This window comes from Moschus berezovskii, chromosome 7 (assembly GCF_049115385.1).
Source record: "Moschus berezovskii isolate FMDL1 chromosome 7, NW_MosBer_1.0, whole genome shotgun sequence".
In the NCBI taxonomy this organism is placed as follows: domain Eukaryota; kingdom Metazoa; phylum Chordata; class Mammalia; order Artiodactyla; family Moschidae; genus Moschus; species Moschus berezovskii.
Window position 1 is genome coordinate 53,265,796 of NC_142466.1, and position 288,358 is coordinate 53,554,153.

The window sequence follows — 288,358 nt, forward strand, 5'->3', positions numbered from 1 at the left end:
CCTGGCTTGCTGCAGTCCATGGGATTTCAAAGAGTCAGACATGACTGACTGAACTGATAATTGTTTACAGTGTTGTGTTAATTTCTATTTTACAGCAAAGTAATAGAGGTATACATATATATATATATATGCACTTTCTTTTTTCATATTTTTCTACTATGGCTTGTCATAGGATATTAAATATAGTTCTTTGTGCTATACAGTAGGACCTTGTTGTTTATCCATTATATACTTAATAGCACCTGCCATTCCCAAACTTCCAATCTTTCTCTCCTTCATTTCTCTTCAGTCTTGGCAACCACATCTATTCTCTCTGTCTGTGAGTCTGTATCTATTTGGTAGATACGTTCATTTATGTTGTATTTTAGATTCCACATATAAGTGCTATCACATGGTATTTATCTTTCTCTTTCTAACTTCCTTGGCTTACTATGATAATCTTTAGGTCCATCAGTGTTGCTGCAAATAGCAGTATTTCCTTCTTTTTTAGGGCTGGGTAATATTCCATTGTATATATATACCAAATGTTCTTTATCCAAAATGAGGGCTTTAGAGAGCAATGCAAGCCTGCCCCTGACTCTTGTAGCAGCATTATGCAGTGTAGTTTAATTGAAAATAATGCTAAATTACTGAATGTGCATAATTTTAGGTCGCTCAACTCATGGGAAAGGTTTATTCATCTTTTAAGGGCCTGCTGAAGTACCTCTATCCTGTGAAATTCTGCAACACTTCTGGGGTCCTGGCATAATCCACAGCAAATCAGGGAGGGTTATGTATGTCCTCTACGTTGCTATGTCTCAGTGATAACATTGTACTTCCATGTCTGCTCCTCAGTTGGGCTGTGAGATCACTGAGGGGAAGATGTCTTATCCGTCATTGAACACCAATGCATTGTATGGTGCCTTCTAAAGTAAATGCTGAGATAGGAGGACTGGGTATTATGTGCTCATCAGAGTTCTAAGTGCTTTACAGGGTTTTCCTCATTTAGTCCTCACAGTTCTATGAGGTCATTACTATTATTATTCTCATTTTACAAATGAAGAAACCATGGCCTCCAGAGTGATTTGCCTGTTTAATTGAAGTAAATGGTAAGAGAGAGAATTTAAGCCCATTCTCTCAACTAGTACACTAGCATGAAGACCAAGTCTTAGTGTTTTGAGTAGAAAAACTGGTCTTTAGCTTCTGGAGGCACCGAACATGTCATTTGATTGTGTCACAGAAAGAGTAAGATACAATGTTTATTGAGATGCTTGAATCTGAATTCACTCTCATTATCCCAGGAATGAGACTCTTCTCCGGCTTATGGACCCTAAACCATTACTTTCAGAAGCCATGGGGCATTCTTACTAGCAAACAATTTATAGATCCTAATTTCTTAAATTAAAATTTAGTAATACAACCAAATAGGTTTGCGGATGGTACCGTGTTAACTGATTGGAAGCCACTAGATTAAAAAAATAGAGGCAATAATCTCGGCTTCTAATTTCTCCTAAATGTTTATTCTCTCTCAACGCAAAGTACTATTTACAACTTTGCATTATTCTAATTTCAGCGCTTTCTTAGCTTGCCTGACATCTTCTATTGTTGTCTGGGGAAAAGAATGAAACAGTTGCACTAATCTAATCTTGGTATTTACTCTAAGGTTTTAATAAATAAATCCCTGTTCTCAAAGGGAACAATGCCCTTTTGATATGCTTCGCATATTTCTTTTTCAAGGGCATCCCAAATGAGTTGACTACAAATATTTCTGCTAATGAGACTGCCTTGAAATATCACTGCTGTGATTATAGGCATAAATAGTGAATTTCATTAGGTTGCTTGAGTCCCACTTTTGATGGCATAGTAAATCTCAGAACAACCGTGGGCGGTAGATAGATGAAGAGCTTTTTGGATATAATTAACTTATTTGAGTGCAACTACTAGCTATCTTACCATAGCAATTCTAACTTAGTCTTAGGCTGCTTTAAATACATAAAACAATTTGGCACTGTTATAGAAATTCTACATGAGCCTGAAGGATTAATAAATTTTAAAAAGACTCTAGTTTGAGAGAAGCATAAAGATATTGATTAAATTATCTTTTTATTTCACTAATATTCACAGTCAGTCAGTCAGTTCAGTCGCTCAGTCGTGTCCGACTCTTTGCGACCCCATGAATCACAGCACACCAGGCCTCCCTGTCCATCACCAACTCCCAGAGTTCACTCAAACTCATGTCCATTGAGTCGGTGATGCCATCCAGCCATCTCATTCTCTGTTGTCCCCTTCTTCTCCTGCCCCCAATCCCTCCCAGCATCAGAGTCTTTTCCAGTGAGTCAACTCGTTGCATGAGGTGGCCAAAGGATTGGAGTTTCAGTTTTAGCATCAGTCCTTCCAATGAACACCCAGGATTGATCTCCTTTTGAATGGACTGGTTGGAGCTCCTTGCAGTCCAAGGGACTCTCGAGTCTTCTCTAACACCACAGTTCAAAAGCATCAATTCTTCAGCACTCAGCTTTCTTCACAGTCCTACTCTCACATCCATACATGACCACTGGAAAAACCATAGCCTTGACTATACAGACCTTTGTTGGCAAAGTAATGTCTCTGCTTTTTAATATGCTATCTAGGTTGGTCATAACTTTCCTTCCAAGGAGTAAGCATCTTTTAATTTCATGGCTACAATCAGCATCCGCAACAGGAGACAGGGACCAAGACCATCCCCATGGAAAAGAAACGCAAAAAAGCAAAATGGCTGTCTGAGGAGGCCTTACAAATAGCTGTGAAAAGAAGAGAAGCAAAAAGCAAAGGAGAAAAGGAAAGATATAAGCATCTGAATGCAGAGTTCCAAAGAATAGCAAGGAGAGATAAGAAAGCCTTCCTCAGTGATCAATGCAATGATTTTGGAGCCCCAAAAAATAAAGTCTGACACTGTTTCCACTGTTTCTCCATCTATTTCCCATGAAGTGATGGGACCAGATGCCATGATCTTTGTTTTCTGAATGTTGAGCTTCAAGCCAACTTTTTTACTCTCCTCTTTCACCAAAAGGCTTTTTAGTTCCTCTTCACTTTCTGCCATAAGAGTGGTGTCATCTGCATATCTGAGGTTATTGATATTTCTCCTGGCAATGTTGATTCCAGCTTGTGCTTCTTCCAGCCCAGCGTTCCTCATGATGTACTCTGCATATAAGTTAAATAAGCAGGGTGACAATATACAACCTTGACGTACTCCTTTTCCTATTTGGAACCAGTCTGTTGTTCCATGTCCAGTTCTAACTGTTGCTTCCTAACTGCATATAGGTTTCTCAAGAGGCAGGTCAGGTGTAGCTAAGTTATAATCTAGGCACTAATACCTGCTACCTCAAGTGATATTACATAGTATACTTGAAATAAATTTAATTTCATAAAATCTTTCATGCTTTGTCCTAAATGACATCTGCTTTGTCAGTTCTTAGGTGATTATTCCTCTTGTTGTATATCCTGATGAACACAAATTTTATTTGGGAAAGTGTGTTGGCATTCAGGGAGGATACAGAGATTTTTCTAAGCCAGGGATGTACACGGCCTTGGAGATAAATCTAGAGTTACAACAATAATGCATAAGAGTGCCTGTTTCCCCATCTCTTCAACAATGCTATTTAGATAACAGGCCAATTATCTTGTAGAATGTTCCATATTCTGAATTTGTCTGATTGCTTTCTCATGGAGGTGTTTAATTTGTTTCTCTATCTCTTGTACTTCCCGTAAACTTGAAGTTAGATCTAAAAGCCTGAGCAGTTTCAGGTTTAACATTCTTGGAGCAAATAGTTCATAGGTGATGCTGTATATTTCATGTTGCATTGCATCCTGGGCACATCATGCCACATTACCCTCTATTCATAATGCTCAGTTCAGATGGTATCCTCCATTGTAAAGGTACACTTTTCACTTCACAATTAGAAGGTAATTGATAGAATGCTTTATTTAATGTTATGAATATTAATCATGTTTGCATATGTTATTGGCTAAGGAATTAACTTCCATTGTTGAGGAAGCAAAGATTTTTGTTTGTTTGTCTGGAGCAGGGATGAGGGATTCCAGCTCTTCTCAATTCACACCAGGCAGACTCCTATTTATCAGTAAGTCCTTGAGGATAATCAGGCCAAGGAAACCGTAGACAATTTCATGATTAAAACCATTTTAAGGGTTAAGTATAGGAAAAAGATTAAGCCAGGAAATTGGGGGGATAATTTTAGTTTTACTTACTTTTTAAATAGGAAATATGTTCATGTGAGTCAATGTTCAAAATGTATAAAGAGTTAACAGTGAAGGGCCTGTCTTCCAGTTATCTTTTACTGCCTAGCAAACCATGAAGCAAATCACTTCATGGCAAATAGATGCGGAAAAAAATGGAAACAGTGACAGACTTTATTTTCTTGGACTCCAAAATCACTGCAGACGGTAACTACAGCCTTGAAATTAAAAGACACTTGCTCCTTGGAGGAAAAGTTATGACAAACCTAGACAGTGTATTAAAAAGCAGAGATATTACTTTGGCAACAAAGGTCCATACAGTCAAAGCTATGGTTTTTCCAGTAGTCATTACGGATGTTAGAGCTGGATCATAAAGAAGGCTGAACATCAAAGAATTATGCTTTTGAACTGTGGTGCTAGAGGACTCTTAAGAGTTTCTTGGACAGCAAGGAAATCAAACTGGTCAACCCTAAATATTCATTGGAAGGACTGATGCTAAAGATGAAGCTCCAATACTTTGGCCACATGATGTGAAGAGCAAAAGACCCTGATGCTGGGGAAGATTGAGGGCAGGAGAAGAGGACAACAGAGGATGAGATGGTTGGATGGCATCATCAACTGAAATGGACATGAGTTTGAACAAACTCCAGGAGACAGTGAAGGACAGGGAAGCCTGATGTGCTACAGTCCATGGGGTCACAAAGAGTTGGACATGACTGAACAACAACAAAACCCACTCCAAAATAGTGGCTTAAAAGAGTATGTCTTGAATGTATAAATTACTTTGGGTAGTATACTCATTTTCACAATATTTATTCTTCCAATCCACGAACACGGTATATTTCTCCATCTATTAGTGTTCTCTTTGATTACTTTCACCAGTGTTTTATAGTTTTCTATGTACAGGTCTTTTGTTTCTTTAGGTAGATATATTCCTAAGTATTTTATTCTTTTCATTGCAACAATGAATGGAATAGTTTCCTTAATTTCTTTTTCTATTTTCTCATTATTAGTGTATAGGAATGCAAGGGATTTCTGTGTGTTGATTTTATATCCTGCAACTTTACTGTATTCATTGATTAGCTCTAGTAGTTTTCTGGTAGAGTCTTTAGGGTTTTCTGTGTAGAGGATCATGTCATCGGCGAACAGTGAAAGTTTTACTTCTTCTTTTCCAATTTGGATTCCTTTTATGTCTTTTTCTGCTCTGATTGCTGTGGCCAAAACTTCCAGAACTATGTTGAATAGTAGCGGTGAGAGTGGGCACCCTTGTCTTGTTCCTGACTTTAGGGGAAATGCTTTCAGTTTTTCACCATTGAGGATAATGTTTGCTGTGGGTTTGTCATATATAGCTTTTATTATGTTGAGGTATGTTTCTTCTATTCCCACCTTCTGGAGAATTTTTATCATAAATAGATGTTGAATTTTGTCAAATGCTTTCTCTGCATCTATTGAGATAATCACATGATTTTTATTTTTCAGTTTGTTAATGTGGTGTATTACATTGATTGATTTGCAGATATTGAAGAATCCTTGCATTCCTGGGATAAAGCCCAGTTGGTCATGATGTATGATCTTCTTAATGTGTTGCTAGAATTTTGTTAAGGATTTTTGCATCTATGTTCATCAGTGATATTGGCCTGTAGTTTTCTTTTTTTGTGGGATCTTTACCAGATTTTGGGATTAGGGTGATGGTGGCCTCATAGAATGAGTTTGGAAGTTTAATTTATACATTCAATGCAATCCCAATCAAACTACCAACGATATTTTTCACAGAACTAGAACAAATAATCGCACAATTTGTATGGAAATACAAAAAACCTCGAATAGCCAAAGCAATCTTGAGGAAGAAAAATGGAACTGGGGGAATCAATCTGCCGGACTTCAGGCTCTACTACAAAGCCACAGTCATCAAGACAGTATGGTACTGGCATAAAAACAGAAATATAGATCAATGGAACAAAATAGAAATCCCAGAGATCAATCCACACACCTATGGACACCTTATCTTTGACAAAGGAGGCAAGAATATAAAATGGAGAAAAGACAGTCTCTTTAACAAGTGGTGCTGGGAAAACTGGTCAGCCACTTGTAAAAGAATGAAACTAGAACACTTCCTAACACCACACACAAAAATAAACTCAAAATGGATTAGAGAGCTAAATGTAAGACCAGAAACTATAAAACTCCTAAAGGAGAACATAGGCAAAACACTCTCCGACATAAATCACAGCAGGATCCTCCATGACCCACCTCCCAGAATATTGGAAATAAAAGCAAAAATAAATAAATGGGATCTAATTAAAATTAAAAGCTTCTGCACAACAAAGGAAACTATAAGCAAGATGAAAAGACAGACTTCAGAATGGGAGAAAATAGTATCAAATGAAACAACTGACAAAGAATTAATCTCCAAAATATACAAGCAACTCCTGCAGCTCAATTCCAGAAAAATAAACAACCCAATCAAAAAATGGGCCAAAGAACTAAACAGACATTTCTCCAAAGAAGACATACAGGTGGCTAACAAACACAAGAAAAAGTGCTCAACATCCCTCATAATCAGAGAAATGCAAATCAAAACCACAATGAGATACCATTTCACACCAGTCAGAAAGGCTGCTATCCAAAAGTCTACATGCAATAAATGCTGGAGAGGGTGTGGAGAAAAGGGAACCCTCTTACACTGTTGGTGGGAATGCAAACTAGTACAGCCACTGTGGAGAACAGTGTGGAGATTCCTCAAAAAACTGGAAATAGAACTGCCATATGATCCAGCAATCGCACTCCTGGGCATACACACTGAGGAAACCAGAATTGAAAGGGACACATATACTCCAATGTTCACTGAAGCACTGTTTATAATAGCCAGGACATGGAAGCAACCTAGATGTCCATCAGCAGACGAATGGATAAGAAAGCTTTGGTACATATATAAAATGGAGTATTACTCAGCCATTAAAAAGAATACATTTGAATCGGTTCTAATAAGGTGGATGAAACTGGAGCTTATTATACAGAGTGAAGTAAGCCAGAAAGAAAAACACCAATACAGTATACTAATGCATATATATGGAATTTAGAAAGATGGTAATGATAACCCTGTATACGAGACAGCAAAAGAGACACAGATGTATAGAACAGTCTTTGGGACTCTGTGGGAGAGGGTGAGGGTGGGATGATTTGGGAGAATGGCATTGAAACATGTATATTATCATATGTGAAACGAATCAACAGTGCAGGTTCGACGCATGATACAGGATGCTCAGGGCTGGTGCACTGGGATGACCCAGAGGGAGGATAAGGGGAGGAGGGAGGTGGAAGGGGGTTTCAAGAAGGGGAATTCATGTACACTGGGGGCAGATTCATGTCAATGTATGGCAAAACCAACCAATATAATATTGTAAAATAATTAGCCTCCAATAAAAAAAAAACCAGTATGTCATTAGTTGGCAAGGAAGCTAGGGTTCAATGGGTCAGTTCTCCTTTAGGGTCTTGCCTACTGTTACTGTCAGAAAGTGGCTAGAGCCGTGGTCATCTCAAAGGTTTTTTCACTTATGTGTCTGATTCGGGATTCAGGAAGACTCAAGAATTTGGGGCTTCTGGGATATTTCTCTCTATATATACCTCTCTCCTGGAGTGACTCTCCCAAGGGGATCCTGCAGATGTTGCAGACTTTTCAAGTATTGCCTTGGATATCAGGCAGCAGCATCACTTCTACTGCGTTTTACTCATCATGGCAGTCCCAAAGGCCCACCTGGTTCCAAGAAAAGGGTCATGGACTCGACCTCCTGATGAGAGGAGGGTCAAAGAATTTGATGCTTCAAAACCATCACGCACCCTCTCATGCTCTTTTCTTCTCCAGTCACACAGTTTACTTTTACCAGTGCAACCAATGTCACCAGTTTCTTGTGAAGCAAGATTATCTTGTATGCTGACAAGATAAGCATACATATTCTTTACACTTAGCATAATGTATGCAGTGTTCTGTACCTTGTTTTATTCTTAACAATATTTCATGAAGATTATTCAAATAAGTCCTTAAAAAGTATCTTAATTTTTAAAATATCCTTACAGTATTGCATTACATAGATGTACCATAATGATTTAACCATCCCCTTGTTAATGCATATTCAGGTCATTTCTAACCTTTTATTATTACAAACAATATTAATTACTTTGGATATACATATGTCATCTTGGATATATATAACTCTATTTGCATTATACATTCCTAGATATAGAATTACAGGGTTTAAATTATATGAATATTATAAATAGTGATAAATATTGCCACATTGCCCTTTATATGGAATGCAAATATTTTTACTTTCACCATGAGAGAGTCCACTACCTCACATTCTTACAAAACAGAATTTTCTCAAACGTTTTGGGTTTAGCTAAGTAAAAAAATTAGTTTTCATTCAGTGTGGTTTTAATGTGCATTCTTTTTATGAGTGAATTTGAGCACTTATTTTTCATGTTTAAGAACTACTTGTATTTTTCCTAACTCCTGAAAAAAGTTAACACAAAACAAATGTTTGAGATGAGTGAAAATTGAGATAACACACAGTTCAGGTAAACCTAAAGACCTTTCAATCATTCAAAAGGTGCTATTTTCCTGCCCTCTATAAATGAGTAAGCTACGAAGATTTAGTCCCTTTGTGATTCTTGGAGTCTCTCAAACCCAGCCTGAAATTTCCAGGTGGACAGTAATGGCTTTGAGACATTAGAACTAGATGATAACCACTCTTTATCCCATCCTCATCAGCCTGCAGTTTCCACAGCCCTCTTTGCATTGTGCTTCCCTGGTAGCTCAGCTGGTTAAGAATCTGCCTACAGTGCAGGAGACCCTGGTTTAATTCCTGGGTTGGGAAGATCTGCTGGAGAAGGGATAGACTACCCACTCCAGTATTCTTGGGCTTCCCTGATGATTCATCTGGTAAAGAATCCACCTGCAATGCAGGAGACTTGAATTGGGAAGATCCCCTTCCCCCTTGAGAAGGGAATGACTACCCACTCCGGTATTCTGACCTGGAGAATTGGGGTCACAAAGAGTTGGACATGACTGAGCGATCTTCACTTTCACTCTATCAGGAAAATTATTAATTTAAGAGAGACTTCCTCTCTATCCCTTAGGCTTACTATAAAGCTTTTATTACTTCTGTGAACCTTTTTCTAACATCTTTATTTGAGATAAGCAATCTGCCTTTGGATTTTGTGTACTTTCCCTTAGCTTCCTTTTTACACTCCACTTTTACTGTCTCTTCCTCTCCCTCCTCAGCTAATATTTTGGTTTTTTGGATTCATGAGATACATAGAAGTTTAGTCTGGTACAGTAACATAATGTAATAAGTAACAGAATTTTCGCAAAATTCTGGAGACATGAAAGAGGACAAATTCATGTGGTTGACTAGTATTGGAGCCAGAAAACCTTTCACTCACTCACCTGGCCATGTGCTGGTTGGTCAACTTTTTCAGGAAATCCACTTATTCATAGGAAAGTGAGGATAATACTTAACTTACAAAACCAGCTTGTTGTGGAGATGAAGAGAAAGAATATTTTCAGCTAACATTTACTGAATGCCTCTCATCTCCAGATGTCTTTGTATTCTTGATCTCATTAGTCCTCAGAGAAGTCCAGTAACTTTCCAACTTACTGATTGTATTATTTTCTTAGAGCTGCCATAACAAATTACCATAAAAAGGATGGCTTACAACAACAAAAACATTTATTTATACAGTTCTGGAGACCAGAAGTCCAAAATTGAGGTGTCAGCAGTGTTGATTCCTTCTAGAGGTTCTAGGGAGAATTCATGCTGGCCTCTCTCCTATCTTCTGGTGGCTGCCCACAGTTCTTGGGATCCCTTGGCTAATAGATGCATCACTCCAACTCTGCCTCCATCTTTATGTGGGCTTCCCCTCTGTGTATGCCTGTCTTCTTTCCTATCTCTTATAAGAACACTTGTCATTGAATTTAGGGCCCACCCTGAATCTGGGGTGATCACACCTCAAAATTTTTAACTTCATTACATCTACAAAGACCCTACAGTATTTCCAAATAAGGATCACATTCACAAGTACCAAAGGTTAGGAACTGGACATATCTTTTCAAGGCCAAATTCAACCCACTGTAGTGACTAAGCTAAGAACTGAATCCAGGTTCTTTCTGATTCCAAGATCAATGTAGTATGGACTCTGCTATGCTGTCTCCTTTGAAACTTCTCTGCCTGTGCTTCTAATTTATGCCAGAAAATAACCCTGGCACCTGAAAGATATCATGAATTCTACTAATTTGGTTATAAGGGTATCCCCTGCCTAAATACTTTTTGAATAGTGAGTTGTGAATTTGGGAGTTGTTAAGTCATCCAAGCTTATAGCAAAAATAAGAAGTAAGCATTTAACAACTGTTTATTTTGTGTCAAGCCTGTGCTGAATGCTTCACAAGCATCACCTCATTTCATCTTAGCACAGTGACTGTTACTATCTCTGATTTACAGAAGAAAATGAGGTTCAGAGAGGTTAAAGAGCTTAAGCAGCTCTTATGTCACAGAGCTGCTAAGTGGTGGAGCTGGGCTGCAAACCCAGGCATCTGACAGCAAACATCGTGGTACTGAAACTAGAGTACAGTAACATTACAGTGGTGCTCCTGGCATGGAGTTCCATATTCCCCTACCACCAGTCTGGATGGGAGGCAGTTGGACTTAACGAAAGAAGACTTGTTAATCATAAGAATCAACCATGTATTTCTAGGGCAAACAGATTGGCAAAAAGATGGCTCTTTCTTTCCCCTTATTTCATTTTTGTAGTGACACTGTTGAAAGATATTTGGAACTGAAGAGTGAAAAGCACTTGGAACTTCAGCTCAGTTTTTAGGGAAAAAAAATATCAGGGTATTTCCTTTCCGTCATTACTGTTCCAATCCCTTTGGTCTGGAGTTTCCCTATGCATTCATTACTCAGAACAGTTGTTTTGAATTTGTCAGCACATTATAATATAATTTTGCTCAAGAAATACAGCATTTTCCCCTCACCACAAAGGCTGAATTTGTTTTGCTTTGCCATTAAAGTAAAACAAATTTCCCTTCACCAAGGTAATATAATAAAAAGCCACCTAACTGTAAGAAAGGATGTTGTAAGTCAGATGTAGTCAGCGCCATAATTCTTTCTGATTAATATTTTTGAATTATCTTTAGCTGACACAAGAAAGATGAATTGCTAATATGATCCCAAAGTCTAAACAAAAGTTCATTGCCTCAGAGTATATTCATTTATTTTTAATGCTCATATCTATTTCTAAAGAATGGCTTGTAAAAATATCTTAACTACTTAAAACATTAACTACACTGTCTGCCATTCCATCATCTTAAGTTAAATGCTGACCTTAACCAGAACTGCTCATTTTCTTTTCTTCCCTGTAATGTAATTCATTAATGATGGCATATTTATAGTTTTTATTAAAAAGGTCACCTTCTTTTGTATATTGTCCTTTTTAATTAACTTAGTATCCTTAAAGAATTTAAGCCTAAAATTCCTTTTGATAGCTTTATTATTGTCCTTTTAAAGTAAAAATGCCACTTCTGTTTAAAGCATCAAGGTAGCCTGCTTCAGGCTTCTGCAATGCAGGAGACCCTAGGTCAGGAAGTTCCCCTGGAGAAGAGGTAAGCTACCCACTCCAGTATTCTTGGGCTTCTCTGGTGACTCAGACAGTAAAGAATCCACCCGCAATGCGGAGGACCTGGGTTCGATCCCTGGGTTGGGAAGATCCCCTGGAGGCGGGCATGGCAACCGACTCCAATATTCTTCCCTGGAGAATTCCCATGGATGGAGGAGCCTGGTGGGCTATAGTCCATGGGGTCTCAAAGAGTCAGACATGACTGAGCAACTAAGCACAGCACAGCAGCTTGCTTCAGCTCCAAAGCAGTCTTTGTAAATCATACATTTGAGAGGTTCTTGAAAACACATGCTTAGATTTAGGATCACACCATAATTGCACTAGGATGAACAAAATTAGGGAAAAAAACAAAAGCAAAAAAAGAGTGCTGGTAAGAATGGAAAAGGTTGGCACTTTTGACCCTTTGCTCAACTACTTGTCCTGAGTGATACTACAACCACAAGTCACCAAGAAAAAGGCAAAGGGACAGAGGGTGGAATTGCACTGCAGCTGTCAACAAACGTGTGTGGACTTCTGATTGTCACAACAAAGAAAACTAACAATTATATATAAAGCTTCTATTTTCTTATTTGGAGCATTTATGTATCCAAAATGAACACTTGATGATTCTCATTCAATATACTGTTTTTAGATTTCCTATAAATTTGAAGGGAGCAAAATGTCTCCCCTGGGTTTCTGCATGCCATGGATTTACTTGACAACAGTGAATTCAGGAAATTTCCTAACACCTCTCTGAGGAAGCTGTATTTTTCATTGTAGAGTCAGGGAGGCTGAAGAGCAGAGAGTTTAAGTGCTTTGCTCAAGGTCAATTGGCGATCAGGGAATATTTGGCTCCAAACTTCCTAGTCTAATTATTATTCAGTTATTCTCTCTCTCTCTGATTTATGCATATATTAATAATTGGTTTTCTTTAAAGCTGGAGAAAATGAGTCTGAAGACCTTTTACAAAAGAAAACCAGCTTTTCATATTTTTCTTATCAATAAGCTCATTCTCCTATTCTTGATTTCATGCCTTTTAAACCTTGTTTCATTGCTCAAGAACTGTCCCTGGTGACTACTATTCTATTTTTGTGTCTATGAATCTGAGTGTTCTAGGTACATCATATAAGTGGAATCATGTAATATTTGTCCCTTTGTGTCTGGCTTATTTCACTTAGTATAATGTTTTTAAGGTTCATCCATGTTGTAACATGAGCCAGAAATTCATTTCTTTTTGAGGCTGAATAATTCCATTATATATACATATATATGTATATATATACATATATATGTGTATATACAATATATACACACACACACATATAATATATATTGTGAAAGACAATATGGTTTTCCACAGCAACTGCACCATTTTATATTCCCAGCAGCAATACACAATGGTTCTAATTTCTCCACATCCTCAACAACATTCATAACTTTGTTTTTTTTATAATAGCCATCCTAGTGGGTATGAAGTGGTTAATCAGCTTGATTTTAAACAATATTAGCTATAGTGGACATGTGTCACATTTGCAGTGACCCATCTTCTGAATGTGCTGTGCTGCTGTGCTCAGTCATGGCTGACTCTTTGTGACCGCATTGGCTGTAGACTGCCAGGATCCTCTGTCCATGGGATTTTAGAGACAAGAATACTGGACTGGATGGCCATTTTCTCCTCCAGGGGATCTTCTCAACCTAGTGATCAAGTCCATGTCTCTTGTGTCTTCTGCATTGGCAGGCGAATTCTTTACCACTGAGCCACCTGGGAAGACCCATTTTCTGAATAGCTTTTCTAAATATGGAGAGTTTCTACAAATTCTACCTCTCCAATATAGAACTCAGAGTTCAAATACCCAAGTTCTTTTGCAGCTAAATGGACCTTGCATGATTCTCTAAGTAGATGTACATATGCAAGATTTTAATTTCTAAATGACTAATAAAAACATAAACTCAGTTTAGTGTTTCCATTTTGTTGGCCTGGGTGGTGGCAATGGAGCCTGGCTTTGGGGGGGCATTCACAGTGGCAATAGGTCTAACGCTGTCGAGTTTTTAAAATCTAGGATGACAGTGAAATTTCCTCATCAAACTACTTCTGTGGCATGATTTGAGGCATTGTTCCTGGAAGCCCAGCCTCAACCATTTTCCTGAAACCAAAAAATTCCACTACAATCCAGTTTAAAACTTCAGTTTCATAGCCAATTGAATACTCATCTTCACCCTGCCCCTTGCTACCAGCTATGCTTCCACCTGCTGGCCTTGGAGTGAGGAAAAGGCATTGTCTATACATTCACACTTCCTTCTGTCTTTTTCCTAAAAATAAATTAAATTTCTAATTTAATTTCTTGCAGTACCCACCTGCCAATGTAGGAGAAGTAAGAGATGCAGCTTCAACCCCTGGGTCAGGAAGATATCCTGGATGAGGGCATGGCAACCTACTCCAGTATTCTTGCCTGGAGAAATCCCATGGACAGAGGAGCCTCGAGGGCTGTAGTCCACAGGGTCACAAAGAGTTGGACATGAATGAAGCAAATTAGCATACACACATTCACAGTTCCTTCCATCTTTTTCCTCTAATTTCTTGCAGTAGAGGAGCAGGGATGATGGATGAAGAAAAAAAAAAAAAGAAGGTTCACCACAAGAATGTTTGCCTTGTGGTTCTCTCTCAGATAGCATTCCCTCTCTGTTGCCTGGGTGTAAATATTGGTTCTCTGTTGGTGAACTTTTCTATATATGCAAGTGATCAGAAAGTACTATGGAATGTGCACAAGATGTCATTAAAGAATAGCCAAGGGAGAATAACTAAAACCAAGTTGAAGGTAGTAAATGGGGAAAAAATATCAAACCAGTCTATGTATTTATGCTTCTCTGAATTCAGGTTGTCTAACATGCTAGTTACTGAAGGTGCCTCCATTAGAGGGCCCTGTGCATATATGTGGGTCTCGCTTCCAACTCTTCACATCACCTGAACCCATCTCCTGACCTGAGAGATCCATTCAGACTTGACTTTATCACCCCACCCTTGGCCCCAGCATAATCCGTGATAGAACACCTCATAGACTCCAGCTACTGAGGTCCTTGCTTGATGGGTCACTGTCTTGGTTGTGGTGCTAACAAGGCAGCTCAAGCCTGGCTACTTGTCAACTCACAGGCAACTGACACAGCTTTGGTCCCACCAAATAGTGAGAAACAGACTGCTACACACTTGCATCCTCTGCCAAGACATCTTTTTCCATTTATTTATATAGGTACACGGCACAGATCAGCAAGCACATTGTATGAACAGAACCCAAACTAAGGAATAAAATGTCAGTAAGACACACCTTAGCCCCCTGAGAGTTTCTACTTGAAGTCCTTTTTATAACTTAGGGATTTGAACAAAAGCAGCTTCGCTTTTCTCTCCCAGGGGGCGGGGAGGAAGAAGCCACAGTGCCCCCATCCTTCAGCAGCACCCCACTCTCAGTTTTCTCCTTTCTCTCCCTAATCCTCTGATAGAATCTGGATGTGGAAGGATATGTAGGGCAGAAGTTGATAGTTCCAGAGTCCACTCGGCCACTTCTTAATAACCCTGGAAGAACTGCCCCTTGGTCTTGTTTCTCTTTCAAATCTGGGGCATTTCACACTCATTTATCTCTGAGCACTTGGTCATGTCCCACCAATATGCTATTACACCCATTCCCTGGATATTTGTTCTTGTAATCTCTGGACAATAGTTCACGTTCCATTTAGCAATCTATTATATCCATTCCGTGGCTCAACTGGTAAAGAATCCACCTACAGTGCAGGAGACCTGGGTTCAATCCTTGGGTTAGGAATCCCCTGGAGAAGAGAAAGGCTACCCACTCTAGTTTCCTGGCCTGTAGAATTCCATGGACTGGATAGTCCATGGGGTCACAAAGAGTCCGACACAACTGAGAGATTTTCCCTTTCACTTTTCACTTTTACCTGAATATTTTTCCTCAAATTATTTCTTTTATTTTTCTCATTCATTTTCTCTGTTTTCTCTTTCCAAAACTCTCAGTGTTGAGATATTGGCCTTCCTAGACAGCTTTATACAATGTTTTATAAAATAATGTAATGGTTTATATTTTCTGTATAAAATTATACATATACAAATATAGATTTATATAATATCATGTTATATTTTGTATATTTCTCATATTTTGTTTTATTTGGTTTATGCTCAACTTTTGGAAGGTTGACTTACCTGAACTGTCAAACTTTCTATTGAGTGTTTCAGTTCTACTATGATGTTACTAATTTCTTTTAAGTTAACCTTTATTGGAGTAGAGTTGCTTTACAGAGTTAGTTTGTATAGTTAGAGTATAGTTGGAGTATAGTTGCATAGTAGGAGTATAGTTGCTTTACAGTGTTAGTTTCTACTGTACAGCAAAGTGAATCAGCTGTGCATATACACACACGCCCTCTTTTTTGGATTTCCTTCCCATTTAGGTCACCTCAGGTCAGGTCAGTTCAGTTCAGTCACTCAGTCATGTCTGACTCTTTACAACCCCATGAATTGCAGCACACCAGGCCTCAGATATGCAGATGACACTACCCTTATGGCAGAAAGTGAAGAGGAACTCAAAAGCCTCTTGATGAAAGTGAAAGAGGAGAGTGAAAAGGTTGGCTTGAAGCTCAACATTCAGAAAACAAAGATCATGGCATCTGGTCCCATCACTTCATGGGAAATAGATGGAAAAACAGTGGAAACAGTGTCAGACTTTGTTTTTTTGGGCTCCAAAATCACTGCAGATGCTGATTGCAGCCAGGAAATTAAAAGACGCTTGCTCCTTGGAAGGAAAGTTATGAACAACCTTGATAGTATATTAAAAAGCAGAGACATTACTTTGCCAACCAAGGTCCGTCTAGTCAAGGCTATGGTTTTTCCCGTGGTCATGTATGGATGTGAGAGTTGGACTGTGAAGAAGGCTGATCGCCGAAGAATCGATGCTTTTGAACTGTGGTGTTGGAGAAGACTCTTGAGAATCCCTTATACTGCAAGGAGATCCAACCAGTCCATTCTAAAGGAGATCAATCCTGGATGTTCATTGGAGGGACTGATGCTAAAGCTGAAACTGCAATACTTTGGCCACCTCATGCGACGAGTTGACTCACTGGAAAAGACTCTGATGCTGGGAAAGGTTGGGGGCAGGAGGAGAAGGGGACGACCGAGAATGAGATGGCTGGATGGCATCACCGACTCTGTGGACATGAGTTTGAGTGTACTCCGGGAGTTGGTGATGGACAGGGAGGCCAGGCGTGCTGTGATTCATGGGGTCGCGGAGAGTCGGACACGACTGAGCGACTGAACTGAACTGAACTGAACTGAGGCCTCCCTCATCACCAACTCCCAGAGTTTACCCAAACTCATGTCCATCAAGTCGCTACTGCCATCCAGCCGTCTCATTCTCTGTTGTCCCCTTCTCCTCCTGCCGCCAATCCCTCCCAGCATCAGGGTCTTTTCCAATGAGTCAACTCTTCCCATGAGGTGGCCAAAGTATTGGAGCTTCAGCTTCAGCATCAGTCCTTCCAATGAACACCCAGGGCTGATTTCCTTTAGGATGGACTGGTTGGATTTCCTTGCAGTCCAAGGGACTCTCAAGAGTCTTCTCCAGCACCACAGTTTAAACGCATCAATTCTTCGGCGCTCAGCTTTCTTCACAGTCCAACTCTCACATCCATACGAGCGATGAATTATCATGTTATTAATTTCTAAGGGCTCTTTTATGTTCTCTGTTCCTTTTTAAATAATATTCTGACTTCGTTTCTGGGATTCAGTATCATTGCTTATCTCTTTGAAGATATTAGTAATAGTTTTATTTTGAAGTTTTCTCTTTCCTTCACAGTGTAATTTTCCTCCAAGTTGCTTTCCTCTGTTTGTGGTTTGTTTGTTCAGTCTTTATCTTATGTATTAGGGGCATTCTTCAGTTGTCTGGCAATACTTAGGTATCTGCTCATGTTTAACTTCGGGTGAGTAAAAAAGCTGATTGGAAGATCTGAGTGGATTTCATTGGAGGGTAATATGTCTGGACTATTTGTTGGGGGAAACCTCAATATCATTATCTTAAGTTTTCTCTCTTGGGCTGATCAGATACCCCAGAGATAATTCTTCTAGTCTTCTAATTCTTCCACCTGAAGAGAAAAGGTTTGGTGACAAGCATTCTGGAATCTAGGTGGGTGAGCAGGGCTTGGAGGTGGAATCCCAGTCAGCTCACAGTGTCTGCATGCTCATTTACTCGCCCGGTTTTCAGTATGGAATGCCTGCTCTTAGCCCAGTCTGAATCTTCCAAGTCCCGTATACTTCTGCTTTTCCCTGTATAGAGAGTAAACATCCATACATTGCTAGGGGGTGTGATGGTTAATTTCACATGTAACTTGACTGGACTAAGAGAAATTCAGGTAACTGGTAAAACATTATGTTTAGATATGTCTGTAAGGGTGCCCCTGAAAGAGATTAGCATTTGAATTGAACTGAGTGAAAAAGGTCACCCTCACCAATGCTAGGTGCGCATCATCCAGTTCACTGAGGGACTGAATAGAGAAAAACGTGGACAAAGGGTGAATTTACTCTTTGCTTGAGCTGGGACACCCATCTTCTCCTGCTTTTGGACATCAGTATTCTGGTTCTTAGGCCCATGGACTTGCATCAGGTGGCTCCATTGGCTTCCCTGGTTCTCAGGCTTTCAGGTTTGGACTGGAACTCCACCACTGGCTCTCTGGGACCTTCAGCTTACAGACAGCAGGTCATGGGACCTCTTAGCCTTCATAATTGCATAAGCCATTTCCTTATAATAAATCTCTATGTATACTTTTGGTTCTGTTTCTCTGGAGACCTGACTAATACAGGTGGTGAGGACAGGTCATCCATAGCATGGAGTATGGAGGGGATCTAGGAAGCCAGTGCTTCCCAGATGGCTTTATAGTCCTCCTTATTTTAAACCACCCTCCTCATGCCCATTTCTAACCTTATGTGGTGTCACCATCTCCTGAACTCTTGATGGTACTGCAGAATTAACCAGGCCAGCTTCAAATCTGACTTTCATTGATCTACTTAGTCAGTTTTATTTATCCATCTTCTTTCTAGCTTCCAAAAGTGTGTTGTTGTCTCTTCTCCATTTTCCATGTTTTTAGTCTTTGAAAGTGAAAGTGAAGTCGCTCAGTCGCGTCCGACTCTTTGCAACCCCATGGACTGTAGCCTACCAGGCTCCTCAGTCTCACATCCATACATAACCACTGGAAAAACCATAGCCTTGACTAGATGGACCTTTCTTGGCAAAGTAATGTCTCTTCTTTTTAACATGCTGTCTAGGTTGGTCATAACTTTCCTTCCAAGGAGTAAGCGTCCTTTAATCTCATGGCTGCAATCACCATCTGCGCTGCAATCACCATCTGCAGTGATTTTGGAGCCCAGAAAAATAAAGTCAGCCACTGTTTCCACATCTATCTGCCATGAAGTGATGGAACCAGATGCCATGATCTTAGTTTTCTGAATGTTGAGCTTCAAGCCAACTTTTTCACTCTCCTCTTCCACTTACATATAGAGGCTCTTTAGTTCTTCTTCACTTTCTGCCATAAGGGTGTATACATACATGCATATATATATCACCACATCTTCTTTATCCATTCTTCTGTTGATGAGCATTTGGATTGCTTCCATATCTTGGCTATAATAAGTAGCACTGCTATGAACGGTAGGGTATACGTATCTTTTAAAATCAGCGTTTTCATTTTTCCAGACATGTACCCTGGAGTGGAATTGTTGGATCATAAAAGACTTTGATGCTGGGAGGGATTGGGGGCAGGAGGAGAAGGGGATGACAGAGAATGAGATGGCTGGATGGCATCACTGACTCGATGGATATGAATTTGAGTGAACTCTGGGAGTTGGTGCTGGACAGGGAGGCCTGGCTTACTGTGATTCATGGGGTCACAAAAAGTCGTACACGACTGAGCAACTGAACTGAACTGAACTGATGGTAGTTCTATTCTTAGTTTTTTGAGGAGACTCAATACTGTTTTCCATAAGTTCAGTTTAGTTCAGTCGCTCAGTCGTGTCCGACTCTCCGCGACCCCATGAATCACAGCACGCCAGGCCTCCCTGTCCATCACCAACTCCCGGAGTTCACTCAAACTCATGTCCACAGTGTCAGTGATGCCATCCAGCCATCTCTTTCTCTGTCGTCCCCTTCTCCTCCCTCCCCCAACCTTTCCCAGCATCAGAGTCTTTTCCAGTGAGTCAACTCGTCGCATGAGGTGGCCAAAGTATTGCAGTTTCAGCTTTAGCATCAGTCCTTCCAATGAACATCCAGGATTGATCTCCTTTAGAATGGACTGGTTGGATCTCCTTGCAATATAAGGGACTCTCAAGAGTCTTCTCCAACACCACAGTTCAAAAGCATTGAGGGACTGCACAAATCTACATTCCTGTCAATAGTATACAAGGATTCCCTTTTCTCTACGTCTTTCCCAAAAGTTTGATATTTTTATACTTTTTGATGATAGCCATTCTGACAGGTGTGATATATCATTCTTGTTTTGATTTGTATTTCTCTAATAATTAGCAGAGTTAAGCATCTTTTCATGTGCCTGTTAGCCACCTGTATATCTTCTTTGGAAAAATGGCTCTTCAAGTCTTTTGTCCATCTTGAAGGTTTTGTTTTGCTGGTTATTTTTTATGCTTAAAACAAAATAAATTTATTCTTTCATAGTTCTAGAGGCCAGAAGTCCAAAACTAATAACACAGGACCAAAACTCCCTTCTCAGGGACTAGGAAAGTGTCCTTTCTTTGCCTCTGCTAATTTCTGGTAGCTGAGGGCAATCCTTGGCTTGTAGCTACATCACTCTTATCTATCTCCCTAGTCATATCTTGTTCTCCCTTTTGCCCATTTTTTGACTGGGTTGGTTGGTTTTTGATATTGAGTTGTATGAGCTGTTTATATTTTTTGGATATTAACTGCTTGTCAATCATATTATTTGTCAATCACAATATTTCCTTTCATTCTGTAGGTTGTCTTTTCATTTTGTCAATGGTTTCCCTTGCTGTGCAAAAGTTTTTAAGTTTAATTGGGTCCTGTTTGTTTATTTTTCATCTTATTTCTTTTGCCTTAGGGAAATTATATATTTATAAAACATAATTATTATTATAATTTATGTCAAAGAGTGTTCTGCCTATGTTTCTTATCTAGGATTTTTATGATTTCAGGTCGTACATTTAGGTCTTTAATCCATTTTTAGTTTATTTGTATATATGGTGTGAGGAAAAGTTTTAATCTCATCCTTACATGTAGCTGTCCAGTTTTCCTAGAATCATCTGTTGAAGAGATTGTCTTTTCTCCATTATATATTCTTGCTTCTTAGACTAAAACTGTTTTCTATATTACTGTTTTTAATGTTCTAGTTGTTGGTAATTATAATGGATTCAACCAATAGATTAGATTTTTCTTCTATTTGATAGCATTTCAAAGCTACAGTTTAGCAACAGTCCAGTTTACATTTCTAGTTTCTGTACCCCCCATACTTGACTTCCAAAGGCAGGACACTATAGGAAAGGCTATCTTGATGGATAGACTACATCTTCAGTTTCAGCCACAAGCCTAGACCTGTGAAAAACTTAAGTTTGTAGACAACTAATAGTAAATATTTATATAGTGCTGACAGAGTACCAGGTACTTTTTAAAGTATCCTAACAATATAAACTCACCTAGTGCTCATGATCGGGCTTCCCTGATAGCTCAGTCGGTAAAAAATATGCCTGCAAAGCAGAAGACCCCAGTTCGATTCCTGGGTCAGGAAGATCCTCTAGAGAAGGGATAGGCTACCCACTCCAGTATTCTTGGGTTCTCCTGTGGCTCAGCTGGTAAAGAATCCACCTGCAATGTTGGGAGACCTGGGTTCAATCCCTGGGTTGGAAAGATCCCCTGGAGAAGGGAAGGGCTATCCACTCCAGTATCCGGCCTGGAGAATTCAGGGTCGCAAAGAGTCAGACACAACTGAGCAACTTTCACTTTCAGTGCTCATGATCACCGTGTGAGATAGGTACTGTTATTGTTTTCATTTCACAGAAAACTGAGGCACAGAGAGGCCAAATGATGCACTGTAGATGGATCAGTGAGTAACGAACCTGCCTACAATTCAGGAGACCCAGGAGACATGGGTTTAATCCCTGGGTTAGGAAGATTCCCCTGGAGGAGAAAAACAGCAACCCACTCCAGTATTCTTGCCTGAAAAATCCCATGGACAGAGGAGCCTGGTGGGCTACAGTCCAAAGAGTTGGACATGCCTGAGCAACCAAGCACAAAAGGTTAACAGTAAGGGACACAAGACAAGTTGAACTTTAGTGGTCTGGCTCCAGGGTCCATAGTCTCATTGATAGAATTATATTCCCTGTTCTGATACAACACTCTCTTGTTCTTTTAAACAGCTTCCCCCCCACCCCCCCGTTAACACTAGTGGTATTTAATTTTGTTGATGATGAAAAGATTAAGTCAGTGCATTCTTAACCCTGGCTCAATAGAATCACCTTGGAGAGCATGAAGGAAATAGTGCTTTGGTCCCATTCCAGAAATCATGATTTCATTGGTCAGGTGGAGCCTAATCTCTGCATTAAAAGAATCAACTCCCCAGATTGTTCTGTTGTACATCTGAAATTGTGATGCACTGGATTAGCTCACTGAGTGAGCTTGTGATGTCTGGTGGTAGAATTTCTTCATTCTAACCAATTACTTGGGCCTCTAAATCCTCAGTGTTTCAGTCCTTTGCATTTTGATAATCCAGATTAGTAGTAATAGTGTGACTTGGCTTTTCATGGTTAATGTATCTTTGCACAGAATGCACTCATGCATGCATGCACACGGTTCATATGCCCCTTCAGAGCTAGTATTCACTGCCTGTTACCTTCCCATTTGGTGCTGTTCTATGTCTCAGTGGCCAGGACTTACTAGTTGTGAATGTCATCTTCTCCTTGTTCAGTTTAGGTCAAATCACCTAACGTGTAGATCTCCAATATAGCACATTAATAAGGTTAGAGTCTAAGCTGGGACTTCACTGTTTTTTGTTGGAAATATTTTTGGCTGCAGAATGCTTTATTCTTCCTCATTTTTGTCATACCATAGCACTCAGACAAAATTTGTAGAGGAAGAAAGCACATAACCTGGTTTTAGCCCAACTTGTCCACAGGCCTCCTCAGTCTCTGGAGTCACCATTAACTATAAGAAGTTAAATTCCAGTGTCCTTCACCTCCCTCTTAGCCCCAACAGTTGATATAGAGTTTCAACTCCCAGGACTGGGGGGATTCCCAGGGGAGCACATACATGTGCACAAACCAGCCTGTACCCATTCTCACTGCACTGAACCCCAAAATGCCAAAGGGCTGGGATCAGCAGCAAAGTGAGTTGTGACACTGCTCACCTGCTCTTTTTGTAAATACAGCCACAGGAGTCTAGAGCTCTTTGGGGCCCAGTGTTTGGTAGAGAAGAGATCTTCCTGGCTTTCCCAATAGCCTCGCCTTCCTCCTGGACCCAGACAAGAGTCCACAGGATGGGGGCTGGGACAACTCAGGAAGCAGGAAGCAGGCTGTTGCATCATCTTAATTTCCCTCCAACACCAAGGCCCACTTCCAGGAGCCGAGCCCTCTCCCTGGCGCCTCCCTCTCATGAAAGTAGGCCTCTGGGTGTCTCCCCACCCCCCAGCTCACCAGCTGTTCTGCTCTGACACCAACAGGCCTGCTCTGACTCCCCATTCAGACTGTGTGGAAGTGCACATCTGTGTAGCTCTTTCATTTCTATAAACGTCCCCCAGAATGACCTACAGTTTAGATTTAGTTCTTTTTTTCCTAACCGCAGGATGAAGCTTAGGCAGGCCTCCAGGCTATGTGGACCAGTGAGCTCTGCTGTTCCTTAGCCTTTCCTTCAGCAAGCATTTATTGAGCACCTGCAATCCACAGTGCACAGACATGGCACAGGAGTAGACATAAAGATGAAGCAAGCTTGTTCTCCACTCTCGAAATCTCAGCTTCCATTGCAGAACAGAGAGACAGACAAAGTCACTGCAATACAGCGCAATACATGCCACAGCTTGAGGGGGGACAGGGAAGCCCAGGCATGGAGAAGGGACATTGAAACTGGGTCTGAAATGAAGAGGAGCACATGAGTTTCCTAGGGCTGCATACAAAATACCACAAACTGGGTGGCGTAACCGATAGAAATTTCACTTCTGGAAGCTAGAAATCCCAGATCAAAGTGTTTGCAGGGTTGGTTCCCTCAGAGGGCTATGTGGGAGAGTCAGTTCCAGGCCTGTTGGTTGCTGGCTATCATGCCCTTACTTTGGCTTGTAGAAGAATTGCCCTGATCTCTGCCGTCATCTTCATTCACGTGGCATTCTCCTTGTGTGTGTGTCCAAATTTCTCCCTTTTTATAAGGACATCAGTCGTATAAGATTAGGGCCCACTATACTCCAATGTGGCCTCATCCTAACTAACTACATCCTCAGTGGCCCTATTCCCAAATAAGGTCACATTCTGAGGTACTGGGGGCTAGGACTTGAACAGATGAACATGGGAGTGGGGCCATGATTCAACCCATAACAAGGAGTTTACCAAGAAGAGAAGAGGAGGCAGGCTTTCTGATTCTCAACAAAAAGGAGTGTGTGTGAACATATGAGAAGGCAAAAAGGACACAGTCTGGGAAAGACAAGCGGGGGTTGGGTGTTGAGGTGAGATGGGCAGGGGTGGAGAGGTAGGTTCACCTCTGATCACAAGGGGTTTTTCTAGCAGGACTCTGCGTATAGAGACACTTCACTCGGGCAGGGAGAAACTTGCCTCCCTGGCCTCAGCCCAGCTTAGGGTTGAGGAAGAAGGCAGGGATCTGAGAACAGGACATTTCAAAGTGTCTGCTCACACCTCCCCAGGGTTGGAAGATTAGAGAGATCAAGAGAGCTTTGCTGGTAGCTAGATATGAACTCACATCCAGCCCCCTACCCTTAGGCAAGTCACTTAAACCCTTTGGGTATAGTTTCTTCCTCCATAAAGTCAGCATGAAACCACCTGGCACATCACAAACACTCAACAAAAAGTGTTAATATCATCGCTGTCACAAGTCAGCCCAAGGAACTTTGACTAAAAAAAAAAAAATTGAAAGGTTGCATTCAAATCACAGTGAAGGATGTCTGACTCCAAGCTAAGATTCAGAGTAAGTTGGTGAATTAAAGATTAATGATGGAGAGAAAGTATTTATTTCAGTATCTATTTCCTTTTAAACACTCACTCTGAAAGAAATATCTGCTTTACAGTTCAGTTCATTTGAGTGTGGCAATTTAAGTGGGATATATATTTTGTAATAAAAGGAGATTTGTAATAACTGGTTAACTTTGGGCCTTGATCCCTCACAGGGGATGATTCAGACCCATAGTAGGCACATGACTGCTTGTCGTGGTGAGAAGCAGCTGGTGCTGGGCAGGAAGCAACGATACCGCCAACCAGCCTTGGGGCAGAGCCCCCAGACACCTCCTGCTGGAATGCAATGAAGGTCACTGGCAGGACAAGCCACAGAGCCTGGAATTGTTTTATCAGCTCATTTTCAACCTGGTGGTGTGCAATGAGTGGGGGCATGTCTGTGTGTGTGTGCAGAGAGAGAGACAATGTGAAAGTAAGGTAGCAAAATGCTGAGTGCCAAGTGGGCATGAGAGGCAGAGGCGAACCTATTCAGAGGCCCCCAGAGACAGAGATGCAGACAGGGTAGCAAAGAGCAGGAGGATGCCTGAGGCTCTGTGTGAGGTGAGGCTTGTGCCCACAGAGTCCACAGATCAGGTCTCTTTGCCATCCTGTAGTCTAAGCAGCCCTTGTAGGAGAGAGGCCTTTGTAAAGAAGATGTTAGGGGCAGTGCAGTGTGTGACATCAAATTTCAGCTTCACACTGCCTGGATGTGTGACCTTGAGCACGATGATAAATGACCGTTCTGGTCCCATTTCTTTGTCTGTAAGTGGAGATAACAGTGGTCTTCACCTCATAGGAATGTTGTGTGGATTATATGAGATAATGCACTAAAGAGTGCCTGGAAAGTGCTTGCTTGATGTATAATACTCTTTTCGTTTCCTACAGCTGCTGGAACACACTACAACACACTGGGTGGTTTAAAACAACAGGGGAGGCCAGAAGTCTGAAATCCAGGTGTTTGCAGGGCTGCACTTCTCTGGGGCTCTAGGAGAGAATGTTCTTTGCTTCTTCCAGCTTCAAGGCATTTTTTGCTGCATCACTCCAGTCTCAGTGTCCATGTTTACATGTGTCTGTTACTGCTCGATCTCTTATAAAGATGTGTGTATGTGCTCAGTAGGCTGTCAGGCTCTGTCCATGGGATTTTCCAGGCAAGAATACTGCAGTGGGTTGCCATTTCCTCTTCCACAGGATCTTCCTAAACCAGGGATAAAACCCATGTCTCGGGGCGGTCCTAAGATGGCAGAGGAATAGGACGGTGATCTCCCCCACAAATTCATCAAAAGAACATTTGAACGCTGAGCAAATTCCAGAGAACAACTTCTGAATGCTGGCAGAGGACATCAGGCACCCAGAAAAGCAGCCCATTGTCTTCAAAGGGAGGTAGAAAAAAATATAAAAGTTAAAAAGAGAGACAAAAGAGGTAAAGACAGAGATCCCTCCTGGGAAGGGAGTCTTAAAAAAGAGAGAAGTTTCCAAACACCAGGAAACACTCTCATTGGTGAGTCTGTGGCGAGCATTGGAAACTCAGAGGGCAACATAACCGGGAGGAAAAATAAATAAATAATTAAACCCCACAGATTACGTGCCAACAGTAACTCCCAGCAGAGAAGCAGTGCAGAAACCTGCATCCACCACTAGCAAGCAGGGGCTGGGCAGGGAGGCGCGGGCTGCATTGCTTAGGGTAAGGCCTGAATGCCCTGAGGGCAATCTGAGGGAACTAACTTGAGATAGCATACCAGACTGTGGGATAGCCATCCCTTGAAAAGCCCTAACCTAAGACACCACCATGCTCAAAATTCTCCAAGCCAGGCTTCAGCAATATGTGAACCGTAAACTCCCAGATGTTCAAGCAGGTTTTAGAAAAGGCAGAGGCACCAGAGATCAAATTGCCAACATCCGCTGGATCATGGAGAAAGCAAGAGAGTTCCAGAAAAACATCTATTTCTGCTTCATTGACTATGCCAAAGCCTTTGACTGTGTGGATCACAATAAACTGTGGAACATTCTGAAAGAGATGGGAATACCAGACCACTTGACCTGTCTCTTGAGAAACCTGTATGCAGGTCAGGAAGCAACAGTCAGAGCTGGACATGGAACAACAGACTGGTTCCAAATAGGAAAAGGAGTACGTCAAGGCTGTATATTGTCACCTTGCTTATTTAACTTATATGCAGAGTACATCATGAGGAACGCTGGGCTGGAAGAAGCACAAGCTGGAATCAAGATTGCTGGGAGAAATATCAATAACCTCAGATATGCAGATGACACTACCCTTATGGCAGAAAGTGAAGAGGAACTCAAAAGCCTCTTGATGAAAGTGAAAGAGTAGAGTTGAAAAGGTTGGCTTGAAGCTCAACATTCAGAAAACTAAGATCATGGCATCTGTTCCCATCACTTCATGGGAAATAGATGGAAAAACAGTGGAAACAGTGTCAGACTTTATTTTTTGGGCTCCAAAATCACTGCAGATGCTGACTGCAGCCATGAAATTAAAAGACGCTTACTCCTTGGAAGGAAAGTTATGACCAACCTAGATAGCATATTAAAAAGCAGAGACATTACTTTGCCAACCAAGGTCCGTCTAGTCAAGGCTATGGTTTTTCCCGTGGTCATGTATGGATGTGAGAGTTGGACTGTGAAGAAAGCTGATCGCCGAAGAATTGATGCTTTTGAACTGTGATGCTGGAGAAGACTCTTGAGAGTCCCTTGTACTGCAAGGAGATCCAACCAGTCCATTCTAAAGGAGATCAATCCTGGGTGTTCATTGGAAGGACTGATGCTAAAGCAGAAACTGCAATACTTTGGCCACCTCATGCGACGAGTTGACTCACTGGAAAAGACTCTGATGCTGGTAAAGGTTGGGGGCGGGAGGAGACGGGGACGACCGAGAATGAGATGGCTGGATGGCATCACTGACTCTGTTGACATGAGTTTGAGTGAACTCCGGGAGTTGGTGGTGGACAGGGACGCCTGGCGTGCTGTGATTCATGGGGTTGCGGAGAGTCGGACACGACTGAGCAACTGAACTGAAGACACCACCAGACCTGCTCACAGAACAAAGACAGAGCAGAGCTAGCCAGCTGCGAATGGGCCATCCCCCTCCAGAGACAGGCAGGCGAGGGCAGCCAGAGCCGGAAGGGAGAGATCACGGCCCCAGAGAGGCATCCTATACCAAACTGCAAGCAGACTTCATTGCTAACCAAGACTTCTTGGGATTCTGGCCGGTCGACATCCGCCAGGAGGGTCGCAGCCAGAGATAAGCTCCCCAGAAGAGACACATAGCACACCTGAGAAGTTGCGCTGGTTGTAAACCCAGAAAACCTAGTGGCAGGGACGGGGGAGGAGATAAGTTGTAGCCACCGCGCTCACCAAGCACCTGGTCACCTGAGCTGCTCGGACCTGGGAAGGGCACAAAACGCAGGCCCAACTGAGTCCGTGCCTTTGTGCAGTACCCGAGTACCTGAACCTGAGCGGCTTAGACCTGGGAAGTGCATACAACTGAGGGCCGGCCTCAGACAGTTCCTGGCAGAGCAACCTAGAGCCTAAGCAGCATAGACAGGGAAAGCACACACGCCGTGAGTAGGGGCAAACCCAGTGTGGCTGAGACACTGTGAGCACACGCCAGTGTTATTTGTTTACGGTATTCCTCCCTCCCCACAGCATGATTGAAGTGAGCCTAAAAAAGTGTCTACCACCCCCCTTGTGTCAGGGTGGAAATTAGACACTGAAGAGACCAGCAAACAGAAGAAGCTAAAACAAACAGAGGGAACCGGCTTGGAAGTGACAGATGGAGAAGTCTTGAGGCTACTGTAAGAATAAGTCTGACAACCAGAGGCAGGAGGCTTAAGTCCAAATCCTGAGAACACCAGAGAACTACTGACTCCAGGGAACATTAATCGATAGGAGCTCATCAAACGCCTCCATACCTACACTGAAACCAAGCACCATCCAAGGGCCAACAAATTCCAGAGCAAGACATACCACACACATTCTCCAGCAACACAGCCCTGAGCTTCAATATACAGGCTGCCCAAAGTCACACCAAACCTATTGACATCTCATAACTCATTACTGGACACTTCATTGCACTCCAGAGAGAAGAAATCCAGCTCCACCTACCGGAACACCAACACAAGCTTCCCTAACCAGGAAGCCTTGAAAAGCCACCCATCCAACCCCACCCACAGCGAGGAAACTCCACAATAAAGAGAATGCCACAAACTGCCAGAATACAGAAAAGCCACCCCAAACACAGCAATATAAACAAGATGAAAAGGCAGAGAAATATCCAGCAGGTAAAGGAACAGGATAAATACCCACCAAACCAACAAAAGAGGAAGAGATAGGGAATCTACCCGATAAAGAATTCCAAATAATGATACCGAAAATGATCCCAAATCTTGAAAAAAAAAATGGAGTTACAGATAAATAGCTTGGAGACAAGGATTTAGAAGAAGCAAGAAAGGTTTAACAAGGACCTAGAAGTAAAAAAGTCAATATACAATAAATAATGCAACAAATGAGATAAAAAACACTCTGGAGGGAACCAACAGTAGAATAATGGAGACAGAAGATAGGATAAGTGAGGTAGAAGATAGAATGGTAGAAATAAACAAAACAGAGAGGAAAAGAGAAAAATGAATTAAAAGAAATGAAGACAACCTCAGAGACCTCTGGGACAATGTTAAATGCCCCAACATTCGAATCATAGGAGTCCCAGAAGAAGAAGACAAAAAGAAAGACCGTGAGAAAATACTTGTGGAGATAATAGTTGAAAACTTCCCTAAAATGGGGAAGGAAATAATCACCCAAGTCCAAGAAACCCAGAGAGTCCCTAACAGGATAAACCCAAGTCGAAACACCCCAAGACACATATTAATCAAATTAACAAAGATCAAACACAAAAAACAAATATTAAAAAGAGCAAGGGAAAAACCGCAAATAACACACAAGGTGATTCCCACAAGGATAACAGCTGATCTTTCAACAGAAACTCTTCAGGCCAGGAAGGAATGGCAGGACATACTTAAAGTGATGAAAGAAAATAACCTACAGCCCAGATTACTGTACCCAGCAAGAATCTCATTCAAATACGAAGGAGAAATCAAAAGCTTTACAGACAAGCAAAAGCTGACAGAATTAGCACCACCAAACCAGCTCTCCAACAAATGCTAAAGGATCTTCTCTAGACAGGAAACACAGAAAGGGTGTATAAATTCGAACCCAAAATAATAAAATAAATGGCAATGGGATCATACTTATCAATAATTACCTTAAATGTAAATGGGTTGAATGCCCCAACCAAAAGACAAGGACTGGCTGAATGGATACAAAAACAAGACCCCTGTATATGTTGTCTACAAGAGACCCACCTCGAAACAAGGTACACATACAGACTGAAAGAAAAGGGCTGGAAAAAGATATTCCATGCAAATAGAAACCAAAAGAAAGCAGAAAATAGACTTTAAAACAAAGGCTGTTAAAAGAGACAAAGGATACTACATAATGATCAAAGGATCAATCCAAGAAGAAGATATGACAATTATAAATATATATGCATCCAACATAGGAGCTTTGGCTCCATCCCTTCATTCTTTCTGGAGTTATTTCTCCACTGATCTCCAGTAGCATATTGGGCACCTACCGGCCCTGGGAGTTCCTCTTTCTGTATCCTATCATTTTGCCTTTTTATACTGTTCATGGGGTTCTCAAGGCAAGAATAGTGAAGTGGTTTGGCATTCCCTTCTCCAGTGGACCACATTCTGTCAGACCTCTCCACCATGACTTGCCCATCTTGGGTGGCCCCACATGGCATGGGTTAGTTTCATTGAGTTAGACAAGGCTGTGGTCCATGTGATCAGATTGGCTAGTTTTCTGTGATTATGGTTTCAGTGTGTCTGCCCTTTGATGCTCTCTTGCAACACCGACTGTCTTACTTGGGTTTCTTTTACCTTGGAAATGGGGTATCTCTTCATGGATGCTCCAGCAAAGTGCAACCATTGGACGAAGGGTATCTCCTCACGGCCACCCCTCCTGACCTTGAACGTGGAGTAGCTCCTCTCGGCCCTCCTGCACCCATGCAGCCACCACTCCTTGGATGTGGGATTGCTCCTTGAACGTGGGGGTGAGAGAAGCAAGGTCCGATGCTGTAAAGAGCAATATTGCATAGGAACCTGGAATGTCAGGTCCATGGATCAAAGCAAATTGGAAGGGGTCAAACGGGAGATGGCAAGAGTGAACGTTGACATCCTAAGAATGAGCGAACTAAAATGGACTGGAAAGGGTGAATTTAACTCAGAAGACCATTATATCTACTATTGTGGGCAGGAATCCCTTAGAAGAAATGGAGTAGCCATCATGGTCAACAAAAGAGTCTGAAATGCAGTACTTAGATGCAATCTCAATCACGACAGAATGCTCTCTGTTCGTTTCCAAGGCAAACCATTCAATATCACAGTAATCCAAGCCTATGCCCCAATAAGTAACTCTAAAGAACCTGAAAGTGAACGGTTCTATGAAGACCTACAAGACCTTTTAGAACACCCAAAAAGGATGTCATTATAGGGGACTGGAATGCAAAAGTAGGAAGTCAAGAAATACCTGGAGTAACAGGCAAATTTGGACTTGGAGTACAGAATGAAGCAAGGCAAAGGCTAATAGAGTTTTGCCAAGAGAATGCACTAGTCATAGCAAACACCCTCTTCCAATAAAACAAGAGAAGACTCTACACATGGACATCACCAGATGGTCAACACCGAAATCAGACTGATTGTATTCTTTGCAGCCAAAGATGGAGAAGCTCTATACAGTCAGCAAAAACAAGACCAGGAGCTGACTGTGGCTCAGATCATGAACTTCTTATTGCGAAATTCAGACTTATTGAAGAAAGTAGAGAAAATCACTAGACCATTCAGATATGACCTAAATCAAATCACTTATGATTATACAGTGGAAGTGAGAAATAGATTTAAGGGACTAGATCTTATAGACAGAGTGCCTGATGGAGGTTTATGACATTGTAGAAGAGATAGGGATCAAGACCATCCCCATGGAAAAGAAATGCAAAAAAGCAAAATGACTGTCTGAGGAGGCCTTACAAATAGCTGTGAAACCAATGCAAAGAAATAGAGGAAAACAACAGAATAAGAAAGACTAGAGATCTCTTCAAGAAAATTAGAGATACCAAGGGAACAGTTCATGCAAAGATGGGCTCGACAAAGGACAGAAATGGTATGGACTTAACAGAAGCAGAAGATATGAAGAAGAGGTGGCAAGAATACACAGGAGAACTGTACAAAAAAGACCTTCATGACCAAGATAATCACGATGGTGTGCTCACTCACCTAGAGCCAGACTTCTTGCAATATGAAGTCAAGTGGGCCTTAGAAAGCATCATTATGAACAAAGCTAGTGGAGGTGATGGATTTCCAGTTGAGCTATTTCAAATCCTGAAAGATGATGCTGTGAAAGTGCTGCACTCAATATGCCAGCAAACTTGGAAAACTCAGCAGTGGCCAGAGGACTGGAAAAGGTCAGTTTTCATTCCAGTACCAAAGAAAGGCAATGCCAAAGAATGCTCAAACTACTGCACAACTGCACTCATCTCACACGCTAGTAAAGTCATGCTCAAAATTCTCCAAGCCAGGCTTCAACAGTATGTGAACCGTGAACTTACAGATATTCAAGCTGGTTTCAGAAAAGGCAGAGGAACCAGAGATCAAATTGCCAACATCCGTTGGATCATGGAAAAAGCAGGAGAGTTCCTGAAAAACATCTATTTCTGCTTTATTGACTATGCCAAAGCCTTTGACTGTGTGGATCACAATAAACTGTGGAACATTCTGAAAGAGATGGGCATACCAGACCACCTGACCTGCCTCTTGAGAAACCTGTATGCAGGTCAGGAAGCAACAGTTAGAACTGGACATGGAACAACTCCAAATGGGAAAAGGAGTAGGTCGAGGCTATATATTGTCACCCTGCTTATTTAGTGTATGCAGAGTACATCATGAGAAACGCTGGGCTGGAAAAAGCACAAGCTGGAATCAAGATTGCCAGGAGAAATATCAATAACCTCAGATATGCAGATGACACCCTTAGGGCAGAAAGTGAAGAAGAACTAAAAAGCCTCTTGATGAAAGTGAAAGAGGAGAGTGGGAAAAGTTGGCTGAAAGCTCAACATTCAGAAAACTAAGATCATGGCATCCGGTCCCATCACTTCATGGCAGATAGATGGGGAAACAATGGAAACAGTGTCAGATTTTATGTTTTTGGGCTCCAAAATCACTGCAGATGCTGATTGCAACCATGAAATTAAAAGACGCTTACTCCTTGGAAAGAAAGTTATGACCAACCTCAGTTCAGTTCAGTTCAGTCACTCAGTCGTGTCCGACTCTCCTAGACAGCATATTAAAAAGCAGAGACATCACTTTGCTGATAAAGGTCCATCCAGTCAAGGCTATGGTTTTTCCAGTCGTCATGTATGGATGTGAGGGTTGGACTCTGAAGAAAGCTGAGCACCGAAGAATTGATGTTTTTGAATTGTGGTGTTGGAGAAGACTCTTGAGGGTCCCTTGGACTGCAAGAACGTCCAACCAGTCCACCCTAAAGGAGATCAATCCTGTGTTTTCATTGGAAGGACTGATGCTGAAGCGGAAACTCCAATTCTTTGGCCACCTCATGGGAAGAGTTGACTCATTGGAAAAGACCCTGATGCTGGGAGGGATTGGGGGCAGGAGGAGAAGGGGATGACAGAGGATGAGATGGCTGGATGGCATCACCAACTCAGTGGACATGAGTTTGAGTGAACTCTGGGAGTTGGTGATGGACAGGGAGGCCTGGCGTGCTGCAATTCATAGGGTCACAAAGAGTTGGACATGACCGAGCAACTGAACTGAACTGAACATAGGAGCACCACAATATGTAAGAGAAAAGCTAACAAGGATGAACGGGGAAATTAACAATAACACAATAATAGTGGGAGACTTTAATACCCCACTCACACCTATGGATAGATCAACTAAACAGGAAATTTACAAGGAAACACAAACTTTAAATGATACAATAGACCGGTTAGACCTAATTGATAGCTATAGGACATTTCACCCCAAAATAATGAATTTCACCTTTTTCTCAAGTGCACATGGAACCTTCTCCAGGATAGATCACATCATGGGCCATAAATGTAGCCTTGGTAAATTAAAAAAAAAATTGAAATCATTCCAGGCATCTTTTCTGACCACAATTCAGTAAGATTAGATCTCAATTACAGGAGAAAAACTATTAAAAATTCCAGCATAAGAAGGCTGAACAACACACTGCTGAGCAACCAACAAATCACAGAAGAAATAAAAAAAGAAATCAAAATATGCATAGAAATGATAGAAAATGAAAACACAACAACCCGAAACCTTTGGGACACTGTAAAAGCATTGCTAAGAGGATGATTCATAGCAATACAGGCATACCTCAAGAAATAAGAAAAAAGTCAAATAAATAAGCTAACTCTACACTGAAAGCAACTAGAAAAGAGGAAATGAAGAACCCCATGGTTAGTAGAAGGAAAGAAATCTTAAAAATTAGGGCAGAAATAAATGCAAAAGAAACAAAAGAGACCATAGCAAATATCAACAAAGCCAAAAGCTGGTTCTTTGAGAAGACAGATAAAATTGAAAAACCATTAGCCAGACTCATCAAGAAACAAAGGGAGAAAAATCAAATCAATAAAATTAGAAATGAAAATGGAGAGATCACAACAGACAACACAGAAATACAAAGGATCATAAGAGACTTCTATCAGCAACTATATGCCAATAAAATGGACAACTTGGAAGAAATGGACAAATTCTTAGAAAACTATAACTTTTCAAAACTGAACCAGGAAGAAATAGAAAATCTTAACAGACCCATCAAAGCACAGAAATTGAAACTGCAATCAGAAATCTTCCAGCAAACAAAAGCCCAGGACCAGACGGCTCACAGCTGAAATCTACCAAAAATTTAGAAAAGAGCTAACGCCTATCCTACTCAAACTCTTCCAGAAAATTCCAGAGGCAGGTAAACTTCCAAACTCATTCTATGAAGCCACCATCACCCTAATACCAAAACCAGACAAAGATGCCACACAATAAAAGAAAACTACAGGCCAATACTACTGATGAACATAGATGCAAAAATCCTTAACAAAATTCTAGCAAACAGAATCCAACAACACATTAAAAAGATCATACATCATGACCAAGTGGGCTTTATCCCAGGGATGCAAGGATTATTCAATATCTGGAAATCAATCAATGTAATACACCACATTAACAAATTAAGAAATAAAAACCATATGATTATCTCAATAGATGCCGAGAAAGCATTTGACAAAATTCAACATCCATTTATGATAAAAACCCTTCAGAAGGTGGGAATAGAAGGAACAGTCCTCAACATAATAAAAGCTATATATGACAAATCCACAGCAAACATTATCTTCAGTGGTGAAAAATTGAAAGCATTTCCCCTAAAGTCAGGAACAAGACAAGGGTGCCCACTCTCACTACTACTATTCAACATAGTTTTGGAAGTTTTGGCCACAGCAATCAGAGCAGAAAAATAAATAAAAGGAATCCAAACTGAAAAAGAAAAAGTAAAACTCTCACTGTTTGCAGATGACATGATCCTCTACATAGAAAACCCTAAAGACTCCACCAGAAAATTACTAGAGCTAATCAATGAATATAGTAAAGTTGCAGGATATAAATCAACACACAGAAATCCCTTGCATTCCTATATACTAATAATGAGAAAATAGAGAAACTAAGGAAACAATTCCATTCACCATTGCAACAAAAAGAATAAAATACTTAGGAATATATCTACCTAAAGAAACAAGAGACCTATATATAGAAAACTATAAAACACTGGTGAAAGAAATCAAAGAGGACACTAATAGATGGAGAAATATACTGTGTTCATGGACTGGAAGAATCAATATAGTGAAAATGAGTATACTACCCAAAGCAATCTATACATTCAGTGCAATCCCTATCAAGCTAACAATGGTATTTTTCACAAGGCTAGAACAAATAATTTCACAATAAAAAAAATAAATAAAATTTAAAAAATAAAAAATAAAATAAATAAATAAATTAAAAAAAATTAAAAAAATCTCGAAAAGCCAAAGGAATCTTGAGAAAGAAGAATGGAACTGGAGGAATCAACCTGCCTGACTTCAAGCTCTACTACAAAGCCACAGTAATCAAGACTGTATGCTACTGGCACAAAGACAGAAATATAGATCAATGGAACAAAATAGAAAGCCCACGGATAAATCCACACACGAGGCCTGGCGTGCTGTGATTCATGGGGTCGTGGAGAGTCGGACACGACTGAGCAACTGAACTGAACTGATGGACACCTTATCTTTGACAAAGGAGGCAAGAATACACAATGGAGCTAAGACAATGTCTTTAACAAGTGGTGCTAGGAAAACTGGTCAACCACTTATAAAAGAATGAAATTAGAACACTTTCTAACATCATACACAAAAATAAACTCAAAGTGGATTAAAGATCTAAATGTAAGACCAGAAACTATAAAACTCCTAGAGGAGAACATAGGCAAAACACTCTCCGACATAAATCACACCATGACCCACCTCCCAGAATATTGGAAATAAAAGCAAAAATAAACAAATGGGACCTAATTAAAATTAAAAACTTCTGCACAACAAAGGAAACTATAAGCAAGGTGAAAAGACAGCCTTTAGAATGGGAGAAAATAATAGCAAATGAAGCAACTGACAAAGAATTAACCTCAAAAATATACAAGCAACTCCTGCAGCTCAATTCCAGAAAAATAAACGACCCAAACAAAAAATGGGTCAAAGAACTAAACAGACATTTCTCCAAAGAAGACATACAGATGGCTAACAAACACATGAAAAGATGCTCAACATCACTCATCATCAGAGAAATGCAAATCAAAACCACAATGAGGTACCATTTCATGCCAGTCAGAATGGCTGCCATCCAAAAGTCTACATGCAATAAATGCTGGAGAGGGTGTGGAGAAAAGGGAACCCTCTTACACTGTTGGTGGGAATGCAAACTAGTGCAGCCACTGTGGAGAACAGTGTGGAGATTCCTTAAAACACTGGAAATAGAACTGCCATACTATCCAGCAATCTCACTGCTGGGCATACACACTGAGGAAACCAGAATTGAAAGAGACACATGTACTCCAATGTTCATTGCAGCACTGTTTATAATAGCCAGGACATGGAAGCAACCTAGATGTCCATCAGCAGACGAATGGATAAGAAAGCTGTGGTACATATACACAATGGAGTATTACTCAGCCATTAAAAAGAATACATTTGAATTAGTTCTAATGAGGTGGATGAAACTAGAGCCTATTATACAGAGTGAAGTAAGCCAGAAAGAAAAATACCAATGCAGTATATTAACGCATATATATGGAATTTAGAAAGATGGTAATGATAACCCTGTATGCAAGACAGCAAAAGAGACACAGATGTATAGAACAGTCTTTTGGACTCTGTGGGAGAGGGCAAGGGTGGGATGATTTGGGAGAATGGCATTGAAACATGTAAAATATCATATGTGAAATGAATCGCCAGTCCAGGTTCGATGCATGATACAGGATGCTCAGAGCTGGTGCACTGGGATGACCCAGAGGGATGATATGGGGAGGGAAGTGGGAATGGGGTTCAGGATGGGTAATACATGTACACCCGTAGTGGATTCATGTCAATGTATGACAAAACCAATACAATATTGTAAAGTAAAAAAAAAAAAAGAAAAAAATTTATGGGTATATATATATTAAAAAGAAACCTGTGTTTCCTGTGTGTTCTTGCATTGGCAGGCATATTCTTTACCACTGAGCCACCTGGGAAGCCCCATCTTGTATGGACACTTGCCATTAATTTAGGCCCACCCCATTATCCAAGATTATCACATCTCAAGATCCCTAACTTAATTACATTCATATGGCCCTCTTTCCAGATAAGGTCACATCCACAGCTTCTAGGATATAAACATGTCTTTTTAGGGGGCTACCGTTCAATCCCCACCCTACCTAATGTTTATTGAGTGCTTTCTAAAATCAGAGCTTTCTGTGCAGTGTTTGATTATTCAATTAAGCTATATCTTGGAGAGAAAGGCCCAGGAAGTTCTTTCCTTGGGGCCTTATGCTGTTTTCCCAAGTAATATGGCAGTGAATGACCCTATGGCTTCGTGATTAGTGATGGAAGAAAGTGGGTTGACACACGTAATTTCTAGATTTTTCCAGATTCCCTCCTTGGCCCTCTCCATGTGCAATATGCTTTCCCTTCTCTGCAAAATGTCTTCCAGAAAGGACTTGTCCCAGCTGCTGGGAGTGTTGTCATCAAACAGCCTTCACCTGTTAGCACCTTCAGGTGGGCCTCTATGAGGAGGGCTGCTTCATTGGAGTTCACTGTCCCAATGTGGGCCACATCAAGTGACAGATGGAGGCTGTGGTACAAAGAGCCGGGCCCTTTTAACCTAATGTAGGGTAAGTCAAATGGGCCATTTAAACCCCAGAATTTCTTGTGGGATCAGAATGGCTTCAAGGGACTTACATTTCATTGTCATTCTTTTTTTTTTTTAGTGCTTTACAATTTTATTTTGTAACTATACCCAAGAACTTACAGGTTATATATATAAAGTCAATGGTTAGTATGGTGTTTTCCCAATTAAGGACATCTTCATGGTAGTACAGAGAGAGACATATTAGGTATCACAGGCATATTTACATGGAAAGGAAGTACACACATGTGTGACATGATTGTTACTTCGCAACTGCTGCAGTTACCATAGTAGAACTGGATGTTCAGATCCCCAGTTCCAAAATGAGCATCACCATGAGTTTGAAAGGATCCACAAGAAAGGGATTAAATCATTTGTCTACATAGGCACCTAACAGAGAATGGTAAATTCCCATGTTCCATTCTCAAAGTATTAACTGCATGATCAGTGTTTACCGCCATCAGGACAGGTCTGGAGAGAAGTACACCAAATGCCATCCTTTAAGACAGAAACAACACAAATCAATGTAAGGGTCTGAAAGTAGTCACACTGGAAGACTGCCATCTCCAGAGATGGTATGTAAACACATTATTGAGAGAAAACAGAAATAGTCAAGTTGAGATTTCCCTGGTGGTCCAGCAGCTAAGACTGTGCTCCCAATGCAGGAGGCTGGGGGTTTGATCCCTGGTCAGGGAACTAGATTCCACATGCTGCAGCTAAGAGCTTGCATGTGGCAAAAGAAAGATCCTGCATGCTGCAACTAAGACCCTAAGACCCGACACAGCCAAATAAATAAAATAAATACGAGAAAAAAAAAAAAAAAAGGTTGTCCAAGAGGTCAGGCATTATCTTTTAAAAGAATGTAACGAAACAAAAGCTCTAACTGAATAAATTGTATTCTAACTGATTTAAATAATCACGTGTTCATAAAAGCAAGGCCTCTATGAAGTTCAGAAGTAGGGGAGTGCAGAGAAATGTTAAGCAGAATGAGTCAGCTCTGTGCCTGGAAAAGACCCAGGTGGGCAGCTGAGACAGCAGAGTGTGGTGGAAAGAACATGGGCTTTACCAGGGCTATTTGTTGTAATACACTTAAAGAACTAGAATGGGTTGTTGTTAGGCATTCCTAGAATTGAATCCCAGCTGTTATTTGATAATCTTGAGCAAGGTTCAGTCTCCTTTCTTAAAAAGGATGTTATCCTGCCCACCAGTGGGTTGGAATCACCCCTGGGATGGACCCCCTGGGATCTGCAGCAGACTGCCCTGAGACCCTGACCAGTCTACCAGTGGGTTGGCACTGGCTGACCTCCTTTGGCTGTGCAGTCAACTACACTGGGACCCAATGGTGCCCACCAGTGGGCCTGAAGCCACTGCACTAGGCAGGGCCTGGCAGGAACAGGGCCAGGACTAGCCTTGCCCAACAAAGTGCCCACTGTAGTCAGCCATGCCATTTAAAAAATAAAAAAAAAAAGGGCCCATGCAGCCAACATAAGGTGAATGCCTAGAGCATATAGCTCTGATGACCAGAGGTAGTGTACTGCTGAGGCCCATAATGTGTCTCCTACATAAGGCACTTTTCTAAGATTGGGAAACATGCAATGAGAGAATTAAGTCAATGAAAAGACAGAAGAATATGTTCCAAATGAGGAACAAGACCAAAATCTCAGAAAAACTAAGTGGAGATAAGCAATTTACCCAACCGAGTTTAAGGTAATGATCATAAAGATGCAAAACGAATTCAAGAGAAAAATGGATGGGGTCTTCCCTGGTGGTCCAGTGGCTAAGATGCCGTATTCCTGTGCTCCCAATGCAGGGGGCCTGGGTTCAATCCCTGGTCAGAGAACTGGATCCCACATGCTGTAACTAAAGATTTCACATGCCTCAATGAATATCAAAGACACCACATACTGAAACTAAGACCTCGCACAGCCAAATAAATAAATATTAAAAAAAAAAAGAAAAATGAATGAACATGGTGAAAAGTTTAACAGAGAGCTAGAAAATATAAAGAACCAAACAGAGCTGAAGACTACAGTAAAAGTATTTCTTTTGCTTATTTCATTGTCACTTCTCCCTGGGCCAAATCCTTCTTCCTCTTTCCACAGACGTGGAGCCCAAAGGCACCCCCTAGTGAACATTCTCCGCAGTAAACTCCAAGTCAGATCCTTGCTGCTTGAAGTTCCCAGGCTGTGCCCATGTCAAAGGATCATTTGTTCTTGGGATCATGCAGTTATATGTGAAATAGAAACTTTAACTAATTTTGCACTTGTGTGTAATGATTCAGTTTTTGTAGGTGGCAATAAATGATGTCACCTTTAAGTATTATATAATATTTTTAAATTTTTGGAGATCTCTTTAGGGCTTTGCAGTTTTTCATTTTGTTAACACTGAGGACATGCAGATGAATATAAGGCAATCCTAAAGCTTTGAAAGATTCCATATGTACTTGGGGGAAAGGAACACTAGTTTGGTAGTTGCTAAAAATTTATTTAGTTGAAAATAGTGGTTTGGAGTTTCAGCTGGATTCATATCCATCTTTAAATGTTTAAGTAACTTGATGAAACCGATATTTATCACCATCTGTGAGCAAGAAATAAAAAAAAGAAGGACAAAGGACACAGGTTACTGTACAGATTGAGAAGATGATAAGATAGACTTTTGGAAAAAATCTATCTGGGTTTGAGTCTTGTCTCTACCGCTTGCTGTCACTGAACTCTGCACCTCAGTTTCCTCATCTATTAATGGTGATAATAATGATGCATACACCCATGGAGTTTTTGAGAAAATTAGATAAGATTATCTATCTAAAATGTTTATGCTAGTAAGCATGATAACTGTAATTTATTATTATTAGGTGCTTCCTGACATAAAGCATATAAATATACACATCAAACAAATTTTATATCATTTATGTCATTGCCTACAGAAAACTCAAAACAAAAAAAATTGTCTAAACATATTTTAAAAGGGTTTTTCTTATTAGAGAGAAGGCTTTTAAGTTTTCTTTTCCTGGTGACTTCTGTGTCAAGACCTTGAGGCTGTGCAGGTGTGAGTCATGTGGCTCTTCCAGGAAGATCATTTCAAACAGAGGGAATCAGTTCAGTTGCTCAGTTGTGTCCGACTCTTTGCGACCCCATGAATCACAGCACGCCAGGCCTCGCTGTCCATCACCAACTCCCGGAGTTCACCCAAACTCATGTCCAACGAGTTGGTGATGCCATCCAGCCATCTCATCCTCTGTCATCCCCTTCTCCTCCTGCCCCCAATCCCTCCCAGCATCAGGGTCTTTTCCAATGAGTCAATTCTTCGCATGAGGTAGCCAAAGAATTGGAGTTTCACCTTCAACATCAGTCTTTCCAGTGAAGACCCAGGAATGATCTCCTTTAGGATGGACTGGTTGGGTCTCCTTGCAGTCCAAGGGACTCTCAAGAGTCTTCTCCAACACCACAGTTCAAAAGCAACAATTCTTCGGTGCTCAGCTTTCTTCACAGTCCAACTCTCACATCCATACATGACCACTGGAAAACCATAGCCTTGACTAGACGGACCTTTGTTGGCAATGTAATGAATCTGTTTTTTAATATGCTATCTAGGTTGGTCATAACTTTCCTTCCAAGGAGTAAGCGTCTTTTAATCTCATGGCTGCAATCACCATCTGCAGTGCAAAATTCTGAGAGGACAGCTAGACTGTGTTTAAGGACCAGCCAGGAGATTCATGTGGCTGGAGGGGACTAAGCATGGCAGATGAAGTTAGAGATATAAAGGGGTAGGGACAGGTTCTGTAGACCTGGTAGGCCCTTGTGAAGATTTTGGGGTTTGCTAAGTAATTGATGGACTTGTTAGGAGTCTGGGGTCAAGGAGTGACATGGCCCAGTTTCTGTATTAAAGGGATGCCCTGACAACTGTGTTAAAAATGGAATGGAGATGCACAAGGTGGGAGAAGCAAGAAGACCACCTTTCAGAAGCTACTGTAGCATCCCTGGCAAATAGCAATGGCAGCTTCAGTCCCCATGGGAATGGAGAATGGTCAGTACCTACTACGTTTTGAATCCTGAACTGTCAGAATTTGGTAATGTCCTGAGAAAAAGAGAAGAGTCAAAGATAACTCTTAAATATTTTTTTCTGAGCAACTGAAGGAGAAAGTTTCCTTTAACTGAGATGAGGAAGATGCAGGGGAGTTAGTGGGCCATCTGGACTAGAAATGTCTGCTGGGGAGATACCGGGCTCTATGTGGTGTTTCAAACTATGAGACCGGATGAAACCACTGAGGAAGTGAGGAGAGAGGGCAACAGGAGTTGAAATAACAGAACTTGGAGGCAACCTAATATCCAAGGGGTCAGAGAGAGAAAGAAAGAAGTAGCACGAAGACTGAAGAACAAGGAGAGTCTGGAAACCAAGTGAAAGCATGTGAGCAGGGCTCTGGTGGTCAAACAAGAGTTTGTTAGGCCAGTGGTCTTCAAAGTGTGGTCCCAGACTAGCAGTGTCAACACATAGAAACTTGTGAGGAATCTGCAGAATTTTGCACCCTAAGCTTAATCTATTAAGAAACTCTGATGCTGGGTTTCTGATATACCTTAAGATCTAAGAACCATTGCCCTAGCCATACAGTTGCCTGCCCACCATTATAAACAGCATTAAGAAGACCCTCACCCCACCATCACCACTTTCTTTGCTGGAAGAAAATATTTTTAAAGATCCACTTAGTGCTTAAGGGAAATGTGTACCCAGTCGGTATTACGGAGGGAGTAACCCTCTCCCTCGGAGAAGGCAACGGCATCCCACTCCAGTACTCTTGCCTGGAAAATCCCACGGATGGAGGAGCCTGGTAGGCTGCAATCCATGGGGTCACTAAGAGTTGGACACGACTGAGCGACTTCACTTTCACTTTTCACTTTCATGCATTGGAGAAGGAAATGTCAACCCACTCCAGTGTTCTTGCCTGGAGAATCCCAGGGACGGGGGAGCCTGGTGGGCTTCCGTCTATGGGGTCGCACAGAGTCGGACACGACTGAAGCGACTTAGCAGCAGCAGCAACCCCCTCCCTAACATCACTACTCCCAATTTAGAAACTTTCTACTAATTTATCATGGCTCTTTGGAGAGGAGGAATGCCCCCATTTTAGGGACCGAGGCAATGCTGAGCACCAGGCATGCCAGACATTCCACGGCTAAATAAAAGTGTGTGCATGGGGGGTGGGTATTCCAAGGTTAGCATTAATGGGCCATAAATGCTGAACTCCTAGATAGATATAAACCTTATTCCACTCAACACAACACTTTCCAAATTTTCCTCTAGGTTTTCCTAAGAGAATTCCACCCTTTTCCATCCTGAGGAAAAAAGGTTAAAATTAGGGCCAGCCCTACAGGACTGGCATTCCAGATAGAGAGAGGCTGTACCCAGAAATAAGCTGGTTCCCACTGCGGGTGGGAGGGGCGGGGCGCCTCCAGCCCCAACTCATCCCGAGGGGCTCACTGGGACGCCTGCCCTCTCCAGTGGCTGACAGGGGTCTGGTCCCAAGCGTTAAGAATCCGAACCCTGTCACTGCCTCCCGACCTCTCCTGTCCCACCCACTCCTGGCTGGCTCTTCAAAAGTGTGCAGTTGTCTCCTCCCCGCCCAGCCCCATCCTCGCGCAGGACCAGCTGTGCGGCCGGCTGCACTTGAGACGCGAGCTGCCTCGCGGCTGCAGCTCAGCGAGCGCCGCTCCCAGTTCAGGCACCTTCAGCTCTCCATTCGGCTCCCTAGCCGCGTTGCAAAGTTGGGCAGCTTCAAGCGCGCTTTGCCTCTGATTTCTCCCTCCCCCGGTTCGAGGTGCCCCTGCTTCCCACGCTTCTTCCACCCGGAGCAGCCTGTCCCGGCGGGCTGGCGGTTCGCTCCTCTGTCCAGTCCTCCTCCCAGATCATGCTGTTCAGGAGCGTCCTCCTGGCAGTGCAAGGTAAGGCCTGGACCCGGGGGCTATCCCCGCGGGGCACTCTCGTAACCCTCTCCCAATCCTGCAGCCCTGGTAGGCCAGCTTGCGGTCCTGGGCTGGGCCATCTAAGGGTGCTTACCGATAGCGTCTCAGCAGCCGTTAGCGTCCCTCCCCAGCTCAGCGGCTGCGCACAGGTCCTGCAGTGGAAGCTCCCGGGACGGGGGCGGCAGTAGCGCATCCCTCTCCCGCCCCATCTCGGACGCCTTCCTCCACTTTCACCAGGTAGTTCCCCGGGGTGCCCTGAGTTGCTGCCAATGCTCCCGAGACCCAGCCCGAATTGAAACCCGCTTTGTACCCACAGCCCTGCAGCTTGCCGGTGCCCTGGACCTGCCCGCGGGGTCCTGCGCCTTCGAGGAGAACACTTGCGGCTTTGACTCGGTGTTCGAGTTCCTGCCGTGGATTTTAAATGAGGAAGGTAAGGGGCTCGGTGCACGGGTGCTCAACCTGAACTTTTTTGACTGGGTGGCTCTTTTGCATGAAAGTGAAAGTGCTCAGTCGTGTCCGCCTCTTTGTGACCCCATGAACTATATAGTCCATGGGATTCTCTAGACCAGAATACTAGAGTGGGTAGCCTTTCCCTTCTCCAGGGGATTTTCCCAACCCAGGGATCAAACCCAGGTCTCCCGCGTTGCAGGCGGATTCTTTACCAGGGGAGCCACAAGGGGAGCCACAAGGGAAGCCCTTTAACATAGATAATGTTATTATCTTGGAGTTACATACTCTCGGGAGAAAAAGTGTGTCATGGATCATCTTTCCAGTTCTCAGCTGTGCTGCATGAATGGCCAATGAAGAGGTGGGGGTTGTTTGGGGCGTCCTTTGTTTACCTGGCCCTTGGTGAGAAGCGCTGAGATTTCGCCCCTCCCCCTACTCCCTAATGAAAGGGAGAAAGGGGACACAGCTGATGCTTGTCTCCCACCAGCTAGCAGACACCTTTGTGAGCTGGGCAAGTTGGGTGAGATAAGTTTTCCTTTCATCCTGCAGAAACGGTGGTGCTGTTCCTCTGTGATGGGACCTCGATGTGAACCTCACATTTGTGTTGTGCTTGACAGCGTTTTGTTGCATGACATCATCCTCATATTATTGTTGATTTATAATTGAGCACTTGGCAAAAGAGGAAACCAAGTCTATGGCTGTGTGTCTGAGGTCACTCAGCTGGCTTGCATTGATCTTTGCCTCACCGCTCATACTGTTTGGGTTCTAGTGACAAAGTTTAAATGTAGGATCCTAAATGTGATACAGTTTTATCCTTTATTTATTTAGTAAATATCTATCTATATATATATATATATTTCTACTTCTTTCCTTTCTTTTGCTTGTGCCACTCCATTCAGAAGCCTGACCTCCCAGGTCACCGGGGTTGGAAAATAGCCTCCTTTAAAAAACACCGCAGCATAAAAGAGATCAGTTAATCTCCTTCCCCTCTCGGTTGTCTTCAGGCCCCCAGATTATCTAACCTCCCTGGAGAAGGTGGGGGCCCAGAACCCCTGCTCAGGATGTATAAACTGTCATCACAGCTTTTCTGCCTCAGGCTTCTCCTTGGGGCTTTGCATATATTAGCTTCTCTGATGTTGGCAGGGAGGTGATGTTAACCCCAGTTTCCAGAGGAGGGAATCTCAGTCTTAGAATATTCAGACGACTGGCCCACATACCAAGGTAATCAGTCAGTGGCCAACTCTGAACTGACTAGATCAGGGGAAAAACAGGAGGAAACTACTCAGTAGTAAACGTTGCTGCTGCTGCTGCTGCTAAGTCACTTCAGTCGTGTCCGACTCTGTGTGACCCCATAGATGGCAGCCCACCAGGCTCCGCGTCCCTGGGATTCTCCAGGCAAGAACACTGGAGTGGGTTGCCATTTCCTTCTCCAATGTGTGAAAGTGAAAAGTGAAAGTGAAGTCACTCAGTCGCACCCGACTCTTCACGACCCCATGGACTGCAGCCTACCAGGCTCCTCCGTCCATGGGATTTTCTAGGCAAGAGTACTGGAGTGGCTTGCCATTGCCTTCTCCGGTAGTAAACGTTACTTATTGCCAACACTTGCTAAGTCTTCAGTACCAAGTACTTAAGGATAACTGGGAAAAAATCAATTCCTGATTTATTATCTGAGGAATTCCTACCTTGCTGATTGCCTTAGGGAAATCTCTTTCATCTTATCACCCTACTCCTTTCCCTGTTCTGATTGTGTGTGAAGCATATTGAGCAATGGCCTGGGCCACCCAACAGGCTTTGGAGAGCATTATTCTCTAGTACAGTGCTTTAGCTGCATTAGAATTATCTGGGGTGGAGGTGGGGGTGGTATTAAAACACAGATTGCTGGGCCCCACCTCTGAGTTTCAGAGTCTGTGGGTCTGGAAGGGTGCCAAGAATTTACATACCTAGTAAGTACTCAGGTGATGTTGCTGGTCAGGAGATCACACTTTGAGATCCACTGACCTTACATACCCGCCCCCCCCCACCTCTACTGGTGGCTCTGAGCAGGGCTAGGACCAGGGTGAAAGAGTCACTTGCATGACCCTGAGAGTGAAAACCTCCTTCAGTCTTGTGCCCTAGACACTCCTTTTGCTTCACCCTAGTCTGGCGCTGAGAAAAGGAAATCAGCATCACCCCTTAATCCAGGAGCCTCAGTCCTGTGCCCCCATTGCCAGGCCTCTGTCAGGATGGTGGCTCCCTGGCAGCCTGCTCCTGGGTCAGTGGGCAGGCCACATCCCGCCACACTCGACTGCTGTCCAGACCCACAGGAAGTGCTCTCTGCCGAGTTGGCACCTCTGCATCAGTGGCAGTTAAACAGTGCCCCTCTAGGAAAACAGGAAGATGCTTATAGGGAAAGGTGATTGCGGTTACAGCATATAATGAAGGCACTGTTGCTTTCCTCTTTGCTTTCTTTCTAATGTCTAACAGTCACTGCTTTCTGGCTCAAGGCTGGGACTCCTGGCTTGGCTGGGGGCAGGTAATTCAGTCGTCTCTGAGCATTCCTATGGGAGCAGGCCCATTAGGCGCCTGTCCTTACAGATCGTGTTTTTCAGTGGCCAGAACATGGACGAAACAGTCCACTCCAGAGGTGCAGTGAGGTAGGTGTGTGCCAGCTGCCATGATTGCCTCCTGAGAAGCCATCACTAAGAGTTTCTATTGTAAACCCATTGCTAGGTTGGTAAATTAAAGATAATGAAATTGTCCCAAGCTGAAATTTGGCAAGCTGTTCGCCAGCCTTTCTGCAAATTTACTTCATCTGGCTGTAAAAACCCTTTGAAACTAGTTCCATCCACCTCTGTGTGTTGCATGGTAGAATAGAAAGCTGTAAGTTTCAGTGACTTTTGTCCAGAAGAATTTGGAGTGCGAATAGCACTTTCTTTGATGTCCTTGGTCAGTAGGTTAATTTATGGTGGAGCAATCAATGCTAAAGCCCAGTGAATAGGGTTAAGTGGAGAAACAAATCTGCCAATTAGAATTTCATTCCCTGATAGCTCAGTTGGTAAAGAATCTCCCCACAATACAGGAGACCTAGGTTCAATCCCTGGGTCGGGAAGATCCCCTGGAGAAGGGAATGGCAACCCACTCCAGTATTCTTGCCTGGGGAATCCCATGGACAGAGAAGCCTGGTGAGCTAAAGTCCATGGGATTGCAAAGAGTCAGACACAACTGAGCGACTAACACCTTTGCCTTTTTAGGACAGGAGATTCACATCAGGAGTTGTCTCAAAATACCTCCCAGCTGCCCAAAATCGTATGTGAGGTCCACCCCTTTGATTTATTTAGTGTATTAGGTCTCTAAGCCTTTCCAGTTATAATTCCAGTGTCCCTAGCTCATGGCCATTTTGAAATATGCTTGATCTCCACTCACAGAATGGATGAGTTTTGACAAGGCAAAGTGTTGACTTGATTGTGCTCCACCATGGAAGACACCCCTGGGGAACAGAGGATGGCATCAGAGTAGCTGAGCATGTACTGGAACCTAGTCTCATCTGCTTTCCAATTTTGGCAATGTGGCCTTGTTTTCTTGATTTACCTCCATGTTTTTGGTAGAACATTTTCATTTTCTCTTACTTGTCAAGGCAAGTAAGATTGTATCAGAATCAAACTTTGAAATTGCTTCTAAGTTTTAGATTTGAATTAAATCCTGGAAAGAAGAGATCTATTTTATCCTATAAAAATTTTCATTCACTCATTCATTCATTATCTCAAAAAATCTTTATTTATTCACAGTTCAGAGAATATTGGAACCCCTTTAACAGTCGTCCTCAGCAGAAATCAAGATTGTCAGTTTCACTTGCCCAGTGCCAGCTGTGGGGGCTGAAGCCCTTCGGCTGAGGATTCTTGGAGACTATAAAGTTGGCCTCACATCAGAATAGTCATGATTCAGATTAGTCATTGGATGGATTTTGGCTTTGTTCTGATTTTTGGACACCTTGGTTTAGTATCTTTAAGCTGGCTCTGTGAGGAAGTCAGTGGAGGACCTACAGGAGGAAGAGAGTAAAATCCAAATCCAGGTACTACTCCTTTATTAGAAGTTTGGGGCACTAAAGCTCCCCAGAGAGTAAGGCCGATGTGGACATTTGTCAGATTCAGTTCAGTTCAGTCGCTCAGTCGTGTCCGACTCTCCGCGACCCCATGAATCACAGCACGCCAGGCCTCCCTGTCCATCACCAACTCCCAGAGTTCACTCAAACTCATGTCCACAGAGTCGGTGATGCCATCCAGCCATCTCATTCTCGGTCGTCCCCTTCTCCTCCCGCCCCCAATCCTTTCTCAGCATCAGAGTCTTTTCCAGTGAGTCAGCTCGTCGCATGAGGTGGCCAAAGTATTGCAGTTTCAGCTTTAGCATCAGTCCTTCCAATGAACACCCAGGATCGATCTCCCTTAGAATGGACTGGTTGGATCTCCTTGCAGTCCAAGGGACTCTCAAGAGTCTTCTCCAACACCACAGTTCAAAAGCATCAATTCTTCAGCGATCAGCTTTCTTCACAGTCCAACTCTCACATCCATACATGACAACAGGAAAAACCATAGCCTTGACTAGACGGACCTTGGTTGGCAAAGTAATGTCTCTGCTTTTTAATATACTATCAAGGTTGGTCATAACTTTCCTTCCAAGGTGTAAGCGTCTTTTAATTTCATGGCTGCAATCAGCATCTGTCAGGTTATGAGGAGGTAAAAAAGGAAATTTAAAACACTTGTTGTAGAGGAGGTGGTTTTTTCCTACAACAGTAGAGGTCAAGGTTTGAGGAAACGCCTAATACAGGAAGAATTTGGATGGTATTTGTACCTCGGAGCAAGTGATAGTATCTGTGGCAGGCCGGCCAGCTAGAAGTTTGCATAACCAAGGGGGTGAGAGTAGGGTGGTGGGGTGGTGGTAGAGTGTGCTGAAATCTCAGTGTAAGTACATGTCTGTTTCTCTTCCCATCACCCTCCTTTCTTCACCAAACCCCTTACTTCTCTCTCCAAGGACACTTACAGTCACTTGGTCAGCTGAGTTTCAGTTCTTTACTCAGTCATGTGCTGGTTATTATTAATAGTGATAAATCCTGCCTGATATTTCTTGAGGCCCAGCTAAAGCCAAAGACTTCCCTGAAGGAGAAGGATCAGTCCTCCCTTTCTGTAGGTTATAGCTCTTTTCCTGATGCTGGGGGAATGGTTCAGTATCCCATTCTGACATCATCCTGAGTTCATCCAGGCAATTCCCACCTGCTTGAAGTTGCATCACCTCTGCTGGTTGGTCTCTTGACACCCTCTCTGCTGAAGCACAGCCCCCATGTTGTGAAAAGGCTGGGAGCAGCACAGTCTGGGGTGTTCCCTGTATGCCTCTTGGAGAAACAGTCAACCCCAGGCCACATTCTTCCTGCAGTGCCACAAGAGATTCCTGGGCCCACCCAGGATACTACTGATGTCCAGTTGAACCTGGCTCTTGTGAGCTGTGCCTAAGCATGGCCTTAGTTCTGCCCTGGCTCTGCCCAGCATCCTAGATCCTAGGCTGGGCTATAGAGCTCACCCAGTACAACCTTCTCATTTTATGGAGGAAGCACACTGGGGCACGGAAAGGCTCAGCATTAATCAGGCTCCATATTGATGCTGCTGGTGCCTTCTAGGAGGCCCCTGAGCTCTCAACCCCTCAGTTTTGGGTCATGTCCCTAACCCTTGGCCTCCATATCAATCTGAGTTCCCAGGTTGTCTTACATGGCTCCTCCACTTGGGACTTAACCTACCTGGACTGGTAATCTCTGCCTGCTCCTCCCTGCCATGACTCACTTCTCTGAACATAGGCTCTGTCTAGCCAGCCTTCTTCCTATCAAGGCCAACACCCAGTCGGGATCTTCTCTACTCAGATTAGAATTGCTGAACAGGAAGTTGCTACCCAGTTCCTGGCCTGATCCCTAACAAGGTGTCCTGGATTTGGGATGTTTGCCTTCTCATGATCACAGAAGTCAGCTATGGTCACAATATATTGGGAAGAAAAAGTAATCTCTTGTCATAGGACTTTCTTTTATTGTCATCTTCAAATCTCTTAGCATGCAAGCAACTCCCTTGTTTTATGACTTGCATTTTGGGATATGGTATTCAATAAAAAAATCCTGGTTCTTAAAATAACAGAACCTTTTTGGTAGGTCATCTCCGTAACAGTCCTAATTCTGTCTTATTAAATAGCATTTGATTTTTAAGAAGTTGATTCAAATGTATTTATGTTAATAGAAGTCGTGGGTATCTCGATGCATAAGATGAGCAGACAGTTGAATGTGTCTTGGGCATTTTGACATGGCATCACTGACTCGATGGACATAAGTTTGAGCAAGTTCCAGGAGTTGGTGATGGACAGGGAAGCCTGGCATGCTGCAGTCCATGGGGTCACAGAGTCGGATGCAACTGAGTGACTAAACTGAACTGAACTGAGCATTTTGGTTGGTCAACACTGATTTTCACCTCTGCCAGTTATCCCACCACTTTCCCTCAATTTCTCTTGTGTGTGTCTTAATCAACTCTGTCATATAAGTGTATTCATGCATTCAGATCTAGGCTCTTGGAGTGCTTGATTATATGTTTAATTTTATGTAGGTATGTATATGAAATACCTAGAGAAAGAATGTGGTACTGAACACAGAATGTATTGCTGGTAATAAATGTGGAAGTTATTTAAGAACAAAGAACTTTCACAGTATATCAGAAATTTCCATCATAGGCATTGTGTATGTGTGTTCAGTCGCTTAGTCTTGTCCAACTCTTTGCAACCCCGTGGACTGTAGCCTGCTAGTTTCCTTTGTCCAAGGAATTTTCCAGGCAAGAACACTGGAGTGGGTTGCTATTTCCTACTCCAGGGGATCTTCTGGACCCAGGGATTAAGCCTGCGTCTCTTGTGTCTCCTGCATTGGCAGGTGGATTCTTTATCACCGAGCCACCTGAGAAGCCCATCGTATCCATTAGGCCATACCTAATTAAGTAAAGCATAATGTCATACCTAATATCAACGAAGCACTCCTGACAAAAATAGAAATTTATAGAGAAATTCTTACACCTATGCCAGTGGTTCTCAGCTCTGACTGGACATTAAAATTACCTAAATTTTTCTTTAAAAAGAGTCATATGCAGGCCCTACCACAAGAGATTCTGATCTACTTGACCAAATACAGGGCCAGACTTGGCACTGTTAACAAACAGACATTAATAAATGAACAGACTCCCTAGGTGATTCCGATATGTGGCCAGGGTTGAGGACAGTGACCAGAAGAATGGCCAACGCCTCATTCCTCTCCCCAGCCAGATGTAGAAAGAAGGATCGTGCTGTTACTAAGGATCCTTTAATGATTACCGATTGCCAATAGAATAAAGTACAAACTGCCTAGCTTGGCACTCAGGGTCCTTTGTAATTTACCCTCAATTATATTTTTGCTCCTCCCTCCCGTTAATCCCCAACATGCTTTTCAATGAGCTCTTCACTTTCTCGCCTCCTTGCTCTATTTGTGCTGTTCTCTGCATCCCTGTTATCCTGCTTTTTCGTTCCCTGGCTCCATCCTGGCCTATTTAAATCTATCTGTGCTTTCATGTGTGGCTCTTTTTTGAAACAGTCCTTGAGTTTCCCAAGTAAATAAACTTCTCCCTTTCCTCTTTGTTTCCCCTTCCCATGGCTCTCTTCACTTTCCACCTTGTAAATCTTCTTCTTAGTGTCTCCTTATTGGAGTCTCCACCTCTTCACCTCATCTGAGTTATGCTTTGAGAACAGGGATCACATACTTCCCTCAGCACCTGACAGTGTGTGGTATCAGCAAACATTCTGAATTGAATCAATCTCTAAAGCCCTTATTGAGATCAATTTAAAAAAAGAAAAAAAGCTCTTGACATTTTCCCCTGTAAAGAAAGAGGTTGTGTTTAATAATCCTTCCTACCATAAGACTTCAAAGGCTTTGGAGTCTTCTGTTGCAATTTCCAAATATAACAGTGAAGCAGTATTTCAGTTTGCCTCACCAATACATGATCTGTTTCATCCCTGACATACCAATGGACAAATAGCCGTTGGATTATTTACCCATCAGGACTGCCTGAGGCCTTTGATCCTCTGCCATCACAAACAATCACAGTGCAACCTTGAGAGTGACACTGATTGGTCTAAAAAGTATTTTTGGCAAAAGATGATCAAACTTTGAACTAGCTATTGAGAGCTCTTTCTAAGGAACTCAAGTGCAAGACGTTAATAGTACCCACCCTAATGGGTAAAAGCAGACAGGGATATTTATCTGCTCCTTGAAAAAAAGGAATCTTCCATACTGATGTGACTTATGGAGAAATTCAGTGACACCTGCAAGGATATTTGCTTCTTCTACCTTGTGAGAAAGCACATTTATCTGTGCTTTTAGGGAGGGTTCTGAGTTTATGAATAAAATAAAACAAGTGGTATCATGCCATAATCTTATAGTATAATGAATGAATCATATGTTTTACAGAAAATACTTCTAAAGAATATTCATTCTGTCAACACACATTTGCATACCCACTATCCATCAGGAACTATGTTGGTTGTTGGAGTGCAGATAGTATATGGAATACATTCACAGTCATGGTCCCTGCCATTTGCGGTCACCTTAGACCAACAGGAGCAAACACAAATCTGTAATTATGGTTGAGAGCAAAAAGGAATTGTATACTAGCCTAGGATCTTCATTGCAAACAGCATAAGTAGACTGTTTAAGCACAAAAGAAGTTTATTGGAAGGGTATCTTAGAGAAGGGTATCTTAGAGAAGGGAAGCGCTTAGAATCAGCAGGAAGTCTAGAAATCTGAGTTACATTTGGGCAAGAGTAAAGAGATATAATGTGTTGGCGAAATCCTACTGAAGGAACCATTTGTGTGACTTTGCCATGATTGTTTACTACTGCACCTCCGGACCTGCCTGTTCATTATACTGTAGACAAGAAGCAGTGTGATGCAGCCTCCTCTCCAATTCAATAACTGAGAAAAGGGTTGATTTGAGGAAGACAAGATGATATTGGGAAGGCCAGATGGGAACAAGGCAGTAGTCCAGCTAAGAGATGATGAGGGCTTGAAATAGGACAAAGGGAGTAGGGGTAAAAGGAAAAGTAAATAAAGCATCAGATGGGAACAAGGCAGTAGTCCAGCTAAGAGATGATGAGGGCTTGAAATAGGACAAAGGGAGTAGGGGTAAAAGGGAAAGTAAATAAAGCATCAGAATAGGGACTAATTTGGCAGGAGTTGCTTATTGATTGGGTGGGAGTAATGAATCAGATGGATAGTGACTCTCAGATTTCTAGTTTGGGCAGGCATGTGTTTGAGGGTGTCAACAGTTGAAGAATTTCAAAAGAAAAATTGTATTAGAGTAGAAGAAGGTGTGTTCAATTCTGAGTTACCTGGGAAACATCCAGGTGGAGGTGTTGAGCAGGACTTTGATGCAAGAAGCTGAAAGTCAGGTACAGTCTAGGTAGGACTATTCCCACTATGGCTGTGGGAATCTTCAGTGTAAAGATAGTGGTTGAAACCTTGAGTATAGACAAGATCCCCCGAAGAGAAAGTAGAAAGTGAAGACAGCAGGAAGCTGAAGGTGGAGTCTTAAATTCATGTTTAAGGATCAGGCATAGGAAGGAGATGCTGGAAGAAAGGAAACAGTAGGATCTCTAGATATAGAGGAGAATTAAGAAAGTGCAGGGCCACAGAAGCTGAAAGCCTGCAGTGTCAAAGGAGGAGGTATTCAACAGGGCCCAGGGAAGCAGAGAGGTGGGCACTCTACGACTTGTCTGTTGAAAACGACAGCTAGGTGCTCGCGTGAGTGCAGTGTCAGTAAAGTGCTCAGGACAGACCCTACATGCCCTGGTGGAAGAATGAAGGGAGAACGTTGACAGTGGAGTTCTCAGCAAAGAAGTTCAATGTTCCCTCTTTCTCAGAAAGAGGCTTAACCATACCTCCGAAGAAACTTGTGATGAAAGAGTTTTTGTTTTTCTTTTCCTTGTTTCTTAGGAAGACTTGTGCTTGTTTGTAGAGTGAGAGGAAAGGACTAGTCAAGAAGGAAGGCTCAGGAGAGAGCAGGACTTCCTCACTAGCCCTACACTAGACCCAGTTTCCACTTTGACAATTTGGAAACCTCGAGAACATTTCTTTTTCTAAAAAGAATATTTATTTATTTATTTTTGGCTGCATCAGGTCTTCCTTGCAGCATTCAGGATCTTTCATTGTGGTGCGTGGGTTTCTCTAGTTCTGTCACACAGTCTTAACTGCCCCACAGTATGTGGGATCTTAGTTCCCTGACCAGAGATCAAAGCAAGGTGGATTCTTAACCACTGGACCACCAGGGAAATCCCAAGAACATACAGATTTCTTCAACTGGCGTAACCCAAGAACCCTCCAGTGAGTGGCTTGATAACATTTGTAGCAGCTTCAAAATGTGTGAAATTTTATTCCTATTGTAAATGTAGAGGATGTAGGAGATTGGGCTGAATCTGTGGTAGTTAGGATGCATCCTGGAACTTACTTGTTAAAAAGCAAACCCAAACCTTTAGAAGCTACAGAATGTTTGGGTATTAGGAAACTTTAACAGCATCAGTTCAGTTCAGTTCAGTTCAGTCACTCAGTCATGACCAACTCTTTGCGACCCCGTGAATCACAGCACGCCAGGCCTCCCTGTCCATCACCAACTCCCGGAGTTCACTCAAACTCATGTCCATCGAGTCAGTGATGCCATCCAGCCATCTCATTCTCTGTCGTCCCCTTCTCCTCCTGCCCGCAATCCTTCCCAGCATCAGAGTCTTTTCCAGTGAGTCAACTCGTCGCATGAGGTGGCCAAAGTATTGGAGTTTCAGCTTTAGCATCAGTCCTTCCAATGAGCACCCAGGATTGATCTCCTTTAGAATGGACTGGTTGGATCTCCTTGCATAGCATATTGTATTTCTGTGTTAGGAATGGTTCCTGATGAGAAGTGTGAAGCGATACCTAGTGAAACGGTTACACGCTAGCTTCCTATGCCGCCATGGTTTGTGACCCATAGGTGGCGTTACATGGTGCCTGTCTAGTACATTTATTGTCATTGTCTGTAACCATCATAACAACCAACCATCCCAGAGGTGGTTATTATCAACATTTTACAAATGTGGAAGTAGGAGACACAGAGAGATGAAGGTAACATGCCCAGCGCAATACAGAGTCAGGATGTGGACCCAAGCACATCCAAATCATCAGACTTGAGCCTCACTGGACCCTGGACACCTTCCCATCAGAATAGGATGATACCTTCATATTTCCAGAGGTCACCACCATGGAAGACAGACCTGAAAGATTCATGCTTCCCTAGAGACAGTGGGAATCCTCTGCAAAATGTTCATGGTATCCCAGCATTCCCACTTCTGCCCTGGGTTTCAGGCCCCAGCTACAGCCAGAGTGCCAGCTATATGGTAATGAGCCTTTGGAATCAAGCCAAGATAGGGAAATATACTTTTACTTATTTTTTCCATAATAGATTAAAGTTTAATTTTGGAACCATTTGAAGGATTCTCTTCTCAGTCCTCAGCATAATCTTGGCAGAGAACTTCAGGGAAAATTTACAAGTTGACCTAAAATACTTTGGCAGTCTTAAGGAATACTCAACTTCAACTTCATCCATTCCTACTGTGAACAAATTAAAAGACTACACAGATAAATGTGTTTTTGCAAGCCAGTTGCCCCACTACATGAGCACTTTGGTACTTATTCCATTACTCTTAACAGAATGGCAATATTGCTATCCAGCAACATTATACAATATCGTGATATATAACTTAGCTCTACGCTCAGAAAAATTTCCATTCCTTATTTGAAAAACTTTTGCCTCACTGCCAAAGAGAGCTGAAGTGTTATTTGGGGCCATGCTTGTAATGAAGATGACTTTAATATGCTTTAACTTCACCAAGAAGCTGCATTCTTGGCTTACCAATGTTTCATGACTAAAACCATATTGCCTGATACCATAACTTAATGTTTTCTTTTTTAAGCTTCTGCAGATTTCTTCTAATTTTGACTTTCTGAAAAAAATGGGTAATAGACTGGAGTGTGTTTAAATTGTTTTGTGACTTCTGCATTAGCCCGTTTTAAAATATAAGCTTTATGGAAAGCCTTTGGTTTTCCACTGTAAATCCTGGAAATTGGGAATAAGCATATGAAACTCTTTTTCCTTTTCCACAAATTCTGTTGCGGAAAATGTGAGTTATGCATTGGTACCTTTTTTTTTTTTTTTAAAGAAAACAATGAAGAGTAGAACCTTTTGAACTCACATTTAAAAAGCTCTAATATATCATAGGTTACATGTTATCTTTGAAGATTTTCATCTTCACTGTCAACATGAAATAGTTAATAACCTACCTACATGTGGTTCTTTACTGAATCAGTTCAGTTCAGTCGCTCAGTCATGTCCGACTCTTTGCGACCCCATGAACAGCAGCACGCCAGGCTTCCCTGTCCATCACCAACTCCTGGAGTTCACCCAAACCCATGTCTATTGAGTCGGTGATGCCATCCAGCCATCTCATTCTCTGTTGTCCCCGTCTCCGCCCACCCCCAATCCCTCCTAGCATCAGACTCTTTTCCAGTGAGTCAACTTGTCGCATGAGGTGGCCAAAGTATTGGAGTTTCAGCTTTAGCATCAGTCCTTCCAATGAACACCCAGGATTGATCTCCTTTAGAATGGACTGGTTGGATGCCCAAGTTCATGTCCATTTAATTGGTGATGCCATCCAACCATCTCATTCTCTGTCACCCCCTTGTCCTCTTGCCTTCAATTGTTCCCAACATCAGGGTCTTTTCCAGTGAGTCAGCTGTTCACATCGGGTGGCCAAAGTATTGGAGCTTCAGCTTCAGCATCAGTCCTTCCAGTGAATATTCAGGGTTGATTGCCTTTGAAAGTGAAAGTGAAAGTCGCCCTTTAGGATTGACCATTTTGCTTTCCTTGCAGTCCAAGGGACTCTCAAGAGTCTTCTCCAGAACCACAGTTCAAAAGCATCAATTCTTTGGCACTCTGGCTTCTTTCTGGTCCTACTGTCACATTCGTATATGACCAATGGAAAGACCATAACCTTTGGTAGCAAAGTGATGACTTTGCTTTTTAATACACCGTCTAGGATTGACTGCCTATGCCCAATTCCCCCTCCCTCCCAAACGCCACCAGACTGCAAATCTGGTCTCCTTTTCTATGAGTTTGTTTTTTGAAGTATAATTGACCTACAACACTATGTGATTTCCTGTTGCACAACATAGTGATTTGATAATTTTTATATTACAAAATGATCACCACAGTAAGTCTAGTTACCATCTGCCACTCTACATACATATTACAGTTTTATTTACTGTATTCTGAACACTGTACTTCCCAGGTGGTGTTGGTGGTAAAGAACCTGTCTACCAATTCAGGAGGTGTAACAGACACAGGTTTTTATCCCTGGGTCGGGAAGATCCCCTGGAGAAGGGATAGGCAACACACTCCAGTATTCTTGCCTGGAGAATCCTTTCCCATGGACAGAGGAGCCTGGGGGGCTACAGTCCTTAGGGTTGCAAAGAGTCAGACGTGACTGAAGTGACTTAGCCTGCACTCTACACTGTGCATTTCATCCCCATGACTTATTTGTTTTGTCACTGGAAGTTTGTACCTCTTAATCTCCCTCACCTATTTCACTCATTCTCCCACCTCTCTCCCCTGTGACAACCACCTGTTAGTTCTGTGAATCTAGAAATCTGTTTCTGTTTTGTTAGGTTTATTCATTTTTTTTTTATATCCCACATATAGGTGAAATCATGTGGTATTTTTCTGTTTTATTTCACTTAGCATAATATCCTCCAGGTCCATCCATGTTGTGACATATAGCATTTTTTATTCTTTTTTATGACTGAGTAGTATTCTGTTCTGTATACACCACATCTCCTTTATCTATTCATCTATTGACGGGCACTTAAGTTGCTTTCATATCTTGGCTACTAGGCATGCGTGTTTCATTTTTAATCTTGCACTTGTGAAATAGGACTTATTTGCTTTCCATACACATAAACTCTAAAAAGTGTTCTGTAAAATGAGACTCTGAAAGCTATAGAGCATAAATCCCAGGTTTTTAAACCACCCCCATTATAAAAAAACATATCAATAATCATCAATGATGTCATGTTCAATTTTGATCCAAATGGACCTTTTGTCTGTCAAGTATGTCATTAAGCAAATTTTGGGAGAGGATGAAGGCAACCTGTTTGCTTCATAATAACTGAAAACAAACAACTTAGTTGTCAAGAAAGTTTCTTGGTCTCTCAGAATATCTCCCATGCCTCTTGCCTTTCCACAAACTCAGCTACTCACAATAAAAATCGCTGGGAGATGAAAAGGGTGTGAAATGGTTTATATTTTTAATTAATTCCATTCATTTGTCATTTTGGCGAGCAGGAAGTCATTCACAAGTTTATGACAATATTCTGTCATAAAATAAGTTTGGACACATTAATGGGTGATCTCTTGCTGAGCATGATATTAGCCTAGTAGTCTAAGATTTCTTAGAAAATTAATGGGTCTTGGAAAAATAGATAACATTCACAATTATTCTATCCAAATTTGCAGTGAATCATGGCACGCACAGTAGACACTGAATTTGACACTCAAGTGATTTAAGAACTTTTCCTTAGAAACATTGGACAAAGGAAAGATCCTGGAGAGTAAACAGCAGAGACTCAGAGTTCCAATCTCTTTTAGCCTTGATCACCAGTCACCAGCTAAATGACTTGCCATCAAGGTTTCCCTAGCCAGGCACTGAGGATGATGACTGGTGTATTTTATTTAAATATTTTGAGAATGGACTCATCAATGATCTTTTTTTTTTTTTAATGTTTACCCGTAGATCTCTTTTCAAAAGGAGTTTCTAAAACTCAAAGACCATTTGCAAGCATTTACTGAGCACTGGGTGAATATGTTGGCATTGAGCCAGAAGACCCAGCAGATGAATAATGACAACTATTTTATCCAACACTTATTGGGCAGTTCTTATATACCAAGCACTTTACTAGATGCCTTGCATGTATAATCTCACTGAATTCTTACAGTGACCCAATGAGGAGATACTCACTACAGGTGAAGAAAATGGGATTTAGAGTTTTTTGGGGTTTTTTAACATTCCCAAAGTCACAGAGCAGGTAACTGATGGAGCCTGGATTTTAACCTACATTTCTCTCCAAAGACTGGGAAAAGAATCATTCTGCCAGTTTATTTCCACACTCTCCCTTAACATGGAGCCTCAAAGGATCTTTGGGATAGAAATAATAATGATAGTTATAAATAATTAACTCTTAAATACTCTTCTATATTCTATTCTATGTTTGATGTTATTAACTATTTTAATTGTCCCAACAGCTTAATGAGTTGAGTCTTATTTTCATTCTCATTTTAGGGTTAAGGGAAGTGAGGCATCCACAGGTAACATACAGGGATCCCAGGTGGCAGCAGTATATTTGGTAACAGGTCTTCTGGCTCCAGTCTGTGTTCTGTGAAGGAAACAGCAATTATAATATTCTTTTTTTCCCACTGCACTTTGAGGTGAGAAACTTTTCTCCTTAAGTTCTGATGTGAATGACTAAGAGAACCATGTAAGGACATTCTTTCAGATTCTTTCATACACAAGGGCCCTATCACCAAATAAATTCTAATCTGAAGAAATTTTAAATCAGTCCTTTTCTTTAGAAATGGCATGGGACCCTGGGACAACATAAGAATTCCTGCCTGGTTCCAAGTTCTAAATGAGATTGCATTGGGAACTCCTGTGAGTCTCATACTCCAAGCACCCCCATGACTGCCCTGCATCCTCTGGACAAATTCCAGTAGAACTTATGTTCCTTGATAATCTTATGGTCTTCTTTATGGTCTTCTTCTGAAAATATGTCAAGTATCCTCATGCAAAAAAAAAAAAAAGAAAAGTGTAATATTTATCTTCTTGGGTTATGGAACAAGGAACTCAAATCAGTAGGGATATAAGCAGGAGATACCATATAAGCAGAAAGACTATGAAAATCCCTTATCCTTGGAACAAAGGCAACAAATGACCCCCTGATAAAACTTACTTTGTAACTTAGCTAAAGAAATACATGCATCTCAGTCTTGAGGTTTTCTGTTTTTCTTTTCAGTCATGACTACATATTTATTTGTTTACTTTTTAATGTCTAATTACGTTTTAAAATTTTTATTGAAGTACAGTTGATTTACAATGTTGTGTTAATTTCTTCTGTACAGCAAAGTACTCAATTATACATATATATGTAGAGAGAAATAGATAGATTCTTTTTCATATTCTTTTCCTCTGTGGTTTGTCACAGGATGTTGTATATAGTTCCCTGTGCTATCCAGTAGGATATTGGTGTTTATCCATCCTATATATGACAGTTTGCCTCTGCTACTCCAAAACTCCCATTCCTCCCCTTCTCTCCCCCACCTGCTGCCATACCTTGGCAACCACAAGTCTATTCTCTATATCTGTGAGTCTGTTACTGTTTCATAGATATGTTGATTTGTGTCATTTTCTAGCTTCCACATACAAGTGATATTCGGTTTTGAGTTTTGACTGAAAATATAAACTTATGAGTAGTCAGCAGTGAAAGCATAGCCCTAGACAGTTGATCAATGAGTTTATATCTGTCTGTAAAATGCAAGGGCCTGATGGACATTATACTAAGAGGCTCAGTATTCAATTCTTAGATGATCGGTCAGTTATTTATGTGGTGCTATAATATATAGTGGGGATTCCCTGGTGGCTCAGATGGTAAAGCATCTGCCTGCAATGCAGGAGACCCGAGTTCGATCCCTGGGTTGGGAAGATCCCCTAGAGAAGGAAATGGCAACCTACTCCAGTATTCTTGCCTAGAAAATTCCATGGATTGAGGAGCCTGGTGGACTACAGTCCATGGGGTCACAAAGAGTTGGACATGATTGAGCGACTTCACTTCACTTCATAATATATAGTATGGAAAATTACTTGCCAATGAGATCCTCAGGCATGAAATAATAATAATGACCATTTAGTCTCTATGCTGAAGATACTATGCCATGTTATCTCCAAATCCTATTATAACTTTATATGATCCGTGTGGCCATCTCCATTTTAAAGACACAGCCACTGAGAACCAGCAAGGTGACTCAGCCTGCCCCAGACCACACAACCATAGCAGGATAGGGTCCAGGTCTGTCTGTGCCAAAGCCAGTGTTCCATTGTCTTGCCATTGGGTGTCTGGCACTGGATTTGATGCTGCAGGGGCTTCCAAAGAAGGGCAACACCTAACTTCTGCCTTATAGAAAAAGTAGGATTCCAGCCTCTCCGATGTTGACTGTTTTGACAACCTCTTCTCCCAAACCAGCCTCTTTACCTCTTGGCCTTTGCCATCACCCATCATGAACGTCTCTCCCAAACTCCCCTAGGACCAGGGATTGATTTGTGCTCCCTAGTACCTGACCTCATCATGGTTAGACATTTAGGGAGGGCTTATTAGGCTCTACAGTGAAAGTGAAAGTCACTCAGTTGTGTCCGACTCTTTGTGACCCCAAGGACTATACAATCCATGGAATACTCTAGGCCAGAATACTGGAGTGGGTAGCCTTTCTCGTCTCCAGTGGATCTTCCCAACCCAGGGATCAAACCCAGGTCTCCTGCACTGCAGGCAGATTCTTTACAAGCTGAGCCACAAGGAAAGCCCAAGAATACTGGAGTGGGTAGCCTATCCCTTCTCTAACAGCTCTTCCTGACCCAGGAATCAAACCAGGGACTCCTGCATTGCAGATGGATTCTTTACCAACTGAGTTATCAGGAAGCACTTCTGCTCATCTTTCTCCTTCCTTTCCTGTAAGCTCAGCTTTCGTGATCCCTCCTGGTTTTGCTCCCTCCTGCTGGTTCTCAGTCATTTATGTGGCTCTTGCAAACCTAAAAATTCAGTCTTCTAGGGAGCCTGGTGTCATTATCACAAAATCAACATCATGCCCCACTTCCCAAAGCCAGTTTTGGTAAAATTCAAGTGAAGAGAAAGCTTTTGCCCACTAGTTCTTTTGGTCCTCAATCCTTAAAAACAGATTTCTTCATCCTTTCTCCAAGGACAGTGTGATGACTCATAGTTTTGTTAGCTGAAAGAAATGCTTACAAGCCTCAATGGTTCTGTCCCCATGAAGCCTGCCCTCCCATACCTAATACCAATTCACAAGATCCTTTACTGGTACCAGGGCACTGATTAATAAAATAGGTGGGAATGTGCTGTAGTGCCATTTCCTATCCTGGAACCCTCTTCCGTCAGACCATGATATAGCTGTCTCCTTCTCATCATCCTAGCCTCAGCTGAAATGTTACCCTCTTCCCAGAGCACCCCAGTTCCCGTTTGGCCTCCCTCATGGTCACTACCACATTGCCCAATTTTAATTCACTTTGTAGCACTTTAGCTCTGGTATTTTTCTTATTTATCTAATCAAATATTTATTGTCTGCCAACCCTGTTAAACTGTAAGCTTTGCAATAGCAAGGAAACTGTCTCACTTGTGTCACTGTGGATTCTCCCATGCCCAACACAGTGTCTACGACCAGACAGAAACTCAGTAAATATTTGATAAGTGGATGAACCAATCTTAGTCACTGTGGAACTGCTGCCTTGGAAATGTACGAAGGCCAACACATTATCAGGATTTGTTGAATGAAAAGAAATCCCAGATGAGCCTGGGTATCACAGAGACATTCCATGTGACTACTTCTAGGATATGTCTAGGCAGAGACATCACATAGAACAGGTGAATTTTTCAGTTACATTTTGGTGCTGCTCTTACAGAGCTGCCAACTTTCTCTTTGTCTGCCCGTCAGAGTGAGTGTTCTACCAGGAGAACAAAGATTTGTCACCCAGATACAGGATAATATTTTCTTCTTTTAACAAATGTAGTAAGCAATTTGTGGAACAAAAAAGGATATCAGTTCAGCTCAGTTCAGTTGCTTAGTCATGTCCGACTCTTTGCGACCCCATGAACCACAGAACGCCAGGCCTCTCTGTCCATCACCAACTCCCAGAGTTCACTCAAACTCATGTCCATCGAGTCGGTGATGCCATCCAGCCATCTCATTCTCTGTCGTCCCCATCTCCTCCTGCCCCCAATCCCTCCCAGTATCAGAGTCTTTTCCAGTGAGTCAACTCATCGCATGAGGTGGCCAAAGTATTGGAGTTTCAGCCTCAGCATAAGCCCTTCCAATGAACACCCAGGATCGATCTCCTTCAGAATAGACTGGTTGGATCTCCTTGCAGTCCAAGGGACTCTTAAGAGTCTTCTCCAGCACCACAGTTCAAAAGCATCAATTCTTTGGCGCTCAGCCGAAGTACATTCAAAAATTAAATTCTGAAACATTGCCCAAACAGGAATAAGAAGCTGTGTGTGTGTGTGCATGTGCCCATGTGTGAACAATAAATCCTTAGTTAGTCTGTGGTGTGAGAATGACTTTTCAGAAAACTGGCTGGTTTCTCCTAGTACCTACCGGTTGTGTGTGAATTATTCAAGCAACTGTTGTAACTTTTTTCTCTTCCCCTATGATCGGCCAAGCTGATATCTGAAATCTATCATGGTAATCAGACTCCAGATCACATGGAAAAGATTTTCCCTTATCACAGATTTTTCTTTTAAGATCCCAAACACAAACCTCAGTGTGGAGCCCCTAAAGCAGTTTGAAAAGAAATTAATAAATAGTGGACATGAAGTCTGCCCCTAGCTCTCATATATTCTTGTAAAAATGCACACAGCGTGTTGCATCTCTCCACCTTCTCTCTCTGGAGGTATGTGATAACCAGGATCACAACCAAAGTTTTAGATTTGTCTTCCCCAGGTCCATTTGGAATCACGACTTTGGATCCTTGTCATTTATTGTGTGAGCTTCACTCATTTCATCTTACAATCATCCTCTGAGGTAGGTGGCATTCCCTCTAGTTCACAGTTGAGGAAATGGAAGTCTCTAGTGGCTAAGTGGTCTGCCTGATGTCACATAGCTAGAAGTGGCAGGACTGGGCAAGAGGCTTATCATGGTATCTACCCTGTCATAGCACTCCCATAGCCCTGGCAGTATTTTCAAACGTCTCTTCAAGTGCTTGAAAAGAAAGTGAAAATGTTAGTCGCTCAGACATGTCCAACTCTTTGCAACAGCATGGGCTGTAGCCCTGTGGGCTCCTCTGTCCATGGGGTTTTCCAGGCAGGACTACTGAAGTGGGTTACTATTCCCTGCTCCTAGGGATTTTCCCCACCCAGGGATTGAACCCAGGTCTCCTGCATTGCAGGCAAAGCACCTATCACTCTCGTTTCATTGGCTTTATTTAAGAATTTATCTTTTCTCTCCTATTATGCTTCCCTGGTTTCTCAGACCATAAAGAATCTGCCTGCAGTGCAGGAGACCCAGGTTTCATTCTTGTGTCAGGAAGCTCCCCTGGAGAAGGGAATGGCTACTCACTCCAGTATTCTTGCCTGGAGAATTCCAGGGACTAAGGAACCTGGCTGGCTACAGCCCATGGAGTGCAAAGAGTTGGACACAACTGAACAACTGACACTTTCACTAGAAATTAGCGTCCATGTCTCTTCTTTCTCTTAATCCCCTATATACCTTACCAAATGCTCTGCACATAATAAATCAGGGCCAGGGCTGGGGTGAAGTTAATGAGGCACTCACTTTGAGTGTAAAAGTTAAGGAAACACTCTAAAAACACAGTCATCAAAACATATTATTTATTTTTATTTTTTTAAAGCTGTTTTTATCTTTTGGCCCTCTACACATTGCTCCAATTTTCCATCCCCACTTCTGGCAATCACCAATCTGTTCTTTATGTCTGTGAGCTTGTTTTTTTCCCCTTACATTTCACATATAACAGCAGTCATATGGTATGGTGCTTGTCTTTCTCCGTCTGACTTACTTAACATGATACCCTCAAGGTCTATTTGTATTGTTACAAACAACAAGATTGTATTCTTTTTATGGCTGAATACTGTTCCATTGTATATGAATCAGTTCAGTTCAGTTCAGTCGCTCAGTCGTGTCTGACTCTCCGCGACCCCATGGATCACAGCACGCCAGGCCTCCCTGTCCATCACCAACTCCCGGAGTTCACCCAAACTCATGTCCACAGAGTCGGTGATGCCATCCAGCCATCTCATTCTCTGTCGTCCCCTTCTCCTCCCACCCCCAACCTTTCCCAGCATCAGAGTCTTTTCCAGTGAGTCAACATATGCGTATATATGTACCACATCATGCTAATCCATTAACCCATTGATGGACATCTAAATCTTGGCTTTTGTAAAGAGTGCTGCAATGAAAGTGGGACTGCATATATCTTTTCAACTTACTATTTTCATTTTTCTTTATGTAAATACACAGAAGTGGAACTGCTGGATCATATGGATTATATCCTATTTTTAATTTTTAGGAGTCTCCATACTGTTTTCTACAGTAGCTATACCAATTTACATTCTCACCAGTAGTATACAAGGGTTCCTTTTTCTCCACATCCTTGTCAATACTTGTTATCTGTGGTCTTTTTGATTATAGCTATTCTGATAGGTGTGAGGTGATAGTGCATTATGGTTTTGATTTTCATTTTCCTTATAACTAATGATGTTGAGCATCTTTTCCTGTACCAGTTGTCCATCTGTATGTCTTCTTTGGAAAAAAAATGTCTGTTTTAAAAATGTAAAATTAATACAAAAATTCCATGATGAACAAAATATTAAAATTTAAATAGAGCCTATTATACAGAGTGAAGTAAGTCAGAAAGAGAAATATAAATATCGTATACTGACACATACACATGGAATCTAGAAATATGGCACTGATGAATTTATTTTCAGGGCAGCAATGGAGAAACAGGCATAGAGAACAGACTTATGGACCTGGTGGGGGGAGGAGAGGAGGGAGAAGGCGAGATGTATGGAGAGAGTAACATAGAAATTTACAGTACCATATATAAAATAGAGAGCCAGTGGGAATTTGCTGTGTGATTCAGGGAACTCAAACAGGGGCTCTGTGACAGGCTGAAGGGTGGAATGGGGAGGGAGATGGGAGGGAGGTCAGGGAGGGCGGGGACATGGGTGTACCTATGGCCGATTCTTGTTGATGTGTGAACAGAAAACCACAGAATTCTGTTCATTTTTATGCCAACAAAAGATTTTGAAATTAAAAAAAAAAACAAATAAAGATAGGCCCTGATCCTGAACTTGGCCTCCCTTGCTCTGTAAGAGCACTTAAAATCTATTGAATGAATGGATTGTAGAATTGGTGTTTGGCTTACATGAGCTAAGTGTGCCATTAATGATCTAGTGAAGTATTACTGTTCAGAATTCATTGGTGAATCAAGTGGACTAAAGCTCTGTGTCTTTCTTTCTATCCGTCTGTCCATGAAGATATTGATTCAGCTGTACTGGTCACGCTCACCCCAGCCTGGCAAAACCACCATAGTCCTGCTTTCCTACTAGCCTGAGCAGCAGTCTACCCAACAGGGGGAGTTTTCTTAACAACTCTAAATTAAAAACTGTCCTTGGTTGTCTAAGATACTAAAGTTCCTGAAATTTCTCTTTCATTTTGTTATCTTCCCACTTTCCCTATTCTTCTTGTTTAAAGAAATTGGAATGGTTATTTTGAAAGACACACTGTAAGATGAATGTGTGTGTGTGTGTGTGTCTATATTATATATATATGTGAGATATATAGATTTTGTGTGTGTGTGTATCGATCTCTCTTTCACTGTTCCCATTGGGCTCCATCAGGGCTCAGTGAATAATAAGAAGCTCAGTAAATACTTGTGAATTTATCAATTGAATTGTAGGACATGAACTGTAGGAAAAGAATAGTTTAATTTTGAGTATATTAGATTCATCTGAAGTCACCATTTTATAGCCAACAAAAAGCTTTATTCCAAAGAGACCAACGGGTCTAATTTGCTTTCACTTCAGTTAAGTCCATTCTTTCATGCTGTTTTAATTGTTTGTGTTAGGAACATTGAAGACTTAGCCAAACAGGGAATCTGTAAATGGAATGCAGTTGCACTGTCATTCACAGAGGCAATTAATAAGACAGAAATCTAGGGTCTAAGTGCCCGCTGGGCAGCTTCTCATCTCAGTAAATGGGCTCCATTACAGAATGAATCACCGCTTTCAGGGGAACTTTAGTCTCTCCAAAGGTTTGTCTTTCAAAGTCATAGAATTAAAATGTTGAAAACAAGCTTCAAGTCCCAAATGGTCAGATCGATGAGAAATGGGGAAAGAGGTGCCCCTGCTGCTGTGCCAGTGAGGGACTGGGAGAGGCAGCTCTGTCCCTCGAGTGGGACTGTCTGATCTGGAGCTTGGCTTGTTGCTCTGCGCTCTAGACTGTTGAAAAGACGGAATAATTGCCATCAGAATAAATCTTTCTATGCTTAGGGATAATCTACTTAGACAGGCTCAATTTAGAAAGACTTTGCAGTTTTCAGAAGAGCAGATCATTCATTCAACAAATGCCTACTGAGGACCTACATATGCCAGGTGCTGGGGATTCAGTAGTGAACAGAATAATAGTCCCAGGGCGTGTGCATCTTGGTGGGGAGTTTGAGATAAATGATGCAACAAACAACAAGGTGATATGGCAGATGGTGTAAGCTTCATGGAGAGAAGTGAGACAGGGTAAGGGTAGCTGTTTTGGCTCAAGTGGGCAGGAAAAGAATCTCTGGAGAGGACCCGTGTGACCTAAGGCTGGAATGGTTTGTTTGGGAAAGGCAAGGAGGTCAGTATAGCAGCAGCCTGCTGAAAGAGGAGGGTAGGGAGAGGAGATGAGGCCACACAGAAGGCTGAGGGCCAGATCATGTCAGCCTAGTGCAGGCCGTGGGGACTTAAGACTGTATTCTGAGAGAGATGGGAAGCCTCTGGAGGATTTTAGAAGTAATGACCTGGTATGATGTTTGCTGTATAAAAATCACTCTGACTTTTAAGTAGAGATGAGCTAGTGCTTTGACCCTGGGTACCCAGAAGCCAGGTATAATCTTGCCCTTATAATCTGGAGCTTATGATTTGATGGAGAATTTTGGCAATGGGCACATAAACAAAGAAATAAAGTCAGTTTAGGTACCTTCTAAATAAAATGAAAGAGGGTGATGGGAAATCAGGAGGAATGGGACTGTCTGCTGTAGTCAATCCCTAGAGACATGATGTTGAACTGAGAACAGAGTAAGGAGGAAAAGCAATCATGCACCAGTGAGGGAGGGTGCAGAGTATACCAGGTGCATGGTTGGCAGTGCAAATGCCCTTAGGTGGGGTGAACTAAAGAGAGAGGTCAAGAGATAGGCAGAGCCAGACCTTGAAGAGACATTCAGGTGACAGTGAGGAGTTAGGATTTTATTCTAATTGAAATGGACAGCCACTGCAGGTATTAAAGTATGAATTCTATTTCAAAAGGGCCTCTCTTCTACTTTGTGGAGAATAAATGTGCCCTGAGAATGGAAATTAGGACACCAGCCTTTGCAGTAATATATGCAAGAGATAATGGTGATTTCAATACTAGTAGAGCTTGTGGAGTTGAAGAGTGGATTGGGGATATATTTTGGAGTAAGTCAATAGGATTCATTAATGCAATGGATGTGGGACGTATGTGGAATCAAGAATAACTTCTAGGTAATTGATTTGAACAACTGAGTAGCGGTGTGCCATTTATAGAAACGGAGAAGAATGAGAGAGGGACAGATGAGAGAGGACCATAATGAGGGGAGGGGAAATCAAGAGTTCTGATTTGACATGTTACATTTGAGAGAGACCCTTGATGGAGCTTTTAGTGCAGATGTCCAACAGACAATTTGATATAGGTGTCTGGAGTTCAGAATAGAGGTCTGAGGGTGAGACAAAAAAATGGGAATTATCAGCATGCAATTAGTATTTATTGCCCAAATGGGCAATAAATGGACTAGATGGTCATCTAGGGAAATAATATAAAGAGGAGCAAGAGGGTAGAAGACTAAGCCCTAAGGATGTTCCAAAATTTAGAGTGGAGATGTGGAAAAGGTGCCAACCAGAAGGGCTAAGAAGAGGGACAGGTAAGCAGAAGGCAAGCCAAGATAGGGGGATATGGCAGACTCTAAAGGAAAAGAGTTTCCAGGTGTGCATATCCAACTGTGTTGAATGCAGTGGAGAAATGAGATGAAGATAAACAAAAAATATTGGATTTGGAGAACACTGAACATTTTTGGTGATCTTGGCAAGAACAGCTTGAGTAGAATAGAGAAAGCAGTTTTGAGTAGTTTCCCTTTGGCTGGAGGTAGGTTTCATGACCCCTCTATGAAGTCACTTGTAAATTTTTATCTCTTGGAGTACAGAGAAATATACCAGTTTCCTTCTGCTGTTGAAGAGACTGAAAATGATTACATTCTCTGGTATAGAATTAACCAGTTTTTGGTATCTTCTGTTTCATTAAAAAAAAAAAAAAACAGTCTTATTTCTTCACTTGTACTTGTCTTTTTATTTGACTATTAGTTTTGAAATTATGGGGCTCATGAAGGGGCCCAGAGGTAAGGATGTTGGTAACCCCTTTAGTTTATAGATGAGGAAACAAGAAGCTTGGAAAAGTAGAATGATAGAGGCAGGGTAGAATCCGGGAACCTTTCTTTCACTACATGTAGCCTTTATGATTCATAGAACTCTACCCCTCATTCCCAAATGCACCCAATTGAATGATATTAGAACGTGGTCCCAGGTAGCTTGAGACAGGCATTCTACCATCCAGATTGCTTCTGATCAAATGGAATTAGCTTCATTGATTTGGTCATGTTTTAGGATATTACGAAGACTCCATTGATGAAAGTCTGAAAAACACTCATGTCCCGTGTCTATGGCATGCACACTACCAAGATACTCTTTCCTGCTTGCTCAGACACAGCCTCATGCAGGTTTCCAGGCAGATACCAATAAACATCTCACATGACTCTGGAGTGAAGCCTGTTTGTCTTACACGTTTTGGATGGAAATTGCCAATGCTCCTAGCCTCAGCGAGCTTACAATGTACAATGGTGGAAACCATACACTGAGCAAAAGAATAATGGATTCAGAGATCTTTGATCTGACAAGACACTCAGGTGGTCCTCAGGACCAGTCATTGACTGGCATGGTCTTTATATGAGTTTATTACTTAAAGATAGGATTTTTCACTTTGGTAATACAAGTGGAAACCTCAAGTGGGAGATGTAGCTCTTTCAGTTACCTTATGAAAATCACTTTATGTGTGAGGAAATACCTCTTAGCCTCCCTCTGTGGTTCTAATAGACCTGCCTGGCTAAATGGCTCACCAGTATGGTATCACTATGGCGACAATTCCTTGCCAGAAGCTGGATCAGAGAACCAGAACTCAACCTACCACCAGGGTCTGGGTATGCTTAGCTATGTAGTCTATATTAGGCATTTATCCCAGGTCTTATTTTCATCATCTACAAAAGGAGGAGAATTTCCATAAAGAGTGCTGTGAGGCTCACATGAACTGATTTGAGTGGATGCATATTATAAACTGTAAAGCATTATACAATTGTGAGCTGTTATAAGACTTACAAAGAGAATCCAGAACCAAATTAAGCTTGACAATTTGACATCTCAAAAGTATGAGAGACTATAAAAGTCAGGAAAATATTTACTGTAGTTAACTTGTGAATTAGGCGAAGGCACACATGCCTACTTCTTAAAAGGCACAGTAAAGACTCTGCATCTAGGAAAGCCTGTATTCTGTGGCACTACCTGGAACTGGGGATCAAGGGAAATAGCATTTATTGTGTATCTCTTCTGTGGGTGGGGCAGGGGAGGGCTTTGGGCTAGGTAGGATTTAGCCAGTATGGAGACAGGGATCCTTCCTGTGAAAGATTTCAAACCAATAGGGAGTAGGAGGAAAACATCCAAATTCCAGGACAGAATGTGATAAGTGTAGCAGAAGAGATATGAAGGTTCACAAAGTCCAAAGAGTGGAGCAGTTTTGTTAGGTAAGAGAGGGCAGCAGAGGAGTTTTCTTAAAGAAGTAGGATTTCTGATGTGCGGTGAGGGATGGATAGAATGCTGAAAGTTGGGTAAGGCAAGCCAGGTGCAGGGCAAATATACAAAGGTATGTTGCAAAGTTTATGCCAGTGTAAGAGTGGTCCAGATGGTGACTGCAGCCATGAAATTAAAAGGCACTTACTCCTTGGAAGGAAAGTTATGACCAACCTAGACAGCATATCAAAAAGCAGAGATAGTACTTTGGCAACAAAGATCCATCTAGTCAACTGTGGTGTTGGAGAAGATTCTTGAGAGTCCCTTGGACTGCAAGGAGATCCAACCAGTCCATCCGAAAGGATATAAGTCCTGAGTGTTCTTTGGAAGGACTGAAGTTGAAGCTGAAACTCCAAAACTTTGGCTACCTGATACGAAGAACGGACTCATTTGAAAAGACCCTTATGTTGGGAAAGATTGAAGGCAGGAGGAGAAGGGGACGACAGAGAATGAGATGTCTGGATGGCATCACTGACTCGATGGACATGAGTTCGAGTAAACTCCAGGAGTTGGCGATGGACAGGGAGGCCTGGTGTGCTGCAGTCCATGGGGTCGCAAAGAGTCGGACACGACTGAGCAACTGAACTGAACTGAAGAGTGGTCCAACATGAATGGAGCAAAGGTCAAAATGGAAGAATTATGACGGCAAACATTTACTGAGTGCTTACTGCCTGTCAGGCTGTCCTAAAGGCATTAGGCATGCTTCTTCAGGAATCATCACAGTGACCCCATGGGACAGACGTTGATGCCATTGAGGGGATGAGCAAACGGGGCACAGGCAGGTTGAGTAAATAGTTACCCTGCTAGTAAGTGACTGAAGCAAGACTTGAGCTCCAGATAGTGTCATTCAGGAGTCTAAACTATACCACTGTGCTATGTCGCATTCTCAGATTCTAAGAGGTGAAATGCTGAAATGAGAGTGAAATGAGGCTGAGTATCTCCTCTGGGGTTATACTAACATGCAAGTATTAGGAGCAGATACAAGTGTGCTCTTGTTTCAAAGACCAGTGTTCCCCCAAACTGGCACACAGTTTACTAGTGAGATGATACTTCAGACACTGCCCATTAGTTTTAAGAAGTTATATATTTATCTTAATATGTATTTTGCATGTCAAAATCTTGATCATGGAAATTTTTACTTAGAATGATGCTATATTTTTTAAGATGGGTCAAAGAAAAACTTTACTAAAGAAGTTTATTAAAGAAAAAGTAAATAATAGTACAGCTGATATACAGATATGTCAAAAACCATGAAAGTAGCATTTGAATGCTTAAAGTTTGAGGATGCACTGGATAGGCAATGCAAGCAATTAAAGTTGCTAGAAAAGGGAGAAGCATGGTCAAACATACTCTATGGGAAGTTAATTTTGTCCCAACATTTAGGATTGATTAAAGGGTCCAACAGTGAAAGAGGGGGAGTCCTGTTTTAGTCGACTCTATCAGTCAGTATTCAGCCAAGAAGACAGAAGTCCTTCTAAGTCTTTACAGCAAGGAGATTTAGTGGAGAGAATGCCTAGGTTACATAGGTGATACAGGAACTGAGGAGCCAGAGTGCGTATACCTCAGCAGCTCAAGAAGCAGCCTCCACCCCTAGCACAATGTTTCTTACTCCTGTGGTGGGGAACTTTTTGAAAATGATCAGGAATATTTACATTTGCACACTGACCCACACTATAGCACCTGGAAAGGAACTGCTTTGCTTTCCAGAACTTCTTGTTCCTGAAGAGTTACAGGAAAAGTTGGAGAAGAATTTTAGCCAGAAACATTTGTCCTTTTTGTCACTCCCACCTTATTTCCTAGGACATTATTTTCGTATCAGCATGATCTTGGCTGAAAAAGAATTTATTCCTCTTAACATTTTCCTCAATTAAGAATAATCATCTTGTACCTTTTTGAAGCCATGTCTGAGACTGCTCTGCTGTCCCTCACAGGGGAGTGGTTTCAAAAGGGATAAGCTGAGAAATGGTGTCAGGTGAGTTGGAGGGCTGCTGGTGGGTGATCGTTTCATTGTATGTTGTTAGAAATAGTCATGCTAATTGGGAGATCCACCAATACTGTATCCTTCCTTGTCCAGTGACCACTTGATTTCTTGAGGTTCTTGAGAAACATATATGTGCACAGTGGTCACTGACATGACTGCTCCTTGGGAGGAAAGGAAACAAAATCTACGCTTATCCTATGGATGACTGGGCCCAGATCTTTTTAATACAAGCATAGGGAAGAAAGAGAAGAAAGACTAAGCTGTTATGGGCGTATGGACTTTAGAAAGCTCCACCACTAAAAAACTGTAGCTCAGTCATTATCTGACTTTTGATATATAATATCAATTTGAGGAGCTTCCCTTTTTTTTTTTTTTTTTTTGAGAGTGGACTTTCTTTCTCTTTACTTTCATTAATCCTTTGGAATAAGGAAAGTAAGAGGTAAGGAGGTTGTACCTTCAACTCTACCCTTCCCATACACACACACGTTGCTGCTGCTGCTGCTGCTGCTGCTGCTAAGTCACTTCAGTCGTGTCCGACTCTGTGTGACCCCATAGACAGAAGCCCACCAGGCTCCCGCGTCCCTGGGATTCTCCAGGCAAGAACACTGGAGTGGGTTGCCATTTCCTTCTCCAATGTGTGCAAGTGAAAAGTGAAAGTGAAGTCGCTTAGTCGTGTCCGACCCCTAGCGACCCCATGGACTGCAGCCCACCAGGCTCCTCCACGTTGCTAGTGTGGTATAAATAGCTGAAAGTGTTGAGCGATATCCAGGACTTGAGTCACTGAAAGTGTGGGACTGAGAACACCATAGATGCCCAGTAACTTCCTGCTGACCACCTGTTTGATTGATTAGAGAGACAAGAAGATCTTCCAATGATATATGTCACATATGATGTGGTCTTTTGGCTCAGACCTTGAGTAGTAAATTATATTCAAACTCCAGGCCATTTCTAGACTTTTTATAGACATTTATTTGCCATAGATCCTTGGCTAATACAATCATTGTCTTACCCCTTTTCTCTTTTGCCCATTTTAGCAGAATATATTCTTCTACCATTTCCAGACTCAATTGTCTTCTCCTGCCTTTTTATGGTAAATATTCTGACATTTGATATGTAATGTCAGTAAAATATTTTTTCAGTAAACAATGTTGCAAGGTGTTAAAAAAAATCATGACCAGTAAAATATTTGAATCAGTTCAGTTCAGTTCAGTCGCTCAGTCGTGTCCGACTCTCCGCGACCCCATGAATCACAGCACGCCAGGCCTCCCTGTCCATCACCAACTCCTGGAGCTCACTCAAACTCATGTCCACAGAGTCAGTGATGCCATCCAGCCATCTCATTCTCTGTCGTCCCCTTCTCCTCCCACCCCTAACCTTTCCCAGCATCAGAGTCTTTTCCAGTGAGTCAACTTGTCGAATGAGGTGGCCAAAGTATTGCAGTTTCAGCTTTAGCATCAGTCCTTCCAATGAACACCCAGGATTGATCTCCTTTAGAATGGACTGGTTGGATCTCCTTGCAGTATAAGGGACTCTCAAGGGTCTTCTCCAACACCACAGTTCAAAAGCATCAATTCTTCGGCGATCAGCTTTCTTCACAGTCCAACTCTCACATCCATACATGACCACAGGAAAAACCTTTGCCTTGACTAGACGGACCTTGGTTGGCAAAGTAATGTCTCTGCTTTTTAATATACTATCAAGGTTGGTCATAACTTTCCTTCCAAGGAGCAAGCGTCTTTTAATTTCCTGGCTGCAATCAGCATCTGCAGTGATTTTGGAGCCCCCAAAAATTAAGTCTGACACTGTTTCCACTGTTTTTCCATCTATTTCCCATGAAGTGATGGGACCAGATGCCATGATCTTTGTTTTCTGAATGTTGAGCTTCAAGCCAGTTGTCAATTCTATTAATCTCTTAACACTAGATATCCCAAATCTAGAATGCTACAAAACTGCAGGAAAGAAAAAAGAACCTACTAGAATTCTTTTATAAATAGTGATTTTCAGCAGAAGGAAAGCACTGGTTTACCAGAGTGAGTGACCTTTACTGACACTAGTTTTGGCAGTTAACTTGGATTATGTTGGGTTAATAGTATGTATTTTACATACACTTTGACCCATTCTTCCTCATAATGGAGACCAACTGTGAGATGAAGGAAAACTGGAAAGCATTATCAGATTTACCCAAGATGTCATTGGTTCTTTTCATGAACCAGAAAATCCATTGATGGGATCCATGCTACATCCCAGGGGCTTCAGAATTAAGAGATTGCTCTATTTTTCTTTCCGTTCAAGTAGAAATAATTCTAACAGGAGTCATAATTCTAGGGCTTTGGTGAAAATGTTCTTTCTTTTTATGACCCTCAAATTTTATAAGATCAAAATGCCTGCTTGTTTAATTTCTCTGAATTTTCATATGCCCTCCCTTCCTCCTAGGATTACTGTGAAATAAATGGAGACAATGGAGATAGAAAATGTTCTGTAGACACTTGAGGTCTTGCTATTTTTATTTTTTTATTTGCCAAGGAAAGAATAACCTTTGGGTAATTTTTTGCTCCAGCATTATTTGAAATCATTTCCATCTGGGGAGCTACACATAGGGGAAAAAAATTAAGAGTCGGAAATTATAGAAGGAAAGCAAAGTGATGATATTAAAGAAACTAATAAGTTAGGGAGTAGAAGGGCTTAGAGAAGATTGGTTATAAATCGATGAATAAAGAGGCCAAAAGAAGGGACCAAAATAAAATTGACAATTTTTCTTTTAATTTTCCAAAAATTCCCAGCGATACATTTCAAAGAGAACTTATGCAATATGAAGGAGGTCATATTATACGCTTGAATTTAAAATATAATGTGGAATATTTAAAAGAGCCCTCATTTCAACTATTTTAGGAACTGCTTGGGATTAAAACCTTATAGAGTATATTACAAATTGGCTGCCCATTAAGTAGATGCCATCAATATTATGACTGATGATAATAGCTTAAGAATCACTTATTATTAGGAAGCCTTTAGTGCTGTGGTAATTTGGAGAGGGTAGAAGATATTGACATTCATCGAGTTTGTCTTGTTTTTAATTCTCTTGAGAAGAACAAGGTATCAAGATTTCCTGCCCAGCAACATCGTCTCCATATACAACCAATCTCAAAGAAATCTGGCTTACAGTTTTACTGGTCCACCATTGTGTGACTCATCTGCCTGGATCCCAAGTTCCCAAGGAAAAATGTCTGCTTCTAGCTGAGGCCCCCTTTCCTCAGGATAAGCTCTCAATAAACAACCCTGAATTCTAGTCCCTTCCAATGTAGACTATAAATTGTCTTCATTTTAGAATTATATATGTGCTAGAATAATAGTGGTAGTTTCATACTTATCAAACATTTTCTACATACCAGCTATAACTGATTTAATCCTCACAACAAATCCATGAGCTAGATATTGGTACTGTTAGTATTCCCTCTTACAGATGAGGAAATTGAGGCACAGTGAAAAAGTTAAATAACCTGATTATACTAAACTCGATTAGAATCTAGGCAACTGAGTTCTTGACCTATAGACTATTGTCTCTAAATATATGCATTCCCAAACTTTGAAATATTGGAAGATTAAAAGATAGTATTTTTTCCTATCTCTGCCATATAGTGGACAACTCTGAGATAAAAATGCACACTATGGGAGGGAGGTAGGAGGGGGTTCAGGATGGGGGAAACAAAGAATTAAAAAAATGTACACTAAATATTGAAGTCAAGAGGGGCACATTTTAAGGGGAAAGATGTAACATTTTTATTACTTCTATTTAAGATGCAACAGAGATTTATGTAAGGGAATGAAAAATCGGCTAAAAAAGGGTAAAGCTCTCATTTCCAAGCTTAAGTATGTGCAAATATGTGGTTTAGAAGGGAGAAGGCTGTACTTTTGACAAGCCAAGTTTGTTTTAATTTGTAGTACTTGTACATCTTGTACCTGAGCAGCACTGAATATTTGTAATAAAGTGTCCTATTTGGTTTAAAACCAAAATAAAACCAAGAGTTGGTGTCAGGGCTGATTTATTCCAAAGGGAAGACTTCCATCCGGGCAACAGAAAATTCTTGTGGGAGGTGACAACAGACTTGTCCAGATGCCGTGCTGGCCATTCCAAGTGTCACTATGGTCCCTGTAGCTCAGATGCAGCCACTGAACTTACAGAAGAGATTCTTAAACCCTGGCCTTTGGCCAAGGACATTGAAAAGACTTATAGGAAAGAGTGACTACTTTGCAATGATTTATAGACAGAGTGCAGCAGCTTTTGAATAATGAATTATACACAGGGACCTGGCAATGTTCAGATCATGATCAAGTGGAAGTCCTTTATATTTCTGGTGTAAATCATTAATCTTCTTCCAAAACAGTGCTGGGAACAAAGGGGTTAGAATCTCTCCTCTGGCCTGGCCACAATCCCCTTCTTTCATCATTCCAATCCTGTTGATGTCTTATCCGTGTTACTCACTTCCGTATCTTACATGGCTCTGGTTAATGCCTTGGTATTACTTCAACATGTAAACAGCTAAAAAGAACTCTGTCTGCAGCTTCTCAAAGCTCAGTCCTTAAACTCTTAGGGTCATGGGCCTCCTTGAGAATCTGATGAAAGTCATGGATTCTCTCCCAGCAAAATATCCAGGCATATAATGATGTCTACAATGTCATGAACTTCTGAAACCATTCCCGTAACCAGGGTAGGAATCTGGGCCCTGATAACTTTAAATGAAAGGTTTTATTTTGGGATCCAGGCTCCTCCTAGCTCACACTTTGCCATCCCCAGCTGTAGCCCTTATCCTCATGGTCTCAGATAGTAGTAAATGTTCCAGCCATTGTAAATGCATCCCAGGCAAGAAGGTAGATGAGAAAGATAATTTTAAGGGCATCTCCCAGAAGTTGCCTAAACACATATGCTTTTGTGCAGGACTGGCTCCATAAGCATGCAACCAGTACAGTTACATGAGGCCTATTGGCCTGGGTTTAGTGCTCTATAGCCATCATCTTGATTTTCTTAATAAATTCATGTTTGAATTTGTGTTTTGGAAGTGAAGTTCACTTACAAATGGAACAATGGAGAATGTCCACTTTCTGCCTCTTCTTATTTCCCCAGGACTATTTCTCCACAGCTAGCCCCTCTCCCCCAGTGCCCTGGGCCATCTCAGCTTCCCCATCACCTAGCAGCTGTTGTGTCCCTCTGTGCACAGTTGCAGTTGCCCATGCACCCATGAAGGACTGTGTCAGGTAAAATGTCCCAAGGCAACTTGGGGCAGGGCGTGGCTACTGCGCTCCCTACCCTGCGGTGCCAGTGTCAGAGCGCACAAAACAGGACTCACTGGGGACTTAGTAATTCACTCACCTTCACCATAAAAACAAAGACCATCCCAGTACATAGAGGTCATAACATACTTGGAAATCCCACATCTGCAATGGGTGGGGCAGTGGGACTGTAGAAAGAGCAGATGTCTAGCCTGACTTTCCAGCCCCCAGTGCTGAACAGGAAGGGAAACCCAGCAGCCCCTGGGCTGTCCTCCTGGTACCTGTGATGTTTCCCCTTCCCCACCAGTATATCTGTGTGCCCAAAGGAGAAACATTAACCAGCAAATAAAAATCATTATGACAGGTCAAGAGAAATTTTGGAAGAAAGGTAAAAGCTTTATTTTTATACCTTTGCATGCATGCTAAGTTGCTTTAGTTGTTTCCAGCTCTTTGTGACTCTATGGACTATAGCCCACCTGGCTCCTTTGTCCATGGGATTCTCCAGACAAGAATACTAGAGTGGGTTGCCATGCCCTCCTCCAGGGGACCTTCCAGATCCAGGGATCAATCCTGCATCTCTTATTGCTCCCACTTTGGTAGGTGGATTCTTTATCACTAGTGCCACATGGGAAGCCCCAGTAGCACCCTTTTCCTGCTTTTTCAACAAGTGGTTCTGTAGTTTAATTTTGTACCAAACCCTGCAAATTATGTAGTCAGCCTGCTCTGTCTCAGTGGCCAGCCACAAAGGACTGCAAGACTGACCGATAAATACAGTCTTTTTCTAGGTGACTGGGACTTTTTCTGGGACTAGGTGCCCAGTCCCAGATCAGGAGTTCCATTACCATGGAAGATGGGGATAATGGATATTGAGGTGGATAACTAGCAGTTTCCACCTTGTAAGTTAACACTTTAAAAATAATTACCAGGATTCGAGGATTATTGAAAATCTTAACTCATTTAATCTTGAAGGCAGTAGTACTATTAGCTCCAGTTTACAGATAAAGCAGCAGCACTCAGAGATGAAATCGCTTGCCCCAGAACACAGTCTCACAAGTGATGGATCCAAGATTCAAACCTGGGTAATCTGGATTTTGAGTTGAGGATCTCAGCACTGCCTTTGCAGTTCAGCAAAAACCATCCTCTGTGGCTCAGCAGGGATGCTCTAGTTTACTAAGACAGTGAACAGCCTTATAAAAAGTTAGATCATGGGATCACTTGTACCAGAATTGCTGCAATGTTTGTTTAAAATGCAGCTTCCTGAGCTCTAATCCAGGCTACTAACCAGAATATCTGAGGATGGGTCACAAGAAATTTCATTTTAAGCAAATTCCTCCAGGTGATTCTTAGCAACTTTAAGAAATGTTGCTCAAAGATTTTAGGTTGCTGTAAACTGGAAAAGACTCTGATGCTGGGAAGGGTTGGGGGCGGGAGGAGAAGGGGACGACCGAGAATGAGATGGCTGGATGGCATCACCGACTCTATGGACATGAGTTTGAGTGAACTTTGGGAGTTGGTGGTGGACAGGGAGGCCTGGCGTGCTGTGATTCATGGGGTCGCGGAGAGTCGGACATGACTGAGCGACTGAACTGAACTGAACTGAAACTTCCTGAGAGAAGTGTTGTGTGGGAATTAGAAAGTGTATGTGGGCATGTATGCCTGCTCAGTCATATGGCTGTGTCCAATTCTCTGTGACTCTATAGATGGTAGCCTGCCAGCCTCCTCTGTCCATGGGATTTCCCTGGGAAGAATACTGGAGTGGGTTGCCATTTCCTTCTCCAGGGGATCTTCCTGACCCAGGGATCAAACCCCGGTCTCCTGAGTCTCCTGCATTGTAGGCAGATTCTTTACCACTGAGTCACCAGGGAAGCTGAGAAATGGATACTCATAGTAATACATTGTGGCAGGAAAGCAAAATATTACAACCTAATGAAAGGGAATTTGCCAATATACATGGATGGAGGAGCCTGGTAGGCTGCAGTCCATGGGGTCACTAAGGGTCGGACACGACTGAGCGACTTCACTTTCACTTTTCACTTTCACACATTGGAGAAGGAAATGGCAACCCACTCCAGTGTTCTTGCCTGGAGAATCCCAGGGACGGGGGAGCCTGGTGGGCTTCCGTCTCTGGGGTCGCACAGAGTCGGACATGACTGAAGTGACTTAGCAGCAGCAGCAGCATGGAGACTACGAGTCGGACAAGACTGAGCGACTGAACTGCACTGAACTGATGGAGACTACAGATGCATTGGCCTTGAGTTACAGCAGTCCCACTTCCTGACTTTTATCCTACAAATAGACCTACACATGTATGAAGTGGCAGAGGTACAAGATTGTTCATGGCGGCATTGTTCGTCGCAGCGAAATAATGGAAGCAGCCTGAGCATCCAGTGGAGAGGTGGCCACGTCCATCCACACTGTGGCACAGAGTGAGGACGAGCGCTGAGTTCTGATGTGGGAAGGTTCCAGGACATCCTGGGAGGTGAGGAAAGCACGGTGCCAACAGTGTGCATAGTACAGACAGGTCAGAGAATCGCCTCTCACCAGGAATAGTGCTCCCACCAACAGTTCTCTCTTTACAAACTCTGATCTCAGGGCTGCCATGGCAGGTGGGGGCGGCACCATCAGCCGTGGCCCCTCTTAGTAAACCTTAGGTTGTTAAAGGTGCCCTGAGAACTGTCTTTAGAAGTAGCGGGGGTACTTAGGGCCTCTCTGCCTCATCAGTTCCATGGCAAAAGAAAACCATTCTGTCACATCTCCTGGAAACAGTAAACCTAGCTCTCGAGTGTTGAATGCTTCCTAGACTGTGTTAACTTTTTCATCATTTCCCACTGGAAAGGCTGCTGCCTCAGACCTTTGCGGGGGAAAACATTTTGTATTTGCTTTTTCAGTGCATTTGGATGATCGGTTTTCTTCTAACTCTGTGGGATGCCTGTCTCCTCTTGCATCTGGATCTCTCTCTCCTGTTAGGTTGTTTTCCTGTGTACCTAAGAGAAGGCTTACACTCTTGACTGGAAATACAAGGGAGTTTCAATAACAGATTGTTCTCTAAAAATAGCCCCTTCAGTTTTTCCTATTAAACTAGGTGTCAAAGCTCAGAGTTAGAGCAGTTTATTAGAGGAAAAGCAGCACAGAGTGTTCCCTGGAGATTGTCATATATGGCCGTGAAACCCCAGGAAGGCAGAACTTGGAAGTCTTCATGAGTTGAGCAGAGAGAAACCCAAATGCCAGGTCAATTTTTTTTTCTTTACTTAAAATATAAGGATTAAAAAATACTCTAGCATCAGGAATAGTAGATGATCTGTTAGCACAATAAAATTTTTGTTTCTTCCTGTGTTTGGGGCCTGGATTAATTTTTTCTGGGTACTGTCATGGCCAGTAGTGGTTCTAGAATGTGAAGTGGGAGAGTTTGAAGCTGCAGTTTCATGACCCTTTATGTAATATTGAAGAAGTATAAACTGACTGTGTCAAAGAGTGAAGGGGTAGCTGAAGGACAGCAGAGGGAAAACTCTCCTTCACCACCCCCTCAGGCCTCACCTTGGCACTCTAATTGGCAGATGATTCTTGTCACAAAGGCCCAAAGTTATATCCAAGGTTAATTTGGACCAGTCATGTCCAGTAGAACTTTCTGTGATGATGAGAATGTTGTGAACATGTTCTGTCCAGTAGCCAACAGTCATTGAGCAGTTGATCTGTAAATAGTGTAACTAAGGAACCAAATTTTTAATTGTATTTCATTTCAACTACTTTGGGCTGCCCTTGTGGCTCAGTTGGTAAAGAATCCACCTTCAATGAGGGAGAACTGGGTTTGATCCCTGGGTTGGGAAAATCCCTGGAGAAGGGAAAGGCTACCCACTCCAGTATTCTGGCCTGGAGAATTCCATGGACGACAGCCCATGGGGCCACCAAGAGTCAGACACAATTCAGCGACTTTCAGTTTCACTTTCAACTACTTTAAATAGTCTCATTTAAATGGCTAGTGGCTACCATTTGGATAGCATACCTCCCAGAGCCTGGAACAGGAGTCAGGAATTATGATTTCTGAACTCTGTCTTTTAGTTCAGTTCAGTTCAGTTGTTCAGTCATGTCTGACTCTGCAACCCCATGTACTGCAGCATGCCAGGCCTCCCTGTCCATCACTATCTCCCAGAGTTCACTCAAACTCATGTCCATTGAGTCGATGATGCCATCCAACCATCTCATCCTCTGTTGTTCCCTTCTCCTCCCACCTTCAATCTTTCCCATCATCAGGGTCTTTTCAAATGAGTCAGTTCTTCGCATCAGGTGGCCAAAGTTTTGGAGTTTCAGCTTCAGCATCAGTCCTTCCAATGAATATTCAGGACTGATTTCGTTTAGGATGGACTAGTTGGATTTCCTTGCAGTCCAAGGGAATCTCAAGAGTCTTCTCCAACACTGCGGTTCAAAAGCATCAATTCTTCGGCACTCAACTTTCTTTATAGTCCAACTCTCACATCCCTACATGACTACTGGAAAAACTATAGCCTTGACTAGATGGACCTCTGTTGGCAAAGTAATGTCTCTGCTTTTTAATATGCTGTCTAGGTTGGTCGGTGTCTTTTAATTTCATGGCCTCAGTCACCATCTACAGTGACTTTGGAGCCCAAGGAAATAAAATCAGCCACTGCTTCCATGGTTTCCCCATCTATTTGCCATGAAGTAATGCGACCAGATGCCATGATCTTAGTTTTCTGGATGTTCAGCTTTAAGCCAATTTTTTCACTCTCCTGTTTCACTTTCATCAAGATTCTCTTTAGTTCTTATTCACTTTCTGCCATAAAGATGGTGTCATCTGCATATGAGGCTGTTGATATTTCTCCCGGCAATCTTGACTCTAGCTTATGCTTCATCCAGCTCAGCATTTCTCATGATGTATTCTGCATATAAGTTAAATAAGCAGGGTGACAATATACAGCCTTGACGTACTCCTTTTCCTATTGGGAACCACTCTGTATGCCAAATTAAAATGATGGTATTGTCATATTAGTGCCTTGTGCATTCATTGTTCATCTTCTAGAATAGATATAATTGACCCTCGCCTCCCCACTTGGATATTCAGAGAAGAGTGGGCCTTCCCAACTTCCTTATTGGGTTCTGTGAACCAGAGATGTCAATGCCAAGCTGTTCTTTGATTTTGTTGGTCCTTATGCAAGAACTGAACAAGAGATTCAGTCCTAGAGAGGCAGACTGATATGAAAGCATGCTCAAAGAGCAGAAGGTATGAAATCACAACAGTGCACCTGATAATCACAAGTGAGAACTCTTCTTTTGTGTGTATATATTCCTTCAAAGCAGAATCAGTTCATTAATTTCAGGGACTTACCTTGCCTTACATGAAACTGAACTCCACCCATTTCTTGCTTATAAATTTTACTAGGAAATAGAAAAGAACTAATTGCCATAGTGCAAATTTTTGGGGGTTGTAACAACTAGGGACCAATTTATTGTTATAAAACCATCTTGTATGTAAAGTAGATATCCAAGGTGGCTTTGTAAAAGCAAACATCATTCAATCTTGTGTATCCTGCTAACCCTAAGTCAGTCAGATCACTCTTTCCTACTTCCTGTTTCTCCCTTCAGAGTATTCATGTTTTATCTTAGTCTAATCAGTGGTATTTTCCAAATCACCTGGTACCTAATATTTTGTTGTATGCTGCTTGGTTAAAAAACAATGCCTAGTTGAGCCTCCCATCATGTAATCCATGCTGCTGCTGCTGCTGCTAAGTTGCTTCAGCCGTGTCCGACTCTGTGCGACCCCATAGATGGCAGTCTACCAGGCTCCTCCCTCCCTGGGATTCTCTAGGCAAGAACACTGGAGTGGGTTGCCATTTCCCTCTCCAATGCATGCAAGTGAAAAGTGAAAGTGAATTCGCTCAGTCATGTCCGACTCCTCGCGACCCAGTGAACTGCAGCCTGCCAGGCCCCTCCGTCCATGGGAGTTTCCAGGCAAGAGTACTGGAGTGGGGGTGCCATTGCCCTCTCCACATGTAATCCATGAGGTCCTACCAATGAAAGTCTTCATCTTCAACCCCATACACTCACATCTCTAGGCCTAGACTCCAGAATTTTTAAGAGATGAGTCTAATCATCTTTTCCCCTAAGAAATCTGTTTCCTTAGGAAGTGGGGAGGTTGGATGGCCCAAAGCAAACCGTCTGCTTCAGGTCGTCAGTCCCACTGATCTTCATTCCTTAGATTGTCCTTCTGGGAATCCCAAGACCTTCATGGTTAGCCCAGAGGGAACCATCCTCCAGAACTAGTCTTCTCTCCAACCTTCACATAGCCTGTGTGCTTTATGGTCAGGGCTCAGCATTGGGCCACCATCTCTTGTTTTCTGATGCATGCCCATTGGTAATAAACCATGCTTTACTTGTTCCCCTCAGAGGAAGTCTTGAAATACTCTAGACCAGTAACAACTACAGTTGTTAGAACTCCTGAAAGAGTGAATCCTCTTCGCATAGACTGCTATGTACGTCTCATGGATCTAAGATGATTTTGTGACACTGAGACATAGAAACTCTCCAAATGGCTTATTCAAGGAACAAATTCATAACGAGTTACAAGCTGCTGTAACAATGACATTAAATATTCTCCTCTCCTACTGAGTGAGCCACCCAGCAGAGTACCATGAATATAAACAGCCCTGGAGCTTCAGACCTTATTGTTTTGTTGATGAGCACACATGGTCCTTGCGCCTACGGTGTGGGTGGTCTGCTGGGGGTTATGAACCAAAGCCAAAGGTTTTGTTCTTCGGTCAACCTCCACATGTTATTTGTGAGGACTTGACTAATTGATCCTAAACTGCACATTTAATGGCCACTTTTGGATTTTTGATAGGAAAATGGCTACTTGTTTATTCTCAGATGTCATAATATACCCGCCCTTTATAAATCAGAGCCCCAGCATGGACATGTGAATGGTCTCTGGGGTGAGATTAGAGGCCCTCCCTGTGATCTACAGCCCACGGCACGACCTTGAGAAAGTCTTGGCCAGGTGTGCCTTCTGTCTTCCCCAACACAAGCAAAACACACCTGCTCTTTATCTGGCTGAGTGGGAAAGTGTGCAGCTGCAGTAGATTAGAACCAATGAATGTTTGTCTGCAAGCAGAATTTCTTGGTGGTTAGATGTTGTGCAATTACAAGTGTTATTGCTAAATATTACCCTGATTTATTCTGTGCATGTTATAACATTTAAAATTGATCATGCATTTTCTAGAAAAAAAGATATTTTCCCAGTCTCCTGTTTTTGCTTTAAATGATCAGAACAATTCAAGTAGTACAAAATTGTATAAACGACTGAATCATCTTGAGGTAGCTAATGTTATCAATGTAATGCACTGCAGGTAACTTTTCATAATCTATGTGTGTAGAAATATAAATTCTTATTTTTATAGTTTATGAAAGCACTGATATGTCTTTAATATACTATGGCTATATGCATATACAAATATATATATATATGTATGTGTGTGTATATATGTACATATATTTTTTACAGACTTATATTTCCAAGTCAATACAGCAATACCTCTTTCTTTTTAGTAGTTGCCTAATAGTCTATAATATGGTCCATAATTAGTTTAATTATTTCCCCAGAGCTGGCCACTGTAGTTTTTCCTCTATTGTTAAGTGATAAGAACAAAAGCAAAGGTTGTTATCTCGGCTTTGTGACTTTCTATCATGTGCTTCATTTTGAGTTTTAGTTTGTTTTAAGCTCCTCTTAATTAGATTTTCCATCACATGGCAGGTGATTTTTAGAAACATATGTTTTTTCATCTTAGTAACCCTTTATTTGGAGAAGGAAATGGCAACCCACTCCAGTGTTCTTGCCTGGAGAATCCCAGGGACGGGGGTGCCTGGCGGGCTTCCGTCTGTGGGGTCACACAGAGTCGGACACGACTGAAGTGACTTAGCAGCAGCAACCCTTTATTAAGAAAAGAGGAAGAGAAAAGTGCCTTTCTGTACAATGGCAGAGCTTACAGGGTAGTTGGTTGGTTGCGTGAGCATTTGGAAGTATTGTTTGTTTACATGGTCGTTTCCTAGGTTTCCGTGTGTCATTGCCAATCTGTGTGACTTGGCGGCCAATAGTTCTTCCTAAACCACGTCTTGTGGCCAAATGCAGACTGGACGTCAAGGAATGGAAAATATTGCAAAGTTTCTAAATGGTCAGGAAGGTTTTAATTGCAAGAAAAGCCTAGTTTTTGTTTTGTGAAACATAGCCTGGAAATACGTAATTTAAAAAGAAATCCCTTTAAGTATTTACATTGCATGCAAAGACTGAGAATGGTTTTAACATCGAGCTTTTGTACTAGGCTGTTAGCTTACCAAGGTAGGCCTCTTTATGTATTTTTGTGTAATGTGAGATATAAACAATAAGACAGTAGGGAAAGTCCAGCCCTGACATAAGATTCTGTTTGGGAGTAAGAGAGACCAGGAAAATGAGGTAATGCGGTTTGCTCTAGTGATAGATGCTAAATCAGATCTTGAGGATGTTTATCTTGGGCCTGAGAGCAATGGAAAGCTGCAAGAACCTTTCTGGGGGGATGGGGAGGGAATGGCCGAATCAGTGAGTGGAGAAGCTGACTGGGGCTTTTTATGTGTCATTATGATTGATGACCTGGGACTGTTCTCTCTTGCCCATTGCATGGAATGAGTTTGTTATACCTTATTTATATATCTTGTTCTATCAGGTTTCTATACACCAAAGAATATTGCTAACAATAGAAACAAAACTCTAATTTTTCATATTGTGAATTGGTCTGTAGTCTGATTTTTGTATATGTATATACATACCACTCATTTCCACAAATGCATCAAGAAAAATAGAATTTTTATTTATATTATTTTTATATAATTTTATATATAAAATTTTTATTTTATATTCTATTTTAAAATATAATTTTTAAATTGGGGAACAATTTAAAAACCCTTCAAGAATGGTGAAACTGACTTCCTAGTCCTCAATTCACCTGAGTTTCTTGGTGGCCTCCAAAACTTTAACCAGTCTCTCAAAGGCTGTAGAAACTTGTGAATAGATTCAGAAAATTGGAGGTCCTATAATTCAGTGGTCCCTAGCCTTTTTGGTGCCAGGGACTGGTTTTGTGGAAGACAATTTTTCCATGGATGGGGGGGGGTGGGGTGGAGGGTGGTTTCAGGATGATTCAATCACATATTTATTGTGCACTTTATTTCTATTATTATTATATCAACTGCATCTCAGATCATCAGGCATTAGATCCCAGAGGTTGGGGATCCCTGCTATTAATATAACTCATTGTATGAGCTAGCCTTAGACTCAATTCACTAAAAAACTTCAAAGATCATCTTTTTTTCTTTTTGGAGGTTCTTGTAGGCCAACACTTCCTCCCAGGAATATATAAAACCAACTAAAACTGATTTACCTAATACTTGCCTCTGTCCTGCTATGCCTGTTCTGGATGTTCTTACTTGTGATGACCTAGTTTCTAGGCAAAATAAAAGGTATCCTGCCTGGACACCTGGACATACCAGGCTGTCCCAGATCTAGTGAGGCCCATGAGATAGGTATGACTTAAGCCTAACATGCAGGGGAAAATGCAAAGAGAAGGATAAATAGTACTTTCCATCTTGTTCCTTGATACAGACCACGAAGAGTTAATATATGAAGAACATGAAGGAATGATAGAAACTTCAAATGAGTATTGCAAAACTCAAATAAAAGAGTGTGGGCAGAAGTTCTCTGTAAACTTCAGAAAACTGTGAAAAAAGAAGGAAAGCTCTATGAATTACACTTATTACTTGTTCTAGAATGCAAAATTCATTAGGTAAAATATTCTAAAAAAAAGCTGTCTTCAAAAGCCTAGCTTCAGTCTACTGTAATTTCCCCCATGAAAGTCTGTTATCCACATATGAGAAAACTTAGTGAAAAGTATGTTCCCTCATCTAATGTCACTGGTTGTTTATGCCTTTGCCTCAATTGTTTCTGATTTTTAGTGTTTTCTTATAGTCTCTGCAAAAAATTTTGGGGTATACTTTTTTCTCTATATGTATATCTTGTCTTTTAATCCAAAAATTCTAAGTGGCTGGGGCTTCTCTTTGAAAGGCAACTCAAGTGTTCCTACAGCCGTATATCTAAAGAGCCTACTATAAGTATAAACTTAGTCCAGATTTGGGTCTGTCTCTGGTGTCATTCCTGTTTAGGAAATAGTGCCAATCATGAAAGTTACTTTTCTTTGAAGAGAGAGAATTCCCTTCTTTCAGACATGCAGACCTAACAAGCAATTTCCTCTACCTGATTTACTTTTGGCATTTAATACAACACTACCTGCAAATCGGAACTTTCTGATAAATGCCAGCCTTTTTGCACCAGAGAAATGTTGAAAATGTTAAGTATATATATTTAAAACTACCACTGTAATATTCTAGGAGACACTATCATCGTGAAATTTCAAAGCATGGTTTCTGATGAAAGGTTGGGAGCGGGAGGAGAAGGGGACGACAGAGAATGAGATGGCTGGATGGCATCACCGACTCTGTGGACATGAGTTTGCGTGAACTCCGGGAGTTGGTGATGGACAGGGAGGTCTGGTGTGCTGTGATTCATGGGGTCGCGGAGAGTCGGACACGACTGAGCGACTGAACTGAACTGAACTGAACATCTTCCTCCAAGAACTGAATTGAATTAACAAAAAGGAAACATAAGGCATTTTATGAGTAAAATCAAAGTCCAGAATAGCCAGTGTGACCAAGTTTTGAAAACTATGAAAGTGAGCAGTGCCTGGGTTGTCTTTTCCCAAGAATCAGAACAATTTCAGATATGAACAGGTGGTTTGTTTGTTATTGCCCTCCCCTATTTATGTTGGACCATTGGTTCAACCATAAATTCTCTAGTCCAATTCATTTAAAAGTGTATATCTAAGGGGTTCTCTAATTTTAGTCTTACAATGTTATATTTGTTTTGGACTGAGTTTTTGGAAAATAGTGCACCTTTCAGTTTTATTTTCAGTTGTTTGTTCTATAATCAAATCAATGAAGGGATCCATAGTTCAGTGACAATGTTCTACATGGATATAATTTGTCTTCTAAGACAAAGCAAGTCATGTCTGATGGATCACTTATGACGGTCTCTTTTGTTAAAAAGTAGTAACAATCACCAGGCCAGAGGGAGTTGTAACCAAAAACAAAGATGATCTGTCTCAGTGAGAGAAGCCAGTGAGCTCCAGGTCAGACCTTGCGTCCTATTCCCATGGCTTCATTCCTCTTTCCCTCCTTACCCATGATTTCTTCTTTCTCACAACCCTCATCACAACCCAAAGCCCAGCCTCCCAGGGACCTGAGGAAGCAACAGAGACAACTGCCTTGTATTCCCTCAAGTTTATTTTTATTAATGCGGATTCCGTTAGTTATTGTTGGTAAGGAGATTCTTTAGCTAGACACGGTTGAGATGTAAAAGTCATACAGCTAAACATCTTGATTCTATTTTAATAAACATGAGCATATTTTGGCTTAAATGATAATTAGCTGAGAAACTTAAGAGTTGAGAAGAGGTGGTTGAACTCAATGCCATCTTAAGTCTTTCCTAATGTCAATATTTTGTGATCTCAAAGAAACCATATAAAGAAACCCAGCTAGATATTACTGACATTTCCTTTAGTATGTCAAATCCTCCTGAGCTCAAAATACCAACTGGAACCTACTTCTCTTTTTTTTGCACACTCTCAACTTATGTAATGTGGGCTGGTTTTTGTGAGGGACTTATAGTTCCTAAATTTCTTATCCAGGTCTATTCCTTATTTTGCCTCTTCCTTATTTTATATCTTGGCTATAGTCTTTGAAGAGTTGCAATTCAGACAGCTCTCAATCAAATTGACTGGACTTCAGGCCATCAGAAAGGAGTAAATAATGCTCTGAGCATCTAGTTTTTTTATAGCTACATCTCCAGGATCTTAGAACACGTCTTGTACAGAGTATCTCAATATTGTTAAACTCAGAGCTAGCCTCACACCATAATGCCTTGGGCTCCACATAGTCACAATCACACATTGGATGGGTATCACCAGTCAGTATCTTCTCTGTTACCACCCTATCCCATGCCCAACCATCACTCTACTTAAAACTTGTTTTTTTTCCTTCCTTCTACCTGATTCTTTTCCTAGGTTAATCTATAAAAATCTCCTAGTCACTTAATTTATTATCTAAATGTCATGTTTTCATTTAATGAATAAGCCATTGGATTGAATTTGGTTTCCCAATTATTGTTATGATTCACTGGCTGGCTGCATAAAGTGAATACATCCAGAGAACTTTGAGAGAACTGATATTGCTTGTCTTTGAACCCAAGAGACTTTGGGCTCTGCTAGTGAAGAGTCAACTGAAGCAAATTTTTCTATGCTATTAATAGTACTTGGTCAGAGGGGAATATAGTCTGGGAACAGTTGCCTGCATGAAAGTCACACCCAGGAATCATTATTATTATAAACTATAAATGAAGTTGGAGTAATGGGAAAAATTAAACTTGTTTTAATAAAAGAATTTATAACATCTAATAGTTACTATATCCTACTTCCTCTCATCTACAGTATAAGTGCCTAGGAGAATCAATATGCAAAGGTTACACATTAACACATTAAAACTGCACCACAAAGCCCCTTGTTGTTCACACCAGTGTTAGTACTGGGATGAACTCCTGTTCCCAAATCAAGAGGGACAGACTCTTGGAAAACAAATTATCTGAACTTTGAGAGGACAGTACTTTCCATCACTACTTCATCTGCTCCCCACCCCTCCAGCCTGCCTGGCGCATAACCAAAGAGCCTATTACCAGAAGGCACAGACATCATCCCTAGAGCGTTAAGCCAAACCTTTCAGTGGAGTGTTGCAATTGGCTCCCTAAACCTCCAGGGACCAAGTTCATTCCATCTGTGAAGGTACCAGTTGAGAACTCTGGGGCAGAGAGCATGAAAGCCTTCATTTCTTAGGGTCTTAGCTTTGTCAGTGCACCTCTTGCCCGGGGAGCTATCCAAGGTGCTATCTGAAACTCCTTGTCTTCTGGTAGATCTGAATATTTTGTCTCAGTGTTGACATATATTTCTGCCTCTCTTGAGCCTCACCCTTCTGCATTTGTCTAATTCTGAAACCATTTGTCTTTCCCAATTTGTATCTTTCCTGACCACTACTTGCTTCCAAATCCTGAGATATGTTATGATGCATTCATCGCCTGCCCTCAACTAACCCTTTGCCCGCATTTTATCTTGACTCTGCCTAGTCTGACTTAACACTTGTCCTCTCTCACCCTGTTCTCCATCTGGGCTTTCAGTATCTACAGAACATATAAGAAAAGTAATTTAAATCATAAGTTAGTCGATAAGAGAAATTAAACCCTGTTGTATATGTTTTTATTTTTGTATTAATATAAATTGCCTAAGTTATATACAGTTGAAAAGAAGTTCCCTAATGAGAAAAATTCTAAGTGTACAGACTAGATGGACACACTGAAAAATAATTTTCATTCTTAAATATCTTCCAGCATGTTTGCTAAAGTAAATTCAATATTCAGTTATTGTGGACAAGATCAATACTATTCTCAGTCAGTCAGTTCAGTCTCTCAGTTGTGTCTGACTCTTTGAGACCCCTGGACTGCAGCACACCAGGCTTTCCTGTCCATCACTAACTCCTGGAGCTTGCTCAAACTCATATCCATTGAGTCGGTGATGACATTCAATCATCTCATCCTCTGTCATCCCCTTCTCCTCCTGTTTTCAGTCTTTCCCAACATCAGGGTCTTTTCAAATGAGTCCGTTCTTCACATCGGTATTGGAAGTATTGGAGCTTCAGTTTCAGCCTCAGTCCGTCCAGTGAACATTCAGGACTGCTTTCCTTTAGGATGGACTGGTTGGATCTCCTTGCAGTCCAAGGCACTCTCAGCCTCCTCCAACACCACAGTTCAAAAGCATCAATTCTTCAGTGCTCTGCTTTCTTTATGGTCCAACTCTCACATCCATACACGAATACTGGAAAAACCATAGCTTTGACTAGATGGACCTTTGTGAGCAAAGTAGTGTCTCTGCTTTTTAATATGCTGTCTAGGTTTGTCATAGCTTTCCTTCCAAGGAGCAATAAATACTATTCCAGGAACATGTATTTGTTATAAAGACTCTAGTCACATTTTCAGTTTTTATGTGAAATAAAGAAAATTATTTTGACTATAGTAATAGACAACCCATTCTGGCAATTGGTGCTAAACGTATTTTTAAAATGCATTTTAAAAATACTTGGAACACTCAAAATTTATATGCAGTGTCAAATTTGCCTGTAAGTAAATATATTTTAAATATAAGAATAATAATTTATATTCCCATAAAATGATTTTATGTGCTTTCATAAAAATTGTTTCATTTGATTTCCTCTACATGTGTATGTTGTCTCTATAAGGGAAATCAAATATTAACTTAGAGCACTGTGGACACACATCAGGTATTGTGCAATTGATTATGTAACAATTGCTCTGTATTTCTTTCACTTCTTCTACAATGATCACACTGTCTTGAGAAAGAAAAACAAACCTTCAAGCACAACACCCTCTGTTTTCTAGCTATGAAGAGATTGTCTGCCTTGAGTATTACCAGTGGTATTTGTATTGGCTTTTAAGGCAGAACTAATGACTATATGGAACAATGCCCATTCCTTTTCCCAGTCTCTGTGTGAGAAATGACCTAAATCTCTAAGACAGTTCTGAAGATTAGGGACGCAGATCATTGCTACTAATTTTTTTTTAATGTCTGCATTAAGCTAATCAGTCCTCCAGGGACTGAGCTCTTGCTCTTGGCTTCTGACCAACCCTTAACAAGGAGGGACCACATTCCTTCTCCCCCTGAGTTAGTCTTAACTCAATTTAAATTTCAATATAAACAGAACTAATGGTCAACTAACCCATTGTAGTAGTAGAGCCTATTCTTCCAGTAAAAGCTTATTAGAAAAAGTGAAAGTGAAAGTTGTTCAGTGTGTCCAACTCTGTTTGTGTCCAACTCTTTGCAGCCCCGTGGACTGTGTAGTCCCTGGAATTCTCCAGGCCAGAATACTGGAGTGGGTAGCTGTTCCCTTCTCCAAGGGATCTTCCCAACCCAGGGATTGAGCCCAGGTCTCCTGCATTGTAAGGGGATTCTTTACCGGCTGAGCCATTGAAGTGAAGTGAAGTCGCTCAGTCGTGTCCGACTCTTTGCGACCCCGTGGACTGTAGCCCACCAGGCTCCCTCGTCTATGGGATTCTCCAGGCAAGAATACTGGAGTGGGTTGCCATTTCCTTCTCCAGGGGATCTTCCCGACCCAGGGATCGAACCCAGGTCTCCCACATTGGAGGCAGACACTTTAACCTCTGAGCCATTAGGGAAGCCCAAAACCTTATTAAAGAGCCTGGCAAATAATATTGATAAAAGGAGACTGAATTCCACAGAATGAAAGTCTGGGAACTTGGGTCCCCATTACCGTGCCATCACCTGTGGCACTGTAGGGCTTCATGAAGCTCTGAGAACTCCTGATTATTCAGTTCCTTTACTTTACAGATGGATAAACTCAAGCTTGAAGAGATTAACTCACTGTTCAAGGCTACATTGCTAAGCAGGAGTAAAGTTGAGACAAAAAAATTGTCTCCTGCCCATCCTCTACTGCCCACTACTCAACCTCTGCCTGCTTCCTTTCCATTTTCCTTAGTCCTGTGATTGAAAGCAGCACATCATGCACTCACTCTGCCTTTTGTATTAACAGGGCTTTTTTGTCCTCAACTAAAAAGTACTCTAATTTAAACTGGCTTCAATTAAAGGACTTTATTGCCTAATATAAATTAGAAGTTCAGGGATATCTGACTTCAGGTACAACTAGAAGATTTAAAAATTACATCCAGTTCAATCTCCTTCTTTTCATGTCTTTCAGTTCTAGCCTCTCTCGGGCTGGCTTCGTTTCCAGGGGGCCTCCTTCATGGAGTCCAGCAGGTGGAGGCTTCCAGTGTTTTTATAGCAGATCGTTCCTGTGAAAAGAAAGTTTCTCCCAACGTCAACATGCTCACAATTGAGCCTCATTTACCTGAGTTGGTGTATGTGCTCGTTCCTGAACCAACCCCTGTGACCAAAGGGTTGGAACGATCTGATTGGTCAAGCCTGGGTCAAGTGATCACCCCTGCAAGGGGAGGTTGAGGTCAGTCCCAGTCAAATCATTTGGACTGAAAATAAGGAAGGGTCTCTGTTTGAAGGAAGAAACAGGCTGCTCTTCATCAGGACTAGGAGGAAATGGAGGCTGGGAAGGTAAAAACAATATGTTCTACTGAAACACCCTCAACTCTTAATTGGCTTGTGAGACTGAGATAAAGGTGAGAGGGCTCACCAAAGAGCTGCTTGCTCAGTTTCTATTTCTGTAGGAGGACCCCAAATTCTCTGTATTATGGACTCTTTATTTTATTATTATGCAATTGGAGAACATATAGGGATTTCTTGATTTTTTTAAAATGCACAGAATTTAAGCATATCCTTTATTTTTGGAGACAGTTGGTAGAAATGTCCAGATAATCTATTAGAGGCATGATACATTTGTGAGTGTTTGTTTGGGAGAGGATGGAACAAAGTCAGAACACTTCCAGAAAATCTCTTAACAGCCCATAGTATTGACAACCCCAGATTGTTCTGCTCTCCTCCATTCTATCACCACCCACCCAGGTGGAATGCTTTCCTGTACCAAGCAAGGCTATAAATTGAGGAAGGCTCTTGGCTAGGTCGGCTCAGGTGAGCACATTCGGAGAGGGAAAGCCTGCCTTTCAGGTTTCCTAGGTGACAAAATATTAACAGTGGTAGAAGAACAATATTGCTTTATGATATTACAGTGTTAATCCTGTAGCCAGCCAGGAGACTGGCTAATGGAAATGTAGCCCTGGAAATACAGACACTTGGATCTTGTCTCAATGCTGCAGTAGATTGTTGGGTTGACTTTGGTCAAATTTCTTATCCTCTCTGGTAGTTTCCAAGCCTTGAAAGGGAAATGTTGAAAATATAATAACTAATTTTCACATAAATTAGAGTTTTTACCATGCATACCATGATAGTTCATAAGATTATTTTAGATGGCGTGTGGCTGTATTTTAAAATTTTTATAATTGTGTATCTATTTTTCCCAGTTTTATTGAGATATAATTGACAGGCAATTTATGTATGTATACTAGATTAGGCAGCACAGCAACTCTCCAATTGCATGGATAGTATCACTAAGGAACCAGATAAAATCAATATATTTTTTCAAAGATGAGTACAGTTAAAGAAAAAAAAATTTAGTAGCATTGGTACATAGATACGGCAAAACCCCAAACATGGTATGTGAATTGTACAATTTGAAAACTCTGCTATACATAACCTCAACACTAAAAAAAAAAAAATTGATAGAGTAGTATAATAATGACTTGAAAAATATGAAATCTGAGACTACACTTTGAGAACCAACATTATACCTGTTGCTGTGCTAGGTACTTCCCATGCATGAGATTATCCATTTCTACAAACATCCTTCAAAGTATATATTTTTATCCCCATTTTACACCTGAGGAACTGAAGCTTGGAGGAGATTAATTAACTTTCCTAAAGTCAGGAAGTTGTTGGCTGAGTTGTTATTTAAGTAAGAACTGGTTGATTCTAAAACCATGCTCTTTCCACCAGCCACATTTTCTCTTCAGGATTCATGGTTGATCGAAAAGTAAAACTAGGACAGAACCTTGTATCTTTTGACTTCAACTCCTGGCAGACTTTTCTCTAAAATTCACTGCTTCAGATTTGGGAGGGGCTTTCTGAAGCTCTTTACAGCCTGGGCAGGGCTGGACATGTAAGCAGACAGAATATGAAGCTTCCTACTTTGTCTGACTCTGTGATAACTCTCTGTCCTCTATCCTATCAATTCATAATTATAGCTCTCTCTCTCTCTCTCTCTATATATATATATATATATACATATATATATATATGAATTTTTTGCATCTCAAAAAATTGTCTCCCTGCTCTGCAAGTCTGAGATTACCATATAGTTCATACCTAGTAGGAAAAAGCTGAGAGCTGCCAGGAAAACCCAGGGAATTATAAATAGGCAGTTCCTCAGAGTGTACACAGGAGGTGTCAGGAGAGGAGTGGGGATGGTGGAGGGAGAGAGAAGAATGAAATCCCATGGTGAAGGAAGAAGATTGATGAAAAACTTGAGATAATACCAAAGACAAACTGCCACATGGTTCTATAATTTTTTCTCAGTCTACCTCTAGGTCCAAAATAAATCTTAGGAACCATTTGTACAATGACTCGATTGTGCCTTCCTCATAGGTCTGCTCTTATGACGTAAAGAGATAAACGTTTGAGTGATCAGCGCAGGGCTTAACCCATAATTATCCCTTCTGGAAATGGTAGCAATCATAGTTATGGTGTAATACTATGTGCCATTGAAAACCTTTTTCTAACCTTGATATATATTATGCTCCCTCATATATAAGATGTTTGAAAACTCATTAATTTCTTTGTAAACAAAAGTCATAAATTAAGGGACAAATGGTAAACTGGGAAGTATTGCAATGCCTATGACAGGTATCAGGTTAATGGCCTTAATATGTAAAGAATTTCTGTAAATTAATAATGAAAAACTAAAAATGGGCCAAGGAGAATACAGAAAGGAAATATCAATGGTTTTAAAGCATGTAAGAAGATGTTCAACTTCACTCATAGTGAGAAAAGTTCAAATTACAACTAGAATGCCATCCTATTTTTTTCTATAAGAGATAAATATCAAAAAGTTCAGTAATACACACTTGATTAATGAGGACAGGAAAAAGACTCTCACCTATTGTGGCTGGAAGCATCAACTTGTACTTCAAGAAGGAAAACTGGGTATTATGTAAACCAAGTGTATGTGCATTTTCCCTTTTATTTAGCAATTCCCTTTCTAGGACTTTCTCCCAGGGGCTATACCTAGAAATGTGCATTAGTCATAGGTTCAAGGAGATTTATTGCCACATTGCTTTAATAGCTAAAGATTGGAGGGATGTGAATGGACATCACTGCTGCTACTGCTAAGTCACTTCAGTCGTGTCCAACTCTGTGTGACCCCATAGACGGCAGCCCACCAGGCTCCCCCGTTCCTGGGATTCTCCAGGCAAGAACACTGGAGTGGGTTGCCGTTTCCTTCTCCAATGTGTGAAAGTGAAAAGTGAAAGTGAAGTCGCTCAGTCGTGTCCGACCCTTAGCGACCCCACGGACTGCAGCCTACCAGGCTCCTCCATCCATGGGATTTTCTAGGCAAGAGTACTGGAGTGGCTTGCCATTGCACTACTAGGGCACCAATAATTAAATTAATGGCATAGCTATACAATGGAATCCCAGATGGCTCTAGTGGTAAAGAACCCACCCACCAATGGAGGAGACAGAAGAGAAGTGGTTTGATCCCTGAGTCGGGAAGATCCCCTGGAGGAGGACATGGCAACCCACTCTAGTATTCTTGCCTGGAGAATCCCATAAACAGAGAAGCCTGGTGGGCTATACCCCATAGGGTTGGAAAGAGTCAGACTCAACTGAAGTAACTTAGCACACATGCACATAGAGTGGAAAGCTGTGGAACAATTTAAAAATATGAGGCAGCTTTAGATATATATAGATTGATAGATATTAATAATATAATAATCTTCAAAATCTACTAAGTAAAAAAAAAAGAATGTTAGAGGAATATTTTTGTTAACCATTTGTATAAGAACTCAAAAAGCTATGCTTAAATATACATACATGTATTAATATATTAATAAAGTCTCTGGAAGGATGTCCCAGAAACTGAGAGTAAGAAAGAGGATTCCACTGACTATCTTATATCTTTAAGTTTTACACCATTCAGTATCACCTATTCAAATAATAATAAAGCATGGAGTCCACACGGAGAGTGTGGCCCTGGAGTCCTAAGTCGTTGTTCGTGTCCTTTTTGCCTGGTCTGGCTCCCTGCTGCGCTGGAGTCAGGCACACATCTCAGGCCAGCAGGCCCGGAACCTTCAGGAAGGCCTAATACCAGAGGAGTCAGAATGCGAGAGCAAAGAGCCACAGTTGAGCCCTTTTATCTGAGAGGGTCCACAGTGACCCCCCAATCAAATATTCTTTTTTCACAGAAAAAAAAAAAAAATTGGCCTGGAGCCTAGGGTTACTAGTAAATAGAGGAAATCCAATTCAGTCTGAATTTCAAATAAAAAGGTAATTTTTTTTTAGCATAAGTATGTCTCCTGAAGAATTTGGGACACAATAAGTATTTTTAATTGCTTAATCTGGCAGTTGGAGTGGGACCCAGAACCCAGATGCTCATCAGTCTGCATGTATTCTCTGAGCCTGCCTTTTGTGAGCTGTGAAATGAAGGATAATAACTCTCCAGCTTTATCATGGGGTTGTTTTGAGGATTAAATATGCCCCATTGCTTGGTGAATAACAGTGTTCTAAAATTATAAAGAATGAAAACAGCTGCTTTCTATGTCATTGTTATCAAAACCCTAGTCTCCATGGTAGACAACTTATTGAAACTTGGCTTCTTGTTTTCTGCCAGCTTTGCTGTTATTTCTTATAAGCCACAGGCATTTAGTTATACATTTCATTTATCCAAGTGGGAGCCAGAACCTGGCTGTTCATTAGGTGCAAGAAAGATTTCTAAAATATGTTAACAGGGACTTTATTATTGTTTTGGGACTTAAATTTTTTGCCTTTATTTTAAACCACCTTTACCCTAAGTCGAGTGGCATAGTGTATGGCTTAATTCAGTTAGCATATATTTATGGAACACCCAGTATGTGGCAGGTATTAGAAGGAAAGGAGTGAGGAAACAGACCTAGATCCTGCCTTCCTTGAATGCATGGGCTGGCTGAGATTCAGCCATGGTAGGCCCAAAAAAGGAGCTTGATAGGTAAGATGAGTGTTTCTTTAAAGCCCGGCTTGACTTTAGATCACCTGGGGAGGGATTCTGAAAACTCTACCATTAGTAGGGTGACCAACCAGGCCAATTCATCTAGTTTGGAGGGATTCCCAAAGATGTGGATTGATGTCAAATCTGCACTGCAGACCAAGGCCTCCTTCGGTGATTTCAAGATGTACCACAGTTGAGAACGCCTGACTTAGAAGGAGTGTCAAGCATGATGGCCCTCAAACTCAATAGAGTCTATTTGGCAAATGAGGACTTCTCAGCTGATAAGAATGTGGTGACTTACATAGACATGAAGAGAGTGAGTGCATGTACTAGACCCGACACCTAGTATTTGGATAAAACAGACATGAAAGGAGCAAGAGTCCAGCTTGGAGTGGGCAGTTCACTGGTGTACCTGGACTGCCCTATTGGGGAGACTCAAGACTCTCTAAATCTGGTCCTGAGAGTAAGCTTCAGAGCTCCTGGAAAGGAGGTTGATTGGGAGGTTACAGACTTGGTAGGCAAAATTGCCCTGGACCACAAATGACTGCATAAAACTATTGAATCCACCTGGCAGTCACAGCCTCTTTTCTTTGATCTGTTAATAGATAGACATCTGTGTTCAGTTATGATAGAAAAACCAGAAGAAGCCCCAAATCTAGAGCAGTCATTTTACAGATATTATGGGGTTTACTTTTATCTAAACTCCTCTTTCTAGTATTATGCTCACACTGTTGAAAGTTATATCTTCTCTGTAAGGCAACAAAATAAAATGTGTTTACCTCTATAGATATATTTTCAAGTTGAACATTCTTATTCCTACTAGCTTTTATACTGTGTAATAGGCATAAAATGCAGAATTTGAAATGAGAATGTGCAAATAAATGTAATATATATATAGATATATATATATACATGTATATAAACGTTTGTTTAAATTCAGATTTATTTATTTACCTGTACCATGGTGATATTTTCATAGGCACTCCAACTTTATTCTGAGTTGAATGAAGCTAGTGAAGCTGACGGAGAAGGCAATGGCAAGCCACTCCAGTACTCTTGCCTAGAAAATTCCATGGATGGAGGAGCCTGGTAGGCTGCAGTCCGTGGGGTCGCTAAGGGTCGGACACGACTGAGCGACTTCACTTTCACTTTTCACTTTCACACATTGGAGAAGGAAATGGCAACCCACTCCAGTGTCCTTGCCTGGAGAATCCCAGGGACGGGGGACCCTGGTGGGCTTCCGTCTATGGGGTCACACAGAGTCGGACACGACTGAAGTGACGCAGCAGCAGCAGCAACAGCAGCAGCAGCAGCAGCAGTGAAGCTGAAATGTGTATAACTCCTTTGTTTGACAGAAGTGCCTTGCATAATGCGTAAGCAAAAATATTCAGCTGTGCTCTCAGTGATGTTATTAGCAAAACTGGTAAGATAGAGAGTTAAGGTCTGTTGCTTCCCTGGTGGCTCAGACGGTAAAGCGTCTGCCTGCAATGCGGGATACCCAGGTTCGATCCCTGGGTCAGGAAGATCCCCTGGAGAAGGAAATGGCAACCCACTCCAGTATTCATGCCTGGAAAATCCCATGGACCGAGGAGCCTGGTAGGCTACGGTCCATGGGGTCGTAAAGAGTCAGACACTACTGAGCGACTTCTCTCACTTAAGTCAAAATAAGAAAATGTCCTTGCGAATGAATGCATATTCTATGGAAGAACAGTGCTTTGTTTCTCTCCAAGTACACCCAGGGAAACTGAAGAGAGAATTCAGTTACCTGTGCATAACCACCCCCCGATGTCATCACCCTCTGCATTCTTTATCTTAAATAGAGGGGCACTTGCAAGTTTCCAGGAAATATCTTCCCCACCTGGCAGTTCATGTAGTGGAAAATATGTTCTGAGAACTGCTGCTGCTGCTGCTAAGTCGCTTCAGTCATGTCCAACTCTGTGCAACCCCATAGACAGCAGCCCTCTGAGAACTGGTCTTTGGTAGAATAAACACTATCTGGTAATGCAGCCTATTTTTTTCTTTTTGTATTTTCATACTTTGTTAAACACTATGTAAATTGTAGCTCCCTTTCTAAATACCCCATGACCTTTCACTGTGGACTTATCACTTGGTTTTCCGTTGGTAGTTGCTAAGGTAAACTTTTCTTCTAAAACTGTCACTGGGGCCAACAGGGTTCAAAGCTATGCCCTTCCCAGACCCTGTGAAAAACAGTGAAGTGAACATCTGCGGTAGTGGTTTCAAATGTTGGTGTACTGTTTACACTGGAGATTGCCTCCTGGCATTCGTTTTCCTTTTGCTAGGCTTAATGCTCTGTAATCTTTTAAGGCTACTTTTGCAGTGTTAGTCAGGGTATAAGAATAATTTCCCCGTTGTCATGGGGAACCAAAATGGCATTCAAGACATCTGAGCAACGCTGACCTCATCACTTCCTGATGTATCGCTGACCCCTGCACTTACGGAACTCCTTGAAATGTGAAGCTAATAAAACTATAGCTTTCTTTAATCTAGAAATGTACACACTGAAACATTTCCTGGATGTGTCTCATAACCTCTGCATTCCAGAAAGGCAAAGGATTATGCATTTTTACAATCCTTTGTGTACCTTGACATAATGAGAATTTGTGTTTCAGAAAGTGTTAACAGTGAAAGTATATGTGAAAATATTGTGTCTGTGAGTTTCCAGTAAAGTTATAGCTCTCATTAAATGTCACAGCTTCCAGAATAATAATAAACTGAGTCATTTATGAAATTCAAACCTAATGAGAAACCTCCATAATGAAAAGGAGTCTTAAGGTGTCCTTGATGTGTAAACATAACTAAATCTAGGAAGGAGTTTACCTTATTTTCAAATATAGAAAGCAGCTACTGGGAGCCAGGTAGATGTGGTATATGTCCTTAGATGCTTAAAGCCTAGCGAGGAATATCGACAAGTGATCAGAAAATTAAGAATAAAAGTTCAATACTGATACTAAAAGAGACTTAGAAGAGACATTTAAACAAGTTTGGAGGTGGAGGTTAGCAAAGACTACTGGCAAAGGCAGTATTTAACAGGACCACTGTGTACAGCTGTCTAGGTGGTGCATTGCAAAACTATACTTTTATGGCATCTGGTCCCAACACTTCATGGGAAATAGATGGGGAAACAGTGGAAACAGTGTCAGACTTTATTTTTGGGGGCTCCAAAATCACTGCGGATGCTGATTGAAGCCATGAAATTAAAAGACGCTTACTCCTTGGAAGGAAAGTTATGACCAACCTAGATAGTATATTAAAAAGCAGAGACATTACTTTGCCAACAAAGGTCCGTCTAGTCAAGGCTATGGTTTTTCCAGTGGTCATGTATGGATGTGAGAGTTGGACTGTGAAGAAAGCTGATCGCCGAAGAATGGATGCTTTTGAGCTATGGTGCTGGAGAAGACTCTTGAGAGTCCCTTGGACTGCAAGGAGATCCAACCAGTCCATTCTGAAGGAGATCAATCCTGGGTGTTCATTGGAAGGACTGATGCTAAAGCTGAAACTCCAATACTTTGGCCACCTCAGGTGAAGAGTTGACTCACTGGAAAAGACTCTGATGCTGGGAGGGATTGGGGGTAGGAGGAGAAGGGGATGACAGAGAATGAGATGGCTGGATGGCATCACCGACTCGATGGACATGAGTTTGAGTGAACTCTGGGAGTTGGTGATGGACAGGGAGGCCTGGCGTGCTGTGATTCATGGGGTCGCAAAGAGTTGGACAAGACTGAGCGATTGAACTGAACTGAACTGAATGACAAGTAGTAGTGACCTCGGAAAGGAGGCAGGAGGTGGTGGAGTGGACCATGTGAAGGAAGGCATACCAAGTAAAGGAGAAGCATGTGAGGCCTGGAAACAAGAAAGTATGTGATAACTTAACATAGAGGAACTAAAAGAAATTCTGTGTCTGCCATGTAGACTGTGAAAAGAGTGTAGTGGTTAAATATGAGGGTTAGAAAAGCAGGGCCTTTTAAATCAAGGTCAGTGGGGAACCCCTCAAGTGTTTTAGGCCAGAAAGTAATATGATCAGTTTAGCACAGTGGAAGTAACACCCTGGACACAGTGTGGAGATCAGAGTCTAGTGGGGCAAGATTGACTGAAGCATGGAGACCTATTGGGAACCTCTTGCAACAATCTAGATAAAAGATGGGTCTAAAATGAAGCAGTGGAGGGAACTTGGTGGAATGGATGGCTGTGATAGAAATTTAGGAAATTAAGTCATCAAGCTTGAATCCATACAATTTTGGAGAAGGAAGGAAGTGAAGGAATCAATGAAAATATTAAGATTTCTTGATATTGGATAGTCAGATATCAATAGTCATCTGTAGTCAGGTCATTGGATAGTCAGAGCTCCATTCACTTAAATTTGGAACACAGAAGAACAGGGCTTTGAGGGACGAGAGGTGTTTGGGTTTATGACTTGTACAAATGGAGACACCAACAGGAAGTTAGATGCATGGGTCTGGAGGTTAATAAGGGATCCAGTTGGTGAACTAGACTTGGGAATCACTTGTATCATAGGGGTGGTGAATCAGGTAGTTTGGAAGCCTGTAACAAAAAACCAAGATAACAGTGGTGAAAACTGGGATCTGTTTTTCTCTTTCATAATGAGCAGTGCAGACGTAGGAAGTTAAACTGGTTATAAGACTCCACAACATGAGTAGTAATCCAGCTCATTCTGGGTTTCTGCCCTGCCCACTACAATGGCTTCCATCCTCCGGGTCACCTACTAGGGTGACCAACTGTGTTGGTTTGCCTGGGATTGAAGGGGTTCCCAGGACGTGAGACTTTCCATTTTAAAACCAGGAAAGTCCCAGGCTACCTGGGATGAGTTGGTTACCTCTGCACCTCTTGGTTTTGCGATGGCCACTGCAACACCAGCCCTTTGCACCCACACTTCAGACAGGAAGAAGAAGGAAGAGAGGAGGACAAAAGGGACAGGTCGGCTGACTGAGCCCCTCTTTAAGGACTTTTATCAGAAGCCCCACCTGACAACTTTCTCTTGTATCTCTGTCTAAAACTGTCATTGGCCACCTCTCAATTCAAGGGTGAATGGCAACAGCAGTGTTGTGACTGGGCACATTGGCAGCCCCATCATAAAGTATGGTTCTCTAGAGAGGAGAAGGAGAGAATGGATATTGGATGGGAAATTAGCAGTTCCTGCCCCAGTGAGGAAGACTCCTCAGAGCAGAGAAACCAGACCCAGACCCGGGCAAGTACAAACTCTGAAGATCAGACAAAGCTAGATGATCCCACAGAAAAGTCACAAAAGTAGAGGTAGGAGCAGAACTACTACAGCAGGTGTCAAGGAATTCAGAGGGAGAAAGTGCTTTAAGACTGAGATAAGGTCCAGAGGTTAATGCTGCCCCAGTGTGATTTTATTCATAAGGGCCACTTTGAAAAAAGAGCCACAAGCTTCCTGTAGAAATTCCCCTCCCTTCCCAAAAGCCAAACACCCCACATGTGGGAGAAGTTGCTGAGTAAGTTAAAGGACAAAGTGGGATCCTAACTGCTCCCCCAGCAGCCTTCTCCCGTGACCAGCACAGACAGGACTGACTGATGGTGATACAGTTCAGTGGGTCTGTACTGGGCCTCACAGTTTCTTCAGTTTCAATCCAAAGTGACATCAGTGAAAAAGTCTTGCATGGCCACTGTTGCACATCAGGGTTCCTTCCAGCCCCACATGTTGCTGCTGCTGCTGCCAAGTCACTTCAGTCGTGTCCGACTCTGTGTGACCCCATAGACAGCCTCCTACCAGGCTCCCCCGTCCCTGGGATTCTCCAGGCAAGAACACTGGAGTGGGTTACCATTTCCTTCTCCAATGCATGAAAGTGAAAAGTGAAAGTGAAGTCGCTCAGTCGTGTCCGACTATGAGCGACCTCATGGACTGCAGCCCACCAGGCTCCTCCGTCCATGGGATTTTCCAGGCAAGAGTACTGGAGTGGGATGCCATTGCCTTCTCCGCCCCACAGGTTAAGTTGCTACAAAAGTTTGAAGTCAAAAAACATTGCTCTGGCTCCCTTGGTGAGAGGAGCAAATTCTTGTTTATACATGAATACTGGGGAAACTGAAAAGTCAGTTTCCACATCAAGGAATAGGGTTTGCCCTGGTCCCAGCCCTGTGTGCCAGGATGTCACTGAAGCCTGTATGTGGCAATTTTATGCTGCTCTTTAAATGCAGGCTTTCCTTTTTCCTTAAGCAAGGTGATATATGAAATGTTCCCCGACTTGAGAGCCTCTTCACTGCACTATGAAAAGTTTCATTCTGGGAGGGGTTTCTTACTCCTTGGAACCAAAACAGAACTGTAAATGCACTCACTCCTCAATTATTCTCTCCATTGCGTTTCAGAAGCGGGTCCTGCCTATAAAGTTGTGCTACCCATCAACCACCCTCGGGATATTGATTTCTGGGGTGATTTAGATTTAAGCTCATACTTCTTAAATCTCATTCATCTCCTTATCCATGGAAGCTAACCAAAATCCAGGGGGTTCATTCAGTTTTATTGAATGAGAATGAGAAATTTCTTGAAACTGTCATTATTAAGGACCTCTTATGGCAAAAAAGAAGGAAGAAAAGAAATCAGTCCCGTCAAAACATTTACTGAAAGCAGATGTGTCTTGCAAAACTCTGTAGAGAGATTCTTTCTAACCCAGCAGGGAGATTGGAAATCTGGGGGATTTGTTTTATGTTGGACAGCACAGAGCACCCCGGTGTCTGGCATATAGGGGTCCAAATCCAGCCTGGAAATGGATTACCCATGAGAAGCACATGCAGTGCCTTCTGCTCCATGCAAGTTAGTAAATACCTATTAAGACACTGGGTTGAAATTCTGGGCTGTGCCTTGTACTTACAGTTGTCTGATCTGTCAGTATTGCCCTCATTCTGAGTGACTTGAAAACTCTTCATTTCCATGTTGCCCCATTCCCCACTTCCCAGCAGTACTTGCTGGGGTATGGCCTAGGATTCTCTGAGCCCAAGACTGTGGGGTCTCTGTCCACCATCACTAACCAAAGTATGGACGCAAAAACTTACTGTGTGCATTAATTCTAACCATTGATTTGTTAACATCCTTTTGGTAGGGGAAAGGCGCCCTACTGTGGATCAAGTACAAGGCATACCCTAATTTTAGAAATTTTAGAAAACTATGTATTTATAACTCTTTCAGATGTGAGGCAATGTGATAGAAAAGTTAATCTGCTTGTTGTGTTATCGACAGGAACAGTCTGTGTAGAAAAGCCTATCAGTTCAGTTTAGTCACTCAGTCATGTCCGAATCGTTGCGATCCCTTTGGACTGCAGTATACCAGGCCTCACTGTCCATCACCAACTACCAGAGCTTGCTCAAATTCATGTCCATCAAGTCGATGATGCCATCCAACCATCTCATCCTCTGTCATCCCCTTCTCCTCCTGCCTATACAGGCTTCCATATAAAAGCATCCACACCTTCAGGATATCAGAGTAAGGAAAAGGAGGGAAACTTTGCTTTCCTGACATAGGAAGATTGATACAATTGTAAATAGATAAATTAATGGAGCATACAAGAAAGTATTTGGAAACAGTGTGGAGTTGAGGAAATCAAGTAGACTTGGAGCCAAACCTTCATTTACTAGCTGTGACCTTGGACTGCTCAATTAGCCTTTGTGAGTATCTGTTTCCTACCCTGTAAAGTGGTAACTCCCACATGACAGGATCATTCATCAGGATTAAGAGAGAAGAACCTCTCTTATGTTGAGAACCTGATGCCTGCAGCTCAATGAGTATTAGTTCCCTTTGAATCTTTTATTCTTAACAGATGATTTAAGATGAATTCTTGAAAGCTGTCTTCATTTTCATATGATCAAAATTATATTCATATAGTGATTTACTAAATAAACTAAATAATAAAATTGGAAACTTCAGAGGATAAGACTATTTTTATGTAGTCATAGAAATTTGTGATTTTTCTTAGATATTTTCAGAACAAAACATTCTTCTGCCAGAGGTAACCAGTACATTTATAAATTATTATCAATCTGATTGATTAACAAGTATTTAATATAGATTTCTACATTTGGTGAATGCTATGACATTTATTTTCTAATAGCACAATCAGCTGTTTTTGAGAACCCCTATGCCCATTGCATTTTCTATACTTTTTAATTTTTGAAAAGTCTTTGATGTGCAAAGAAGGCAAGACTCCTTCAAAATATAAACTGATGGCTTATACACAATTGAGGATGCAATTACTTGGAAGCCTCCTCTTTCCATGATAGGAATTGGGTTCTTTGCAAAATACTTTACGAGCATTTGCCAGATGCTTTGCATGTATTATTGTCCAGGCTGCTTTGATCAGCTGGTGGAGTATAAAGATGACTGTCAACAGATAGCATAGCTCGGCAATGGGACAGGACAGACTGGGAGGGGCTGGGACGTTAGAAAAATCTGTGCCCAGAGGAGTAGAGCAGACACTAGGGAGAATGAATACAGATGCACATGGATCTTTGAAATAGTGGGCAGAAACCCATGTCAGAAGGGCACGACAAAGGGCAGCAGGCAGAGCTAGCAGCAGTTAATATCAAGGAGGTCCAATATGAGATGATGAGATGGGCTAGCCATCAGGAAAATCATGCTGGTCAAACATTTGGAAAAATATGACCTAATATTTATTAAACACTTATCACATGCCCTTGGGCACTGTGCTAAGAGCTTTACTTATCTTATATAATCTTTTGTAAAACTCTGCAAAGTCAGTATTTTAGCATCCTCATTTTACCAGTGAAGAAAGTGTCTCAGACAGCAAATGCAACTGGCTGAAAGTGACATGATTTGTAAGTAGTGTAATTGGGATTTCAACCAACATCTGGCTGGGGTGATAACCACCAAATTTTAAGCACTCTCCTTCCACAGACAGGGCCCAGTCCAGATGGGCAGGCAGTAAGACATTCAGGAAATCTGGCAAAAAGATCTTTGCCTTAGGTCAGGGACTAGACTTCAGCCCTGCGAAGCAAGCTGCCAAAAAGAAGGCAGTGTCCTTGCCTTAGACATGCAAGATGCTGAGAGCTAAACAAATAGACAAGTAGGCATCATTATCAAACCTGGGTCACCATAGGTTTCAGCCAGAATCATACTAGGGGTAAATATATTGAATTCTATCAGTACTTCAGATGGTGGTTAAGCCTGGGTGAGAGCAAGGGGGTGCTTAGCTGTGAGAAGGGGAACTGCTGAGGATGGGCAGCCAGAAGAACCCCAGTATTCAAGAGGACAAAGGTATAAATTTTAGCACCAAAGAGTCAATTTAGATGAAATGAATGAAGATTGTTCTCACATCAACACTGTGAATGTGCTGCTGGTCTGTTCCCTGAATAAATAGCATCTCTGAACCATAACAGAAAAAAGAAGACAATAGAAATTTCTATCTCTGGAACAACTAAAGGACTTCTCCCCTGATAATAAGAGAAATAATTAACAATTAACATTACACTTTACAAATGCACTTTATATATGCCATTTTCATCAGGTTCTCGCGACTCTGTAGATATGAAGTCATTTCTCACCTGAGTTTTGTATTCTAAAGTCAGCATGAAAAATGAAAATGGAATACCATCAAAATTGCCCTTGAAAATTCCTTAAATTACACATGGAATATAGTGTACATGATTTTCTATATATTATTACCATTTTTATGTACAACATAGCTGATTTTCCTTTTTGTGTTGAAATACATAAGTTCCACTTAGTGGCTATTCATAGAAAAAACTTATTTCATACAAGTAAGTATGTATTGCAGTGATTGGATTGTTTTTTGTTGGTTTGTCTTTTTCTAAGTACATTGAGTGATTTCTCAAATATTGAATGTGTATGTAATAGAACTTCCCTGTTTATTATTCCCATTTTGTAGACAAACTGATGATACGGTTAGCATATGCATGATGAAATTTTAAGCCAAAGTTATGCAAATCCTGGGTGGGGTCCACTGTACCGTATGATCACCCCACCATGATCTTTACATCTGAATGACAGCACATTCATTAGCAAAAAGAACTGCAAGGGTTACCAAGAAGTCCCCCATAGTGATTGCCTGGGATTTAGACCCATCACACTGTGCCTTGGCTGTTAGAAGTCATTAATAATACATTGAACTCAAACCATGCAGATATGTCTAGCTTTGGGGCATAACCTCAAAATCAGTTCTTTAGTCTGCCTTCACTGAAACAGAGAAGCCTTTTCTTTTGTTTTTTAATGCCTGCTTGTGACTAGAAGGCACACTCAGACCCTTGAGGCATATGGAACCTAACCATTTTGGCAAGATAGTTTAATTACTGGTTTTGATTGCCATCCTACTTTTTAAAAATCTATTTGGAAGTTTATGGCCCTCTTCTGACCCCTTATAAAGATTTTATCATTTCCAATAACTGTCTCATAAATTAGGTCAAATTACCTAAGTAGCTGTGTTTGAAAAAATCCTTCCCTCTCTTCCTATCGTCATGTTTTCAACACTGTGGCTACTAAATCTCCCCCAGACCCTTCGCCCCATGCGTCACAACCAACAACCCTGTCCACATGTGATTTCTGCCATCCTTTGCCTTTTTCTTACTTGTTTCTCTTCCTATGGTTAAAAAAGTTGGGAAAGGGAGTGGTGTCTGTAGGAATGGTAGAGTAAGGACTTCAGAAAATCCTCTCCCCACAAAAGCGGTGAAAGCACTGGCAACAATTGTCAAAATCAGCTTTTTAAGAACTGGAAATTAACCAAGACTTGCAATATTTGGGAGCATTTATTCAAGAAAAACAACTGAATATCAGCAAGGACACTGAAACTTGTGTGTATTTTAGCTTACCCTATTCCTATCCTGATCTTTAAATGCACATGGAAATGCAAGGGACCCAGAACACTCAGAACAGTCTTGAAAAAGAAGAATGAAGTCAGAAGGCTCACACTTCTCAGTTTCAAAACTACCACAAAGCTATAGTAAGCAAGACTATGTGGTGGCAGCAGAAGGGTAGACGTAAATCCATGTAATAGAATTGAGAGCTCAGAAATAAACCTCTACGTCTATGCTCCACTGATTTTCAGTAAAAGTGCCAAGACAATTCGATGGGCAAAAATCAACTCAAAATAGATCAAAGACCTAAATGTAAGAGCTAAAACTATAAAACTCTTAGAAGAAAACAGAGTTGTAAATCTTCATGACCTTAAATTAGACAATGACTTCCTAGTTATGACACCAAAAGCACACACAAAGAAAAAATAGAAAACTGCACTTCATCAGAATGAAAAATTGTGTACTTCAAAGAATACCATTAAGAAAGTGAAGTGAAAACCTGTGAATGGGAAAAAATATTTACCATATTTTACCAAACATATATCATATTTACCGTACTTTAAAATATTTACCATTTCACCACATATAAGTGATAGCATATGGTATTTGTCTCTTTCTGACTTACTTCACTGAGTATGATCATTGCTAGTTATGTCCATGTTGCTGCAAATGGCATTATTTCATTCTCTTTATGGCTGAGTAATATTTCCATTGTATATATGTACCATACCTCTTTTATCCATTCATCTGCAGATGGACATCTAGGTTAATTCCATGTCTTGGCTATTGTGAATATTGTTGCTATTAATATAAGGGCACATGTATCTTTTTGAATTATAGTTTTGTCTAGATATATGACCTGGAGTGGGATTGCTAGATCATACTGGTAATTCAGTTTTGGGGTTTTTTTGAGGAATCTTCATGCTGTTTTCCATAGTGGCTGGACCAACTTACATTCCCACCAACAGTGTAGGAGCGTTCCATTTCCTCCACACCACCTCTAGCATTAGTTATTTGTAGACATTTTAATAATGGTGTGAGGTGGTACCTCATTGTAGTTTTGATTTTCATTTCTCTAATAATTAGTGATGTTGAGCACCTGTTCATGTGCTTATTGGCTGTCTGTATGTCTTCTTTGGAGAAACGTCTATTTAGGTCTTCTGCCCATTTTTTGATTGGGTTGTTTGTTTGTTGTTGTTCTTGAGTTGTATAAGTTGTTTGTATATTTTGGAAATTAAGCCCTTGTTCCAGTGCATTGTTTGCAAATACTTTCTCTCATTCTATAGGTTGTCTTTTTGTTTTGTTTACCATTTCCTTTGCTGTGCAAAAGCTTGTAAGTTTGATTAGGCCCCATTTGTTTATTGAAAAGATTTTTATTAAAGTAAGGAGAAAACAACTCACCAAAACCATTATCATTTTGTTCTAGAATGGCAGTTTTATTAGTGGCAGTCCAGGGAAAGACACCACCCTGATATCAATATCTTCCTCATTCGTAATTTTCTAAAACATCTTCATAATGTGCCACATTCCTTCTGGTTCAACTTAGCTCTAATATGACCACAAGATATAAAAGCAGGGATATTCCAGCTTAGATCCCAAATCAGATTGATTGGTAGTAGTTATATGGAACATTATATTTAAAAGGATTCTGAGGCTACATTCAAGGTAGGCAGGAAAAAAAAAATGTAACAATTAATTAAGAAAATCTGACTTGAGATTGACAGTGGTAGGGGAGGTAGTTAGCAGTTGGGCTAGTTACTTGATCTAGGAAAATGCATTATTCTACTGAGTGGCTGCAAAATCACTTGGGTGGATAAATCTTTGGATGGATTGTAATACAGCTAATTTGCATATCCACACAGCATGACCTAAGAGTGATTTTGAGGTCTGTAATTTACATGTAAAATCCTATAACTTATATAGCTAATATTTATGGTCAAGATGCCAAAATCACTCAATAAATAGCATTAGCTCTCTTATAATATCAAGGCATTTAATACATTTTACATACTGTGTGCTTTCAAAGGTTTTTAACATAAGAGTATTAGCATAGGCTTATAATAAAATATAACATGATAAAAGGTTATGTCGAGAAAGATTTTTTATGGCATTCACTGAAAAGTCAAGATATTCACCAGTAGATGTACCCATTCAGCGTCTTATAACACACATTTACATATATCTGAATTTTACCTCCAAGTAACACTGTTTCCTCCCTCCTTTGCATGCTTTCTTTGATAGATTAGCAGTGTCCTGAGAGTGAGTCCTGTTTCTCTGTCCGATATGTAAATCAGTGGTTCTTATGTTGTGATCTCCAGACTAACAGCATCAGCACTCTCTGGAACTTTCCAGAAATGTGATCTGTTAGAAGTGCAGCATCACCCCAGACCTACTTGGATTGGAAACTCAAGGAGTGGGTCCAGCAACCGGGGCTTGAACAAGTCCTCCAAGTGACTTAGCTCAAGTTTGAGAGCCCCTGCTGTGAGTTGTTTCCCTTCTAGAAGGGGAAAGGCAGGAGGGAGAGAAATTGGGCAAGTATCCAGGGAGAAGTGGGCCTTGTTCAGCAGCCAAGTTGGCAGGCGATGTAAACAGTCATAGGACACAGCACGGACTTTCTTTCTTTCCTCTTTTATACCCCATGCTTCAATTCTCTACTTCCTCGGGAAAGGTTTGAAGTGCTCTCAGGATCTCCCTCAATTCCCATCCCTGCCCTACCCCACTACTAGTGTTTTTAGAATCCCTTCCTTTATGGCAGTGGCAGAGTGGGACAAGGAGGATATGTTTATACATTCCTTCATGTCACAATGAAGCAACAGTACATTTCCAAAAGGAGCTGGCATCAAGAACCCCAGCTTAGTTAGTGCTTCAAATCCCAGCAGGCCCCACAGCTAGTAAATATATATGAAGCACTTAGAGCAGCACCTGGTTCATAATGAGAGTTTGCTGTATGTAGGAGGTAGTGGTATTGCTGGTGATTACTGCAAGGACCAGATTTATTCACAGAGAGTGCCTGCGTTGGCATCTAGAAGCAGTTGCTATTTGCACCTAGTGGGTGGTTGCTATGTTGAGAAGACTGCCAGCTGGAGATAGATCTTGATCCTGAAAGCTTTTGCAGGCAAGTGAGGCTCCTTGAAGATAATGCCCTAACTGTGTCCTAATTGTGAGGATGGCCATCCACTGAGCTACCACTAGCCTGTCCACACTCACCACAGGATTCAGGCTGGGATCAGATTTGGGGAAGCAAGTGCAGGAGAAGGGGCTGATGAACATCATGAAAAGCAAAGAGGCCTTTCAGGGCCTTTCCAGTAAGAATTTAGTGTTCAGTTCAGTTCAGTTCAGTCGCTCAGTCGTGTCCGACTCTTTGCAACCCATGTTGGGGAGTCCCAAATGCAAGGGGTGAGGTGGGTGGTCACATATACAAGACTGCATGTTAGATGCTGTCCATGAATGTGGGAACCTCTGAACAAACATGAGGGTGCAGGTTAGAAGGGCAGAGGGTCCTCAAGACCCACCAACAGATCAGATCATCGCTACAGGAAGCCAATGGCCAGAGTTAGATTTGGAAATCTCAAGTGAGAGTTCTTGGTTCCAACCTCCTTTTTTGGGTCATAGAAATGCTATTTTACATCCTAGTGTAGCCAGTGGAGCCCTTGACAATATCAGGAGCATGAGGAGAGAGGGAGCAGGAGGGAGGAGTGAAGAGAGGGAAGGGAGAAGAAGAGGGGTGAAGGGGATGGGAGGAAAGGAAGGAGGAGACGGAAGGGAAGGGAAGAGAGGGCGAGGAAGCGGGCAAGGGGATGCGGGTGGCAATAATCAGCGCTTCTGCTGATTTCCAAGCCTTGATTTACATGTTTTACATGTGCTTTCTCATTTAGCTATCGGAACTAGGAGATTCAATTGAGGAAGAGTCTAAAGGAGGAGAAAAGTGGAAGTTTCAGTCACTCAGTTGTGACCCCATAGACTGTAGCCCGCCAGGCTCCTCTGTCCATGGAATTCTCCAGGCAAGAATACTGGAATGGGTAGCATTCCCTTTTGCAAGGAATCTTCCTGACCCAGAGAAGGAGAGTCCTATACTAATTAAAAATTAGCTTGTGATAAATTTTTTTTCTGCCTGGGCCCCAAGTATGAAGTAACCAAATCAATTTAATCTACTATAATGAGGCACATTACATGCAGATTGAATCATTAGGTACGAGGGGAATGATGGAAAGAGAAGGAACCCACCAAGATATTCTGACTCTAGTAGAGGAATACTGCTCCTCCAGATTTGGAAGCTCCTTAGCCTGGGTTCTCAAACTCATATGCCTATGGGGGCCAGGGAGATGAAAGCAGTGTGCTAGATGGGCCTATTATAAGGTGATGGTAGGTGCTAGTAAGCAACAGATATTTGGCTTCAAGATCAGGAGGTGATAAGGAGAAGTGGGGATTATGGCAAATGGAGCCCACATGCCAGCTCTAAAGAGGCGGCACTACTGAGCTCTGGGCTGCTGCTGTTGTGTGAAAGTAGCCTCCGTGTCACCAGACCTTCTAATTTCTCACCAGAAGCAGAAATCCAGTGTTCAGGCAACATTTAGTGGGCCCACATAATGCATGTGCTGGCTGTGTCTGCCCTCAGGTTTACTGGACTGCAGTTGTGCATTTTCCTGAGTCACAAACAGAAGATTGATTTCTTCCCTGGGTCCCCTTCTCTTCTAGGACATTATATTTATGTGGACACCTCCTTTGCCAAGCAAGGGGAGAAAGCCGTGCTGCTGAGTCCTGATCTGCAGGCTGAAGAATGGAGCTGCCTCCGATTGGTTTACCAGATAACCACATCTTCAGGGTCTCCAGCAGATCCCAGCCAGCTGAACCTCTACATGAGATTTGAAGATGAAAGCTTTGACCGCTTGCTTTGGTCAGCCAAGGAGCCTTCGGACAGCTGGCTTATAGCCAGCTTGGATTTGCGAAATAGTTCAAAAAAATTCAAGGTAGAAAAAATTTAGATGCAAGCTTATTGTTTGACATTATACTATTCTGAGATCCTATGAAAACTTCTGCCATTAATTGCATTCATCTCCTGTGTTAGGATGTGACATTTTTAAGGAGCTGCATCACAGAAAAGCATTAGTAATGGAAATTAATATTGTTTATTCCTTAGAAGAGTTTCTTCCCAGATTTGTTTTCTATTTAAATGGGATTTGTGTAAGAATCTAAATGGGGCTTAAACCAACCTCTTCAATGAAAATTTATTTTCCAATGGGCTTTAGGGAGTATTCTCATTTCTTAGAATTTTGTTTCATTCTCCTAAGTTGTGTATTTATGTTTGTGTTGTCTTCCTAGTGCTTCCTTTGCTATAATTTTTAACGAAACAGTAACTATGATAAAAAATGAAAATACGCTGAAAGAGGAAAGATACTTAAAGGACATGTTCTGATTTCAAAGATGAAAGTTGTTCCATCAAAAGTATTGGGAAAGTAAGGTAGAGAATGTAACAGCAAGTTGGATATAGATTGGAGCAGGAAGGAGGATGAAGCCTGGACTCAGTTGGCCATGAAGTGTGACATTTAGTGAGAACTTGTCATGGGGGACAAAGCGGAGGCTTCCAGAAAACTTTCTCCATTTCTAATCCCCTTTTCAATTCCTTATCCCATATCTCTTCTTCCTCGACAAGCTTTGGAATACAGTACTCTGCTTTCCATATTTGCATATAGTCTTCCCATCAGACAGCAGGGTGGATTGAGGGAAGGCACACTAGAGGTCTGAGTTCCCTATTATAAAGTGTCCCCCCAACAGTATATCACATCTGATATCTACCAGAATAGCTGCAAAATATTAGACTAAAATCACATAAGGAAAGGCAAATATGTTCAGAAGCAAGACCCAAGGTAAACAGTGCTTGAAATAGGCACAAAAATTGTGCCTCTCTCTATTCTTTGGGGCTTCCCTGAGATGATAAAGAATCCATCTGCAATGCAGGAGACCTGGGTTCGATCCCTTGGTTGGGAACATCCCTGGGAGGAGAGCCCGGCAACCCACTCCAGTATGTTTGCCTGGAGAATCCCATGGACAGAGGAGCCGGGTGGGCTATAGTCAATAGGGTTGTACAGAGTTGGATACTACTGAAGCAGAAAAAAAATTTCTATTCTTCATGTAAAATTATCAAATTTTCATCAATATAGAAACTACAAGTTGAGTTGAGTTTTGAGCCTCTTCCATTCATGCCAGTTCGCCCCACCACTGGTCAAATTGCCATACCTGCCTCTCTTCCAAGAGATTTTTTTCCCCCTCTGAGGCCTCTGCCTTCAGTTCCTGGCCATGCTCAGAATGGATTTGCCCAGGGACCTAAGTCTCCTCTCCATCTGCAGCCAACTGGTGTCACCACAGGTGCGGGAGAAGGTGGTAGCTGGGGTTACAATGGAAGACAACTGACTGGAAGACAATTGAGCTCTTCCTGCACACCTTGCTCACCTCAAAGTTCTGAGAATATGTGTATGAGTTTGTGTACACACATGCACACGCACACACTTGCCTTCTTTCAGTAAAGTCCATCATGGGATTAGTATTCAACAGCAACAAACTGAGACAAGCAATCTCATTTTGCCTTGAATTGCTGAACAGTTTCTGACTAGTAGATGAAATACTAAAAATGGACACATAGTGTTTTAAAGTCTAACTCCCTTCTACCCCATGTGTTGTGCAGATTTTAATAGAAGGTGTGCTAGGAAATGGAAATACAACCAGCATTGCACTCTTTGAAATCAAGATGACAACCGGCTACTGTATTGGTAAGTGGGTTTCCTTTTCATTGTATCAGAATTCATGCATCTTTTTCTAAAATCTCCTGTTGCCAGAGGTAACTGAATCAACTGTAAAGGCAGAGTATTTTACAAACTACACTGTGTAGTGCACTTTGAATTTTGCATCATTTGAATGCTGTATGATGTTCCTCTGTCTTTAGCAGAGGAAGGCTCATTAAAAGTTTGCCTGGACTGACTGAGTTGATGAAAGAAAAGTAGGTGAAGCGGCTATAACCTGAGTTGCTGCCTTAAACTCAACATATTCCATATTCCAATAAACATAATTTCCAGTTGGCTGTAAATTCGGCTTTTTGTAACGTTTGCCAGAAAGGCGGCATCCTATTTACCTCCATATTACCTCCCTTCCTCACTCTCCTCCGTTCCTTTCTGCCACACCACCGCTCTGCCTTTACAGTCACAGTTGTCACTTAGATTCCACTTGAGCAGGGTTGTGAGGTACTTCTTATGCGCCAGCTTCTTGGATGGCATCAAGAGCAGACATGCTCTGTGCTTGACGTTGCTCACCTTCCATTGTCTCTACTGAAGCTGTCTCTATAAACGATCAGTTCTGCTGGTGAAGGACGTGCCATGCTGTGCAGGTGAGGGGGGTGGGGAGGAAACCAGACAGGACTGAATCCAGGAGATGCATCTGAGCTGTTGTTTCAAGAAGGGGACGTTTAGGAATTCAGTCAGTGAAGGAGCAGGGCAGAAAGGAAAGCACTCATTCTGGGCAGACCCCAGTGCAGGGACAGTGCAGCGCGTGTCCAGGCAAAGGCCAGGGGCTGGGTAGTGTTTGAAGTAAGAGTCAGGGAGGCTGTTATGAAAGAGTCTGGATCCCAGCTGTGGAGCCTGGGTTCCTGGATTATGTGGTTGGGAGGCACCAGAAGTCATTCAGCGGGGAGGGGCCTGCAGCTGGGCTTTCAGATGCTGACTCTGGCTACCACCAGAGCTGGAAATGAGCTGAAAACAAGGAAAGTATATAAGAGATAGGAAAACCCTTTGGAAGTGCTTGTGACTTCCAAAAAGGGGCGGAAATAGGAGTCTAAAATTGGGGTCAGCAGTGGAATGGGATAAAGGTGGTAGGTTTGAGAGGTTTTTCCAGCACTGACAATAATGGGGGCTGAATGGCTGTGGAAAGGAAGAGACAAGAGTCAAGGGCAACTCTGAACAAAAAAGGAGCCTTTACTAATTCCTTGAGTCTTACTTCTCTGTTTTGACCTGCTAGTGATGATGCTAATGCAAGTGAAAGAAAGCAGACCTCGATTGTTACCACTTCGTGAAGATACAGTGAGCTAAAACTGTATCTTCTTGCTTTGGTCCTCCATGTAGCTCTTTAGGGGCAGCTGCCTGGGGCTTGAACACCCTCAGAGACTAGTCAGACACACCTGGTGGAGCGCCCCCTGCTGGCTCAGTCAGTGCACTGCGCCCCGCAGCCTCTCTTTCATTATCTGCAAAATGGGGATTCAAATCTTTCCCTCAGAGGCAAGGACTGTTGTGGAGACAAGTAAGATCGTGGATATGAAGATGATTGTCACTGTGCTTGGCAGTCAAAAATGTTAATTTCATTTTCTTCAAATCACTGGATGGCTTCTGTTTTTTTAAAAAACACAAAAGGAGCCCTGATAGTTTATCTTGTTGAACTGTATGATCTTACCTCATCTTTCTTTCTGTACACTCCTTTTGCCTCCCGTGTTTCCTCATCTGTAAAAATGAGGTTAATAATAGTACATACCTCGTGGGGTTGTTTTGAGGATTAGATAATTTAATTCATATAAAGTACTCAGATTAGTGCCTGGTGCAGTGAAGAATATTTTGCTTTTTTCTTTTACTCTGCAGCAGCCTTTAGCACTGACTGTTGGGTATAGGTTAGTGGATCCTGTAGTAGAAAAGTTGAAAATGAAAATCTTAAAAGTGTTGAGTGCTTGCTAACGCAAAAGCATCCTGATAACTGTATCAGTCAGGACCCTGGCAAGAAAGTGGAAACAGATTACATTCAACCTTAGTAATTTGAGGAAAACTCACCAAAGTGACTGCAAAGGTATGGGCTGGTGATGGAAGCCTGTCAAAATGCAGTCATCCAAGACTAGCCAGAGTGATGACTCATGAACCATCAGCATTGGAGGTCTGCAGGGGCAAGAGAGGAGGGTTTAGCAGAACATAGAGCTGTATGGCCCCTCGGTAGAGGGGCACAGCCAACTCATGGCATCCTGGCAGAAAGTGAACTGCAGGAATAAACAATCCCAACCATGTTCTCCTCTTAGCTTCCATTGGTTGAATCCATTTTAGAAGCCAGCAGGCAAGGAAGCCCATACAGGTCCATATACATCAACCTCTGGAGGATGGAGCAGGGTGGAAGAAAGGTGGGTGGGTCTGGAGGAGCCAGTAGGAGATGACCAGCACAGTCACAACTTCGTATTTTTAACTGTTGTTAATGGGGGTCAACAGAGGAACTAGCTTGTGAGTTTCTTGCTCCCCCAAAGGAGTCTATTGGCTAGGAACAATTTATCTGTGCGAGCACGTCAATGTTACTGAAACGGGGAGAGAGGGGCTCTGTCTTCTCTTGTTTTCTCTACTCAGTAGCTGCCAAAGGGCCCAGGGCCTAAGATATTCCTGTCTCAACTATTCTAAGATCTTGTTTATAAGAAAAGCAGAGAACTCTAGCATCTAGGAAACACGCGCCTTAGCCCTCAGCTTAGTACTTTGTCTACCATCAAGAGAGAAGGGAATGAAAGAATGGGTTCCCAGAAAGGTGGTGGATAAAATTTCTGGAGCTAAAAGTATAGCTCTAGATAGTGCTTTGACACAGAGTTGGCTGATCTACCAAGCACTAACCATGTGCCTGGCACTGGGCTGGCAGCTGTCCACCCTTACCACAGCCCTGCGTGGTGGGAGTGTCCCCCCCATTTTGCATAGGAAGAAATGGAGACTAGGAGAGGTCACACTGCAAGCCACATGGGCCACAATCCAAAGAAGCAATGATGAATGATAACCTCTGTTCATTACAGGATCTCTCCTCTCGACCAACTTTGTCCAGGGCTCATGGTACAAAGGCCCCAGTGGTCGAAGGGAGTGAGAAACATACCTGAGTAAGAGCAAACTGCAGTGATTCTGGGCAGCTGCAGGCATAACTACATCAAGTCTGTTTTTATTTCTCTTCTGCCAGAATGTGACTTTGAAGAAAACCATCTCTGTGGCTTTGTGAACCACTGGAACCCCAATGTGAACTGGTTTGTTGGAGGAGGAAAAGTTCAGAACTCGCACTCTATTCTCCCGCAGGATCACACCTTCAAGAGTGAACTGGGTGAGCTGGGGACACCTTTTTCCGGGATAACTCTGTTTGCTGTCTCCCCACTATATTGACCTGGCCATGGCTCTGTCAACAGAAAAGGAGGCAGTGAGAGGAAGGTGAGCAGGCACTGAGAGACCTGGCAGGAGAGTAGTGAAGAGTAAGCCTTGAGACAGAGGCAAACTGCAGACACGCGCGCTGTAACCGAGAATGCCGCCCAGTTCAAGGCTTTCCTTGCCCTGTGACCGGGCCTTGCTATTTTCATATTTCCATACTATGCTTTATTTTCTTTTCTGTTTGTCGTTCAGCATTTCTAAAGACAAGGCTGGAATAACCCCAGGTTACTTTTCACTGAAAATAGATTGAATGATGCGAAGGAGTCCGTAAGAACTTGTCTCTTGGCAGGGAGGTGAACCAATGCTGATGATCAGTCCTGAATGTGGTGAGCAACAGGGCCCCCTAGTGGCCAAGTGAGCTGGTTCTCTGCTGGGAAAACTTGGAGAGGAGAGGGTATCAGTGATCAATGGACTTGGGGGAGAAAGACCCTACAGAGAAACCCGGCAAGGGCCTGCTTCCTTGTGGATTATGGCAGCTCTCACCTGGACCTTGGTAGACTTCATGAAAACCCAGGTCTCCTCACGGTTGCAACACATTCTTTTGTCAACTCCAAGTTCTTGTTGACCAGAGAGAAGGTTCTGGTGACTGGCTTTCCATCAGAGACAGAATAGGAATGTTGGTTCTGCTACAAACAGTAACATTTTCCCTTTTAATCCTTTGCCGTGTGGATATTTAGGTGATCTGCTCAGTCACAATAAATCGCTGATGATGACAGTGTGTCCCCTTCAGCTGCCTGAACACATGGCAACTTTACATCATTCCTCATTCACTGTAGTTTCTCTTCGTGTGAATATTTTTAACCATGTCTCCAACTTTTTTTTAAGTGTCCATCTTGTTACTTATCTTGGCCTTGGACAGTCTTCACCCGGTCCTTACTGTTCTCTTTGCTCCTAGGTGTTGCACAGATGATTCGGGTTTCCAAATGTATATATATATTTTGGCCCCAGAGACACACACCCCTGTCTACTTGTGGCTATTGTAGGAGCCACACCTATAATGAGTGTTATGTATAGAGTAAATGATCAGCTGTTATGACAGATTAATTCAGGAATCTGCATGAGTATTTTAAATGACAATAGGATTAGCTCAAAGTAATAAAATGTTACTACCTCTTGAAACCTTTGTTTAAATGAATAAAACAACTAACACTGTCTTGGGATTTCAAAAAGAAATGCCAGATGACATTTCTTAATTTATGGAAGTAGGCTGATTTTGAGATTGTTTTCTGCCATCTTTTCAAATTCTAGTGCAAGGAATAGAGAGAATTTTGAAAGACTAGTGCATTAAAATTGCAATAATCCTTGGTGTCATTACCACAGAGATACAACCTTTGGTGTTAAAGAACTTTTCACAAATCACTAAAAAATTAGTTCTAAAGTCAGATACTCTGGGTAACCCATGTCATAATCTAATGATTATTTGTTCAGTGCATAATTTTTCATTCTTAATGATGTCAAGGACCAGCTCTCTGGGAGAACACATATTCTTGGGAGAGGCAGCAGACCTGTGGACTAGTGTCAGATCATCCCTTTGACTGTGTTGTGTGTGTGTGTGTGTGTTAGTCACTCAGTCATGTCCAACTCTTTGCAACTCCATGGACTGTAGCCTGCCAGGCTCCTCTGTCCATGAAATTCTCCAGGCAAGAATACTGGAGTGGGTTGCCATATCCTCCTCCAGGGGATCTTCCTGACCCAGGGATCAAACCCAGATCTCCTGCATTGCAGGAAGATTCTTTACCATCTAAGACACCAGGGAAGCCTATGTTAATTGCATGTAACCCATTGTTTGAAAAATGCATCACCACTAGTTCTTCCTCTCTCTCATTTGTGACCACAGAACATTCCTACCATGTTTGTATCAATAAGGGATCAAGAGGAGGCCCATCAGAATGCTTGTGCTCCAGACCCAGTTATAAGAGTGCTGTATTACTTTAGGTGGTTTGCAGATATTTGATCCTGTCTAGAATGTCTGTAAGGTGTTTGGTCTGTTCCATAAGGTCCTTGAAATTTGGTCCCTTCCAAAACACCTGTGAGCATTATTTGGTCTGTGTCAAATGGTTTTAGACAGGACCAAATATCAAGGACCTTTGTGCACAGACTAAATGTCTTGGGGACATTTTAGACAGGACCAAATGTCCTTCAGTGCTTTGGGTAGTCCCTTAACTTCTGAGGGTCTCCACCAGCCTGTTTAAAAATGAGGAATTTGAATTCAATGATCCCTAAGATTCCTTTGAGTTCTAATATTTTACTCTTTTTTCTTTACCTAATGCTATCCATCAAAATCTCCAAATTCACCACCCACTGAGATCTATTTCAAAAATGCTTTGGATAAAAACAAAAATAAACAAATGGGACCTAATTAAATTTAAAAGCTTTTGCACTGCAAAGGAAACTATAAACAAATGAAAAGACAATGCACAGAATGGGGAAAATTATTTGCATATGGAGCAACCAATGAAGGATTAATCTCTAAAATATGCAAACAGCTCTTGCAGTTCAATATCATAAAAACAAATAACCCAATCAAAAAATGAGCAGAATATCTTTACCATCTGAGCCACCAGGGAAACCCCAGAATATCTAAATAGACATTTCTCCAACGAAGATATAAAGATGGCCAAGAGGCACATGAAAAGATGCTCAACATTACTACTCAGCTCAGTTCAGTCGCTCAGTCATGTCCCACTCTTTGCGACCCCATGGACTACAGCAAGTCAGGTTTCTCTGTCCATCACCAACTCCCGAGCTTGCTCAAATTCATCTCCATCGAGTTGGTGATGCTATCCAACCATCTCATCCTCTGACATCCCCTTCTTCTCCCCTCTTCTGTCTTTCCCAGGATCAGGGTCTTTTCCATTGAGTTGGTTCTTCAAATCAGGTGGCCAAAGTATTGGAGCTTCAGCTTCAGCATCAGTCCTTTCAGTGAATATGCAGGATTGATTTCCTTTTGGATTGACTGGTTTGATCTCCTTGCAGTCCAAGGGACTCTCAAGAGTCTTCACCAACACCAACATCAGTTCTTCAGTGCTCGCCTTTCTTTATGGTCCGACTCTCACATCCATAAATGACTACTGGATAAACCATAGCTTTGACTATATGGACCTTTGTCAGCAAAGTAATGTCTCTGCTTTTTAATATGTTGACTAGGTTGGTCATAGCTTTTCATCCAAGGAGCAAGCATCTTTTTAATTTCATGGCTGCCGTCACCATCTGCAGTGCTTTTGAAGCCCAAGAAAATAAAGTCTGTCACTGTTTCTATTGTTTCCCCATCTATTTGCCATGAAGTGATGGGACTGGATGCCACAATCTTTGTTTTTTGAATGTTGAATTTTAAGCCAGCTTTTTCAGTCTCCTCTTTCACTTTCATCAAGAGGCTCTTTAGTTCCTCTTTGCTTTCTGCCATAATGGTGGTGTCATCTGCATAGCTGATGTTATTAGTATTTCTCCCCACAATCTTGATTCCAATTTGTGCTTCATCTAGCCCAGCATTCTTCATGATGCATATAAGTTAAATAAGAAGAGTGACAATATACAGCCTTGACGTACTCCTTTCCCGTTTTAGAACCAGTCTGTTGTTCCATATCCAGTTCTAACTGTTGCTTCTTGACCTGCATTCAGGTTTCTCAGGAGGCAAGTCAGGTGGTCTGGTATTCCCATCTCTTTAAGAATTTTCCACAGTTTGTTATGAGCCATACAGTAAAAGGCTTTAGCATAGTCAATGAAGCAGAAGTAGATACTATTGTGGAATTCTTTTGCTTTTTTTATGATCCAGCGGATGTTGGCAGTTTGATTTCTGGTTTCTCTGCCTTTTTTAAATCCAGCTTGAATGTCTAGAAGTTCTCGGTTCACATACTGTTGAAACCTAGCTTGGAGAATTTTGAGCATTACTTTATTAGCATGTGAGATGAATCCAATTATGCAGTAGTTTGAACATTCTTTGGCATTGCCTTTCTTTGGAATTAGAATGAAAACTGAAGTCCTGTGGCTACTGCTGAGTTTTCCAAATTTGCTGGCATATTGAGTGCAGCACTTTCACAGCATCATCTTTTAGGATTTGAAATAGCTCAGCTGGAATTCCAGCATCTCCACTAGCTTTGTTGGTAGTGATGCTTCCTACGGCCCACTTGACTTTGCTCTCCAGGATGTCTGGCTCTAGGTGAGTGATCACACCCATCGTGGTTATCTGGGTCATTCAGATCTTATTTGTACAGTTCTTCTGTGTATTCTTGCCACCTCTTCTTCATATCTTCTGCTTCTATTAGGTCCATATCATTTCTGTCCTTTATTGAGCCCAACTTGCATGAAATGTTCCCTTGGTATCTCTAATTTTCTTGAAGAGATCTCTTGTCTTTCCCACTCTATTGTTTTCCTCTATTTCTTTGCACTGATCACTGGGGAAGGCTCTCTTATCTCTCCTTGCTGTTCTTTGGAACTCTGTATTCAGAAGGATGTATCTTTCCTTTTCTGCTTTGCTGTTCATTTCTCTTCTTTTCTCAGCTGTTTATAAGGCCTCCTCAGACAACCATTTTGCCTTTTTGCATTTCTTTTTCTTGGGGGATGGTTTTGATCACCACCTCCTGTACAGTGTCACAAACCTCCATTCATAGTTCTTCAGGCACTCTATCAGATCTAATCCCTTGAATCTATTTGTCACTTCTACTATATAATCATAAGAAGTTTGATTTAGATCATACCTGAATATAATTGTGGTTTTCCCTGCTTTCTTCAATTTAAGTCTGAATTTGGCAATAAGTTCATGATCTAAGCCACAGTCAGCTCCTGGTCTTGTTTTTGTTGACTGTATAGAGCTTCTCCATCTTTGGCTGCAAAGAATATAATCAATCTGATTTCGGTATTGACCATCTGGTGATGTCCATGTGTAGAGTCATCTCTTGTGTTGTTAGAAGAGGGTGTTTGCTATGACCATTGTGTTCTCTTGACAAAACTCTTCATTTTGTACTCCCAGGCCAAACTTGCTTGTTACTCCAGGTATCTCTTGACTTGCTACTTTTGCATTCCAGTCCCCTATAATGAAAAGGACATCATTTTTTGGTTTTAGTTCTAAAAGTTCTTGTAGGTCTTCATAGAACCATTCAACTTCAGCTTCTTCGGCATTAGTGGTTGGGTCATAGACTTGGATTACTTTGATATTGAGTGGTTTGCCTTGGAAACGAACAGATCATTCTGTCATTTTTGAGACTGTACCCAAGTATTGCATTTCAGATTCTTTTGTTGACTATGAGGGCTACTCCATTTATTCTAAGGGATTCTTGCCCACAGTGGTAAATATAATGGTCATCTGAATTAAGCTCACCCATTCTGGTCCATTTTAGTTTCAGTTCAGTTCAGTTCAGTCGCTCAGTCGTGTCCGACTCTCCGCGACCCCATGAACCACAGCACACCAGGCCTCCCTGTCCATCACCAACTCCCGGAGTACACTCAAACTCATGTCAACAGAGTCGGTGATGCCATCCAGCCATCTCATTCTCCGTCATCCCCTTCTCCTCCCGCCCCCAACCTTTCCCAGCATCAGAGTCTTTTCCAGTGAGTCAACTCGTCGCATGAGGTGGCCAAAGTATTGCAGTTTCAGCTTTAGCATCAGTCCCTCCAATGAACATCCAGGATTGATCTCCTTTAGAATGGACTGGTTGGATCTCCTTGCAGTATAAGGGACTCTCAAGAGTCTTCTCCAACACCACAGTTCAAAAGCATCGATTCTTCGGCGATCAGCTTTCTTCACAGTCCAACTCTCATATCCATACATGACCACGGGAAAAACCATTGCCTTGACTAGACGGACCTTGGTTGGCAAAGTAATGTCTCTGCTTTTTAATATACTATCAAGGTTGGTCATATACTGATTCCTAAAATGTCGATGTTCACTCTTGCCATCTCCTGTTTGACCACTTCCAATTTACCTTGATTTGTGGACCTAACATTTCAGATTCCTATGCAATATTGTTCTTTATAGCATCAGACTTTACTTCCATCACCAGTAACATCCACAACTGGGTGTTGTTTTCACTTTGACTCAGCCTCTTCATTCTTTCTGGATGTATTTCTCTGGTCTTTTCCAATAGCATATTGGGCACCTACTGACCTGCGGAGTTCATCTTTCAGGATCATATCTTTTTGCCTTTTTATACTGTTCATGGGGCTCTCAAGGCAAGAATACTGAAGTGATTTGCCATTGCCTTTTCCGGTGGACCACATTTTGTCAGAACTCTCCACCATGACCCATCCATCTCGGGTGGTGCTATATGGCATGGCTCATAGTTTCATTGAGTTAGACAAGGCTGTGATCCATGAATCAATTTGGTTAGTTTTCTGTGATTGTGGTTTTCATTCTGTCTGCCCTCTGATGAATATGGATAAGAGGCTTCTGGTGGGGGAGGGGAGAGGCTTCTGGAAGCTTCCTGATGGGAAAGACTGACTGTGGGGGAATCTGGGTGGGTGGGGCCATATTCAGTAAATCTTTAATCCAATTTTCTGTGGATGAGTGTGGCTATGTTCCCTCCCTGAAGCCAAACTATGGTAGGGGTAATGGCAGTAATGGTGACCTCTTTCCAAATGACTTATGCCAGTATGCTTGGCTCCCAGGACTGTTGTATTCAGTGCCCCTGACACTGCAGCAGGCCACTGTCAACCCACATCTCCGCCAGAGACTCCTGGACACTCACAGGCAAGTCTGGCTCGGTCTCTTCTGGGGTCACTGCTCCTTTCTCCTAAGTGCTTGTGCACGCAAGGTTTTATTTGTGCCCTCCAAGAAGACTCTTGGAAGGCACAGGTCTGTGCCTGGGGAAGGTTTCCCCAGGCCTGTGGAAGTTCTGTAAGCAAATCCCACTGGCCTTCAAAGTCAAAGTCCCCAGGTTGGGAAATCTGTTGTGGGCCCTAGAACTTTTGCAACAGTACGAGAACTTCTTTGTTATAATTGTTCTCCAGTTTGTGGGTTGTCTGCTCAGTGGCTCTATGGTGGAGTTAATGGCGACCTCCTCCAAGAGGACCCATGCCACATGCCACACCTCCCAGGCTTGCTGCAGCCAGAGCCCCTGCCCCCGTGGCAGGCCACTGCTGACCCGTTCCTGTGCAGGAGACACTCAAACACTCAAAGGCAGGTCTGGCTCAGTCTCTTGTGGGTCCTGGTGCACAAGGTTTTGTTTGAGCCTTCTGAGCATCTCTGGTGGGTATGGGGTTTGATTCTAAACGTGATTTTGCCCCTCCTACCATCTTGTTGGGGCTTCTCCTTTGCCCTTGGGCGTGGCCTATCTTTGGTGGGATCCAACATTCTCCTGTCTGCAAATCAAAACTATAATGAGGTATGACTTTACAACAGTGAGAATGACCATCATAAAAAAATCTGCAAATAATAATACTGCAGAGGGTGTGGAGAAGAGGGAACCAGCCTATATAGTTGGTGGGAATGTAAATTGGTACAGCCACTATGGAGAACAGTATGCAAGTTCCTTAAAAAACTAAAAATAGAACTACCATATGATCCAGCAATCCTACTCCTGGGCATTTATCTGCAGAAAACCATAATTTAAAAAGATATATGTACCCCAATATTCATTGCAGCACTATTAACAATAGCCAGAGCATGGAAACAACCTAAATGTCCTTCAATGGAGGGATGGATAAAGAAGATGTGGTACATATATACAATGAAATATTACTCAGCCATTTAAAACAAGAACAAAATAATGCCATTTGCAGCAACATGGATGGACCTAGAGATTGTCATACCGAGTGAAGTAAATCAGACAAAGACAAATATTATACAATATCACTTATACGTGGAATCTAAAAAAATGGTACAAATGAACCCATTTACGAAACAGTAATAGAGTCACAGATGCAGAAAAGAAACTTATGGTTCAGTTCAGTTCAGTCACTCAGTCGTGTCCGACTCTCCGCGACCCCATGAATCACAGCACGCCAGGCCTTCCTGTCCATCACCAACTCCCGGAGTTCACCCAAACTAATGTCCATCGAGTCAGTGATGCCATCCAGCCATCTCATTCTCTGTCGTCCCCGTCTCCTCCTACCCCCAATCCCCCCTAGCATCAGACTCTTTTCCAGTGAGTCAACTCGTCGCATGAGGTGGCCAAAGTATTGCAGTTTCAGCTTTAGCATCAGTCCTTCCAATGAACACCCAGGATTGATCTCCTCTAGAATGGACTGGTTGGATCTCCTTGCAGTAAAAGGGACTCTCAAGAGTCTTCTCCAACACCACAGTTCAAAAGCATCAATTCTTCGGTGCTCAGCTTTCTTCACAGTCCAACTCTCACATCCATACATGACCACGGGAAAAACCATAGCCTTGACTAGACGGACCTTGGTTGGCAAAGTAACGTCTCTGCTTTTTAATATGCTATCTAGGCTGGTCATAACTTTCCTTCCAAGGAGTAAACGTCTTTTAATTTCATGGCTGCAATCAGCATCTGCAGTGATTTTGGAGCCCCAAAAAAATAAAGTCTGACACTGTTTCCACTGTTACCCCATCTATTTCCCATGAAGTGATGGGACCAGATGCCACGATCTTTGTTTTCTGAATGTTGAGCTTCAAGCCAACCTTTTCACTCTCCTCTTTCACTTTCATCAAGAGGCCTTTGAGTTCCTCTTCACTTTCTGCCATAAGGGTGGTGTCATCTGCATATCTGAGGTTATTGATATTTCTCCCAGCAATCTTGATTCCAGCTTGTGCTTCTTCTAGCCCAGCGTTCCTCATGATGTACTCTGCATATAAGTTAAATAAGCAGGGTGACAATATACAGCCTTGAGGCACTCCTTTTCCTATTTGGAACCAGTCTGTTGTTCCATGTCCAGTTCTAACTGTTGCTTCCTGACCTGCATACAAATAGGGGAGGGATAAATTGGGAGATTGGAATTGACGCATACACGCTGCTATATATAAAAAGATAACTAATAAGAACCTACTGTATAGCACAGGGAACTCTAATCAGTACTCAGTAATGACCCATATAGGAATGGAATCTAAAACAGAGTGGATACACATGTATATGTATATGTGTGAGATTCACTTTGCCATACAGCAAAAACTATACTGTAAGTCAACTATACTCCAATAAAAATTAATTTTAAAAATAAAATGCCTTGCGTCCCTCCTGAATATGTGTAAACACATTGCATTCGGCATTAGAAAAAAGAAAATGGAAGATTAAAGGGAGTAAGGAACGAGAAAAAGAGGACCTGGCTTTTCTAGTATCTTGGCCAATAGGTTTTCTAATGTCTGTATCAAGGCCTGATGACGTGGTCATCCCTGAGCAGCACAGAGACTTGGTAGTAGAGCACATCAGCCCTGCCGTAGGCACTCTCTGCTCTCCTCTCTCTTTCCCTCTCCCCCTCCCATCTCCTCCTCTCCGTTTTTCCTATCTTTTCTCTTCTTCCTTGGCTATTCTAAAGCTCCTCCCAAAGGCAGGCAGCTTTGCCCACAAGCATTGCTTAGTCCCCTGATGTCAGTATGAAGGCCCAACGAAGTATTTGAGCCTGAGCCTGAAGTAGTCATGCTGAGCGCAGAAGAATGGATGCTTTTGAACTGTGGTGCTGGAGAAGACTCTTGAGAGTCCCTTGGACTGCAAGGAGATCCAACCAGTCCATCCTAAAGGAGATCAGTCCTGGGTGTTCATTGGAAGGACTGATGTTGAAGCTGAGACTCCAATACTTTGGCCACCTCATGCAACGAGCTGACTCATTGGAAAAGACCCTGATGCTGGGAAGGATTGAGGGCAGGAGGAGAAGGGGACAACAGAGGATAAGATGGTTGGATGGCATTGCCAACTCAATGGACATGAGTTTGGGTGAACTCTGGGAGTTAGTGATGGACAGGGAGGCCTGGAGTGCTGCGGTTCATGGGGTTGCAAAGAGTCGGACATGACTGAGCGACTGAACTGAACTGAACGGAAGGGAAGAACTCTAGGGAGACTTTTACCTGCTTCCAGCAATCCTGAATTATAATCAGCCTAGTCAGAGCCTTCTTCATTGATCACAACGAGGCTTCTTCACTGATCGCTCATTCATTCATTCAACAAATACATAATAAGTCCTCTTTATAGACCAGGTATTCTTGCATAACCTAGTGATACAAAAAATTCCAACTGTTCCCTAGAATGCCACTATTTGACTATAATAATCTTTATGTGAGAAGAAGGGCTATATATGTCCTCAAGTAAACTGGGGAAATGCTGAGCTAAAGAAAGCGAAACAGACACCTCTATTTGATGGCTTCTCAGTGCCTTTAATATAATTCTGTGTTAACATATATTATGGCCTTTCTCAAAATGTTCAAATACTGAGATACTATGTAAATATGCATAGGGATGTATAATTAGTAGAATTATGAAATAAATTATATGGGACCACAGAAAAATGAAAGACCACCTTGGTTTTGGAATTTGGGGAAGGCTTTCTACAGGAAGTCGTATCAGAACTGGTATTTGGCCTGATGGATAAGGAGAAGATAAGAATAGTGTATGCAGAGGTGTCCAGGCATGAGAATAGTTAGTTTCTTTGATGTTTGGGGAGTGTTTGAAGATGTTGGCATGAGTGATAATGGCAGAGTAGGGCCTAGATCCTAGGTTGTATTTCTGCTTATGATCAGCCAGAAGCCTGGATGCCTACCTTCCATTCACTTCTTCCAACTGTTCTCTGTTATTTCACTTTGGCTTCTCTTTTTGGAGTAATGTATTGCCCAATGAATAACCAAAGAGCCTTCTCATTCCCACCCAACACACACACACACATTCACACTCCTCACACTTAGACTCCTAGGTGAGACTTCTCCCTACATAGGATGGGGCTAAAAGAGATGAGTTCTAAAAATTCTTAAATTTTTTATTTGAAACGCTTTTTCTGTTTGACCAGGATTACTCTCGGGGAAAAAAGCCTCCAATGCTCTAAACAAGAGAAAGGCTGCCTTTCTTATTACATTTGCCTTCTACCAGGTATATTGATTTTCCCTGAGCTCCATCAATTTGGGTGGCAGAGGAAAGATTAAATGGTTCAGCTTTCTGCCCGCAGCAGCAGATTTGGCTCTATATAAACTCATCTCCTGTTCCTTCGTATCCTGGAAGCAGTTTATGCTTTTGCTTTCAGGTAAAAACTAGAGAAACAAACAGCAGGGGTGAGGGAAGCTATGTGCCTGCTCAGAAACTTCAGAGCTGCAGAGATGCTGAAGGAAGTCTTCTCTGGAGGGCTCTGGCCTATGTGTTTTAGAAAAGAGAACAGTGAATGTAATATCTGAAAAATATTGTGTGGATGTCAGTTTTCCTTCACTTGTCTGTGTGTTTTTAACAGCCTCAAACAGTGAGTCAGATTTTTCAAATGAGCACTATGTCTTCAAATTCTTGACTTATGGTGGAAATGACTAATGCAGTAGGAGTGTGATAGAATACTGGAGAGGGCTGGGATATTATCTTGCTTTTTCTTGCTCAATTTGGATTCATCACATGTGGATTTCTTTCCTTTGTTAATATTTTATGAAGTGAAACAAAATCCTTCAGGGGATAAGCTACTGACAGCTCAGATCATTACTGTTTCCTACCTGTCTTAGCAAAAAGAAGATAATTGCTGGAAAGATAACGAGGGAAATCTGTTCCTTTGCTGAAATTTTAAAAATCAGGTCTGCATATGGTGCCGCTACAGAAGGAGCTGAACAAAGTTTCAAAATGTAGAATAAGGTCAGAGTTGTTTTACTCCTTCAAAGACCCTGAGATGGATCTTTCCGTAACTCGCAACATTCTTTCCTCATTTCAGCTTGGATTGAGTTCAGGCATCATCTTCATAGCACTTATTCGTTCTCTCTCTGCACTGATCCATTTGGTTCATCACAAAAGCACTCAGCAGGGGAGCAGCTTTATTAATTTTCTCACCATTACCTTTGTGTAAGCTCTGCTGGATCTCCTTTCTCTATCCTTGGGTGACTTCACCATGGCTTTCCAGGCACCTTCTGATAGTAATAAACCGCCTCATTTTTAAGGATTCAGTTCAGCTGATTCAGAACTCCAGCTTCTCATCCTTCAAGCAGAACACAGAGCAGCTGCAGAGAAGGGGTTGGGCTTACTTCTTCATGCTTCTTACCTTTGCTCTTTTCTTCGTCTTCTCCCACTCATGATGCTGCTTCTGGCTTCTCCAGGGTTGGGGGAGACAAGATGGGGAAGGGAAGGGAATGAAAGGCCATATGTGACCTGTGCTGTTTAATCTGGAGTTGATGACCTTCATGCTGCACGTGGCTGGATGCTGGCTGTGTCTCTCACAGCCAATGACAAAAATGATGCACTCTCTGACTAGCCATCTGTGAATCCCCCTTAGTGCCTGTTATGAGGTGCACCCCACCAGTCCCTTTTTGTTAGGGTTACCGCCCTGCATGCAGTCCTTTTGAGGAGAGTCCTTTAAGGCACTCTAGCCCAGCTACCTTCCACCTAGGCTTTGGGAAAACTCAGATGTCTCCCCCATCAAACTCTGGAAGTCCAGCTCACTGGCAACAAAAATCCTTTCTGTCCCTTCTGCCCCCAGGTCCCTACAGCCTCTAGCTGCATGCTGTCAAGGCTCTGATACAGAGGCCCAGCCTCTGCAACCCACAAACTCCAGTTACCCCTGGAGTTCTCCCAGTAACTCTGCCACCCTCCTCTCAAGACCCAAGACAGTCACAGAACCCAGGAACTTGCAAGCATGGGTGGGATGAGATTAGATGGTAGTTTCCCTCGCCCACCTTCTCTTCAAGTGGTTCTCCGAAACCCCCTCCCTTGGGTAAAGGTAAGAAAGGGGAAGCAAGCCCCTCTTACTCCCTTGGGGGATCAAAAGGAAATACATGGCAGGTCAGCCCCCCAAGTCTCTTCAAAGAAACTCTGCCTCCAGTCTCTCTGATCCCTTCTTGGCCTTCTCATATGTACAGGCCGGTGGAGGCGGGTGAGGACGCAGGGTTAGGATTAGTGGGGAGGTGAAAGGGTCTAATCTGGTAAAGTAGGTTTAGATTCCAGGTCTGCTGCAATGTAGCATATACAACAGGGATAGTTTAGCACCACTCTGTAGAAAATAGAGGGACTTGTGCCCCATTGTTCTTATCACTGAGATCTTAACAGAAACTAGAAATCCCACTTCATATACTGACTCTACTGTAGAGTCAGACTCTATTATAGTAAAACTTAACCAAACCCTTAGAACTAAAGGTTCAGCAGGTTCCAGACCTGCAGACTGGAGAGCGGGCACAGTAACTAGCTGCCTTTGGGTGCTGCCTCTTCACAATGGCAGCAGACCCACTGGCGTGCCTTTCTTTGGGTCTTCCCCCACACCCAGGAGACAGCTCGTCCAGACAACCATGACACAGATGCAGACACTGCAACTGGAACACAAATGTGGCCAACGGGACCGAATCACAGCTGAGTCAGAGGATGCCGTTGGCATTGCAGCCAAGCCAAGGGCAATCTCTGAGGAATGCTGGTTAGCCAGACTGTTTGAAAATAGAAGTTCAGGAGCTGCCTTCAAAGTTCTTTTCCTAATCCAAGGGAAAATGGCTGACTACCAGTGAGCCACTGGTTCCGCATGAAAAGTTGAGCTAATACAGAGAGCTGCTGTAAGAAAGGAGGGAAGCCCTCATCAGAAGAGAGTGTGGATGTGCTCTCACCACAGGCATTTTGCCAGAGGGGCCTGAGCTTTGGCTTGGGTCACAGAGAGTTTTGCTCTTTTCATAGGATCCCCAACGATTTGGTTGAGTATAAGGATCCTTACAACCTAAGATCTATCTGCTGCTGCTGCTGCTGCTAAGTCACTTCAGTTGTGTCCGACTCTGTGCGACCCCATAGATGGCAGCCCACCAGGCTCCGCCGTCCCTGGGATTCTCCAGGCAAGAACACTGGAGTGGGTTGCCATTTCCTTCTCCTATGTGTGAAAGTGAAAAGTGAAAGTGAAGTCTCTCAGTCGTGTCCGACCCTTAGCGACCCATGGACTGCAGCCCACCAGGCTCCTCCATCCATGGGATTTTCTAGGCAAGAGTACTGGAGTGGCTTGCCATTGCCTTCTCCGAAGATCTATCTATACCTAGTTTAAACTACTCAGACTTAAAGGATCTGATTTTTCTTTCTAAAAGGCTTCTTCTAGAGATTCTGGAGGTTCCAGAACCCTGGACCAGTTGAGGAGTTGGCCTCATTGAGCTGGGCAGAAAAGTTCTCTTAAGACACTGGCCATAATTTTCCAAGCACTCCAGGGTACCTTCTTCATTCCCCTTGGAAAGGTACACAAAACAGTGCCTGCACCACCACCTGCTCCCAACCTCAGAGCCAATTGTAGCTGATGACACATATTCAGCCTGGGCTGGTGGTCATTCCTCTGGCCCAGCCTCCTGGGGCTGACACCTGGTGATTTCTGAATCATCCACACTCCTTCAACTGAGATGATAAGCTTCTGATGAGTTACCTTCTGTTTCCCAGTGAGAAAACGTCTTACTCAGATAGTCAGTAAATAGTACCCAACTTTGGCAACAAATGAATGACAGAGAGAAAAGGGTGGGAAGGCAATAGAATGTGGTCTGGTCTAGTGGTTCCATATGAGACTTGGTGTCAGCAGTCCTGGTCAGATTCCCAGAAGCCTCTCTGACTCACTTTGGGCAGGTCACATTGTGTTTGCTGTTGTTTGGGATCAGAAGTGGGACTGTGGCTCATTGGCCTCATGTCTTGTGCATGGGTTGTTAACTAGGCACTAGCTGCAAATTCAGGTATTTAAATTTTGTCCACCCAGGAGGTAAGTAGCCTTTAAGAAGCACTGTCAGATATCTGTCAGCTGTGAGGAAGACACATTCATAATGGGAAGGAGTGTGAGACATTTCTCCTAAACACAGTTATCATGTACTCTGGAAGCAGAACAAATAATTTCCAGTGGATTTGTGAGGTCTCCTAGATTTCCTGAGGTCTCCTGAAGATTTGGAGGTGTGCTTTACCTGGGTAAACTGAATTCCTTCTTCATGTCTGTCTGGCCACCAGCAGTGCTTCAGAGGACACTGAGCTTAGGAGGGTTACTTGTGGCCTTGCCTCCTTGTCAGAAGTTCCTAGATTCTGCTCAGTCTAACATTCTGATTCTTCCTTTAAAATCCTTCTCCAGAGGCAGCCAACTGGGAGCTCATCAGCTGCTGCCAGTCTTGCAGTTATGTTTATTTGGCACTCACAAAGTTTAAAAAATTGTGATGGCAGGTGTTATAGGTTGAATTGTATTTCCTCAAAATCCATATGTTAAAGTCCTAACCCCCAGAACCTCAGAATAGGGGAATGGAAATGGGGTCATTGAAGATTAATTGGTTAAGATGAGGTCAGCCCCGCCCAAGTCCAGTATGAAAAAAAGGGAAATTTGGCCACAGAGAGAGACAAACTTAGAAGGGAAAATACCATGTGACCATGAAGGCAGAGATCTATCAGTCGGTGTCAAAGATTGCCAATGCCATGGAAGATAGGAGAGAGGCATAGAACAGTGTCTCCCTGACATCTGTCAGAGGGAACTAATTGTTCCCATACCTTGACCTTGAACTTCTAGCCTCCCAAATTGTGGAACAACAAATTTCTTTAGTCTCAGCCATCCAGTTTAGGTTACTGTTATGGTAACCCTAACAAAATAATAAGGGTGGTATCATTTTTAAATGAACAGATTTGCCAGAAAAATCTGGATTTTGGGTTTCAGCGGGAGAAGCCTACAGCCTCTGGCTGATGTGAGGGCATCAGCAGGAAGTAGGGGGATGGGTTCTCAGGGAGGAGCACGGGGCCACACACAGGACCAGCGCCCCTCACCCCCAGCTGGTTGTCACAGCCCAAGAATACAGACCTAGCACTATCAGATTTTCTGACTTTTTCAGGGAAGTTTGATATCTGCTTCCCGCTGCTGGTGAAATGTTATTTCCACTGTTGGCGGCTAATCCGTCACTCTCCATTTTCTCCCAGACCCACTCCACTTCAGTCATATACTGATCTGGCTGACTCCTCTGATCACCTGAGTTTGTGATTTCTGTTTATTCACAGTCACATGGTTTGGCAAGATAGTCAGACAATTCTATCTAAGCCAGGGAGATTTTTCAGAGTGGGTTGAACAATTTGCTACCGGGAGAAAGGAGCTTTGATTAATCCACCTTTCCCCTCTGCCATATTGCAGTGAGGATTGTTCTGAGACCATGTTTCTGCTTTGAATCATTCCAGGTGGTGTGTAGCTGCAAAGCAAGTGTCCAGCATGTGAATGCATATATTCTTCCTAATATACTTACTGCTATTTTGCTGATGATAAAAGAAAAGATTATAAGCCACCATGTAATAAAAGCAAAGATATTAAGCTATAATTGTTCTGAGCTTATAAATAGAAAAGCCACTCTATCATAGCTGCATTGCCTCTCACTCCTCTGTCACTGCAGCTCAAATAAATTTAGACTAATAAATAAATAAATAAAATTGCTGATACTAATAGTACCATATGAGAGGAGCATGGTATAAAAACATTAATAACATTCCTTTACTTCATTATAATTATCTTAGTCAATTACAGTGTGCCAGGTACATGCTAACCACTTCACATACACAATCTAATTTAACAATTAGATCAACCCTGTGAGAGAAATATTTGATTCTTATTCTAGAGATCAGGAAATTGAAGTCCAGAGATAGTCAGTAACTTGCTCAAAGTCACAGGGCATAAGATGTAGAGCTGGATTTAAAGCCAGTGTGTTTAATGCCAAATCCAGGTTCTCCCACTTCCCTCTCTCTCTTTCTTTATTTTATCAAAATGCCTGTAACGAAGATCAGTTATTGGGTCTGGAGCCCACCAAGGCCTTGCCAACCATCGAGGGAAGGGGGCATGGTCCCAAGTTCAGCTTCCCAAATCCTAACCCTATCGTCGACAGTGTTGACTGACCTGCATGTTCTATTAAAGAGGTACAAATTGTCATCTAGTTTGAATTGGAAATATTTGTTTCACTCAAAGAACACACAGTGACATTACATGTATATGGCACAGATGTAGAGGAAAGCAGATGGTGGGCTTGGCGTGCTCTTAGAAACCTTATCACTCGCAGAAGGCTTGTTGGAGGGGCCTTCGGGGTCATGTTCTGCTTTTTTCCCTCAACTATGTTCAGCTTATAAACATTCAAACACTTTACAGATGACATACCTACCTCTCTATATGTATGTTTTACTTCGATCAAAGGTAAAGGAAAGAGAAAGAGTGATCCTTATATTAAGCAGAGCACAGTGAACTCCACTATTTATCTCCCAGCTGCAACTTTCATCAACCTATGGCCAAACTTCTTTCATCCACAGCTCATTCTCTTCCTCTCCTCCACTCCTACCGGGTTATTTTGAAATAAATCGCAAATTGTGTAGTTGCATCTCAGAATCGATCTGCCTGTCTTAGGTTGTTTTCTCTGTGTGATTTCAGGCCATTACATGTATGTGGACTCTATCTACGTCAAGCACTTCCAGGAGGTGGCCCAGCTCACCTCCCCGATGACCACGGCCCCCATGTCTGGCTGCCTATCATTTTATTACCAACTCCAGCAGGGAAATGACAACATCTTCTCTGTGTACACGAGGGATGCAACTGGCCTGTACGAGGAGATCTGGAAAGTGGGTGATCCAGGGAATGCTCTCTGGAACCTTGCTGAGGTGGAGTTCAGTGCCCCATACCCCAAGGAGGTAGGTGTGCCTGGTGTGCCCTGGGCTGGCCACTCTACACAGATGCCACCCACACCCAGACGTGGAGCAGGAGACGCTGCAGTCTCATGCTCATTTCTCATTTTCCTCTGTGTCTGTCTTTTCCCTTCCTTGGCCTTCTCCACTTCTCTCCCTTCCTCTGTATTCTCTCTGCCTTCCTCCTCTATCACTTCATTTTCTAGAAGAGTATTTCTTGATAAAGACAAATATGGGAAAGCCAGTCAACCAACTGGATCTCTCGGCCACACTCTCCCTCTGAACTTGCACTGTGGTCGTGTGAGTTCAGATGAGATTAGTGAAACTCCTTCTACGTGAACCTCACTCTCAGACTTCAGCTCCTGACAGCAGCTGTGAAGGTTCCCCTCACCTGAGGGAACACTCTTTCTAAATTTAAAAAGAAATGACTTATTTTTTTTCTTTTCTCCTTTTCAGTATAAATAATGTCATAAAAGTCAGAAATAAACATGATTTTAGCCCTAATTTGAAACAAGCCTTGGAGCCTATAACATTTTTTTAACGTTTTATGGTTTAAAACTGTTCATTTACACGAGTGGTAAATGTCCAGTGCAGAAGAATTAGAAAATTCAGAGAAGCAAAACAAACTAAAATGTCCTACACCAGCCCTGCAAAGAAAAGAACTAACATCTTGGTATTCATCCTTGAAGATCTTTTTGTAAGCACATATATTAATACATATCTATACATGTATTCTTGGCTTCCCAGGTGACACAGTAGTAAAGACTCTGCCTGCCATTGCAGGAGACTCAAGAGACTCGGGTTCAATCCCTGACTCGGGAAGACCCCCTGGAGAAGGAAATAGCAACTCACTCCAGTATTCTTGCCTGGGAAATCCCATGGACAGGGGAGCCTAGAGGACTACAGTTCATGGGGTTTCAAAGAGTCAGAATCAACTGAGCACGCGCACACACACACACACACACACACATTTCTGTACTGACAACAATCCAACAAAGTAGATAAAATTATCCCCATATTCCAGATGAAAGAGGAGGAAATGGAAAGTGTAAGATGTTTGCTGTTTTGTTCTAGATCACACCACTGGTGAGTGCCAGGGTGCTAAGAAAATTTCCTGCACTAAATCTGACTTAAATTTGAAGGAAGAGGGGAGCTTTGTCCAGTGACCCCTGGGACCTCTAACATCCAGGGATACAGCACTGTGGTTGCAGTTCTGGGGTTCTTAGGAGAGTCTTAGTTCCCACAGGTTATGAACATCCCCTGCTTTCACTTTGCACTTTTTGTAGTATCTTCCCTAGTTCTGTTTAGAGTGCAAAAGAAGCTGATGATCCTCTGGATGCTTTTCAGTAGTGCCATCTGCTCGCCTGATGTAGCATTTCAGTGAGTTTGGGGTGGGGTCTCAGTTTCAGAAGCGTTCTGTCCATGGACTGTATGCCTGCCTCTCCCTTTCCCTCTTCCAGTTCCCCCTCCCCCAGACAGCTCCAGAGAGGGGACTTCTGTAGTATGTGTGCGATTTCCTTTTACAAAGTCTATCCAGGCCTTGATTTGCTCTTGCAGCCCAGTGGAAAATTTTCTGTGAGTTTGGGTTACAAGGAGAAAAAGAAATACTCATGCTGCTTGAGAAAGTTTTCCTTCTATTAAAGTCACAAGTCACATGCACAGTGAAGGCGTTCTCCTTGCAAATTCCTTTCATCCAACTGTAAACTCCTGGGGCAACATTTATACAAGTGAGACTTTGCTGAATTTTCTTTGTAATCAATGCTTGAAAAGTCACCGTTTCTGTTTACTGCTTAAGTTTACTTACTGAACTTAAGTACCTATCCTTTTGAGTCACACATGCAAGATTTTGCCCTGGCAGTTGAGACTCATTACATCAGGATTATTGGCTCCTGGCAATTGCCGAGAAAAGAAACTTACCCTGCGGAAATCAGCGAATTTAATGTCCCTGCATTCTCAAATGAATTTTTTAAAGGAAGACAAATATCTGAACAAGAGAGAACACAATGACACAGAGGCTGTGATTTGCAAATTATGATTGAAAATATCCTTATTCAGTAAGGATATTTAGATCAGTCAGTAAGATCAATCTGTTGTTGGTTTTATCACCTTGAAAATGAAATGTCATAGGCCTATGTTGAGCTTGTAAACTGAATTTGCTCCTCCTCACTCACTCAAATCTGTCCCCTTGGTTCTCAGCTCTTCCTCCATTGCCAGAGACAAACTTCCAGAGTTGTCTTAGATTTTGGAGAGGCCAAGTGTCTAAGGACCATTATTGTCAAGCTGAAAGGGATAATCTTATCCAAACTCTTTTCTCAAAAATTAAGAAATTGAAACCTAGAGGAGGAAAGGGACAAACTAGAGTTAATTAGTGGCCAACTAGACACAAACATGAATACCAGTTCAGGAGGGGGTCACCCTGGATAAAAAGGCATGGATTTAGTTCTGAGCTTGTTATGCTCCCGACTCCATAGGATCTATATATATAGTATCTCATTTAATCACATCTACAGTTCTACAAGGAAGATGTTAAAATGCCTATTTTATAACAAGAAACGTGTTGTTCTGAAAGGGTTAGCTATGTCCCCAAGGTCACCTAGTAAATAAAGTGACAGCAACAGGATTTGAACTCTGGTCTGTCTGCCTCTGAGACACCATTCTCCTTAGCAGAGGGTGAAGACTAGAGGCCTATGGGTTAGATCTAACCTATAGTGATTTGTCTAGCTGTTATAGTGGTATTTGTTTGTTTTTATTCTGCACACACATTTATTTTAGTTTTTGAATGAATTGTTAACGTTGAAAAATCTGAAGATTTCAAATAAAAATCTAGAAATCAAGTCCTCTTGACAATTTGGTGAGTCCAGGCATGTTAGGCCTGAATTCGTACCTGCCAGCAACTGACGAGGCTAAGTAGCAGCTGCCCTCGGTAGATGAGCATTGCTCCCCATTTCACACCATTTCCTGCTGCATCAGATGAAACCCATATCACACATTTACATTACATGCCTGGCCCAGGTGGGCACTTGGATTTCCACCCCTGCTCAACAGCATATCTTATGTTATCAATCCAGCAGAGTGGTCTACACACTTCGGTGGTTTTCCCAACACAGGTGAGTGTTGTGCTTACCATACTTGATCCCCATGGAAAGCAGAAAGTCACAAACAGAAGGTTGTCCATTGAACTCAAAGTTAAAGTTGGTGGCAGAGAAGACAGTATAGCTAAAGGGGCCTGAACTTGTTAATAATCCCATGTTCTCTCTATTTGAGCATGCCAGGATATGCCAAACTCCCAGAACATGGGAGTTCTGGGCCTGATTCTGCCTTAGGCATCAGGTAATCATCTCTGATTGCTTCATCTTTGTCCAGATGGCCATAGAATTTTATGCATGAAAAAGAGAACCTGGGAAGGGCTTAGGGCTCTGTGAAGGGCAGGATTGCCTTCTGCAAGCAGCATGTTGCCTCTTTAATTGAAGTTCATAAAACAGATTATTGAGTCTACAGCTCTATCAGCATGTGATATAGGTACTTTGACACACAAGGGAGGGGGAAAAGTCCACCAATAAAATGCAACTTAGGGCTTAGTAGTCACTCTTCCCCGAAGAAACTGTGAGTTAAGGAGGGAGCTGTTCAAATACCTATATACCTGGCTCGACCAACACACCATTTTAAGTCATAGTTACAAGCATTTAAGCCTAAACGAAAATATGTAAACATGTAACATGTCTTTCTCCTCCGCAGGTTATTTTTGAAGTTGCCTTCAATGGTCCCAAAGGAGGATATGTGGCCCTGGATGATATTTCTTTCTCTCCTGTTCACTGCCAAAATCAGACAGGTAAGCATTCTCTTTTTCTTCTCTCTCCCATTTGGGATTTTCCTTTCTCAACAGATGCCTGTGGTCAGGACTTGCTTTAATTCCTTCTAATTTCCTCTTCATTTTTTATCTTATCCTTAAAAAATTATTTAGCCAAATAGTCATTCCTCTGTTATTTTACTCTCACAGAATGAAACTGATTTTCCTGACACCAGAGGTCAGTTTTCCTGAGTTAAGGAGATTTTATCTTCTCTACATACTAAGAAATTAAAATTAAATAATCCCCCCACCCAAACTCCATCTTTCTCTTTAAAGGAAATCTTGGGTCCATAGACATGTGTATAGAGTAGACAGAAAAAACTCTCAAAATCTGCTGAGTAGAATTATGAAAATTCTTTCTAATTTTATGAACCTAATTTTTAAATGTCCTCCTGTTTAAAGATGTTAGTATTTGGTATACATCTGTATGATGGTTTTGACTTCAGAGCATGTATTCAATTTCTCTTTCTAAGTGAATGCTCACATAATTTTATCATGACCAATTTTGTAATTTCTATAAACTTTGTGTTTGTAAAAAGAGGGGGAATTTTTACTTCCTGTGAAAGTAGGTAAGCAAATCAGAAAAAGCCAAGGCAACTTACTTGCAACAGTCACATGTGAGAATGCCTGTTTCTACACACCTGTACCAACCATGGGTCTTGGTAAATTTTACATCTTCGTAAATCTGATCACACTGGATCAACCAAAGAACTGTCAGATGCCTCAAGTTGGGGCCAACCAAACTCTCTTTAGGACTTTTAGTCTTGTCTGGAGTGACCCAGAGATGGAAGAAACCTTAGGGGGAGATAGTTGAGCAGTTCCAAGGAGTCTACCAAGGCATTCTGGAATTGCTAGCCTCCTTCCTGTTCAGCCTTCTTGATTTCTTCTATTACATCCTCACAGCTTTCCATAAAATTTCCTTTTTCCTTCTTAAGCAAAAAGCCTTTTCTTCAGAAAAGATTAAAAAACCATGAAAAGAGTGTTATGGTACCGACTCATAAACGTGACTGGCAGTTGCTGCTGGCAGTTGTCTGGGAGCTCATTTAGGTCTGTCTCCTGAACCACTTACATGTGATCTCTCCAGGAAGGTGGTCTCAGGGTTGTCAGGCTACTTCATTGGTGGCTGACTTCCGGCGAAGACATGTTCCAAGAGAACCAGGAGGAAGCTGTAGCACCTTATATGACCCAGCCTCAAAAGTTGCATACCATCACTTCCTCTGGATTTTAGGGGACAAAACAGTCACAAATTCATATTATGTCCATAGTTACATCAGTCCATCTTAGGATTGTTAGATGTCATCAGATCAAGAAGAGGTGTCACATACAATTGCTGTTGGTGAAGGTATTCTCAGAGTTGAAGAAAGTCCTTTCCTTGAAGTAAAGAAACCCACCATGGGAAGTCTTCAATTGAGGAGGTTGAAAAGCTGAAAGCTTGTCCTAAAGATCCCAGACAAGCCCCCAAGATGATAGCTTATGGTGAACAGCATTGGATTCTTGATCTCCAAAGAAGAAGATTTATCTTCGGGACCAGGGACCAGGCTTGATCACTCAAGAGCTTTTGTGAAGCAGAGCTTTATTAAAGGATAAAAAGGGACAGAGAAAGCTTCTGACACAGACATCAGAAGGGGGACGGAGAGTGCCCCCAGTTTCGAATATATTCTATAAGCAAAAGCTTAGAATATTTTCCACTCAAGCTAAATTGTTACCTCCAAATTACAGAGAAGCTGACTAATTAGCTGAAATCAAATATTAGTTTTTACTAATTCTAATTTAAAAAAACCCAAAACTAGTGAAACAGAACAGATTTGATTTACATATTTATATGCTCTAATTAAAATGATTTAATCCTAACAGTAATCAAAAATTAAGAGTCTCTAAATTTGGCAGAACACAGAAACCAAAGTGGTTTTACTTCTCTAAATATGATTGCTCCCTAATTCCACCAGTTAATGTTTCAGTGATGTTGATAATAGTTTTACAACCTCTTCAACATTATTTTTAGAAAGTTTCTCTTCTCAGTCACTGGACATTTACATTGAACTTTTAAAAATATTTCCAAGTTATGCATATAGAAGTAGAGGTATTTATTTAGCATCTATACTGGATAGCAGCTGGAGTGAAGTGGCAGCTGGAAGGTGATAGAATCTACTGAACCACCATAGAAGTAACATTTAGAAACATTTTCCCATTTAAAAAGATACAGAATATATGTGAACTCTCTTCTACTGACTGATGAAAAGAAAAGAAAGATTCCAGCAAAATAAGGACCATTTGTTAAGAGAGATGGTGACCCCTTAGTCTGTGAAATCCAGCCCAGATAAAGACCCTTCCTCCATAGGGACTACCAGGGATTCACATTTTTGTATAGTTAACCAAGGTTCCCTATTGGTCTTCAGAATTTCCTAGTAACACCAGCTTTGCTTTAATTGGTTTAACTGCATGATCAAAGTATTGTGCTTAAGAACCAGGACTTTGGACTCACATCCCTACTCTGCCATTTACAAGCTGTGTGACCTTCAGCTTGTTACCTGACGTCTCTGAGACTGTTTTCACGTTTACAGGACAAGGATGGAAGAATCTGTTTCATAGAATTGTCAGGAAGATTGATGATTTAATAATGTCTGTGACAGCCTTAGAAGAGTATGACGCACAGAAAATGGTTGGTCATGAAATCTAATATTATTTACTTAATTTTCAAAATACTCCCATTCATTCCCTAGAGAACAGGGAGTCAGATTGAAACTAAAGAGAACCAGCAAAGGGCACTGCCTTGATGAATGTGTAAGTTGGAGCCTGCTTTGTGCCCTTCATTAAGTACCTGTGGACCAGATTCTGAGTCTTAGAAGCTGAGCCCTCTGATTTTCATACTTCCTATTACATTTCACAAATAGTTTATGTCCTTCTGTTTCATAATAGGTACCAACATTTTTTTCTTTATCTTGGTTACCTCCAAACTTATTGTCTCTGCTTTTCCCAGCTGGATCTGACGTTTTCTTCCCTCATCTCCCTAGTAGGTTGAGACTTCAACATATGAAGCAGCTTGTTCCCACCATCTGGTTGCTCTTAGATTAATCCAGTTTCCCAGACCTGAGACATATCTCAGAGTCACAGGTATCAAGCACCAGCTGCTTGTCATCCCCCCAAATATTTCCCCAGGATGCTTACAGAGAACAGTGAGACCTTACCCCATTCCTCCCAGCTTGAGTTACAGCCCTTACATTTCCAGGCCTCTCCCATCTGAAAACTCCCCATCCACCACATTTGGCCCAGAACCTAGACCATAGGAATAAGCTCTCCTTTTAATTTGTAAATCCTTGAATACCTAACAGGTGATTCCACTCACTTCTCACTTCTAGAAATCCTGCCTTAATGCCCAACTGCCAGAGACCTCCAATCTCTGCCATATGCAGACCTAGCTTCCTCTCTGGCCTTGGATTCACCCCACACCCAGGCCAGGCTCTGGGAGGATACTGACACTCACGGATATACCTCTAAAAGGATGTCTGGGTAGGCCTAAGTCCCCAAATTGACAATTCACCAAGAACACACTGCCTAGACCTCTTGTCTGGTTTGGAAACGTGGCTCCAGTTGTTGCCTAGGCTACAGCTGTAGGTATCACAGTCTTCCTTAACTCAGAGGCCTTCAAGCATCTCCATAGCCTGATCAGTGTCCCAGCCCTGCTCCGTCGTGATCCCCCAGTCTGGTGCTAGGTCCCACTCACTGTATTCCCTTGCCAGCTTTGAGCTGTCCCAGCCTGCTTTCAGGCTGGCCTGTGCTAAAATAAGAGCTACTGTGCAAGTCCAACAGTCTAAAGAGCACCACACCCAAAGTCTCTCTAGCACTACAGGGGCTGATAAGCCTCTTAGATCTCAAGGACTGATACTGAGTTCATCTCATGAACTCCATGAAGCAGAGGAAAAGATGAGAAATATTCCCAACCGTTCTTCTCAAATGGCAAGGCCCTCTATCAGATTAGTTTATCTTCAGAGCCTCCTGACTCTAAAAAAGTTCAAACATTGGAAATCAAGTAATTAACTAAATGGTACATTGTGATGCTCAAAGAGAACTTTTTTTTTGATAGGACAGGATGATCAACTGATGCTCAGGAGCTTCCAATTTCCTCTGATTCCTTCCTATACTTCAGATATGTTATTAACACTCCTCAAATTCAATCGCCACTTGACACATACTTCTGAAACAAGCCTGAATGAAGCAAAGGCTTTTCATTCACCTCCTGTATTGGGGGATCCCACTTTAGGTCATACATAAGCCCTCTGGCCCCCATCTTCAGGAATTAGATAGTGTCTCTGCAAGCCACTCCAGTACTCTTGCCTAGAAAATTTCATGGACAGAGGAGCCTGGTGGGCTGCAGTCCATGGGGTCGCTACTAGTCGGACACGACTGAGCGATTTCACTTTCACTTTTCACTTTCACACATTGGAGAAGGAAATGGCAAACCACTCCAGTGTTCTTGCCTGGAGAATCCCAGGGACGGGGGAGCCTGGTCGGCTGCTGTCTATGGGGTTGCACAGAGTCGGACACGACTGAAGCGACTTAGCAGCAGCAGCATGCTAGAATAAGCTGCTACTGCTAAAGATTTAGGTTTTGAGTCATGCTTTTGAGGTTTTCTTTTTATCAGACTGTCTCAGGACCCCCGACAAATCCACTGCTAGGACAAGTGTTTAGCAAAAGAATATAACTGTATCCTCAGAAAAATCTTCTCTGTGTGACTCAGCTTGTCACTATGGAGACAACAGAGCCTTGCTACTTACAAGGTTTACTATCACCTCTCGCCTCCTCCCACACATCTAGGAAATGGGTTATGGATCTCTTTTGGATCCCCAAGTAGATTATCCTTTGGGTATATTCCTGATGAATAATGTCACTGACCTTCCACTCTATCCATGGCTTTTGGGAGTGCTGCCCTATTTTCTTATCTGAATGGCTATCTGTAGGTCTGAATTTCCATCTGCTTTTTCATTACCAGGTGGCAGAGGGTGACTAAGACTGAAGGCCATTATGGGGCTTCCCATGGGCTCAAATCTCTGTGGGGGGGTGTCAAAGGATCCTTGCGTGTATGTTATCATAATCATTTTCAAATGTATATCTTCATGACTTTATCTTCGCAGCTTCAAGATTCAACTTGATGCTGACAGAGTCAGGCAGAGCAGTGGGTTACCACCAGTCTTAGAGCACCGAAAATTTCCTTCCTTTCCTTCTATCTAGCTCTTCAGGGGCCTCTCCTTGTACAGTTGCTAAGGCATATTGTCTCAGATATGATCAGATTCCAGTTATGTAAGAACATTTTTTTCTTATTCTTTTTTTTGTATTGTGGTTAGTCACTTTTCTTTTTAATTTAGCATTTTTAGAACTCTTTACTTTTGTATTATTTTAAACTCTGACACAATTTCCAAGATTATGATAAGGAACTCCCATATACTCTTCACCCAGATCAACAAATGTAGATTTTGCCAAATCTACACTTGCTTTATCAACCATTTAAGAATAAGCAATAGATACTATGTCCTTTTACCATTAAATACTTCATTAGGTATTTTCTAAAACCAGAGACATTCTCCAACATGCTATGGAATAATTATAAAATTCAGGAAATTTAACACTGATACACTATTATCGATTAATCTATAGTCCATATGCTAATTTCACCAATTGCCCCAATAAAGTCTTCTATAGCTGTTTGTTTTCCTAGACCAAGATGGAGTCTTGGATCCCTTGTAGCATTTGGTTGTCATGTGTCTTTCATCCACTTAGCTGGGCCAGCTCCTCAGACCACTGGAATGTTTTCTTGCTTTGAATATTGACAGATTGAGAGAATGGTGAGTCTTTGTCCCTAAAGAGCTCTCTGTTTCATCAGATTCCTATACCTAGAGCTCAAGTGTTTCTCTAGAGGTAATTATACACTTATTCAGAGCAGTGCTATCTCTGGCCCTAAAAGGTGGTGTGTGCTTAGTCACTCAGTCATGTCCAACACTTTTGTGACCCAATGGACTGTAGCCTGTCAGGCTCCTCTGTCAATGAAATTTTCCTGGCAAGAATACTAGATTAGATTGCCATTTCCTCCTTCAGGGGATCTTTCTGGACGAGGGATCAAACCCTTGCCTCCTGCATTTCCTGCATTGCAGGCAAATTCTTTACCACTGAGTCTAGAGATAATTTTCTGCTTATTCAAAACAGTGCTGTCTCTGGCCCTGAAAGGGTAAGCCAGTATATGTCAGTATGCAGAATAAGATTATACTTGGCTACAGTGTGTCCCAGACTGCTGCAGTTTCATCCCCTCTGGACTCAGTGGGCAATATGAACAGTGAGGTTTACATTTACTTGTTGCCAGGACCACATTAGTTTTGAAAGAGCAGGAACCTTTTATGTTCCATTTCCTCCAGGCAATCTGGGATGAGGTGATGTTTATAGACCAGAGTAAATGACACCAGAACTCAGCAAAAGCCAAAATAAAAGCAGAACCAGTGACAGAACTGGTGTTTGAACAGCGTGATTTATACGGAGTAATGATTCTCTTCCAGCAAATCAGCTCCTGCTACTAACGTCAATTATAAATAGACAGTGGCTGTGCTTCTGTCATAGAGATTGATCAACAAAGGAAGATTATTTCTGGAAAATATTATTTCTACATATCTGTCAGAAATTAAGAATTCTATAAAATCCTTACTTTTTCTCTTTCTTTTTAATTTTGTATGAGTGAAATTTGAATTGTGAAGTATATGAATAAACACTCTCAGTCTTTACATCAGGAAAGGGAATTTCTTTTGAAGTCTGGTACTTTGAGTTTTTTGTAGAGAATGTGAACAGAGCTCCTTCTTTCTCCCCCTTTAGGGAATAGTTTTCCTGTCATGCTGAAACGTGGGTTTGATGTTAACCCGTCAGCATGCCATTAGGGTAAAAATATTTTTGTTGTGTGTTGCTTCTCCAAGCCTCCTAGTACAAATGTGTACATATTTGTCAATCAATTGTCATCCTTTGAGATCCTTGGGTTTGGCCTACTTTAACTTTGATTCTCCTTTACTCAGAGCGCCCTTTTAGTGCCCTAGAAGCAAGCTGCAACTTTGAGGAAGACCTCTGCAACTTTTACAAAGACAAAGAAGGTTCAGGCTGGACCCGAGTGAAAATAAAACCAAACATGTTTCGGGCAGGAGACCACACTTCAGGCCTAGGTAAATCAGAGTCTGTTGTGTGGGATGTCATGGTGGGGGTCGGGGTGGGGATTAGTATTCATGCTCCATTTCCCATTTATTCTCACCAAGACAGTAGCTTGAAGGAGGGAGTGGGTGTGGGGACAGCTGTGAAGAAGCAAAGACAACAGGTAATCTTGGGTTTGACCGTTTTTCAAAACTGGAATTCAAGTTGCTGTGCTAGCACATGTATTTACCAGTTAATTAAGTAGTCAAACCTTTGGAAATTGCTCTTTACTTGAGATAGAGAAGTACTTTTAAAAACCTATTAGATTCCAATTACATGAGATATCCAGAACAGGCAAATCCATAGAAATGGAAAGCAGATTAGTGGCTGCCAGGGGCTAGGGAGAGCGGGTGGGGAGTGGCTATTCAATGGGTATAGAATTTCCTTTAGAGGTAATGAAAATATTCTGGAACTGGGTAATAGTGGCTGCACAGTCATTGTGAAAGTACTAAATGCCACTGAATTGTACTCTTTAAAATGGTTAAAATGCTAAATTTTGCGTTATATGTGTTTTATTGCAGTAAATAATACATAATGGGACATAAAAGCTATCACAGCTGTTGGGAAATGTTGGGTGGGCACTTGATGGATGGGCCTACAGGAAGCTCTTAGAAATCAGCGTGAGTTCCCCTAGTGTAAGGATTATCTATCACTACAAAGACAGCCCTTGTGAAGTCCACTCCAGTAGAGACTGAGGGAAAGGGCTTGTTCTCAAAGGGTTACTGTCTAATTAATATTTATATACTGGGTATGGGGGTGACTTACCAAAAAGCTGATGAAGAGGGGCTTCAGTGCCCCTCTCTTTCACCAGGCCTTTGCAATTTTATACTTGTAATTTTGTCTTCTTTGCTTGCTGCTGCTGCTGCTGCTTAGTCACTTCAGTCGTGTCCGACTCTGTGTGACCCCATAGATGGAAGCCCACCAGGCTCCCCCGTCCCTGGGATTCTCCAGGCAAGAACACTGGAGTGGGTTGCCATTTCCTTCTCCAACCTTTTGAAAGTGAAAAGTGAAAGTGAAGTCGCTCAGTTGTGTCCGACCCTTAGCGACCCCATGGACTGCAGCCTACCAGGCTCCTCCATCCATGGGATTTTCTAGGCAAGAGTACTGGAGTGGCTTGCCATTGCCTTCTCCGACTACCAGTTGCCAACTCAGCCCGAACCAGCTGCGCTTGCTGCTGCAAGTGCGGCCACTATGAACTCCCTTTGCTTAGAGGTTGCAAAACTTAAAGAATTACAGAATAAAAACCTATTCTGACCTTGGCCAGCCTAACCCCTGGGGGGATATGATAGTGAACAAATCAGGTATGTATCCCACCGTCACTGGCTGACCATTATTTTAGTGGGCAAGAGAAACACGACAAACATATGCACAGATATACTCATGATTACAAATTGTGGTGTGTGCTGTGGAAGAAATAAAGAGTGAGCTGAGAGAGAAGAAAACCTCCTTTTGGTTGAAGATTCAGAGAAGTGGGTTACAGCTGGAAGAATGGGAGCAACCCAGGCAGAATGAAGAGCATCTCTGAGGTCCTGAAGTTTGGAAAGAGCCAGACACTGCCAGGAATTAGGTTAGTGTGGCTGCACCATTGGGAGGAAAGTAAAGTAAAATGAAGTTAGAAAGGCAGGTAGACCATAGATGTGGCAGGCCAGAGTAAGCAACTGGGGCTTTCCGTTTCGTTGCATTGGAGGCAGACGCTTTAACCTCTGAGCCACCAGGGAAGCTTTACTATAAAGGAAATGAGAAGCTATGGATAGGTTTTAAGTAGAGCCGCGAAGGATTAAATTTAGACTTAAGAAGACAGCTCTGGCTGGTGTATGGCTGCCTGTGTCTGTCTGCTCAGGCTTCCATAGCAAAATACACAGACTAGGTGACTTAAAAGTGAAAGTGAAGTCGCTCAGCCGTGTCCGACTCTTTGCGACCTCATGGACTGTAGCCCACCAGACTCCTCCGTCCATGGGATTCTCCAGGCAAGGATACTTGAGTGGGGCGCCATTTCCTTCTCCAGGGGATCTTCCCAACCCAGGGATCAAACCCAGGTCTCCCGCATTGCAGGCAGATGCTTTAACCTCTGAGCCACCAGGGAGTTCCTTAAAGAACAGTGTATTTTCTCACAGTTATGGAGGCCAGGGGGTCCGCAATCAAGGCGCTGCTGGGGTTGGTTTCTGGTGAGACATCTCTTCCTGACTTGGCCAAGGCACCTTCTCATGGCGTCCTCATGTGGCCTTTCTTCTGTGTGTGCTCAGGGGGAGATGGGGCGGGTAGGGGTGGAGGGAAAGGGTTGGGAGGGGAGGGAGAGAGATGTTGCTTCTTCCTCTTCTTATAAGGACCCCAGTTGCATTGGTGTTAAAGCCTGGACTTTGTAACCTTATTTAACCTTAACTTGTCTCCTTAAATGCCCCATCACCAAATATGGTCACATTGGGGGTTAAAACTTCAGCATATGAATTGGGGTGGGGGGGGAACATAATTCAGTCCATAACAACACTCATGAAATTACCAAAGAAGCTTTTGCCAGATTAAATAAAACTAAACTGTATACCAAAGACTGCTCCCAAAAGAGAATTGATGGAGGAGGCTCAGAAAAAGGAAAGGAAAAAAAAGTAAGGTATTAGGCTTTTTCTTTCTGCACCATCTTTGTAAGACACAGGGGCCTGTTTTAAGTTTACCATGGGGGTGGTCAAGCAGATGGTAGGGTAGGTTCTTGATCCTATTTTTTCATGTTATTTAAAAGAAGTAGGGGAAAATCAGATATTCAGCACCTGAGAGGGTCTATCTGATTAAAAACCTGCTTTTTAGGATTCAGTTTAACATATGACCAAGAGAGTAAGCTCTACCTGGATACATAAACCACCCCTACCCTTCACCCCTCAAGGACTGCCAGACCCTGCAACCTCTCCCACTCCACTGGTCATTGCAGAGATAACAGGAAAATCTGCTCTGGGCCTTGTGTTCTCCGTGGCCTAGTACTACTCAGTCTAGTTGTCAGCTCTTTGTCCAAAAAGTGGAGAACCACAAGATGATTTCATCCTTTTTGTTTCATAAAAGGTTATAGAATTCCCTAGTAGTCTGGTGGTTAGGACTCCATGTTTTGTTTTGTTTTTTACTGCTGAGGGCTAGGGTTCAATCCCTGATCAGGGAACTAAGATCCTTGTAAGCCACATGGCATGGCCAAAAAAAAAAAAAAAATGTGTAAATCCTGATTGATGGCTAAAACCTGAGCATATGCAGTTAGAAATCTATGCTGGTTTATGAAGTTACCTTAAAATTGGAGGTTTATTAGTGAAAGAGTCACACAGATATTTTCTATCACCTAAGCTACAGACATTGTTAAATGCTGTCACTTAAAGCCTATAGAATAGTCTCTTTTGGCAAATTCCACTACTTTAACCAAATTTTCCCACTTGATGATCTGGGCTGAATTATTCAGGTTTTTCATTGCTGATGCACTGAAATCTTTGTCCTATTCACAGGGTATTTCTTGCTGGCCAACACAAAGTTTACATCACAGCCTGGCTACATTGGAAGGCTCTATGGTCCCTCCCTGCCAGCAAACCTGCAGTATTGTTTGCGTTTTTATTATGCCATCTATGGATTTTTAAATATGACTGACACCCTAGCAGTTTATATCTTTGAAGAGAACCATGTGGTTCAAGACAAGATCTGGTCTGTGCTGGAGTCCCCAAGGGGCGTTTGGATGCAAGCTGAAATCATCTTTAAGAAGCCCATGCCTACCAAGGTACAGTAGAATCTTTCTGCAATTTCCAGTCACTGGACTGGGTTAGTGAATTTCTGTTTAATTATTTTCAACTGATGATGCATTGTTTTTCTTCTGTTCAAGCTGAAAGTCCCACCCTCACATCCTGTCCCCAGGCATGTGTGAGTTATATCCTTCATTTCTTTTCAGTTTTCTGTCTCTCAGAATCATGGCCACACAGGGAGTTTGCTTGTTGTTTAATTCTTAGATTCCCTGAGAATAGTCCAAAGAGAGAGAATATGTGAATAAAGTTCTACATTGAGGCTTTAAGGTCAACACCCTAAACCTTTAGCTGAATACAGGATGGAGAAGCTCAGTAAAATAGGAGAGCCAACTCAGACAGAAAGAATTTACATAAGGGAACCATCAGAAGCTTATTGATAGAAGTAAGAAAACAAAGAGATCTTTATTGCAAAGGAAATGCAAAAGAAAATTGTGATCTCTTGAATTTTACAGCTCATAAACTTAAGGAAGCTTAACAGATACGATAAACTCTGTCAATTATTAATACAATCCAGATTACAACTAGAAGGGGAAAACCCATTTTGTTTCACCTGCCAGTTGGTGAGAAGATCTCTCTCATGCACCCTCTGTGCAGTAAAGAAGGTCCCTTCCTTCAGGCAGATGCCTCACACAACGGAAGCTCAATAGATACATCATTGAAGAATGGCTGTTCAGTTGATATGTTTATAACTAGGCTCCCGAAGAAAAGATATACACAGCAGAGCAGTAGAACTTTCTTCATACACATTAATGGTCCAAATTTCTCATAGTTATAACCATTTGGACAGAAACATAGCTTTGTCTATAACTTCCTAGCAAAGAAATTTTGTGCACCTTTCCCATCATGATGTTGCTTGGTTACTCGTAGTCCATTAGAATACACACCAGAGCATGCTCAAATCTTTACCATGATTAATCAAAGATCTTTTAAAATATTTACAAAAAAAATTTTTCCCATTGTTAGGCCAGAAAAAATGATGATTATAATGACATGACAGCCTCCTTGATTTCTAAAAGAGTCAAACCAATTTATGATACCTATAGTAGAATATAAGCACAGAAGCTTTACCACATTCTCATAGGCACTGCTTTTATTGTTTTCATGCTGACTAAATAGGTAGTCCCCATTACCAATTATTTAACTCTCTCAAGTAGTTATGGTAACAGTCACACACCAAACATGTACCTGATCCATACAATCAGGGATGCACGTAATAAAATTTTTACTGTACTCCACACCATCTGTTGCTAATGTTTTAAAAGAGGGAAAGTATAACAAGCATTTCATTCACTTATTTGACTTTCATTTACTTAATCATTTATTCTTTTATTCAACCATAATTTATTAGGTAAAATTTCAGTGTAAGAGATATAAAGATCAATGAGGCTCAGATTCTACTTTTGAGAATGAGATCACAGATGATAGAATGTTAAGATACAAATATGTAAACAACTAACAACAGTACAATCTCACTGCCTCACAGAAAGGTTATACAGAAAAATAGAGGAGTAGTTCTACCACCTGGACACATAAAAATAAAGATGAATAGAGGACCAGCTGAGCTGGTGTTTGGAGGGTAAAGGTTCAGGCCATGCCGGATTCTAACTCCTTTCATGCACTACCCACCTGCCTCCTCTCTTCTCCCTCCCCCCAGCCCCTCATCCTTTACTCTCAAAACATAGGTTGTTAGTAATTTATCTGCTCCTAAGTGTCAGTCCCTGCTCCCATGGAATAGGAGGAAGCCACCCAGCAACTAAGGATGTCCCCAGAGAATTTGCCCTTTTCTTCTTTGACTGACTTCCAACCCTCCCAGCAACCACACACATCCTACCCACCTACTTCAGGAAAATTTGATCTGGACCCATTAGGGGCAAGGAAGTTCTTATAGCCTCAGAAGGAGCTAGTATGAATTCAGTCCCAGAGCTGATGAGGAGACGGTACAGTTCAACACAGGCAAACTCTGGACATGTGTCTGAAAGTGGTGAATAGTTTTTGGAAGGTCCCTGCTAAACAGAACCAGTTTCTCAGAGAGTGAGAGAACCATTTGACATTCATACAGACAGCACTAAATAAGGTAGGAAACAAATACGTAACATCTATAGGTAGAAACAAACATACATATGGTATTTCAGAGAAGAAATAAAAGGAAAAGTCAAAGTTTCCCTTACCACCCCTGTACTCAAAGTCCAATTCTACTTCTTTTTCTAAAGGTTTTCCCCCTGATTTTCTGATGTTTTTCTCTATAATTCCAGATATTCCATATCTGCCTCATTTCTTGATTCATTAACCTTAGCAGTATTTGCTGACTCCCTTCTGTAAAAGATAAGAAATTTAGCTTGTTTATACTATTTCCTTTTGTTTTCTCTATCCTCCTTACAGTTTTTTAGTTGTATTTTTAACTTTCTCTTGGTTCCCTTTGTGACTCTGATACACCTGATCATCTGTTTTTGCTCCCATCAACCTCAGGCCATGTCCTGTGACCCTCCACTATCTGTTGTGAATACATTGTCACCCCTCTATTTCCCCTCACCTCACTTACCCTCTCCACCTCTCAGTTCTCTCAGCAATACATTTGCTTGTACATAGAAATGGCTGAAAACATTTCTATTCCTCCAGTGAAGCCTTTGAGCTTTGCCAATAGCAGGATTTCCCCATATGGGCCCCCTTGGCAATTTGGAAGGGACAGTGCTGCCTCTGTAGGCAGCCATACTTCACATGGTTGGGATTTTGACATCTGCAATGACAGCAACAACCCAGGTTATTTCCACGTGTTTCCATATGGCCTCAGAGGTGCCAGGCCATCCTTGGATGAGAACTGTGGCTTTATAAGTTGATTCTGAAAATTGAAATTAAGAGCTAGCCCCGCCTACAATCCACGTTTGCCTTCTTGGATCTGTGCTCTGCGGAGCAGCCTAGAGGTGATGAGGGAGCCTCCCCTTCATGGACACTCTGGCTTCCTGTTGCTCTTCTGAGAAAAGGCTCGCATGCTTTGACATCAGCCCCTCCCCAGCCTGGCCTCTTACTCCCACCATTCTAATAACATTGCAATCAGTTCCTGGAACACACTGCTCTCTTCCACCTTGGGCCATTGCACACCCAGTTTCCTCTGCCTACACTTTTGTTAATTCAGTCACTGGCTTGAACTTCCCTTCTGCAGAGACTCCTCCTCTGGCTCATTCCTCAGAATCGATTAGTGTTCCCTGGGCCTCCCGGGCCTCTTCTTCATCGTTCTGGAGACGGGATAGCTCAGCAATTAAAAGAAATGACTGAGGAGTCTGTTTTCAAATCTCCATTCTACCACTTAAATGACTTTGCAATCTTAGTTTTTTCCCTTAATTGAGATATGGTTGACATGCGTTTGAGGTGCACAGTGTAATGGTTTGGGGTATGTGTATGTTGTGAAATGATCACCGCAGTGCATCTAGTTAACGTCCATCACCTCACATGGTTAATGAGTACTTTTTCTTGTGATAAGAACTTCTAAGATTCACTCTAATATTTAGCAACTTTCAAATATACAATACAGTTTGCTAAATATACTCACCATGCTGCTCTTTATAAGTTTAAAAGTGAAGAAACTGAAGTTTCAAAGAGTTAACATAGTCCTATTCTCGCTGTTACCTTGCCGCTGTGCCCAGACAAAATGCTTTATATTTGTGCCTCTAAAATACATCTTAGATATGTTTACTTCTGCGTCCCCAACCACCACCCTAGTCTAAGCCACCATCATTTCTTACCTAAATTGTTTCGTATCTTTCTATCTGGTTTTTCTGCTTCCACCTTGCTCTCTACACTTGCGTGCGGCCACCAGAATCATCATCTTGAAATGGAAATAGGATCAGGCCACTCTCCTTCCAGAAACTGCCCTATGGTCTTTAGAATAAAGCCCCATTCCCTCCTGTGGCTCATAAGGCCCTGTACCATCTGGCCCCTGCGTCCTTCATGAACTTCACCTTCCTTTGCTCTGCCCGTGATCACATGGTCACACAGTCCCCATGGTCCCGCTGGCCTTCTCTGGGTCTCCTGAGTCCCAAGGCCTTTCTTTCATTGGGGACATCACACTTGCAGTCCCCTTGCCCACCTATCCTGTGTCAAGATGGTTCTTGTTCTACTGTCCCAGTCAGGTGTCTCCTTTTAGAAAGGAACTGCCTGACCACCTGGTCCGTAACTGCTTTTTCCATCCCCAGATTATTCTACAAGGTATCACCTAGTTTATTTTGTACATAGCATTTACCCTGATCTGAAATTTTCTCATTTGTTTGTCTACTTGTTCATTGTCCATCTCTTTTCCCATAAAAATATGACACTGAAAAGTGAGTAAGTAAAAGAATGAGAGTGGATGTTCTAAGGCTAGTAAGTGACAGAGCTGAGGTTTGATCCATGGTCTATAGACTGTCAGAAGCCTACCCTTTGCCACTGGTATGGCAATCCTGGGTGCTCAGGATTTCTATCCAGTCTTGGGGAAGGCCTGTTCTTCTGCAACTGGAGAAGGTGAGGCTCCCAAATGTACCTTGGGGCATAGGCACCATCTTTTATTTTGTTTAATTCTCACAGCATTCCTGTAAGGGAAGTGAAGTATCTCCCTTTAGTGCCCTTGGCCCTGGGTCACATCCTAATAGAAAAGGATGCCTAAGCTCAGAGTTCGCTGCACATGTGTCACTGTTGTGAGGAAAACCCTTCCCTGCCTCTGCTTCAAGTCCTCACTGCCCCATTCCTGAAGTCAATCAAGTGCCAGTGGTCAGGGACCAACTCACCGAGAGTGAGTGGCTGCCTTTTCATACCTGTTCCCTGGCTGGAAGCCTTGTATATGAATTTTGAATACACCTAGCTTAATTTTCACTGGTAGAGATGTTTGGTACATATGTTTGAGTATCTGTGCTGCATAGTCAAAATAATAACAACAATAATCTCTTACTTTCACATTGCTCCTTAGTGTAACCTGCTTTCATGAACATTATTTTCACCTCTCAATGAGTTGTCTTGTGAGACTAGAACTGAGCTAAGTGAGGGCAGCCTGCACAGAACTGTAAAAAAGTCAGGACTTTTTCCCTCTTTCCTTTTGTTTCTCCCTACATGTTACCTCATCTGTGTCTTCCCAGGTAGCTTCCACTCTGGGTGCTTCTTTACCTTTATTTCAACATTTGCTCTTACCCAGACCATTTTAAGGACAATGGGTTGATTTGATTAACAAGTCCCTGCTAGCTCCCCTACATAATCTAATGTTTGATGGAAACTATAATATATATTAATATTTCTATTTAAGGAGTAGCAGCAATGGTAAGAATTCTCCTGAGATCATTCTAGCCAAATAGCCGTATGGATGGATTATGTATAATGTCACAGCTGCCAACAGGACTAGGAAGTTTCACTGAATGCTTTCCATGTGCCAGGAGCTGTGCTAAATATTCGACATGCGTTACTTCATTTGATGCCACGGCACCTTAGCAAGGAAGGCTGTATAGTCCCAGATGAGGGAAATTAAGGACATTGTTCAACATCACACAGTTACTAAGAGGCAGAGCAGAGAGGTAAATCCAGGTCTTTTTCAATCCAGAAGCCATGCCTTTTGTACTATGCCTTTATGTTCCCTAGCTCTCTTCTGGCTTATGTTAAAAGTATAGGATCAGGTGACGAGAAACCAGCCCTAACTCAAGATTTCCAGGACTTTCCAGGACTTTATTATTGACTTTCAGTTGTTCTATTTTAGAAATCACTTTGGCTCCAAGGAGCCAAAATTCAAGGCTCCAAGGTTAAAATTTTGGCTCCAAAGGTCAAAATTCAAGGTGGTTCAACACAGACAAAGGAGATCTGTGGGGCAGAGGGAAGAATGGCATCATGCCTGAGACTTGGCTGTGGATTCTCTGGATTTTATGTCTTTATATTTGGGGCTAGTTACGTGAGTCTCTCTGAGCCTCGCTTTTCTTCATTTACAAAATGGGTGTATTAGTAGTACCAGAAGGGGACGACGGAGAATGAGATGGCTGGATGGCATCACCGACTCTGTGGTCATGAGTTTGAGTGAACTCCGGGAGTTGGTGATGGACAGGGAGGCCTGGCGTGCTGTGATTCATGGGGTCGCGGAGAGTCGGACACGACTGAGCGACTGAACTGAACTGAACTGAACCTCATAGGCTTATGGTGCATGTAAAGCCCTCAGCTTAGCACCTGGTGCGTAATTGGCATTGATTAAATGTAGCTGGAGAGAGAGAGAGCAAGAGTGAGAAAGGAGAGAGAGAATTCTTTTGTCTCTTGAACAAAGAGACTACAGGATATTTTTTTCTAGGTCCTAATCCTCATAAGGATTCATAGGCATCATCTCTTTAGTACGTGGCTAATTCTGCACCTTAATTTTTCTTTAAATTAAAAATCAGGTCCGAGTTAAATCTTCATTTTGATAGTCCCAGACTGCTATGCTTACATAATTATCAACTAATATATTTGTTAATGTTTTAGAAACATTTTGAAAAAGCATGAATCATGAAATGGTTTTCTTTTTCCTTTTTTAAATGTATTTATTTGGCTGCTTTGGGCCTTTGTGGGATCTTTGTTCTGTCATGCAGGATCTTTTGTCGTGGCACTTGAGCATGGTTACTGTACAGCATGTGGGATCTTAGTCCCAGACCAGGGATCTAACCCAAGTCCCCTGCATTGCAAGGCAGAGTCTTACCCACTAGACCACCAGAGAAGTCCTATGAAATGGGTTTTCTTGATCTGTTTGTCCTCAGCACATTACTAAATATAGAGCAGGTAATCAAGACTTACATTGAGGCTTTCACACACCAGAGATAGTCATGAGGAGAGGGAACAATTCATTCCAGAATGCTTTTCCTGAAAGCCAAATGTCAGGAGAGACTAGAGTAGTTGTCAGAAAGTCTGTAATAATGAAGCACAAATATTAGCCTTTATATTCAAATCCTTGGGCTGACATTATGCTTGGTCACTAAAGAACCTATGTTAGGTCCTGCAATATCTTTTGACTTGAAATGAATTTTCCCTTTAATAAAAATCATTAAGTGGTCTATTAATAAGAGGCACTGGAAGGAACTCAGTATCATGCTCATTAAATATTTCTTTGAAAAAAAAAATGTTAAATGGCCCATAAATGAGAGCATGACCAGACATACTCTTTCATCTGGGTCTGGCTTAATGATTAGCTCAGTTGTCATTAACATCTGCATGATAAACCCTTCTAAATCTACATCTTTATTCTGTTGTAAGATTAAAGAACAAACTTCAAAAGTCATTTATGAATATAGAGAAAAACCTCCATATCGCCAGTTTGAAAAAATATACACTTTTTTAAACCAGGCAAGAACCTTGTGTCAGTGGGCTTCCCTGATAGCTCAGTCGGTAAAGAATCCACCTGCAATGCAAGAGACCCCAGTTCAATTCCTGGGTCAGGAAGACCCACTGGAGAAGGGATAGAGTACCCACTCCAGTACTGTTGGGCTTCCCTTGTGGCTCAGCTGGTAAAAAATCCGCCTGCAATGCAGGAGACCTGGATTCAAACCCTGGGTTAGGATGATGTCCTGGAGAAGGGATAGGCTATCCACTCCAGTATTGTTGGGCTTTCCTTATGGCTCAGCTGGTAAAGAATCTACCTGCAATGCAGGAGATCTGGGTTCGATCCTGGGTTGGGAAGATGCCCTGAAGAAAGAAAAGGCTACCCATTCCAGTATTCTGGCCTGGATAATTCCATGGACTGTATAGTCCATGGAGTTGTAAAGAGTCACTTTGGAGTCTCAAACTGCTTTCATATGTCAGCACTTCTCAGAGTATGTCCCATGGAGTACAAATCCCTTGAGTTGTTCTATTGAAAACAAGTTTTGTGGTCAAATGAGTTGGAGAAATTTTGCATGCTAGATCTCTACTCTTCCACATACACATAGGAAGGTTTGCCCTGCACAGTAAGATGTTATAAACTCTGGTAAGTTCTACATTAAAGAACCCTGTTTAACCTTGTGTAAGGCAGGAGGAGAAGGGGACGACAGAGAATGAGACGGCTGGATGGCATCACCGACTCTGTGGACATGAGTTTAAGTGAACTCCGGGAGTTGGTGATGGACAGGGAGACCTGGCGTGCTGTGATTCATGGGGTCGCGGAGAGTCGGACACGACTGAGCAACTGAACTGAACTGAACTGAAGGTGGCAGTTTTCTCAGAGTACTTGACATAGACCCCTTGTCTTGTGTAGCCCCTTTTAATGAAATACTACTATCCTAGCTTTTGAACTGTGGTGTTGGAGAAGACTATAGAGAGTCCCTTGGACTGCAAGGGAGATCCAACCAGTCCATCCTAAAGGAGATCAGTCCTGAATATTCATTGGAAGGACTGATGCTGAAGCTGAAACTCCAATACTTTGGCCACCTGATGCAAAGAACTGATTCCTTGGGAAAGACCTTGATGCTTGGAAAGATTGAAGTCAGGAGGAGAAGGGAACGACAGAGGATGAGATGGTTGGATGGCATCACCGACTCAATAGATATGAGTTTAAGTAAACTCTGGGAGTTGGAGATGGACAGGGAGGCCTGGCATGCTGCAGTTCATGGGGTTGCAAAGAGTTGGACATGACTGAGTGACTGAACTGAACTGAGCTATACTAGCATCATGCATTGTACTGAAATTATCTCCTTACCTATCTATCTTCGTTAGCTTACATCAGACTGTAGGCTTCTGGAGAACAGAGACCTATATCTTCTTTATTTATTTTTGATTTCTAATGTAACACAATTTCTAGAACAGAGTGGGTACTCAAAGGGTACTGAGCTTTCAAGGAAAATGTGTTGATGGCAAGGAAGAACAATGTAAATCAATCACACGAAGAAGGATTAACTGTTTCTGCCTTTGAATCATATAAACCGTAATCTCTTATAGCCCAGTGCCATGGGTCCTGCAAAGAATTTGAATATGAAAAGTTAAAAGCAGGAATAACCTGCTGGAGTAGGTATAAGGATACACACAGACACATATATGCTGAGTCTGGTTTGAGGCTTTTTATGATGATTTTTATTAAGACCAAAAGCTGTAACTCTTTTCTTTGAAACAACTTACATCACACCATTTCCCTGTTCCCAAAGACTGATATGAAGTTTTTCCCAGCCCTCTCGATTTTCCTGATCCTTTTCCTGTCTCCCATCACAGCCTCCATGTTTCTCGAGCCTCCATTCTGTGCTGTGGTCCATGGAGCACTCAGCTCCATATCATAGTCTTCCTATCCACAGGTCCCCTGGCTTCTTCTTCCTTGGTCCTCTGAACCCCTGGGAACCTCAGCAACTATTTTCATCTTCTTTGCCCTGAGCTTTTCAGCACAACTGGAGAAAATAAGATTAGTTTACACTGTCCCCTCCATGCTACTGGATCCAAGCTGCTGGGAAAATCTTTTACTCAGATCATCTCTCACTGACTTCCTTTCTCATTCCTTACCCCAGATATTCAGATCCATTTCAGTCACAAGTCTCCAACTTGACTTTCTCTGCCTCATTCTTAGGATGTGACCTCATGGGTTCATCTCCCAAAAGAATGAAGGCATTGAGAACAAGCCCCTTCAATTTTGTTTCTCTCCAAATCCTCACCTGTGTCTCTTTTGACTCTGACAGTTGGTTTCTCATTCAAAACCAACCAGTCATTTATTTGATTTCACCATTCTGCCACCCTGATTTCATAAATTGTTCTCTCTCTCATAAATCTTTAATTTTTGTTAGTCCTTTGCATACAGACAGCAAATATTGATCATACAAATGAACAGCAAACCTTCCTTTCACCTTTTTATCCATTTAAGTTGTCACCCTATCCTATTCCTTTAGTCTTCAAACTCTTTGGAAAATGTTTTCAATTACTGCCTAGGATCCAGTGCAGTTTCTCATTCTTCAAATCCTTGCCTTACTTCCCCACTGCTTCCTCAAAGGATTTCGGTTCAGTTGCTCAGTCATGTCCAATTCTTTGTGACCCCATGGACTACAGCATGCCAGGCCTCCCTGTCCATCACCAACTCCTGGAGCCTGCTCAAACTCATGTCCATCAAGTCAGAGATGCCATCCAACCATCTCATCCTCTGTCATCCCCTTCTCCTGCCCCCTTCTATATTTCCCAGAACCAGGGTCTTTTCCAATGAGTCAGTTCTTCGCATCAGTTGACTTAAGTATTGGAGCTTCAGCGTCAGTCCTTCCTATGAATATTCAGGACTGATTTCCTTTAGGATGGACTGGTTGGATCTCCTTGCAGTCCAAGGGACTCTCAAGAACCTCCTCAAACACCATAGTTCAAAAGCATCAATTCTTCAGTGCTCAGCTTTCTTTATGGTCCAACTCTCACATCCGTGCATGACTACTGGAAAAACCATAGCCTTGACTAGATGGACCTTTGTTGGCAAAGTAATGTCTCTGCTTTTTAATATGCTGTCTAGGTTGGTCATAACTTTCCTTATAATGAGCAAACATCTTTTAATTTCATGGCTGCAGTCACCATCTGCAGTGATTTTGGAGCCCAAGAAAATAAATTCTGTCACTGTTTCCCTTGTTTCCCCATCTATTTACCATGAAGTGATGGAACTGGATGTCATGATCTTCGTTTTTTGAGTGTTGAGTTTTAAGCCCACTTTTTCACTCTCTTCTTTCACTTTCATCAATAGGCTCTTTAATTCCTCTTCACTGTCTGCCATAAGAGTGATGTCATCTGCATCTCTGAGATTATTGATATTTCCCCTAGCAATCTTGATTCCAGCTTGTGCTTCATCCAGCCTGGAGTTTCACATGATGTACTCTGCATACAAGTTAAATAAGCAAGGTGACAATATACAGCCTTGATGTACTCCTTTCCCAAGTTGGAACCAGTCTGTTGTTCCATGTCTGTTTCTAGCTATTGCTTCTTGACCTGCATACAGATTTCTCAGGAGGCAGGTAAGGTGGTCTGATATTCCCATCTCTTTAAGAATTTCCCACAGTTTATTGTGATCCACACAGTCAAAGGCTTTAGCATAGTCAATGAAGCAGAAGTAGATGTTTTTCTGGAACTCTCTAGCTTTTTCTATGATCTAATGGATATTGGAAATTTGATTTCTGATTCTTCTGCCTTTTCTAAATCCAGCTTAAACATCTGGAAGTTCTCGGTTCACGTACTGGTGAAGCCTAGCTTGGAGAATTTTGATTTATCAACAGCAAATATTTTCCATTGATCATGTTGCAGGAACCAACCTGAGAAAATCACCTTTCTCTCAAAGTCCATCTCAAGAGTCCCTTCCTCTTTGAATCTTGTATATAAGTCATTAATTTGTGTTTTGTTAGATTTAGATTATACAAATAAAAGATCCCAGTCAGGAATAGGAAGACTTGGCTTCAAGTCGTGCTAAATCAGGAGGCTTCCCAGGGGCTCAGATGGTAAGGAATCTGCCAATGCTGGAGATGTGCAGGAGAGATGGTTTCCATCCCTGGGTTGGGAAGATGCCCTAGGGGAGGAAATGGCAACCCACTACTGTATTCTTGCCTGAAAAATCCCCTGGACAGAGGAGGCTGGCTGACTATGGTCCTTGGGGGTCACAAAAGAGTTGGACATGACTGAGCAACTGAGCACGCATGCACGCACTTGGTAAATCAGAATGTCATGTCACCTCTCTATGAAATGAAAACATGTTTCCTGATGTCTGCTAAGTCTCTTCTACCATCATTAAGATATTTTTAAGAATCTTGGTGTCAAAAAATGTTTTTTAATTTTGTGCAGCACCATCCTTGTGCATAGCTTTGTCTGTTTCTTTCCTCTCACAATAATCTTTTTGTTTTAGCAAAACATCAGTGAAATTTAAGTTTGTGATTTGGATTTCTGCTTTTAAAATCTTCCTTTTCACTTTATCCTTTAATAATGGAAATGCCACTAGATATAAAATATCTAGGGTTCTGAAATTTTTAAAGATGACACTTAGCAGTTCACTCAGATAGAAGAGCAGGTCTAGTAAATTTCTGGAGAGATTTAGGTGCCTATTTAATAACAAGACACCCTGCTTGCTATAAAGGGACTAAGGAACCAGAAAGCCAATGTGTAGACAAGATATATGAGAAAAGGTAAATTTCCTATCATATTTCGTGATGTCTGGGAACACTGGGAAATGGCTGCTCCAGGATATTAATGTTCCAGCATAATTAAAGCAGGGCAGCTGAGTGCAAAGTAGAAATAGCAAGATCATTAATTTCTGACAAGATAATCAACACATTTTAGAACAGATTAAGGTAGTTCCATATACAGAGCCAGGAATATTATACTGTAAGTAGAATAAGTTTTAATGTGAAATTGGATAGAGGAGCTAAGTACAGGAAAGGAGCCTACTGTTGAGTTTTTCCAGGCAAAACTCAGTGTCAATTGTCAGTACAGGAATTATAAATTAAATATGAGAAAGGCAGAGTTGATCTACTCTGGTTTTCCTTCTCTTTCATTTCCTTTCAGATATTCATTGTTGGGCTTCTGTGTTTCATATCATTTTATAAGGGAATGAGTGGAAAGACTGACTAGCAAACTGGTAGTTGCTAACACAGCTTACATGAGGGTGATGTTCATGCCAGTACATTCCTACATAACTTTCCCAAGGAATTAATTTCATGGAATATTGTTGGATTACCACGTTCATCCTTGCAGTAACATGGAAATATCTGAGATATTCTTTCCCCATAGTTTTATAAATAAGCTTAATTTAGGCAAACATTTATTCCAAAGGTTGTTTATGAGCCTACGAACACTACCTCCCTCCACATTTCCAAATTCCTAATCTGGTATTTCATAATGGGTGGATTTTTAGGGAATCTTTTCTCAAGTATTTTCAGTCAGTTTGGTTCAGTTGCTCAGTCTTGTCCAACTCTTTGCGACCTCATGGACTGCAGCTTGCTAGGCCTCCCTGTCCATCGCCAACTACCGGAATTTACTCAAAGTCATGTCCACTGAGTCGGTGATGCCATCCAGTCATCATCCTCTATCGTCCGCTTCTTCTCCTGCCTTTAATCTTTCCCAGCATCAGGGTCTTTTAAAATGAGTCAGCTCTTAGCATCAAGTGGCCAGAGTATTGGAGTTTCAGCTTCAGCATCAGTCCTTCCAATGAATATTCAGGACTGATTTCCTTTAGGATGGACTGGTTGGATCTCCTTGCAGTCCAATGGATCTCCTTGCAGTCCAAGGGACTCTCAAGAGTCTTCTCCAACACCACAGCTCAAAACTCTTCGGCGCTCAGTTTTCTTTATAGTCCAACTCTCACATCCATACACAACTACTGGAAAAACCACAGCTTTGACTAGACAAACCTTTGTTGGCAAAGTAATGTCTCTTCTTTTTAATATGCTATCTAGGTTGGTCATAACTTCTTCCAAGGAGCAAGTGTCTTTTAATTTCATGGCTGCAGTCACCATCTACAGTGATTTTGGAGCCCAAAAACACAAAGTCTGTCACTGTTTCCATTGTTTCCCCATCTATTTGCCATGAAGTGATGGGACCAGATGCCATGATCTTAGTTTTCTGAATGTTGAGTTTTAAGCCAACTTTTCCACTCTCCTCTTTCACTTTCATCAAGAGGCTCTTTAGTTCTTCTTCACTTTCTGCCATAAGGGTGGTGTCATCTGCATATCTGAGGTTATTGATATTTCTCCTGACAATCGTGATTCCAGCTTGTGCTTCATCCAGCCCAGCATTTCTCATGATGTACTCTGTACATCAAGGCTGTACTCCTTTTCCTATTTGGAACCAGTCTGTTGTTCCATATCCAGTTCTAACTGTTGCTTCCTGACCCACATACAGATTTCTCAAGAGGCATGTCAGGTGGTCTGGTACTCCCATCTCTTTAAGAATTTTCCAGAGTTTGTTGTGGTCCACACAGTCAAAGGCTTTGGCATAGTCAATGAAGCAGATGTTTTTCTGGAACTCTTGCTTTTTCGATGATCCAACGGATGTTGGCAATTTGATCTCTGGTTCCTCGCCTTTTCTAAATCCAGCTTGAACTTCTGGAAGTTCATGGTTCACATACTGTTGAAGCCTGGCTTGGAGAATTTTGAGCATTACTTTATTAGCGTGTGAGATGAGTGCAATTGTGCAGTAGTTTGGGCATTCTTTGGCATTGCCTTTCTTAGGGATTGGAATAAAAACTGACATTTTCCAGTCCTGTGGCCACTGCTGAGTTTTCCAAATTTGCTGGCATATTGAGTGCAGCACTTTCACAGCATCATCTTTTAGGATTTGAAATAGCTCAACTGGAATTCCATAACCTCCAGTAGCTTTGTTCATAGTGATGCTTCCTTAAGTCCACTTGGCCTCGCATTCCAGGATATGTGACTCTAGGTTAGTGATACATCATCGTGATTATCTGGGTCATGAAGATCTTTTTGTATAGTTCTTCTGTGTATTCTCTCCACCTCTTCTTAATATCTTCTGCTTCTGTTAGGTCTATACCATTTCTGTCCTTTTTTGAGCCCATCTTTGCATGAAATGTTCCCTTGGTATCTCTAATTTTCTTGAAGAGATCTCTTGTTTTTCCTATTCAGTTGTTTTCTTCTATTACTTTGCACTCATCACTGAGGAAGGCTTTCTTATCTCTCCTTGCTATTCTTTGGAACTCTGCATTCAAATCGGTGTATCTTTCCTTTTCTCCTTTGCCTTTCGCTTCTCTTCTTTTCACAGCTATTTGTAAGGCCTCCTCAGACAACCGTTTTACCTTTTTGCAAGTATTTTGGATGAGACAATATTGATTTTAATGCTCACATTGAGATTCTCTAGAGATCTGATTTTCTGAACTCATAAATCATTTAGGTATTTCCCTTACACTCTGGGTATGTGGTCAATTCACTTACTTGGAAATTGACAATTCACACATTAGTGAAGACTCTCTGCTTTCCTGCATGGAAGAACACCTTATTTCCTTTTGCATAGATATTTCCATCTTTTTCCCTCTCTTGCATGGCTTTCTCTGGGAGCTTTGTGGTCTCTCTTTGCAGTGCATCCCTCCAGTGGAAGCCTCTCTCCAGGCAGTCTACAAGCCTCTTCCTAATGGCCTCTGCCACCACACCCTGAAGGGCCATGAAGTCCTATTTTCTGTTCAGCATCAACTTACATGGGAATGTATGCACTGCTCAAGGATCATCATTACTGTTTGTGGCCTGCCTAGTTCATCTCAGTCTCTAAGCCAAGACATTTAGTTCTCCCTTAATTTCTTTCTCCAAGTGAGGATTGCCTAATAAACATGTCTGAAAGGCAAATGTCAAGGCAGAAAAAAAAGTTTGCAACATATATGACAAATTCCTAATATGTTTAAGATTTAAATTTACTCTAATAAATCAATAAGCAAAAGATGAACTAAGCAATAGGAAAGTGGGCAATGAATATATACAGGCAAATCAGAAGAAAAGGACTATTACTAGAAAATAAATATGCAAGCATGCCCAACTTCATTTATAACCAAAGAAATATGAAAAACAGCAAAACAGCACATTTGTCCATCAAATGGATAAAGATATTTTTAAAATATAATACTTTGAAGAAGTGTATTACTTTGAAGAAGTATTAATAGCTGCATTCATATTCATACTGTTCAATTTATCAATTAAAAAATTGATCTTTCGTTTAGGCCCTAAAATATATGTATATATGAGTTATAGATATTTATTAAATATATATATATATTTAGCTACATAACTCAGGGATTGAACCCATGTCTCCCACATTGCAGGCAGATTCTTTACCATCTGAGCCACCAGGGGATCCCAGATATTTAAGTATATGATATATAAAGTATTGCTATAGAGAGGTGAGAATTCAAGGAAATAAGAATTCTCATAAGTTCTAGTGTGATGGTAAATTGATGTAATATTGTTGAGTCACTAAGACATGTCCCACTCTTTGTGACCCCATGGACTGTAGCCCACCAGGGTCTTCTGTCCATGGGATTTTCCAGGCAAGAATACTGGAATGGATTGCCATTTCCTCCTCCAGGGTATCTTCTGACTCAGGAATCAAACCTGGGGCTCCTGCACTGGTAGGTGGATTCTTTACCCCTGAGCCACCTGGGAAGTTCAATATAATATTACTAGATGACAATTAAATTATATGTACCAAAAAGAAAGACCCCAATTATGTAAATTTTTGGACATAACAATTCTATTTCTAGGAATTTATCATATGGAAATTACCATAGTTATGTACAAAGATTTACCTACCACATTTATCAAGCACTGTTAGTAATATTGAGAAACTGGAAACTGCTATGTAGTATATGGTGGTGGTGGTTTAGTCACTGAGTCATGTCCAGCTGTTGTGCTTGCGACTCCATGGACTGTAGCCCTCCTGGTTCCTCTGTCCATGGGATTTCCCAGGCAAGAGTACTGGAGTGGGTTGCCATTTCCTTCTCCAGAGGATCTTCCCAGTCCAGTCATCAAAGTTAGGTCTCCTGCATTGCAGGTGGATTCTTTACCAACGGAGCTACCAGGGAAGCCCAGCTATCAGTTGTTGTGCAGTCACTGAATCTGTCTGATTCCTTGTGATCCCATGGACTGCAGTACACCAGACTTCCCTGTCCTTCACTTTCTTCTGGAGTTTGCTCAAACTCATGTCCATTGAGTCAGTGATGCTATTCAGCCATCTCATCCTCTGTCACTCCCTTCTCTTCCTGCCTTCAATCTTTCCCAGCATTAGAGTCTTTTCCAATGAGTTGGCTCATCACATCAGGTGGCCAAATTATTGGAGCTTCATTTTCAGCATCAGTCCTTCTAATGAATATTCAGGATTGATTTCCTTTAGAATTGACTGGCTTGATCTCTTTGCTGTCCAAGGGACTTTTTAAAGTCTTCTCCAGCATCACATTTCAAAAACAATTCTTTGGTGCGCAGCCTTCTTTGGGCTTTCCTGTAGCTCAGCTGACAAAGAATCTGCCTGCAATGCAGGAGACCCCAGTTCGATTCCTGGGTCAGGAAAATACACTGGAGAAGGGATAGGCTACCCACTCTGGTATTCCTGGGCTTCTCTGGTGGCTCAGCTGGTAAAGAATCTGCCTGCAATGTGGGAGACCTGGGTTTGATCCCTGGGTTGGGAAGATCCCCTGGAGAAGGGTATGGCAACTCACTCTAGTATTCTTGCCTGGAAAATCCCCACGGACAGAGGACCCTGGGGGGCTGCAGTCCACAAAGAGTCAGACTTGACTGAGCAACTAAGCACAGCACAGCACAGCCTTCTTTGTGGTCCACCTCTCACATCCATACATGACTACTGGAAAAACCATAGCTTTGACTAGATGGACCTTTGTTGCAAATTATGTCTCTGCTTTTTAATATGCTATCTAGGTTTGACAAAGCTTTTCTTCCAAGGAGTAAGCATGTTTTAATTTCATGGCTGAAGTCTCTATCTGCAATGATTTTAGAGTCCAGGAAAAGAAAATCTGCCACTGTTTCAATTTTGTCCCCATCTATTTGCCATGAAGTGATGGGACCAGATGCCATGCTTAGTTTTTTGAATGTTGAGTTTTAAGCCAGATTTTTCACTCTCCTCTTTCACCTTCATCAAGAGGCTCTTTAGTTCCTCTTTGCTTTCTGCCATTAGGGTAGAAATGTCATCTGCATATCTGAGGTTGTTGCTATTTCTCCCAGCAATCCTGACTTCAGCTTGTGATTCATCCAGCCTGGCATTTTGCGTGATGTACTCTGTCTATAAGTTAAATAAACAAAGTGACAATATACAGCCTTGATGTACTCCTTTCCCAATTTGGAGCCAGTCCATTGTTCCTTGTCTGGTCCTAACTACTGCTTCTTGACCTGCATACAGGTTTTTCAGGAGACAGGTAAGGTGTCCTGGTATTCCCATCTCTTTAAGAATTTTCCACAGTTTGCTATGATCCACACAGTCAAAGGCTTTAGTGTAGTCAGTGAAGCAAAAGGAAATACTTTTCTGAACTTCTCTTGCTTTTTCTGCAATCAAATGAATTTTGGCAATTTGATATGTGGTTCTTCTGTCTTTTCTAAATTTAGCTTGTATATCTGGAAGTTCTCTGTTCACATACTGTTGAAGCCTAGATTGAAAGATTTGGGCCATTCCCTTGCTAGCTTGTGAAATCAACATAATTGTAGATGTTGGTTAAATAATTTGTGACATAGCTAAAAGGGGCTTAACATTGTATGAGGTTTTAGCCACAGTTCTGCATCAAGGATCTCCAGTTTGCCCTGGGAATCAATGAAAATTAGACCCACAACTGTCTCTATGGTTCATACACAAGCAGAGTGAAGTCATTATTTGGGTATTAGCTAAAGTCACTGTCTTCTGATCCAGAGAAATTCATACAGGGCAGGGGTGAGCCCTTGAGAGTCAAGACAAAAACATAGATTCCACCTTTTTAGTTGATTACATTCTCTGAGTCTTCTGGGAAGACTGACATTTTATATCTCCATCCAAGTAGTCACAATAGATCTGTATTTTGATCTCCATCCACAGTAAATAAATTGGTCCTTACATTATGTTGGTCAGGGAAATCTTTAACTAGAGGTCTTCCCTAAGGAAGGTTGACTGGAGATAAACCACATTGTGTGTTGAGGAAGGCATTCACACCTATTTCCTTTACTGATAGTGAAAGGTTTATAGGAATATTATATGTAATTTTGTCCTCATTACTTCAGTGTGGAATTAGACCTTAAAACACTAAAAATGATACCATCTCGATTTTGTCTGATGTTCATTTTTTCAGAGGCTTTTCATGTTTATTTTCCATTTAGACCCCCAATACTAGTTGTCAGGATTGTACAGGATCTATGTCCCAGGAAAAGAGGAACGTGAACTTTGGGGTCAGACAGACCTTGCTTCCAAAACAAAGGAAAAGAAGCAAAAATGAGTGCAAATGAAGACAAGATTGAAGGTGTAGATGTGGGGAGTTGAGGGCATTTTTTCCTCATTTTTTTCCATGTGGAGTAAATTTTCCACGTGGAGAAAATATAAGGTCATCAGCTAAGAGAGGGAAGGATATCACTGAGGTAAGGGAGCATCGCCTGTGGAAAGGAGAGATTTCAGCAATCACGAGTCAAGAAATTTAGTCCCAACTGATGTAAGATTTGGGTTCTGGCACCAGGTGATCAAAAACTGTTTATAACATACATTAGGCAAAATAACCAGAAGCTAGTTCTAAATGCTGGTCAGAGACATACTTGTCCACTGCTATTAATTATGCTGTTAATTGGAGAGTTTCAAGCTTTTCATAATCATATTTTAAAATACCTAAAGTGAAAAGGAGAAAATGAGCTGATTCGTATAATGAAATATGCTCTATCAGACATTCAGAGTATGATATTTCATGCTTAGGTCTTCAGCTGGCTATTGTATGACCTTGAACTCATATCATCAGTTCAAATCAGTTCAGTTCAGTCGCTCAGTCGTGTCCGACTCTTTGCGACCCCATGAATCACAGCACGCCAGGCCTCCCTGTCCATCACCAACCCCCAGAGTTCACTCAAACTCATGTCAACAGAGTCAGTGATGCCATCCAGCCATCTCATTCTCTGTCGTCCCCGTCTGTTCCCGCCCTCAACCTTTCCCAGCATCAGAGTCTTTTCCAGTGAGTCAACTCGTCTCATGAGGTGGCCAAAGTATTGCAGTTTCTGCTTTAGCATCAGTCCTTCTAATGAATACCTAGGATTGATCTCCTTTAGAATGGACTGGTTGGATCTCCTTGCAGTACAAGGGACTCTCAAGAATCTTCTTCAACACCACAGTTCAAAAGCATCAATTCTTCGGCGATCAGCTTTCTTCACAGTCCAACTCTCACATCTTACATGACCATGGGAAAAACCATAGCCTTGACTAGACGGACCTTTGTTGGCAAAGTAATGTCTCTGCTTTTTAATATACTATCAAGGTTGGTCATAATTTTCCTTCCAAGGAGTAAGCGTCTTTTAATTTCCTGGCTGCAATCAGCATCTGCAGTGATTTTGGAGCCCCCCAAAATAAAGTCTGACACTGTTTCCACTGTTTTTCCATCTATTTCCCATGAAGTGATGGGACCAGATGCCATGATCTTAGTTTTCTGAATGTTGAGCTTCAAGCCAACCTTTTCACTCTCCTCTTTCACTTTCATCAAGAGGCTCTTTAGTTCCTCTTCACTTTCTGCCATAAGGGTGGTGTCATCTGCATATCTGAGGTTATTGATATTTCTGCCAGCAATCTTGATTCCAGCTTGTGCTTCTTTCAGCCCAGCGTTTCTCATGATGTATTCTGCATATAAGTTAAATAAGCAAGGTGACAATATACAGCCTTGACGTACTCCTTTTCTTATTTGGAACCAGTCTGTTGTTCCATGTCCAGTTCTGACTCTTGCTTCCTGACCTGCATACAGGTTTCTCAAGAGACAGGTCAGGTGGTCTGGTATTCCCATCTCTTTCAGAATGTTCCACAGTTTATTGTGATCCGCACAGTCAAAGGCTTTGGCATAGTCAATGAAGCAGAAATAGAAGTTTTTCTGGAACTCTCTTGCTTTCTCCATGATCCAGCGGATGTTGGCAATTTGATCTCTGGTGCCTCTGCCTTTTCTGAAACCTGCTTGAACATCTGGGAGTTCATAGTTCACATATTGCTGAAGCCTGGCTTGGAGAATTTTGAGCACGACTTTACTAGCGTGTGAGATGAGTGCAATTGTGCAGTAGTTTGAGCATTCTTTGGCATTGCCTTTCTTTGGGATTGGAATGAAGACTGACCTTTTCCAGTCCTGTGGCCACTGCTGACTTTTCCAAATTTGCTGGTATATTGAGTGCAGCACTTTCATAGCATCATCTTTCAAGATTTGAAATAGCTCAACTGGAATTCCATCACCTCCGCTAACTTTGTTCATAGTGATGCTTTCTAAGGCCCACTTGACTTCACATTCCAAGATGTCTGGCTCTAGGTCAGTGATCACGTTATCGTGATTACCTTGGTCATGAAGATCTTTTTGTACAGTTCTTCTGTGTATTCTTGCCACCTCTTCTTAATATCTTCTGCTTCTGTTAGGTCCATACCATTTCTGTCCTTTATCGAGCCCATCTTTGCATGAAATGTAGGAAGTCAAGAAACACCTGGAGTAACAGGCAAATTTGGCCTTGGAGCATGGAATGAAGCAGGGCAAAGGCTAATAGAGTTTTGTCAAGAGGACGCACTGGTCATAGCAAACACCCTCTTCCAACAACACAAGAGAAGACTCTACACATGGACATCACCAGATGGTCAACACCGAAATCAGATTGATTCTATTCTTTGTGGCCAAAGAAGGAGAAGCTGTATACAGTTAGCAAAAACATGACCAGGAGCTGACTGTGGCTCAGATCATGAACTCCTTATTGTCAAATTCAGACTTAAATTCAAGAAAGTAGGGAAAACCACTAGACCATTCAGATATGACCTAAATCAAATCCCTTATGATTATACAGTGGAAGTGAGAAATACATTTAAGGGACTAGATCTGATAGATAGAGTGCCTGATGAACTCTGGACGGAGGTTCGTGACATTGTACAGGAGACAGGGACCAAGACCATCCCCATGGAAAAGAAATGCAAAAGAGCAAAATGGCTGTCTGAGGAGACCTTACAAATAGCTGTGAAAAGAAGAGAAGCGAAAAGCAAAGGAGAAAAGGAAAGATATAAGCATCTGAATGCAGAGTTCCAAAGAATAGCAAGGAGAGATAAGAAAGCCTTGCTCAGCATCAATGCAAAGAAATAGAGGAAAACAACAGAATAGGAAAAACAAGAGATCTCTTCAAGAAAATTAGAGATTCCAAGGGAGCTTATATCATAGGGTCTCTCTTTTCCTCATTCTAAAAAATATCTGATTCTGAGGTCTCTTCTGGGATCTCCTTTCCCTTTTCTGTGACCAAATGATTTGAAAATAATATCGATTTCTAAAATCAGTGAACTGAGTTATGTGGGTGTTTACCACCCAAATAGCCATGAAAATCTTTGGCTGCAGGTCTGCAAATCTACCACAGGGCGCTCTCTACCCTAGGACGGAAGACTTCTATGAGCAGAAGGACTCATGCTGGGTAAAGCTGGAAGCTGCTCAACCTTTGTTGCTTGTGAAAGCCAAGAGCAGAATTAAATCAGATGGGTCTTTTAAAAAAGAAAAAACCAAAACCAGATGGATCTTTTAAGAAAACGGGTTGGTCAGCTAAAGACTTATTTAAAAACACATGGTCATTCTGCCTTTTGTGGGATCTGAAGACCAAATATAGTATCTGCAGGAGGCATGCTATTACAGTTCAGCAACTATTTCCCCAAACATGGCTGGGATTCTAAAAATATTAAAGTCTTACGCTCATTTTTCTAGATAAAGCTCCACTCAGTCTGTCCTTAGGAATCTGTAAAAATTCCATCCTTTTAGCCAAGTGTCTAATATCAGAATTTTTGTTTTGCTTTGTTATTTTTTATTTTTTAAATTCTCTTACAACTTATTGTCAAACTGTTAAATGAACACAGTTGCATTATAAAGTATAGTGTACCCTGCAGTTGTGTCAATACCATCTTAATGAAGGGCTCTGGAACTTCACTGACTGGATTATAGTAATTTAGTGAATAATTATTCTACCAACTCTGTAGTCACCATTTCCACATTTATCTGTGCAAGTGATTCCAAAAGACTTCAGACTTCATCAGAAGAGAGGTTAAATTTAACCCAGAATCAAACACTCTGGTAAATTATTGAGGTCTACTACTTATAACAACCTAAGTTTGTTTTGTGAACTTGAGTATTATATGGTATTGTTGGCGTAGGATTGAAATGTTTTATGTGAAGATAGGAGGCCATTTCTGGAAACTATCATTTACTTTCTAATTATAGGCCCAGTTCGGGCTCTTCAATTGGTAAAGTAGGTGGTAGATTAACCCAGCAATCTGGCCATCCACGTGTCTCCAGAAGGCCGTGAAACTATTGGGTTGGCCAACAAGTTCACTGAGGATTTTCCAATAGAAAATCCCAAACAAACTTTTTGGCCAACCCGGTACTTTAAAAGACAGTGAAAAACCAGTCAATTCAGCTAATATTGAACTATTTAATACTAACCATATTTTTTTTAACTACACAACAAGAGTTTGTGGTTATATATTCCACAGTTCCCTGCAAAGCTTCATTTCTTCCCTCCCTCAGCAAAATCCTATTCATTGTGTTGGGTACCACTTAAACTATGACACTTAATAAAGTTAAAATTAGTAATCCTAATTATTTTTTAAAAATCCAGCTTGATTTGGTTTGAAAAAATATGTTCCTGACTTATCTGTTTCTCTACTTTTTCTTTCCCTCATGCTTTAACCAGGAACTTCTCTGGATTTTTACTGGTTTAGCAGCAGTCTAGCCCCTCTGACTTAGCAGCAGCAGCAGCAGCAGCAGCCCGTCTGACTAAGGCAGCCTTGTAGCTGGATGTCTGTACAGACTCTCCCTCCACCCCACTGTTCCCACTCGTTGGGGAAAAAAAAAAGATAACTTTAAGAGAAGATTATAATTTGTATACTATGAGGAAAGTTTGCTCAGTTACCCTAACCCTTCAGATCTGCTCCCTGTCATTATATTATTTTGAGGGAGTAGATCTTTCTTTTTTGAAAGGGAGACAAGTGAAAACAAAAAAGAGATTCTATTCCACTTTGACAATTCGAATTTTTCTGAAACAGGAAATTGAAACAGTGAAGCCCTGATCGACTCGGTGATGATTATTCAGTTGGAGAGTTAGTTTATCTCCCTTGCTGTTTTGTTCCTTTGCCTTTTGTTTCTAGGCCTTAAGGATATTTCATGCTCATTAGAACTACCACCTGATGGTGTGAGGAAGAGCAAACTAATTCAATCTAGTCCACTTTTAAAATATAAACAACTGACTGGGGAGAATGAACAGGTTGAATCTGAGAATCCAAAGTTCAGTTCAGTTCAGTCGCTCAGTCGTATACGACTCTCCGCGACCCCATGAATCACAGCACGCCAGGCCTCCCTGTCCATCACCAACCCCCGGAGTTCACTCAAACTCATGTCAACAGAGTCGGTGATGCCATCCAGCCATCTCATTCTCTGTCGTCCCCTTCTCCTCCCGCCCCCAATCCCTCCCAGCATCAGAGTCTTTTCCAGTGAGTCAACTCGTCGCATGAGGTGGCCAAAGTATTGAAGTTTCAGCTTTAGCATCAGTCCTTCCAATGAACACCCAGGATTGATCTCCTTTAGAATGCACTCTCAAGAGTCTTCTCCAGCACCACAGTTCAAAAGCATCAATTCTTCAGCGCTCAGCTTTCTTCACAGTCCAACTCTCACATCCATACATGACCACGGGAAAAACCATAGCCTTGACTAGACGGACTTTTGTTGGCAAAGTAATGTCTCTGCTTTTTCATATACTATCAAGGTTGGTCATAACTTTCCTCCCAAGGAGTAAGCGTCTTTTAATTTCCTGGCTGCAATCAGCATCTGCAGTGATTTTGGAGCCCCCCAAAATAAAGTCTGACACTGTTTCCACTGTTTTTCCATCTATTTCCCATGAAGTGATGGGACCAGATGCCATGATCTTAGTTTTCTGAATGTTGAGCTTCAAGCCAACCTTTTCACTCTCCTCTTTCACTTTCATCAAGAGGCTCTTTAGTTCCTCTTCACTTTCTGCCATAAGGGTGGTGTCATCTGCATATCTGAGGTTATTGATATTTCTCCCAGCAATCTTGATTCCAGCTTGTGCTTCTTCCAGCCCAGCATTCCTCATGATGTACTCTGCATATAAGTTAAATAAGCAAGGTGACAATATACAGCCTTGACGTACTCCTTTTCCTATTTGGAACCAGTCTGTTGTTCCATGTACAGTTCTGACTGTTGCTTCCTGACCTGCATACAGGTTTCTCAAGAGGCAGGTCAGGTGGTCTGGTATTCCCATCTCTTTCAGAATGTTCCACAGTTTATTGTGATCCACACAGTCAAAGGCTTTGGCATAGTCAATGAAGCAGAAAAAGGAGGTAACAAATCTGGAAGTGCCTCACATAGGGACTACACATAATAGGAATTTAGCAAGTGGGGTTTAATAATCCACACAGTTTTCTACTACCCTTAAACTACCCAGTGGTTCTCAGCCAGACAAAAACTTTCCCTGGCCCCCTGTTCCCAAAGGGGCATTTGGAAATGTCTGGAGACATTTTTTTATTGTTATGACTTGCGGAGTGATATTGGTATCTAGTGAGTAGAGAGCAGGAATGCTTAACATCCTGCAATGCACAGGACATCCCTCACACAAAAAATTATCTGACCCAAACATCAGTAGTGCTAAGACTGGAACACCTTACTGTAAATGAGCATGTATAATGTCTATTTTTAGTATGATAAAAAGTAAGTTAAATCATGTTTTTTAACCTTACTTGACTAAATTTAAAATGACTTGTTTGCAAATAGGTGTTTATGCTCTCCATTCACTGCCTATTTGCCTTCCAAAATTAGTCTAATACTTTGGCCACCTCATGCGAAGAGTTGACTCACTGGAAAAGACTCTGATGCTGGGAGGGATTGGGGGCGGGAGGAGAAGGGGAATACAGAGAATGAGATGGCTGGATGGCATCACCGACTCGGTGGACATGAGTTTGAGTGAACTCCGGGAGTTGGTGATGGACAGGGAGGCCTGGCGAGCTGTGATTCATAGGGTTGCAAAGAGTCAGACACAACTGAGCGACTGAATTGAACTGAAGTTTTTTCAACAATTAATATTCTCTATCAAAACAAAAGTTTTAATGTATTAGTCCCAAAGGAGTAGAACCTTTAGTACACTAAAACAAACTGATATACACAAATCTAATTTGCCCCTAACTTTTAAGAGATTTGCATAAAATCAAGAAGATCTGTCTAAGGGACAGCAGATTACTTTGTCCCTCTTCTCTTCTTTCAAATAGATACTAGTATACATTTGAGTTGCCTGAGATCTTTTTCCCAGTCTTTAGAGGTATTGTTTGCTTTGAAATACTCCCTAAAATGAAATAAACACTGTTTTATTTTTAAAAGATCTGTAATTAAACAAGAGGTCTGTCCCTTAAGAATTTAGACTATGGGGAATTTTTTTCTTATCTCATTCTTAACAGGACCCAGGACAGAGTTCTTAAGAACAGACCAAAATGTTTGACTTTCTCTTTGTCTATGTCAGCCAGGCCCAGTCATCAGCTTACCCAGTCATCAACTACCCTAAAATGACCTCTCTACCTCAAGTAGCCCTCAAAATGAAAGATGGCAGCACAAGAATAGGAACTGACATTATCATCGCTATTAATAGCAGGGTGGAGATCCAATGTGTCTGAGCAAACAAGTGATCTTGTCAGGTTTCTTTTGTGTGTTGGAATGCTGATAGACAGCTGCCAAACAGATCTGCGCTTCGTGGCCATAGTTTGAATACAGTACGTAGCAGACTGTGAATCTTTCGTCAGACATCAGACAGAACAACAAGTGGTCTGGCCAGTACTCTAAGTGTGGAAAGAGTTCTAAGACAGTAATAACCTAGTGGTCTGCTGTTGTCCAGAAGATCTTTAACGTTTCACTTAACCCACTGTGACAGTTCACAAATTTGTTTGGAATGTCCAAAAGGAAGCTCTATCCAGTGGAACTTTCTGCAATGAGGAAATGTTACAAATCTGCTATGACCAACTCACTTGATCACTGGTTTTATGTGGCTATTGGGTACTTGAAAGGTGGTTAGTACGCCAAGGGGAATAAAATTTTTAATTTTACTTAATTTTAATTTCAAGAGCCATATGTCCTCATAGCTACTATAATAAAAATACCAATCTGAAAAACAGTAGCCCATTATTCCACAACTTAATTATAGATATCTTGATTTCTTCTTTTTTCTCAATTATAACAAAATTAAAGAATGTTTAGAAAGTAAAAGGAAATTCTATTCAAACCCCATAATTTCTCAAACCTAATAAAAGTGTTATATATTTAGTAAATTTTCAAAGTTTTTTCTTATATATTTTTAGATGAGTTAGATGTAATTTATCTCATTTAATTTTAATTTTATTATCACTGGCTTTTATCACTTGACATTATGAGAGGAATATATTCTGTACTACTAAATAATATTTGCAAATCATCAAAGTTAATAATGTCCTGTTTTTTAGATTGCAGCACCATGATTTGTGTATCTCTTCTGTTTTTATAATCTTGGGTTGTTTGTTTGCTTGCTTCCTTGGTTTTATGATCATTATAAAATAATGGTGTAGTAAACATGTGAAAGCATGATAACATTTCTCCTGTTTAGGATATGTTTACATGCCATATGTTTGAGTCTTATTTAGGTAATAATTTACATGGTGAATCATTTCAGTACCACAGAATCTTTTTGAAAAAGTGCTTTTCCACTCTTCATGTCAAAAATAGACTTTAAAGCTGCCAAAGGAAAAGAAAGCCAAGATTTTTCTCTGCAGCACAATTAATTCAGTAAATTACAAGGCAGATTACTATTCCTTCCCACAGAATAAGAAAAATTGCTGATAAAAATGGAGTTGCACTCAGGGCTGATGACATAGACCTCAACTTTGCAAATGGAGAATAAGTCCTATGTATGAATCCTGAAAGTTAAATATTTTACATAGTCAGATCATCTCTGCTGCTGCTGCTGCTAAGTTGTGTCATAAAGACAAGAAAATTAACAAAAGTTAAATGAAAAAAACCAAAACAACCCTTTTAGTTTGTTCCTTGTAAATATTAATACATATGGTTATATATTAGGGCTTCCCTGGTGGCTCAGATGGTAAAAAGTCTGCCTGCAATGCAGGAGACCCAGCTTTGAACCCTAGGTCAGGGAGATCTCCTGGAGAAAGAAATGACAACCAACTCCAGTATTCTTGCCTGGAGTATTTCATGGACAGAGGAGTGTGGCAGGCTACCGTTCATGGCGTTGCAAAGAGTCATAGTTATGTATTATTATATTTCTAAACTGTCTTTTTCTTTTATAGTAATATGAATCCAGTTCAGTAAACTTTCACACATCTTATAATTAGTTATTCTGAAGATATTGGCCTAAGACATTTTATATTTTGCATGGTGATAAACTGTCATGTGATTTTTTCAGCTTCTTTTTAAATAAATTCTATATTCTGGTGGCTCTGATCATCAAAGACCAAAGGGATTCTACTAATAACACAGGTAAATCGAAGACATTGCATCCTGAACCTAAAAAAGGTTTCAGTTCAGTTCAATTCAGTTCAGTCGCTCAGTCGTGTCTGACTCTTTGCGACCCCATGAATCACAGCACGCCAGGCCTCCCTGTCCATCACCAACTCCCAGAGTTCACTCAAACTCATGTCCATCAAGTCGGAGAACCTAAAAAAATTTTTTAGGATTTTTAGGTTTAAGAACCTAAAAAAATCAAATGTTCTCATTGCTCATAATTTGGGTTGTTCTTTCATTGTATCTCTGTTTTTGAATTAAGATTTGTATTTGAGGGAATAAACATGGACTAGAGACTTTGTGCTCATTAAACTTAGGTTATACATGTGAAGCAACTTTGTACATGGCAAAGTGCAGGGAAAATCTAACAAAAATATTTTGAAAAGTGCTCTTTGCTCATCCTATATATGAAAAGGAGACTTTTAAATTGATTTAAGAGATCCAAGACTTTTCTCTCTTTTTGGCACAATGAACTTAATAATTTGTTGTAGAGATTTATTTTTCCTTCACATACAAAATGTTTAACTTGATAAAATAACTGCATTTAGGGCTTTTATTAGTGATAACACTCAGGGAAGTAGATCTTTACTTTGGAAATGGCACTTGAGTCTTCAGGTGGCAAATCACTGAGACTTCATTCACCAGATGAATGAACCACGTTGTAAGAAAGTCAGTTCCAAAAAATCAGCAGTGTTTGTACTGGAAATGTAAGAATGCTTGGACTGCCATCAACCCTGTATGCACTTTGTGGACTATTTGGGGGAAAATATTTAAAAGCTGACAGGTTTTCCTCTGTCACCCAGTTAATCTCTTGCTTTCCTCTCTCAGTTCTTTAAAGAATGCAAACTAATTTCAGTATTAGTGTGTACACTATATCATTGTGAGCTTGACTCTGCTGAAAGAAGATAAGTGATTCCTGGGTCGTATATAAGTGGTTAACCATCACTCACACCACTGTATCTGTAGTTCACAGACAGTGAAGACATGCCTGTGGTTTGCTTCTGTCCTCCTGTTGTGCTATGTACATTCCAGGATGTAAGAGTTTCCAATTTTCAGTTACCTGAACTCATAGTTTTATTTTTCTTCATTGCAGGTGGTTTTCATGAGCCTATGCAAAAGTGTCTGGGACTGTGGTCTAGTAGCCTTGGATGACATTACAATAGAATTGGGAAGCTGCTGGTCTCCAGGTAAGATGACTATCATTTCAGCTTTCTTTGTTTCCCTGGCCAATTCATGGTATGTCCTGTTTCTCTAATAATACACCACATAGATTTAATCTCTGCTAGACTGTCCTTTGCTTTTCTTGCCAGAAGTGCCTCTCTCATTTGGAAGTGATGACTTAAATGCAATGTATGGCTTTGCACATGACTTGACCCCTATATTCTCATCTATAAGAGAGGTGGTAATACTTACTTGAGTAGTGAGGATAACACATAAACTCCCTAGCTTTGGACCTGGCACAAAGCAGTGCTTTAAAAACAGATACCCTCTTTGATAATTACTCTTGTTATGATTACTGTTGTTGCCTTACTTGAATGCAGATTTTCAAGCTGTATTGATGGAATTGTTATTATACATATACTAGGCTAAGCATATCATTTCTAAATCATAGTAAAATAAATATTTTCTAAGTGGATTAAATGACAATGAAACAATGGACCAAGCATTGATGATAGTGACAAATATTATGGCTACGTGTTGGACATTATGTCTAATGAGAAAATTATGCGTCCCTCAACCCAGATCATTGGTATCTATCTATTAATTACCACTGCATCCTAAGTCACAAGGTATCCATTTCTTTAACAAGCAGGCATACTGTGGAATCTATTTGGCACTGGAGAATAATATCCATGTTTATTTAATTAAAAGACAATTTGTTTGTTGTCCCTTGATTTGTGTGGCACTGTAAGGACAGCATAAAACAAGATAAAAATCTCTGCACTCGAGGCATAGAAAAGAGAATGAACGTTCATTAACCTGCCGTGTGTGTAAAACCAAATGAAGTGAAGTCATTAGCACGCTAGAGAAGGAAAAGTTGGTTGTTATTGGAGAATCTAGATGTAGGAAGGTGCAACCAAGTTCAGCCAAAGAAGGTCCCAGGAAGTTGGAAGATGGCACCACTCTAATATAATCATTATTAGAGTTATTGAAGATAGCACCCAAAGACAGAAATATTTGTTTTTGGAAATGGAAAATAAGCCTCCAGGTAGAAAATCACCAAGTTCTAATATTTATTTAGCTAATATTTATTGAGAACTCCATGTTCTAAACGTTTTACATACATCATCTCATTTAATCCTCACAACCCCCTGAGGTGGATACCATTAATATTCCCACATTACAAATAAGAATGCCAAGGCACAGAAAAATTCAGTAACCTGCTTCACATGTATTAAGCTACGTTTCCAAAATCACATTTAATTCTTTCACATCATCTCCCTCTTCCAAAGTGACTATAGCTTTGCTCTGAGGATTTCCTTCACTCATTCTGGATTTCTGAAGAAACCTCCTGCTTGCAATTTTATTATTTTTATGTTTCCATAAAAGGCAATATACCTCCAATTGTCAGAGAGTTTTATAATCTCATTCATACAAATAAATTCACAAGCCAGAGAAACTTTCTTTCTCAAAGTATTACAGTACTTTTGGATCTAGATTTCTGATTGTTCTCTGCCTCTATGGAAGAACCAGGGTGAGGTCCAGACTCTAGCCAGAGGCAAGAGCTTGGCTTAGAGGGAGTGCTGGCAGGTGGGTTGCCTCTCTATGTGGGGCATGTGGCCAGATGATAACCACACATTCATGTGGGTTTCCAGTGAACCTTGGAATATATATTCATTGAAGGAGCCTCAACAGTCACAACACTTGCTGTTTCCTTGCAGAGAAGCTCCTACCTCCACCAGGAGAGTGTACTTTCGAACAAGATGAATGTATATTCACTCAAGAGAGAAGAAACCGGAGCAGCTGGCAGAGGAGGAGGGGAGAAACTCCCACCTCCTACACCGGACCAAAGGGAGATCACACGACTGGGGTAGGTGAGTTATGCCACACGGTGCTGTTTCCTAAGGAAACCTGAAATACCTTTCTAGGGGTTGTTTACTGCATTCTGGTATGTGAAAACTAGGGTGTCTAGGGTGAACTGCATGTGGAATATTACACACATGGGATAGGTAATTCGGTATGTGCATTTCAAATCATTCTTTCATTATATTGCTCATTATCTAGTTGCAAAAAGGATTTAAATGAGCTTACAAAGATATGCACACAAAGATAATTAGAAGTAAGGCTTAAAAATAAAAGAGAGATGGGCAAAAATGAAAAAAATAAAATAGTGGTCTAAAATGAAGCCCAGGACTGAGGCCTAGTATAGAAATATCTGGCAGACAGGGAAGATGTATCAGTGTGAGTCCTCACTTTCCAGAAGCTGAAAAAGATGGAAAAGTCATCTGTAAAACATGATATACTGTGTTCTTAGGATAGAAACAGATGAAGCAAGGGATGGAGGAAATAAAGGGGTGCATTTTTCTGTAGGAAATGTGGAAACTACACTAAACCAGACTAAAAATTGTTCTTATTATCACCATGTGTCAGCAATTGCAAACAATGTCCATGATAAAATACTCTTTGAAGAAAAGACCTTTTCCACTGAGGCTATCAGTTTCTCTAGGAACACCAGTTGGATAAAAGCACATCATTTGGTCCAGCACCACAGAACTATCCCTGATATTAATATTAAAGAGATATTTCCTGAAGGGTCCTTACAGAGAGTGGCATAGTGCTGTTTCTTATGGTCTACCTCAAAAATAAGCCTAGGGAATAACACCACACAGCAGCAACACAACAAAAAATATTGGCTGTATTGGCTAAACTTGGTAGGGTGCATTCAGGAACAACTTTGCATTTTCTTTCCAACACTCTCTTCAAACATACCCTAGAGAATTCTCCCTTTCCCACCCCTGGCAGATCCCACAGTTTCCCAGTCCTGTTGAGGTAGTGGAGCAGTCACACATTCAGGTGTGTTAAGATGTCCAATTCAAATGACAACTTCAGTTTCTCATTCAATCAAATCATCTCTCTCCCTCAGCATGGGCCTGATTCATAGTTTGGAGATGATAAAAGAAAAGGTGGTCTGTGCTTGAACTTTCTTTGTTTTTACTTCCTCCTCTGCTTAGCATCGTCAGGATCCTTTAGCCAGAGTGAGTGGAGGACAGATTAAAAGAAAATAACTTCTAAAATATTTAGCGTTTCTTCACATTCTTTCTTGGATACCTTCTGTTATGACAGACACCTAAGTACTGGCTCTTTTGTGTCTCACCATTTTGGGCACTGTACTCTCTGTACTATCTGTAATACTTGTACTACAGAGATACAACTCACGTAGGTTTTCTACTTGCATCCCTCCTGGCAGTTTTGACTTGGGTCTTTTCAAGAACACTCGGTTCCAGCCACTATCCATTTGAGTATCCATTTGGCCTCGGATCCTAAATGCACCTTTGCCTAAGAAGATGATGTGAAACTTGGTCCTACCACTGACCTCTTTTCTTCCCGTTACTTCAGAGATTCTGGGACAGTGTTGCATCAGCTAGGGTAGCTATTGAAGAGATTCAGCCTTTGTTCAAAGGTAGATCAGCTTTCTACTTCCAGCACTGAGTAGACGATTCTAAGAGAGTGTGAGGCTATATCTGGAAAGACAATGAAGTTAAAAAGATAATTAAAAGGTGTGTATATGTTAAGACTATTTTGGTTGGAAATAGTTTGATGCTCTTTGTAACAGGAAAAAAAATCCATTTTAGGGCTGACTTGAGGCACAGCTTGATGTAGAGGATAAAACCATGTCACTGGGACCTCCTTCTCTCCACCTCTCTGCTCTGGTTTTTCTGAGTTGGCTCCGATCACAGTCTGTCCTCTCATGGTAGCAAGAGTCTGCTGCAGCGGCAGCTTCATGGTCATTCAACACTGAATCTAGTGAAAAGAGATAACTCAAATCAGCAAACAAAAACTGAGCCTCATTAACTCTGATTGGCAGTGTAATGAGGGCAGGTGGTGGTTTAGTCGCTAAGTCGTGTCCGACTCTTGAGATCCCATGGACTGTAGCCTGCCAGTCTCCTCTGTCCATGGGATTCTCCAGGTGGGAATACTGGAGTGGGTTGCCATTTCCTTCTCCAGAAAATCTTCCCAACCCAGGAATCAAACCCGGGTCTCCTGCATTGCAGGCAGATTCTTTACTGACTGAGCTATGAGGGAAGCCTCATGAGGGCAGAATACTATCAAATTCCTGCATGAATCCCCACAGAACTTACTGTTGTACCTTATACACTGCTGCTGCTGCTGCTAAGTCGCTTCAGTCGTGTCCGACTCTGTGCGACCCCAGAGACGGAAGCCCACCAGGCTCTCCCGTCCCTGGGATTCTCCAGGCAAGAACACTGGAGTGGGATGCCATTTCCTTCTCCAATGCATGAAAGTGAAAAGTGAAAGTGAAGTCGCTCAGTCGTGTCCGACTCTTAGCAACCCCACGGACTGCAGCCCACCAGGCTCCTCCGTCCATGGGATTCTCCAGGCAAGAACACTGGAGTGGGATGCCATTTCCTTCTCCAATGCATGAAAGTGAAAAGTGAAAGTGAAGTCGCTCAGTCGTGTCCGACTCTTAGCAACCCCACGGACTGCAGCCCACCAGGCTCCTCCGTCCATGGGATTTTCCAGGCAAGAGTACTGGAGTGGGGTGCCATTGCCTTCTCCACTACAGAGGCTCAAAAAAGTCCTTGGAAGGAATAAATGAACCGATAAGCTCTCCCTGATGCATATGAGAATAGCCACTTAATTAGCAAGACCCATAGAAAATGTAGTAATGGTGAGAAACTAAATTAGAGAGGAATACAGAAATGTCAAGAATAAATCAGCTTTAGTTTGAGTCCATTATAATCACGATGTTGTCTGTATGCACATTTTTCTGGGGAGGGAGTTGATAGCTTCTCTTCAATTTTTCAGGGACACCAAAAAATCTAGTAACAACAGATCTGAGAAGAGGGTTGTGCTGTGGTAGGGTACCGCAGGGGAATTTTCTGGGTAACAGTCTGTGCAATGTCTTGGACACGGAAGAGAAGACAAAACAAAAATAGGGAGCAGTGGAGGGAGAGAGTCTCTGAAAAGGGCAAGGGAGGGTTACCAAGCCAGGATACAACAGACCCATGAACTTTGGAGTCAAGGTTCCCCACTTACTAGGTATGAGACCTTGAAAAAGTTACTTAAAATCTCTAGGTCTCAGTGATGTCATCTAGAAAATGAGAATAACTATAGCTACTTGTCTGTTTATGTACTTCAAAGGATGATTGAGTTTAAACTTAATCAACTTGTGGATGACATTCTCCCTCCTGCCTAAAGACAAAAATCTATGAAAATCTGACAAAAGTACATGCAGTAGATATTCCATTACTCATAATTTTGCTCCTTTATTTACATGTAGGGGCACATGTTAGTTTACTTGGTGTGGCTTTGTTTAAAGAAGATGGTATGATTGTGTTTTCTTTGTCTCTCCGAAAACTTTGAAGAATATTTCAGCTGACTGGGGTGAAACTTCATAACAAAAATTGTAATGTAAAAACTTCTTAGTGTGTTCAATATTTATTCCCAGAAAATACTTGACCACAGAGTATTAAATTCTCTGGTGAACAATACAGAGCATTCTGATTTTTTTTCAGTAAATTTTTCTAGGGTCTCCCTTTTTTCCATCATTTACTTCGCCTGTTTCAATGCAAACTTCCTAAAGGGTCTCAGGACATCTTTCAATTTTCTAACCACATAAAATCTTTTACAGATTATATCTTTTTATTCCTAAGTATAACAATGCAGAGGCTGCAAATTTTGCTATGCTGTGCCCAGGGTTACCTACAGATAATATAGCATTGGAATTTTCTATCTTGGTCTTGTTCTTTAAATTACTTTAACAGTTATTCTTCTAGGGAAATAATAACATCTACTAATCATTTATGGAGTGTTTACCATGTGCAGGAACTGTGCTGGGACCTTTATATCCTTAGTCAGTTTGAGCTGCTATAACAAAAATACCATAGATTCAGAGGCTTACATAGCAGACATTTATTTCTTACAGTTCTGAGGGCTGAGAAGCTCAAGATCAAGGTGCTGGCAGATTTGAGGTCTGGTGAGGGCTCACTTCCTAGTTCATAGTCAGAAATCTTTTTGCTGTGTCCTTACACGGCAGACGAGGCAAGTGAGCTCTCTGAGGACTCTTATAAGGATACTCATCCCACCTATGAGATCTTGGCCCTCAGGACCTAACCCCTCCCAAAGACCATACCTCCAATTACCATCATAGTGGGGGTTAGGATTTCAACATATAAATTTGGAAAGAGGGGAAATGAATATTCAATCAATAACACACCCTTACCATGACTTGTAAGTGAAAGTATCCATTTTTCATATGAAAGAACTGAAGGTTGGAGAACTGCCTTTCCAAGACCACACAGCAATGATTGGTAGAGTAGGGAGTGTATCTCAGGAATGTTGGGCTCTAATGTCCATATTCTGTCCACACTGTCTCACCAGAGTTTACCAGCCCACATGATAGTAGGAGACCACACACGACTTCAAACAGCTGTGACAGCTTACATGTGAAAAGCACAATTCTTCACACAGCCATGTAATCTCATACCTATCACTCTTCATACCAGAAAGAGGTGTCTGCTCTTGGAAAGGATATATTCAAACTGATGGCATTTTTAGACATCCACTGAAATGTAACCTGTCAGAAAGTATCTAAATTTTCTTTAGATAAAAAAATTCAATATTGGTTCAATATTGTGAACCAATATTGTCAGTTTAACTCCAGGACCACAGTCCCCACAGCCATTGTGTAGCCTAAACCCTCAAAGGGTAGCTTCACCTTTGAGGGTTAGGATACACAATGGCCTTTAATGGCCTAATGTGGGCTGATATATTGGCTTTCAGATTACAATATAACAAGGATCACCCATTCATAAAGTATAAACAATTAAACACTCCTTTAAAACGAATATTTGTTAAAGCCACCAGTGTCATAAGCTACATGTTTATAAGATGAAATGTCTTAGAATTGGGAGCAATTGTAATGTTATTATAGAGCAGAGTTTCTAAGATCTTGATTTACTCCATATTTTCTAAGTACCTACTATGCATCATGCATCACATAACAGTGGATACCCTGCTAATCTCTTAGGGCTGCTGTAATGATTAACCAAGGTTGTATTTCTGAAAGAACTAATACTATATAAGCTCCACTAAAATGAAAATGATATTACTATTTTTGTAGTTAGTGACTCATCCACAAAATCTGATGTTCATCTGGTGTTCATTTCTGGGATACTTTCTTGGACTCAGTGTTTTGTGTCATTTGTGCTTTTATACAGAGAAAATCATGGCATATGATTACAAATAAAATGACTTAGTAGTAACCAGAAGATTTCAGTTCAGTTCAGTCGCTCAGTCGTGTCCAACTCTCCACCACCCCATGAATCACAGCACGCCAGGCCTCCCTGTCCATCACCAACTCCCGGAGTTCACTCAAACTCATGTCCATCGAGTCAGTGATGCCATCAAGCCATCTCATTCTCTGTCGTCCCCATCTCCTCCCACCCCCAATCCCTCCCAGGATCAGTCTTTTCCAGTGAGTCCACTCTTCTCATGAGGTGGCCAAAGTATTGGAGTTTCAGCTTTAGCATCAGTCCTTCCAATGAATACCCAGAAGATTTAGTAGACCTTAAACCAGTGTCTTCCAAAGTACCACTGGGTAATTTAAGGGTTAAGTGGATGAATATTTTTAATTTGATGGTACTATTCATATAAAAGCAAAATATATAATCAGTATAGCAACACCATCATTTCACAAATCTATAGCTTGTTTTCTGTTTTCATGCTAATATGCAGTTTCCTATTTGAATAATGGATTTAAGGAGTAACAAATGAAATCTATTTAAAGAAATATATCAAATGAATAATAGTACAGGTAGTATGTAGATAAGTAATATATTTATAGTGGTATTTGTGTGGCTAAAGTTGGGGAAACATTTCCAATGTTTGTCAATCATCTAATAGAACATGTCATTCTACTAGAACAACAGCAAAGACAATATTCTAGCCCGACCATTTGGCTCCCTGTTTGATAAAATAATAAAAGCACTTGTGCGAGATAAATCTTGACTTGCATTGAGCTGAAATGGACTCTGCAGGACCTGTTTATCCATTTCTTGTCACCATCTATTTGAATAGCTCTATCCTGGCAGAATCAGAAAGTTCCTTGACACTGATGCTATTTCTTTTACAAGATAGTAAAGACAAATCTTAACAAAGTCCCAAGGGTTTTATTGGTTATTATAATTTTATTATATGATTATATTTATATAATCATATTATATTATCAATGTTATGCAATGCTGTCATAATTCTTCTTAAATAATTGTTTTAGTTGTTTTGGAGTTTACATGGGTTTTGTGACCAAAAGATAGTAGAATAAATAAATCAACAGATGACTCTCCAGTTTAGTGAGAAAATGCCTTCAACTGTAACATTTCCTATCTCACTGAGTCCACCAGTGAATAGATTAAAAGTCATCCAGTTTTCCCTATCTCTTTCCCACAGCTATGTCTTAGAAAAGTAGCTATTCATCATTTTAAAAAAAAATAATTTCCAAATAAAGAGACACCATCAATTTCTTCTGTGGTAATGTTCAGTGTTTCAGTACATCTTTTGTACTTCTGGCAATTAAATTCTCTCCAACACACTACTAAATAAAGGTAGGAGTCTTATATGATCCTTCTTGTGTAGTAGAAATATAAGTGATACATTAAAATATCAAATAATGACATTTACTTATAAATTGTGCTGTTGACACAAAAGAAAATCAAAACTACATATTTAATGTGCTGGTTATATATTAATAGCTGAGATTTAATAGCAGTCTCATTCAAGTCCTTGTCTTTTAAGAATTTTGGTAGCTGATATCCTGACATATAACAATGCTACTCAACTAGTCTGAAGCTGTAAGGGCAATTGGCTCTAGAATATTAAAATCTCCAGCTTCCTCAGTTTTCCATAATTTATCTTATCACACTAATTTTTGGTATTGTTGGACCCTACTTATCCAAGAGAAGACTTCTAATGACAAGCTTTTTTAAAAATAGTGGTAACATATACATAACATAAAATTTACCATTTTAGTCATTTTTACGTACATAATTCAGTGGTATTAAGTACATATACCTTTTGTGTAACCATCACCACCTCAGAACTGTTAAGAGTTTTCCCAAGTTGAAACTCTGTCCCCAATAAATTAATAACCACTCATTTATGACACACTTTAAAAATAATTTAAAAGATAGAATAAAGAACAATAATTTTAGAGAGAGACATATTTAGCCATTGTTCTTCCCAAAATATTGATATCTTCTCCCCCTGATTGTTAAGAATCATCTTCCAGCTTAATGAAGCAGCTAGCTGTTCATTCCTCGTGGCCTCCCACTCCTTCCCAGCCCTGGTGTGAGAGGCCCGCAAGACTAGAGGAACAGCTGCTTCACTGCTCCCAATTATGAATATGCTGTGTCTCAACACATCACAGTTGCTGAGCAAAGAACAGATGGGACCCTGATCTCCCAGTAGACCCACTGGAACCCCTATCTTGAATGTTAAACAGTGATTTAAAGAAAGAAAGTAATTTGCTTTCTCCAGTTAATAATCCCTTCCACAGACTGGAATCCTTCATGTGCAGGGACACATGAGCTAGTCTGAGGTTTCATCGCTGGGGCTTCTGGCTCCCATCCAGAGAGCTTTTGTTTGCTGAGACAGACAGCATTTGGAGTTGGAATGTGGCAAAGCTTGTCAACACACAGGGTTTTTCTCTGCTTTCCAAACACATGTGAGGCCGACTGTCTCTCCACGAAGCTCTGATCTTTTCTAGGGAAAGGAAATGTCACGTGCAAGTCAAGAAGAAAAACATGTTTGGAATCTAGAGGAATAATTGGTATGGGCATCAGACAGACAGATTCTGATCAGTTGATAAATATGTGATAATTATTTTTAGGTATAGATGTTGGTCTAGATTAGTCTAAATCAGTGTTGCCTTAAGGGATATATGTATGGGCTTAAAACAGAAACTATATCCTGAAGGAGTTTTAGAAAGGTCAAAACTCAAGAAAAAGGTCAAAACTCAAGAAAAGTAGACTAGTGGCTGTGCCCCAGAAAGGTATAATTATACTAATGTTCCCCTGGCTGTTCCCCGTCTCTTCCAAAATCAGCAGCTACACATGTCAAACAGTTCAGGAGCTTTCCTTTCATATTTCATGGTACTAAGCACAATGATCTCTGGAACTAGAAACCTTAGGTAATGGCTTCAGCCTGATACCCAAGACCCAGAGACTCATGAGAGGAAAGCATTACCAGAGAAATGCTTCACCCAGTTGAGGCTGACTGATTAGTGCACTGTACTCACACAAGGAAGAATTCAGTTGGATACTCCTGGAGGTTTACCCCTCTAGCAGGACCTCAGATGATTTTGGCCAGGACTTGGGCTTCCCTGGTAGCTTAGATAGTAAAGAATCCACCTGTGATGCGGGAGACCTGGGTTCGATCCCTGGGTTGGGAAGATCCCCTGGAGAAGGAAATAGCAACCCACTCCAGTATTCTTGCCTGGAGAATCCCCATAGACAGAGGAGCCTGGTGGGCTACAGTCATGGGGTCACAAAGAGTTGGACGTGATTAAGCAACTAAGCACAGCACACAGCATATGTCATCACTGGGATTACCTATTATCATCACTAGATGGAAGATACTTCTTGTATCATCTCTCACTTATATTGGACCCATTGCTTTCTTTCCATTCTGAAAAGACTTCCTGTTGTAGGCCCACAACAGTCTTTTCTTTCCAGTTTCCCAGTGACAGCATTCTTCAGAGGAGCCTCCCTGTCCCCTATCCTCCCTCTCCCATTAAGTGTTTCATCTTTAGCTAAGGTCCTTTTCTTGGGATTCAAGTGGACCTTTTGAGAGTCCCAAAGGCAGGTACCAAAGTTATTTTTCTTTGACTTTCTTCTTATTTCCTTAAGAATTATTTTTGGAGGAAATATTTTTCAGTTTAAACATGCATTAAGGTAGGGTTTCAGTTCATTGTGCTATACTAATTTATGCATAGGATGGTACAGAAGACCTTTGTGCATAGTTGGTGATAAACCATGTTCATGTTTTGACTTTATTCTCCATGGGATTAAATTAAGTACACCCTCTGTTAGGGTTTTGTGTATCAGTATTTGTTTACATCCAGCCTAGCTTAAGTTAGAAAGTATTAAAGAAAAGAACTATAAGATTTTCTTTCATTGCTGAAAGTGTAAAAACCCCAGTGCTTCTTGTGTAGCAATTTTCTTGCCAGTGAAAGAATGAAGGTAATGAGTTAAAGAATGTGTGTTTGGCTAAAAAAAAAAGTCAGATGGTACGGAACTAGGTTGAGAACATTTTCTCTAAAATATGACTTTATCAAAACTTGGACTTGTTCCTACTTTGCTTTGGAGCATCCTAGTCAAGTACATGTTGCGTTGCCAAGATCGTCACACAACTGGAGTAACCTTGGTAGAGCCATGTGCTCTGGAAATGGTCAGAATGGTCTGTGGTTTTTGTTCATTCATCAAATATTTATTGAGCATCTGCTATGTTCCAGACACTGCTCTAGGACCTGGGGGCATAGCAGTAAACAAGGAAATATCTCTGCCTTTGAGTGTTCTAGAGGAAGGAGACAGATAAACATAAAAATAGGAATGTTATATAGTATGTTAGTTAGTTAGTTCAGTCACTCAGTCGTGTCCGACTCTCCGCGACCCCATGAATCACAGCACGCCAGGCCTCCCTATCCATCACCAACCTCCGGAGTTCACTCAAACTCATGTCCACAGAGTCGGTGATGCCATCCAGCCATCTCATTCTTGGTCGTCCCCTTCTCCTCCCGCCCCCAACCTTTCCCAGCATCAGACTCTTTTCCAGTGAGTCAACTCGTCGCGTGAGGTAGCCAAAGTATTGCAGTTTCAGCTTTAGCATCAGTCCCTCCAATGAACACCCAGGATCGATCTCCCTTAGAATGGACCGGTTGGATCTCCTTGCGGTACAAGGGACTCTCAAGAGTCTTCTCCAATACCACAGTTCAAAAGCATCAATTCTTCGGCGATCAGCTTTCTTCACAGTCCAACTCTCACATCCATACATGACCACGGGAAAAACCATAGCCTTGACTAGACAGACCTTTGTTGGCAAAGTAATGTCTCTGCTTTTTAATATATTATCAAGGTTGGTCATTAAGAGGCAATTAAATGGGATGGAAACTAATAAATTAGGGTATAGAGAAAAAGGAGTACGAGAGGAGGGGGGATTACTATTTGAAACAGTATAGTCAGAATAGGCCCAATAGAAAAGGTAATATCTGGGCAAAGACTTAGAGGTGAGAGAGTGAGACGTGAAATTATATGAAAGAAAAGCCACTGTAGGCAGAGATTAGCACATGCAAAGGCCCTGGGGTGGTAGCAAACTTACTACATTCCAGGAATGGTACAGAACTCAAGTGCGTCCTCAAGACTCAGAGTGAGTGAGGAGAAAGGTGGTAGGAATCAGAGAGGTAAGAGAATGAGCAGGAGTTATGTAAAGGCTTATATGTTGTAAGGCTTTCAGCTCTTACTCGGAGTGAAATGCTACGCTAGTGGAGGGTTTTGAACAGAGGAATGGTAAAATTTAGCTATTGCTTTAGAAAGTTTACTATGGATGCTATGTTTAGATTAGGTTGCAGAGAACTAGGGTAAAAGCAGGCAGACTTGTTGGGAGGTGCTGAATTAATCCAAGTCAGAAATAATACTGGCTCAGACTGGGAGGTAGCAGTGGAGGTGGTAAGGAGAGAAGTGATTGGATTCTGGACATATTCTGAAGGTAGAACCAACAGAAACTCCTGACCATCTGGATGTGAAGAGTGAGAGGATATAAAGAACGGCCAGGTTTGGGGCCTGGACAACTAAAAAGGGTGGGGTAAGCTTTAGAGTGAGGCTGTTAGGGGTGTGGTTTTGACCATGTTTCGGTTTGAGATATCTACTTGACAATAAGAGGAGATGTCCATTAGGCACTTTCAATAACAAGTCTGCATTTTAGGAAACAGGTTGAAAATTAAAATTTGAGATATAACAACACATATAGTATTTCAAGCCATGAAACAAGATGAGATCACCAAAGAAGTGAACGAGAATGGAGAGATTCAAACACTGGGTCTTGGAGCACTCCAAGATCAAGAAGTCAGAGAAGAAAAGGTGAACTAGCAAAGGAGTGACCAGTGAAGTGGGAGAAAAACCAGGAGAGGTCAGCGTCCTGCAAACCAAAGTAAGAAAGTCCTTCTAGGAGGCAGGAGTGATCTACTGTGTCCAGTGCTACTAACGACGAGGACAACAAGAACTGAAAACTGACCCTTGGCTTTAGTAACGGGGATGTCATTGGTGAGCACAGCAGACACGTGACAGTGCCCCAGAAGTCTAGAGCAGATCATGCGGATGACTGGCTGACAGAGCCCGTGACTGATCGCCCAGTGTGCAGGGTGGTAACTTTACTGAGAGAAGCGCTGAGGGAGGGCTTGCACAGTACACAAGGTTTGACAAGACCAAATGGGGCAGGACTTTTTCTCCCACCCTTACAGTAGCCCGTTGGAGTCTCAGATCTGTGGAAATGAGGGAAAGGAAAAGGAAGAATGCCTTGAAGGAGCCAAGATGGAGCCTCTGATCAATTCTGGTTGGGGTGTCTTAAGCATTGCCTTTTGAGAAATGAATAGACTTCATTGACTAAACTTGAAACTTTAAAGATGCTCTAAAACTTTAAAGATGCATTGCCTTTTGAGAAATGAATAGACTTCATTGATTAAACTTGAAACTTTAAAGATGCTCGTACATTTCATTTGTATGCAATATTTGGGAACATTTTTTTTCCCTCAGTGCAGCCATTATTTTCCATGTGAAATAATAGAGAACACTATATAAAAATTTTTATATCATGTATGTAAAAAAATCAATATTGGCAAAGAAGATGATGCAGTTGGATATAAAAATTATGCATATTTTTTCAGGTTGAAGAGATATAAGCTTTTCATCAAATGAGGACAGGTTAAGAACTACTTACATAGAGTCCACGGCTTTTTAAAAAAATGAGCCACAGGTACATAGAATTCTATTATGGGTGTATTATTCTGGAAATTACTATTATTATATTGCTTATTTTAGTGGCTCCATGGTAATTATTTAACACCAACCAGCTCTATTTTTTACTGTGGGGGGCTGACTTGTAGTTATGTCCCATTTCTGTAGTATGAATACTTCCATTGTAGACCATTTCAAACTACCAGAGTGAAGACATTTGGACCTACGGTCCCAACAGAAGTCACATAATTGACTGTTGGAGCCAGTGGAAACAGGTTCCAACACACCACTGCATTATTTATGTGCAGATTAATCCTGCTTCTGCCTAAAACAAGCAAGTTAAAAAAAAAACACAAAACTAAAATTAGGAAAGGAAAATGGAAATGTAAAGTGTTATATAATTAACATACAGTATCTAGTGTATGATGCATAAAGTATAAGATATAAATATCTTAAATGTCATAAATAATTATATTAAATATTGTAGACTGTGTGGATCACAATAAACTGTGGAAAATTCTTAAAGAGATAGGACTACCAGGCCACATGACCTGCCCTGAGAAATCTGTATGCAGGTCAAGAAGCAATAGTTAAAACTGGACCTGGAACAACAGACTGGTTCCAAATCAGGAAAGGGGTACGTCAAGGGTATATATTGTCACCCTGCTTATTTAACTTATAGGCAGAGTACATCATGTGAAACGCCAGGCTAGATGAAGCACAATCTGGAATCAAGATTGCTGGGAGAAATATCAATAACCTCAGATACGCAGGTGACACCATGCTTATGGCAGAAAGCAAAGAAGAACTAAAGAGCCTCTTGATGAAAGTGAAAGAGGAGACTGAAAAAGCTGGCTTAAAACTCAACATTCAGAAAGCTAAGATCATGGCATATGATCCCATCACTTCATGGCAAATAGATGGGGAAACAATGGAAACAGTGACAGACTTTATTTTGGGGGGCTCCAAAATCACTGCAAATGGTGACTGTAGCCATGAAATCAAAAGATGCTTGCTCCTTGGAAGAAAAGCTATGACAAACCTAGACAACATATTGAAAAGCAGAGACATTACTTTGCCAACAAAGGTCCATTTAGTCAAAGCTCTGATTTTTCCAGTGGTCATGTATGGATACGAGAGTTGGACTGTAAAGAAAGCTGAGTGCCAAAGAATTGATGGTTTTGAACTGTTGTGTTGGAGAAGACTCTTGAGAGTCCGTTGGACTGCAAGGAGATCAAACCAGTCAATCCTGAATATTCATAGGAAGGACTGATGCTGAAGCTGAAACTCCAATACTTTGGCCACCTGATGCAAAGAACTGACTCGTTGGAAAGACCCTGATGCTGGGAAAGATTGAAGGCAGGAGGAGAAGGAGACGACAGAGGATGAGATGGTTGGATGGCATCACCTACTTGATAGACATGAGTTTGAGCAAGCTCTGGGAGCTGGTGAAGGGCAGGGAAGCCTGGTGTGCTACAGTCCATGGGTTGCAAAGAGCAACTGAACTGAACTGAAATATTGTACAATTATATTTTCAAGAAGTGTCACAGAAAAATCTCAGGAAAGCAGGGCAGAAAACATATTTGAATACCTATGACATGTGGACATATGTCACACACATTATTTAATTCTCACAACTCTGTAGCACAGGTTTATTAACCATTATTTTTAAACTCAGGGAGATAGTGAAGAACAGGGAAGCCTGGAGTGCTGCAGTTCATGGGGTTGCAAAGAGTCAGACACAACCTAGCAACTGAACAACCACAAATTTTTAGATTGAACATAGGTTCAGACTGGATAATCCATTAGATCACAGTCACACAGACAATAACTATTAGAACCAAGACTTGAACTTCATCTACCTGACCATTTCCCTAAACCAATGATGGAAGCTCAAAATATTGTCCATGGATTAGCAGGATAAATTCTCATGTTAATTACCACCTCAGTGGCACAATACTGGTATATTAATTACCTCCTGTATATTAAACTGAATTATAAATTATTACATGAAAACACTTATTTTGATGGTCAAAATCTTGTAGCATATCTATCTTTCTTGGATTATACACATTCTCCAAAATTATGAACTTCTTTATCAGTACTGTAGTCAAGTCATTCATTGACTCTAATTTGTTTCCAGGAACAGTACTCAAAAGAGAAATGAGGGGGCAGAATAAATTCGGAGTATGGGGTTAACAGATACAGACTGCTGTACATAGAATAGATAAGCAACAAGGATTTGCTGTATAACACAGGGAACATTATTTAATATATTGTAATAATCTATAATGGAAAATAATCTGAATATATATATATATATATATATACGTTAGAAGAGAATATGATGTGTCCTTTTAAACAATACTTGATGTTGCATTGCTCTCAAGGCTACTACATGTACATCGAGGCTTCCCACTTGGTATATGGACAAAAAGCACGACTCTTGTCCAGGCCTCTGCGAGGAGTCACTGGAAAACACTGCTTGACCTTTTTCTACCACATGTATGGAGCAGGGACTGGCCTCCTGAATGTTTATTTGAAAAAGGAAGGTGACAGTGAAGAGTCTCTCTTGTGGAGAAGAAGAGGTGAACAGAGCATCTCCTGGCTACGGGCGCTGATTGAATACAGCTGTGAGAGGAAGCACCAGGTAAGCCAAGAGAGACAAGAATCAAATGATGGGAAATGTGCCTATACGCTTCTGATGCTCTTTCTTTTTTGTGCTACCATCAAGAATGTTTTGTTCTTTTTCAGAGTCAAAGATAGAGACAGTACTTGTTTAAGAGCAAACATAATTAGTCTATATTGATTGAACCTAAGCAATGAAAGGGAAATTAGAAAGAGAAAGCTTTGGGTATTTATACATAGAGTAATTTTTGCAACTCAATAGTGAAACTGTAGCTATTTTCATCTTGGTACATTTTGAGTGTCAGTTATGCTCTGTGTCCTAAAAACCTCCAAAACAGAGCTGCTCTTTTTTCTAAACCTGGTATTACCTAATTAGTTGTTGCAGCTGCATCTTTCACTCATCATTAGCCATATGCAAGGGCTGCTGTTGTAAGCTTCTATTTAACAGAGTACATGATCCAGAGTAAATTTTTAAGCCTCTGTCTGCACTGATGCAGAAGAAACTGAATCTTAATCCTATGTCCTAGGCCTCCCTTGAGTCTGCTCACAGGCAGTAGAAGACTTCCTTCCTGCAGGATCCCAATTATAATGGAATCTGAGCAGCAATAAGAAGGAGCCTTTTCAATTCCAGTGGGTGAGATCAAGCAGCAAATTAGCCTAGAAATCAGCAGCAGCCTCCTAAAAGCCTATGACTTTACCTGCCTGTTGTTTTTCTTTAGTCACTAAGTCATGTTTGACTCTTTTGTGACCCCCATGGCCTGTAACCTACCAGGTTCCTCTGTCCATGGGATTTTCCAGACAAGAATCTGGAGTGGGTTGCCATTCATTCTCCAGGGGATCTTCCCAATTCAGGAATGGAACCCGTGTCTCCTGCATTGGCAGACAGGTTCTTTACCACTGAACTAGCAAGGAAGCCTTTACCTGCTTACCATGAGTCAAAGCTCCAGAAAGTTCTGGGCAGATAACATTAGACCCTTGACTATTCCTGAAATTGCTGTATAGAATTCCAGGAGTGACCTTCAGCTAAAAGCCCTACTTCCTCCTCATCCTTGCTTCTGGACCAGAGCACACCTAATGTTAACCACTGGCTGCTTGGCTTAAGCAAGTCTTCCTAGGAAGAAGCATCCAAAATAAAGACATTATTTTATGCCACCCCTTAACCAAAATTGATTTTCTACAGATCTAAATAGGAATGGCCAGGTTGCAGTGCCATCTAGGTTGCTATTGCTAAGAAAAAATGACATAGGGAAGATGCACCATTATTCAAGGATGGCCCATTATCTTGGTGTGGATAAAACTATCTAAACAGTAAAGGAAAACATATAGCCCCAGGAATAATTTTGATAGTGATTTAATCACAGAAAGAAAATGGATCACTCATAAACTTCCTTATATCACTGATCATCATTCAGAGATGATGGATTAAATTTTTTAGGTTATCAGGGCACTCACACTAATCAGAGGTTCTCAAGGTGTGGTCCTGACACCAGCAGCAACACCTGAAATGTATATTCATCTAAAATGAAACTCACCTGCAATGCACACTCGTAGGCCCTGCCTCAGAGCTACTGAACCAGAAACTCTGGGGCTTAGGGCCCTGAAATCTGTCTTAACAAGAATTGTGGTGATTCCGGAGCATTCTAAAGATGGAGAATCTGTGTCACAGATGGAACAAATCTGAGTCTCTCGGGCAGAGCCTGAGCATTGATGTTTGGTGCTGATGCACAAGAGCTCTAGGATTTGAGATTTTAGAATGGAACAGATATGAATCTGCCATGAGGCATGTTCTTGATTTTGTGATTCCCTCAGGAATCCCAAATGACTATCTGGAGACCAGGATAAACTAGTAATAAAACACAGAGACACCCATGTGCAAATGGCCATCTTCTCTGTGCCAAGTACTCACAGCACTAAGAGCTGTGCATCAGTTCTTCCAGTTGATCTTGTAGCTCTTCTTTAAAGATGGGGAAAACTAAATGTCCGGCTGGTAAGTGGCAGAGTGAGAACTCAGTCCCAGATCTAATTGGTTCCAGTGTTTGCATCCCTAAGTCCCTGTTTTACACTCCCTCCTGCCATAGAAGTCCCAACATATACTCATTGCCCTGGATGTCACAAGCACTGGGTGATCTTGGAGAAACATCAGTCTCTCTGAGACTGTTTGCATTAGTTGCCCATTCGTGTCCAACTCTTTGCAACCCCTTGGACTGCAGCCTGCCAGGCTCCTCTGTCCATGGAATTCTCCAGGCAAGAATACTGGAGTGGGTAGGCATTCCCTTCTCTAGGGTATCTTCGCATCCCAGGGATTGAACCCTGGTCTCTTGCATTGCAGGCAGATTCCTTACCATCTGAGCCACCAGGAAAGCCTGTTAATACATTTTCAGGGGTAATAATGCTTGCATGCTGACATCACTAAAGTGACAGTCAAGTGAGATTATGTTTGTGAAAGGGTTTTATAAACTTTAAAGTACCAAACTATAAAAAAGATATGATTGTTTCTGAAAATATATTCTTTCCCAAATCTTTCTGATCTTTATAATCATGGCAGACCTGGTATTCTCAATAGCTATATCAGTTATCAGACTGAGCTACTATAGAAGCTCAGGCCAAAATATCTCTTTTCAGTATTTATTGACCATTTACTCTTTTAAGTGCTGAGGATACTGCAATGAACATAGCATACAGTTCTTACACTTTTTAAGTTTGTGTTCTAGTGGGTGGGGAGAGGTAGAAAATGTGAAACAAAAATATATAATGTAACATCAAGTAATAGTAAGTGCTATGAAAAAGAGTAAGTCAAGCTGATCAGGTAATGAGGTCAAAGAAGTGTCAGGAAATACTCATGAAAGACCTTGGATGACATGGTACAATTTGAAATTTATTTCAAGAGCAATAAGAAACCATTAGAGGCTTTTAAGGTAATATGTTCTGATTTATACTTTTAAATGAACATTCTAGCTACTACATGGAGCTACTTATTGCATAGACTATGGTGCTGGGGGTGGTGGGCGAGGAGAGTTTGGGAGCTACTGCAGTGGGCCTGGCAACAGAAATGATGGGTGGGGCTGTGCAGCAGATGTGAGATGTCATCAGAAAGCCCACAGGACTTCCTTCCTTGTGGAAAGTGGGGTTTGAGAGAAAGAGAGGAGCCAGGATGACTCCAAAGTTTTGGCCTGAGCAACTGCTAGAATGGAGTTGCTGTTTATTGAGATGAGGAAGATCTTAGGTGGAGCAGACCTGGAAGAAGGACGGCAGCTTATGTAGGAGGCACATTAACAGTTACTTTGTTTTTAACACTCATAGTTTTTGATCTTACTAGACATCCAAAGTAAGTATGTCGAATGAACAGTAGGCTATGAGCCAGGAGATCAGGAAAATGAAGAGAACTAGAGAAGTCAAGTCAATCTGTACATCATCAGAGAGAGTGGACAGGTATTGATTTTTAGAATACTGCAGTACTGCTGCCATTTGTGATTTATCCTGTAGGGCAGCAGTCCCCAACCTTTTTGACACCAGGGACCAGTTTTATGGAAGAAATTTTTGTTCACAGATGGGGGGGTCAAGGGATAATTTTGGGATGATTCAAGCACGTTTATTGTGTACTTTATTTCTAATCTAATGCCACCACTGATCTGCCAGCATTGAAACATGTATATTATCATATGTGAAACAGATTACCAGTCCAGGTTTGATTCATGAGACAAGGTGCTCAGGCCTGATGCACTGGGATGACCCTGAGGGATGGGATGGGGAGGCAGATGGGAGGGGGGTTCAGGATGGGGAATACATGTACACCTATGACTGATTCATGTCAATGTATGGCAAAAACCAGTACAATATTGTAAAGTAATGAGCCTCCAATTAAATAAATTTTTAAAAAAATGACAGGAGGTACTAGTCTGCTGCCTGGAGGTTGGAGACCCCCGATATAGGAGAAGTATGTGGGTGGCCTCTGGATGATATTCCAGTCATCAGATTTTCTTTGTAGAAAAAAATATATCAAGTAGCAAAATTTTAATCATGTCCTTTCCTGCTGCTGCTGCTGCTGCTAAGTAACTTCAGTCATGTCCAACTCTGTGTGACCCCATAGATGGCAGCCCACCAGGCTCACCCGTCCCCGGGATTCTCCAGGCAAGAACACTGGAGTGGGTTGCCATGAGGGATTTATTAAAGTGCTAAGCAGAACCTGACTCACTGTGGATCAAAAACACAGAATGATTTTATTTCCTTTGAATTCCTTGCTTACCTTTCCTCCTCTGCTCTCAGGTGTTTTCCACCTGATTTCTTATCCTTTGATGTCATTGAAAGAGAGTGTGAGACAAATTCTCAGCTCAGTGAAATATTTCTATCATTCATATTGTTTATTATACTGCCTGACATTTAGTAGGAATTATTATGTGCTGGGTACTGAACTAAGACAAGGTCTTCAAATTTTCTTGCTCATGGTGCCCTTAATCTCAATAATTTTTTCCTAGTGCCCCTGGCCCAAAAGATAGCTAATGTTCCCTTTATCAAGTAGTTGAGTCAAAAGTGTAAGGATTTATGTCCTAATGACTTGACCTTCCCAGGTGGCGCTAGTGGTAAAGAACCCTGCCTGCCAATGCAGGAGATAGAGATGCAGGTTTGATCCCTGGGTCGGGAAGATTCCCTGGAGAAGGCATGGCAACACACTCCAGTTTTCTTGCCTGGAGAATCCAATGGACAGAAGAGCCTGGCAGGCTACAGCCCGTAGGGTTGCGCAGAGATAAACACGACTGAGGGCTTCCCTGGTGGCTCAGAGGTTAAAGCGTCCGCGTCCAATGCGGGAGACCCGGGTTCGATCCCTGGGTCGGGAAGATCCCCTGGAGAAGGAAACACCCACTCCAGAATTCTTGCCTGGAGAATCCCATGGACGGAGAAGCCTGGTAGGCTACAGCCCACAGGGTCGCAAAGAGTCGGACACGACCGAGCGACGGAACCGAACAGAGACGCGACTTAGCATGCATGCACAACGACTTAGTAACCATCTGAAAATAAAATACGCTTAAGCTGAAAGAAGAAGTTACATTTTTATCTAATTCTAAAATCGCCACAATTATTTAATAGGATTTTTACAAATCGGGGAATAATACAAAGGGGAAATCATAATGCTATAAAATGGTTATCACTCAAATATTTAGGAAATTCAAAGGAGAGAGTTGTATGAAATCAAGCTTTTGGCCCAACCAGAGACTATTCAGAATATAATTCCATCAGGTGATATTTTCTGTTATACTTCCATTGCAGAGTTGGAGGTCAAAAAACAGATTTCATTGTTGTCCAGAAAACCAAAACACTTATTAACTACATTCATATATCCTCCTATCTAAATGTATTAGGATACTTTTTCCTCGTCTTACCGTTTATTTGAGTTTTTATTTAGGGTTATATCTTTAGAATTTCTATTAATGTCAACTTGCCACGTTTCTGTTGTTAAAGCTTCTTTGAGTCATTAAATTCAAGATAGTTTCATACGCTATTAATTATCCACTTTATATTGTTTATTTAATTTAAATCATTAACTAGTCCAATGGGGAGTAATTTGCTCATAAAATTAGTAGAGCCAGTGTGTCTTCTGGACAATTTTCATTACTCACAAGCCTCCCAGGAGTATTCCTGGTTTATTAGCTATTATTAGAGTGGTTTTAGAGCTGATAATATATTTTCCCTAGAACCTGAATATTTGATCAGTTATTTTCTTCTGGGACCTAAAGTCATGAAACTGGTTTCCTCTTTTTCTTGGGCTGTGTCTTGGATGTTATGGTATTTAACATGATCAGTGAACCACTGTCTTTTTGGTAAATTTAACTATTATACAGTGCTGTTCATACTTGGGTCTCATCTGTTGTTTTAATTTTCCCACGAGAACTAGTACAAAGGTCGATTTAGGGAGAGACTACGGAAGCTTAAGCTTCTGGGCCCTTCACTTTCACAGGGCCTGTGAGTGACAGGAGTAGAATATTCTAGGTAGCAAGGGAAAACAGGTCACCTCCTACAGGCATTTCTTGGTGGACATTCCTGGGAAATTGCCTAAAGAGGTCTCAGAAGAAAGGAACTTGAATTTCCAAAGCTCCAGTAATTTGTTATGAATTTCTTTACATTCCAAATAAGTATTCCCTTTTGTACCTAAATTTGAATTGGTGATTTTTTATTCTTTTCCTGAAAGTGGGCCCCTGAGAACAATCTAAGCTTCCAAACCCACACAGCCTAGATCTGCCTCTGACCAGCATTGTTTTAGCAGGATGACTCTCTAAGTTCATATTTCATTATTTTTCAGATAATTTTTGAAGCCATTCGGGGAATGTCAATAAGAAGTGATATTGCCATTGATGATGTTAAATTTCAAGCAGGATCCTGTGCAGGTAACAATATTATTCCAAATTATTTAAGTTTGACTGAAAAGGGAATTTGCAGTAATTTCAAATCATAAGAATGCAAATTCAGTATTTTCTACATTAAAAATAGATAAAACTATTATTGTCTGTTTGTCTTTCCTGACAGAAATGGAAGATAAAAGTCAGCAATCATCAGGATATTCTGAGGATTTAAATGAAATTGAGTATTAAGCAATGATCTGAATCGGATTAACTAAACAAAAGCCATACCTCTCTTCAACCAAAATGAAAACAAAATAATACTGGACAGTCTTAACCATGTAATAAGTTATAAAATGACTTCAGAGCACTCTTTTTCATTACTTTTGCAAAAAATACTGACTCAGGGCTTTTTTTTTTGTTTCTTTTTGCGTATGACAACTGTTACTAGAAGTACAGGCTGCTGGTTTTACCTAGATCATACATCTTAACTTTGGTACCAGTTAAAAATATAAGTGTACTATATTGTAGTCATTTTAAAGTATACAAATAAAGGGCACAATCAAGTGAGATGTGCTAATTAAATCTGCATTCAGTGAATGTACTGGGAGGAGAATAGGTCTTGTGGGTTTCCTTTTGAAGTTCAAGTATCATAAATATTTTTAAAGTAATAATGTGTGATGTCAGTAATATCTGCAGAATGAATGCAGTTTTTCATGGTAACAAGTTATTCTAAGAAAATAAAGTCTATTTTCTATGTTTTATTCATAGAAATGGAGTATTAATTTTTAAATATGTTTACCATATGTGATAACAAAGGATCTTTCATCAGTGTTCTAGGGTAAGTCAATATTAATTAATGCTGTATTACAAAGCAGTGCTACCTTCTATCTTCTATTTTTGAAAGTCATTCTGAACACTTGGATAGAAATTGCACTCTTTTTTTTGTAAAGCAAGCTTGAAAATGTTTATGTACACACACCCCTAAATTTTTCTAGTGTGTTAAACAATTTTACTGATTTTTAAAATAAAAGTTTTGGTAATGTTTTGAGTTATATGAATTCAAACAGATGTACTAAACTACTATCTTTTATTTACATGTTTAGAAAATTATATAGACATGTTTATATATCCAAACAGCTATTATGAAATTATGATTACCTAATAAAAAATAATTTGAAAATCTCTCACTAGCAATTAATCTTCTTCAACATATTTTTCTCTTTTTAAAAAACTTCTATTTTTATTCTTTGGCTGAGTAACATGTGGGTAGTTCCCTGATGATGTTAAGCACAAAGTCTTAACCACCAGACTGCCAGGAAAGTCCCGATATATTTTTTTGAAGGAATATCTTCACTGTATAACTGCTGATTCTAATTTGAATCTCTACTCTGCTACAATTAAATGCTTCTTAATCCTTTTTGTTAGTGGCATAAGCACTGCAAACATAAAATATCATAATTAATTTTAAAAAAGTGTTTCATTTCACATAAGCGATCTCAATTTTCTCCAAAATTGTATCTTATTAGAATGTAAACTCTATATCTATAAATGAATGAAGTCATTCACCAGACTCTGCTTACTGATTGTATAAACCCATGGTAATAATCAACTTCCCAGGTGAAGCAGTGGTAAAGAATCTGCCTGCTAGCACAGGAGACACAGGAGATGAGGGTTTGATTCCCAGGTCGGGAAGATCCCTTGGAGAAGGAAATGACAACCCACTTCAGTTTTCTTGCCTGGAAAATTCCATGGACAGAGGAGCCTGGCAGACTACAGTCCATGGCACTGCAAAGACTCAAACACAACTGAGCAACTGCACATGCACACGTGGTAATAATCATTGCTAATATGTATTGAATATTTATTATTATCAGACATTGTTCAAAGAGCTCTACATGAATTTGCTCATTTAATCCTATAACAATCCATAAGGTAGAGCTAGTGATGGTTGTTACAAACTAAATCTGTTCAAGTTCAGCAATAGTGTAGGGCTTGGCTTTGAACCTTGGTTTCACTGTTCTTTAAAAAAGAAATGACAGGCCCAAAATGTAGTTACTTGTACTAAGTCCCACATCAGCAGACCAAGACTTAATAGCTAACCTAACTGCAGTTATAACCTCCCCTAGGACTGCAGTCTTAACAGATTAGTCTGGAATTTTCTGGTCAGCAGCAATGAGGTAATCAGCCACATAGCCCTTCCCATCCGTAAAAGGAAGATGAAGTAATCCGCTCTCTCCTTTTCCCTTGCCCCTCCTGTCGATAAAAGCCTTCCATTTTGTAGAAATCCTTGGAACTCTTCTCTGCTTGCTAGATGGGATGCTGCCCAATTCATGAATTGTTCAGTAAAGCCATTATATCATTACAGTCGAGTTGGTTGAATTTTTACTCAACACTGCCAAACCTGTGTTCTAATTCTCATAAGACTACCTCCTGAACCTCCCAGCTCCCCTACCAACTCCATTCCCAATACCTAAGGTTCCAAGTTTCCCACAGGCAGGAGGATTTATTGGCTACCCTGGAGGTTGCCAAACCAGAAATACTACTTGGGACAGTGGCTTTGAGAAGGTGGGGGTCGGGGGGGTGGTAAGGGTGGGAAGTAGAGGGGGTAGGGGTTGGGGCTAATTATTGACTTAGAGCAGAAATAAAGGAAGTAACTATTACCATTTGTTGCTGAAAAACAACTTGAAGTTCATAGAAGAGAAGAGGAGATGGAAGGTGAGGGGATTTACTTACCCTCTCTCACTTATGTCCTCTTTGCATGTTTCACTGATTGGATGCCACTCTTCCTTTTCCAGGTTGCCCTTGGCCTTTATTTTAACTATATTTCACCTGGATGAAAATTTGCAAAGTATGGGAAGCACAGTATAGTTTTCTCAGGTTTAGAAACACCCTGAGAAAGGCATGCTGCTATTGCTAAGTCACTTCAGTCGTGTCCGACTCTGCGACCCCATAGACGGCAGCCCACCAGGCTCCCCCATCCCTTTGATTCTCCAGGCAAGAACACTGGAGTGGGTTGCCATTTCCTTCTCCAATGTGTGAAAGTGAAAAGTGAAAGTGAAGTCATTCAGTTGTGTCCAACTCTTAGTGACCCCATGGACTGCAGCCTACCAGGCTCCTCCATCCATGGGATTTTCCAGGCAAAAGTACTGGAGTGGGGTGCCATTGTCTTCTCCAGAGAAAGGCACACTAGCTAATAAATACTGCTTAACCATTTAAACCCAGTGTTAGCATTCATTCCAGTTCTCATCTAAACACACAAGTGCTTCGTATGGAAACTACTTTTTCACACAGATTGCCTTTTCTCCTATAATTTGCTGTTCATGTTGGAAATTATTTAGAAGGGAGCAAAGCAGAGTCCAAGGAAAATAGGGCTTTGATGCAAGATCTGGTTAAATGAGGAAGAAGAAAACGTTTAACAAAGATTTATTAAGAAATCTATGCTCCAGGTATTATACTAAGTATGGAGATCACAAAGGTCCTCACATGTCAGCAAGGAGAATAGAGATCTAAACCTGTTACCATAAGCAGAGTGCCAAATTGGAGAAACCATTTCCCAGGGAGTGCTTAGGAAGGGCATCTGAGAGGGAGGGCAGGTCAAGCCTCCAGCTTCAGTCTGGGCAGAGCAGAGAGAACCAACACTAACACAGTGCTCTGGTGTCTGGATGTCTTCTGTCACTCTCTGGGGGCTAAGGCATGGGCTCTGACTTCTCACGCAAGGGACGTGTTCTCCAGTGTGATTTAACCAGAACAGAGGAGTAGGGAGAGTTTTTGTGACTGACCATTCTAATATTATGGTATTTTCAACACATGGATCACTATAAAGAGAATACAATGATTAAGCGCACGGTTTGCAGATCCAGGCTGTCTCAGTTTAAATCCTGGCTTTGCCACTCACAGGATTTGTGACTGAAAGCAAGTCACTTCTACCATCTCTGACTCCTATTCCTAGTCTGCAAAATGGGGCAGCAAAATATTCCTCTCTACTTCATAAGGGTGCTATAAAGATTAATTTGAATGAAGGTGATACATATGAGTCCTTAGTATCTGACACACAAAAGCATTTCTAGTTTATCAGGGTTGACTGAGATTTTTGGATAAATCACAGTTGTTTTTATATCTTCTTTCTCTACAAAGGAATTGTGAGTTTATAGTGCCATCTTAAGGATAAAGCAACCATATGCTCTTGTCATTTTTTATCTTTTTTTTTTATTTGCAATTCAAGGTTCATTTTAATCAGCATGTGGGCATGCCTTCCACTTTGCTCTTCCTACTCCAGCCATTGTAAATGGTTCTTCTGTGTTGCTTACCTGTGTTCATACCCCTCACAAGATTTATCACGCTAAACCTAAATTCTTGCTTTTACATCCATCTCCTCAAGATGGTTGCATATTCAGTTATGTACCCACTCTGCCTAGCATATTCAACAAATATTGCTGAACTAAATAAACAAATTCTCAATAAAGGCATTTCAGTTCAGTTCAGTTCAGTCGCTCAGTCGTGTTCGACTCTTTGCGACCCCATGAATCACAGCATGCCAGGCCTCCCTGTCCATCACCAAATCCTGGAGTTCACTCAAACTCATGTCCACCAAGTCGGTGATGCCATCCAGCCATCTCATTCTCTGCCGTCCCCTTCTCCTCCTGCCCCCAATCCTTCCCAGCATCAGAGTCTTTTCCAGTGAGTCAGCTCGTTGCAGCAGGTGGCCAAAGTATTGGAGTTTCAGCTTTAGTATCAGTCCTTCCAATGAACACCCAGGTTTGATCTCCTTTAGAATGGACTGGTTGGATCTCCTTGCCGTCCAAGGAACTCTCAAGAGTCTTCTCCAACACCACAGTTCAAAAGCATCAATTCTTTGGCACTCAGCTTTCTTCACAGTCCAACTCTCACATCCATACATGACCACGGGAAAAACCACAGCCTTGACTAGACGGACCTTTGTTGGCAAAGTAATGTCTCTGCTTTTTAATATACTGTCTAGGTTGGTCATAACTTTCCTTCCAAGGAGTAAGTGTCTTTTAATTTCATGGCTGCAATCAGCATCTGCAGTGATTTTGGAGCCCAAAAAAATAAAGTCTGACACTGTTTCCACTGTTACCCCATCTATTTCCCATGAAGTGATGGGACCAGATGCCATGATCTTTGTTTTCTGAATGTTGAGTTTCAAGCCAACCTTTTCACTCTCCTCTTTCACTTTCATCAAGAGGCTTTTTAGTTCCTCTTCACCTTCTGCCATAAGGGTGGTGTCATTTGCATATCTGAGGTTATTGATATTTCTCCCAGCAATCTTGTTTAGTTTAGTACAAATACTTATGTTGATTCCAGAAATCATGAAGGATATAAGGATTCTCTTCGGCTTGTCAAAATTTCATAGTCTGGAAATCCATGTACTAAAAGTTTAACTTAAAAATATGTCACTGGCCAGTTGGGGCACCTGGTAGAAACAAATATAAAGACTCTTTGGAAGGCCACACACTCAACCCAGGATGTACAAGTTTCCTACATATTAAACTGCATGGAAGGGCTCACAATACAAAAGCACAAAACATTTATTGAAACAATTCACTAGAAGCACAAATCAGATGTCAACAAACAGCAAAATTAGATACCCAAGATGTCGTGGCCCCCTTCCAGCTGTGTCATCACTCTAACATCTGCTTTCATTATCATATCTCCTCTGCCTCCCTCCCAAGTTTAGGACCTTTGAGATTATATTGGGCCTACCTGGATGGTTCAATATAATCACCCAATTTCAAGATCTTTAATCACATCTGGAAATTCCCTTGAGGTATTATATTCACAAACTGCAGGGATTAGGATGTGGGCATCTTTGGGGAGCCATTGCTCTGCCTACCACAATTTTCTTTTGCTATTTTGTCGGATCTCTTTAAAAGGCCAATTTTGGTTTTTCCTTTTCAACTCTATTTGCTTTATTTCCATAACTTATCTGGCAGGCTAAGACATCCAATTTAGTGCTCAAAAGAAGTAGTGATAGTATCATCTTTCCAGAACTTGAGAATATTTCTAAACATTTCATCATTGAATATGAATTAGCTGAAGGTTTCTGGTACTGCCTTTTTTTGGTTAAATGAAGTTTTTTTCTACTCATTGTTTCCTAGAAACTTTAACCATCAATGTGTGTTGAAAATAATTAAATGATTTTTCCTGCTTCAGTCTCTCTCCTGTAATCTTTTAATATGAAAAATCATATTAATTGATTTGATTTGACAATGTTTAATCACCCTCAAATTCTGCAATAAGCCCATTTAGGTAATGACATATTTACTTTTTCAAACTGCTATATGTGTGCAAATACGTTCATGAGTAAGACTGACAGAGAATTATCTTTAATTTCCTTAGAAATTAAGGGATTTAGACAAGGTTAGACTCATAAGCGGAGCTGAATGAAAAAAATCTTTCTTCTTTTTCTATTCTCTGAAAAAGTGGGTAGGATTAGAGCAGTGGCTCTCAACTGGGGGCACTTTTATCCTTTAGGAGACATTTGTCAAAGTCTGGAGACCTTTTTGTTATCAAAACCGGGGAGGTGTTACTGGCATCTAGTGAGCAGAGGCCGACAGTGCTGCTGACTATCCTGCAGTACACAGGATAGCTGCCTCCTTTTCTGCCAGCAAACAATTTTACCTTACCCAAATTGTCAATGGTCAGTGGTGCTGAGGCTGTGATTTATTTTTTCATTCTGAAGTAATAATCACTCTTCTCATTTTGTATTTGTAATATGGTTTTTGTTTTCAGAGAGGGCTTAAAAACTTATATAAGTTTCAGGCCCCATAGAACCTGGACCTGGTGGGAGAAAAAGAGGGCACTATATAGAGGAGAGGGGTTTGTGTGTGTAGGTAGGGGAGGGGGAGAGAGAGCTCATTGAGTCAAAACCAATGCTAGAAAGGCGGGGGGAGAGAAATTTTGTTTTTAGACATAATTTTCAAATAATCACAGTTATTAAGAAATTGGCCATAAGCAACAATTTCAAGAAACTGAAGGAAAGTAATTACGTGATACATGATCTAGCAGTTTTAATTCTTGATATGTATCCTAGAGAAATGTTAGTACATATACATAAAGATAGGTCTGAGGATATTCCCTGAGTAGTGTTTGTAAAAATCAAAAATTGGAAGCAATCTACTTGTCAAATCATTAGAATAGTGGATAAAGTGTGATATTTTCATACAAAAACTCTATAGCAGGTAAAAGGGAGCCAGACTTATCAATATATCTGTCAACATGGATATATCACAAAAATATATTTTTGAACAAAAAAAGAAATTGCATAACTATTCATACCATATTTTTATGTTAATACATTTAGATATGTATGCATGTAATAAATACATTGTGTGTTTATATAATAGTACATTTACATAATGCTTCACACTCAAAATATTATTACATATTTTCTGTTGATAAAAATGCATGTAAATATTGAAACAGCCTTAAAAGACATTACATTATACACTGAACAAGTGTAAGAGTAGTTAACTCTGGAAGATAAGGAGTACAGCAACAAGACTGAAGAAAAAAATGTTGAATGCGCACAATTTTAGCTGTATTGTTCTAATTTTTAAGAATAGAATATATTCATATATTTCACATATAACTTTTTAAATAGACTTTAAAAGACAATTAAATTATGCCAGTTGTTCAAGGTTAATTCCTTTTCTTACTTTCCAGTTTTATTAAGATATAATTGACACATACCACTAAGCTTAAGGTGTACAGCATAATGATTGACCTATATACATCATGAGATGATTATCACAATAAGTTTAGTGAACACCCATCATCTCATATAAATATAAAATTTAAAAGAGAGAAAATATTTTTCCTTGTGATGAGAACTCAGGATTTCTCTTAAAAACTTTCAGATGTAACACACAGCAGTTTTACTTATTTTATCAAGTTTTATGCTATATCCCTAGTACTTATTACTCTTACAACCAGAAGTTTATACCTTTTGATCATCTTCATCTAATTTCCCCTCCACCCACTCTCTGCCTCTGGTAACCACAAATCTGAATTTTTTTCCCTATGAGCTTGTTTTTGAACTTAAAAATAATTGAACTTAAAACGAACAAGCTTATGGGAGAGTTCAGCATCCCAGCTTGTGGAGATAATGAGATGAAATGTTACTCTCAGTTTCTAATACCAAAAAATTCACTTATTTTATAATTCATGAAGCTGATATCAACAGATTTAGAACAGTGCTGGCAGTTACCAACTTTCTTTTCTATAGGAAGTAACTGGGTGTGAGGGAGAATGCTTGCTCTCCTCCTAGATTTAAAATTGAGGGTAAATTCCTTCTGGAGTAATTTGATATTGTTTTCCCAGTTGATATCCTCCAAAGAAATGAAGGCCCATTTAGCTCTAGGCTTCCTATCATGATATATCACAAAGAACACTTGAAACCTTACATTAATTCCTAATGATTTCTTGAATCTTTCAGTTGGTTTTTGTATTCAAGAGATGGAAATTTGAGAAAGACACAAATCTGTTGAGACATTGATCCAGAATATAAAAATGAGTTATGAAAAAGTGCTTACAGCAGCAACTTGTATATGGTAAATGCTGTTAGTGTTAGATATTATTACAATCCATTCCAATACTAATGTAGCTACATTAAGAAGAAGCAGATATTTTGATTGTTTTCAACTTCAGTATGATGTTAGAAACCAATTTTTAAAAATTAAGAACTGCAGAGATAAGATATTTTTACCTCTAGAAGAATTTGTCTGGGGTTTCAGCTGTCTGTGAGAAAGGTGATCATTCTCTTTAGCCCTCCAGATCAGTTCCCTCACTAGGTTGATCAGAGAGAGAGAGAGAGAGAGAGAGAGTGAGTGAGTATGTGTGTGTGTGTGTGTGTGTGTGTGTGTAGGGTTGTTCTGAGAGCCAAGGTTTTAGCACCTGACATCCCTCCCTCCCCAAGCCTTGAGGGTTCACTCTTCCACTTTATGAATTTACCAAAAGCAAAAGGAATATTCCCTCTCACTTGGTATATAAACCAGAGGAGAGTATTCCTGTTAACCTGTGAGGGTTCTTGTTAGAACTGGAAGAGAAAACTATCTCAGTCAGAGATGGCTCAGTGGAGTCCTACTCCATGCATCTTGCCCCCACCTTCCTGCATCATTATCCAGGGCTTGGAGTGAAGCAAGAAACAAAAGATGGCATTCTGATGGTGAGGTGAAATATATTTATAATCCTTGACCCTACCCTGTCTGCCAGCTTTTTGTTTGTGTCAGTTTTAAAGTTTCTGCAGGATTGGAAAGCCATCACTAAAATGCCCCCTGGTCACTTATTCCTTGGTCAATAAAAAGTTAAATACAGTTCCTTTGCCATGTCTATTAGCTAGCAAGGATGGCACAATGAATTCAACTGATGACTGCACTTTAAATCGTGGATGTGTAGGATTAACCATTTTGGCTCACTTATTCAGATTCTGGTTAATTGATATTCTATTTCTAAAGACCTCCTTTACTTCTTTAACACTACCCCTTTCAACAGTTTTCACCAGTGCATTTAAGAAACCAGATGTGGTTAGTTAATAAATACGTGTATATACCTTTATGGGTGTATGAAATTTTTGAAAACTATTAGGAAGCACTGGGCTTCCCAGGTGGCACAGTGGTAAAGAATCCCCCTGCCACTGTAACAGATGGTTTGATCCCTGGGTTGGGAAGATCCCTTGAAGGAGGAAGTGACAACTCACTCCCGTATGCTTGCCTGGGAAATCCCATGGACAGAGAAGTCTGGCGGGCTACGGCCAATGGTTCTGCAAGGAGTCAGACATGTCTTAGAGACTGAGCATGCACAAGCTCAGATAACCTGCCAGCATCTCTCTGGTTCATGCTAACTTCCAGTCATACAGAGTGCAACAAAAGAGAAATATTTAGATAAATTACAGTACATCTGTTTGATGGAATGCTATATAGTTACTTAAAACCATGTTACAGAAAAATATTTTTTATTATTTATTTTTAATTGGAGGCTAATTGCTTTACAATGTTGTGTTAGTTTCTGCTATCAGTTCAGTTCAGTTCAGTCGCTCAGTCGTGTCCGACTCTCTGCGACCCCATGAATCACAGCACACCAGGCCTCCCTGTCCATCACCAACTCCCGGAGTTCACTCAAACTCATGTCCACAGAGTCGGTGATGCCATCCAGCTATCTCATTCTCCGTCGTCCCCTTCTCCTCCTGCCCCCAACCTTTCCTAGCATCAGACTCCTTTCCAGTGAGTCAACTCGTCTCATGAGGTGGCCAAAGTATTGCAGTTTCAGCTTTAGCATCAGTCCTTCCAATGAACACCCAGGATCGATCTCCTTTAGAATGGACTGGTTGGATCTCCTTGCATATCAATGTGAATTAGCCATTAAGTATATATATATACGCTATCCCTCTTGAGCCTCCTTCCCACCTAGAAAAATACTTAATGGCATAAAAAGATATTCACCTATTTCTGCTTTATTGACTATGCCAAAGCCTTTGACTGTGTGGATCACAATAAACTGTGGAAAATTCTGAAAGAGATAGGAATACCAGACCACCTTATCTGCCTCTTGAGAAATCTGTATGCAGGTCAGGAGGCAACAATTAGGAATGGACATGGAACAACAGACTGGTTCCAAATAGGAAAAGGAGTATGTCAAGGCTATATTGTGACCCTACTTATTTAACTTATATGTAGAGTACATCATGAAAAACGCTGGGCTGGATGAAGCACAAGCTGGAATCAAGATTGCCGGGAGAAATATCAATAACCTCAGATATGCAGATGACACCACCCTTATGGCAGAAAGTGAAGAGGAACTAAAAAGCCTCTTGATGACAGTGAAAGAAGAGAATGAAAAATTTGGCTTAAAGCTCAACATTCAGAAAACTAAGATCATGGCATCTGGTCCCATCACTTCATGCCAAATAGATGGGGAAACGGTGGAAACAGTGTCAGACTTTACTTTTTGGGGCTCCAAAATCACTGCAGATGGTGATTGCAGCCATGAAATTAAAAGACACTTACTCCTTGGAAGGAAAGTTACGACCAACCTAGATAACATATTAAAAAGCAGAGACATTACGTTTCCAACAAAGGGTCTGTCTAGTCATGGCTATGGTTTTTCCAGTAGTCATGTATGGATGTGAGAGTTGGACCATAAAGAAAACTGAGTGCCAAACAATTGATGCTTTTGAACTGTGGTGCTTGAGAAGACTCTTGAGAGTCCCTTGGACTGCAAGGAGATCCAACTAGTCCATCCTAAAGGAAATCAGTCCTGAATATTCATTGGAAGGAATGATGCTAAAGCTGAAACTCCAATACTTTGGCCACCTGCTGCGAAGAACTGACTCATTTGAAAAGACCCTGATGCTGGGAAAGATTGGAGGCAGGAGGAGAAGGGGATGACAGAGGATGAGATGGTTGGATGGCATCACCGACTCAATGGACATGAGTTTGAGTAGATTACAGGAGTTGGTGATGGACAGGGAAGCCTCGTGTGCTGCAGTCCATGAGGTTGCAAAGAGTCAGATACAACTGAGCGACTGAACTGAACTGAACTGAACTGAATATATTGAGTGAGAAAAAGGATTAAATAACATTATATATAAGTTGTGCAGTGTAATTCTACTTTTCTCAACAAAAGGACCATAACATACATACACAAAGGAAAAAGATATTAAAACATACACCAAAATCTTAACAGTGATTAGTCTGGGTAGAGGAATTATGAGTAATTTTCCCCTTTGTGTATGTTTGTTTTTCTCTGTGTTTCCTAAATTTCTGCATTTAACACATATTGTGTTTGTGGTTAGAAGTAAAATCAGTAACATTTTCCTTTTCAAAGATGATGGTAGAGCATGACTGACTGACAGTCTAGACAAGAACTCACAATCTGTATGCATAATATGGGGTGCCATTTCTCGATGGCTCAGAGGTTAGATTCCACCTGCAATGCAGGAGACACAGGAGATAAGCGTTAGATTCTTAGGTTGGGAAGATACCCTGGAGGAGGAAATGGCAACCCACTCCAGTACTCTTGCCTGAAAAATCCCAGGGACAGAGGACCCTGGTAGCTTACAGTCCATGGGGTGACAAACAGTTGGACATGACTGAGACTAAACACACACACACATTTCCCAACTCAACTTCATAGGGACAATTTGAGTAGTTCACTGAAGAACTAATGATGGTATAAAATGATTAGATTGGTTTCCTGCTCTCAACCCTCATTACCACTGCATGTATTACATTACCACTGCTGCTGCTGCTGCTGCTAAGTCACTTCAGTCGTATCCGACTCTGTGTGACCCCATAGATGGAAGCCCACCAGGCTCCCCCGTCCCTGGGATTCTCCAGGCAAGAACACTGGAGTGGGTTGCCATTTCCTTCTCCAATGTGTGAAAGTGAAAAGTGAAAGTGAAGTCGCTCAGTCGCATCCGACCCTTAGCGACCCCATGGACTTCAGCCCACCAGGCTCCTCCATCCATGGGATTTTCTAGGCAAGAGTACTGGAGTGGCTTGCCATTGCCTTCTCCGATATTACCACTAGGTTTCCCTAAATGTAATGATTTCTTCAAAGAATTTGACTCTTCTAAGGCTCTTGAAGCAGGTTACCAAGTCACTTCTCAATAAGTTTGTACTAGCAATGGGTATAATACCCTCCAAGGCCTTTTTAAAAAAAGATTATTTCCTGCCTTTTGAACAGTTTTAAAGGTATAATTTAATTTGCTGAAAAACAAGCAAGACATGTTCATATTTTTAAAAAAATTTTTATTTTCCTCGGTTACAGCTTTTAAGGAGTGCAGATTTCAGTTGTGTGAGAAGCAGGGGCTTGGGAAATGAGAATTTATCCTGGAGTGGGGAATCAGGGTTTTCTGCAATAGCTTTCTAAATGGCCTCCCAACTTCCATGCTTGATTCTGAGGAATCAGCAATCAGAGTGCCCCATTTAAAAACTTTAATCGGATCTTGTCTTTCTCCTGCTTAAAACCATCCAATGGCTTCCCATTGCTTTTAAGATAAAATGATGGACAAGGCCCGCTAAGCAAACTTGCTGACTTCAGCGCAGCCTAGCCCGCCTTCCCTCTGTCCCTCATTCTGCCGGTTTCCACCTCAGAGCCTCTGTCCTTACCTGGAATGCTCTTTTCTCATTTCCTCCGCTAGCTCCTTCTCCAGGATTTAGCTCAAGTATCACTTTCTCGGACAGGCCTTCCCTGCTTCTCTCTTACATTCATTCTGTTTTTACCTTCATGACACCTATCACCGCCTGAAACTATGTTGATCCTATGTAGGTTATCTTGTTCTTTTCCTGTCTTCCACACCAGAACGTAAGCTCTGAGACCTGCTTGCCTGGCTCCCTCACTGCCTCAGCCTAGCCTATTGTAGATCAGACATTATTAGAATGAGCAAAGACCTGCAGAGGCCGATAAGCGAGTTAACTAGATGAACGTGACTAGGTTTAAGTGGAAGCATCCTCTCAACGATGCCAGCGTGCTCGCTGGGGCATTTCTAGAAAGCTCGAAGGAGGAATTCTTACTAGGGAATTAGGGAGCGGGGTGGTGGTGGGGGGTAGTGAAGAAAATCTGTGCGGTGCAATCTTTCCACCTGTTGGAGACCGCAACAGACCCGAGAGCTATGTTTTAAGAGAAGAGCTGGCATTGAGTCATTTGAAAGCTTGCTTTGTTGGGTTTTTGTTTTGACACGGGGACCTGATTAAAAGCACAGTCAGAAGATGAAGAGGTCCCGCACTCCCTCCCCTCGTGGATGTTTCCTTGAGCGCTGAAAAGGCTTTCAAAACATTAAATGCAGCTGACATTTTTTTCTGAGTTAAAAAAAAAAATCGGCAAAATGCAGAAACGTACACAGCTGTCCCGAGGCCGCTTCCCGCGGGGTCCCGTGTTCCACCCAGTCCCATTCCCGCCAGCTCGGGTCTACTAGGCCCCGCAAGGGGTGGAGGGGCGGGGCATGCTCTGTGACGCTACCAAGCAGGGACTGCGCAGGCGCCGGGGCGGGCTCTCGCGCAGTCGCGCGCCGCGCTATTCGCGCGGGAGTGGGACGCCGGCGCGCTGGGGCTGCAGGTAGGTGGGAACGGAAGCCGCCGCCGGGAAGAGAGACCGCCGGGATGGCGACACCGAGCAGGAAGACGTCCACGCCAAGCCCCCTGGCCTCCAAGAGAACTATCCTGAGTGATCCCTCGTCGGAAGTCCCGAGCAAGAAAAAGAGTTCGGTCCCACCGGCGGCGCCACCGCCACTGCCGTCGTCCGGGCCTTTCGTGGAAGGCTCTATCGTCCGCATCGCGATGGAGAACTTCCTGTGAGTGACCGGAGGCCGCGCCGCGGCGTGGGGGGCCAGCGGCCGGCATGCGGGGGCCGCGCGCTGCGTGCGTGCGGGGGGCGGGTCGGTAGCGGTGTGCCTGGCTTTTGAGGCTTCCGGTAAATTCGTCTGGGGATTGCGGTGAGGATATTTACTTGTGGGCCGTGGAGATTGACGTGTTTGTTGATGTGGTAGGTGTGTGCCTTGTGTATTGCAGTTTTTTAATTCTTAATGCCAAAGTTGTTTGAAGGCGTCAAATGGCGGGCAGTGGACGTAGTAGAAATTACATCTCCTCCCGCTGGGAGTCACGGCCTGCAGACGTAATCTGTAATTCACAAAACTATGGTCCTGGGAAGTCAAAAATCAACAGTTAAATCAGTGATGCTGTGGCGCATTTGTGAAGAGAACGCAGTTGCCAGGTGGACAAAGATGGTGATGGTTGTCATGGATGGAGACATTTCCTGAAATGTACCAGAAAATTAAGCCCTGCTCTCAATTGTTGCGCTACCCAGCAGAGCCTTGACTCTTTCAAATCTGACTTTCTTCCCTGGTTCCTTTCTTTCCCCTTCAGACAACTAATCATAGTATTCACTTTAAAATTTAGTAAAGATATTGTAACGCAACTATTGTGTATCCGTCTAGCACCTTGCAGTTCATTTGTCTATTATATTTTAAGCTTGCACAGTGGCTTAAAGAAAAACAATAATAACGACATTTTTTTAAGCATCTATCCTTTACCAGGTGTAGAAATAGGTACTTTATTTGCACAGCATTCTCATTCATTCCTCATAACTCTTTATAGTATTTCCACTGATAAGCTCAGAGAGGTTAATTTGTCCTGGTTTACTCATCTGATAAGTAGCTGAATTGTTGTTTAAATTCAAATCAGGAAAGATAAATGTAGTCAATGAAGTACCTACCATAATTTTATATATATATATGTATGTGTGTGTATCAGGATGCCTTGGGGCACAAAGGATGAAATGATTAATTTCCTCCACAGTTGTGAGAAGGGCCTTGTACTGGAGGATATGAAAGTCTTAAGAGCATAGAACTGCCTGAAACAGTTTGCTATATTTAATAAATTTCCAGTATCCTAGCATGTCTAGAACATAGGATGTGAGTGAGTGTATGGATAGAGTTGATACTGATGATATATAGGATTATTGAGGGTGTGTGTTTCCTGTGCTGAGAAATTGCAACTTTATTCTGTAGGTAGCCAGGATGCATTTTAAGTAGGGCAGCATATGTGGTTTGGGCTTCTCAGGTGGCGCTAGTGGTGAATAACCTGCTTGCCAATGCAGGAGAGTTACGAGACAGGGGATGCATCTCCTGGAGGGCGGCATGGCAACTCACTCCAATATTCTTGCCTGGAGAATCCCATGGACAGAGTAGCCTGGTGGGCTACATCCATAGGGTCGCAAAGAGTTGGACATGAATGAAATAGCGCACACGCGTGCACCGCTATGTGGTTTGTATTATTTTGGAAGCAGTGTGAAGGATGATTTAGAAAGGATGCAAGATTGGAGGCAAAAAGGCTTTTACAATATGAAGGCAGAGATGATCGGGATTTGAGTCTCGCAGTGGAAAGCAGGAGCAGAAAGAATAGATTTGACAGGATTTTGTCTGCAGATTAATTGCGAGGCATCAGAGTAAAGGAGAAATGGAGCATTTTTCTCAAGTCTCTCTCTTGGCTAGTTGGTATAGAGCTGTGCCAAAGAAGGAGTAATTCTGGGAGGATAATAATAAATGCCTTTTGTATCTTGTGAATTGAAATTTCCTGTGGGGCATCTAAAAGGTCTTGGATGGGCAGTATTTATAAGGGTTAGGAGCTTATAGGAAAATGTTAACAGAGAGAGACTTGAGAATCATTCGTATAGGTGATTGTTAAAATTGCAGAAATGGTTGAAATTGCCTCGAAGGGAATAGAAATAGAAGTCCAAGTACAGAGTTCCAGAGGAATGCCAACGTTTAAGGGCAAGCAGAAGAACTCACAGATTGAGAGGGAACTGTTCAGGGAAGTAAGGGGGGAACTGTGGGAGAGTATTATCAGAGAACCCAAGGAAAAAGAGTGCTTCAAAAACATCATATGATACAGTGAAGTCAGATAACAGTACAGAAAAGGACCTGCTGCATTTAGCAATCAGGAAATCTTTGGTGATTTGAAGTAGTGGAAGTGGAAAACTTTGCAGTCATAGAAGAATGAATGACTGTGAGGAAGTAAAGCTTGGATGTGAAGAGGAGAATGAAAAGGTAGCTGGAAAGTGCAGAACTAAGTAAGGTTTTGTTTATTTTTATGAGAGGACTTTGAGTTTTAGGAATGAAGTAGGAAGAGTAGGCCTAGAGAACTGAAATGGCCTGGAAGAGAGTAGTCAAGGTGGGATTAGTAGAAGAGAGTCAAGGTGGGATTAGAAGAGAGTAGTCCAGTGGGATTGAGAGTAGAGGGAAGAGATTTCTAGTCTGGAGTAATAGCATGTGCAAAAGCTTTGAGAAAGAAGGAAGCATAAGATAGGAAACTGAAAGAAATTCCTTTTTTTTTTCAAAGAAATTCCTTGTAGGTGAACTTTAGAGGTCTAATTAGAGAATAGGGGAAGGAGATAGAAAGTAGAAAAAGATGATCTAGACCTAAATTATGAAGGGTTCTATTTTATCTGTTTCTTTTTTTAAAAACAAGGTGTGTCAGATTTTCTTGTTTACCAACATTACTTGGTGATAAATGGAATGATGAGTGGGTGGGTAGTGTGAACAGAGGTGAAGAAGATGAAAAGAATCAAAGATGATGTCTGGGTTTCTGCTGTGGGCAGAGGGATGAATAATGATATCTTTCACTAAGAGACTACAAGAGTGGATTTAGATTTTTTTTTTTAAGGCTTATGAAAAAGTAATTCCTGTTTCAGACTGTGAATTTTAAATTATTATACCTAGGCTCAAACACATCTTTATTGATCAAAATAGCAACCATTACAGTCTACACATTTTTGCCAATAGGAAATAAGTTTGTTTATTCTTGTAGTGTGAAAATCCATCCTTCAGGATTCGTTGAACTCTTGGAAAGGAAAGCATTTTCTGTCTCATGTTGGTTGTGGCAGTGATTTGCCTGCAAAATGTTGAGATGCTTGAAGAAGTAATCGGTTGGCGATAGTTTAAGTGGCTGTTGAGGCAAAACTTCGTAGCCCAATTCGTTCAACTTTTTAAGAGTTGGTTTTGAAGAGTTTGTTTTGTGACGTATGGTCAGTCGTTGTCATGGAGATGAATTGGGCCCATTCAGTTGCCCAGTGCTGGCTGCAGGCATTGCAGTTTCTGTGCATCTCATCGATTTGCTGAGCATACTTCTCAGATATGATGGTTTCTTTTCACCAGGATTCAGAAAGCTGTAGTATATCAGATGGGCAGCAGACCACCAAAAGAGTGACCGTGACCTTTTTTTGGTGCAAGTTTGGCTTTGGAAAGTGCTTTGGAGTTTCTTCTTGGTCCAGCCACTGAGCAGGTCATCACCGGTTGTCATAAAATCCACTTTTTGTCACATGTCACAGTCCAATCAAGAAATGGTTTGTTGTTGCATACAATAAGAGAAGATGACACTTCAAAACAATTTTTTTTTCTGTCAGTTCATGAGGCACCCCCTGATCGAGCTTTTCCACCTTTCCAATTTGCTTCAAATGCTGAATGACCATAGATGGATTGACATTGAGTTCTTGGGCAACTTCTGGTGTAGTTGTAGGAGGTTCAGCATTGATGATCCTCTCAGTTGGTTGTTGTCATTCAACTTTCAGTGGCCGGCCACTGTGCTACTCATCTCGTCTCCTTTGCAAAACTTCTTGAGACAGTGCAATTTCATTAGCAGTTCCTGGGCCAAATGTATGGTTGATGTTGCGAGTTATCTCTGCTGCCTTCCAACCCATTTTGAACCCATTTTGAACTCGAATAAGAAAATTGCTCGAATTTGCATTTTGTTTAACATCATTTCCCTAGTCTAAAATAAATATAAAATACACAGCAAGTAATAAGTCATTAGCAAAAAGAGGCAAAAAATGTGCATTAAAATGATGTGTAACATAACCACATTTATTTGAAAATCTATTCAGTATCAAACAGCAAAGTTCAACAATGGAAAACCACAGTTACTTTTGCACCAGTGTAATAGTTTTGAACATGTTGAATTTGAAGTGACTGTTGTGGGACATCCAAATAGAGTTCTTGAGGTGGGAATTGCATCTGTAGATCATCTGAACTGACTTTCAATATATAGATGTTACCTGAGGCCATGGAGAATATATGAGGTACTAGATAAAGTATGTAAACTGGCCTCTGAAATGAGTTTTTTCAGGGGGAGGTCAGAGAAAAGGGAACTCACAAAAGGGAATTTCCAGTAAACATATTGTAGAGTCAGAATGTTTTTTTTTTTTTTTTTATTGCAGAGTCTTTATTTAGTTTTTGGCAGCTTTTTGTGTTTATAGTATTTGTGTTTAACGATATAGGTCAGAAATTTTCGTGCTTTTTTCTGCTGTATTTCTTTGCTTAAATACCAGTTGCATCACTATTTTAGTAAGACAGTTCACAGTAGGAAATTCAAATATTAAAAGAATGGAGCTTCATGTGTTGGGATTAAGAAGCTCCAAGTCAGATAATTTTCCAGATGTCTGAAATTCCCAAACTAGTTTTAACTGTTGTAAAGGGTTGTTTTAAGACTGCTGTTACTAGAATAAAGCTTCTGAAAAGACAGATGGATGCTCTGCAGAGAAGTGGGGTTGGAAACCTGCCGGAAAATACTTTTCTTTACCACCTGTATTTATTTTATTACCACTTGGAATTTCAGAATTATTAATTTCTTGGAGTATTAAAGTTGAAGTGTGCTTGGTTAAATTATTTGAATACCTAGCAAGTTAGAAATAGGCTAAGCTTTTACTCTTGGGGAATTAGTTGGTAGCCAACTGAAACTGTGGGCACGGGACACTACTTGTGGGTTCCAGTTCCAGATATCAGGGACATGTCACTTCTTCATTTCTCTCACCGACAGATTTTTTTCCCTCTAAATTATTAACAACCTATAAACTAATCTTACTTACATTAAAATTTATAAGGTTAGTTGGTTTTTAAAGAACTTGAGGAAACCTATAGATAGTGATAATGGTAAAGCAAGAAAAAGTGCTTTAGTAGGAAAATATTCTTCACTTTTTGTCTCTACTCAGTAATCTCACCTCTATAATTTAGGACATATGATGTCTGTGAAGTATCTCCTGGGCCCCACTTGAATATGATTATTGGAGCTAATGGAACAGGGAAGTCCAGCATCGTGTGTGCCATTTGCCTTGGATTAGCAGGCAAACCTGCTTTCATGGGACGGGCAGATAAGGTAAGTTAACATAGGTACTTTTAACAAAATTCAAAACCGTGAGTTGCTTTTAGTAACAAATCAATTTCTACATCTTAAGTCCTTTAGTATGGCAAATGTGTTGTGCTTGAATATAAATAATGAAGTTGGCAGATATCTCCATCTCCAGAAGTGGTTTGCTATATTCCTAGAGAATTCTCCAAGTGTGTAACACCTTCAGCCTTAGAAATAGTGTAAGATTCAGCTGTTTAAATGTATTACTGGACTTGTGAAAAGGAGAAGTAAATTTTCAAAGGGCACAAACAAAGTAATTTGGATTTGAAGATTTCCGCAACCTCTGGAGTTGTTTTCCCAGGGTTATTTACTTACCTTGTACCCTGAAACCCAGCTTTGAATTCGTTGCATAGGACTGGGGGTCCTGAGGGTGTAGAAGAGTTAGAAGATAAAACTATGAGTACTGTGTGTAGCAGGAAAAAAAAAAAATCACAAAGCGGGGCTTCTTGTCTCATTGCTATCTCTGAATACAACAGTAGAAGGAAAAAAAAAAAACTCTTTCAAACAAGCCTCTACACATACATTGTAATTTTAGTTTAGAGTGACCTCGCTTAGTAATATCTCTGGCAGAAGCAAATGCAAATCCTGTGAAGGAAAATGCCTTCAATACAGTCCTCAAAAGAAATCTAATGTAAAGTTCCAAGAAATTAAAGAATCCATACCCCCCAAAATCACAAAGCATAGGAGGAAATGAACCACCAAAAATGAGAGCTAATAAAAACAACAGGCTATACAATCTGACCTATAGAGCTTGTATATATAGAATATAAACTAGGAATATTTAGTTTATTTTACTGAAAGGTTGCAAAGGAGTAGGTAACAAAAAGATCAGGTAAATTTGAAAAAGAATCAGTGAGAATATAAATAAAAATACATGGGAGAGAAACTTGATGGACAGGTAAAACAACAAAGCAGACATATTTGAGAATATGTGAACCAAAATACTTGACAGTTTTTCTAAAAATGAAATATAGAGCTAAAGCAAAAAAATAAAAAGTATGAAATCAAGATTGAGACCTGATAGTTAACGGAAAATAATGGACTAAGGAAGAGGCAATATTCAAAGAACGAATGACTAAGAATTTTCCAGAAATGTTGAAAAACTTGAATCCTCAGATTCATTGCACCTAAATATATTCCAGATGGCGTAAATGAAAGAAATACACAAATAGACACATTGTGATAAATTTTAGAATACCAAACTTGGTAGTAATATGGTCTCAGAATGTGAAGGGGTTGAGAGAACAGTCTGAGATCCTCATAAAGGAACTTTGAAAATGTTTAATTTAGGAAGAAGGAAAATTATCTCAGAAGAAAGTCTGAGAGGTAGCAAGATGTGAGCAATGAAATGGTAAACACATAGAAAGTGTTAGTTGATCAATTGTGTCCGACTCTTTGCAATCCTATGGACTGTAGCCCACCAGGCTCCTATGTCCATGGAATTCTCCAGTGAAGAATACCGGAGTAGGTTGCCATTCCCTTCTCTGGGGGAAATTCCCAACCCAGGACTCGAACCTGGGTCTCCCACATTGCAGGCAGATTCTTCACCATGTCACCAGTGAAGTCAACTAAACATGTAGTAAGATTATGTATAAACTGTATAAAATAATACTGATGTCTCATTTGTCAGTTTTTTAAATCAAAGAAGATAGAACTAAATGTTGTCAAAGCAGTGATCACAGTTAAAGTACTCTGTATTGTTGGGAGAAAGTTAAGATAATTGGTTAACTTAAGAGTTTATTAAGTGAAATATGCATGTTAAAATTTGTAGGGTAAACCAGTTAAAAAAAAAAAAAGAAATAGAAATATGTAACTTCCAAACAGGAAAGGTAAAGTAAGAGAAGCGAAGTAGAGGAAAAATAACCACTGCCCAGACAATCCAGAAGGAGTCTTAAGAAAGGAGAAAGAGAAAAGAAACCGAAATGTGAAAAAGGACATCTTTAGAAAACATAAGAAAGAGTGGAAATGCATGCACAGTACATTTCACAATAATTATGACTGCCACCAGGGCATTACAAGAATTCAGCAGAGGTTTATATATTCATAATATAAGAATATTATGAGACTCATTCCACTAAAGTGTAAATGTTTTAAAAGTTGTGACTGTATATATTTCTACAGCTAGTTAAATTACCAAAACTGACTCTTCAGTAGAGAAGGTAAATTAGCTGGTAAGTTTTTTCTCATAGAGAACACCAGACAAAAACAAAATGTGGATTAGTCCTAACAGCAAAAGTTACTGTTTACACAGGGAAATGTGACTTTAGGTACCCAAATCAATCAAGGATAACATGAGAAAATAACAAGCCCATTTCACTCAAGAATCTGGAGGGAAAAATCACACTCAAAAAAGGAACTTTAGCATGCTGAATTTAATAATATATAATACATTGTGACCAAATTGAAGTTATTAAAAAAATGAGATTGATTATTAGGAAAAAATTAACATAATATAACATAATACACCATGTTTTAAAGAAGTGGAACTCAATAATTTCTGAACAGATAAAAACATTCAGTTAAATTCCACAGTAATTTATGATTAAAAACTCTTAGTAAAGTAGGAATAGAATGGACCTTTCTTAATTTCAGGAAATATCTGTGAAAATGTACATGTCAAGGTTACCTGCTATCATTACTATTGAACATTGTATTGGAAGTTCTAGGTAGAAGAGAAAAGATAGGTGTTGAAAAGAAAGAAAACTCATTCACAGATTTTAGGAATGTCTGCTTAAAAACCATAAAGAAATTCTGGCTAAGCCTCCTAATGGATTAATATGCAAATTTAATAGGGTTAAATCACCCATCAACAGAAAATTGGATTAAAGATTTGCTGAGCATGGCCCCACCCATCAGAACAAGACCCAGTTTCCCCCTCAGTCAGTCTCTCCTATCAGGAAGCTTCCATAAGCCTCTTATCCTTCTCCTTTAGAGGGCTGCTGCTGCTGCTGCTAAGTCACTTCAGTCGTGTCCGACTCTGTGTGACCCCATAGACGGAAGCCCACCAGGCTCCCCCGTCCCTGGGATTCTCCAGGCAAGAACACTGGAGTGGGTTGCCATTTCCTTCTCCAATGTGTGAAAGTGGAAAGTGAAAAGTGAAAGTGAAGTCGCTCAGTTGTGTCCGACCCTTAGCGACCCCACGGACTGCAGCCTACCAGGCTCCTCCATCCATGGGATTTTCTAGGCAATAGTACTGGAGTGGCTTGCCATTGCCTTCTCCGCCTTTAGAGGGCAGACAGACTGAAAACCACAATCACAAAAAACTAACCAATCTGCTCACATGGACCACAGCCCTGTCTAACTCAATGAAACTATGAGCCATGCCATGTAGGGCCACCCAAGACAGACGGGTCATGGTGAATGCTGACAAAACGTGGTCCACTGGAGAAGGGAATGGCAAACCACTTCAGTATTCTCTCCTTGAGAACCGCTTGAACAGTATGAAAAGACGAAAAGATAGGACACTGAAAGATGAACTCCCCAGGTCGGTAGGTGTCCCATATGCTATGAGAGATTAGTGGAGAAATAACTCCAGAAAGAATGAAGAGATGGAGCCAAAGCAACAACAACACCCAGTTGTGGATGTGACTGGTAATGGAAGTAAAATCCAATGCTGTGAAGAGCAATATTTCATAGGAACCTGGAAAGTTAGGTCCATGAATCAAGGCAAATTGGAAATGATCAAACAGGAGATGGCAAGAGTGAACATCGACTTTTAGGAATGAGTGAACTAAAATGGACTGGAATGGGTGAATTTAACTCAGATGAGTCTTATATCTCCTACTGTGGGCAAGAATCCCTTAGAAGACATGGAGTAGCCATCATAGTCAACAAAAGAGTCTGAAATGCAGTAGTTGGATGCAGTCTCAGAAACGACAGAATGATCTCTGTTCATTTCCAAGGCAAACCATTCAGTATCACAGTAATCCAAGTCTATGCCCCGACCGGTAATGCTGTAAGAAACTGAAGTTGAATGGTTCTGTAAAGACCTCCAAAACCTTCTAGAACTAACACCCAAAGAAGAATCCTTTTCATTTTAGGGGACTGGAAAGCAAAAGTAGGAAGTCAAGAAATAGCTGGTTCCAAATAGAAAAAGGAGTACGTCAAGGTTGTATATTGTCACCCTGCTTATTTAACTTATATGCAAAGTACATCATGAGGAACACTGGGCTGGAAGAAGCACAAGCTGGAGTCAAGATTGCCAGGAAAAATATCAATAACCTCAGATATGCAGATGACACCACCCTTATGGCAGAAAGTTAAGAGGAACTAAAAAGCCTCTTGATGAAAGTGAAAGAAGAGAGTGAAAAAGTTGGCTTAAAGCTCAACATTCAGAAAACTAAGATCATGGCATCTGGTTCCATCACTTCATGGGAAATGGATGGGGAAACAGTAGAAACAGTGTCAGACTTTTTTGGGCTCCAAAATCACAGCAGATGGTGATTGCAGCCATGAAATTAAAAGACGTTTACTCCTTGGAAGGAAAGTTATGACCAACCTAGATAGCATATTTAAAAGCAGAGACATTACTTTACCAACAAAGGTCCATCTGGTCAAGGCTGTGGTTTTTCCAGTGGTCATGTATGGATGTGAGGGTTGGACTGTGAAGAAAGCTGAGCGCTGAAGAATTGATGCTTTTACCTGTGGTGTTGGAGAAGACTCTTGAGAATCCCTTGGACTGCAAGGAGATCCAACCAGTCCATTCTAAAGGAGATCAGTCCTGGGTGTTCATTGGAAGGACTGATGCTAAAGCTGAAACTCCAATACTTTGGCCACCTCTTGCGAAGAGTTGACTCATTGGAAAAGACCCTGATGCTAGGAGGGATTGGGGGCAGGAGGAGAAGGGGTTGACAGAGGATGAGATGGCTGGATGGCATCACCGACTCAATGGACATGGGTTTGGGTGGACTCTGGGAGTTGGTGATGGACAGGGAGGCCTGGCGTGCTGTGATTCTTGGGGTCGCAAAGAGTCGGACACGACTGAGTGACTGAACTGAACTGAGCGCCTCAAAAATTCTGCTTTCTAGGTGCCCTAGTCAGATTTTGTGCATTTATACTGGGTGAAATCATGGAAATACTTATAGAAGTATTGTTTGCGGTAAATTCTGGAATAGTCAAATATAATTGAATATTATATGACAATAAAACTTTGGCTCATTGGTTAATATCAAAAACAATTTTAAGGAAATAGCCATCTTGGAAAAAAATATGTAATGTGAGTTTTTTTCTGGAACAGTCCAAAAATATTTGGAGTGAAAACAAAAGCAAAGGAATTATCAGTTTAGAGATAATTAAATCAGTTTAGAGATTACATTTGTTGTTTCATTTTTTAAACTTTTAATTTTATATAGGAGTATAGCAGATTAACAACATTGTGATAGTTTCAGCTGGACAGCAAAGGTACTCAGCCGTGCATATACATGTGTCCATTCTCACCCAAACTCACCTCCCATCCAGGCTGCCACATAACATTGAGTAGAGTTTCCTGTGCTATATAGTAGGACCTTATTGGTTATTATTTAAAATATATAACAGTGTGTACATGTCGATCCCAAACTCCTAACTATTCCTTCCCCTATTTCTTCCCCATTAATTGAGAGAAAAAGAATGCAATTAGCATGAATTAAGGAATGTCAGATCAGTGATCACTTCCTTAAACTGGTAGATATATAATTGTTTTGTTATTTCTAAACAGTTCATGAAGTTTGTATATACTGTTGATATATATTTCACATAAAAACATGTTTTAAAAAGAAAGTCTAAAACTTGAGTTACTTCACTGTAAAATATTTTTAAAACATGAAATGATTCTTTTATTCTTCTAAAACTACTGTAAATATTACAATATAATCAAAGTGATAGTATAGGTTTTTAAGCAAGGCTTAATATTTAATGTGCCAGCTTACGTGGCAGGTGATAAAGAATCTACCTGCTAACACAGGAGATGCAGGTTCCATCCCTGGGACCGAAAAATGTTCTGTGGAAGAAAATGACAACCCAATCCAGTATGCTTGCCTGGAGAATCTCATGAACAGAAGGAGCTGGTCCATGGTGTTACAAAAGAGTCAGACACAACTTAGCAACTAAACAACAGCAAAATTTAATGTAGGTTACAAGGTTGATTTATATACCTCTTAAGATTATAAATAACTTATTCAAAACAAAATTTTTAATGCCATAAGGGAGGCATTTATGAGGTAGAAAAGATCCTGCTTTGGTAATGATTGATTTTGTAACCTGAGTCAGTTGTCTGGAATTCAGTTTTTATTTCAGAGAACGGGTTGGAGTAGATAATTTCCAAAGACATACTCAGATTTTTATTGATACTAAGTGATGTTTGTTTTTTGGCTGTACTGCACCACTTCTGGGATTTTAGTTCCCCAACCAGGAATCTTAACACAGGCCTGTGACAGTGAACGTGCCAGTTGTAACCACTGGACTGCCAGGGAATTCCCTATATGTAGTTTTTTAAATTGTCAGAAATTGTTTATTAAATAGTTGTCTCTCTGTAATGGTCTGCTGGATTGTATTCCAAGGGCTGCCATAGTCAGAATGGATTGGGCTGTAACAATTTTTACCAACCTTCTTATTTCTTTTTGTTGTGAAGATACATCTGTCTTCACCCTTGAGTGGTAGGCTTTTTAAAGGAGGCTGTGAAGTGCAGTTTTCTTAGATGACAGATTGCAGACCTTTGTGTATTCACAGATGTGCTCAGGGGATGTCCAAGTTCTTAGCAAAAAAAATTTTAATGTTCTATTTCTATTTAAATGCAGTATGAAAATTTAGTACAAGCATGTTCTGCACCACTGGTACAAGTACTTTATAATAAGAACTGCCTTCTAATTTTTTCATTTCTTCCGTTTGGTACCAAGTATTTTAATTATTGCAACCTAATGAGCAGATGCCCCACTCCTAAAAAAATGCCACTGTTTTCCTTATTTATGAAAAAACTGAAACAGAGATGTTAAGTAACCTGATCAAGGTGAAACAGCTTGTATATGGCAGAGTTGAGATTTGAACTGGACACGGTCTATGTTGAAACCTGTACTCTTGATCATTAAACTGTACTTTTTTGTTACAGGAACAGACTTTCTTTTTCATCTTTCTGGTTCTCAGTTTCATCATCTATAAAATGGATATAATACATATCTCATAAATTTGCTCATGAGTATTAAATGAGAAATTGTATATCAAGTACTTAGAACATAAACATAGTAATGCTTAATAAATGTTAACTGTTGTGGTTATAATTATCATCATCATAGTCATTACCACTATCAAAAAAATAGTTATTTGCAAGGTGTATTTCTCACCTTTTTTGAGTATTAATTATAGCCTAATTTAAGATCAAATCTGATATTTTTAGGCCCAGGGTCCTTTTTCATACTTTACACTCACATACCTATAAGAAGTAGCTTAAATACATCTATTTTATGATATAAATTGTGCTCACTTAAATGTATTTACTATATTTATTGGACTTTTTAAAAAGTGTTTGGTGATAGGTGTATACTAATTAACAGCAGGGTGGGTACTTTCAGAGTGATTATTAATAGTATTTAATCTCTGCAGCTCCATAGAAGTACTCAGGATCTGGAGCTTGATAACTTGGGCTCAGATTTTTGCTCTGCACTACTTACTGTTAATTACTTTGTCATGGAGTTTGTAAGAGGCTGTTAGACACATAGAAAGATCAATAAATACTAGAATATTAAAATATCGGTATCTTGGAATATTATCATCTGTGAGTGGAAACAGTGGAGGAGCCTAAGTCAGGAAAGGGTACAGTTAGAAAGTGAAGGGAATGAATGTACAGAATAGTTATTGAAAGAATCTTGATCTGACAAATAATAATAACTTTACTACATCTCACCTGGAAATGTCACCACACAGCTCACTTTGTCTTTTTTTATATCTTAGGTTGGCTTTTTTGTGAAGAGAGGATGTTCCAAAGGCATGGTTGAAATTGAATTGTAAGTGTTAAAAGTACTGAAACCATTTTTTTTCTGCATTATTTCATAGTTTATGTTCATGCATTCCTGATGACTTTAGTCAAGAGTAATAATACAGAGTTTATTGTTGTTGTTCAGTCGCTAAGTCATGTCTGACTGTTTGCAACCCCATGGACTGCAGCACTCCAGGCTTCCCTGTCCTTCACTATCTCCTGGAGTTTGCTCAGATTCACGTCTAATAGTTGATGATGCTATCTAACCATCACATCCTCTGACACTGCCTTCTCCTTTTGCCTTCAGTCTTTCCTAGCATCAGGGAATTTTTCAGTGAGTTGGCTGTTCACATCAGATGCCAAAGTATGGGAGCTTCAGCATCAGTCCTTAAAATGAACATGTAGGGTTGATTTCTTTTAAGATTGACTAGTTTGATCTCCTTGCTGTCCAAGGGAATGTCAGGAGTCATCTCTAGCACCACAGTTCTACTTCATTGGTTCTTCAGTGCTCAGCCTTCTTTATTTTCCAACTCTCACATTCATACATGACTACTGGAAAAACTGTAACTTTGACTATATGAACCTTCGTCGGCAAAATGATATCTTTGCTTCTTAATACGCAATCTAGGTTTGTCATAGCTTTCCTTCTAAGGTGCAAGTGTCTTAATTTTGTGGCTGCAGTCACTGTCTGCAGTAATTTTGGAGCCCAAGAAAATAAAGTCTGCTTCCACTTTGCCCCCCTTTATTTGCCATGAAGGGATGTGACTGGATGCCATGATCTTAAGTTTTTTGAATGTTGAGTTTTAAGCCAACTTTTTCACTCTTTCATCCTCATCAAGAGGCTCTTTAGTTTCTCTTCACTTTCTGCCTTTAGAGTAATATCATCTGCATGTCTGAGGTTGGTATTTCTCTTGGCAGTCTTGATTCCAGCTTGTGATTCATCCAGCCCAGCATTTTTCATAATGTACTCTGTATAGAGGTTAAATAGATGGAATGACAGTATACAGCCTTATGGTACTCATTTTACAAGTTTTAACCAGTCCATGAAAGGTTCTAACTGGTTCTAAAGGTTGCTTCTTGACCAGCATACAGGTTTCTCAGGAGGCAGGTAAGGCGGTATTCCCATCTCTTTAAGATTTTCTAGTTTGTTGTGATCCACACAGTCAAAGGCTTTACTATAGTCAATGAAGCAGAAGTAGATTTTTTTCTGGAAATTGGCTTCTCTGTGATCCAATGAATGTTGGCGGTTTCATCTCTGTTTCCTCTGCCTTCTCTAAACCCACTTGTACATCTGGAAGTTCTTAGTTCACATACTGTTGAAGCCAAGCTTGAAGGATTTTCAGTATAACCATACTAGCATGCAAAGTGTGCATGATTATACAATAGTTTGTAGATTGACACTGTCCTTCTCTGGGATTGGAATGAAAACTGACCTTTTCCAGTACTCTGACCACTGCTGAGTTTTCCAAATTTGCTGACATACTGAGTACAGCCTTCTACAGCATCATCTTTTAGGATTTTAAATAGCTCAGCTGGAATTCTATTCCCTTCACTAACCTTGTTTGTAGTAAAGCTTCCTAAGGCCCACTTGACTTCACTCTAGGATGTCAAGCTCTTGGTGAGTGACCATACCATCTTTGTTATCTGGATCATTAAGACCGTTTTGCATAGTTCTTCTGTGTATTCTTTCCACCTCTTTTTAACCTGTTCTGCTTCTGTTAGGTCCTTACTGTTTCTGTCCTTTATCATGCTCATTTTTGCATGAAGTGTTCCCCTGATATCTTATATCATCAGGCCTTCTTATCTCTTCTATTTTCTGGAACTCTGCATTTGGTTGGGTATGTCTTTCCCTTTTGCCCTTGCTATTTGCTTCTTTTCTCAGCTATGTGTAAAGCCTCCTTACACAACCATTTTGCCTTCTTGGGTTTCTTTTTCTTTGGGGTGGTTTTGGTCACTGCTTCATGTACAAGGTTATGGACCTCTGTCCATAGTTCTTCAGACACTGGCTACCAGATCTAATCTCTTGAATCTGTTCATCACCTCTACTGTATGATTGAAAGGAATTTGAATTAGGTCATACCTGAATGGCCTAGTGGTTTTTCCTACTTTCTTCAAGTTAAGCCTGAGTTTTGCAACGAGGAGCTGATTATCTGAGCCACAGCTCCAGGTCTTGGTTTTACCGACTGTATAGAGTTTCACCATCTTTGACTGCAAAGAATATGATCAGTCTTATTTCAGTATTGACCATTTGGTGATGTGTGTATGTAGTGTCATCGCTTGTGTTTTTATAAGAGGGTGTTTGCTATGTCCAGTGTGTTCTCTTGAGAAAACTGTTAGCCTTTGCCCTGTTTCATTTTGTACTCCAAGGCCAAACTTGCCTGTTACTTTAGGTATCTCTTGACTTCCTACTCTTGCATTCCAGTACCCTGTGATGAAAAGGACATCTTTTTTTGGTTAGTTCTAGAAGGTCTTAGAGGTCTTAATAGAATTGTTCAACTTCAGCTTCTAAAGCATTGGTGGTATAATACTATATTATGACATTAATATTAGAAATAATACTTAAGGACTACTTCATCCAGCAAAGTAAGTTTCTTTTTTCTTTAATGCATCTTTTAAAACCTGAATTGTAAGAACTTTTTTCTGGAAAAATTAGAAATTTATGGGAGATATATACCACTATTAAATATTCATTATTCAGTTGCAGTATTTTTACAAACTTAAGCTTTTTTTTTTTTATCTTTCAGAAATATTTATTTATTTGGCTGCATCTCGGTTGCACCCACAGGATCATTGTTAAGGCATGCAGGCTTCTTTCTGGTGGTGACATGCAGGCTCTAGAGCTTTAGTAACTGCGATACACAGTCTCTCTATTTGTGGCTCTGGCTCCCTAGTTGTGCACTGGCTTAGTTGCTCTGCAACATGTGGGTTCTTAGTCCCCTGACCAGGGATCAAACCTGCATCCCTTGCATTGGAAGGCAGATTTTTAACCACTGAACCAGCAGGGAAATTCTTTTATGTTTTTCTAATTTTTGAAAGCAAAATACTTGATTGTTAGAAAAAAAGCTTAATCTAAGGTTATAAAAAGATGAAAATGAAGGTCCTCTTGACAATTCCACTTCTGGAAACAACCTTTGTTAATAGTTTGGTGAATTTCTTGTATGGCAAAAACTTGGCATTTATGTCACCATTTTCTGTTCCCTCCCTTATGGCAGAAATCAATAATTCATTATAGTATTTCTTTTCCCTTAACCTAGATATTCTAAGTCTACCGCTCTTGGCAGTGATTTCTGATGGATGAGAGTTCCTCTCCAAGATGAAAGCAGTATATCCTTCATGTATATACTTTGTTTTTAATACATAAAAAGCGTGTGCACAATATGTGCATTCTTTAGATGATTTTTAGATCATTTTTTGGAATGTTAATAGAAAGTTATTGAATTTGCATAGCTGAAATAGCTCTTAAAAATACCTAATAGCCCTGTCATTTTATGGGATATAAAGAAATTATCTTTTTATTCAAAAATTGTTGGAAAATTTTAAAATTTATGTAGAGAAAGAGGCCCACATGTAAGGAAACAGTTAAGAGATTATGTTCAACTTACTAAAATATAATGGTGGTATTTTACTGAAGGATATAAAACTAAGGTCTGAATAAATGGGGAAGCTTATTATGTTCTAAAAATATAAAATTGCAATCATCATCAGCATGTCAGTCATTTCCACACTAATGCGTAAATTTGATATAATTCCAGTGAGAGTCTCAGCAGTTTATAAGTTGATTATAAAGTTCATCTGGAGGAATAAATGTGCCAGAAATCCAAGAGGTTTTGAAAAAGCATTTGTGTAACAGATGTTAAAGTGAACAGTAAAGCTTAATGTATGATGTTGTGTTTGTTCCATCACTGCAGCTAAGTGATTCAGTTTTACATATATCTATTCATTTTCAGATTCTTTTCCTATATAGGTTATTGCAGAATATTGAGTAGAGTTTCCTGTGCAATATAGGAGATCTCTGTTGATTATTTTATATATAGTAGTGTGTATATTTTAATCCCAAACTCCTAATTTATCCCTTTCCCCCACATGTCCTCACCTGGTGACCTCAAATCTGCTTTGGAAATCTGAGTCTGTTTCTGTTTTGCAAATAAGTTCATTTGTATCACTTTTTTTTTTTTTAAAGATTCCACACATATGTGTTAACATATGATATTTATTTTTCTCTGAGTTACCTCACTTAGTATGATCATTTCTAGGTCCATCATGTTGCTGCAGATGACATTATTTCATTCTTTTTAATGGCTGAGTAATACTCCATTGTATATGTGTACCACACCTTCTTTATACATGTCTCTGTTGATGGACATTTAGGTTGCTTCCATTTCTTGGCTCTTTTAAATAGTGTAAATCATATGGTAATTCTGTGTTTTGTTTCTTAGGGAATCTCCATACTGTTCTTTGTAGTGGCTGTACCAATTTGCATTCCCACCAATAGTACAGGAGTTTTTCCTTTTCTCCACACCTCTCTAGCATTTATTGTTTTAGAGTTTTTTGATGATGGCCATTTTGACTAGTGTGAAGTGATACCTCATTATAGTTTTGATTTGCATTTCTCTAACAATTAGTGATGTTGAGCATCTTTTCAAATGTGTTTGTTAAGATCATCTGTATGCCTTCTTTAGAGAAATGTCTTTAAGTCTTCTGTCTGTTGTTTGCTTGGGTTTGTTTTTGATATTGAGCTGCATGAGCATTTGTATATTTTGGAAATTCATCCCTTGTCAGCTGCTTCATTTGCAATTCCCATTCTGAGGATTGTCTTTTCGTCTTGTTTATAGTTTGCTTTGCTTTGCAGAAGCTTTCAAGTTAAATAGGTCCCATTTGTTTATTTTTGCTTTTATTTTCATTACTGTAGATAATGCTGTGATTTATGTCAAAGGGTGTTCTGCCTATGTTTTCCTTTCCTCTAAGAGTTTTATAATATCCAGCCTTACGTTCAGGTCTTTAATCCATCTTGAGTTTATTTTTGTGAGTGGTGTTAGAGAACGTTCTGATTTCATTTTTTTACATGTAGCTGTCAAGTTAATAAAGCTGTTAATAGTATGGTATTAGTACAGAAAAATTAGAGGAATAGAATGAAGAAAATAGTAACAGTTCTAAACATATATAAGAGTTTATTTTATTGAGAGTTGGTATGTAAGGTAGGTTTGTAAAGGTGGCTATGTAAGCATGGGGTATAAATTTGGGTATAAATTACTGCAGGCTTCCCAGGTGGCTCAGCTGGTAAAGAATTCACCTGCAGGGCGGGAGACCTGGGTTCGACCCCTGGATTGGGACGATCCCCTGGAGAAGGGAATGGCTCCCCACTCCAGTATCCTGGCCTGGAGAATTCCATAGACTGTATAGTCCATGGGGTCACAAAGAGTCAGACACAACTGAGTGACTTTCATTCTCCCAGGTTTAGTTAAGTTCAGTTGCTGAGTCATGTCTGACTCTTTGCAACCCCATGGATGGAGTACATCAGGCTTCCCTGTCCATCAGGAACTCCCGGAGCTTGCTCAACTCATGTCAATTGAGTCGGTGATGCCATCCAACCATCTCATCCTCTGTTGTCCCCTTCTCTTCCTTCCTTCAGTCTTCCCCAGCGTAAGGTCTTTTCCAGTGAGTGACTTCTTCACATCAGGTGGCCAAAGTATTGGAGTTTCAGCTTTATCATCGTCCTTCCAATGAATATTCAGGACTGATTTCCTTTAGGATTCACTGGTTGGATCTCCTTGCAGTCCAAGGGACTCTCAAGACTCTTCTCCAATACCACAGTTCAAAAGCATCAATTCTTTGGCGCTCAGCTTTCTTTATAGTCCAACTCTCACATCCATACATAACGACTGGAAAAACTGGAACTTTGACTAGCTGGACCTTTGTCATCAAGTAATGTCTCTGCTTTTTAATGTGCTGTCTAGGTTGGTCATAGCTTTTCTTCCAAGGAGCAGACATCTTTTAATTTCATGGCTGCAGTCACCATCTGCAGTGATTTTGGAGCCCAAGAAAATAAACTATGTCACTGTTTTCATTGTTTCCTCATCTATTTGCCATGAAGTGATGGGACCAGATGCCACGATCTTAGTTTTCTGAATGTTGAGTTTTAAGACAGCTTTTTCACTTTCCTCTTTCACTTTTATCAAGAGGCTGTTTAGTTCTTCGCTTTTTGCCATAAGTATCATCCACATATTTCAGGTTATTGATACTTCTACCGGAAATCTTAACTCCAGCTTGTGCTTCATCCAGCCTGGCATTTCACATGATAAACTCTGCATGTAAGTTAAATAAGCAGTGTGACAATATACAGCCCTGACGTACTCCTTTCCCAATTTTGAACCAAGTCCGTTGTTTCATGTCTGGTTTTAACTGTTGCTTCTTGACCTGCATACAGGTTTCACAGGAGGCAGGTAAGGTGGTCTGCTATTCCCATCTAGTCAAGCATTTTCCAGTTTGTTGTGATCTACACAGTCAAAGACTTTGGCATAATCAATAAAGCAGAAGTAGATGTTCTTCTGGAATTCTCTTGCTTTTTTGATGATCCAGTGGATGTTGGCAATTTGATCTCTGATTCCCCTGCCTTTTCTAAATCCAGCTTGAACATCTGCAAGTTCATGGTTCATGTACTATTGAAACCTGGCTTGGAGAATTTTTAGCATTACTTTGCTAGTGTGTGAGATGAGTGCAATTGTGCAGTAGTTTGAACATTCTTTGGCATTGCCTTTCTTTGGGATTGGAATAAAAACTGACCTTTTCCAGTCCTGTGGCCACTGATGCGTTTTCCAAATTTGCTGGCATATTGAGTGCAGTACTTTTAACAGAATCATCTTTTAGGATTTGAAATAGTTCAAGTGGAATTCCATCACCTCCAGTAATTTTGTTCGTAGTGATGCTTTCTAAGGCCCGCTTAACTTCACATTCCAGGATGTGTAGCTCTAGGTTTGTGATCACACCATAATGTTTATCTGGGTCGTGAAGATTGTTTTTGTATAGTTCTGTGTTTTCTTGCCACCTCTTTTTAATATCTTCTGCTTCTGTTAGGTCCATACCATTTCTGTCCTTTATTGTGCCCATCTTTGCATGAAATGTTCCCTTGGTATCTCCAATTTTCTTGAAGAGATCTCTAGTCTTTCCCATTCTATTGTTTTCCTCTATTTGTTTGCATTGATCACTGAGGAAGGCTTTCTTATCTCTCCATGCTGTTCTTTGGAACTCTGCGTTCAAATGGAATTATCTTTCCTTTTCTCCTTTGCCTTTAGCATCTCTTCTTTTCTCAGCTATTTGTAAGGCCTCCTCAGACAACCATTTTACCTTTTTGCATTTCTTTTTCTTTGGGATGGTCTTGATCACTGCCTCCTGTACAGTGTCACGAACCTCCGTCCATAGTTCTTCAGGCCCTCTGTCTATCATATCTAATCTTGAATTTACTTGTCACTTCTACTGTATAATCGTAAGGGATTTGATTTAGTTCATACCTGAATGGTCTAGTGGTTTTCCCTACTTTCTTCAATTTAGGTCTGAATTTGGCACTAAGGAGTTCATGATCTGAGCCACAGTCAGTTCCCGGTCTTCTTTTTGCTGACTGTTTAGAGCTTCTCTATCTTTGGCTGCAAAGAATATAAACCGTTTGATTTCGATATTGACCATCTGGTAACGTCCACGTGTAGAGTCTTCTCTTGTGTTGTTGGAAGAGGGCGTTTGCTCTGACCAGTGCGTTCTCTTGGCAAAACTGTTACCTTTTCCTTGCTCCATTTTGTACTCCAAGGCCGAATTTGCCTTTTACTCCAGGTATGTCTTAACTTCCTCCTTTTGCATTCCAGTTCCCTAAAATAAAAAGGAATCTTTTTTGGGTATTAGTTCTAGAAGGTCTTGTAGGTCTTCATAGAACCATTCAACTTCAGCTTCTTCAGCATTATCGGTTAGGTCATAGACTTGGATTACTGTGATATTGAATGGTTTGCCTTGGAAATGAACAGAGATCATTCTGTCGTTTTTGAGATTGCATCCAAATACTGCATTTCGGACTCTCGTTGACTATGATGGCTACTCCATGTCTTCTAAGGAATTCTTATCCACAGTAGTAGATATAATGGTCATCTCAGTTAAATTCACCCATTCCAGTCCACTTTAGTTCACTGATTCCTAAAATGTCAGTGTTCACTCTTGCCATCTCCTGTTTGACCACTTCTAATTTACCTTGGAACCAGTCTGTTGTTCCATGTACAGTTCTGACTGTTGCTTCCTGACCTGCATACAGGTTTCTCAAGAGGCAGGTCAGGTTGTCTGGTATTCCCATCTCTTTCAGAATTTTCCACAGTTTATTGTGATCCACACAGTCAAAGGCTTTGGCATAGTCAGTGAAGCAGAAATAGATGTTTTTCTGGAACTCTCTTGCTTTCGCCATGATCCAGCGGATGTTGGCAATTTGATCTCTGGTGCCTCTGCCTTTTCTGAAACCTGCTTGAACATCTGAGAGTTCTTGGTTCACATATTGCTGAAGCCTGGCTTGGAGAACTTTGAGCATGACTTTACTAGCGTGTGAGATGAGTGCAATTGTGCAGTAGTTTGGGCATTCTTTGGCATTCCCTTTCTTTGGGATTGGAATGAAGACTGACCTTTTCCAGTCCTGTGACCACTGCTGAGTTTTCCAAATTTGCTGGCATATTGAGTGCAGCACTTTCACAGCATCATCTTTCAAGATTTGAAATAGCTCAACTGGAATTCCATCACCTCCACTAGCTTTGTTCGTAGTGATGCTTTCTAAGGCCCACTTGACTTCACATTCCAAGATGTCTGGCTCTAGGTCAGTGATCACGTTATCGTGACTATCTTGGTCGTGAAGATCTTTTTGTACAGTTCTTCTGTGTATTCTTGCCACCTCTTAATATCTTCTGCTTCTGTTAAGTCCATACCATTTCTGTCCTTTATTGAGCCCATCTTTGCATGAAATGTTCCCTTGATATCTCTAATTTTCTTGAAAAGATCTCTTGTTTTTCCTATTCTGTTGTTTTCCTCTATTTCTTTGCATTGATCGCTGAGGAAGGCTTTCTTATCTCTCCTTGCTATTCTTTGGAACTCTGCATTCAGATGCTTATATCTTTCCTTTTCTCCTTTGCTCTTCGCTTCTCTTCTTTTACAGCTATTTGTAAGGCCTCCTCAGACAGCCATTTCGCTCTTTTGCATTTCTTTTCCATGGGGATGGTCTTGGTCCCTGTCTCCTGTACAGTGTCAGGAACCTCTGTCCAGAGTTCATCAGGAACTCTATCTGTCAGATCTAATCCCTTAAATCTATTTCTCACTTGCACTGTATAATCATAAGGGATTTGATTGACCATATCTGAATGGTCTAGTGGTTTTCCCTACTTTCTTCAATTTAAGTCTGAATTTGGCAATAAGGAGTTCATGATCTGAGCCACAGTCAGCTCCAGGTCTTGTTTTTGCTAACTATATAGAGCTTCTCCATCTTTGGCTGCAAAGAATATAATCAATCTGATTTCGGTGTTGGCCATCTGGTGATGTCCATGTGTAGAGTCTTCTCTTGTGTTGTTGGAAGAGGGTGTTTGATATGACCAGTGCGTTCTCTTGACAAAACTCTTATTAGCCTTTGCCCTGCTTCATTCCGTGCTCCAAGGCCAAATTTGCCTGTTACTCCAGGTGTTTCTTGACTTCCTACTTTTGCATTCCAGTCCCCTATAATGAAAAGGACATCTTTTTTGGGTGTTAGTTCTAAAAGGTCTTGTAGGTCTTCAAAGAACCGTTCAGCTTCTTCAGCGTTACTGGTTGGGGCATAGGCCTGGATTACTGTAATATTGAATGGTTTGCCTTGGAAACGAACAGAAATCATTCTGTCGTTTTTAAGATTGCATCCAAGTACTGCATTTCGGACTCTTTCGTTGACCATGATGGCTACTCCATTTCTTCTAAGGGATTCCTGCCAAAGTAGTAGATATAATGGTCATCTGAGTTAAATTCACCCATTCCAGTCAATTTTAATTCACTGATTCCTAGAATGTCTATGTTCACTCTTGCGATCTCCTGTTTGACCACTTCCAAATAGGAAAAGGAGTACGTCAAGACTGTATATTGTCACCTTGCTTATTTAACTTATATGCAGAGTACATCATGAGGAATGCTGGGCTGGCAGAAGCACAAGCTGGAATCAAGATTGCCAGGAGAAATATCAATAACCTCAGATATGCAGATGACACTACCCTTATGGCAGAAAGTGAAGAGGAACTAAAAAGCCTCTTGATGAAAGTGAAAGAGGAGAGTGAAAAGGTTGGCTTGAAGTTCAACATTCAGAAAACGAAGATCATGGCATCTGGTCCCATCACTTCATGGGAAATAGATGGGGAGACAGTGGAAACAGTGTCAGACTTTATTTTTTTTGGGCTCCAAAATCACTGCAGATGCTGATTGAAGCCATGAAATTAAAAGACGCTTACTCCTTGGAAGGAAAGTTATGACCAACCTTGATAGTATATTAAAAAGCAGAGACATTACTTTGCCATCAAAGGTCCGTCTAGTCAAGGCTGTGGTTTTTCCTGTGGTCATGTATGGATGTGAGAGTTGGACTGTGAAGAAAGCTGAGTGCCGAAGAATTGATGCTTTTGAACTGTGGTGTTGGAGAAGACTCTTGAGAGAGTCCCTTGTACTACAAGGAGAGCCAACCCGTCCATTCTAAAGGAGATCAATCCTGGGTGTTCATTGGAAGGACTGATGCTAAAGCTGAAACTGCAATACTTTGGCCACCTCATGCGACGAGTTGACTCACTGGAAAAGACTCTGATGTTGGGAAAGGTTGCGGGCGGGAGGAGAAGGGGACGACAGAGAATGAGATGGCTGGATGGCATCACCCACTCTGTGGGTATGAGTTTGAGTGAACTCTGGGAGTTGGTGATGGACAGGGAGGCCTGGCGTGCTGTGATTCATGGGGTCGCGGAGAGTCGGACACAACTGAGCGACTGAACTGAATTTACCTTGATTCCTAGGCCTAACATTTCAGGTTCCTTTCCAAAGTGGCAGAGTAGTAAAGAATCCACCTGCTAGGGCAGGAGATGTAAGAGATGCGGGTTCAATTCGTCGGTTAGGAAGATCCCCTGAAGAAGGAAATGGCAAACCACCCCTGTGTTCTTGCCTGGAAAATTGCATGGACAGAGGAGACTGGCAGGCTGCAGTCCATGGGTTCACAAATAGTTTGTTGGACACAGCCTAGCACATAAATTACTCAAACTGAGTTGAAATAATTGGCTGTTAGTTGTTTAAAACAGATAAATTTAGAGCTTTATCAGGTAGCCCTGTACATAAGTAAAATCTTGATTTGTTAAAGACTGAGTGAAAAAATATGTATGTTTAAAAAGAATAGAAAAATGGTGTAGAATATTTTAAATTTCAGGAAAGGGAAAGATCTTTCTCAGTAAAACAGGATAGCCAATAACCATATAAAGGAAGATAGAAGGCACTCTAAGGAAGAGAAGGCTGTTTTGATGCCCGGAACTGCTTGGCCTCTGCCCAACCGTGTGATAAGGTAGGCTGAGGATAGCAGGTCTTCACTTAATATAGGCTGGGACCTGGGACTGTTTCTCAGAATACTTGAACATAGGCAAATATCCCCTGAAGCAACAGAATACAGAGAAACTATAAGGGACTGAAAATAACTGCACACACGGAAGTTTTTACAATTATAAACAATAAGATACAGAAAAAGCCATAAACCGACAAGTACCAGTAGCAAAAGCAGGGTACTGTGTGTGATTCTTGCACACAGCACCACCAAGGTGGTGGGCAGGGTGGCGGGCAGATTATCTAAGCTATACCTCCTGCCCAACCCACATAACCTGCCCCTGTTGTTACCTGTTTTAAGGACCCAAACAACTCCTCTTTTGGAGTGCATGGGTACCAGACTCATGTTTTCACTCCCTCATGCTGCAGCATGAGCCCTCGAAAACCTTGCCTGGAAAAGAAAAAAAAATAGGAAATTTAGGCTCCATAAAAATTCAGCCCAAAATAATGGTGCCATAATAAAAAGTGAGTGACAGATGGAAGGAAACATTTTCAGCACAGATAATATGTACATGTCTTAAAATTACTAAGATTTCAATATCTCATTAAGTTAGTAAAAATTATAAACAACAATAGGAAGTAAGCAAAGAAGTTTAATACAAAGTAATATAAATTATAAGTATATTTTAAAAAAACTACATCTCACTAGTTACAAAGGAAATCAAGATGATTATTTTCCTCTCAGCTTAGAAAAATTTAAAGTTCAATCATATGAAGTTACAGAAAAGAGAATCCCGTCATGCTCTATTGTGGCAGTATAGGCACTATATCCTATTCTGCTGTATGTATTAAATTTTAAATACAAGTATTCTTTGGTCCAGTCACTGTTCTAGAGAATGATTGCTCACTGGCATAAAGTAGCTTTTTCCTAATTTTAATGATGAAAATTATGAATAACTCAGATGTCCATTGCCTGAAAAATGGCTAAACAAATTGTGATATATCCATACCATAACACATTATTGAGCCATGCAAAGGACTGAAGTACTGATAGATCCTGTAACATGGGTAAACCTTGCAAAGATGATGCTTGGTGAGGAAACTAGACACAAAAGATTGAATATTGTGTGATTCCATTTATATGCTGCTGCTGCTAAGTCACTTCAGTCGTGTCTGACTCTCTGCGACCCCATAGACGGCAGCCCACCAGGCTCCCCCGTCCCTGGGATTCTCCAGGCAAGAACACTGGAGTGGGTTGCCATTCCTTCTCCATCCAGTTATATGAAATGTCCAGAATAAGTAAATTCATGAGACAAAAAATAGATTAGTGGTTGCTGGGGTTTGAGTGGAGGAAAGAATGAGAAGTGACTGGTTTAACAGGTATGGGCTCTTCTTTTGAGTGATAAAAATATTCTGAAATTAGATTCTATGATTTGTGAATTATATCTCAGTTTAAAAAACACAAGCATACCTTGTTTCATTTGCTTTGCAGATGTGTTTATACAAATTAAAGTTTTGATGCAACCCTGCATTGTTAAATGATGGTTAGCATTTTTTAGAAATAAAATATTTTTACTAAGGTAGGTTATTTTTTTAGATATAATGCTTTTGCACACTTTTAGACTACAGTATAGTATAAACATAACTTTCATTTGTACTGGGAAACCAAAAAATTGATGCAGTACACTTTATTGCAATGTTTACTTTATTGCAGTTCTCTGGAACCAAACCTGCAATGTATCTGAGCTATGGCTGTAATTACAAAGATACTCCTAGGTTAGCATTGATCATGATGGTTTCCTAGATACTGAAACTGAAAAAGTATACTAAACCAAGTATATTTATAAAACTCAGAGGGAGTATTAACATTTAAGTTTCAGAAGTCCATTAAGGATGGCTTTTGGTCTTCAGCACCCCTGACTTTTTACTCTGTCACCAAAGCCCAGTTGTCTTCTTGTTTTCTAAGTGAAAGTTGCTCAGTCATGTCTGACTCTTTGCAATCCCATGGACTGTAGTTCTCTGTCCATGGGGTTTTCCAGGCAAGTGTACTGGAGTGGGTTGCCATTTCCTTCTCCAGGGGATCTTCCCGTCCTAGGGATTGAACCCAGGTCTTCCGCATTGTAGGCAGACACTTTACCATCTGAGCCAGCAGGGAAGCTCAAAGGTTAACTGTTCTGGTGTTCAGTAGCTACTTGCTCTAACAATCTAACCAGTGACTATTAACCAGAGTTCTGTTACGAGGTCTGGCTGCTGCTGCTGCTGCTAAGTCACTTCAGTCGTGTCCGACTCTGTGTGACCCCATAGACGGCAGCCCACCAGACTCCCCCGTCCCTGGGATTCTCCAGGCAAGAACACTGGAGTGGGTTACCATTTCCTTCTCCAGTGTGTGACAGTGAAGTCGCTCAGTCATGTCTGACTCGTAGTGACCCCATGGACTGCAGCCTACCAGGCTCCTCCGTCCATGGGATTTTCTAGGCAAGAGTACTGGAGTGGCTTGCCATTGCCTTCTCCGACCAGGTCTGGCACAAGGGAGGATTTCCTCTCCACACACTCAACATGATTATGTTGTGCTCTTTTGTTCCATCAGGGTCCTTGTGGCTTTGAGAATACCAAGCCAAAAATGGCTGATTATCAGTCGTCAGAACTGTCATTGCTGTTGAATGGGGGCACTGACTGGTCGTATTCATTGAAGGGAATGGTGGGTAGAATAAATGGTCTCTGACATGCATTTATGCAGTCATTTTTCAAATATTTCTTAGTACATTGAGGGATACAGCATTCTTTTTTGGGGGGAACAGCTTTCTGCCGTCTTGGAATATATTGTTGTTGTTTAGTCGCTCAGCCATGTCTGACTCTTTGCGACCCTGTGTACTGCAGCACACCAGGCTTCCCTGTCCTTCATGATCTCCTAGAGCTTGCTCGAACTTATGTCCATTGAGTCAGTGATGCCATCCAGACATTTTGTCCTCTGTCATCCCCTTCTCCTCCTGACTTCAGTTTTTGCTAGCATCAGGGTCTTTCGTAATGAGTTGGCTCTTCACATCGGGTGGCCAAAGAATTGGAGCTTCAGCTTTAGGATCAGTCCTTCCAGTGATTATTGAGGACTGATTTCGTTTAGAATGGACTGGTTGGATCTCCTTGCTGTTCAAAGGACTCTCAAGAGTCTTCTACAACACCACAGACCATAGCATCAATTCTTTAGCTGTCAGCCTTGTTTATGGTCCAACTCTCATATCCATACATGACTACTGGAAAAACCATAGCTTTGACTATATGTATCTTGGCAAAGTGATGTCTCTGCTTTTTAATACTATCTAGGTTGGTCATACCTTTTCTTCCAAGGAACAAGCATCTTTTAATTTCGCGGCTGCAATCACCATTTGCAGTGATTTTGGAGCCCAAGAAAATACAGTCTGTCACTGTTTCCATTGTTTCCCCATATGTTTGCCATGAAGTGATGGACCAGATGCCATGATCTTAGTTTTTTGAATGTTGAGTTTTAACAACTTTTTCACTGTCCTCTTTCACTTTCATCAAGAGGCTCTTTAGTTCCTCTTTGCTTTCTGCCACAAGGGTGGTGTCATCTGCATATCTGAGGTTATTGATATTTCTCCCGGCAATCTTGATTCCAGCTTGCGCTTCATACAGCCTGGCATTTTGCTTGATACACTCTGTATGTAGGTTAAATAAGCAGGGTGATAATATACAGCCTTGACCTACTTCTTTCCCAGTTTTGAACGAGTCCATTGTTCCATATCCAGCTCTAACTGTTGCTTCTGGACCTGCATACAGATTTTTCAGGAGGCAGGTACAGTGGTCTGGTATTTCCATTTCTTTAAGAATTTTCCACAGTTTATTGTGATTCACACAGTCAAAGGCTTTAGTGTAGTCAGTGAGGCAGAAGTAGATGTTTTTCTGGAATTCCCTTCTTTTTTGTATGATCCAGCGGATATTGGCAATTTGATCTCTGGTTCTTCTGCCTTTTCTAAATCCAGATTTTACATCTGAAAGTTCTTGGTTCACATACTGTTGAAGCCTAGCTTGAACGATTTTGAGCATTACCTTGCTAGCATATGAAATGAGTGCAGCTGTATGGTAGTTTGAACATTCTTTGGAATTGCCCTTTATTGGGATTGGAATGAAAACTGACTTTTTCCATTCTTGGGGCCGCTGCTGAGTTTTCCAAATTTGCTGGCATATTGAGTAAAGCACTTTCACAGCATCATTTTTTAGAATTTGAAATAACTCAGCTGCAATTCCATCACTTTAACTCGCCTGTTCTTAGTATTGCTTCCAAAGGCCCACTTGACTTCACACTCCAGAATGTCTGGCTCTGTCTACATGAGTTATCACACTGTCGTGGTTATCTGTGTCATTGAGACCTTTAGTTCTTCTGTGTTTTCTTGTCACTTCTTCTTAATATCTTCTGCTTCTGTTAGGTCCATACCATTTCTGTTCTTTATTGTGCTTATCTTTGCATGAAATGTTCCCTTGGTGTATATATAATTTTCTTGAAGAGATCTTTAGGCTTCCCTTTCTGTTGTTATCTTCTATTTCTTTGCATTGATCACTGAGGAAGGCTTTCTTTTCTCTCTTTGCTATTCTTTGGAACTCTGCATTCAGATGGGTATATCTTTCCTTTTCTCCTTTACTTTTTGCTTCTCTTCTTTTCTCAGCTATTTGTAAGGTCTCCTCAGACAACCATTTTGCCTTTTTCTTGGGGATGGTTTTGGTCACTGCCTCCTGTATAATATTTCGAATATATGTCTGTAGTTCTTCAGGCACTTTGTCTATCACATCTAATCCCTTGAATCCATTTGTCACCTCCAGTGTATAATCATAAGGAATTTGATGTAGGTTGTACCAGTGTTCTTGCCTGGAGAATCCCAGGGATGGCGGAGCCTGGTGGGCTGCCATCTTTGTGGTCGCACAGAGTCAGACACAACTGAAGTGACTTAGCAGCAGCAGTACCTGAATGGCCTAGTCGTTTTCCCTACTTTCTTCAATTTAAGTCTGAATTTTGCAATAAGGAACTCATGATCTGAACCACAGTCAAGCTCCCAGTCTTGTTTTTGCTGACTGTATAGAACTTCTCCATCTTTGCAAAGAATGCAGTTAGTCTGATTTCAGTGTTGACCATCTGGTGACGTCCATGTGTAGCAGCGTCTCTTGTGCTGTTAGCAGGGGATGTTTGCTGTGACCAGCGCCTTCTCTTGGCAGAACTCTCGTTAGTCTTTGCCCGCTTCATTCTCTACTCTTAATGCCAACCTTGCCTGTTACTCCAGGTATCTCTCTCTCTCTAAAAAATTAATTAATTTATTTTAATTGGAGGCTACTTTACAATATTGTAGTGGTTTTTGCCATACATTGACTTCAGGTATCTCTTGACTTCCTGCTTTTGCATTCCAGTCCCCTGTGATGAAAAGGACCTTTGTTTTCTTTTGGTGTTACTACTAGAAGGGAACCATTCAGCTTTTTTGGCATTAGTGGCTGGGACATAGACTTGGTTACTGTGATGTTGAATGGTTTGCCTTATAAACAAACAGAGATCATTTTGTCGTTTTTGAGATGGCACCCAAGTACTGCATTTCATGTAGAGGAATCTGTAAATGCTAAGACCCCGAAGTGGTACACAGTGTCACTGGGTTGTGTTAAATAGGAGAAGTAAAAGATAAGTTCTGAAAATATAAGGGAGCTGACTCATTAGGCTTTGTAAACCAGTGTAAGGAATTTGCATTTGTTTTGAATAAGCTGTGAAGCCATCAGAATTTGAGCAGAGGGTTGACATAATTTAATAGCTTAAATTTTAATCACATCATTTAGGTTGCTCTGTGAAAAATAGACTGTGAGAAAACAGGCAAAAGCAAGGAAATCAGTGAAGCTTCTAATGTAATATTTCTAGGAGAAAGTAAAATAGTCTAAAATTTGCTCACAAATTGAATACAGAATATGAAAGAGAGAAGCGCATCGAAGAGGAAGTGTACCAATATAGGTGTCTGGCATCCTTAAGAGTGAAGTTTCTCTTAACTGGGGTAATGAAACCTGCATCTGGAGGTTTTAGGGTAAGATCAGAAGGTTATTTTGGAGTAAACCATATTTCATCGAATTAAGATGCCACCTTTGTAAAATGCAACTTCCAGTTTGTGCAGCCTAGTTTCAGAAATGTGAAGATGGAAAAGAACAGCAACAAAAACAGATGCTTTTAAGGGTCAGTAAAATACAGAGTAAAGTTTGAGATGCTTATATAGACATTCAGGTAGAAATATTGCCAAGGTCTATGATGAGCTAAATCTCATTCAGTTTTGTGTCTTCATTTTACTTAAATTGAAATGTTGAATGGGCAGTTAGTTTTATCCCCCCCCCCCCATTATTAGAGAAGTCTGGGCCAAAGATCATACACATGGGGAGTTGTTGGTAGGGTGGTTGAAATCTCCATGGGAGAAGATGCAGATGTAGGAAGGATGTCTGTAAGAACTAGATTCTGTTGTACTGCTGCATTTAGAAGCTGAATATGGGGAAAGGAAACTGGGAAGAATGCTAGTGAGTGAGAAGAATGCGGTACCTGGAAAGCACTCAAGGAGTCCGATGCTGTTGACCTGTCCAATGCTGCTGACAGGTGGAGCAAAATAAAGACAAAGAATTTCCATCAGATTTAGTTCATTGTAGGTCTTGGCAGGGTTTGAGGGAGGTGGTGATTTATTTATTCCTGTTGTATGTTCAGGAAAGCCTATTGGGAAGTGAGAACTGAATGAGAACCGTAAGAACTGGGAGTAGATTATTCCAGGCAATGGAATAGTTTGTGCCGAAGATCTCAGGCAAAATTAGATTTGTTGTTGCTGAGGAACAGAAAAATGATAGTGTGGCTGGAGTGAAATGAGATACTTGTAGGACTTTGAAAGATATGATTTACTTGTTTAGGGGTATTCCTTGTTGTTCCTGATTTCATGTTCTTTTAATTATAACTAGCAAATGAATCTTATCAGCATGTATTGAATTGATCACATTATTTTAATTGGAAAGTCAGTTAATTTCCTAATGTTCACTCTATTTTGCATTCTTAGAATAAATTCAACATAGTCATGGTTTTTGCATTGGTAGACTTGCTTCTCTAACATCTGTGTTTTGCTTGTGAAATATTAGTTGATTGGATGTTTGAATAAAGTTACTGATAAAATCATCTGGGCCTATTGATTTAAGAATTATTTCGAAGAAGGCAATGGCAACCCACTCCAGTACTCTTGCCTGGAAAACCCCATGGACGGAGGAGCCTGGTAGGTTGTACTCCGTGGGGTCGGGAAGAGTCAGGACATGACTGAGCGACTTCACTTTCACTTTTCACTTTCATGCATTGGAGAAGGAAATGGCAACCCACTCCAGTGTTCTTGCCTGGAGAATCCCAGGGACGGGGGAGCCTGGTGGGCTGCCATCTGTGGGGTCGCACATAGACGGACAGGACTGAAGCGACTTAGCAGCAGCAGCAATGAATTATTTTTTTCTATTCTTGAGTCATCATGGTAATTTATAGTTTTCTAAAAAATATTTTCATCTTAGCTTTTAATTTTATTTGGCTAAATAATATGTTCTTATGTAACTTTATTATGTTTGTATTATGTCTTTTCATATATAAAATATATTATCTAAGTATCTTCTGTAGTTGTTTTCCCCTCTTTCATTAATTTTTTTTCATGATTTGGAAAAAATTGATTTGTCAATTTTATTCGTCTTTTTTTAATGAGTTTAACTTTTTGCATTGTTGTTTCTGTCTCACATCACGGTTTTATATTTCATTCATGTTTACTCTTCCCTTTACTAATTTGTCTTTAAACTTTTGGTTTCTTTTGTTCTTCTCTTTTCCTGAAATGGATATTGTACTCATTTTCAGTCTTGTTTTTTCCCTGATGTAAGTAGTGAAGGGTAAAAATCTGCCTATCAGTACTGCTTTAGTTCCATCTCCCAAATTTTGGTATAGTATTTTTCTACTTTTCAGTTGTGAATGTTTTCTTCATTTTGTTTTTGAGCTCAAATTAAAAACTGTTTCAGATTCTAATGTAGTGATCTTCTTGTTATATTTTAGTATTGATCTTCATTTTGATAGTAATGTGGTAAAAAATAGATAAGGTGATCTTTATGTTCCCAATCCTTTGAAATTTGTTGAGGCTTACATACTGAGCTCGTGTAATTGTTACCTGTTTGGTTGAAAGAATGAGTATTCTGCTGTTGTGTGTACGCTGTTCTTTATTTGTCCATTAGTGCAAGGTTACTAGTTATTTTTACTATTACTGAGAAAAGCATATTACACTATCCCTTTCTTTATGTAGATTTGTTAATTACCTTTGTTCTGCCCATCTTTCCTTTATATATTTATAGGACAGTAATGAACTCGTTATTGTTATATACTGAATTCTTCATCTTTTGAGACTTTCTGTCTTAAAATCTGTTTAATTTGCCATTAATATAGTTAGCAGCTTTCCCTTTAAATATTTTCCTGTTTTTTTTCCATTTATTTCCTTTTTAAAATATCTTTACTATCCCATTTAAGCAAGGATAGCTGAGTAGAGTTTTTCATTTTGTTTGTTGTCTAGGACTTCTAATACTGTCGAAGAAGATAAGAGTGGACGTCTTTGTCTTGTTTCAGATGTTAACAAGAAGACTTTCAGTTTTTTGCCTTTGTGTGGGTTTGTCATAAATGGCTTTTATTATGTTGAGATATGTTCCCTCTGGGCTTCCCAGGTGATTCAGATGATAAAGAATTTGCCTGCAGTGCAGTAGACCTGGGTTCAACCCTGAGGTTGGGAAGGCCCCCTGGAGAAGGCAATGGCAACCCACTCCAGTATTCTTGCTTGGAGAATTCCATGGACAGAGGAGCCTGGTGGGCGACAGTCCGTGGTATTGCAGAGTTGGATATGACTGAGCAACTAACGCAAATGTTCCCTCTATACCACTTTGGTAAGAGTTTTATCGTGAATTGATAACTGAATTTTGTCAAATGCTTTTTTTGCATCTATTGAGATGATATGTGGTTTTTGTCTTTTGTTAATGTGGCGTATCACATTGATTGGTTTGCATATGTTGACGACTTCTTGTGACCCTAGGATGAATCCAGCTTGGTTGTGGTGTATGGTTTTTTATTTTATGTGTTGTTGCATTTGCTTTATTAATACTTTGTTGAGAATTTTTGCATACATATTCATCAAAGATGCAGGCTTTTCATTTTCTCTTTTGGTGGTGCCTTTGTCTGGCTTTGGTGTCACAGTGACGGTGGCTCCATAGGATGTATTTGGGAATGTTCCTTCCTCTCCATTCTTCCGGAAGAACTTAAGAAACATGGGTTTAAGTTCTTTGTATGTTTGGTAGAATTAACCAGTGAAGCCATCAGGTCCTGCACTTGTGTTTGTAGGGAGTGTTTTTCTTCTATTTATTTACAGATTCTATTTCATTTCTAATGATTGTCTGTTCAAATTATCAGTTTCTTCTTGATTGAATTTTGGTGGACTGTATGTTTCTGAACACTTATCCCTTTTTTCTGGGTTGTTGAATTTATTGGCATATAATTGTTCATAGTATTCTCTTACAGTGTTTTGTATTTCTATGGTATCAGTTGAGACTTCCTTTTTGTTTCTTACTTTATTTAATTGGGTTCTCTATTTTTCTTGGTGAGTGTGGCCAGTGGTTTGTCAATTTTGTTTACACTTTCTATTTCCTTTTTGATTTCCTCATTCCCTCATAGCTCAGTTGGTAAAGAACGTGTATCCGGGGTTTTTTTGCCTGCAGTGTCCTGAAAATATCACTTGAATATGTTTTATTGCATCATATGAGATCTCTGTTGCCTTCTTGGTTTTCTTTCTGGAGGATGTGTCCCCTGATATGAATGAGGTATTAAAGTCTCTTCCTGTTGTATCCCTATCAGTTTCTGCCTTTGTGTCGTGTTAGTATTTGTCTTACATATTTGGGTGCTCCTATATTGGGTGTATATATGTTAACGAGTGTAAAATCCTCTTCTTGTATTGATCCTTTTATCATCATATGATGTCCTTTTTAATCTTTTTAAATGGCCTTCATTAAAGTCTATTTTGTTTGATATGAGTATTGTGACTCCTGCCTTTTGTCATTTCTGTTTGCATGAAATACCTTCTTCCATCCCCTCACTTTCAGTCTGTGTGTCCTTTGTCCTAATGTGAGAGGCTCTTTTTTTCTTTTATCCTATCTTTTACTCTGTCTTTTGATTGGAGTATTCAGTCCATTGTCATTTAAGGTAATTATCAATACAGAAGTATTTACTGCCATTTTAAACCTTGTTTTCCAGTTGACTGTATTTCTTTTTTCCTCTCTCTGGTTTGATGAAAATTTTATGTTTTCGTTCTCTTTTTGGTTTTTGTGAATTTTTATATGTTTTTAATTTGTAGTTGCTCTCTTTTTCAAGTATGTTAACTGTTTCCTATATCTGCTTGCTTTAATACTCACATAGGTAAACATTCGTAGAAAAAAAAAAACTACATTCTCTTAGTCTTCTTCCACATATTTTATGATTTTATATCTTTTTTTATATCTTCATGTTTATCCTTTTGCTGTTCATTATGTTTATCATTGCTTTCATGAATAGGTTTTTTTTTTTTTTTAATCTGTATGTACAGTGGCTTAAGTGGTTTCCTTTTCAATTGTGATTTCCTCCTACCTATATCTATTTGCTTCTTTTCTATTTAGAGAAGACCTTTCAATATTTCCTGGTGGCTCAGACGGTAAGAGCGTCTGCCTGCAATGCTAGAGACCCAGGTTTGATCCCTGGGTCAGGAGGATCCCCTGGAGAAGGAAATGGCAACCCACTCCGGTACTCTTGCCTGGAAAATTCCATGGACTGGTTTCTGGTGGGCTGCAGTCCATGGGGCCACAGAGTCAGACACGACTGAGCGACTTCACTTTTACTTTCAATATTTCTTTTAGGATAGGTTTAGTATTGCTGTATTCTTTTAGTTTTTGCTTATCTGAGAAATTTTTTCTCTCTTCTCCTATTCTAAATGGTTATATTACTGGGTAGAGTATTCTAGGTTGCAGAGTTTTCCCTTTTGAGACTTTGAATATATTTTGCCACTTCCTTCTGGGCTATAACATTTCTGTGGAGAAATCAGCTGATAGTCTTTTAGGAGTTCCCTTGTCATTAACTCTTTGTTTTTCTCTTGCTGCCTTAAAAATCCTCTCTTTAACTTTTGCCATTTTTAAAATAATATTTCTTGGTATAGGTTTGTTTGGGTTCATCTTGTTTAGAACCCTGTCTGTTTCCTGTATCTGGATATCTGTTTCCGCCTTTAAGTTTGGGAAGTTTTTAGCCATAGTTTCTTGAAATACGTTTTCAATCCTCTTTTCTCTTTCTTCTCCTTTTGGAATCCCTGTTATGTGTCGATGGGCATACTTTATATTGTTTCATAGGTCTCATATTGCTTTCTTTCGTTTTTTTTTTAGCTGTTGGCTGTTTTGACCAGATTATTTCCATTATTCTTTATTCTAGTTCACTTATTGGCTCTTCAGCATTATTCATTCTGCAATGCATTGCAGTTAGTTCAGCCTTTGTCTCAGCAAATGAATTTTCTAATTTTTCTTGACTCTTCCTTACAGGTTTAGTTCCTTTTTACAATAGTTTACATTTCTGTTGGTTTGGTTCAGTTCAGTCACTCAGTCATGTCTGACTCTTTGTGACCCCATGGACTGCAGCACGACAGGCTTCCCTGTCTATCACCAACTCTCAGAGTTTTCTCAAACTCATGTCCACTGAGTCAATGATGCCGTCCAACCGTCTCATCCTCTGTCGTCCCCTTCTCTTTCTGCCTTCAATCTTCCCCAGCATCAGGGTCTTTTCCAGTGAGGCACTTCTTCACATCAGGTGGCCAAAGTGTTGAAGCTTCAGCTTCAGCATCAGTCCTTCCAATGAATATTCAGGACTGATTTCCTTTAGGATTCACTGATTGGATCTCCTTGCTGTACGAGGGACTTTCAAGACTCTTCTCCAACATCACAGTTCAAAAGCATCAATTCTTTGGCCCTCAGGTTCTTTGTAGTCCAGCTTTCACATCCAATACATGACTACTGGAAAAACCACAGCCTTGACTAGACGGAACTTTGTTGGCAAAATAATATCTCTGCTTTTTATTATGCTGTTTAGGTTGGGCATAGCTTTCCTTCCAAGCACCAAGCATCTTTTATTTTCATGGCTGCAGTCACCATTTGCTGTGATTTTGGAGCCCCCAAAAATAAAGTCTGTCATTGTTTGCCTTGTTTCCCCATCTATTTGCCATGAAGTGGTGGTACTGGATGCCATGATTTTAGTTTTTTGAATGTTGAGTTTTAAGCCAACTTTTTCACTCTCCTCTCTTGGAGGGCTATTAATATGTGGGAGCGTCCTTGCATAGCTTGTATGGATTTGATATATTTTTGGCATGAGGGCTGCTTTTTGTTTGGATGCTTGTCATATCTTTCCTTAGTGTGTACTGGATATTGCAGTGTGCAGATGTGCTGCCCACACATGCTCCCAGGAAGTTGGGGCCACGACCAGCCACCTCTCACAGGATCCTCAGTAATAGCAGCCCGTGCCCATCTCTGGAGTCCAAGATGACAGTGGTAGCTCATGCCCATCCCTGAACCCCCCGTGTAGGCGGTGCTCCGCTGCCTCAGAGCATGAACTCAGAGAAGGAAGTTTTCTGATGGTCCCGCTTCTCGTCTCTTGGGCCACCAGCAGTGGTGCCTCACCTCTGTCAGTCCCAGGCTTCTTCCCACACTTGCTCTGTAGTGGTGCACCGCACCCTCCCCACCTCAGGCTGTCTCTGCTCAGCCTGCCCTGCTCCTCTCCTGGGGTCTAACCTCCAAAGCCCAAGCCTCGCTCCACCTGCCCCAGAGGGTGAGTGTCTGAGGCTGGGGTCTGCCAGGTGGCACCTGCTGTCTGAAGGTGTCTTTCCACTTTGCCCTTGCAAACCAGTTGCTGCACCCTCTTCTGAGGCTCCAAAGCTCCCCCTTTGTCCCAGTTGATTTCACCACCAATGAGGGAACTTCGCAATGTGCAGAAACTTTTCCTCTGTCACAGTTTGCTCCTGGGTACTCAGGTTCCATCCCAGTTCCTCTCTCTCTCTCTCTTTCCTTTCTTCTTTTGTCCTGCTTAGTTACATGAAGATTTTCTCGCCCTTTAGAAAGTCTGAAGTCTTCTTCCAATGTTCAGTAGATGTTCTCTGTAAATAATTCCACATGTAGATGTATTTTTGATGTATTTGTCTGAGAAGGTGGTCCCCATGTCCTACTCCTCTGCCTTCTTGATCTGATCCTTGGTATGGTTTCTGTTAGACTCTACCTTGGAGAACTCTGGGCTTTGTCCTCAACACCCCTCTCTCAGGGGATCATAAAAATAAATACACCAGGTTACCTGGTTGGCCAAATGCCCTCAGAATGAAAGGCAATTTCTTTTTTCCTCTGCTGGTTTCCCATCTGCACTGGTATTTTGGCCAGAATTCCTTACTTTCATGCTAACCTATAAATACATTTATGAAGATATTTTACCAGTTTTGTTTAATAGTTGTTTAGTAAGAGAATCAGAAAATACTTTGTTAGTTATGCTCCTGGAAATGAAAGTTTAAATTACCTTGTTTAACATCCTAAAATCTTACAGTTTGGAGTGTTCTGATTACAGTATAATCTAGATATATACAATATTTAAATTGTCATTTGCCATTGGATACCAATAAGTTATCTTTATGCCACATGCTGCTGATTGCCAGTGAAGAAGATGGATGAATAGGTAGGAGGTGTGGCACAGTAGTGCTTCTAAAAGCAAAAAATAAATACCCTTCTTTCAGATGAATTTTCTTTTGTTCAGTGTTCCTTTATAGTCATGTGATACAGTTTCTTCTGAATTCAGAGTGGTGGAGTATAAGATCAGGTAGCCATGGGCCACCTGTATGCATTTCCAGTTGATACCTGGAAATACATACACAGTACTTGGTTTTCATTTGTACATTTTCTAAGTAGAGAGAGTTTCAAGGTTGAGCTCGTTATGTTTTCATGTATCAACCCAGTTTGAATTGCAGTGAGCACATGTGATTAGAGAATAGCATAATGATTAAATGATAAATAGCTCCAGATATGTGAATCCTCAGGCAATGTTTGGGAGTTAATATCAGTGTGTTTTAATTTTATTTTAACGTTTAAATGATGTCAGATGTTGAAAGAAGTAGCTTATTTGTGGTCAGTTATGTATTACCACTAATAAAATGCCAGGCTTTCCTTCTTTGGAAGGGCAATGATGTTAAAAAAAAAATTATAATAATCCTATGTAGAAAGCTTTGGTGCAAAGGAATTTTAGAAATTTAATTTCTAAAATTATGTATTTTGAGTATAAAGAGTTTCAATTTTTAAATAGGTTCAGGACTTCTGGAAATCTTGTAATCACTCGCGAGATTGATGTGGTAAAAAATCAGTCCTTTTGGTTCATCAACAAAAAATCTACAAGCCAAAAAATAGTAGAAGAGCAAGTTGCAGCCTTAAATATTCAAGTGGGCAATCTTTGCCAGTTTCTACCTCAGGTATGAAAGAATTAAATGTAAAAGTGGGAAAAATTTCTATATAATGTTTCCTCTTTATGTCATATAAGAATGTAAATACTTTTTGAGAGCTATTGTTACTTTTTAAAAGGAGCATAGTGGTCTTAATACTTAACAGTTCTTTGTATTGTAAAAGGTAGCATCTCATCTCTTATAGTAAAATCTTACTGCTTTTTAGTAATTTGGAAATACTCAGTTAATAAATCTATCGAAGTATTACAAAGGAAATAAAGGTATTATTTCCTTTATTTCCTTATAGATAATAAAGGTATTATTTAAAAGTAGCTTGACTAGTTCTGTGCTCCAATTTATAGGCTCTTAAAATTGTGTTAATAAACAACTTCTTAATCAGTGTATTTGTATAAAATACTTTATATACCAAGGCTTTTAAATCTATGTGTATGCCTTCTAGAACTGTTTTATATTTTAAGTTTATTCAAAACAAATAAAACATCTTGATATTCCATGTTAAATATTAAAGTCAAATAACATTTAGACTTGTCTTTGGATGTTATTCTAGTGATGGAATTAGTTTTTTTCTTCAGAAACAATGGTGATTTGATTACTGTGTCCAAGTTAAGTAAAAGTTAAGATTTGAAAGCATTTATCAGCTGATTTAAAGCTGTCTCCAGAAATATTAATAGTTGTTTGAAATTGCCATCTTTCTTCTCTTTTTTAAGCTTCTAATAATTTCATTCTAATTGACATGTGGTAATGATCGTTTCAATCCAGGGCAGTATTTTTTATTTCCAAACTGTGTTAAATGTATACAAAAGTTTCAACCTGGAAATATTGACATTGAACTTTTTTTAAGTTCTCAAAAAGGTGGTAGTTTATACCCTAAGTTTATTATTTTAAAGAATAATATATCAAAGGACAGGATTTATTTTAAGATTCATATCTCAAAGGCTTTTTTGTTTCTTTTGAATGAGTTTCTTGTTGACAGGTATCATTGAGTGAAAAATGTTTTGAAGATATTTGTAAATGATAATATTAGTTGATATGTAAGTTTTGTGCTCTAGGATAAAGTTGGAGAGTTTGCTAAACTCAGTAAAATTGAACTCCTTGAAGCTACCGAGAAGTCAATTGGTCCTCCAGAAATGCACAAATACCACTGTGAACTCAAAAACTTCAGGGAGAAAGAAAAACAACTAGAGGTAATTTATAGTCAACTCATTTTATTGTCTTTCATTGGCCAGTGAATAATAGTTCATTGAATGAATTCATATATTTGTGATTTTTATTTCAGCAAGGATTTTCAGTAATTAAATTAGGTTACTAAAAAGTAAGAATGGGTTTGATATAAAGTTTTGACTATCGTGTCATCAAATATGTTATTAATTGAATTTCTAAAGAGCCAATTAATAGTATTACAAAGTACTTTTTTCTCTCAGAAAGTTTCGATATTATTCTTTTATTCATTCAGTGTTTTCTAAACACCTGTGATATGTTAGGCACTGTATAGGGTTTTGGGTAATACAGCCTATATATAGCACTTAGTGTCTCTGTTGAGCCCATTCTTATATTTTATTCGGTTGTGTGAGGACAGACTTTGTAAAAGAACTGCACATTTAGTTGCAGTGTTTGATTTTTATTTTCACCTTTAATAAATAAATTTGAATATCCTTTTATAGTATATCACATTAAAAGATGTTTATTTAATGAATCATTTTTCATAATTCAGCAGCTAAAATTAATTCAGTAAATTTTTGTAATGAGAAATCTAGGAAACAAATGCTTTCTTTTAAACTGTAACTGGCACTTCCCAGGTGGCTCAGTAGTAAGGAATTTGCCTGCCCTGCAGGAGGTGCAGGTTTGATCCCTGGATTGGAAAGATCCTCTGGAGGAGGGCATGGCAACCCACCCCAGCATTCTTGCCTGAAAAATCCTGTGGACAGAGGAGACTGGTGGGAGAGTTGCACACAACTGAAGTGACTAAGCATACACAAACTATCTGTCCTTGATAATGTGATTTGTTCTGATTTAATGCCATTGTTATTGTTATACTTATTCAGAGTGAATGACAAAAGAAGTTGTAATTATTTTAATCCTACTTTAGATATCCCTGTCAGTCCTTTTATTTTTCCCTACATCAAATTGTCTAATACTCCCCTCTGAAACACTGTAACTACCTACCAACTTCTGAAAGAAAACAAGCACATGTTCTTTTAGGTTCTGAGTACATTTTACATGTTTATTAATTCACAAGTTAAAGGCTAGATTTTTGCTTTCCTTTATTTCATTTCTAAATCCTTCAGTCATGGGTATTCATAACATACTACTAATAATATGACTTTTCTGTATGTCATTGTTACAGCTTTTGAGCTTTCACCTGTAGTAAGTTGAGTAACTTCTACCAGTGAGGTGAATGGGGCAGATACCTCTTTCCTCTTTGGCAAGAAGAGTCCAAGCTTAGAGATATGGCAGTGCTTCCTCATGGTCCCGTAATTGAAAATAGTAGAGCCTAGACCAGAACTCAGGTGTGCACTTTAGTTTTACACAGTTCTTAAGAACTCCTGCTGTGAAATTTTGCTAGAGCTATACATTTTTCATTATAAAAAGATTTGACCTTTTGTCTTTGTTCGATTAAGCTAATTGTTAAATGAATATTTATTTTAGACCTCATGCAAAGAGAAAACTGAATATCTAGAGAAAATGATTCAGAGGAATGAAAGATATAAACAAGATGTGGACAGGTTCTATGAACGTAAGCGACATTTAGATTTGATTGAGATGCTTGAAGCAAAAAGGCCATGGGTGGTAAGTCTGAGTTACTAAAGTAAAATAGTGTTTCTTTAAGTATCAGGAAAATTATAAAGGAGACAGTAAATACTCAAAATAGGTGCTATTCATTTTTACTTTGTATATCGTGCATAGTAGTATTTATCTGTCTGTCTCTGTGTTCTTTTGTAATTGTGTGCTGTTATTGTTATTGCATAACAGTAACAGTTTACTTAGTCTGTGTCCTTAATTCTTCCAGAATTGAGTCAACAGATAGTTTTGTTTTATAAAATATTAAAGAGCTAAAAATATTTACATATGTAAGAATGAAATGTCCTCAGGTCACTGAAAATTTACTTGGAGTATGCTACTAATATGAACTTCAGCTAAAGATAGAGCTGAAGGATATTAACTATAATCTTCTCATTATGGTTCATAAGTTTACTGAGTTTACTGTTTTAATCACTGTGATGTATACAATTTGGAACCACAGTTTGGGCCAAAAATTCATTTCCCTCAATACATTATTTTTCAGTGGGTGGAACAAAATAAGAAAGTTTAATAATATTTTTAATGCCAGGATGGAAATAATTATTAGATTGGAAAAATGTGTGTCTGTATTTGTTATCTTTTTCAGCCTGTGCCACCCGTTTCACCCTATCTTTTTCCATAATTCCATTTTTCTTAAACTTTTTCTTCAGCTCAGTTTCATAATTTTTTCCTATGTTTATTATTCTGACACCTGCTTTATCTTTGTATTTTGAAGCCTTTTGACTTCTCTCTTTAAGGATTGAGTTTAATGATTTTTCAGTATTTCCTTTTTTGATTTCCTATAATGTGTATTGTTGTTCCGTCGCTTGGTTGTGTTCAACCCTTTGTGATCCCATGGACTGCCGCACACCTGGCTTCCCTGTCCATCACTGCCTTCCAGAGTTTGCTCAAACTCATCTCCATTGAATTGGTAATGCCATTCAGCCATCTCATCCTCTTGTCACCTTCTACTGTCTTTGATCTGTGATAGCATCTGGGTCTTTTCCAGTGAGTTGACTCTTTGCCTCAGGTGGCCAAAGTATTGAAGCTTCAGCATTAGTCCTTTCAATGAAAATTCAGGGTTGATCTCCTTTGGGATTGACTGGTTTGATCTCCTTGCTGTCCCAGGGATTCTCAAGAGTCTTGTCCAGCACCACAGTTTGAAAGCATCAGTTCTTTGGCACTTAGACTTCTTAAAGTCCAACTCTTATATCCGGATGCCTAGTGGAAAATTCATAGCTATGACTTTATGAACCTTTGTTGGCAAAGTGATGTGTCTGCTTTTTAATATGCTTTCTAGGTTTGTCATAGCTTTTGTTCAAAAGAGCAAGCATCTTTTACTTTCATAGCTGCAGTCACTGTCCACAGTGATTTTGGAGCCCAAGAAAATAAACTCTGTCACTGTTTCCATTTTTTCCCCATCTATTTGCCATGAAGATCGAATGCCATGATCTTAGTTTTCTGAACAGTGAGTTTTAAGACAGCTTTATCACTTTCCTCTTTCACCTTCATCAAGGGGCTTTTTAGTTCCTCTTCACTTTCTGCCATAAGGGTGGTGTCACCTGCGTATCTCAGGTTATTGATATTTCTCTTGGCAATCTTGATTCCAGCTTGTGCTTCATCCAGCCTGACATTTCACGTAATGTACCCTGCATATAAGTTAAATAAGCAGGGTGACAGTATACAGCTTTGATGTACTCCTTTCCCAATTTGGAACCAGTCTGTTGTCCATGTCCATTTCTAACTGTTGCTTCTTGACCTGCATACAGATTTCTCAGGATACAAGTAAGGTGGTCTGGTATTCCCTTCTCTTTTAGAATTTTCCAGTTTGTTGTGATCCACACAGTCAAAGGCTTTAGCATGGTCAGTGAAGCAGAAATAGATGTCTTTCTGAAATTCCCTTGCTTTTTCTGTGATCCAGCAGATGCTGGCGATTTGATGTTGCTTCTCCTGCCTTTTCTAAATCCAGCTTGTACATCTGGAAGTTCTCAATTCACATATTGTTGAAGCCTAGCTTGAAGGATTTTGATCATTACCTGCTAACATGTGAAATGAGTGCAATTGTGCGGTAGTTTGAACATTCTTTGGCATTTTCCTTCTTAGGGATTGGAATGAAAACTGACCTTTTGTAGTCCTGTGGCCACTGCTGAGTTTTCCAAATTTGCTGACATATTGATTGCAGCTCTTTAACAGCATCGTCTTTTAGGATTTGAAATAGTTCAGTGAAATTGCATCACTTCTTCTAGCTTTGTTCCTAATAATGCTTCCTAAGGCCCATTTGACTTCACATTCCAAGATGTCTGGCCCTGGATGAGTGATCACACTGTCTTGGTTGTCTGGGTCATTAAAATCTTTTTTGTATAGTTTTTTGTATTCTTGCTACCTCTTCTTAATATTTCTACTTCTGTTAGGTCCGTACTTTTTCTACCCTTTTATTGTGCCCATCTTTGCATGAAATGTTCACTTGGTATCTCTAATTTTCTTGACGAAATCTCTAGTTTTTCCCATTTCGTTGTTTTCCTCTATTTCTTTGCGTTGTTCACTTAAGAAAGCTTTCTTACCTCTTCTTGCTATTCTTTGGAACTCTGCATTCAGATGGGTTTATATTTTCTTTTCTCCTTTGTCTCTTACTGCTCTTGTTTTCTCAGTTATTTGTATTCTTGTTTTTTTTAGCTTTCTTCATCCCACTCATTCTTACTATATGCTTTCTTAGCACTTTACTTATTCTTTTTTTTTAGCAAATATTTATTTATTACTATGATGTGACAAGCATCATTTTCACCTGGATGATTCATTTTGTTTTTCTTTTGAACCATTTTCTTTTTTGTTTTTTAAAAATTTTTCATGAGTGAGTTTCTTTTGATTCTTTTACATGTTTTTGAATCCCTTCATTATTGAGAGATTAGAGGAGATCCTCTCTTTAGTAGTCATTAGGATATATGTCTCAGAAACAGGAAGGGATAGAAGACAGAATCTGGCCTAATGATATAAATTTTGTAGTATCACTGAGTTCATCATTATTTGATATTTACTATTTCTGAAGTTGTTTCAGAGGGCAGAATTTTTTTTATTAATAGACCTCCTAAAGGGATTCAAAATGGTCATTTGCATAGATTTGGTTTCTGCCTGTAGCTTGATTTTAGTATATGTGTTACTTTAAGCGAAGAGTATGTTAACTTTTCTTTCTTGAATTCATTGTAAGGAATATGAAAATGTTCGTCAGGAATATGAAGAAGTAAAACTAGCTCGGGACCAAGCAAAGGAAGAGGTCAGAAAACTTAAAGAAAGTCAGATTCCTATAACAGAACGCATTGAAGAAATGGAAAGACAGCGTCACAGTTTGGAGGCTCAAATCAAAGAGAAGGTTATATTTCTGGCTCAGTTTTTTATTTCTTGTCATTTATTTTAGCAAATACAAAAAATATTTTGTAGCTTTTTTAATTTGTTTTGTGGATTTACTTGTAACTTTAGTTCTTTAAGTTCTTTTATTAGGAATTCTACTACCACAGGTCTTTCAAGATCCTAATGATGGCTTGCTACTTTATAGAAACTTGCTACTCTATAGAAATTCCAAGATATATAAAGAGAAAAAATGAAATGATTGTTCTAATTACAGGAGGATTCAGAGCAGTATTCCCAGAAACATTGATTTCCTTTTGTGAATTTCTTATACATGTTATATAATTACATCCCCTTTTGTAGGAACGTAATGTAAAAAACCTCATGTTTTTTAGAATAAAGAATATAATGGCATATGGAATATTCTCTATACTGTGAAAATGTAACTAAAAATTTTGCAATCATAGCTTTTAACCTTTAGGGAAGATTTTGGAGTCACATAATTGTTTTGAGAGTGTTTTAAACTATGGACCCTGCTGTTCTGTATGATTGCTTTTAGGATAAAATAACATGAGGAAATAAATGTGAAGAAATGTAGAAATATATGTATGCATATAGCTGCAACTACTTTTAATATCTGTAGGAATAACCTTTCATAAATTTTCAAGTTATTGTGTTTTGGGTGATAATGAATTTTCTTTGAAAGAAATCATAGAAGAGCATTGTGGGTAAGCTTACAGAGCAATTTTATATTTGGATGATCAGGGTCATATAATTGCCTTGCTTTTTTTTTTAACTAACTTCCCTTCTTCTGATTCAATCTGCAGGCATTAGCTGTTAAGGAGACATCTCAAAAATGCAAACATAAGCAAGATGTTATAGAAAGAAAAGATAAACAAGTAAGATCTTGCATTGAATTTGAAATTTTTATGTTAATTTACCCTAACTTTTGTGTTCAGGTGTGGATTGTGAGAGAGTTTCTTGTTTTTAATTTCCTGAGATCCTCCTTGTTCTCTCTTTCTTGTCTTAATCTGTGAGGAGAACTAAAATTTGGAAGTATAGCAGTTACACAGAGGATAATTGGGGGGAATGGCTCAAAACTACTCATAGATATGCATTTAATAGGGTGATAGTAAAATGGGATTTAGTTGTCTTCATAGCAGCAATTAACTTGCAAAGGATTGATTCTGTTGTTTCTTTTTATTAAAGAGTTGGATATTCCAGAGCTGATTATAAATTCATTGTGCATGGATGGAGCTTGATAGCATAATTATTTTAGGATAATTGTGCAAGAAAGTGGGCTTTTTAGCTGCTGTAGCTCTGGTTGCTCAGAGAGATCCCCAAATATTTTTGGGGTTCTGTTCTTCAGGACCATTCAGAAACTAAACCTTGAATTACCTTTCTTAGAGAGGGATGTACATCTTGAAGCATTTCTGGTGTTTAAAGCTTTATGTTAAATCTGTCCGTTTTCAACCTCATCCCTTTTCCTATATCTTTATCTTCAAATTCCAATCCTCTCATTTAACTTCTCCAGAGGATAAACCTTAAATTTTCTTGACAGAAGTTTGCTTGATAGCAGTAGTGCTCAAGGTGTATGCATAGAGGAGGTGTGGATGCACTGTAGTACAAAGGTAGGGTGGTGTGCATGTGCAGTTGCTCAGTTGTGTCCGACTCTTTGCAACGCCATGGACTGTAGTCTGCTGGGCTCCTCTGTCCATGGAATTTTCCAGGCAAGAAGACTGGAGTGGGTTGCCATTTACTTCTCCAGGGGATCTTCCTGACCCAGGGATCGAACCCACGTCTCCTCTGTCTCCTGTACTGGGAAGCAGATTCTTTACCACTGTGCCACCTGGGAATCCAGGGAGGGTGGGTAGGAATCATTCTCTTCTATGTGATATCTCTCTCTCTCTTTTTTTTCTTCTTTAACATTTTGGAAGGCTCAGCAATCATTTCCTTTCTCTAAATCCCTCTAAAGCATGTGCAGGGCAATCACTATTGTATCCAAACACCTGATGGAGAAATAGTGGCCAAACAAAATTAAATGACAAGAGAATTCAGAAGTGGCTCCGAATGCTGTACTTTATTTTCCACGGTATAAAATAAAAGTGTCCACAAAAATATTACTTAATATATGAGGTCTTTATACTTGACATTTCCTAGTTGTAAGACTCTTCTAGGAATTTTTTTTTTTTTTTTAGGACGAGTCAGTTCTTGTTTCTTTCTTTCATTCACTCCTTATACTGTGGTTCCTATAATAGGGTGCTAAATTAATTGTCCTTCTACTACTTTTACTCTTCTGAATATTTATTGAATTCTCCAGTTGTTCCTTTATTCCTTTTGTCCTTGTGGGACCAAGCCCTTTTAGCTCCGTTTGTATTATTTATATAGAGTTTAGAAGGGAAAAGGCATAAAGATTCATCTTTAAAACCCCACACAGGAACTGCTAGGTTAATAGGTTGTCTAACATTTAGCTGGATTTTAAAAAGGCAGAGGAACCAGAGATCAAATTGCCAATATTCCTTGGATCATAGCAAAGCAAGAGAATTCCTGCAAAAAATCTACTTCTGCTTCATTGACTGTGCCTAAGGCCTTTGACTGTGTGGATCACAACAAACTGGAAAATTCTGAAAGAAATGGGAATACCAGGCCGGCAGGTCAAGAAGCAACAGGTAGAACCGGACAAGGAACAACGGACTGGTTCCAAATTGGAAAAGGAGTAGGTCAAGGCTGTATATTGTCTCCTTGCGTTTTTAACTTGTATGCAGAGTACATCATGAAAAAATGCCTGACTGGATGAAGCATAGGAGTCAAGATTGCTGGGAGACATATCAGTAACCTCAGATTTGCAGGTGACACCACCCTTATGGCAGAAAGCAAAGAAGTAAAGAGCTTCTTGATGAAAGTGAAAGAGGAGAGTGAAAAAGTTGGCTTAAAACTCAACATTCAAAAAGCTAAGATCATGTCATCCAGTCCCATCACTTCATGGCAAGTAGATGGGGAAACAGTGGAAACAGTGAGACTTTATTATTTTGGGCTCCAAAATCACTGCAGATGTTGACTGAAGCCATGAGATTAAAAGATACTTGCTCCTTGGAAGAAAAACTGTGACCAACCTAGACAACATATTAAAAAGCAGAGATTACTTTGCCAATAAAGGTCCATCTAGTCAAAGGTATGGTTTTTCCAGTAGTCATGTATGAATGTGAGATTTGGACCATAAAGAAGGCTGATTGTTGAAGAATTGATGCTTTCTAACTGTGGTGTTGGAGAAGGCTCTTGAGCATACCTGGGACATCAAGAGATCAAACCAGTCAATCCCAAAGGAAATCAATCTTGAATATTCATTGGAAGGACTGATGCTGAAGCTGAAACTCCAATACTTTGGCTACCTGATGGGAAGAGCCAACTCATTGGAAAAGACTCTGATGCTGGGGAAGATTGAAGGCAAAAGCAGAAGGGTTCAGCAGAGGACGAGATGGTTGGATGGCATCACTGACTCAATGGACATGCGTTTGAGCAAGCTCCAAGAGATGGTGAAGGACAGGGAATTCTGGTGTACTACAGTCTGTGGGGTCGCAAATAGTTGGACCCAAATGAACAACTGAACAGCTTTCATTCTGACATAAATCTCACTTCGTATTTTAATACATTGGTGGATTCAAATAAAAAATCTTGTCTTTACCATTTTTTGTACCATCGAAGATTGACCTAAAATTTTATTTTGTTCCATCCTTAAGTGGTTTATTTCAGTGTTAAGCCAACATTTAAGTAGTTTAGTTCTCCTGGAACCAGTGTTTTCTTTTTTTTTTTCCTGTCATAATTACCAGTTTATCACTTCTGTAAATTCTTGAATTTTTAGCTTTTCTTAATTTTTAATATAATACATTATAGCATATAAATTTTTTCTGATTATCATTTGGTTACATCTTAACGTGTGGTATGTGCTTGTATTATTTTGTTTCAAGATTTTATAATTCTCATTCACGTTTTAATTTAAGTTTATATAGGAGTTCTTATTGTTTCAGTTTACTTGGATATGAAATTTTTAATCTTTATAAAAAAAGTTTAGTCCCAATTATATTGCTTTATGGTTAATAGGTGTGACCTTTATGACTTTAGGAAACCTCTTTTGGACTTTTACTGTAATTATTATGCAAATGTTCTACTCTTTTTTTTTTTTTTTAACTAGCCTGATTTATCCACTTTAAAGTACCAGTTCCTTTTTCTTTGAATGTAGACTTTTCTGTTTTTCTTGTAATTGTATTTTTGCTTTCTAGATATTAAGACTTTATTGTTTGTTCTTTATTTTATCTGCTATAACTAACATACACTGAGTTTTGCTTTGTAATTTGTTAAATTCAGTATGAGACACTTTCTCATACAATAAAGGAGTTTTTAACCAGTTCACACTTAACCACTGCTTTCTACTTACCCTTAAAAAGTTTAAATTACATATTTTTCTTAGTAGAAAAAGTTAATTAGTATTTTTTTATTCTATTTCAGAAAGATCAGAATTTTAGCAAACTTCTATTTCCTCTTCCTCCATTCCGTGTCAGTGTCATTAGAAATTTTACTTGTCTGTTATTTAAGGTATTATTTTCTACTGTCTGTATCTATTTAGATATTTTAATATATTAATATATTTATCTTTATTAATACTTATTAATATTTACTAAATATTAATGTTCTGATATATTTTAATATATTTTATTGGCTTATTTGATCATGTTACTGCTTACGTCATATTTTTTGAGAATCCTTCGTTTGAAGAGATAGGAATTTAGGTTGTTTTTTTCATACTGTCTCTCTTCTGTAGGTGTTTTAGAGAGATTCTTTGGGTGATAAACTTTCTGAGTCCTTGTATGTTTGGAAGTATCCTTTTTGCAGTCACTATGGACTATTAAAATGGCTGGATGTTGAATTCTAAATTACAAATTGTTTTTCCTTAGGACTTTGGCAGTCTGTCTCAGTGTCTTCCTGGGTCTAATATAGTTGACCTACCGCATCTGTGGATTCTGTATTTGTGGATTCAACCAAAGATGGAGCAAATATATTTGGAAAAAATATTCCAGAAAATTCCAAAAAGCAAAACTTGAATTTGTTGTATACCAGAAACTATTCATAGCCTTTACTTTGTACTACAGATGATACGTATTTTTTAACATTTAATTTTATCCATGTTTGCTTTGGGTTAGGGAATAGATCATTTAGTAAAAACATAAAGTAAAACCAAAGTGTGTCTTGTGTACAGCATTTAAATTACAATAATGATGTACTTTTGCACCCCAAAATAATGATGCGTGTAGGTTATATGCAAATACTGTGCAAATAAGGGACTCAAGCATCTATGGATATTGGTAGCTGTAGCAGGTGTGGAGGGATGGCGAGGTGCTGGAACAAATCCCCCAAGGATGCCAGGACACAGATGTATTGTTCCTGAGAAGCAGCAGATATGAGAGGTAGACAGAGACCCTTGAAGAAAAAAGAAAGCAAATTGAACTTGATTGTAAATGAACTGTACAATCTTTCTCACAGTGAGAAACTACAAGGAAGCTTTGGTTTGAAAGTTTTTAAGCCATAGAGAAACAGTGTATCATGAATGTTAAAATACTTTGGACTGCCTTATGGAAGATGGAATATAGTCCATTTTTGCCCCACACGTGGGAGTTTCATTTAGGAGGCCATTGCAGTAGTCTAGGCAAGACTGTGGTTTCATCTAAGGTGGTAGCAGTTGATAATTTAGAAAATTGAACCAACAGTATTTGCTCAGGAAGTGGATATAAGAATACATTGTGAAAGAATCAAGGATCATATCTAACCTTTTGACCTTACAGTTGATGGTGGTGCCTTTTACTGAAATGAAATTTGCTGGGAGAGGGAAATGGAGAAGGAAATGGCAACCCACTCCAGTATTCTTGCCTGGAGAGTTCTGTGGACAGAGGAGCCTGGCAGGCTACATAGTCCATGGGGTCGCAGAGTCAGACTTGACTTAGTGACTAAACCACCACCAGGAGAGGGAAGATAAAGAATTGTATTTGACTGTGTAGAGGAGTTCCATCTTTTTACTTTATACCTGTTTCTCTCTTCAGATCTAAAATGTGTTTTTTTAAAAAATAGTATTTAGTTGGTCATGATGGTTTTTTACTCCATTTTGCCTATGTATACCTTTTAATTGGAGTGTTAAAGCCATTTGCATTTGATGTAGTTACTGTTCAGTCATTTTGTGATTTGTTTTCATATGTCTTAGAACTTTGTTGCTCCTCTCTTTCTCCAATATTGCCTTCTTTTGTGTTGTTTTTTAATGTACCATTTTAATCCCGGTCTCTTTTTTTTCCTATTTTCTTAGTGACTGCCTTTAGAAATATAAATAACATCTTAATTTATAAGTCTAGTTCATATAAATGTGTACATGAGTAGTATAGAAAACTTTGCTCCTAGGTAGCTCTGTTCCCTTCTCCTTCCTTTATGTTGTTATTGTCATAGCAGTTACATTTTCAAGCATTATAATCCTGTCAAAATAGTTTTGTAATTATTTATGAAGTTTCATTTTTGTGGCAGTAATTGATTCTTTGACACCAACTCTGTTCTATACAATTCAATTCAGTTCTGATACTATTTAGAATTTAAGTAGAGTCTACAAATTCATGGCTCAGTCCCACAAGACAGCCTGGCTTCATGCCAGTCTCAAGTCTCCAGACCTCAGTTTTCCTACTCTTCTCTCTGACTTGGGTACAAATTCAGAGGTCCCCACAACTACCCCTGCCTTCAGGTTCAGTATGTGTGCTAGAACGACTCACAGAACTCAGGAATACGATAGAACTCAGGAACAGCCAAATGAAAGAGGTGCATAGAACAAGGTAGAGTGGTGCAAAGTTTCTATTCCCTTTTTGGGTGCATCACCTTCCCAGCATATGGACACACTCACTAACCCAGAAGCTCACTAGTCATGTTGTTCAAGAGATTTTATTGAAGTTTCATTAACTGGGTATGATTGATTAAATTATTGGCTATTGGTGATTGAAGTCAATCTCCAGCCTCTTTCTCCTCTTGGAGGGCATGGAGTCGGGCTGAAAATTGTAATCCAGCTTTTAATCATGTGGTGGTTTCTTTGGGCAATCAGTCTCTATCCTGAAGCTGTATAGAGTCCCTGGCAAGTTATCTTTTCACTGTATGGATCACAATAAACTGGGAAGTTCTTAAAGAGATGGGAATAATGGACCACCTTACCTGCCTCCTGAGAAACCTGTGTGCAGGTCAAGAAGCAACAGTTGGAACTGCAAATGGAAGAATCATCACTACGAACAAAGCTAGTGGAGGTGATGAAATTCCAGCTGAGCTATTTCAAATCCTAAAAGATGATGCTGTTAAAGTGCTGCATTCAATACGCCAGCAAATTTGAAAACTCAGCAGTGGCCACAGGTCTGGAAAAGGTCAGTTTTCATTCCAGTCCCAAAGAAAGGTGATGCCAAAGAATGTTCAGACTACTGTACAGTTGCTCTCATTTTATATGCTAACAAAGTAATGCTCTAAATTCTCCGAGCTAGCCTTCAGCATTACATGAACCGAGAACTTCTAGATGTTCACATTGGATTTAGAAAAGGCATAGGAACCAGAGATCAAATTGCCAACATCCATTGGGTTATCGAAAAAGCAGGAGAATTCCAGAAAAACATCTAATTCTGCTTCATTGTCTACGCTAAAGCCTTTGACTGTGTGGATCACAGCAAACTGAAAAATTCTGAAAGAGATGGGAATACCAGACCACCTTACCTACCTCCTGAGAAATCCATATGCAGGTCAAGAAGCAACAGTTAGAACCAGACGTGGACAATGTACTGGTTCCAAATTGGCAGAGTGCGTCAAGGCTGTATATTGTCACCCTGCTTATTTAACTTACATGCTGAGTAATTCCAGAGTTCTGAAAGAGTTAATATTTTGACAGTTTTTGTTAACGTTTTCATTAATTTTCTGGAGGAAAGGATTTTCAGAGTTCCTTACTTTGTCATCCTGTTGACATCCAAATCTTTTCTGTATCTACAGAAAAACATTGCTAGGATTTTAATAGGACTTGCATTAAGCATATATATCAGTTTGGGGGAGAATAGAAAGTACCATGTTGAATCTTCTAATCTATGAGCACAGCGTGTCGCCATTTATTTAAATCTTTGATTTTTTTCCCATCAGCATTACATAGTTTTCAGCATATAAGTTCTCTGTGTTTTGTTAGATTACACCTAAGTTTTTCCTTTGATTTTTCTTTTTTCTCTTTTTTTGAAATAATTTACTTGGAATTTTTTTCAGAGGCAAGCTTGTCATCTACAAATGGAGACAACTTTATTTCTTCCTTTCTGATTTTTATGCTTTTTATTTCCTTTCTTGCCTTTCTGCACTGGCTAGAAATTCCAGCACTATGTTGACTAAAGATTATGAGAGTGGACATCCTTGCCTTATTCCTGGTCTTAGGACGAAAGGATTCATTTTTTCACTCTGGAGTATAACATTCAGATCAGATCAGTCACTCAGTCGTGTCCGACTCTCCGCGACCCCATGAATCACAGCACGCCAGGCCTCCCTGTCCATCACCAGCTCCTGGAGTACACTCAAACTCATGTCCACAGAGTCGGTGATGCCATCCAGCCATCTCATTCTCCGTCGTCCCCGTCTCCTCCCGCCCCCAACCTTTCCCAGCATCAGAGTCTTTTCCAGTGAGTCAACTCGTCGCATGAGGTGGCCAAAGTATTGCAGTTTCAGCTTTAGCATCAGTCCCTCCAATGAACATCCAGGATTGATCTCCTTTAGAATGGACTGGTTGGATCCCCTTGCGGTACAAGGGACTCTCAAGAGTCTTCTCCAACACCACAGTTCAAAAGCATCGATTCTTCGGCGATCAGCTTTCTTCACAGTCCAGCTCTCACATCCATACATGACCACGGGAAAAACCATAGCCTTTACACACTCTTAAATTCTGTTAGCTAACATTTAAAGGATTTTTGTATCTATATTCACTAGGGACATACTCTGATTTTCTTTTCATGCTTGTCTGCTTTTGATATCAGGATAATAGTTTTTTAAAATGAATTCAGAAGTGTTCTCTCCTCTTCCCAGTTTTGGAAGAGACTGTAGAATTTGAGTTAATTCTTTAAATATTCTTAATAATTCTCAAGTAACACTTATCTGGGTCTGGTGATTTGTTTTTAGTTTTAAAATTATGAATTTAGTAAAGTTATAGGGCAGTTCAAATAATCTTTCAATTGGTTTACTTGTGCTAGTGATTCGCTCCCCCTCCCCGAAATTGGCCATTTTATCCAAGTTGTTAAATTTATCTGTTCAGAAATTTTCTTACTAGTCTTTCGATTTTGGTGGTTTCTGTAGTGATAATTGATATCCCTGTTTGATTCCTGCTATTGGTAATTTGTGTCTTACTTTTTTTTTTCTTTTGGTGGAGTGTGAGGATGTGGTCAGTCATGGTAGAGGTATGTTAATTTTTACTGTTTTTTGCAATGAACTAGCTTTTTGTTTCACTGACTTGTCTCTGTTGTTTTTCTAATTTCATTGAAGTTCATATTTTTATCACTTCCTTTCTTCTGCTTGATGTTGGTTTGTTTTGCTCTTTTTCTAGGTTCCTGAGGTTGATGCTTAGATTATTGATTTGAGAATTTTCTCCTTTTCTTGTGTATATGCACTTAATGCTATGTTTTCTTCTCATCACTGCTGTACTTGTGTCACACAGATTTTGATATGTTGTATTATTATTTTTGTTCAGGTTTTATTTTCCACTTTTCTTGAGATCTCAATTTGTTTATCCATTTATCTGTTTGCAGATGTTTAGTTTGTTTCTGGTTTGGTTCTAGTACTAAAACTGTCATGAAGTTCTTATGTAATACAAGATGTGCTTTCATTCCTTTTGAATAATTTCCTGTAAGTAAGCTATCATAGGTATACATGTAACTTTTGAAGGATTTCCCAAACTGTTTTCAAAAATGATTATTAACAATATTTTGTTGTTGTGATTGTTTCATTGACTATGCTAAAGCCTTTGACTGTGTGGATCACAGCAAACTGGAAAGTTTTTTTAAAAATTTATTTTTTTAATTGAATGATAATTGCTTTACAGAATTTTGTTGTTTTCTGTCAATCAACAAGAATCAATCATAGGTATACATATGTCCTCTCCCTCTTAAACCTTCTTCCCATCTCCCTCCCCATCCTACCCTTCTAGATTGTTACAGAGCCCCTGTTTGAATTCCCTGAGTCATACAGCAAATTCCCATTGGCTGTCTATTTTACATGTGTATTGTTAGTTTCCATGTTATTCTCTCCATACATCTCACCCTCTCCCTCCTCCTCTCCCGCCTCTCCCTCCACGTCCATAGTCTGTTTTGTATGTCTGTTTCTCCTGTCCTGCCCTATCATCAGTACTGTCTTTCTAGATTCCATATTTTTGACTGACTTCAGTCTGTATGAGAGGCTCTAGGTTTGTTCACATCTTTAGAACTGACTCAAATATGTTCCTTCTTCTGGTTGAGTAATATTCCATCATATGTGTACTACAGCTGCTTTATCCATTCATCTTTCAGTTGACATCTAGATTGCTTCCATGTTCTAGATGTTGTGAATAGTCCTACAGTGAACATTGGAGTACAATGTACAAAGAACAATATACATGTGTCTTTTTCAATTTTGGTTTCCTCAGGGTATATACCTAAGAGTGGGATTGCTGGGTCATATCAACAAGGTTGTATATTGTCACCCTGCTTATTTAACTTATATGCAGAGTACATCATGAGGAACGCTGGGCTGGAAGAAGCACAAGCTGGAATCAAGATTGCAGGGAGAAATATCAATAACCTCAGATATGCAGATGACACCACCCTTATGGCAGAAAGTGAAGAGGAACTAAAAAGTCTCTTAATGAAAGTGAAAGAGGAGAGTGAAAATGTTGGCTTGAAGCTCAACATTCAGAAAACTAAGATCATGGCATCTGGTCCCATCACTTCATGGGAAATAGATGGAAAAACAGTGGAAACAGTGTCAGACTTTATTTTTTGGGGGCTCCAAAATCACTGCAGATGCTGATTGCAGCCATGAAATTAAAAGACGCTTACTCCTTGGAAGGAAAGTTATGACCAACCTAGACAGTATATTAAAAAGCAGAGACATTACTTTGCCAACCAAGGTCCGTCTAGTCAAGGCTATGGTTTTTCCTGTGGTCATGTATGGATGTGAGAGTTGGACTGTGAAGAAAGCTGAGCACCGAAGAATTGATGCTTTTGAACTGTGGTGTTGGAGAAGACTCTTGAGAGTCCCTTGGACTGCAAGGAGATCCAACCAGTCCATTCTAAAGGAGATCAATCCTGGGTGTTCATTGGAAGGACTGATGCTAAAGCTGAAACTCCAGTACTTTGGCCACCTCATGCGATGAGTTGACTCACTGGAAAAGACTCTGATGCTGGGAGTGATTGGGGGCCGGAGGAGAAGGGGACGACAGAGGATGAGATGGCTGGATGGCATCACCAACTCAATGGACATGAGTTTGAGTGAACTCCGGGAGTTGGTGATGGACAGGGAGATCTGGCGTGCTGATTCATGGGGTCACAAAGAGTCGGTCACAACTGAACGACTGAACTGAACTGAACTGATGGTGGTTTTTATTTCTAGTTTTTTTAGGAATCTCTGTACTAGCTTCCATTGTGGCTGTGACAGTTTACATTCCAACCAGAAATGCAGGACGGATCCCTTTAATGTTTGTAGACTTTGATGATGGCCATTCTGACTGGTGTGAGGTGGTATCTCATTGTAGTTTTGATTAGCATTTCTCTAATAATGAGTGATGTTGAGCATCTTTTCATGTTTTTGTAAGCCATCTGTATATCGTATTTGGAGAAATCTCTGTTTAGGTTTTCCCCCCACTTTTTGATTGGGTTGTTTATTTTTCTGATACTGAGCTGCTTGCAAATTTTGAAAATTAATGCTTTGTTAGTTGTTTCCTTTGCTATTACTTTCTCCTATTCTGAGGGTTGTCTTTTCAACTTGTTTGTAGTTTCCTTTGCTGTGTAAAAGCTTTTAAGTTTAATTAGGTCCCACTGGTTTATTTTTGGTTTTATTTCCTTTACTCTAGGAGGTGGGTCATAGAGGGTCTTGCTTTGATTTATGTCATCCAGTGTTTTGCCTGTGTTTTCCTCCAAGAGTTTTATAGTCTCTTGACTTAATTTAGGTCTTTAACCCTTTTGGGCTTATTTTGTGTATGGCTTTAGGAAGTGTTCTAATTTCCTCTTTTACACGTAGCTGTCCAGTTTTCCCAGCACCACTTATTGAAGAGGTTTGCCCCATTGTGTATTCTTGTCTCCTTTGTCAAAAATAAGACATCCATAGGTGCATGGGTGTATCTGTGGGCTCTCTATCTTACTCCGTTGGTCTGTTTTTTGTGCCAGTACCATACTGTTTTGATGACTGTAGCTTTTGTAGTATTTTGTAGTCTGAAATCAGGAAGGTTAATTTCTCCAGCTCCATTCTTCTTTCTCAAGACTGCTTTGGCTATACAGGGGTCTTTGTGTTTCCTTATGAATTGTGAAATTTTTTGTTCTAGTTCTGTGAAAAATGCCAATGGTAATTTGATAGGGATCACATTGAATCTGTAGATTGCATTTGGTAGTATACTCATTTTCTCAATATTGATTCTTCCTACCCAGGAACATGGAATATCTCTCCATCTGTTTATGTTATCTTTGATTTCTTTCATTAGTGCCTTATAATTTTCCATATACAGTTCTTTTGTCTCCTTATGTAGGTTTGTTCCTTAGATAGGTTTATTCCTAGATATTTTATTCTGTTTGTTGCAGTGGTGAGTGGGATTGTTTCCTTAACTTCTCTTTCTGATTTTTCATTGTTAGTACATAGGACTGCAAGTGATTTCTGTGTATTGACTTTATATCTTGAGACTGTGCTAAATTCACTCATTAGCTATAGTAATTTTCTGATAGTTTCTTTTGGGTTTTCTGTGTGTAGTATCATGTCATCTGCATACAGTGAGAGTTTTACTTCTTTTCCTATCTGGATTCCTTTTATTTCTTTTTATTCTCTATTTGCCATAGCTAGGACTTACAAAACTATGTTGAATAATTGTGGTAAGAGTAGACACTCTTGTCTTGTTCCTCATATTAGAGGGAATGCTTTCAGTTTTTCACCATTGAGTATAATGTTTGCTGTGAGCTTATCATATATGGCCTTTACTATGTTGCGGTAGGTTCCTTCAATCCCCATTTTTTGAAGTGTTGCTATCATAAAGGGGGGCTGAGTTTTGTCAAAGGCTTTTTCTAAAGCGTGTATTAAGATGATCGTATGTTTTTTATCTTTCAATTTGTTAATATGGTATTTCACATTGATTTGCATATATTGAAGAATCCTTACATCCCTGGAATAAACCCGGCTTGGTTACGGTGAGGGAGTTAATTCTTAGGTAGGTTGATAAGGAGTCTTGGGCCCTCAAGGAGAAAGGGGTCCAGGACCCTGGAGGAGGAGAAAGGGACAAACTTTTGTTTCTTACATTCCTTTGTCTTAGTCATCTAAGACATTTTTTCTCTTTATTAAACTCTGAGTTGTTCTGGCAACAATCTATTTCTTCTGACTTAACTTTCTTTAAGCCCAAAGCTAATGGTCACACAGCAAAGCAACTCATGTTGCTCAAGTGTATGTTTTTCCTTAAACTCTGTACTGATGATAATATAACAACAATGTATCTTGCTTAAGGACATGTTTTCTTCTTAAGAACCTTCTGACTAATCCTGTTTAGATGTATGTTGTGGGAGTGAGTCTGGTAAGACCTTTCTATTGGTAATAACCAGTTGAAAAAGTATGTAAGATCTTAATAAACCTAATGAGTGGCCCCTCTCTGCCCCTTCTGGTGTCTTTGTCAGAAGCTGTCTCTGTCCGTTTCCACTTTAATAAAACTTATGCCTCACGAAGGTCTGAGTAACTGAAGCCGTGTCTTTGGTCCCAAAGCAAAGTTCTCTCCTTTGGAAATCTCAAATCCAGCACTGTTCACTGTAAGCTGTCAATGGTGTGTGAGCTTTTTAATGTGTTGTTGAATTCTGTTTGCTAGAATTTTGTTGAGGATTTTTGTATCTATGTTCATCAGTGATATTGACCTGTAATTTTCTATTTTTGTGTTGTCTTTGCCTGGTTTTCCTATCAGGGTGATTGTGACCTCGTAGAATGAGTTTAGAAGTCTTCCGTCTTCTGCGGTTTTTTGGAAGAGTTTCAGAAAAGTAGGCATTAGCTCGTCTCTAAATGTTTGATAGAATTGCCCTGTGAAGCCATCTGACCCTGGGCTTTTGTTTTTTGGGAGATTTTTGATCACAGTTTCAGTGTTTGTAATTGTCTTATTCATAATTTCTCTTTCTTCCTGGTTCAGTCATGGGATGTTGAACTTTTCTAAGAATCTGTCCATTTCCTCTAGGTTGTCCATTTTATTAGCATATAGTTACTCATAATATTCTGTTATTGTCGTTTGTATTCTGTGTTGTCTGTTGTAGCCTTTCCTTTTTAATTTCTAATTTTGTTGATTTTTCTTCCCTTTTTTTTTTCTGGATGGTCTGGCTAGTGGTTTGTCAGTTTTGTTTATCTTCTCAAAGAACCAGCTTTCTTGGTTTTATTAATCTTTGCTATTGTTTCCTTCATTTCTTTTTTCATTTATTTCTGCTTTGATCTTTATGATTTATTTCCTTCTGCTGACTCTGGGGATTTTTGTTCTTATTTTTCCAGCTCCTTTAGATGTGGAGTTAGGTTGTCTACTTGATGTTTTTCTTGTTTCTTGAGGTAGGATTATATTGCTATATAAAATTCCCTCTTAGAACTGCTTTTGCTGAATCCCATAGGTCTTGGGTTGTTGTATTTTCATTATCATTTGCTTCAAGGAATTTTTTAATTTCCCTTCTTATTTAAGTAACCTCTTTGTTATTTAGTAATGTATTGTTTAATCTCCATGGGTTTGTGTTTTTTGCATATTTTTTTTCCTGTAGTCTCATAGCTTTGTGGTCAGAGAAAATACTTGATACTATTTCTGTTTTCTTAAATTTACTGAGGCTTGACTTGTGGCCCAAGATGTAGTCTCTCCTGGAGAATGTTCCATGTGCACTTGAGAAGAAGTTGTATTTTGCATTTGGATGGAAAGTCCTGAATATACCAATTAGATCCATTTGGTCTTATGTTTCATTTAAGGCTTGTGTTTTCTTACTGATTCTTTGTTTTAATGATCTGTCCCTTGGTGCAAGTGCAGTTTTAAAGTGCCCTACTGTTATTGTGTTACTGTGATTTTCCCTTTTATACCTGTTAGTGTTTGCCTTGTGTATTGAGGTGCTCCTATGTTGGGTGCATAAATATTTACAATTGCTGTGTCTTCTTGGATTGACCCCTTGATCATTATGTAGTGCCTTTTTTTTTTATCTCTTATAACGTTATTTATTGTAAAATCTATTTTGTCTGCAATAAGGATTGCCTCTCTGGCTTTCTTTTGGGTTGCATTTGCATGGAATATCTTTGTCCATCCTTTTGCTTTCAGTCTGTATGTGTCTCTAGGTCTGAAGTAGGTCTCTTGGAGGCAACATTTAATGGGTCTTATTTTTGTATCCATTCAGTTAGTCTGTATCTTTTGGTTGGTTCAGTTAATCTGTTTGCATTTTTAAAAAATGATTGATATATATTTTCCTATTGGCTTTTTCTTAATTGTTTTGGATTTGTTTTTGTAATCTTTCCTTTCTCTTGTGTTTACTGGCTGTGTAAGTCCCTTTAATATTTGTTGTAAGGCTGGTTTGGTGGTGCTAAATTCCCTTAACTTTTGTCTATAAAGCATTTTATTTTCTCCATCAATTTTGAATAAGATCTTTGCCATGTATAGTAATCTTGGTTGTAGATTTTTTTTCTTTCAGTGCTTTAAATATATCCTGCCTTTCCCTTCTGACCTGCAGAGTTTTTGCTAAAAGATCTGCTGTTAATCATATGGGTTTTCCCTTTTATGGTACTTGTTGCTTTTCCCTTGCTGCTTTTAATATTCTTTCTTTCTGTTTAATCTCTGTTAGCTTGATTAATATGTGTCTCGATGTGTTTCTCCTTGGTTTTATCCTGTAGGGGATTCTCTGTGCTTCTTGGACTTGACTATTTCTTTTCCCATGTTGGAGAAGTTTCCAACTATAATTTCTTCACAAATGTTCTCAGTGCCTTTCTTTTTTTCTTCTTCCTCTGGGACCCCGATGACTCAAATGTTGGTGTGTTTAATATTGTCCCAAAGGTCTCTGAGGCTGTCCTCAGTTCTCTTCATTCTTTTCCTTTATTGTGCTCTTGAGCAGTTATTTCCACCATTCTATCTTCCAGCTCACTTAGCCGTTTTTCTGTCTCAGTATTGTGCTGTTGGTTCCTTCTAGAGTATTTTTGATTTCAGTAATTGTGTTATTCATCTCAGTTTGCTTATTCTTTATTTCTTCTATGTCCTTGGCAACTGTATTGTGTCTTGTGTTTTCTTCATTCTATTTTCAAGTCTTTGGAACATCTTTACTACCATCATTCTGAATTCTCTTTCAGATACTTATTTCCTCTATTTGGTGTTGTGAGTTTTTCCTTTGTTCTTTCATTTGTACTGTATTTCTCTGTCTTTTTATTTATTTTTTCCTAACTTGCTCTGATTGAGTTCTCCTTTTTCCAGGCTTTAGGGTTGTATACCTTTCTGCTTTTGGTTTTTGTCCTTGGAGGGAAAGGTTGGTTTAGTGGTTTGTGTTGACTTTTTATTAGGGGTGACTTGTGCCTGTATTCTAGTGGGAAGAGGGGCAGTTCCCCCCCCGCCCCCCCCCCCAATGGGAAGGGCTGTGTGAGGTGGTATATTTTGGAGCGCCTGTGGGACTCCTATCTGTTGATGACTGTTTTTGTGTTTTGTTCTTGCTTGTTGTTTCAGTGAAGTGTCCTGGGTGGATACTGTCAACAGCTAGATGATACTAGGCTTTGTGTACAGGTGTCAAAGTTCTCGGTAGTTAATACCCCCTTGGGTTAGGAGTTCTCTTGCAGTCTGGGATCTTGCACTCAGTGCTCCCACCTCACTGGTTCAGGTGTGATCCTTGGTCAGTGCATTGGGCCTCCATAAGTCACTTGTTATGGGATTAAAGGGTGTTAAAGCAAACACACCAAGAGAAAAAGTAAAACATGACATGAAATAAAAGATGAACCCAGATGGATGGTAAATACAAAATCAAGATTACAGAAATAATAGAACATATACACACACTTCCATGCACAGTTATAACCAAAGTATTATAAGGTATCAACCAATTAAAAGCAGAGCTCACTAATGCTCAGTCTGGAAAACAGCCTGAGAAGAATGCCGACTGAGGATTATAGCCAGGAGAGCACAACAGTTTAACTTATATGGTGAAAAGAAAGAGTGAAGGCTATGAAAAAGTAAAAGGAGAAGGGAGAGAAAAGGAAGGGGTGAAAGAGACAGTTTAAAAAAAAATAGAAAAAAATAAATAGACATATGTGAAAAAGATTTATATATATTCGGAATAGCTACAGCTGGTAAAGAACTATAGGAAAGGAATCAAATATATAAAATATTTTTATATATTTTAGTATATATGTATATTATATATATAAACAAATATATAAACAAATTCAGAAAAATCACCCAAGAAAGGGTGAAAAAATTTTTTTAATTTCTTTTTTTAACAAGAAAAACAAAGAGGAAAACTCTCTAGCACCACAGAAGTCTAATGTGAAGGTAGAAATATGTAGGGGGAATAAACAGTATGATTTAAAAAAGAAGAAAAAGTTCTCAAGATCATAGTTCTTGGTTGTGGAGTCTGTCCCCGTGGATGGGGTTAGGTTAGCGTCAGTTTATTTTTTTCATGGTTGGGGAGCTTGTGCCTGTGTTCTGGTTAATCAAACTGGGTCTTGTCTCTGAAGGGCAGTGTGGTGTCCATTAGTAGGTTTCTGGTGTCTATGGGTTCAGTATGTCTTTGGGCAGCCCTCTGGCTTGGCAGTGTTAGACACATCTATTTCTGCAGCCACCTTGAAGTGACCCTTTCAGCATATCTTCACTGCCACCAGCCCTCTACTTGTTCCTGGAATCATTGCCAGTGCTTCTGTCCCCAGTCTCACCCCACAGGCCAAAGCTTTCTAGGTAGGGACTTGTGTGGATCATTTTTTGGCTCCCCACCCCTGCCCTCTGCATCATGGAGAGTTGATGTGGGCTATGGGCTTCCCTCAGCCCTCTGAGCTCACCCTCTGTACCACATGGTTTGTGTGCCCTGCAAGAGTTTTTGTGTGCCCCTCTTTCAGCCCCCAGGGCCCACCCGCTGTGCCACAAGGTTTGTGCACCCTACAGAAGTTTGTATGTGCCGCTGTGCCTCTCTCACACCACGCCCCCCTCACCTGCTACAACGTGAGGTTTGTCTGCACTGCAGAGGTTTGTATGCTGCGCCTCTCTCAGCACCCTCTTCCCTGCAGGGCTTCTGTGGGCTTCTCTGGGTTCCCCAAGCACACTGTCTAGTCGGGGCCAGAGTCCCTGAGCTGTTTATGAGCTGAGAAGTGCAGCAGCTTTCTCTGTTTTCTGCCCTCTAGGTCCCTGCTTTGCCTGACTTTCCAAGATTCTGCAGCTCCCCTTGGGCTCACCTGTGAGTTCCTGTGCTTGGGAACTCTTCCTCCTTCACTGTTCCCTCCCTTCCTCCAATCCAGAAGTTCTCTGTCTCTTCCCTTTTTGTGTCTCCATATTCTCTCTTATCTCATTCTGGGGAGCTTAGCCTGCCTTCTGGAGGCCTGGGGTCTTCTGCTGTCACCTAGAGGTTCTTTGTAGGAATTGTTCTGTATCTTGATGAGACTTTGATGTATTTGTGGGGAGGCTGGTGATCTCACCGTCTTACTCCTCTGCCATCTTCTTCTGTCTCCCCAAACTGTGAAAAATTCTTAACGACATGCAAGTACCAGACCACTGTACCTGTCTCCTGATAAACCTGTATGTGGGTCAAGAAGCAGTAGTTAGAAATGGAACAACTGACTGGTTCCAGATTGGGCAAGGAGTACATCAAGGCTGTATACTGTCACCCTGCTTATTTAAATTACATGCAGAATATGTCATGCAAAATGCCAGGCTGGATGAATCACAAGTTTGAATCAATGTTGTTGGGAGAAAAACCAACAACCTCAGATATGCAGATGATCTTTCTTGGGTGGCCCTACATCACGTGGCTCATAGTTTCATTGAGTTAGACAAGGCTGTAATCCATGTGATCAATTTGGTTAGTTTTATGTGATTGTGGTTTCATTCTATCTGCCCTCTGAAGAATGAGGATAAGAGGCTTGTGGAAGCTTCCTGATAGAAGGGACTGGCTGTGGGGAAAACTGCATCTTACTCTGGTGGGCAGTGAGTTGTATTTTTTTTTTTTCTCCTTGGAAGAAAAGCTATGACCAACCTAGACAGCTTATTAAAAAGCAGAGACATTGCTTTGCCAACAAAGGTCCATCTAGTCAAAGCTATGGTTTTTCTAGTAGTCATGTATGGATGTGAGAGTTGGACTATAAAGAAAGCTGAGTGCCGAAGAGTTGATTCTTTTGAAGTGTGGTGTTGGAGAAGACTCTTGAGAGTCCCTTGGACTGCAAGGAAATCAAAAGAGTCAATCCTAAACGAAATCAGTCTTGCATATTCATTGGAAAGACTGGTGCTGAAGCTTCAGTACTTTGGCCATGTGATGTGAAGAACTGACTCATTGGAAAAGACCCTGTTGCTAGGAAAGATTGAGGGCAGGGGGAGAAGGGGACGACAGAGGATGAGATGGTTGGATGGCATCACTGACTCAATGGACATGAATTTGAGCAAGCTCCAGGAGTTGGTGATGGACAGGGAGGCCTGGCCTGCTGCAGTCCATGGAGTCGATTATGACTGAGTGACTGAACTGAACTGGTGGGCAAGGCTGTTCTCATAAATCTTTAATCCAATTTTCTGCTAACTGATAGGGCTATATTCCCTCCCTGTAGTTTGACCTAAAGGCAGACTATGGTAGGGTAATGGCAACCTCCCCAAAAGGACTTACGCCAGCTTGCCACACCTCCCAGGACTGCTGCAGTCAGTGCCCCTGACCCTGCTGCAGGCCACTGTTGACCACGCCTACACCAGAGACCTGAAGACTCACAGGCAGGTCTGGCTCAGTCTCTTGTGGGGTCACTGCTTATTTATCCTGGGTCCTGGTGCCCACAGGGTTTTTACCTGGAAAAGGTCAGTTTTCATTCCCATCCTAAAGAAGGGCAGTGCCAAAGAATGTTCACACTAATGCACAGTTTCTTATATTTCACATGCTAACAAAGTAATCGTCAAAATCCTTCAAGCTACACTTCAGCAGTATGTGAACTGAAAACTTCCAGATGTACAAGCTGGATTTAGAAAAGACATTAGAACCAGAAATCAAATTGCCGACATCCACTGTGGACATGAGTTTGAGTGTACTCCGGGAGTTGGTGATGGACAGGGAGGCCTGGCGTGCTGTGATTCATGGGGTCGCGGAGAGTCGGACACGACTGAGCGACTGAACTGAACTGAACTGAACTGAACTGAACTGGATCATAGAGAAAGGAAGGGAATTCCAGAAAAACATCTTCTGCTTCATTGACTACACTGAAGCCTTTGACTGTATGGATCACAACAAACTGTGGAAACTTCTTAAAGAGATGGGAGTACCAGACCATCTTACCTGCCTCCTGAGAAACCTGTATGCAAGTCAAGAAGCAATAGTTAGTATGGTCCATGAAACAATGGACTTGTTTCAGAATTGGGAAAGGAGTATGTCAAGGCTGTATTTTGTCACCCTGCTTATTTAACTTATATACAGAGTACATCATGTGAAACTCCAGGCTGGATGAAACAGAAGCTGGAATCAAGATTGCCATGAGAAATATCGATAACCTGAGATATGCAGATGATACCACCCTTATGGTAGAAAGTGAAAGAAGAACTGAAGAGCCTCTTGACGAAGGTGAAAGAGGGGAGTGAAAATGCTGGTTGAAAATCAGCATTCAAAAAACTAAGATCGTGTCATCCAGTCTCACCACTTCATGGCAAATAAAAGGGGAAACAATAGAAACAGTGACAGACTTTATTTTTTGGTAGTCCAAATTCACTGTGGATGGTAACTGCAGCTGTTAAATTAAAAGATGCTTGCTCCTTGGAGGAAAAGCTGTGACAAACCTAGACAGCGTACCAAAGAGCAGAGACATTACTTTGCTGTCAAAGGTCTGTATAGTTAAAGCTATGGTTTTTCCAGTAGTCATGTACAGATGTGAGAGTTGGACCATAATGAAGGCTGATCACCTAAAAGTTGATGCTTTCTAACTGTAGTATTTAAGACTCTTGAGAGTCCCTTGGACAACAAGGAGATCAAACCAGTCAATCCTAAAGGAAATCAATCCTGAGTATTCACTGGAATGACTGATGCTAAAGCTGAAGTTCCAATACTTTGGCCACCTGATATAAAGAACTGACTTATTGGAAAAGACCCTGATGCTGGGAAAGATTGAAGGTAGGAGAACAAGGGGATGATAGAGGATGAGATAATTGGATGGCATCACGGACTCAGCGGACATGTTTGAGCAAACTCTGGGATATGGTGAAGGACAGGGAAGCCTGGAGTGCTATCTGTGGGGTCACAATGAGTTAGACGTGATTTAGCGTCTGAACAACAATTGATAAAAGTTGACTTGTGATTGCCAAGAATTTTTTTACTGTTATTTCACCATGAATAACTTGAGAAACATTGCTTGGAGTAGCCTTGGAGGGTTAGATTTAGGTAGCTATAAGAACTCTTCTTATATTGTATAAGATAAAGCAGAGTGATTATACTTGGAGGTAGGGTGATGGTTTCAAAAGGAGGAAAGTATTCTGATCAGAGTAGTCTGCTTTTAACACTGCTGCTGTTAATGAGATCTGAGACAGTGTCTCATATTAACTGAGTGAGTAGATGGCCTTTAGCAATATTGGATTGAGGAAGGAGGAGAAGATGAGAATTCATCTCAGAATGAGAGCATACATTTATTAGACAAATGCAGTTTTTTGGGGGAGTTCTGAGTGCCTGTTTAAGTTATGTGGCCATAAATTTGAAGTAAGACCTGTTTTCAAAAATTTTCTCTAATTAGTTCAATTGTTTAGATCCAGATAAATAGAAGGTATATATTTAGGTTTAATAAGGACTGACCTTTTCCCTTGCTAATGTGAATTAGGAATGGTGCAGGGTCAGGAGGTCTTTGCATGGGAGTGATTCTCGTGCTGAGTTGTGGAACCTCAGCAGGTGAAGGAAAGAAATGAGGGGGGTGGTTGATGGTGAAAAGATTGTAGGCTCTGTGGTTTGTCGGACTCTAGTTCAACAATAGTTGTAATACCATGGAAGTAAAATGGAAGGGAAGGAAGGGAGTGATCAAAGAGTAGGATTGTGGATATACAGTTTTTGGAGGTGGTATGACTTCTTTGGTGGTCTGCATGATCTAGTTAGAGATACAACCGTAGATATCGTTAAATAAAACCATAGGAGAGGTT

At 40.6% G+C, this 288,358-nt stretch overlaps 2 protein-coding genes across 4 annotated transcripts in view; both read left to right on the forward strand.

Annotated features, from left to right (window-relative positions):
• The first annotated feature begins 44,244 nt into the window (after window positions 1–44,244).
• On the forward strand, window positions 44,245–207,133 carry MAMDC2 (MAM domain containing 2). Of its 2 annotated transcripts, XM_055428373.2 has the most exons (14): window positions 44,248–44,558; window positions 44,896–45,009; window positions 115,748–116,019; window positions 117,732–117,816; window positions 120,992–121,129; window positions 138,646–138,902; window positions 142,632–142,725; window positions 149,787–149,930; window positions 153,426–153,691; window positions 182,921–183,014; window positions 184,710–184,862; window positions 199,400–199,659; window positions 205,930–206,014; window positions 206,154–207,133. In XM_055428373.2, the coding sequence occupies exons 1-14, from the start codon at window positions 44,525–44,527 to the stop codon at window positions 206,216–206,218; spliced, it is 2,061 nt and encodes a 686-aa protein (XP_055284348.2). In that variant the 5' UTR covers window positions 44,248–44,524; the 3' UTR covers window positions 206,219–207,133. The 2 variants fall into 2 exon arrangements, with proteins under 2 accessions (XP_055284349.2, XP_055284348.2); XM_055428374.2 differs by lacking the exons at window positions 205,930–206,014; window positions 206,154–207,133 and having other exon boundaries at window positions 44,245–44,558; window positions 184,710–184,858; window positions 199,400–199,650.
• Window positions 207,134–219,988: 12,855 nt separating this feature from the next.
• The window catches only part of SMC5 (structural maintenance of chromosomes 5), a 108,756-nt gene continuing 40,386 nt past the window's right edge, over window positions 219,989–288,358 (forward strand). For both annotated transcript variants that reach the window (XM_055428375.2, XM_088837929.1), the window contains exons 1-8: window positions 219,989–220,277; window positions 225,489–225,630; window positions 233,584–233,636; window positions 259,533–259,695; window positions 260,736–260,870; window positions 262,333–262,473; window positions 265,667–265,828; window positions 266,631–266,702. In XM_055428375.2, coding sequence (XP_055284350.1) covers window positions 220,087–220,277; window positions 225,489–225,630; window positions 233,584–233,636; window positions 259,533–259,695; window positions 260,736–260,870; window positions 262,333–262,473; window positions 265,667–265,828; window positions 266,631–266,702 — 1,059 coding nt within the window. In that variant the 5' untranslated portion in view covers window positions 219,989–220,086. The remainder of the gene's footprint in view (window positions 220,278–225,488; window positions 225,631–233,583; window positions 233,637–259,532; window positions 259,696–260,735; window positions 260,871–262,332; window positions 262,474–265,666; window positions 265,829–266,630; window positions 266,703–288,358) is intronic.

Coding starts and splice junctions, on each gene's coding strand:
- MAMDC2 (XM_055428373.2), top strand. CDS start 44,525: ATGCTGTTCAGGAGCGTCCTCCTGGCAGTGCAAG. Junction 121,130..138,645: donor CACCTTCAAGAGTGAACTGG/GTGAGCTGGGGA, acceptor GTGTGATTTCAG/GCCATTACATGTATGTGGAC. Junction 183,015..184,709: donor GGGAAGCTGCTGGTCTCCAG/GTAAGATGACTA, acceptor GTTTCCTTGCAG/AGAAGCTCCTACCTCCACCA.